Here is a 288,358-nt window from a genome sequence, read left to right as displayed (position 1 = left end):
ATTGAGTTCCTACTGTGTGGCAGGTAGTATTCTAGGAACTTGGTATATATCAGTAAATAATTTTAAAAAAAGAAAAAAATACCCTGGCCCTTGTGAAACTTAAATATAATTATGAGAGATGGACAAGAGACAAAATAAATAAATACTGTATATGGTATGTTATAAAGTTAAAGGTTATATAAAAAAAACAATGAACAGAGAATAACCAGGTGCATTGCAATGGCTACTTTTGTAAGTAAAAAAGACTTGATAAAACTACACTTAATTAAAAAAAAACTTAGGTCAATTTGTACTTCCTATAATTATATGCTTGTCTTTTGAGTGAGAAAATCTTAGTTCTGAAATTCATACATATAAAGGAAGAAATAATTTTCTGAACTAGCAGGTATACCATAGGAAACATTTCATTTTTGTTGTTTATAATTTATACTTGTGGAGCACCTGGGTGGCTTAGCCGGTTAAGCATCTGACTTAGGCTCATATCATGATCTCATGGCTCGTGAGTTTGAGCCAGATGTTGGGCTCTGTGCTGACAGCTCAGAGACTGGAGCCTGTTTCAGATTCTGTGTCCCTCTCGCACTCTGTTCCTCTCCACTCATGCTGTGTCTCTCTCTCTCTTTCTCTTTCTCTCTCAAGAATAAAGAAACATTATAATTTATACTTGCATAATTCTGACAGTACTTTCAATTACATATAATGTCATAACACATCTAGAATACCATGTTTGGAGCCTAGAAAATGAGATAATTAAGTGAACAATGCACTAGACACTTGGGAATGAGCTGGTGAAGTAAATTTAAAAAATTAATTTATCTTTGAACACCATGGAATATAATGAAAAAGAGGGAAACATGTAGAATTATATAGTTCTCATACAATTGTAAAAAAGTAATAGCAATGCTTAGATATAATGTCTTGATCACTTACTATGAGAGAAAAAGAGATATTTGTATGTGTATCTTATAAATGTGATCAACTTAATGAATGATCTTAATTTAAGCATATATCAAGCATAATGTAAACTTACCACAATAAGGGACATAAAAGAAAATCCCAAGCTAACATCATAAATAATGGGGGGAAACTGAAAACTTTCCTGTAAGGCCAGGGGCAAAACAGGATGCCCACACTGTTTACTTCTTTTCAACCTAGGAAGCTCTAGCCAGAGTAATTAGACAAGAAACAAGAAATAAAAGCCATCAAAATTGGAAATAAAGAAATAAAATGATCTTTGTTTATAGATGACATGATTATATACGAAGAAAACTTTAGAGACTCAACAAAAAAAATGTTAGTACTAGGAAATTCAGCAAAGTTGTAAGATGCAAAGTCAACATACAAAAATCAGTCATGTATGTATACACAAACAAATAACTTTCTGGAGAGTTAATTAAGAAAACAAACATTCACAATAACAGCAAAAAGAATTACTTAGGAATAAACCAAAAGAGATGCAAGATTTCTTTTTTAATTTTTTAACGTTTATTTATTATTGAGAAACAGAGACAGAGCGTGAGCAGGGGAGGGGCAGAGACAGAGGGAGACACAGAATCTGAAGCAGGTGTCGGGATCTGAGCTGTCAACACAGACGCGGGGCTTGAACTCACAAACCACAAGATCATGACCTGAGCCAAAGCTGGGAGTTTAACCAAGTGAGCCACCCAGGTGCCCCAAGATGCAAGATTTCTATAATGAAAATCAGAAAACTTTGATAAAAGAAATTAAAGAAAACACGAATAAGTGGAAAGACATCCCATGTCCTTAGATTGGAAGACTTATTATTGTTAAAAAGTCCATACTACCCAATTTGATTTACAGGTTCAATGCAATTTTTATCAAAATCACAATGACTTTTTTTTTTACCAAAATAGAATAAAAATCTTAAAATTTAAATGAAACCAAAAAAGAACCCTAAGGATCAAATATGTATTTAGCAAGAAGAATAAAGCTGGAAACATTATAGTTCCTGATTTCAAACTATATTACAAAGTCATAGTAATCAAGAGTATTTTACTAGCATAAAGACAGACATACAGACCAATTGAACAGAATAGAGAGCCCAGAAATAAATTCACACATCTATGGTCAACTGATATTTGACAAGAGTACCAAGAACACAACATAAGAAAAGGACAGTATTTTCAATAAATGGTTTTACACTTCAAATATATACAATTTTAGTGGTCAATTATACTTCAATAAAGTCTGGACAAAGTATCATGGAAACAAAGATGAAGTAGTAATTGTTTTTACCTAAATGGAGGGGGAAACTTTTACAGGAGAAGCTATATAAGAAGTAAGCAAAACAGAGAAAGGGAAAAGAAGTGAGTTTCTGTTAGATAGAAGAGCATAGGCAAAAATAAGAAAGCATTAACAATGAAGCATATGAAAAGATGTCAAGAAATGTAGTATGGAAGAAGGGCATGATAAATTGGGAAAATTATGAAAAACAAAACTGAACAGAAAATTTGAGATGCCAAAAATAAGTGAGAGACTCATTAGTCTAACATAACATCATGTTACATGAGAAAGAAAGAGACAGAGAGACAGAGAGAGAGAGACAGACCCAGGGGATGAGTAGACTTGCAAATGGAATATAAAATGTATGTGGTAGAAAATTAATGGTGCATTGCAAAAGTGAATATACTCAACAATTCCTCTGGTGACAAATGTTTTTGGTTAAATGGGTGATGAGTATCAAAGAGGACACTTGAGATGACCACTGGGTATTGTATGTAATTCTACATCTGAAACTAAGATGACACTCTATGTTAACTAACTGGAATTTAAATGAAAACTTGAAAAAGGAAAAAAAAGCTGAATAGATGTGTAGTAGAATGGCAGAATAGATATTATTGCATTCATCTGGGTCTCAACAGTTGAGAGCACTGTGCTAAGCAAAATTACATATACATGCAGACTCTGTGAAGTAGATACATGATATCATTTTCTGTTGTCACAGACTGCAGTTTTAACTTCTGACAGAATATATCAACTATCAGAAATGTAGTTAAGAGACCAGACCCCATAACTGAGAAAGAAATATTAAAGACAGTGACATGTTTATGAGAGGATCTAGGTTTAACCAAAGACGTGTATCCTGTATAATAAAGTTGATCTGTGATGCCTGAAGATAGACAAGATTTGGAGTCAGAAAGTTATTAGTGATATGTGTGTAAGCAATCCATATTATGATCACTGTACTTGGTTTCTGGGCTACATTATTATTAACTCTACATCTCTAAGGATGCCCCTACAAGTTAACACTCAAGTTATTTTGAATCTCTGTGAATGTGTGCTATCTATAGAATTTAATTCAGGCAGGAGTTGAAATTAAAAAAAAAAACATAATCATTCCTGTTATTGAATAATTCTTGATTCTCTTAAGTCTTTAGTCCCTTGATATTCTTAAAATTACAGCATGTTTAGGTTTTGAACAGAAAATAATGTTATTTTGTAAACATGACTTGAAAGAGCACAATTATACTTATATAGAGAGTGATTTCTATTGTGGTTTAGGCAGGGATAGTGTTATTTATTTTGTGTGTGCCTGTGTTTGTGTGTGCTGTAGTGTGTATGCTATATGTAGAATAGTTTTCAACATTTCTATGTGATATTTAGAATATCCTCTATTAAGAAAAAACCCTCAATATTATTACTACTATTCTGGTGTATACACAGTTACAACTAATTTCATTTATTTATTCATTTGTTCATTTATTCAATAAACATGCATTGAATACCTACTCTCTAATAGGTCCTGTTGTTGAGTATATAGTTCTTGCTCCCAAGATGTTTAAAATTTCAATAATAAATTAATAATAAAAATTAATTATAAATTAACAATTGGGGCATCTGGGTGGCTCTGCAGGTTAAGCATCTGACTCGCTTTTGGCTCAGGTCATGATTTCACAGTTTGTAGGTTCGAGACTCTCATAGGGCTCTAAGCTGACAGTGTGGAACCTGCTTGGGATTATCTGTCTCCCTCTCTCTGCCCCTCTCATGCACTCTCTTTCACTCCTCTCTCTCAAAAATAAACATTTTAAAAATAATAATAAATTAATAGTTAATAAATTAATTACATGAAATTAATATAAAGCAAACTAATACATAAGAAAAATATGATAATAGATATAGAAGTACAAAAATTCTATATGGGATATAATATGTGATATTATAAATATAATAAAAAGGAAATATTAATAATAAAAACATAAAATTGGAGAAAAAGGCACTATTCAGTATAAAAAATGTCTTAAAGCATGAGTAAGACTTCTATGGAAAGTGAAGCAGCTGTGAAAAATTAAGTTAAAAATGTTTCTAGCAGGAAGACTGATCAGCAACAATGGAAGCCTGGAATGAGAAAGCACGAAACACCTTCCTATCTTAGTGAATGGCACTATAATTGTTCATTAAAAAAAAAAAAAAAAAAAAAAAAAAGGAGTCTTCCTAGAGTCCTACCTCTCCTTTACTCATCACATTTAACTCTATTTGAAATACAGCTTAGGTCAATTTCTAATTCAAATACATACTTCTCTCTGATTCTACTTTCATCACCTTAATTCAGGGCATCTCCCTTACATAACTTTACTAAGCTAACAGGTCTTTCTGCCTCAAGTTATGACTTTCTCCAATCCATCCTCTACACTCATATTTCTATAACTCAAATCTTATCACATCACTTTTCTTAAATACTTTTAATATCACATTTCCCTGTCACTAAAGTATAAACTCTTGAATATGACATAACTGATCTTGAGTGATTCTTCTCTTGTCACTTCCCTCCTGCAACTGCTTCAAATTACCCAAAATTCCCTGAAATGGTATGCCATTTTGTGACTTCTACTCTTGCATTCTCTTCCCTCTGAGATATCATTAATGCATATATTTCAGTAATTTAAATTCTCAGACCATGTATCATATGTCCTAGGAAGCATCCCATTATCTGCACTATTTTTAATCTAAGTTTGATAAACTTTCTCTTTGGTTCTGTGTCTATCAACTTTAGAGCATTCTTTATTAAAAATGGTCTATTTATTTATGTCTATGCCTCCCTCAGTAGACTTCAAACCCCTTAAAGACAGGAATAACTTCATTAATGTTTGTATTCTTTATATGTAACAAGAGTTACAGTGCCTGGAACATCAAAGGGATGCAGTAAATACGTGTTGAATGAATTACTGAGTAAATATAAAAATTATGCAGACTAATAAACATGCAGTAGCATACAGCACACCAAGCATACCTAGAATATTTGACACTTGGAGAGAATAATTTTTTGAAAACAACAGTCTTGTACATGACATATTTATTTTCTTATTCATATGGATTATAGAAGTATATACCCAAAAGAAATGGGGAGAGTCAAAATATAATTATGTTGATATAAAAAAGATAAAATATTAAATAATAAAACAAAATTATTTAGAAAATATTGAGCAAAAAAATATAATCATTTTTATATCTATTTCAACTTGGTCCTTTAGTTACAGTCTGATATAATAGTTTTTTCAAATAATAATCTGGTAAGTACATTAATGAAGTAAAATAAAAAGGAAACATCTGAAAACAGCATAGTTTAGGAAACTTCTAAATTTAACTTTTGTTGTGACACCTTATTTTCTTAATTTTCTCATAACTCATAACATAATTTTTAAGGAATGAAAACAAAAATTAATGAGCACATGTTGGGATGAGCACTGGGTATTGTATATAAGCAATGAATCATGGGAATCTACTCCTGAAGCCAAGAGCACACAGTATACACTGTAGGTTAGCTAACTTGACAAAATTATATTAAAAAAACAAAAATAAACCTTTGAAAGTAAATATGACTTCTTGCCCAATTATGATAATATAGACTTTTTCTCCCTGTTTCTATAAAGTACAATTACAAACCTTGGAAATAATGTAAGATACAACAAAAGGAAAACTGAAAGGAGAGAGAAAGACAAATTGGTTTTGAATAGACTGTTTTTCCAGACTGGAAGAACAAGTTACAAAACTTCTTATACATTCCACCCAACAGAAAAATTGATTCAGACTTACCATTTCTCAGTCTGTCATTTAGCAACAGAAAACAGGCAAGGTAGGTTAATTCCTCTCGTGAAAAGTCTTTTTTTTTTTCAATATATGAAATTTATTGTCAAATTGGTTTCCATACAACACACAGTGCTCATCCCAAAAGGTGCCCTCCTCAATACCCATCACCCACCCTCCCCTCCCTCCTACCACCCATCGAACCACAGTCTGTTCTCACATTTTAAGAGTCTCTTATGTTTGGCTCTTTCCCACTCTAACCTCTTTTTTTTTTCCTTCCCCTCCCCCATGGGTTTCTGTTAAGTTTCTCAGGATCCACATAAGAGTGAAAACATATGGTATCTGTCTTTCTCTGTATGGCTTATTTCACTTAGCATCACACTCTCCAGTTCCATCCACGTTACTACAAAGGGCCATATTTCATTCTTTCTCATTCCCCTGTACTACTCCATTGTGTATATAAACCACAATTTCTTTACCCATTCATCAGTTGATGGACATTTAGGCTCTTTCCATAATTTGGCTATTGTTGAGAGTGCTGCTATAAACATTGGGGTACAAGTGCCCCTATGCATCAGTACTCCTGTATCCCTTGGATAAATTCCTAGCAGTGCTATTGCTGGGTCATAGGGTAGGTCTATTTTTAATTTTCTGAGGAACCTCCACACTGTTTTCCAGAGTGGCTGCACCAATTTGCATTCCCACCAACAGTGCAAGAGGGTTCCCGTTTCTCCACATCCTCTCCAGCATCTATAGTCGCCTGATTTGTTCATTTTGGCCACTCTGACTGGCGTGAGGTGATATCTGAGTGTGGTTTTGATTTGTATTTCCCTGATGAGGAGCGACGTTGAGCATCTTTTCATGTGCCTGTTGGCCATCCGGATGTCTTCTTTAGAGAAGTGTCTATTCATGTTTTCTGCCCATTTCTTCCCTGGGTTATTTGTGTTTCGGGTGTGGAGTTTGGTGAGCTCTTTATAGATTTGGGATACTAGCCCTTTGTCCGATGTGTCATTTGCAAATATCTTTTCCCATTCCGTTGGTTGCCTTTTAGTTTTGTTGGTTGTTTCCTTTGCTGTGCAGAAGCTTTTTATCTTCATAAGGTCCCAGCAATTGATTTTTGGTTTTAATTCCCTTGCCTTTGGGGATGTGTCGAGTAAGAGATTGCTACGGCTGCGGTCAGAGAGGTCTTTTCCTGCTTTCTCCTCTAGAGTTTTGATGGTTTTCTGTCTCACATTCAGGTCCTTTATCCATTTTGAGTTTATTTTTGTGAATGGTGTGAGAAAGTGGTCCAGTTTTAACCTTCTGCATGTTGCTGTCCAGTACTCCCAGCACCATTTGTTAAAGAGACTGTCTTTTTTCCATTGGATATTCTTTCCTGCTTTGTCAAAGATTAGTTGGCCATACGTTTGTGGGTCTAGTTCTGGGGTTTCATTTCTATTCCATTGGTCTATGTGTCTGTTTTTGTGCCAATACCATGCTGTCTTGATGATTACAGCTTTGTAGTAGAGGCTAAAGTCTGGGATTGGGATGCCTCCTGCTTTGGTCTTCTCCAAAATTACCTCGGCTATTCGGGGCCTTTTGTGGTTCCGTATGAATATTAGGATTGCTTGTTCTAGTTTTGAGAAGAATGCTGGTGCAATTTTGATTGGGATTGCATTGAATGTGTAGATAGCTTTGGGTAGTATTGACATTTTGACAATATTTATTCTTCCAATCCATGAGCACGGAATGTTTTTCCATTTCTTTATATCTTCTTCAATTACCTTCATAAGCTTTCTATAGTTTTCCGCATACAGATCTTTTATATCTTTGGTTAGATTTATTCCTAGGTATTTTATGCTTCTTGGTGTAATTGTGAATGGGATTAGTTTCTTTATTTGTCTTTCTGTTGCTTCATTGCTAGTGTATAAGAATGCAACTGACTTCTGTACATTGATTTTGTATCCTGCGACTTTGCTGAATGCATGTATCAGTACTAGCAGACTTTTGGTGGAGTCTATTGGATTTTCCATGTATAGCAAGCATCATGTCATCTGCAAAAAGTGAAAGCTTGACTTCATCTTTCCAATTTTGATGCCTTTGATTTCCTTTTGTTGTCTGATTGCTGATGCTAGAACTTCCAACACTATGTTATCCAACAGCAGTGAGAGTGGGCATCCCTGTTGTGTTCCTGATCTCATGGAAAAAGCTCTCAGTTTTTCCCCATTGAGGATGATATTAGCTGTGGGCTTTTCATAAATGGCTTTTATGATGTTTAAGCATGTTCCTTCTATCCCGACTTTCTCAAGGGTTCTTATTAAGAAAGGGTGCTGAATTTTGTCAAAGGCCTTTTCTGCATCGATTGACAGGATCATATGGTTCTTCTCTTTTCTTTTATTACTGTGATGTATCAGGTTGATTGATTTGCGAATGTTGAACCAGCTCTGCATCCCAGGAATGAATCCCACTTGATCATGGTGAATAAATCTTTTTATATGCTGTTGAATTCGATTTGCTAGTATCTTATTGAGAATTTTTGCATCCGTATTCATCAGGGATATTGGCCTGTAGTTCTCTTTTTTACTGGGTCTCTGCCTGGTTTAGGAATCAAAGTAACACTGGCTTCATAGAATGAGTCTGGAAGTTTTCCTTCCCTTTCTATTTCTCGGAATAGCTTGAGAAGGATAGGTATTATTTCTGCTTTAAACGTCTGGTAGAACTCCCCTGGGAAGCCATCTGGTCCTGGACTCTTATGTGTTGGGAGATTTTTGATAACCGATTCAATTTCTTCGCTGGTTATGGGTCTGTTCAAGCTATCTATTTCCTCCTGATTGAGTTTTGGAAGAGTGTGGGTGTTTAGGAATTTGTCCATTTCTTCCAGGTTGTCCAATTTGTTGGCATATAATTTTTCATAGTATTCCCTGATAATTGCTTGTGTCTCTGAGGGATTGGTTGTAATAATTCCATTTTCATTCATGATTTTATCTATTTGGTTCATCTCCCTTTTCTTTTTGAGAAGCATGGCTAGAGGTTTATCAATTTTTTTTATTTTTTCAAAAAACTAACTCTTGGTTTCGTTGATCTGCTCTACAGTTTTTTAGATTCTATATTGTTTCTTTCTACTCTGATCTTTCTTATTTCTCTTCTTCTGCTGGGTTTAGGCTGCCTTTGCTGTTCTGCTTCTATTTCCTTTAGGTGTGCTGTTAGATTTTGTATTTGGGATTTTTCTTGTTTCTTGAGATAGGCCTGAATTGCGATGTATTTTCCTCTCAGGACTGCCTTCGCTGCATCCCAAAGCGTTTGGATTGTTGTATTTCCATTTTCGTTTGGTTCCATATATTTTTTTATTTCTTCTCTAATTGCCTGGTTGACCCACTCATTCTTTAGTAGGGTGTTCTTTAACCTCCATGCTTTTGGAGGTTTTCCAGACTTTTTCCTGTGGTTGATTTTAAGCTTCATAGCATTGTGGTCTGAAAGTATGCATGGTATGATTTCAATTCTTGTATACTTATGAAGGGCTGTTTTGTGACCCAGTATGTGATCTACCTTGGAGAATGTTCCATGTGCACTCGAGAAGAAAGTATATTCTGTTGCTTTGGGATGCAGAGTTCTAAAAAAATCTGTCAAGTCCATCTGATCCAATGTATCATTCAGGGCCCTTGTTTCTTTATTGACCGTGTGTCTAGATGATCTATCCATTTCTGTAAGTGGAGTGTTAAAGTCCCCTGCAATTACCACATTCTTATCAAAAAGGTTGCTTATGTGTGTGAGTAATTCTTTTATATATTTGGGGGCTCCCGTATTCGGCGCATAGACATTTATAACTGTTAGCTCTTCCTGATGGATAGACCCTGTAATTATTATATAATGCCCTTCTTCATCTCTTGTTACAGCCTTTAATTTAAAGTCTAGTTTGTCTGATATAAGTATGGCTACTCTAGCTTTCTTTTGACTTCCAGAGGCATGATAAATAGTTCTCCATCCCCTCACTCTCAATCTAAAGTTGTCCTCAGGTCTAAAATGAGTCTCTTGTAGACAGCAAATAGATGGGTCTTTTTTTTTGATCCATTCTGATACCCTATGTCTTTTGGTTGGTGCATTTAGTCCATTTACATTCAGTGTTATTATAGAAAGATACGGGTTTAGAGAAACATTGTGATGTCTGTATGGTTTATGCTTGTAGAGATGTCTCTGGTACTTTGTCTCACAGGATTCCCCTTAGGATCTCTTGTAGGGCTGGTTTAGTGGTGACGAATTTCTTCAGTTTTTGTTTGTTTGGGAAGACCTTTATCTCTCCTTCTATTCTAAATGACAGACTTGCTGGATAAAGGATTCTCGGCTGCTTATTTTTTTCTTTTCATCACATTGAAGATCTCGTGCCAATCCTTTCTGGCCTGCCAAGTTTCAAAAGAGAGATCAGTCACGAGTCTTATAGGTCTCCCTTTATATGTTAGGGCACGTTTATCCCTTGCTGCTTTCAGAATTTTCTCTTTATCCTTGTATTTTGCCAGTTTCACTATGATATGTCGTGCAGAAGATCGATTCAAGTTACATCTGAAGGGAGTTCTCTGTGCCTCTTAGATTTCGATGCCTTTTTCCTTCCCCAGTTCAGGGAAGTTCTCAGCTAGTATTTCTTCAAGTACACCTTCAGCACCTTTCCCTCTCTCTTCCTCCTCTGGGATACCAATTATGCGTATATTATTTCTTTTTAGTGTGTCACTTAGTTCTCTAATTTTCCCCTCATACTCCTGGATTTTTTTATATCTCTTTTTCTCAGCTTCCTCTTTTTCCATAATTTGATCTTCTAGTTTACCTATTCTCTCCTCTGCCTCTTCAATCCGAGCCGTGGTCATTTCCGTTTTATTTTGCATCTTGTTTAAAGTGTTTTTCAGCTCCTCATGACTGTTCCTTAGTCCTTTGATCTCTGTAGCAAGAGATTCTCTGCTGTCCTCTATACTGTTTTCAATCCCAGCGATTAATTTTATGACTATTAATCTAAATTCACTTTCTGTTATATTATTTAAATCCTTTTTGATCAGTTCACTAGCTGTTGTTATTTCCTGGAGATTTTTTGAGGGGAATTCTTCCGTTTGGTCATTTTGGACATTCCCTGGAGTGGTGCGGACCTGAAGGGCACTTCCCCTGTGCTATGGTGTATAACTGGAATTGGTGGGCGGGTCCGCAGTCAGACCTGATGTCTGCCCCCAGCCCACTGCTGGGGCCACAGTCAGACTGGTGTGTGCCTTCTCTTCCTCTCTCCTAGGGACAGGATTCACTCTGGGGTGGCATGGCCTGTCTGGGCTACTTGCACACTGCCAGGGTGTGGTGCTGGGATCTGGCATATTAGCTGGGGTCGGTTCGCAAATTGCACGGGGGCAGGAGAGGCAGGCTTAGCTCGCTTCTCCTTAGGTGATCCACTTCAGGAGGGGCCCTGTGGCAGTGGGAGGGAGTCAGTCCTGCTGCTGGAGGGGTGGCTCCGCAGAAGCACAGTGTTGGGTTTTGCGCGGAGAGAGCAAGTTCCCTGGCAGGAACTGGTTCCCTTTGGGATTTTGGCTGGGGGATGGGCGAGGGCAATGGCGCTGGTGAGCACCTTTGTTCCCCAACAAACTGAGCTCTGTCATCCCGGGGCTCAGCAACTCTCCCTTCCGTTGTGCTCCAGCCTTCCCGCTTTCCAAGCAGAGCTGTTAACTTATGACCTCCCAGATGCTAAGTCCTGCTTGCTGTCAGAACACACTCTGTCCAGCCCCTCCGCTTTTGCCAGCCAGATTCGGGGGCTCTGCTTGGCCGGCGGGCTGCCCCTCCACCCAGGCTCCCTCCCACCAGTCTGTGGAGCACGCATCGCCTTGCCACCCTTCCTACCCTCTTCTGTGGACCTCTCCTCTGCGCTTGGCTCCAGAGACTCCATTCTGCTAATTCTCTGGCGGTTTTCTGGGTTATTTAGGCAGGTGTAGGTGGAATCTAAGTGATCAGAAGGACACGCGATGAGCCCAGCATCCTCCTATGCCGCCATCTTCAGACATAAAATCGAAAAGTTTGCTAACAACACAAGTGAGTGCAGAAGCAAGAACAAGAAAGATGGATTGGTGACCTTCTAACAATAAAAGAACATGGGGTGGGGAGCTGTTTTCCTTTCCTGCTGAATCTAAGGCTATCCCTTATTATCCCCACCACAACTGAGAGACATCAGAAAGCACAGGGTGAGAAGGAACAGCAAGAGGATCCCACAACAAGCATCCTGGTCCAGCAAAGTCACTTTGTTTCTCCAGGTAAACAGAGTCCAATGGGCACTCTAGCAACAGGACATAAAAAGCAGATCAAAAAACACCTCAACAGCTCTGAAATTAAATTGCCATTGGAATCACACCCCATAAAAGAAAGCTAGATTTTTCACAGAAAAAGAAAAAAAAAACATGGTGGTTTTGAGAAAGAAAATATCTGGAGATGTTGCCATTCTGATTTCAGAATATATTACAAAGCTTTAGTAATTCAAAACAGTATGGGTTTGACATAGATACATAAACCAATGAAGCAGAATAAAGATTCCAGAAATAAACCTTTGCATATGTGGTCAAGTACTATTTGACAAGGGAGCCAAGAACACCCAATGGAAAAAGGATAGTCTCTTCAATAAATGGTGCTGGGAAAAATTAATATTCACATGAGAAAATAATAAAATTAGACTCTAATATTATACCACTTATAAAAGTCAACTCCAACTGGATTAAGAACTTGAACGTAAAATTGAAACCACCTGGGTGCTTCAGTTAAGTTTCTTGACTCGGTTTCAGCTCAGGTCATGATCTCATAGTTTTGTGGGTTCAAGTCCTGAGTTGGGCTCTGTGCTGAGGGTGTGGAGCCTGCTCAGGATTCTCTCTCTCTGTCTCTCTCTGTCTGCCCCTCCCCTGCTCATGCTGTCTCTGTCTTTCTCAAAATAAATAAATAAACTTTTAAAAAATTTTAAAAAGATTGAAACCATAAAATTTCTGGGAGAAAAAATAAGGGAAAAAGCACCTTTACATAGGTTTTGATAATGATTTCCCAAAGCACAAGCAACAAATACACAAATCAACAAGTAGAACTACATTACACTAAAATAATCAACAAAATGAAAAGACAACTAACAAAATTTTAGAAAATATGTGTAAACCATATATCTGATGGGTTAATATTCAAAATATATCTGGAACTCAAACAATAAAAAAAATAATTGATTTAAACATAGGCAGAAGAGGGTGCCTGGGTAGCTCAGTTGGTCAACTGTCCAACTCTTGATTTTGGCTCAGGTCATGATCTCAAGTTCATGAGTTGGAGCCACGTGTTGGGCTCTGCACTGTCAGAAGGGAGCCTGCTTGGGATTCTCTCTACCCTCTCTCTCTGCCCTTCACCCCGCTCCTGCTAGCACTCTTTCTCTCAAAATAAAGAAGTAAAAGCTAAAAAAATAGACAGTGGACTTGAATAGACATTTCTCTAAAGAAGATATACAAATGGACAATAATTATATAAAAAGGTACTCAAAATCATTAATCATCAGGGAAATGCAAATCAAAACCACAATGAAATATCACCTCAGACCTATTAGGCTGGCTATTATCAAAAAGACAAAAGATAACAAATTCTGGTAAGGATATATAGAAAAGGGAACCCTGGTGCACTGCTGTTGAAAGTGTAAATTGGTGTAGCCATTATAGAAAACAATATGAAATTTCTCAAAAAATTAAAAATAGAACTAGCATATTATTCAGCAATCCCATTTCTGTGTATATATCCAAAGGAAATGAAATCACTATCTTAAGGAGACATCTGCACTCCAATGTTCATTTCATCATTGTTCATTATAGCCAAGGTATGTAAACAATTAACAATTTGTCTATTAGATGCCATATAGAGAATAAATCTTGATCTACTATGCTTGTCAATTAAAAAAGAATATCAGTGAACCTAGCTCATAAGAGTATTTACAAAATATACAATTTTTCCCCTGCTGCCAAACATTATCATACTCCAAAATCTGAAATCTGAAATTTGTTTCAGTTTGTGTTTTGCTTTCAGTTTATTTTTACTGTTTTTCTTTTTATTGTTTGTCTTTAGTGTTCTTTGTTGTTGTTTTTGTTTCCTTGTATGATAGAATTCTAAGATAACCCCTATGACTTTTATCCCTATTGTTAATACTTTGATTCTGTTATGCTACCTGACAAAAGGGACTTTGCATATGTAATTAAGGTTATTAACCAGTTGATATCAGGAAAATTATCCAGGTTAGCCTAAGCTATCACATGAGCCTTTAAAATAGAAAGTTTTATCTGGATAGTAGCAGAGTAAGATTTCAGACAGAATGAAAGTGTGAGAGGATTTGACATTAAGGAGGTCCTCCATTGTTGAGAGGGAAGGGGTCATAGGAAAAGGACCTGACAATGGTCTCTATGAGATGAGAACAGTCCCTGGTTTCCAGCAAGAAAATGGGTACTTCAATCCTATAACTCCAAGGGCTTGAATTCTGTCAAAAATCTGAATGAGCTTGGAATCAAGTTCTTCCACAGGGCCTCCAGGTAAGAGCCTATCCAGCTAACAACTTGATATCAGCTTTATAGACTCTAAGTAGAGAATCCAGATGAGCCTATCTGAACTTCTGACCCATAGAGTTATAAGCAAATCAATGACTATTATTTTAAGTTACAAACTTTATGGTAATTTCTTATACAGCAATAGAAAATAAATATACTCCAGAGTCCTATTTTTTTTCAGTATATGAAGTTTATTGTCAAATTGGTTTCCATACAACACCCAGTGCTCATCCCAAAAGGTGCCCTCCTCAATACCCATCACCCACTCTCCCCTCCCTCCCACCCCCCATCAACCCTCAGTTTGTTCTCAGTTTTTAAGAGTCTCCAGAGTCCTATTGAGATTCACACAAGGCTTCACAATTTATTGTAATTAAGATTCTATTTAGTCTTAGACAAAAAAAGGGGTAGAAACACTAGATTTATAGATTATGTGTTTGAGAAAATGGAATTCTATTTCTGAAACTCCCCATGGGATCTCTACTCCAGTCTTGGAAACACTGTTTGCTTTGCTTATATCCCCATTGTACTCATGTGTATAAAAAAATATCAAAGATAATTTATTGATTTGTGGGTGAAAAAAGTCAGTAGGCAGTTAACCAACTATTTAGTGAATCTAGAATCTAAATACTGTATCCACTGAGTTTAGCCTATCTTTGAAAACATCTGCTGTCAGATGTTTCCATGTCAGGATGTTGAACTGCCCATAAGATATTAAAATTCACATCTACAACACCAGAGTAAAATTTTGGCTATATTGGTGGTGGTGGCATTTTAAGAAGATGAAAAACATCCTTTAGTATAAAAATAAGAAATATCTCCTTTTCCTCTAAGAAGATAGAAAGTACCAAAACTAAGAAAACTACTATTAAATAATTGTCTTTTGAATTTTCATAGATATTCCTCATAATTACTGCTACCTTTATAACAGATGGCACTATGTATACCAATAATATCTATTGAGAAATTTTTCAAAAAAGCGATACCTGCCCTCTGAAGGCAAAACAACCAAAAACCCAAATGGCTGGTTATTACCACTGTCTGCTTTTCCTGATTTCTTTTTGTCCTGTTTAATTTATGAATGGCCAAGGTTTTAAAATAATAAAAATACAAAGGGACATAGTCAATATAAACACATGGCAGATGAAAGGAAAAGTGTATAAAAAATATCTATCATAACAAAGGAAGCCTCTTTTCTACACTTATATAAAAGGTTTTTGAAGACATAGAGACAAGAAAGAGAGCCAGAGATGACTATTATAAATTAATGCAGAATTTGGAAAAGAAAAGATAAGACATGGTGTATTAGTATTCTGGAGGTGCCATAACAAAATACCATAGACTGAGTATCTTAGAAGAAATTTATTTTCCTGCAACTCTGGAGGCTAGCAGTCACAGATCAAAGTCTGGCAGTTTGGTTTCAGGTGAAGACTGTGGGTTGCAAATAGCTGCTGCCTCATTGCATCTTCACATAAAATTTTGTGTGGATGCACAAAGATAATGAGATCTCTACTGTCTCTTTCTCGTATTATAAGGTCACTAATCCTATAGGCTCTGTCCTCATTCTTATTTCATTTAACCTTAATTACATCCTTAAAGGCCCTATCTCCAAATACAATCACATTGGAGATTAAGTCTTCAACATATGAACCTGGAGGGAAACACAATCCAGTCCATAATATACCACCGTCTAGTCTCCCAAAAGTCTTGTTTTTCTTGCATGCAAAATACATTCATTCCATACCAACAGCACAAAAAGTTTTAACTCATTTCAGCAGCAACTTCAAAGTCTAAAGTTCAAAGTTTCATATAAATATCATCTAAATAAAATATAACAATTTTCCCTGAGGCAAAATTGTTCCCCAGCTGTGAACCTGTGAAACCAGATAAGTTATAGGCTTCCAAAACACAGTGGTGGGACAGGCATAGGATAGACAATTTCATTCCAAAAGGGAAAAATTGGAAGGAAGAAAGGGGTGACAGTTTTCAAGGAAGTCCCAAACATCGCAAGGCAAATTCCATTAAATTCCAAATCCCAAGTATAATTCTGTGAAGCAATGCTCTTTCCTCCAGGTCCACTATGTCAGCAACATCACCTTCATGGCTCTAGATGGCAGCCCTGTCCTTGTAGCTGCATGTGGCAGCAGCCAGGCATGCTGAGATGGAGGCAGTGGCTCCACCCTTTTAAACCAAGAAAGAAGCCCTAATTACTTAAATCACAGGATCATTCTCTTATCTTAAAGAATAGCATTCCTTTGTAGAATAGCTTTATTGTCTCATCCTGTAGAATCCCCAAAATCCAGGGGAGCCTGGGTGGATCAGTCAGTTAAGTATCTGCCTTCTGTTCAGGTCACGATCTCATGGTGTATGGGTTCAAGCCCCATGTCGGGCTCTGTGCTGACAGCTCAGAGCCTGGAGCCTGCTTTAGATTCTGTGCCACCCTCTCTCTCTCTGCTTTTCCCCATCTTGTGCTCTTTCTCAAAAATAAATAAATAAACATAAAAAGAATCCCATAAATCCAGAAGTCTCCTGTCTTTCATCCTATATCTGTTCCCTTTGTTAAAACCAGCCAGGTCTCTTCTGGTATAATCCCATCTTTACTCCTGGTTTTGGCTAAAATGTCTGATTAGATCCACAGTTCACATTCATACTCATCTCCTTTTCAAATGATTGTTCAGCCACATCCTTAACATTATATATTCAGAACATACTCTCTCTCATTTTTTTGCAATGTGGATAAACTGAGAATTTTCTAAATCTTCAATTTCTGATTCCTCTTTGCTTAAAGACTCCTTCGATTTATCTCTCTTCTCACATTTTTTACTGTAAAAAGGAGAGGCAAGGCTGCATCTTCAACATTTTGCTTAGAAGTCTAAGTTACATATCCAATTTCATTGTTCCCAAATTCTACCTTCCACAAAACACTATAATACAATTCAACTAAACTTTTTGTCACTTTATAACAAGAATCATATTTCCCTATTTTTAATAATATGTTTCTTGTTTACATCTGAGTCTCACTTGAATTACATTTAACATCTATAGTTCTATCAATGGATCTTTCAAGGAAATGTAGGCTTTTTCTAGACTGTATCCTCAAACTCTTCAAGTATTTACCAGTATCTAATTCCAAAGTCACTTTCACTTTCTTAGGTATTTGTTAAGGCAGCATCTCACTTCACAGTATCAAAATCTGTATTAGTCTGCTCACACTACTATAACCAAATGCCAGACTGTGTGGTTTAAACAACAGAAATTTATTTTCTCACAGTTCTAGAGGCTGAAAGTCCCATATCAAGATCCAACAGATTTCTTTTTCCCGTGAGTGATCTCTTCATGAGTTTTAGATGGCCACCTTCTTGCTGTGTGCTCACATGAATTTTTCTCTGCACAAGAGGTGAGAGACAGATGTATCTCTGGTGGCTTCTTTTGTAAGTACTTCAATCTTGTTGGATTAGAGTCCCACCCTTATGGCTTAATTTAACCTTAATTATCTTCCTAAAGAACCTATCTCCAAATACAATCATATATAGGTTAGAGCTTCAACATATGAATTTTTGAGGGAATACAATTTAGTTTATAACATATAAAAATCCCAAATACTGAAGAAGAAACTTGAATAACATTATTCCAAACAGTATCCCTAAATTTTCTGTCTTCCAAGATCACATAATAAAGCAATATAGTATAAACTTATCATTTGAAAAAAAATAACTAGATGAGGAACTCCTTTCATAATTTATACATATATAAAATCACTAAAATGTACACATTAAATGTCTTATAATTTTATATGTCAATTATACCCAAAAAAACTAGAATTAAAAAATATAATGATATAAAAATAAGTTTGTTAGGAGGTAAACCTATAGAATAAAATCTTAAATCAGTAGGAAGCAAACTTATAGAATAAAATCTTAAATTAGTAACAGCAGAGAAAGATTATAATGTTAGACTGATATAATTTTCCATCCATCTTTAAAATTAGGACTATATACTAATTTAAAGAAATATACTTAACATATATTTCAGTCACTTTTTATGTAAAAAAGAAGGACTTATTTACACCAATGGAAATGATATGGGTTAACACAAAGAATAGAGGTAGAAAAATAGAAGGCCTTTTAAGGAAATAATGAGACACTTGGCCGGGGCCCAAAGTAGTCTTGATTAATTCCACACGAAAAGTATAAATACTCTTTACACCATATGTGGCTTAAATGTCCATTCGTACTCTAAATCTACATGAAGGGCTTAATGTAAGAGCTGCTTAATTTTTTCCTTATATGTGTCTCCCAGTAATCTGCTTTCCTTAAATCTAGATGTCTGATATACTCCCAGGAAAAATAACTAAGTACTTTTCCACATGACAGGTCTTCATATTTTAATATTGTCATCATGCCATATAATCCCCAAGGTTATCTTTCCCTAATAGCTCACCTGATAATTGTACATCTCAGATCCACACCCTTTTGTTTTGTCAAGGAAGGAGTTCTTGTCAGCCTCTCCTCTTGTACAAAGACATATGACATTATTCTTCCTTTTAAACAATATAACTTTATTTTTGTTCAATCACTTTTTGTTCACTAAGGTCCAGCTAAACTATCTCTTAAGAGTTGATAGTAGAAGGAGGAGCCAAGATGGTGGAATAGCATGGAAGCTTTTTTTTGTGTCTCATGTCCATGAATACAGCCAGACCAACACTCAACCACCCTGCACACCTAGAAAACTGATCTGAGGATTAACAAAATAATCTGCACAACCTGAACCATAGAATTCAGCAGATATGCAGCATGGAGAGGTGAACTGGGGGGGAGAGAAGCTGCAGAGGGCAAGGAAACATTTTCTGTGCAGAGAGAGGACAGCGATGGGGGAGGGAGGTGGAGAATACGGGAAAAGCATCGCCCCCCAAAAAAACAGCTAGAGAGAAAGTGGAAGAGTGGAAACAGTCACAAGGACTGAACTAAAAAGGGAGAAAGGAGAAAGGAGAGGGTTTAAATTCCATAAGACTCTATAAACAGGGGGAATGCAGAGTCTGAAACTCCACAGCTCAGTATGTGGCAGTGCTCTGGTGATAAGGGCAAATCCCCAGGAGCAGAGTGAAGTCCAGCAGTCTTTGGACCACACGGGAGAGGTGGTTCCCTTGCTAGTAAGGCACCTGGTAAAGGCTGTGTGACACCCCCAAAGGCAAAGGCTCCAGTGGACCCAGGAGAACAACCACATTCACTGGTGCTGGAACAAGGTTGCTGGGGGTGAAGCCTGGTGCCAGATGTATGTTGTGATTTGCCATAATCCCTGAAACACTGCTGCTACACGATTGCATGACCTTTTACTGGGGCAGAATGGCAACCAGCTGCAGTCTCTGGGCGTCAGCAGCAGCATGGTCCTGTGAACATTCCTGGGTGCAGCTGACACCTGACCATAGCTTGGTGAAAACCTCCCACAGAGGGGCAGAAGAAGTCAAAGCTGCTGACCATCAGAAATAAGGGGTTGGGAAAAACAGCTGCATCTGACATAAAACTCAGGAGGGAGGTTCTGCCTGAGTCTTGGTCACAAACAGTGTAAAGGGGGGAGTAGACGGAAGATAACAACAAAGAATCGGTGCGGGATTGTTGACAAGGAAGAACAGAGTTCAGATACTAGACACTGGGTAGCTGGGTGACCCCATTTTCACTGCTCCCAAGCAAGGTCACATACACCTACAAGTGCTACAACAATCCACCCAGTAAGCTAAGCAGCACCATAGAGTGGAGAATGGGGCTGTTACACTAAGCCACACCCAACTGGGCCAACCTCCCTCTTCAGGGAACACAAGTCTCTTTTCTGTTTAGTTTAGGGATGGTTGCACTTCATAGTTTGATTTCTAGCGGAAAATGAAGTAATTTCAGTTGTATTTCAGTGTGTTCACCAGTCAACATATTCAATTTACTTTATTTTTTCTCTTTTTTCTTTTTCTCTTTTCCGTTTCTTTTTTTTTCTTGAATATAGAAAGAGATCAAATTTATTTTTATTTTCGATTTGTATTAAAATATTTTTCTTTAACTTTTTTCTACTATATTTCTTACTTTTGTCTAATTTTTTTTCAAATTCTATTTTACTTCTATCATTTCATTTTATTCTACTTCAGTGTATTCATTTTTTTCAAATTTTCAAACAATTTCCTTTTGTGCTTTTTTGATCTCTTTTTTTCTCTAATCTATCCCCTTTCAACACCCAGACCAAAACACACATAAGATCTAGCATCATTTAGTCGATTTGTGTGTGTGTGTGTGTTTGTTCTTAATTTTTAAATTTTAATATTTTTAATTTAATTTTTTACCTAATTTATTCCTTTTATCCCTTCAAAATGATGAAATGAAGGAATTCTCCCCAAAGAAAGAGCAGGAAGAAATGACAGCCAGGGACTTAAACCAACACAGATACAAGCAAGATGTCCGAACCAGAATTTAGCATCACGATAATAAGAATACTAGCTGGAGTCAAAAATAGACTAGAATCACTTTCTGCAGAGATAAAAGAAGTAAAAACTAGTCAGGATGAAATAAAAATTGCTATAACTGAGCTGTAATCTCTAATGGATGCTACAGGGACAAGGATGGATGATGCAGACAGAGAATCAGCGATAGAGGGCAAACTTATGGAGACTAATGAAGCACAAAAAAAGAGAGAGAGTAAGGCAAATGAGCACGATTTAAGAATTAGAGAAATCAGTGACTTCTTAAAAAAACTAAAATCAAAATAATAGAGGTCCCAGAAGAGGAAGAGAGAGAAATAGGGGTAAAAGGGTTATGGGAGCAAATCATAGCACTAAATTTTCCTAACCTCGGGAAGGACACAGACATCAAAATCCAGGAAGCACAGAGGACCCCCATGAGATTCAACATCAACCAACCTTCTGGGGTGCCTGGGTGGCTCAGTCAGTTAACGGTCTGACTTCAGCTCAGGTCATGATCTTGCGGTCTGTGAGCTCAAGCCCCACGTCAGGCTCTGTGCTGACAGCTCAGAGCTTGGAGCCTGCTTCGGATTCTGTGTCTCCCTCTCTGACCCTCCCCCATTCATGCTCTGTCTCTCTCTGTCTCAAAAATAAATAAACGTTAAAAAAATTAAAAAAAACCAACCATCAACAAGGCATATCATAGTCAAATACACAAAACACTCAGGCAAGGAGAGAATCATGAAAGCATCATGGAAAAAAAAAGTCCTTAAACTACAGGGGAAAACAGATCAGGTTTTCAACAGACCTATCCACAGAAACTGGGCAGGCCAGAAAAGAGTGGCAGGATATATTGAATTGTGCTGAATCAGAAAAATATGCAGCCAAGAATTCTTTATCCAGCAAGGCTGTCATTCAAAATAGGAGAGATAAAAAGTTTCCCAGACAAACAAAAATTACAGGAGGTTGTGACCACTAAACCAGTCCTGCAAGAAATTTTAAGGGGGACTATCTTAGGGGGGAAAAGATGAAAAAACAAAACAAAACAAATAAAGACCAAAAGCAACAAAGACTAGAAAACACAAGAGAACACCACCAGAAACTCCAACTCTACAAGCAACATAATGGCAATAAATGTATATCCTTCAGTACTCACTCTAAATGTCAATGGACCCAATGCTCCCATCAAAAGACATAGGGTAACAAAATGGATAAGAAAACAAGATCCAAGGGGCGCCTGGGTGGCTCGGTCGGTTAAGCGTCCGACTTCGGCTCAGGTCATGATCTTGCGGTCCGTGAGGGCTGTGAGTTCGAGCCCCGCGTCGGGTTCTGTGCTGACAGCTCAGAGCCTGGAGCCTGTTTCAGATTCTGTGTCTCCCTCTCTCTGACCCTCCCCCGTTCATGCTCTGTCTCTCTCTGTCTCAAAAATAAATAAACGTTAAAAAAATTAAAAAAAAAAGAAAAAAGAAAACAAGATCCATCTATATGCTCTTTACAACAGACCCACTTTAGACTTAAAGACACCTTCAGATTGAAAGTAAGGGGATAAGGAACCATCAATCGTGCTCATGGTCAACAAAAGAAAGCTGGAGTAGCCATATTTATATCAGACAATCTAGACTTTAAAATATAGACTGTATCAAGAGACAAAGAAGGGCATTATATCATAATTAAGAGGTCTATCCATCAAGAAGTCCTAACAATTGTAAACATTTATGCACCAAATGGGAAAGAACCCAAATATATAAATCAATTAATCACAAACATAAAGAAACTCATTGATAATGATACCATAATAGTAGGGGAAATCAACACCCCAGTTACAGGAATGGACAGATCATCTAATCAATAAATCAACAAGGAAACAATGCCTTTCAATGACACACTGTACCAGATGGACTAAACAGATATATTTAGAACATTTCATCCTAAAGCAGCAGAATATACATTCTTCTCCAGTGCACATGGAACGTTCTCCAGAATAGACCATATACTGGGACACAAATCAGCCCTTAGTAAGTACAAAAAGATCGAGATCATACTGTGCATATTTTCAGTCCACAACGCTGTGAAACTAAAAATCAACCACAAGAAAAAATTTGCAAAGGTAACAAATACTTGGAGACTGAAGAACATCCGACTAAATAATGAATGGGCTAACCAAGCAGTTAAAGAGGAAATTAAAAAGTTCTTGGAAGCCAATTAAAATAATAACACCACCACCCAAAACCTCTGGGATGCAGCAAAGGTGGTCACGAGAGGAAAGAATACAGCAATCCAGACCATCATAAAGAAGGAAGAAAGATCTCAGATATACAACCTAACCTTACACCTTAAGGAGCTGGAAAAAGAACATCAAATAAAATCCCAAACCTGCAGAAGACAGAAAATAATGATTAGAGCAGAAATTAATGCTATCGAACAGATAGCAGGAGAACAGATCAATGAAACCAAAAGTTGGTTCTTTGAAAGAATTAACAAAACTGATAAGCCACTAGCCGGTTTGATCAAAAAGAAAAAGGAAAGGACACAAATAATTAAAATCAGAGTGAAATAGGAGAGATCACAATCAACACAACAGAAATAAAGACAATAATATGAGAATACTATGAGCAATTATATGGCAATGAAATGGGCAATCTGGAAGAAATGGACAAATTCCTAGAAACATATACACTACCAAAACTGAAACACAAAGAAATAGAAAATTTGAAACACCCACAACCAGTAAGGATATCTAATTAGTAATCAAAAATCTGCCAAAAAACAAGAGTCAAGGGCCAGATGGCTTTCAGGGGAATTCTAACAAGCATTTAAGGAATAGTTAACACCTATTCTCTTGAAACTGTTCCAAAAATTAGAAATGGAAGGAACACTTCCAAACTCTTTCTATGAAACCAGCATTACCTTGATTCCAAAACCAGACAGAGACCCCACTAAAAAGGAGAATTATAGACCAATTTCCTGAATGAACATGGATGCAACAATCCTCATCAAGATATTAGCCAACCGGATCCAACAATACATTAAAAAAAAATGTTCACCACGACCTAGTGGGATTTATACCTGGGATGCAGGACCAGTTCAATATCCACAAAACAATTAATGCGATTCATCACATCAATAAAAGAAAGGACAAGAACCATATGATCCTCTCAATAGATGCAGAGAAAGCATTTGACAAAATATTGCATCCTTTCTTGAGAAAAACCCTCAAGAAAGTAAGGATAGAATGATCATACCTCGAGATCATAAAAGTCATATACGAAATACCCAATGCTAATATCATCCTCAATGGGGAAAAAGTCAGGAACAAGATAGGGATGTCCACTCTCACCATGTCATTCAACATAATATTGGAAACTTTAACCTCAGCAATCAGGCAACACTAAGAAATAAAAGGCATCCAAATCGGCCAGGAGGAGGTCAAACGTTCACTCTTCTCAGATGACATGATACTCTATATGGAAAACCCAAAAGATTCCACTAAAAACTGCTAGAATTGAATCATGAATTCAGCAAAGTTGCAGAATATAAAATCAACGCAAAGAAATTGGTTCATTCCCATACACTGAAAATGAAGCAACAGAAAGAGATATCAGGGAACTGATCCCATTTACAGTTGCACCATACCCATAAGAGGTGAAAATGCTATACATTGAAAACTATAGAAAGCTTAGGAAAGTAATTGAAGAAGACAGAAAAAAATGGAAAAAGATTCCATGCTCCTTGATAGGAAGAACAAATATTGTTAAAATGTTGATACTACCCAAAGCAACCTACATATTCAATACAATCCCTATCAAAGTAACACCAGCATTCTTCACAGAGGTAGAAAAAATAATCCTAAAATTTGTAGGGAACCAGAAAAGACCCCGAAGAGCCAAAGTGATCTTGAAAAAGAAAACCCAAGCAGGAGGCATCACAATCCCAGACTTCAGGCTGTAATACAAAGCTGTAATCATTAAGACAGTATGGTACTGGCACAAGAACAGACACTCAGATCAATGGAACAGAAGAGAGACCCCAGAAATAGACCCACAAACGTATGGCCAACTAATCTTTGGCAAAGCAGAAAAGAATATCCCATGGAATAAAGGCAGTCTCTTCAGCAGGTGGTGCTGGGAAAACTGGACAGCGACATGCAGAGGAATGAACCTGGACCACTTTCTTACACCATACACAAAAATAAACTCAAAATGGATGAAAGACCTAAATGTAAGACAGGAAGCCATAAAAATCCTTGAGGAGAAAGCAGGCAAAAACCTCTTTTATCTTGGCCACAGCAACTTCTTACTGAACACGTCTCTGGAGGCAAGGGAACCAAAAGCAAAAATGAACTACTGGGACCTCATCAAAATAAAAAGCTTCTGCACGGCGAAGTAAACAATCAGCAAAACTAAAGGGCAACTGACAGAATGGGTGAAGATATTTGCAAACGACATATCAGATGAAGGGTTATTATCCAAAATCTATAAACAACTTATCAAACTCAACACCCAAAAAACAATCCAGTGAAGAAATGGGCAAAAAGACATGAATAGACACTTCTCCAAGGAAGACATCCAGATTGCCAACAAACACATGAAGAAATGCTCAACATCATTCATCATCAGGGAAATACAAACCAAAACCACAATGAGATAGCACCTTACACCCGTCAGAATGGCTAACATTAAAACTCAGGCAACAACAGATGTTGGCGAGGATGTGAAGAAAGAGGATCTCTTTTGTATTGCTGGTGGGAATGCAAGTTGGTGCTGCCACTCTGGAAAGCAGTATGGAGGTTCCTCAAAAAATTAAAAATAGAACTACCCTATGAGCCAGCATTGCAATACTAAGTATTTATTCAAGTGATACAGGTATGCTGTTTCAAAGGGCCACATGCACCCCAATGTTCATAGCAGCACTATCAACAATAGCCAATGCATAGAAAGAGCCCAAATGTCCATCGATGGATGAATGGATAAAGAAAATGTTGTGTGTGTGTGTGTGTGTGTGTGTGTGTGTATGTGTGTAATGGAATATTACTCAGCAATCAAAAAGAATGAAGTCTTGCCATTTGCAACTACGTGGATGCAACTAGAGGGTATTATGCTAAGCGACATTTGTCAGTCAGAGAAAGACAAATATATGACTTCAGTCATATGAGTACTTTAGGACACAGAACAGATGAACATAAGGGAAGGGAAGCAAAAATAACATAAAAAAAGGGAGGGGGACAAAACAGAAGAGACTCTTAAATATGGAGAACAAACAGAGGATTACTGCAGGGGTTTTGGGAGGGTGGATGCGCTAAATGGGCAAGGGGCATTAAGGAATCTACTCCTGAAATCATTGTTGCACTATATGCTAACTAATTTGGATGTAAATTAAAAAAAATAAAAGTAATTAAAAAACATTACAGATAGAAAGCACAAAAAATAAATAGAAATATAACAAAAAAAGCGCGTTGGTAGTAGAGGATATTTGCTGGATGTAATTTAATGTGGAAAATTTTTATAAGATGAAAAGAATATTAATGGTTAGGGGCACCTGGGTGGCTCAGTCGGTTAAGCGTCCGACTTCGGCTCAGGTCACGATCTCGCGGTCCGTGAGTTCGAGCCCCGCGTCGGGCTCTCTGCTGACAGCTCAGAGCCTGGAGCCTGTTTCAGATTCTGTGTCTCCCTCTCTCTGACCCTCCCCTGTTCATGCTCTGTCTCTCTCTGTCTCAAAAATAAATAAATGTTAAAAAAATTAAAAAAAAAGAATATTAATGGTTAGAGAAGAGTATAAACCCAGTTTCTTTTTGCAAAGGGCAATCAACCAAGAAGACTTCTAGAGTTTGGGCTGTAAACTTCCTTAGATGGTGGAATGAGGATGACAGTGATAATATGATCGATTTCCCAGTTGGCATTTCAAATTTATGGTGTACAACAAGGGCATTTACAAATTTTTAGGAACATCAGGTAATTATGAATATTTATATTAATAACATTTTACTCACAAATATAACCTGGAAAGGTTAAGCATCTTTTCTTCTTTGACAATAACTTTTTATGCAATTCAATATGTCAAAAAAACTTAATTATTTTTAACATCTCTTTGCTTAAACATTGAAAGAAAATCCTCTGAGATTTTGAAGTCATTTTGAGATCAAGAGTTCAGCTGAAGTTTGATTTGGGGGAGGCAAATATCAAGAGTTGTCAAAAATCTGAAAAGTTTTGAAATTTACCTAATTAGGATCATGAGTTACTATGGAAGAATACTTACCTACCAAGTTTACAAAAGTCACAAAATATTTCAAAAGTTAATATATGAAGTAATATGACTGAGAGAAACAACTAGCTTTTTTTTTAATGAGAAGACTCAGTTAAATAATCTTGACATTAAATGTCTTAAATAATCAAGGGTAAGATAAAGTCAAGATAAAGCAGAATAGATTATTTTGATAAGACACAGAATCTTTGTTTCCTAGACAGATTACTCAAATGGTGAAGAAAATCCTTTTACAAACTGTTATTAAGATAAACCAATAATCCAAGAAAACTTTACTGATTTTAACAGAAAGAAAACCAAACTCTTATTTCCTGTTAGTATGCTGTTGGTATTAAACTCATTTAATCATGGGCGCCTGGGTGGATCAGTTGGTCGTCCGACCAACTTTGGCTCAGGTCGTGATCTCACAGTTTGTGAGTTTGAGCCCCATGTCAGGCTCTGTGCTGACAGCTGGAGGCTGGCTCCTGCTTCAGATGCTGTGTCTCCCTCTCTCTCTGCTCCTCCCCTGCTCACAAGCTGTCTCTCTCTCAAAAACAAATAAAGGTTAAAAAAAGTTAAACTCATTTAATCAAACAAACATGCCCTTATTGTTTCTAGTACTTATTTAAATATAATTTTTAACCATTAGTAACTTGCATTTTACAGAGAAAACTATGAAGTGGATAATTATTAGCTGTTTGTCATGTATCAGCATTTTGTAGTAGTCTATGTTTATAAAAGTTTATGAATATATCCTCTCACAATTTTTATAGATATATATGTGCTTCCTTACAGTATGATTTCTCAATATGGCAAATTGAACATGTTTATTAACAGACTCAAATATATTAAGCTTCTGTACCATATAAAAATAAGAAGCCAAAAGTATATAAACTTAAATGTATTCTTAGCAATAAATATTTTTACTTTATATTTTACTTTATTTTACTTTACTTTTTACTTTAATATCTATTTTACTTTAATATCTATCACTTAATTTAACTTAGCACAAATTTAAATTTCTATGTTACCAAAAATATTTTGGAACCTATTTTTAAGCAGATATATTATAAAACATAATTATTGTTGAAATAAAATTTTATCTAAATAATGACCCAATTAGATTGAAATCATTTTTATTTTTATAAACACCTATAAAATATAATAACTTATTTGGCTAGTAAGCCCAATTAGAATATAATGTGTATTCTTAACTTAATCCTAATAACTCAGAACACATAGCTGTTTTTATTAAACCAACAATATTAAACTAGTTTTATTTGCCATAGATTTACCCAATTTATGAGAACATATATTTAGTTTTTATAATAGCAGTTGTTTTCTTCCATATTGAAAGTATTGGTACAGGTTTGTTTTTTTTTTTATTATTGGGAGTTTCCAGAATATTTACTTTATATAAGTGATTATCTCTAAGCCAATTAAGATAGTTTGGTACCAGATTTTATAAATTAATTTCTAATGCTATCTGGAGAAAAGAAAATATCACACATACACAATACACATGTATACATATACATAAGGATAGATGCAAACATTTTAGGTATGAGCCAGGCATAAATACAGTAATATAAAACTCACTGTTTTATATTTTAAAAGTTGATTCTCACTTTTCCCCACTTTTTATTTTTATCTCGGTTGTGTTTCTAACAGATGAGACAAGTTGAAGTTACCTGCTCAGTAAGAGAATTAAAACTTCCCACCAGTATCTGTGGAAGAAAGTTTTAAGGTTTTCCTTTGCCATGATATGCAATTTTATGGAGGTTGTGTATAAAATTTTAGATGAAGGACTTAGGAGACACCAATCAGTTGTCTGGGTGTCTTCAAAGTCCATCTGAGTGAACAAAATATCCAGTTTGCTTCCAATATTCTTGCTTTATTTTTCAGCCTCACGTGGTTGCTTTTGTAGCTACTGAATACCAAAATATTGAGATGAAGGCAGAGAATTGGCTGGCTGAAGTGTGAAGGGAAAGGTCTGGAAGGGAGGGACAGAAAGATAGAAAAGGTATGGGTATTGAAGTGGGACAGATCAAGTAGTTTAAAAGGGCCAAAAGGAAGATTGTAGGTCATAAAACATGGAAAGGAGTGAAGTTGATGAGCAATATGTCTTAGATGAGCCAGTTTTAGATTTCAAGCTTCCCAAGGAGACCACTAAATTTCCAAATTATCAATTAAAATATTTCTACAAATGAAATCTCTGTAAAAAAAATAATCCTAATGAGGGTTATCTAAATACAGATACCAATAGTAGTAGTAGCAAAGTTCAACCAAATGAGAATTCAATGAGAAGTTCCCATGTTCTAACCAATGGTCCCTTTCCAAAAACAGAAACCTGAGACTCTAAACCAGACTCAAGAGTATATAGTCTGAATCCTAAGAATCAAAATATTTTCTTACAATATTTCAACAGATTATCATTCAGAACACTGGATCAGGATTTGGATCACCAATGGTTCTTCAATCAATTATTCAGAAGTAAAGATAATTGCTTTAAAGTTATTCATGTAGGGTTCTGGGTGAGAGATACAGGAGTCCAATGATAAATTTTATCTATCTGAGTCACAGCAGCAGAGCTATCAAAGAAAAATTGTATCATTTAGAGTTAAACAGGCAAGAAATCTTTATTCAAGACTATTGGAAGAGGGAAAAGAGATTGAACTTAATTCTGAATAAACAGGGAAGCTGGGTGTTTTTAGTCAATAGGCAGAATGAGGAAGTTAGTGGATGGAAAATTACTAAGAGAAACTTGGTTACGTATCAAGGGTTGAAAGTTTCTTACTAAATTGGGTTGGCAGAATTCTTGCTGAATTGGCCATAGCAAGCCAAGGAATTTGGCCAAGGATGAGACCTAGTTGAGAAAGAGATCAGAAGACTGCTTAAAGCTTGATCAAAGAGAGAATCCTTGTCAAAAGCCAGTATTGAAGTACAACCTGACTCAGAAGTCAAAACTCTTAGTCATCTCAACATTTGTGTCTCCGTTGTCTTTTCCTATTTGAATTCTTCCTCTGCATGCTGGCTAATTTTGTACTACATCTTAGAGATTTTGAATAGTATGTCCCTGTGGAGCTTGTTTTAAACCTGTTGGAGAATGTTGAGATTTTTATTTTTTTATTAGGCAGCATCCTCATTAGTTTCAGAAGAAAATTTCCAATCTGCCTTCTATTTCTTTTTTTAATTCTAACATCAGTTTTGGACTTGAACTGTAATTTACACCATTTACTCCCCTGGTTAGGCCTTCAGACTGACACTGAATTGTACCACTGGCTTTTCTGCTTCTCCAGTTTGCAGATGGCAGACCATAAGATTTCTCAACCTCCATAATCATGTGAATGAATTCTTATAATGAATCCATATCATACAGTATGTGTGGATATATATATATATATATGTGTGTGTGTGTGTGTGTATATATATTACATATGAAATATATATTATGTATGGAGATATACAATAGTATATATTATTTTCTCATTATATAATATCCATATATTACATGAATTCATTATAGGAATATATATTGATTTTTTTCCTCTGCTGAACCCTGACTAATACAACAGATCCTATATAAAGGCAGATAGCTAAACTCTATAAATAAAAGTGATAATGAAATATGTGGTTGTGAGGTAAACTAAAGCTTTTAAGAGCAGGCATATCATCCCAAATTGTACTTGCAGAAATGCCTTGTGTGAGAGATTTGAAGGAGATCAATGAAAAACAGCTTTTGAGTGATGAGAAAGATAGCTCAAAATATAAGATCATGGGAATAGCTATAGATATTGGAATTCAGAAAGTGCAGAGAGGTAGAAGATGTGAGTGAAAGAAAATAAGTCCCTTGGATTTCTAAGTACTGTAGCAATAAGCACTTGACTTCCCGTAAGATGTGGCCAAGCCCTGTAGCCATTAGTTCATTTACTTTATCTTCTCTCAGATGTGGTTTCAAATTCTTTCAACAACTTACATTTATTTGCTGCATCTTTTAGCTTAGTGTCTTGGACACAGTAGGTGGAGATTGTGCATTATTTCAATACCTTATAGAATCTAGCTAAGGGATCAGCATTAAAATGCCTATAGTACCAAGTAGAAAATTAAAGGTTACTCAATAAACCGTATAAAGTACCACAGGGATTAAAAAAAGAGAGAAATATTTTATCTTGTTCAGAAGCACAGGAAAGGCTTCACAAAATTATTTGCATTTAATAGTGGTTTGAAATAAGGTTGCATAAATTTTGATTATTGTAAATTAGAGAACAGTAAGTTTCTGATAAAGAAAAAACAGAAAGGAATGCACAGTGACAGGAAGGTGAGAAGTAAAGTGGCAAATGTTCACAAAACGCAATAATTTGACCTAGTGGAAATATAAGTTATGTTTAATGTCTATCCTCAGAGGCCAAAGAGTGAAAATTGGAGAAAAAGCTGGCAAAGGGGAAGACAATGGGAATTAGTTTCATCTATCCTGAAATAAAGAAAAAGGCATGCCACACTGGAAAGCATTCAGATTCATTAAGTTTTAAAACACTGCATAGACCAAACAAAACACAGCTGGATTTAACCAATATTTTAATATTGGAACAAATGAGAACTGAACATATGGTTTGGTTGGAGAGGTAATTTTTTCGTCCATATTGACTGAAGATCAGGTAAAAAAAGGGTCAGTGGGAGTTATTGAGCAAGAAAATAATCAGCACTCCTTCAGGAAAGTGTATAGAACAAAATGGAATGGGCAGAGATTGACTTATTAGGAAGCTAGAAGTCTAATAGGTGGACCAGGTAAAACATAGTGAAGACCTGAACTAGAGTAGGTGGTGGCAGCGAGATTTGAAGAAAGATATGGATGTGAGAGGCATTGTAAAGCTAATATCCTTAACCTATAGACATCCAAATGTCTATCATTTGTGGAATTGTTTAAATACTCAAAGATATATCCATAAGCAAAATGTAATGCAGTATTAAAACATAATATTCTTCTTTTTGTGCATTGATATGCAAAGACCTCCACAACATATGGCTGAGGAAAATTTCAGGCTAATAAAAGCATTGATAGTGTATTCTGATTGATATATAATATTGTTGATATGAGTCTGAATTTTACCTATGTGCAGACACACAGGTACAATAATTATTGATAGATTCCTGAAAGGATGTCAAACAAAATTGCCCTTCCCTTTTAATTACTTATATTTTTTATACAGTAGTATATATTATTTTTGCAATCAGAAAACACCAAGTCATTTTCATTTTTGGAGAAAGAATACCTGTAATTTTACAGTGTGAAAAGTGCTATGCTGAATGTAAGCAATAAGGTATTGGTGGGTGGAGTTGAAATAAGTCAGAATTGAAACTTTCACTTGAGCTGACCCCAGAAGAATGAATTAAGAGACCATAAAGCAGACAGTTTGAGGAAAGTGCTCCAGATAGAAAGCTTTGAAAAACAAAACTAAAGAGAACTTAGCATTCTCTGAGAACTTGAAATAACTAAAAATGTCTTCAAATTTGAATAGGGGGTGAAGGGGAAGTTGAGAATAATAAAGGTTACCATTTATTAGGATGGTTACTATGTGCTAAAAACTCTAAGTACTGAGCTCTAGTACTTAAAAATGCCTTCCTATAATGCATATATATTTCAAGGTACTTATGTAAGGCTATTCACTTTACACAGTCTTTAGAGAATTATTCAGTTCAATCATTTAAAAACTGCACTAACTCCCTTACAAAATCTCAGATAGAATATGTTTTATAAAATATTGATTTGTACTGGAGAAATATAGTATAAATCAAGATCCATTTGTGATGGAATTAAATTTCAAGAGACTCTGAAGGACATTTTAAATATTTTTATGTTAGGAAAACAAATCTCATTTTCATTTTCCAGAAATGTCATTTTCTCCACATTAAGAAACATGTCTAGTAGCATTGAGCATAAAAAAAAAAAAGTTAAATCATCAGGATGCTATCAAACTTGCCATTATGACTGAAATGGTGAAAACTGCTAAATCTAGTGTTAAGCATATCAAGGAATGCTAACTTCAAGTATATTTTTATACCACATGACAAAATCCAGAAACTAATTAACTTGCGATTCCACAACTTAGCTAGAGAGAGAAGGGAAAAGAATAAGGAGAAAGGGAGTGTCACAGCAGTTGGCAAGTTTGCAACCATTCAGTAAAGAAAACATACAGTACCAGTGATACAACACCAGTAGTTATGCTGATTTTTGTATTTAGGAACATGCAAAAGATGCATTGGTATCAACTTACTAAATCATAATCAAACTTTTCTTATATGTAGTTTTATATGATTAATAAAATGAACTCCTTTGTTTATGTATCTACACATATTTTATATACCTCTTGACAGTAATGCCATGGCTTTTGTTGTTACTATCTAAAACATATATGCATAGAGTTTTTACTTGCACATATATATTAATATTGCATTTATATCCTGTAGGTAATTTACAATTAATAGTTACTTATTTATCTGGAATGCTTGTTAGAAAGGGGTAGAAATGGGCACGTAGGTTTAAAAAAATAAAAGCTCTTTTACTTCTCACTCCCTCCCATGATGAGTGCTGAATTCAACAGTCTTAATCCAAGTTAGAAGCAAACTTCCTTAGAAATGTAACCTTATACACATGAAATTGCCCATCTCAACATCTTTATAGACTTTAAAACCAGAAAGAATATACATCCTATAACACTTCAACTTTTACATTGTCATTATTATAACTTCAAAGTTTTAAGCTACACTGTAATTCTCCTGCTCTTATCACAGTTTAATTTAGATAACTATATTTCATATCTTTCTTCTGCTATTCTGTAAGTTTCATGAGGGCAAGAACCTTGTCTATTTTTGCCTAATACACAGCATATACTTGGTAAATGAATGAATTAATGTATTGTTATCATTATCTGCTTATAATTTCCTATTATGTATCAACCATTGTACTAAACATTGCTAGGCTAAAGCTTAGGAAATATCCATTTAGGATGACTTATATACATGACAAAATGGAGTGAAATACGAGAAGTTTCTGAATCACCAAGAATGAACCATTTTTTAAACTACATTTCCTGATCTCGTATATGTGACAATAAAGATCCTTTCAGATGTTTTAAGAGTTGTCTGAAAATTATCAAAATTTACTCTACAAAGAAAAATAATTAGAAAAGAGTTTGTGCAGTTCTGTGTTTTAAGTGAATACATTTTCCCTACCTCTCTAAAGGTTTTATGCATACTTTCAGTGACTCATGGAACAGATATAATCTTGACAGTAAGCTGTAAAATATGCTGTACTTTTTGGAAGAAGTGTCATGAAATCAAGCACATAGGGTCATAGGGTGTCACAACTCCAACAGTTGTGGAATTTCATAACTGAGCATGTGTCATAATCATATCCCAACAAATGTTTGAAGATTAAACAGTCCAGAAAATGTGATTATGTCAATAAAACTGAATAACTTGTTTTACTAACTTTATTTCTTAAAATTATTTTTTATTTGTGCTCTCCAGTAAAAACTATCATGGTAGACTTTACGTTTTCACTTTACCTATAGAAGCAGGCACAGGGGAATTAATTTTATTCTAAGTGATCATTTCCCAAGACCATGGAGTATTAGCAAAAAATAACAAACTATTTTTTGAAAATATTTGGATTGTTTTCTCAGTAAACCCCCTCCCCCCCCTTTTTTTTTTATCAGATGATAGCTCTTAGGAGATTGTGATTCTGATTCTACAAATGGCTACTTAATGAAAGGTTGACAAAATCAGCAAGTAACAAAATGTCTTAACTTCCACAAGATCTTGAATGAACTGAATGAGTACAATGAATAAATAAGGAGTTATCTGATGTTGACTTAACAGAATTATCTTGTCACAATCTTTATATTTTCAAACTTATTTGGAAACAATGCTGATGAGTAAAACTTGCTTAAGTACTTTCAAAAACAAAGAAATAAAGTTGCTACTTCATATGAATGAATGCTACACTGTCTTATTTAAAGCAGCATACAATTTTTCACCAGCTCACATTTCACCTGCAGGTGCTCATTATACAGCAAAACTATCAGATGGAATTTTGCAAGGGTTTACAAAGAAGCTTTTGGTGAAGAACAAGGACATACAAAGATTTATAGAGATAATGGCAGAAGAAAGAGTGGAAAGCTGATAAAACTTACAATTTGGACATTGACAAATGGAAATAACTATGAAACATCTGTCCTTTGCATTCTATTGTGTTTACTGGATACAGCTATAATTATGGGGGAAAAAATTGGATGAGAAGGTCAAGCAACTCAAAGACCAGGGTCAAACATGTGAATACTGAAGTCATCCAAGGTAATGTTCAAGCTTCTAAGATTTAGAGATTTACTAAAGTCTTCAATAAATAATAGTGTGGTGCATGCCTGGGATAATGATTGGGTGGTATATACCACTTCAAGACTGATAGAGGATCTGAGTAAAATGTTTAACACATTTGAAGAATTTTGAATTTTATAATGAAGCATGCTTTCTTAGACATCTTGCTACATACAGTTTGAGTATAATTTTTATTTTGGTACCTCTCTCTTACAGTAATTTTCAGCTATGAGGATATTTGTGTATCACTTCAATCATTATGTTCCTTTTGTAAAGAAATATCTAAAGTTAGAGCATAGAGAATCCATTTTAAATGGAAGATGGTAAGAGCTCAACTTAATTTTAAAAAAATGCTATTTATTTTTTTTTGTACATCAGCTTCCTTGCCAATCTCAAATTGGTTATTACTAAAGACATTAAGGGGTCTTGGAAGAAAAAGACACAGCAGTGTGAGAAGTAGGAAAAGACAAAGAAAGTGACAGTGATTCTTAAAAACCATAGGGTGCTTTGATAGAACAAATTCAATGTAAGAAACAAAATGTTAACACCTCCCCCATTATTTTTAATAAGTCCGTTGATAAATAACTGAAACCTTCTATATGTCAGTCTATGGCAAAAAAAATCTAAAATGGATTATCTTATTTTGCAACAAAAAACAGTCTTGCTTTAGTCAAAAGGAAACTATGAAAAAAAACTGTCCTCTGACAGTAGTCCCCTTTAAAGAGCAAAAATTAAAGTGACACAGAGAGACTGTGTGTGTGTGTGTGTGTGTGTGTACGCGCGCGCGCGTGTATGCATGTGCTCATGCCCACACATGCATAGACTCTGGGGAGAATGACTTGAAAGACAGGAAGAGAGATGATTACAAAAAGTAAAATGTTTGATTACAACAGAAAAAATTAAAAGGAAAAAACCACAATGTTCAAGACTTAATGGTAAAAATTTTAGAATATTACATGTCCTAGAAAGAGACTAAAAATATGTTTAAAAAAAAAAAAAAGAAAAGGGAGAGACTGGAACATACTAAAATGACCCAAGGATTTCATTTAAAATGTAGATCTCTAGTTTTTTGAGAGTTTATATGCTCTCTCTCCCCAAAATGCCATAGTTTGAAAGGAAACATACAGATATGGATTTCCATGTCATTGATGAGGACAAGTCTTTGTTAGCATCTTTATTTTATATGTTTATTTCAGACAAGTTTTCATTCTCAATCCATAAGTAAATCCCATGTTTCACATCTGGGAAAGGATGATTTGGAAATGCCTGTAATAATGGCATAGGTAATAATGCCTGGAAACAAGGGTACAGAAGTAAGTTCACTAGATGTGGAACACCCAGTTAAATTTAATCTCAGATAAACAATAACTGCTATTGCATACAACATACTATACTAAAATATTATTCACTGTTTATCTGAATTTCAATTAACTGGGCATCTTGTATTTTTATTTGTTAGGTCTAGCAATCCTAGCTACAGGATAAGGTAAATGAGGAAATTGAATTGATTAGAAATATGAGAGGGTAGTGATGATTTGCTGCATGGAATGACCCCAACTGAAGAGAAGTGGCATGTGCTAACTAATTTTTATCCATATTAAAATGAGTCACAGTGGACAGAGGCTCATATTTAATAGTATAATTTTATATTTATTCATGCAATTACATGATACATTTACTCTGGCAATGATACAGTTCATACAATCATATGCTTCATTAATCATACAGTATTCATGATCTTAATGGCTATTTTTTATAAAAAAATTAATTCTATAATAAAGTTTAATTTTGAGAGCCAAGAAATTATTACAGGTCAAATAGAAGTTGGAAGTCTCTAATTACATCATGGAATTTGGGTGTTATTACAGAAATATTTTTTTAATCAGCATCTGTTCTCTTTGCTAAATTTGATGCTATTGGTTGTCTCTAGTACATCACTGAAATACCTTGCAACTACAGTCAAGCTTACTCTCTTCCTAAGCTGCTTTATTTAGGTAGTGCATTCCTAACATTGTTAAACATGTAACTTATCAAAAAGTGTTAGTTTACCTTTCTTTCAGTCTTCACATTTACTAATTTAACATTCATTTAAATTTAAAAACTTTTTTAAAATATTTATTTATTTTTGAGAGAGACAGAGTGTGAGCAGAGGAGGAGACAGAATAAGTTCCTCCTTGCTGTGTTGTCCAAGTAGAGATCAATAATTACTTTGCAGGTAAAATAGACTAAATGCTGAAATCAAAAGACATAGGGGTTCAGAGTGGATAACAAACAAGACCCATCTGGATTCTTCCTATAAGAAACTCATTTCAGAACTAAAGACACCTACAGACTGAAAGTATAGGGATGGAGAAACACTTATCATACAAATGGATGTCAAAAGAAAGCTACATTAGCAAATATTTGTGTCAGAAAAAATAGACTTTAGAACAACGTCTATAAAAAATTCTAGAAACATATAACTTATCAAAACTGAAGAGGAAAAAAGAAAATTTGAACAGACCAATTACCCACAAGGATTTTGACTCTCATTGATAATAATACAAAAATAGTAGGTGACTTGAACATCCCACTTACAACAATGGACAGATCATCTAAGCAGAAAACCAACAAGGGAACAATGGCTTTGAATGACACACTGGAATAGATGGACTTAATAGATACATTTAGAGCTTTTCACCCCAAAGCAGAATACACATTCTTCTTGAGTGCACATGGAGCAGTCTCCATAATAGATCACATACTGGTTCACAAATCAGGCCTCAACCAGTACAAAAAGATTGAGATATACCATGCATATTTTATGAGCACAATGTTATGAAACTTGAAGTCAACCAGAAGAAAAAATTTGGAAAGACTGCAAATATATGGAGGCTAAAGTACATTTTACTAAATAATAAATGTGTTAACCAAGAAATTAAAGAGGAAGTTAAAAAAAACACGTAAGCCAATGATGATGAAAGTGTTACAGTCCAAACAAAACCTTTGGGATACAGCAAAGGTTGTAATAAGAGGGAAGTATATAGCAACACAAGTCCTCGTCAAAAAGAAAAAAAAGTCTCAAATACAAAAACTAAACTTACACATAAAGGAGCTGGAAAAGAACAGCAAATAAAGCTCAAAACCAGCAGAAGAAGGGAAATAATAAAGATTAGAGCAAAAATAAATGATGCAAAAATTAAAAAAAAAAACTATAGAACAGATTAATGAAACTAAGAGCTGGTTCATTGAAGTAATTAAGAAAAATTATAAACCCCTAGCCAAACATATCAAAGAGAAAAGAGAAAGGGGATAAATAAATAAAATCACAAATGAAAGAGGAGAGATCACAACCAACACCACAAATATACAAACAAATATAAGTGAATATCATGAGCATTTATATACCAACAAATGGGGCAATCTGGAAGAAATGAATAAATTCCTAGAAACATCTGAACCACCACAAATGAAATAGGAAGAAAGTGAAAATTTGAACAGACCCATAACCACAAAGAAATGGAATTATTAATAAAAAATCTTCCAACAAACTAGAGTCCAGTGCCATATGGCTTTCCAGGGGAATGCTACCAAACATGTAAAGAAGAATTAATACCTTTTCTGCTGAAACTGATCTAAAAAAATAGACATAGAAGGGAAACTTCCAAACTCATTTTTTAGGTCCAGCATTACCTTGATTCCAAAACCAAAGAAAGACCCCACTAAAAAAGAGAATTGCAGGCCAATATCCCATAATGAACATTGATGGAATAATTCTTAACAAGATACTAGCAAATCGAATGCAACCGTACATTAAAAGAGTGGTACAACACCATAGAGTGAGATTATTCCTAGGCTGAAGGGGGAGTTCAATATGTTGAAATCAATCAGTTTGATTAATTAATTAAAGAAAGGATAAGAACCATATGATTCTCTCAGTAAATGCAGAAAAACCATTTTACAAAGTACAGCATTGTTTCTTCATAAAAATCCTCAAGATAGTAAGGATAGAAGGAACAAGCTTCAACATAATGAAGCCCATATATGAAAGACCCACAGTTAATATCATCCTAAATGGGGAAAAACTTTTGTTTTTTCCCATAAGTTTTTTTTTCCCCATAAGATCATATATTTTTAATATAAGGTCATGAACACTACATGGATATCCACTCTCATCACTATCAACATTGTCCTGGAAGTCCTAGACTTATCACTGAGATAACAAAAAGAAATAAAAGGTACCCAAATCCACAAGAAATAAGTCAAACTTTCACTCTTTGTAGAAGACATAACACTGATGTGGAAAATCTGAAAGACTTTTTAAAAATTTGCTAGAAGTGATACACAAAATCATTTAAGTCAAACAATATAAAATCAATGTACAGAAATTTCTTGCATTCCTATACTCCAATAATGAAGCAGGAGAAAGAGAAATTAAGTCATTGATCTCATTTACAATCACATCTAGGAATAAACCTAAAGAAAGAGGTAAAATATCAGTACTCTGAAAATTATTGAATAATTACTAAAGAATTTGGAGCATCCAAGTAATGAAAAAAACATTACATGCTCATGGATTGGAAGAACAAATATTGTTAAAAAGTCTATACTACCCATAGTAACAAACACATTTACTGTAGTCCCTATCAAAATACCACCAACATTTTTCACAGTGCTAGAACAAACAATCCTAAAATTTGAATAGAACCAGAAAAGAACCCAAATAGCCAAAACAATCTTTTATTTTTATTTTATTTAAATCCAAACTAGTTCACATATAGTGTAATAATGATTTCAAGAGTAGAATTTAATGATTCATCACTTACATATAACACCCAGGGCTCATCCCAACAAGTGTCCTCCTTTAATGCCCATCATCCCTTTAGTCCATCCCCCTACCCAACTCCCCTCCAGAAAACCTCAGTTTGTTCTCTGTAATTTAAGATTCTGATGGTTTGCCTCCTTCTCTGTTTTTATCTTATTTTTCTTTTCCTTCTCCTATGTTCATCTGTGTTTTTTTTTAAATTTCACATATGAGTGAAATCATAATATTTATCTTTCTTTGACATATTTCACTTAGCACAATACACTCTAGTTCCATCTATGTTGGTGCAAATGACAAAACTTCATTCTTTTTTATGGCAGGTTAATATTCCATTGTGTATATACCACATCTTCTTTATCAATTTGTCAGTTGATGGACATTTGTGTTCTTTCTGTAATTTGGCTATTATTGATAGTGCTGCTATAAACATTGTGGTGCGTGTGCCTCTTCAAATCAGCATTTTTGTATCCTTTGGATAAATACCTATTAGTGAAATCACTGGGCTGTAGAGTATCTCAGTTTTTTTATTTTTTAAGGAACCTCCATACTGTTTTCCAGAGTAGCTGCAACAGTATGCATTCCCACCAGCTGTTCAAAAGTGTTCCCTTTTCTCCTGATCCTAGCCAACATCTATTGTTTCCTGAGTTGTTAATTTTAGCCATTCTGACAGGTGTGAGGTGGAATCTCATTGTGGTTTTGATTTATATTTTCTTGATGATGATAAATGTTGAGCACTTTTTCATGTGTCTATTAGCCATCTGGATGTCTTCTTTGGAAAAGTGTCTGTTCATGTCATTCTTCCATTTCTTCACTGGATTATTTGTTTTTTTGTGCATTGAGTTTGGTAAGTTCTGTATAGATTTTGGATGGTAGTCCTTTATCTAATATGTAATTTGCAAATATCTTCTCCCATTTCATTAGTTGCCTTTTAGTTTTGTTGATTGTTTCCTTTGCTGTGCAGAAGCTTTTTATCTTGATGAGGTCCCAATAGTTCATGTTTGCATTCATTTCCTTTGCCTCAGGAGAGATGTCTCCTAGGGAGTTGTTGTGGCCTAGGTCAAATAGGTTGTTGCCTCTTTTCTCCTCTAGTATTTTGATGGTTTCCTGTATTACATTTAGGTCTTTGATCCATTTTGAGTTTATTTTTGTGTATGGTGTAAGAAAGTGGTCCAGGTTGATTCTTCTGCATGGCACTGTCCAGTTTTCCCAGCACCATTTGCTGAACAGACTGTTTTTTTTACATTGGCTATTCTTCACTGCTTTGTATGAGGTTAGTTGGCCACATATTTGTGTGTCTATTTCTGGGTTGTCTATTTGGTTCCATTGATTTATGTGTCTGTTCTTGTGTCAGAACCATACTATTTTGATGATTACAGCTTTGTAATACAGCTTGAAGTCCAGAATAGTAATACCTCCAGCTTCGGTTTCCTTTTTAAGCATTACTTTGCCTATTCAGGGTCTTTTGTGGTTCCATACAAATATTAGGATTGTTTGTTCTTGCTCTGTGGAGAATGCTGGTGTTATTATAATTGGGTTTGTATTGAATACATAGAATGCTTTGGATAGTGTCAACATTTTAACAATGTTCTTCCAATCAATGAACATGTAATGTTTTTCCATTTTTTTTGTGTCTTCTTCAATTTCTTTCATTAGTTTTCTATAGTTTTCAGCATACAGATCTTTTACCTTTTTGGTTAGGTTTATTCCTAGGTGTTTTACGGGTTTTGGTGTAATTATTAATGGGATCAATTCCTTGATTTCTCTTTCTGCTGTTTCATTATTCTTGTATTGAAATGCAACCAACTTCTGTACATTAATTTAATATCCTGGGACTTTGCTTAATTCATGCATAAGTTCTAACTAGCACTTTTTGGTGGAGTATTTCGAGTTTTCCACATATAGTGTTATGGCATAAGCGAGGAGTGAAAGTTTGACTTCCTCCTTGCCTGTTCAGATGCCTTTTATTTCCCATTGTTGTCTGATTGCTGAGGCTAGGACTTAAAACACTATGTTGAACAACAGTGGTGCGAGTGTACATCCCTGTTGTTTCAAAGCAATCTTGAAAAAGAAAAGAAAAGCAGGAAGCTTCACATCTCTGGTCTTACAAAGCTGCAATCATCAAGACAGTATGGTAGTGGCACAAAAACAGACACATAGATCATTGGAACAGAATAGAAAACCCAGAAATAGCTGAACAACTATATGGAAAACAAATCTTTGACAAAGCAGGAAAGAATATGCAATGGAAAAAAAAAAGATTTTCTTACCAACAAAGAGTGCACAGAAACTGGACAACATCATGCAGAATGAAAGTGTATCACTTTCTTACACCATACATAATGCAAATTCAAAATGACTGAAAGACCTAAATGTGAGACAGGACACCCTAGAGGATAAGACAGACAGCAACCTTTTTAACCTCTGCCATTGCAAAGTCTTACTAGACACATTGCTAGAGGCAAGGAAAACAAAAGTAAAAATAAACTGTTGGCACTTCATCAAAATAAAAACTTCTTCATAGTGAGGAAAACAAACAAAACTAAAAGGCAACCTATGGAATGTGAAAAGATATTTGCAATTGATATATTGGATAAAGAGCTAGTATCCAAAATATATAAATAACTTATCAATCTCAACACCTAAAAACAAATATTCCAGTTAAGAAATGAGCAGAAGACCTTGACGGACTTTTCTCCAGGAAAAACATACAAATATTTAACATGCATTGTAAAATTCTCAGAGTCATATCAAAACCAAAATCAAAAATGATACCTGTCAGAATGGCTAAAATTTACAACTTAGGAAACAACAGGTGTTGGCAAGGATAACAGGAAAGGAGAACCCTTTTGCACTGTTGGTGGGAATTTAAACTGTTGCAGCCACTCTGGAAGACTGTGTGAAAGTTCCTCAGAAAGTTAAATATAGAACTACCCTATGACCCACAATGTTTACTACTAAAGGATACCAAAGGATACAAAAATACTGCTTCAAAGAGCACATGAAACCAAATGTTTATAGAGCACTATCAACAATAGCCACATTATGGAAAGAGCCTGAATGTCCATTGACTGATGAATGGAAAAGATGTAGTGTATATATATACAACTGAACACTAATAGGTGATGAAAAAGAATGAAATATTTCCATTTGCAAGGACATGGATGGAGCTAGTCTGTATTATGCTAAGTGAAATAAATCAGTCAAAGAAAGACAAATACCATATGATTTCATTCATATGTAGAATTTTAAAAAATGAACATAGGGGGAAAAGAAGGTAAAGTAAAATAAGATAAAAACAAGAGGGAAGCAAACCATAAGGGACTCTTAACAATAGAGAACAAACTGAAGGTTGCTGGAGGGGAGGTGGGTGGAGGATGGGCTAAATGGATGATGAGAATTAAGGAGGGTACTTGATTTGATGAGCATTGTGTGTTATATGTAAGTGATGAATCTCTAAATTCTACTCATGAAACCATTAGTACACCATAGGTTAAATAACTTTATTTAAATCAAATCTTGAGAGAAAATAGAAAAAAGAAGAAAAACTTCTGACTTCATTTTATGAGGCCAGTATCACCATGATACCAAAACAAATAAAACTCCACAAAAAATAACAACAGGCCAACACCTCTGATGAGCATAAATGCAAACATCTTCAACAAAATACTAGGAAACTGAATCCAATATATTAGAAAATAACTCATCAGGATCAAGTGGGATGTATTCATGTAATGAAAGGGTTTGTCAATATTTACAAATCAATCAATGTGATACATCCTATCAATAAGAGAAAGGACACAACCCATATGATTATTTCAATAAATGCTGAAAAAACATTTCACAAAGTATAACATTTGTTCTTGATAAAATCCCTTAACAGATTAAGTTTGGAGGAAACATATCTCAACATACTAAAGGACATATATGAAAATCACACAGTGAACATCATAATGGAGAAAACCTGAGAGCTTTCCCCCTAAAAATAGTAACAAGACAAGGATGTCCACCTTCACCACTTGTATACTGGTAGTCCTAGCCATAGCAATTAGGCAACAAAAAGACATAAAAGACAACCAAATCAGTAAGAAGGAACTAAAACTTTTACTATATGCAGATGACAGGATGCTCTATATCAAAAACCCAAAAGATTCACCAAAAAAATGTTAGAAGTTATAAATGAATTCAGAAAAGTTACAGGATACAAAATCATTGTAAAGAAATTTATTTTATTTCTATACAATAATGAAGCAGCAGAAAGAGAAATTAAGAAAATAATTCCATTTATAATTGTACAAAAAAATAATAAAATATCTAGGAATAAATTTATCCAAGGAAGTGAACAACCTGTACTCTGAAATCTATAAAACATTTATGAAATTTAAGACAACACAAAGAAATGGAAAGACATTCCATGCTCATGGATTAGAAGAACAAATATTGTTAAAATGTCTACACTACCAAGAGAAATATACAGATTTTATAAAATTTGCATCAAAATACCAAGAGAATTTTTCATAGAACTAGAATAAACAATCCCAAAATTTGTATGGAGCAAAAAATACCCCAAATAACCAAAATAGCTGTAAAAAAGGAAAACAAAACTGGAGGCACCACAATTCCAGACTTCAAGTTGTATTACAAAGCTGTAGTAATCAAAACAGGGTATTATTGGCACAAAATAGACATATAGATAAGGGAACAGAATAGAAAACCCATAATTTAACCCACAATTATATGGTCAATTAAACTTCAGCTATCCAATAGGAAAAAGAAAATCTTTTCAAGAAATGGTATTGGTAAAACTGGTCAACTACATGCAAAAGAATAAACCTGGACTATCTTACACCATATACAACAATAAACTCAAAATGGATGAAAGACCTAAATGTAAGACTTGAAACCATAAAAATCCTAGACAAGAGCTAAGACAGTAATGTCCCTGATATTGGCCACAGCAACATGTTTCCAGATATGTCTCCTGAGCCAAGGGAAATAAAATTTTAAAAAATCAACTATTGGGACTACAGCAAAATAAAAAAGGATCCACACAATGAAGAAACTGATTGATAACTGTGAAAGGCAACCTACTAAATGTGAAGATATATTTGCAAATGACATATCTGATAAAAGGTTAGTATCTATAATATATTTTAAAAATTATAAAATTCAACCACCCCAAAAATTCCAATTAAAAAATGGGCAGAATTGGACAACCTGGAAGAAATGGACAAATTCCTAAACACCCACACTCTTCCAAAACTCAATCAGGAGGAAATAGAAAGCTTGAACAGACCCATAGCCAGCGAAGAAATTGAATCGGTTATCAAAAATCTCCCAACAAATAAGAGTCCAGGACCAGATGGCTTCCCAGGGGAGTTCTACCAGACGTTAAAAGCAGAGATAATACCTATCCTTCTCAAGCTATTCCAAGAAATAGAAAGGGAAGGAACACTTCCAGACTCATTCTATGAAGCCAGTATTACTTTGATTCCTAAACCAGACAGAGACCCAGTAAAAAAAGAGAAATACAGGCCAATATCCCTGATGAATATGGATGCAAAAATTCTCAATAAGATACTAGCAAATCGAATTCAACAGCATATAAAAAGAATTCTTCACCATGATCAAGTGGGATTCATTCCTGGGATGCAGGGCTGGTTCAACATTCGCAAATCGATCAACGTGATACATCACATTAACAACAAAAAAGAGAAGAACCATATGATCCTGTCAACCGATGCAGAAAAGGCCTTTGACAAAATCCAGCACCCTTTCTTAATAAAAACCCTTGAGAAAGTCGGGATAGAAGGAACATACTTAAAGATCATAAAAGCCATTTATGAAAAGCCCACAGCTAACATCATCCTCAACGGGGAAAAACTGAGAGCTTTTTCCCTGAGATCAGTAACACGACAGGGATGCCCTCTCTCACCGCTGTTGTTTAATATAGTGCTGGAAGTTCTAGCATCAGCAATCAGACAACAAAAGGAAATCAAAGGCATCAAAATTGGCAAAGATGAAGTCAAGCTTTCGCTTTTTGCAGATGACATGATATTATCCATGGAAAATCCGATAGACTCCACCAAAAGTCTGCTAGAACTGATACATGAATTCAGCAAAGTTGCAGGATACAAAATCAATGTACAGAAATCAGTGGCATTCTTATACACTAACAGTGAAGCAAGAGAAAGACAAATAAAGAAACTGACCCCATTCACAATTGCACCAAGAAGCATAAAATACCTAGGAATAAATCTAACCAAAGATGTACAAGATCTGTATGCTGAAAATTATAGAAAGCTTATGCAGGTAATTGAAGAAGATATAAAGAAATGGAAAGACATTCCCTGCTCATGGATTGGAAGAATAAATATTGTCAAAATGTCAATACTACCCAAAGCTATCTACACATTCAATGCAATCCCAATCAAAATTGCACCATCATTCTTCTCGAAACTAGAACAAGCAATCCTAAAATTCATATGGAACCACAAAAGGCCCCGAATAGCCAAAGTAATTTTGAAGAAGAAGACCAAAGCAGGAGGCATCACAATCCCAGACTTTAGCCTCTACTACAAAGCTGTCATCATCAAGAGAGCATGGTATTGGCATAAAAACAGACACATAGACCAATGGAATAGAATAGAAACCCCAGAACTAGACCCACAAATGTATGGCCAACTCATCTTTGACAAAGCAGGAAAGAACATCCAATGGAAAAAAAACAGTCTCTTTAACAAATGGTGCTGGGAGAACTGGACAGCAACATGCAGAAGGTTGAAACTAGACCACTTTCTGGGGCGCCTGGGTGGCGCAGTCGGTTAAGCGTCCGACTTCAGCCAGGTCACGATCTCGCGGTCCGTGAGTTCGAGCCCCGTGTCAGGCTCTGGGCTGATGGCTCGGAGCCTGGAGCCTGTTTCCGATTCTGTGTCTCCCTCTCTCTCTGCCCCTCCCCCGTTCATGCTCTGTCTCTCTCTGTCCCAAAAATAAAAATAAAAAACGTTGAAAAAAAAATTTTAAAAAGAAACTAGACCACTTTCTCACACCATTCACAAAAATAAACTCAAAATGGATAAAGGACCTGAATGTGAGACAGGAAACCATCCAAACCTTAGAGGAGAAAGCAGGAAAAGATCTCTCTGACCTCAGCCGTAGCAATCTCTTACTCGGCACATCCCCAAAGGCAAGGGAATTAAAAGCAAAAGTGAATTACTGGGACCTTATGAAGATAAAAAGCTTCTGCACAGCAAAGGAAACAACCAACAAAACTAAAAGGCAACCAACAGAATGGGAAAAGATATTTGCAAATGACACATCGGACAAAGGGCTAGTATCCAAAATCTATAAAGAGCTCATCAAACTCCACACCCGAAAAACAAATAACCCAGTGAAGAAATGGGCAGAAAACATGAATAGACACTTCTCTAAAGAAGACATCCGGATGGCCAACAGGCACTTGAAAAGATGCTCAACGTCGCTCCTCATCAGGGAAATACAAATCAAAACCACACTCAGATACCACCTCACGGCAGTCAGAGTGGCCAAAATGAAGAAATCAGGAGACTATAGATGCTGGAGAGGATGTGGAGAAACAGGAACCCTCTTGCACTGTTGGTGGGAATGCAAATTGGTGCAGCCGCTCTGGAAAGCAGTGTGGAGGTTCCTCAGAAAATTAAAAATAGACCTACCCAGCAATAGCACTGCTAGGAATTTATCCAAGGGATACAGGAGTACTGATGCATAGGGGCACTTGTACCCCAATGTTTATAGCAGCACTCTCAACAATAGCCAAATTATGGAAAGAGCCTAAATGTCCATCAATTGATGAATGGATAAAGAAATTGTGGTTTATATACACAATGGAATACTACGTGGCAATGAGAAAAAATGAAATATGGCCTTTTGTAGCAACGTGGATGGAACTGGAGAGTTTGATGCTAAGTGAAATAAGCCATACAGAGAAAGACAGATACCATATGGTTTCACTCTTATGTGGATCCTGAGAAACTTAACAGGAAACCATGGGGGAGGGGAAGAAAAAAAAAAAAAGAGGTTAGAGTGGGAGAGAGCCAAAGCATAAGAGACTGTTAAAAACTGAGAACAAACTGAGGGTTGATGGGGGGTGGGAGGGAGGGCAGGGTGGGTGATGGGTATTGAGGAGGGCACCTTTTGGGATGAACACTGGGTGTTGTATGGAAACCAATTTGACAGTAAATTTCATATATTAAAAAATAAAATTAAAAAAAAATGGGCAGAACACATAAACAGACATTTTTCCAAAGAAGACATCCAGATGGTGAACAGAGCCATGAAAAGATGATCAACATTACTCATAATCAGGGAAATGCAAATCAAAACTGTATTGAGACATCACCTCACACCTGTCAGAATGGCTCAAGCCAAAAACACAAGAAATAACAGGTGTTGGGAAGGATGTGAAGATAAAGGAACCCTTGTGTACTGTTGGTTGTCATGCAAACTGGTGCAGCCACTGTGGACAAGAGTATGGAGGTTTCTCAAAAAGTTAAAAACAAAATTACCCTCTGATTCAGTAATCACACTACTGGATATTTACCCAAAATATACAAAAACACTAATTTAAAGGGATACATGTCCCCTGTGTTTAAAGAAGCATTTTTTACAATAATAAAATTACAGAAGCAACTCAAGTGTACTTTGGTAGATGAATAGACAAAGAAGAGGTGGTATATATAGTGGAATATTATGTAGGCATAAAAAAGAATGAGATCTTGATACTTGTAATGACATGAATAGAGCTAGAGCGTGTAATGCTAAGAGAAATAAGTTAGAGAAAGACAAATCCCAAATGACATATAAACAGCCAACTAATATTTGACATAGAGCCAAGAACACTCATTGGAAGAGAGACAATAAATGGTGCTGTGAAAATTGGATATGGGCATGGAAAATAATGAAACTAGACCTTTATTTCAAATATTAACTTGAAATGGATAAAAGGTTTATGTGAAAGACCTGAAGCCATAAAAATCCCCAATAAAACAGGACAAAGCTCTTTGAGATAGGTCTTGGCCTTGATTTTTCAGATATGACACCTAACACACAAGCCACAAAATAAAAAATGAACAGTTGGTGTAAATCAAGCTAAAAAGCTTCTTCACAATAGAAATGTTCATCAACATGAAAAGGCAGTCAATAAAATAAGATAGTATTTGCAAACCAGACATTGGATGAAGTGTTATTATCCAAAGTATGGAAGAAACTCACAGAACTCAAAAGCAAAAAAAAAAAAAAAAAAAAAAAAAAAAAAATCCAGTTTAAAAAATGAGCAAAGGATCTGAATACACATTTTTTCCACACAAGATATAGGAAAAAGAGATGAAAGCAAACCATAAGAGATTGTTAACTATAGAGGAAACACTGAGGGATGCTGTATTAAGTAGGGCACTTGTGATGAACACTGGGTGTTATATATAAGTGATGAATCACTAAATTCTACTCCTGAAAATAATATTAAACATATGTTAAGCAACTAAAATTTAAGTAAAAACTTGAAATGTAAAACAAAACAAAAAACAAGAAGATATAGAAATGGCCAATACGTACATGAAAAGATGCTCAATATCACCAACATCAGGTTAATGCAAGTCAAAACCAAAATGAAATAGCACCTCAGTAGGTGGCTCTTAGGATGGCTATTATCTAAAAGATAAGCAAAAAATATTGAAACAGGTGTGGAGAAAAGGAAAGCCTTGCACATTGTTGGTGGGAATATAAACTGGTACAGACACTATAAAAAACAATATTGAGGTTCCTCAAAAAAGTAAAAATAGAACTACAATATTATCTAGCAATTTCACTTCTGGGTATATATCTGAAAGAAATCAAATCACTGTATTAAAAAGAAACCTCAACCCTCATGTTCTTTGCAGCATTATTTACAATAGCCAAGACATAAATACAACCTACGTGTCCACTAATGGATGAATAGATTAAAAAATGTGGTGTGTATATAGAAACACACACATAGTAGAATACTTTTCAGCCATAAAACAGAAGGAAATCCTGTCATTTGTGACAGAATAGATGGACCTTGAGGACATTATGCTATGTGAAATAAGTCAGACAGTGAAAGACACATACTGTACAATCTCATTAATATGTACAAGCTAAAAACAAAGAAACTCATAAAAACAGAGATCAGATTGTAGCTGATGGCAATGGGGGAGAAGTGCTGGGAATGGACAGCAAACGCTGCACTGAGGGATGAAAGATTACTCCACACTTTGCTAAGAAAGAGAGGAAAAGGCATGGGGGTCAACGTTTGCAGAGGAAGATCCAGCTCGCCTCACTCTTACTCTCATCTATTCCAGTGTCAGGCCAATCACAAATCTCAATTGGCTTGTGTTCAGAGGAGGTATAACATTTAAGGCATGCAAAAACAAAGGGTGCATGACTTAAAGGTGAACACTCATGAGACTGCTCAAATCAGAGATATACAGCAAGCATCTAGGTGCTCTATTGTTTTGCTAAACTTTGTATACAATATATAGATAACTGAGTTCCCCCAAGGACTGCCAAAATACCCCGGAGAGTCTCTGAGGAGCATTCTTCCATCAGGGAGGTTAGGCAGGCTTCCTGCATCCCAAGAGACCCAACGGCCCTCCCAAGCTTAACTGTAACCTACCAGAAAGTTCCATTTTACATTTTACCTAGCCAAGCCTTGTGTATAATCTTGTCATCCTCACTAATAACCCCAACAGAGAGGGTGTTGGGAAAATGGTTGACCGTGATAAAAAGGTACAAACTTCTAGCTATAAAATAAATAATTTCTGGTGCTGTAATGTACAGCATGATTACTATAGTTAATAATACTGTATTGTATATTTGCAAGTTGCCAAGAGAGTAGATTTTAAAGTTTTAATCACAAGAAAAAAATTGTAATTATGTGACATCATGGCTGTTTAAAGCTTATTGTGACAATCATGTTTAAATATATATGCATATATCAAGTCTTTATGTAGTGCACCTTAAATACATACAATTGGCATGTCAATTATATCTTAATAGAACTGAAAAATTATCTATCTGTATCTCTGTGTCTCTTTCTTTCTGTATGTTTGTATGTATGTGTTTTAAACATTTATGTTTAATGGGATAGGTAAACGGATTCAGTTTCTGGTTGAAAAAGTTTATGGAAATTAACTAAAATCTGACAATCGTCCTTGTAATTCATTTGAAAATCCAAATAAAAACCAAACACTGTGGTGTTACTAGAAAAATAAAATCAATAAAACCAATCGAAACAATGTATTTAGTGTTCATTGTTGACAGAAAACACTATTCTAAATGCACCCTTTTGCCTATGTATTTATGATCAAATCAGACTTTCTCCCCTCCAAAAAAAATCTGCAGTAGTGTAAGTCACAATAGTCTGTTTCAGCTCAATTTTGCATACCATTATATTGAACCCCTCAGATTTTTAGTAATTACAAATCAGAGTAAGAAATGATGTGCTATTTGCATTCCTTCCACTATTATAGGGGTGGTGATCTTAAATGACCCTTAATCGTTAGGAAATTTGAACCTCTCTGATTATTTGCCTATTTCCTGTCAGAATCCTCAAAATTCCTGATAATAAAAAGTAAAATGAAAACATAGAGATGTATTGATTACAGACAGAGTATTTGAGTATGTTGCACTGAGAATCTGGCCTATGTTTTAACTCCAGCTCTGTTGTGTCCTGTGATCTTATTTGTTTATTTATGTATTTATTTATTTTTAGTTTTTTTAATGTTTATTTTATTTGAGAGAGAGAGAGAGACAGAGCACGAGCAGGGGACGGGCAGAGACAGAGGGAGACAGAATCCAAGACAGGCTTCAGGCTCCCAGCTGTCAGCACAGAGCCTGATGCGGGGCTCGAACTCACAAACTGTGAGATCATGACCTGAGCTGAAGTTGGTCGCTTAACTGACTGAGCCACCCAGGCACCCCTTTATTTAAATTTAAGTTAGTTAACATACAGTGTGGTCTTGGTTTCAGGAGGAGAAACCAGTGATTCATCTCTTATATATGACTGTGATATTAAATGAGTCTTTCTTTTAGCCTCCATTTCCTCATGGAGCATTTGGAATTAAATCTAATATTTTTTTCAGTTAAAATTCTAAGAGTGCTACCAACTTAACATTATGGCAGTGAAAAAAAATGATGGATAATTTGAGTTATCCCTCAACAGTATATGTTCCCTAAAGACTAGGGTTTGTTTATCCTATCAGCTGTTGTACCCCTGATGCCTGGAACACTCCCTGAAATGGAATAACTCTTCACAGTTTGTTGGATGAGTTAATGGTTTTCTTGGTAATGGTTTTCAAACTATTAAAACATAGACCATGTTTCCAAATGAAATCCTACATTGAATTGCAAAATATAAATGCAATATAATCTAATCACCTTAGTTAAATCTCAGAGCCATACCCATTATATTTTTCCCTCAATTCCCAACAGCATCTTTGAGAGAGCCTGGGGCTTAACTGAACACTGTTTTGGAAAATGACAGTCTAGAATATGAGTAACTTTTAAATACGTCTTGAGTTCTGACCATGAGATAGGGTCTAGGAAAGCAACTGTGGAACTAATCCAGTTTTAGGAACCAGGAAAATCTTACCTATGGAAATGACACTTAGCCCAAGTCTTAAATGATGAATACAGTTAATTAAACCAAGAAGGAAGGGTGTAGTTCAAATGTAAAACAGTGTTCTAGCAGAGGGAACTGCATACTAAACTGTTATTTGTTGTTTCTGATGACCTACACTCACAGATGTTTGTTGTTTGATTTTAGCTTACAGCCAAAAACCAGCAGTAAAATGACACAACTGGTTGTGACTTTTGGTTTGAACCACTGAAAGCCACAATGTTGTTTAAGAGGGATTACAAATTTCAGTTTATAAAATAAATTCATTTAATTTTTCCAGATTAAGAATTAGTTCATTATTTACAGTACAGGGTTATATCATGTTGCAAAAGTCTTCTCTAATCTATACTTGATTTCACAGCAGAATTGACAGAAATTTAATGCCTATTTCATGGGGATCTTCATTTAGTATGACATAAAATTGATGATGTGTATTTCTGAAATAGTTCTGGATTTTTAAAATAGATTTGGGCTTTTTATTGTAGATTTAAATTTTTTGGATCATTTCATATATGTATGTTTATAAAATGTCTAACATTACCTATTTATATACTATTCAGTGTGTTAAGTGCTCTCTAGGATTATGCTGATTATTTCCCATAATTTTATAATGTAAGAGGTAACATCATATATATTTCACAGATGACAAAACTGAGGTTTAGAAAAACTAATTAATTTGCTAAATTTCACACATCTGGTAACAATTAGAACCAACATTTAAACCTAGTACATATAAGTTAGGTCAAAACTATATTGTGTATTTCACACACATTTTACATATATATGTATATATTGCACACAAATATGTATATGTACAAGCATAATAATAGACACATGCTCTTATTAAACTGGCAAATTTAAAACAACTTGTATAATTGATATTCAAGCTAAATAATTTTATTCATTAATTTGTGAAACATTTTATAAAGACTACATAGATTTAATAACTGATAGATATAAGAGAGTAACTATGGAACTAATGCCAATAAATGATTTAGGTTTTCTTTTTTTTTTCAACTTGTTTTAAGAGTTCTGTCAATTAAATTTAATTTAAATCAAAACAATTTTAAATTGGAATTCAGTAATGATATTTATTTGAATGTGTGCTTCATTTGAAGGTTAAATAAAAACTGGCATATAATCAAAGAGCATACCATATCTCAAATCAGAAGTTGAGAAAGCCTACTTGAGAGTTGGTTTGGAACATTAATTATTAATGGGAAATTGGTACCAGAAAATTAATCTAAAGGTCAGTTATATCTGAAAGTCAAATACAAAAATAAAACAAATTTAAATCCATTTTTCTCACATAAATTATAAATGGTATGATTTATCCAGTACTTTTTGAACCAATATTTCTTGAATTTCATGGATAATTATTTTTAAATTAAAAAAATATTTTATTTATTTTTGATAGAGACAGAACAAAAGTGGGGTAGGGGCAGAGAGAGAAGGTGACACAGAATCTGAAGGAGACTCCAGTCTCCGAGCTGTTAGCTCAGAGCCCGACGTGGGGCTCAAACTCACAAACTGAGATATCATGACCTGAGCCAAAGTCGGACGCTTAACTGACTGAACCACCCAGGCATCCCGGATAATGATTTTTTTAACCAGTCTTTCTTTACAAAGGTCTTCCTCAATATATCAATATGGGTTTACTCTTTCACTTTCATTAAGATAGCTCTTCTTAACATTGTGTTGGTGATTATTAGTACTATGATAAAAGTATTAATGAGTGTCCTCAATTAACATTTTCATTTTGTCATTTATACTTTTAAAATTTAATTTTTAAGCTTAGTTTGGGTTGTTGTAACAACTGGTACATCTTCACAGATAGAAAGTGCTAAGTTAGCACTAGATAAATACAAACAAATGTAATTTCCTTCATTTTTTGAAAGAATATATTTTATGAACATGGGTCTGAAGCAGAGGAGGAAGAACTAAAAAGCTACAGAATTGACAAGCTACAGAAACTCTTTTTAAGGATTTTCTTACTTTCCTATTATCCTCTGATTCCGCCTGTATTTGTACCACAAAAATAAGCAATGACAACAAATTCCTCTCACATACCAAATACTGGTATATGCCCATAGATACTCTTAAACCGAATTTCTTGTATTAGAAATCCAGCAGTCTCAGAAGGTTAAACAGATGTGAAGAGAGTGTTTTTACCCCTCTGTACTTAAAATGCACTTTTAATTGTAATCCTTTTTCCATCATAAGTTACATGTCTCACTATTCACTTTAACAAAAAATTTGTTCTAGGGTGATGAAGACAGAATTTTTGCACAACTTAACTCCTCTAGGGCATAAAATGAGGTAGGAGCCTTGTTAGTCTAATGTTAGCAGAATTCTGGTGGTGATTGGACTGAACCTTTTTTAACAGAAGTCTGGGTTTAACAGTTCTTACCAACCTAGGTTTTCAGCATTGATCAAATTCACCATGTTTCTCATACTTGTATTTTCTTCTGACTTTCCTGATTCTTCTAATTATACATTTTTTTCCAACAAAATATACTGATTTTTTTTTAAATTTTTTTCTTTATTATTACTCAATATCCAAACACTGTTAGGACCTGCTTCTTTTAACTTTGTGATGCTTTTTGTTTGTTTGTTTGTTTGTTTGTTTGTTTATTTCTGTAATCTAGTTTTCATATGCACAGCTGCCATTCTATATTCAATGTAAAATTCTTTTCATGTAAACCATCATTATAAAGCCCAGTATGTAGTCCTCTTGTTTCCAAGCACTTAAGTCTCCAAACTACCTTATACTGATGAGTTAAACTTTCATCAAAGATAGCTGAGACAACAGCATTCTCCTGCTCCTTAATCTTTTGTATTCTCTTTGAGTAATAAATTCTCTCCCTCTCTTCTGAACTGAAATGTTTAACCTTTTATACCACATACAGTGCTACATTGTTGTGTTTTCTGTATGTACATGCTTAATCTTCCTGCTGCAGTGGTTGGAATATTAAATACTGTAGGAATTCATTAAATATTATTGAATAGATGAATCTATTCATAAATGTACAGTCATCATTATATAGAAGTGTGCTTGTTATTTTTATTTACATAATCTTTCTTGTGAACGCACATTACAAAATGAGAAATCTCGATGGTCTGGTAAGTATGATTCAAAATTAAGACCTACATGTAAGAAAAGCAGATAATTTCTTATGTAAAGATTTATTAGGATCCCTGGAAAAGGACTTTCTCCAATCTTCACTTCACCTCCTCAGAAAACAAAACAAAACAAAAACCAGAAAACAGATAAAGAAAAAAAACCACAAAAACTCACATTATTGAGGATTTAGGGAAGATGGCAGCGTAGGAGGACGCTGGGCTCACCGCGCGTCCTGCTGATCACTTAGATTCCACCTACACCTGCCTAAATAACCCAGAAAACCGCCAGAAGATTAGCAGAAGGGAGTCTCCGGAGCCAAGCACAGACGACAGGCCCACGGAAGAGGGTAGGAATGGCGGAAAGGAGCCGGGGCGGAGGGGTGGCCCACCGGCCAAGCAGAGCCCCCAAGTCTGGCTGGCAAAAGCTGAGGAGCCAGACGGAGTGTATTCCAACAGCAAGCAGGAATTGACATCTGGAAGGTTATAAGCCACCAGCTCTGCTCGGAGAACAGGAGGACTGGAGGACAACGGGAGGAAGTTTGTTGAGCCCCGGACAACAGAGCTCAGCTTGGCAGGGAAAAAAGGCACTCGGCCACGCCATCTCCCTCGCCAATCCCCCAGCCATATTCCCAAAAGGAACCAGTTCCTGCTAGGGAACTTGCTGGCAGTGGGCAAACACCCAAAGCTGTGCTTCTCCGGATCCATCCCTCCGGCGGGTCTGACTCCCTCCCTGGGCCACAGGACCCCTCCCGAAGCAGATCTCCAAAGGAAAATCGAGCTGAGCCTGCCCCTCCCGCCCCTGTGCACCTGGCCGATCCACCCCAGCTAATACACCAGATCCCCAGCACCACAAGCCTGGCAGTGTGCAAGTAGCCCAGACAGGCCACACCACCCCAAGTGAATCCCGCCCCTAGGAGAGGGGAAGAGAAGGCACACACCAGTCTGACTGTGGCCCCAGCAGTGGGCTGGGGGCAGACATCAGGTCTGACTGTGGCCCCACCCACAAATGCAAGTTATTCAAGACAGCACAGGGGAAGTGCCCTCAGCCCCGCACCACTCCAGGGACTATCCAAAATGACAAAATGGAAGAATTCCCCTCAGAAAAGCATCCAGGAAATAACAACAGCTAACGAACTGATCAAAAATGATTTAAACAATATAACAGAAACTGAATTTAGAATAACAGTCATAAAATTAATCACTGGGCTTGAAAACAGTACCAAGGACAGCAGAAAATCTCTTGTTACAGAGATCAAGGGACTAAGGAACAGACAGGAGGAGCTAAAAATCCTATCAATGAGCTGCAAAATAAAATGGAGACAACTATGGTTCGGATTAAAGAGGCAGAGGAGAGAATAGGTGAACTAGAAGATAAAATTATGGAAAAAGAAGAAGCTAAGAAAAAGATATAAAAAAATCCAGGAGTATGAGGGGAAAATTAGAGAACTAAGTGATGCACTAAAGAGAAATAATCTACGCATAATTGTTATTCCAGAGGAGGAAGAGAGAGGGAAAGGTGCTGAAGGTGTACTTGAAGGAATAATAGCTGAGAACTTCCCAGATCTGGGGAAGGAAAAAGGCATTGAAATCCAAGAGGCACAGAGAACTCCCTTCAGACATAACTTGAATCGATCTTCTGCATGACATATCATAGTGAAACTGGCAAAATACAAGGATAAAGAGAAAATTCTGAAAGCGGCTAGAGATAAACGTGCTCCAACATATAAAGGGAGACCTATAAGACTCGTGACCGATCTCTCTACTGAAACTTGGCAGGCCAGAAAGGAATGGCAGGAGATCTTCAATGTGATGAACAGGAAAAATATGCACCCAAGAATCCTTTAGCCAGCAAGTCTGTCATTTAGAATAGAAGGAGAGATAAAGGTCTTCCCAAACAAACAAAAACTGAAGGAATTCGTCACCACTAAACCAGCCCTACAAGAGATCCTAAGGGGAATCCTGTGAGACAAAGTACCAGAGACATCACTACAAGCATGAAACCTACGGACATCACAATGACTCTAAACCCGTATCTTTCTATAATAACACTGAATGTAAATGGACTAAATGCACCAACCAAAAGACATAGGGTATCAGAATGGATCAAAAACAAGACCCATCTATTTGCTGTCTACAAGAGACTAATTTTAAACCTGAGGGCAACTTCAGATTGAGAGTGAGGGGATGGAGAACTATTTATCATGCCACTGGAAGCCAAAAGAAAGCTGGAGTAGCCATACTTATATCAGACAAACTAGACTTTAAATTAAAGGCTGTAACAAGAGATGAAGAAGGGCATTATATAATAATCACAGGGTCTATCCATCAGGAAGAGCTAAAAATTATAAATGTCTATGCACAGAATACGGGAGCACCCAAATATAAAAAACAACTTCTCACAAACATAAGCAACCTTATTGATAAGAATGTGGTAATTACAGGGAACTTTAACACTCCACTTACAGAAATGAATAGATCATCTAGACACACAGTCAATAAAGAAACAAGGGCCCTGAATGATACATTGGATCAGATGGACTTGACAGATATATTTAGAACTCTGCATCCCAAAGCAACATTATACTTTCCTCTCGAGTGCACTTGGAACATTCTCCAAGATAGATCACATACTGGGTCACAAAACAGCCCTTCATAAGTATACAAGAATTGAAATCATACCATGCATACTTTCAGACCACAATGCGATGAAGCTTGAAATCAACCACAGGAAAAACTCTGGAAAACCTCCAAAAGCATGGAGTTAAAGAACACCCTACTAAAAAATGAGTGGGTCAACCAGGCAATTAGAGAAGAAATTAAAAAATACATGGAAACAAACGAAAATGGAAATACAACAATCCAAACGCTTTGGGATGCAGCGAAGGCAGTCCTGAGAGGAAAATACATTGCAATCCAGGCCTATCTCAAGAAACAAGAAAAATCCCAAATACAAAATCTAACAGCACACCTAAAGGAAATAGAAGCAGAACAGCAAAGGCAGCCTAAATCCAGCAGAAGAAGAGAAATTATAAAGATCAGAGCAGAAATACACAATATAGAATCTAAAAAAAAAAAACTGTAGAGCAGATCAACAAAACCAAAAGTTGGTTTTTTGAAAAAATAAACAAAATTGACAAACCTCTAGCCAGGCTTCTCAAAAAGAAAAGGGAGATGACCCAAATAGATAAAATCATGAATGAAAATGGAATTATTACAACCAATCCCTCAGAGATACAAGCAATTATCAGGGAATACTATGAAAAATTATATGCCAACAAACTGGAAAACCTGGAAGCAATGGACAAATTCCTAAACACCCACACGCTTCCAAAACTCAATCCGGAGGAAATAGAAAGCTTGAACAGACCCATAACCAGCGAAGAAATTGAATCAATTATCAAAAATCTCCCAACAAATAAGACTCCAGGACCAGATGGCTTCCCAGGGGAGTTTGACCAGACGTTTAAAGCAGAGATAATACCTATCCTTCTCAAGCTATTCCAAGAAATAGAAAGGGAAGGAACACTTCCAGACTCATTCTATGAAGCCAGCATTACTTAGATTCCTAAAGCAGACAGAGACCCAGCAAAAAAAGAGGACTACAGGCCAATATCCCTGATGAATATGGATGCAAAAATTCTCAAGATACTAGCAAATCGAATTCAACAGCATATAAAAAGATTTATTCACCATGATCAAGTGGGATTCATTCCTGGGATGCAGGGCTGGTTCAGCGTTCGCAAATCAATCAATGTGATACATCACATTAGTAAAAGAAAAGACAAGAAACATATGATCCTGTCAATTGATGCAGAAAAGGCCTTTGACAAAATTCAGCAACGTTTCTTAATAAAAACCCTTGAGAAAGTCGGGATAGAAGGAACATACTTAAAGATCATAAAAGCCATTTATGAAAAGCCCACAGCTAACATCATCCTCAATAGGGAAAAACTGAGAGCTTTTTCCCTGAGATCAGGAACACGACAGGGATGCCCACTCTCACCGCTGTTGTTTAACATAGTGTTGGAAGTTCTAGCGTCAGCAATCAGACAACAAAAGGAAATCAAAGGCATCAAAATTGGCAAAGATGAAGTCAAGCTTTCACTTTCTGCAGTGAGTTTTTGCAGTCATCTTTTTGCAGATGACATGATATTATACATGGAAAACCCGATAGACTCCACCAGAAGTCTGCTAGAACTGATATATGAATTTAGGAAAGTTGCAGATACAAAATCAATGTACAGAAATCAGTTGCATTCTTATACACTAACAATGAAGCAAGAGAAAGACAAATAAAGAAACTGATCCCATTCACAACTGCACCAAGAAGCATAAAATATCTAGGAATAAATCTAACCAAAGATGTAAAAGATCTGTATGCTGAAAACTATAGAAAGCTTATGAAGGAAATTGAAGAAGATATAAAGAAATGGAAAAACTTTCTGCGCTCATGGATTGGAAGAATAAATATTGTCAAAATGTCAATACTACCCAAAGCTATCTACACATTCAATGCAATCCCAATCAAATTTGCACCAGCATTCTTCTCAAAACTAGAACAAGCAATCCTAAAATTCATATGGAACCACAAAAGGCCCCGAATAGCCAAAGTAATTTTGAAGAAGAAGACCAAAGCAGGACCATCACAATCGCAGACTTTAGCCTCTACTACAAAGCTGTAATCATCAAGACAGCATGGTATTGGCACAAAAACAGGCACATAGACCAATGGAATAGAATAGAAACCCCAGAATTAGACCCACAAATGTATGGCCAACTAATCTTTGACAAAGCAGGAAAGAACATCCAATGGAAAAAAACAGTCTCTTTAACAAATGGTGCTGGGAGAACTGGACAGCAACGTGCAGAAGATTGAAACTAGACCACTTTCGTACACCATTCACAAAAATGAACTCAAAATGGATAAAGGACCTGAATGTGAGACAGGAAACCATCAAAACCTTAGAGGAGAAAGCAGGAAAAGACCTCTCTGACCTCAGCCATAGCAATGTCTTACTCGGCACATCCCCAAAGGCAAGGGAATTAAAAGTAAAAATGAACTATTGGGACCTTATGAAGATAAAAAGCTTCTGCACAGCAAAGGAAACAACCAACAAAACTAAAAGGCAACCAACGGAATGGGAAAAGATATTTGCAAATGACATATCGGACAAAGGGCTAGTATCCAAAATCTATAAAGAGCTCACCAAACTCCACACCCGAAAAACAAATAACCCAGTGAAGAAATGGGCAGAAAACATGAATAGACACTTCTCTAAAGAAGACATCCAGATGGCCAACAGGGACATGAAAAGATGCTCAATGTCGCTTCTTATCAGGGAAATACAAATCAAAACCACACTCAGATATCACCTCACGCCAGTCAGAGTGGCTAAAATGAACAAATCAGGAGACTAGAGATGCTGGAGAGGATGTGGAGAAACGGGAACCCTCTTGGACTGTTGGTGGGAGTGCAAATTGGTGCAGCCACTCTGGAAAACAGTGTGGAGGTTCCTCAAAATTTAAAAATAAGACCTACCCTATGACCCAGCAATAGCACTACTAGGAATTTACCCAAGGGATACAGGAGTACTGATGCATAGGGGCACTTGTACCCCAATGTTCATAGCAGCACTCTCAACAATAGCCAAATTATGGAAAGAGCCTAAATGTCCATCAACTGATGCATGGATAAAGAAATTGTGGTTTATATACACAATGGAGTACTACTTGGCAATGATAAAGAATGAAATATGGCCCTTTGTAGCAACATGGATGGAACTGGAGAGTGTGATGCTAAATGAAATGAGCCATACAGAGAAAGACAGAAACTGTATGTTTTCACTCTTAGGTGGATCTTGAGAAACTTAACCGAAATCCACGGGGAGGAGAAGGAAAAAAAAAAAGGAAGTTAGAGTGGGAGAGAGCCAAAGTATAAGAGACTCTTAAAAACTGAGAACAAAATGAGAGTTGAAGGGGGGGTAGGAGGGAGGGGAGGGTGGGTGATGGGTATTGAGGAAGGCACCTTTTGGGATGAGCAGTGGGTGTTGTATGGAAACCAATTTGACAATAAACTTCATAAAAAAATAAATAAAAGAAAAAAAAATAAAAGCAACATGAGAAAAAAGTGTTTTTAATAAATAAATAAAAGCAACAACAAAAAAAGAATACTTAACAAAATATAGCATCTACCCTTGATAAAAATCCTCAAGAAATTAAGGATAAAAGGAATATACCTCAACATCATAAAAGCCTTATATCAAAGTCCCACAGCCAATATCATCTCCAATGTGGAGAAACTGAGAGCTTTATCCCTAAGCTCAGGAGCATATTATGGATGTCCTGTCTCCCCACTGTTGTTCAAGATAGTACTGGAAGCCCTAGTCTCAGGAGTCAGACAACAAAAGAAATAAAAGTCATCCATATTGACAAAGAAAGAGTCAAATTTTCACTCTTTCCAGATGATATGATATTCTGCATGGAAAACCCAAAAGACCCCACCAAAAAACTGCTAGTACTGATATGTGAATTTAGTAAAGTTGCAGAATATAAAATCAATGTACATAAACCACTTGTATTCTGTACACCAATAATGAAACAGGAGAAAGAGACATCAAGGAATGAATCCCATTTACAATTGCACCAAAAACGATAAAATACCTAGGAATAACCCTAACCAATGACTTAAAATATCTGTCACTGAAAAGTATAGAAAAGTTATAAGAAATTGATAAAGACACAAAGAAATGGAAAATCTTTCCATGCTCATGGATTAGAAGAACAAATATTGTTAAAATGTCAATACTATCCAAAGCAATCTACACATTCAAAGAAATCCTTATCAAAATAACACCAGCATTATCCACAGAGCTCTTTCAAACAATCTTAAAATTTGTGTGGAACAAAAAATGACCCTGAAAACAAACAAATGTTCAAAAAGAAAACCGAAGCTGGAGGCATCCTTATTCCAGACTTCAAGTTGTATTACAAAGCTGTAATCATCAAAATAGTATGGTACTGGAGAAAAATAGACACATAGATCAATGGAACAAAATAGACAACCCAGAAATGGACCCACAAACATATGACCAACTAATCTTCAACAAAGGTGAAAAGAGTATCCAATGGAAAAAAGAAAGTTTCTTCAACAGATGCTCCTGAAAACACTGGACAGCAACATGCAGAAAAATGAATGCGGACCAGTTTCTTACACCACACACAAAAAGAAATTCAAAATGTATGAAAGACCTAAATTTGAGACAGAAAAACCATCAATATCCTAGGGGAGAATATAGGCAACAACCTCTTTGTCTTCAGCCACAGCAATTTGTTACTAGACATGTCTCAGGAGGCAAGGGAAACAAAAGTAAAAATGAACTATTGGTACCTATCAAGACAAAAAGCTTCTCCACAGCAAAGGAAACAATCAACAAAACTAAAATCCAACTTACAGAATGAGAGAAGATATTTGTAAATGACATATAAGATAAAGGGTTAGTATCCAAAATATATAAAGAAGTTACCAAGCTCAATACCAAAAAAAAAAAAAAAAATCCAGTGAGAATATGCTCAACATCACTCATTACCAGGGAAATACAAACCCAAAACCACAATGAGATTCCACCACACACCTGTCAGAATGGCTAAAATTGACAACTCAGGAAACAATAGATGTTGGCGAGGATGTTGTGAAAAGTTGTGAATAGTTTTGCACTGTTTTTGGGATTGCAAACTGTTGCAGCCACATTGGAAAGCAGTATGGAGGTTCCTTAAAATAACTAAAAATAGAACTGCCCTATGACTTTGCAATTGCACTACTAGATATTTATCCAAAGGATACAAAAGTGCTGATTCAAAGAGGCACATGCACCCTAACGCTTATATCAACACTATCAACAATAGCCAAATTATGGAAAGAGCCCAAATTTACATCAACTGATAATTGGATAAAGAAGATGTGGAGAATATATATATATATATATATATATATATATATAGAGAGAGAGAGAGAGAGAGAGAGAATATATATATATATATATATGGAGAATATATATATATATATATATATATATATAAAGAATATGTGGAGAATATATATATATATATATATATATACACACACACATACACTGTGGAATACTCCTCGGTCATGAAAAAGAATGAAATCTTTCCATTTGCAACAATGTAGATGGAACTACAGTTTATTGTGCTGAGATAAATCATTCAGAGAAAGACAAATATCACATGATTTCACTCATATGTAGAATTTAAGAAACAACAGATGAACATTGGAGAATGGAAGAAAAAATAAGAAAACAGTGAGTGAGGCAAACCATCAGAGACTCTTAAATACAGAGAACAGAGGATTACTGGAGGGTTGAGGGGTGGGCTGAATGGGTGATGGGAATTAAGGAGGGAACTTGTTTGGATGAATACTGGGTCTTATATGTAAGTGGTGAAACCCTGGTTCTACTCCTGAAACCAATACTACACTGTGTGCTCACTAACTTGAATTTAAATAAATAAATTAAAAAAGGAAAAAAAATGATAACAAAGTATTTAGAATATTACATCAACTTAGTTGATAAAGCATTGCAGATTTTGAGAGGATTGACTCCAATTTTGAAAGAAGTTCAATGAGTAAAATGCTACCAAACAGCTTCACATGCTACAGAGAAATTGTTCATAAAGGGAATAAATGTGGCAAACTTCATTTCTGTCTTAATTTAAGAAATTGCCACAGCCATTTCCGTAGGAAGGGGAAGGGAAGGAAAAATAAGATAACAATAGATCTGGAGGCAAACCATAAGAGACTCTTAAATACAGAGGACAATCTATGGCTTGCTGGAGGGAGGGTAGCTGGGGGGATGGGCTAAATGGGTGCTGGGTACTAAGGATGGAACCTGCTGTATTAAACACTGGGTGTTATATTTAAGTGATGAATCACCAAATTCTATTCCTGAAACCATTATTACACTATATGTTAACTAACTTGGATTTAAATAAAATTTTTAAAAAATGGGCATGAAGGCACAAACAGACATTTCTCCACAAAAGACATACAGATGGCCAAAAGAAACATGAGAAGATGCTCAACATCACTCATCACCAGGAAAATGCAAATCAAAACTACAATGAGATATCACCTCAAGCCTGTCAAAATTACTAAAATCAAAAACATAAGAAACAGCAAGTGTTGGAAAGAACATGGAGAAAATAGGAACTTTCATGCACTGGTGTTAGGAATGCAAACTGGTGCAGTGACTGTAGAAAACAGTATGGTGGTTCATCAAAAAATTAAAAATATAACTAACATAAGATCCAGTAATTCTACTACTGGGTATTTACTGAAAGAATACGAAAATATTAATTCCAAGGGATATATGCATCCCAATGTTTATTGCAGCAATATTTGTAATAGCCAAATTATGGAAGCAGATATATATGTGTATGGAATATGCACTATTATTCAGCCATATAAAAGAATGAAATCTTGCTATTTACAATGACATACATGGATTCAGAGAGTATAATGTTAAACAAAATAAAACAGTCTGACGAAAACAAATACCATGTGATTTCACTCATATGTGGAATATAAGAAAAAAAAACAAAGAAGGTGGGGGGAAGACAAACCAAAAATAGACCCTTAGAGAAGAAACAGAATGTTACCAGAGGGGATATGGGTTGGGGGAATGTGTGAAATAAGTGAAGGGGATTAAGAGCACACTTAGCTTGATGAACACTGAGTAATGTATAGAATTGTTGAGTAAATATATTATACACCTGAAACTATTATAATATTGCATTTTATGTATACTGGACTTAAAATTAAAAACTTAATTTTAAAAAAAGTAAAGAAAATGTATTGAATAATATTGCATTAATGTTGTATGGTAACAAATGATGACTACACTTAATGGTGGTGAGCACTGCTGAGTAATGTATAGAATTGTCAAGTTAATATGTTGCACACCTGAAACTAATATAACATTGTATGTTAATTATACTTTAATAAAGAAATACTATCAAATTGCATTTACCCACACAGAGGCACCTGTGTGTCACAGTCGGTTAAGCTTCTGACTTCAGCTCAAACCATGATCTCAGTTTGTCAGTTTGAGCGCCATGTTGGGCTCTGTGCCTGGATTCTGCTTTGGATTCTCTGTCTCCCTCTCTGTCTACCCCTCCCCTGCTTGCAATCTGTCTCTCTCTCTCAAAAGTAATAAATATTACAAAAAAAGGGAAAAAAAAGATGTTGCTTGAATTTACCCACAAATAGAAATAATTACACATGATGCCAAGTGGGATTTGTCATAGCAATGCAAAGTTGGTTCAACATATAAATATAAATCAATATAATGCACAATATTAATGACAGAAGAACAATAACCACATGAAAATTTCAATTGATTCAGAAAAAGTATTTGACAATGTGCAACACTTTAATTAAAAAAAAAATTCCACAAATTAGGAATAGAATGGTACTTTCTCAACCTGAAAGTGGACATCTTAAAAAAATCCACAGCTAACATCTCACTTGATGATGATAAACTGAATCCTTCCAGCAATCAAGAACAAAATAAAGATGTTCACTCTTGGTACATCTATTCAATTGTGTTGAACATTCTAGCCAGGACAATAATGGAAGGAAAAAAATAAAAAGCATCCAGTTTGGAAAAGAAGAAATAAAAGTATCTTTATTGACAGATGACATACTGCACATAGAAAATTATGAGAAATCCATAAAAATGCATTAGAAATAATAAGTGAGTTCATGAAGGATACAAGATATGCAATGAATATATACAATTTTATTTCTATATATTAGTGATGCCAACCATGAATATGAAATGCAGAAAGCAATTTTATTCACAACCACTGAAAAAATAAAATACTTGGGAATAAATTTAACCAAATAAATGAAAGAGCTGTACAGGTGGCTCAGTTGGTTAAGGGTCCAAACTTGGCTCAGGTCATGATCTTGTGGTTTGTGAATTTGAGCTCTGCATCAAGTTCTGTGCTGACAGCTCAGAAACTGGAGCCTGCTTCAGATTCTGTGCCTCCCTCTATTTGCCTCTCCTCTGCTTGCACTCTGTCTCTCTCCCTTCCAAAAATAAGTAAACATTTTAAAAAGAGCTAAATAAATAGAAATGCACTCTACGATCATAGATAGATTGAAAGACTTACTATTGTTAGATGACAATACTCCCAAATCGATCAATTGATTCAAAACAACCCCTTTCAAAATCCCATTTTGCTTTTATTTTTTGGCAGAAATTAACAAGCTTATTCTAAAATTCATATGGAAATGCAAAAAATTCATAATAGCCCAAACAGTCTTGAAAAGAAATTACTTGGGGACTCATACTTCTTGATTTCAAATTTTACTACAAAGCTACAGTAATCAAGGCAGTGTGGTACTGACAAAAAATAGACATATAGATCAATGGAAGAGAACCAAGCATCCAGATATCAACACTTTCATTGATGGTCAATTGATTTTTATTTGCAGTGTTCAGACAATTTAATGGAAAATAAACAGTTTTTTCAACAAATGGCACTGGGGCAACTGTATATCCACATGCAAAATAATGAGGTTATATTCCTACCTGACACCATATATAAATATTAACTCAAAATGGATTGGAGACCTAAATGTAAGGACTAAATCTGTAAAACTCAGAAGAAAACACAGTACATTTCATGAGTTAGACAATAATTTCTTAGTTATGCCACCAAAATGATAAGCAACAAAAGAACAGATAAATTGGTCTTCTTCAGAATTAAAAATGTTTGTGCTCCAAATGACACTATGAAGAAAGTGAAATGAAAACCCATGGAATGGAAGTAAATCTTTGCAAAACATGCATCTGATAAGGAACTTGGGTCTAGCATATATGAAAAAAAAATACTTAGAATTCAATAAATTATATCTCAATTAAAAATGTCTGAGTAGGAATTTCTCTGAAGGAAATACACAGAAATCCACTAAACACATAACAATGCTGAACACCATTAGTCATTAAGGAAATGCAAATCAAAGCCACAATGAAATACAATGTCACATCTATAGAATGGTAAAAATAAGACAGAAAATAATAAGCATTATTGGGACGTGAAAATTTTGGAATCCCATAACTCTTCAGTGGTGTGAGTATAAAATAGTAAAACTACCTTGAAAAACAATTTTTTAATTCCTCAGAATGTTATGCATAGAATTATTTTATGACCCAGCAATTCTACTCCCAGTTTATACGAAAGATAATTGAAATCTTATGTTCACATAAAAGTATATGTATGAATGTTCATAACAGCTTATTCATAATAGCAAAACATTAGAAACAATCCAAATGTATGTTAACTGATGAATGAATAAACAGAATGTAGTACATCTATACAATGCAATATTGACAATAAAAATGAATGAACTACTTATGTATACTTCAACATGTATGAACATTGAAAATATTATGCTACATGAAGATGCTAGATGCTATATGAAGATGGTATTCACAAAAGGACCCGTATTGTATGATTACATTTACATTAAATGGCCAGAATAGAGAGATCCACAGATATATAAAGTGGATTAGTGGTTGCCAAAGGCTGTGATGAGTGAAAGAATGGGAAATGACTACTAATGAGCAAGAAGTTTCTTTTTCAGATGATGAAAACTTTTTGAAAATAGATAATGGTGATGTTTATACAAATTTGAGGATATACTAAAACACACTGAATTGTAAAGATTATATTCTATGGTATGTGAATCAAAGCAAAATTATAGTCACGTGAAAGAACATAAGTAAGAGACAGAGAGACAGAAAAGTTCATGAAACACTTTTGCAGGTGTTTTGTTATAAAGGGGATCAGCGAGCGGCACCTGGGTGGCTCACTCAGTTGAGTGGGTACTCTCTCTCTCTCTTTCTCTCTCGAAATAAATAAACTTTTTAAAAAATATAAAGAGGATCAGTGAAATGGGCTTTTGTTGGATGGAGGTGTCTGATCAATAGAGTGTTTTTCTTTTAAGTTTAGACAATTTTAGCATGTTTGTTACTGAGGAGAATCATATAGTACAGTGGAACAATTGCTTGATGCAGAAAATTAGAATAGTTTTAAACTGATCATCAGTGTTTGTGTGATTGTATATCTGTCATTGCACTCAGATCTGGAAATGCTAAATATGGATTATTATCAATATTTTTATTTAACTTATATTTTTATTTAACACCTAATATGAGAAATCATACCAGTCTGCACTTAGTGCTACCTGTGCTTTTAGTTTACTACATGTAAACATGTTTTCTACCCATTAGATTAGCACCAACTATGTGACAGACCAAAATTTCCTCATAATGCATGTCTTATGCATTTAGCTATTGTGCCAACATTCTGTGATTCTGAGATTTTTGGAATGGAAGACTTACATATTGGATTATTTGACATTAGCTCTGACTAGGTCATGCTGATTTCCACCCTCCTAATTTTTAAGAGTCAAAAGGAAATCCTAAGTTCGTCCTGAAGTAGGTCATTAAAAGTAAAACCAGGCTTTATTCATTGAAATTTAGAGTTCCTTAACAAAATGGATTATAGATGACTTGAAGATTTTTACTGAGTTGCACTACACCACACTGTGGACAAATTTCTACTGATTCCTCAGGTACAAAACAGAATAATTATCCTCCTAGGAAACTGTGGATGTGATGATGTTGAGGCATAATTTCCTACTTCCACTAGCTCTTACATTCAGAAGAGGAATACATGGGATCAGGAAAAAGAGCCTGAGTTGTTCCCACAGCATAGTGTTCCCAGAGAGCAAATTGCATCTCAGGCAGACACATTATTTCTGCAATCTGGATATTCCACGTTTCAGGACAGACTGGAAATCAGATCCCTACTGATTCTCTCCAGGAAAAAGTGGAAGAAAATTGCAACAGGCAATAGCATTTAAGAGGAAGTAGATAGCCACCTGATCTATCAGATTCCTGCATCTCAGTGAACACTGACTTCTGTATTTGGCTGTAAAATGCACCCAAATCCCTTTCTTTACTCCTTTCCACTATACTACATCCACATATTTACCCCAACCTCCACTGAAAAATTAGACAATTTCTACTGCAAAAAGTAACATTTGCATTTAACATTGTTTTTAATTTGTGAAGCTTTACATTAATGTAGAAATTTCTTTTAAACTAAGTATAGTAAATAATGATAATATTGTATTCACTAGAGCAAATTTTAAAAAGAAGAAATATTCTTATTAATTGGAAATTATAAAAAATTTTAAAAATGCATCTAATTGTCAAGGTTTTGAAAATAGCCTTAGAAGCCACCTTAGAAAGCATCCATAAATTATTTACTTTAAAAAAAAGCTGCAAAAAGCATCTGTCTTTTCTTTTTTTTTTTTTATTTTTTTTTATTTTTTTTTATTAATTTTTTTTTTAATGTTTTTTATTTATTTTTGGGACAGACAGAGACAGAGCATGAACGGGGGAGGGGCAGAGAGAGAGGGAGACACAGAATCGGAAACAGGCTCCAGGCTCTGAGCCATCAGCCCAGAGCCTGACGCGGGGCTCGAACTCACGGACCGCGAGATCGTGACCTGGCTGAAGTCGGACGCTTAACCGACTGCGCCACCCAGGCGCCCCGCATCTGTCTTTTCAAACAAAGTACTTATAGCAGCCTTCATGTATCACAACACTTCTAAATATGTTAAAGATGTTTAAGTCTCAAAAGATAGCTGCTTGAATTTATTATTTGTAAGGTTTGGGCTAACTGAATGAATTATATAAAGATCATTAAGCAAATTAATTTACGGGGGGCAAAAAGCATGGTTCCCTATACTGAAGCAACACCTTAAACAATGAAACTGGATCAGAGACTCAAGAAAATCTCCAAATATACATAGCACCACAAGCTATTTCTTTATTTGCATCTGAGTCTCAGACGATTATTACCTTTGGCCAAATATTAATGAAAAATTTTCATCTAAGTATTTAAAAAAATGTTAATTATTAATAGTTGTGTTTTCTTATGCTAAGAATATTGTGTTAGGAGATACCAATTAAAAGGAAAAAATGAAAAGTAACCAAATAAAAGGAAAAAAATGAAAAGACAATTGAGGAACCATAAACCATGTTAGTTCCACAATTTGAAAATAATAGTTAATAGTATTTTAAAATTAAATATGCATTATTTTTTTTGCAAATAAGCTACCTGTTGTGAAAAGTCTTACTTTTTACATAGGTCATGTCTATATTTCATAGAAAATACTTTCTTGTTTGTTTTAGAACATGAGTAAGATGAGTTGGCATTTTAAAAACAAACCAGGAAGAATATGAAATTGTACATGTATGAAAGAATTTATAAATATATTAAATCCTTTTTTATGTTTTATTTATTTAGGAGCTTCATATACCTTCTATAAAAATTAAAGGAATTATCCTTCACATTTTCTAAAGAAAGATAGAAATCAGCTTTAAAGTCTTATTCTAGGTGACTGGACTTAGGGAAGATGGCAGCGTAGGAGGACGCTGGGCTCACCTCGTCATGCTGATCACTTAGACTCCATCTAAATCTGCCTAAATAACCCAGAAAACTGTCAGAAGACTAGCAGAACTGACTCTCCGGAGCCAAGTGTAGACAAGAGGCCCACAGATGAGGGTAGGAAGGGCAGAGAGGTGGTGCACACTACATGGACTGGTGGGAGGGAGCCGGGGTGGTGGAGGGGCAACCCTTCTGGCAAGGCAGAATCCACAAGTCTGGCTTGCAAAAGCAGAGGGGCCAGACTGCATGAGTTCTGACAGCCAGCAGGAGTTAACATCTGGAATGTTATAAGTCAATATCTCTGCTTGGAGAGAGCAAGGGTGAGAGGACACCGGGAGGGAGAGGTGTTTAGCCCTGGAAGACAGAGCTTAGCTCCACCTGGAACAAAGGCACTGGCCAATGCCATCTCCCTCTCCCACCCCCCAGCCTAAATCCCAAAGGGAACCAGTTCCTGTCATGGAAATTGCACCCTGCAAACACCCAACACTGTGCTTCCGTGGGCCCATCCCTCTAACAGGTCTGCCTCCCTCCCAGTGCTGCAGGGTCCCTCCCCCAGGGTACCACCTACTGCAAAGCTAGCTAAGCCTGCCCCTCCCACCCCTGTGCACCTTGCTGATCCACCCCAGCTGATACACCAGATCCCATCAAAACAGCACCACAAGCCCAGCAGTGTGCAAGTAGCCCAGACAGGGGCCACACCACTCCACAGTGAGTCCTGCCCCTGGGATAGGTGAAGATAAGGTACACACCAGTCTGACTGTGGCCCCAGTGGTGGGCTGGGACAGACATCAGGTGTGACTGCGGCCCCGCCCACCAATGCAAGTTACTCCAGACAGCACAGGGGAAGTTCTCTGCAGTTCCACGCCACCCCAGGGACCACTCAAAATGATGAAATAGAAGAACTCTCCTCAAAAGAAACTCCAGGAAGTAGTGACAGCTAACAAATTGATCAAAAATGATTTAAGCAATATAATTGAACAAGAATTTATATAGAGGACAGCAGAGAATCTATTGGTAAAGAGATCAAGGGACTAAGAAAGGGACTAAAAAATGCTATAAATGAAGTGAAAAATAAAATGGAGGCGACCACAGCTCAGATTGAAGAGGCAGAGGAGAGAATAGGTGAATTAGAAGATAATATTATGGAAAAAGAGGAAGCTGAGAAAAAAGGAGATAAAAAAATCCAGGAGAATGAGGGGAGAATTAGAGACTAAGTGATGCAATCAAACGGAACAATATCCGTATAATAGGAATTCCAAAACAGGAAGAGAGAGAGAAAGGGGTTGAAGGTATATTTGAACAAAACATAGCTGAGAATTTCCCAGATGTGGGGAAGGAAAAAGGCATTGCAATCCAACAGGCACGGAGAGCTACCTTCAGACTTAAACTGAATCTATCTTCAGCATGACATATCATAATGAAACCGGAAAAATACAAGGAAAAAGAGAAATTCTGAAAGCAGCTAGGGATAAACACGCTCTAACATATAAAGGGAGACTGATAAGACTAGGGACGGATCTATCTACTGAAACTTGGCAGACCAGAAAGGAATGGCAGGAAATCTTCAATGTGATGAACAGAAAAAAAATATGCAGCCAAGAATCCTTTATCCAGCAAGTCTGTCATTCAGAATAGGAGAGATAAAGGTCTTCCCAAACAAACAGAAACTGAAGGAATTCAACACCACTAAACCAGCCCTAAAAGAAATCCTAAGGGGGATTTGTGAGTGAAATGTTGCAAGGACCACAAAGTACCAGAGACATCACTACAAGCATGAAACCAACAGACATCACAATGACTCTAAACCCATATCTTTCTATAATAACACTGAATGTAAATGGACTAAATGCTCCAACCAAAAGACATAGGGTATCAGAATGGATTAAAAATCAAGACCCATCTATTTGCTATCTACAAGAGACTCATTTTAGACCTGAGAACACCTTCAGATTGAAAGTGAGAGGATGGAGAACTATCTACCATGCTAGTGGAAGTCAAAAGAAAGCTGGAGTAGCCATACTTATATCAGACAAATTAGACTTTAAATTAAAGTCTGTAACAAGAGATGAAGAAGGGCATTATAAAATAATTACAGGGTCTATCCATCAGGAAAAGCTAACAATTATAAATGTCTATGTGCCGAATACGGGAGCCCCCAATATATAAAACAACTAATCACAATCATAAGCAACCTTATCAATAAGAATGTGGTAATTGCAGGGGATTTTAAAACTCCATTTACAACAATGGATAGATCATCTAGACACATGGTCAATAAAGAAACAAGGGCCCTGAATGATACATTGGATCAGATGGACTTGACAGGTATATTTAGAACTCTGCATCCCAATGCAACAGAATATACTTTCTTCTCGAATGCACATGGAACATTCTCCAAGATAGATCACATACTGGGTCACAAAACAGTCCTTCATAAGTATACAAGAATTGAGATCATATCATGCACACTTTCAGACCACAACGCTATGAAACTTGAAATCAACCACAGGAAAAAGTCTGCAAAACCTTCAAAAGCATGGAGGTTAACAAACACCCTACTAAAGGATGAATGGGTCAACCAGGCAATTAGAGAAGAAATTTAAAAATATATGGAAACAAACGAAAATGAATACAACAATCCAAACACTTTGGGATGCAGCGAAGGCAGTCCTGTGAGGAAAATACATTGCAATCTAGGCCTATCTCAAGAAATAAGAAAATTCCCAAATACAAAATCTAACAGCACACCTAAAGGAACTAGGAGCAGAACAGCTAAGACACCCCCAACACAGCAGAAAAAGAGAAATAATAAAGATCAGAGCAGAAATAAACAATATAGAATCTAAAAAAAACTGTAGAGCAGATCAATGAAACCAAGAGTTGTTTTTTTGAAAAAATAAACAAAATTGAAAAATCTCTAGCCAGGCTTCTCAAAAAAAAAAAAAAAGGGGGGGAGATGACCAAATAGATAAAATCATGAATGAAAATGGAATTATTACAGCCAACCCCTCAGAAATACAAGCAATTATCAGGGAATAATATGAAAGATTATATGCAAACAAACTGGACAACCTGGAAGAAATGGATAAATTCCTAAGCACCGACACACTTCCAAAACTCAAACAGGAAGAAATAGGAAACTTGAACAGACCCATAACCAGCAAAGAAATTGAATCGGTTATCAAAAATCTCCCAACAAATAAGAGTCCAGGACCAGAAGGCTTCCCTGGGGAATTCTACTACACATTTAAAGCAGAGATAATACCTATCCTTCTCAAGCTGTTCCAAAAAATAGAAAGGGAAGGAAAACTGCCAGACTCATTCCATGAAGCAAGCATTATTTTGATGCCTAAACCAGACAGAGACCCAGCAAAAAAAGAGAACTATAGGCCAATTTCCCTGATGAATATGGATGCAAAAATTCTTAACAAGATACTAGCAAACTGAATTCAACAGCATATAAAAAAATTTATTCACCATGATCAAGTGGGATTCATTTCCGTGCTGCAGGGCTGGTTCAACATTCACAAATCAATCAATATGTTACATCACATTAACAAAAGAAAAGAGAAGAACCATATGATCTTGTCAATTGATGCAGAAAAAGCATTTGACAAAATTCAGTATCCTTTCTTAATAAAAACCGTCGAGAAAGTCGGGATAGAAGGAACATACTTAAACATCATAAAAGCCATTTATGAAAAGCCCACAGCTAATATCATCCTTAATGGGGAAAAACTGAGAGCTTTCTCCCTGAGATCAGGAACATGACAGGGATGTCCACTCTCACTGCTGTGGTTTAACATAGTGCTGGAAGTTCTAACATCAGCAATCAGACCACAAAAGGAAATCAAAGGCATCAAAATAGGCAATGATGAGGTCTAGCTTTCACTTTTTGCAGATGACATCATACTATACATGGAAAACCCAATAGACTCCACCAAAAGTCTTCTAGCACTGATACCTGAATTCAGCAAAGTTGCAGATACAAAATCAATGTACAGAAATCAGTTGCATTCTTGTACACTATTAATGAAGCAACAGAAAGGCAAAAAAAGAAACTGATCCCATTCACAACTGCACCAAGAAGCATCAAATACCTAGGAATAAACCTAACCAAAGATGTAAAAGATCTGTATGCTGAAAACTATAGAAAGCTTATGAAGGAAATTGAAGAAGATACAAATAAATAGAAAAACATTCCGTGTTCATTGATTGGAAGAATAAATATTGTTAAAATGTCAATACTACCCAAAGCTATCTATACATTCAATGCAATCCCAATCAAACTTGCACCAGCATTCTTCTCAAAGCTAGAACAAGCAATCCTAAAATATGTATGGATCCACAAAAGACCCTGAATAGCCAAAGTAATTTTGAAGAAGAACAAAGCGGGAGGCATCACAATCCCAGATTTTAGCCTCTACTACAAAGCTGTAATCATCAAGACAGCATGGTATTGGCACAGACACATAGACCAATGGAATAGAATAGAAACCCCAGAATTAGAGCCACAAAAATATGGCTAACTAATCTTTGACAAAGCAGGAAAGAATATCCAATGGAAAGAAAAGACATTCTCTTTAACAATTGGTGCTGGGAGAGCTGGATAGCAACATGCAGAAGAATGAAACTAGACCACTTTCTTACACCATTCACAAAAATAAACTCAAAATGGATAAAGGACCAGAATGTGAGACAGGAAACGATCAAAACCCTAAAGGAGAAAGCAGGAAAAAAAAACCTCTCTGACCTCAGCTGCAGCAATTTCTTACTTGACGCATCCCCAAAGGCAAGGGAATTAAAAGCAAAAATGAACTATTGGGACTTCATGAAGATAAAAAGCTTCTGCACTGCAAAGGAGACAATCAACGAAAATAAAAGGCAACCAACAGAATGGGAAAAGATATTTGCAAATGACATATCGGACAAAAGGCTAGTATCCAAAATCTATAAAGAACTCACCAAACTCCACACCTGAAAAACAAATAATCCAGTGAAGAAATGGGCAGAAAACATGAAGAGACACATTCTTTAAAGAAGACATCCAGATGGCCAACAGGCACATGAAAAGATGCTCAACATCACTCCTCATCAGGGAAATACAAATCAAAACCACACTCAGATACCACCTCACACCAGTCAGAGTGGCTAAAATGAACACATCAGGAGGCTATTGATGCTGGAGAGGATGTGGAGAAACGGGAACCCTCTTACACTGTTGGTGGGAATGCAAACTGGTGTGCCACTCTGGAAAACAGTGTGGAGCGCCCTCAAAAAATTAAAAATAGACCTACCCTATGACCCAGAAATAGCACTGCTAGGAATTTACCCAAGGGATACAGGAGTACTGATGCATAGGGGCACTTGTACCCCAATGTTTATAGCAGCACTCTCAACAATAGCCAAATTGTGAAAAGAGCCTAAATGTCCATCAACTGATGAATGGATAAAGAAATTGTGGTTTATACACACAATGGAATACTACTTGGCAATGAGAAAGAATGAAATATGGCCTTTTGTAGCAACCTGGATGGAACTGGAGAGTGTTATGCTAAGTGAAATAAGTCATACAGAGAAAGGCAGATACCATAAGTTTTCACTCTTATGTGGATCCTGAGAAACTTAACAGAAGAACATGGGGGAGGGGAAGGAAAAAAAAAACGGTTAGAGAGTGAGGGGGCCAAAACATAAGAGACTCTTAAAAACTGAGAACAAACTGAGGGTTGATGGAGGGTGGGAGGGAGGGGAGGGTGGGTGATGCCTTCAAGGAGGGCATCTGTTGGGCTGATCACTGGGTTTTGTATGGAAACCAATTTGACAATAAATTTGATATTAAAAAAAACTCCATCTACTTATTTCCCCACAAAACAACACAGTTGGTTCTTTTTATACTATGGATAGTTTTAAGATGTATTAGAAGAAAATCTTTAGTAATGCTTTAAGATGTATCACAAGAAAATCTTTAGTAATGTGAAAGAACTAACTACAAATAATTTAAATAATACATTTGACTAGATTCACAATTATCCCTATAATAACTTTCTCACTCATTCCAAAACATTTTCTTATGTGAAAGAGAAGATGGAGGTAGACCTTCTACTCTAGAAATTGAACATATCTCTGGATATACCCATCGGAATTTTTCATCTGAATGTCATCCATCAGATATGCTGCCAAAGAAAAAAGGTTCAGAAATAGAGTTGTACAAGATAAAAATACCAATGTGTCAATATGCCTTTCATATTTTTCCACAACTTGACCTATTTTAGCATATATATTCATTATGTGAAACCTCTCTTTCAGCTCAACAGGGCAATTTATTTTCCCAGAAATATGAAATATACATTTCTGCCCTTACTCCACTTATAGAAAACAGTTTCTTTTTTTAAACCTCAGTTATTTATTGGGGCGCCTGGGTGGCTCAGACAGTTAAGCATCTGACTTCAGCTCAGGTCATGATCTCACGATTCATGGGTTTGAGCCCCTCCGGGTCTGTGCTGACAGCTCAGAGCCTGGAGCCTGCTTCAGATTCTGTGTCTCCCTTTCTCTCTGCTCTTCCCCTACTCATGCTCTCTCTCTCTCTCTGTCTCTCTCTGAAAAATAAAATAAAAACATAAAAAAAATTACACAACTATTTATTTAGAAAGAGAAAGAGAGCATGTGAGAGGGTTAGAGAGACAGGGAAGGAGAGAGAACTCCAAGCAGGCTCCGCACTCTCAGTGTGGAGCCTGACATGAGGCTCAAACTCAGGAACTGTGAGATCATAACCTTAGATGAAATCAAGGGTTATTTCATCAATGGGCTTAACTGACTGAGCCACTCAGGCTTCCCTAGAAAAGTGTTTCTTATTAAAAATGCGAACTCTTATTATTTGGTAATGTTGCCTAAAGCATTTTTAGGAAATAGGATAACAAGAAAGGATTGCCATTTAGACATAACCAAATCCTTGTCTATGCTATTTCACCATTCTGAAATATCACTTCTCTTCTCTGCCAAAAAAGTAATGATATTTAGATCTTATATTTTTCAAGTTCTGATTATATACAAATATCTGCTTTTAAAAAATATATTCATTTATTATACTAGGAATACATTTGTCTTAGTCTAAGCAATGTTTGTCTGTAAATGCTACTTCTACATTAGTAGCTTTGTGGTCTTTACTCTTAATATGTAAAGCCCTTTCCTTTCCTTTTCCCTTTGCTAAAAGCAGAAACCTTTCCTCCTTCCTTCCTTCCTTCCTTCCTTCCTTCCTTCCTTCCTTCCTTCCTTCCTTCCTTTTTTTCTTTTCTTTTTTTCTTTTCTTTCTTTCTTTCTTCTTTCTTTCTTTCTTTCTTTCTTTCTTTCTTTCTTTCTTTCTCCCTCTTTCAGGGGAAAGACAAATTTTAACCAGGTACACCCAAGTGATCATAAGTTCCAAATTACTGTATTTTGCCAATTTATTATGCATAATTTAGCCTTCCACAAATGAATGCAAGAATAAAGTCAGTATATAAAGTCAATAAAGTCTTTAATGTTCCATTTTGTATTAAATATATTCTCTCTGAAATGTGGTCTCAAGATAGAAAAGTTAAGTGCCAGGGCACCTGGGTCATTCTGTCAGTTCGATGTCTGACTTCGGCTCATGTCATGGTCTCGCAGTTCATGGTTTTGAGCCCTGTGTCTGGCTCTGTGCTCACAGCTGTGAGCCTGGAACCTGCTTCAGATTCTGTGTCTCCCTCTCTTTCTGTCCCTCCCCCACTCAGGTTCTGTCTCTCAAAAATAAATAAACATTAAAGAAATTAAAAAGAGAAAAGTTTAGCGCTAATTTCCTAAAAAAAAATACTAAATGTACTTTCATATGTGACTACTTTGATAAGAGGATTTTTTTATTTTATTATTTTTTATTTTTTTTTTCAAAGAGAGAGGGGGTGCAGAGGTAGAGAGAGTCTTAAACAGGCTCTATGCTCATCATGGAACCCAATGTGTGGCTTGATCCCACAACCCTGGGATCACGACCTGAGCCAAAATCAAGAGTAGGACGCTCAACTGACTGAGTCACCCAGGAGCCCCTGACAAGAGTGTTTTTAATGTAAACAATTGATCATTGTTATTAATAGCTATCCAAATGTTTCTTAAATGCCACATATGAGTGAATTCATATGGTCTTTGTATATCTCTGATTTATTTCACTTAATATTATACTCTCTAGCCCCATCCATGTTGTTGCAAATGGCAAGATTTCATTATTCTTTATGGCATGATAATATTCCATTGATCTATCATCTATCTATCATATCATATCTATCTATCTATCTATCTATCCTACCACTTCTTTATCCTTTCATCAGTTGATGGATACTTGGGCTGCTTCCATAGTTTATCTATTGTAAATAATGCTGCATTTACTATAGGGGTTCATATATCCCTTTGAATTAGTGTATTGTATTTTGGGGGAAAATATCCAGTAGTGCGTCCCCTGGATCATAGAGTAGTTCTATTTTTAATCTTTTGAGGAACCCCTCATATTGTTTTCCATAGTGACAGCACCAATTTACATTCCAATAGTGCAATGTATTCTCCACATACTCACCAACACCTGTTGTTTGTTGTGTTTTTGATTTTAGCCATCTGACAGGTGTGAAGTGATATCTCATTGCAGTTTTGATTTGCATTCCCTGATAATGAGTGACGTTGAGCATCTTTTCATATGTCTGTTGGCCATCTGGATGTCTTAGAGAAGTGTTCATTTATTCCACCCATGTTTAATTGGATTATTGGTTTGTGGGGTGCTGATTTGTATAAGTTCTTTATATATTTTGGATACTAACCCTTTACTGGATATGTCATTTGCAATATCTTTTTGTATTTAGTATGTTGCCTTTTAGTTTTGTTGATTGTTTCCTCCACTATGCAGAATCTGTTTATGTTGATGTAATCTCAATAGTTTACTTTTGCTTTTATTTCCTTTGCCTCTATAGACATATCTAGAAAAATAATGCTGTAGCCAATGTCAGAGATTACTGCCTGTGTTCTCTTCAGGGATTGTTATGGTTCAGGTCTCACATTTAGGTCTTTCATCCATTTTGAGTTTATTTTTATGTATGGTGAAAGAAATGGTCTAGTTTCTTTTTCTTTTCTTTTTATTTATTTATTTTTGCATGTGGCTGTTCAGTTTTCTCAATGCCACTTGTTAAACAGACTATTTTTTCCCATTGTATATTTCATTTCTCCTTTGTCAAAGATTAATTGACCATATAATTGTGGGTTTATTTCTGGATTTTCTGTTCTTTCCACTGATCTATGTGTCTAATTTTATGCCATACGATACTGATTTATTTATTACCATTTTAAAATATAACTTGAAATACAAAATCATGATGCCTCCAGTTTATATATATATATATATATATATATATATATATATATATATGTATATATATATATATATATATATATAATTTATAGAACCCCCTATGTATTATTTATGATTTTTACAACATAATTCACTTAATATAAGTAGAAGCTGACTGATAAAGATGGTAATCACTTTTTAGTATTTCTGTTTATTTGTGAAAATATGCAAAAGAGAACATTAAGTTTAAATCTTTCAAGGAAGTGTCATTTTTTTGTGGACCATGATTTTGTTTTCATATCAAAGCCAAGGGGAGAAAAGATGAAGATATTTTATCATCATTAAAATGTCTCAAACACTAAAATTGACATCAGAAGATTTAGTGAATGTAAACATTCCAATTAACTAGTTTGTTGAGTCAATTAATACTTTTCTTACTTGTTGATATCCCAAGCTTCTAAATTTGGGACATATAATTATATAATGTGGTAAAAAATATTCAACTTTAAGCACTCTGGGCTATTCCCACAGACTTCAAAACATATTCAAGACATCAGATTTCCAGAGCAATTATGACTTATTAAACCCCATCAGGGCAGAAGCCATTTTTTGTTGTTAAACATTTTATCTTCAATATTTAGCATAACACTATTGTTCAATGATCAGCATACTGAACACATACAATAAAAACAAATATCTATTTTATTATTGAATACACAGATTGGTACAAATTACTGTACTACTAGATTTTTAAAAATTATCAATAATAATGATTCTGAGAGAACCTAGACTCTGTTGCAGATGAATACTCTTTCAGGGACATTTATTTTCTGGATGCCTCATTTTAAGACCAGAAAGATATTGCAATCTTGATCTAGATTTAGACATATTTAAAAATATGCATGTTGAATCACAGTGGTCTCAAAATCTTTTAATCAAAATAAATGCCATGATAATAAGTATTGTAAAATACACACAAATGCACACACACAGAGAAACTATTTTAGAGAAAAATTAGTTATAGTTGGGTGAGCAAAGCATGCATTTGTTCACTGAAGAGCCTATCATTTTGTAGTTTTCTATTATAATGTTTTGGACTGTGGAAGTAAACCATTCAGTAATAAATGAACAAATGTACAATTGATAATGTTCATTAACTTCTCTACATATGCAGTGAAATCATGGCTTTTTAGCTTTAGGTAAGAGATAATTTTTGATTACTAAACCTTTCTTAAACACTTTTCAAGTATCCTACACTATCTTTATGTTTTTTTTGTTTGGCCAAGACCAATGATACCTAGATTCAGGAAGAATCTGATGAACCATTATAAGAACATAATAATATGTTAGAAAAATTATGAGTTAATTTTAACTATTTTTTAATGTTTATTTATTTTTGAAGGAGAGAGAGAGAGAGAGAGAGAGACAGAGCTTGAGGTGGGGAGGGGCAGAGAGAGAGGGAGACACAGAATCCAAAGTGGGCTTCAGGCTCTGAGCTGTCAGCACAGAGCTCGATGCAGGGCTTGAACCCATAAGCTGGGAGATCATGACCTGAACCAAAGTTGGATGCTTAACCAACTGAGCCAACCAGACACCCCTACTTTTAATTATTTTAAATATTTTTCTGATAAACAGTATTGATTAGAAAGTTGTCTGGTTTTATTGTTTTCTTTTTAGCATTTTAATTTGTGTAATAAAAGCTTTAAAAAACAGTTTCCCTTGTTTAAAAATATAACTAACTAGTAATGTTTTCTGTGAGGCTTGGGAAGATGGCAGAGTAGAAAAACTAAGGTCATCCAATGTCTACAGCCAGATATCACTCACATCCGAGTAAATAAACCAGAGATTGATCTGAAGATTCGCAGAACAAACTCCACAACTAAATGTAGAGAAGAAATTACATCCTAGATATTAGAAAAGGCAAAAACAGTGGTCAGGAACTGCATGCAGGATGGAAGGAGGTATGAGTGTGGACAGGGAAAGCATTAGGGAGCCTGCACAGAGAAAACAAACCCCTATAAAGTCTGGCTTTGAAAACCAGAGGGACTGAATTATTTGAGTTTGTATAACCAGTGGGACTTGGAACCTGGAACTATAAAAGTCAGCTGACTCAGCACTGAGCCTGGGTTGACAGCTCGGTTTCTGCTCTTAAAGAGACAATAGCCTGCATAAAGGAAATGAAGTGACAGTTTGCACAAGAGAGGGAGGTCTTATACTTATTTTAGAGAATGTTGTGGGACTTCTCCAGGAACAGAGAAACTGGAAGTTGCCATTTTCCTCCCCTGAAATCCAGCATAAACACCAAGGCACCTGTGGGAGATAGCATTGCACAGATACTTGCTACCTAACCTGCTAGCAGTCCATCCTGCCCATGAGTTCTCCTGAGGACTCACACACTCCAAGCCTGCTGATCTTGGCCTTGGGTTCAGCACAAATTTTACTAATGCTGTGCGTATATTTCCCAGCTTCCACATGCACAGACACTGTGAGCCGCATCCAGTCCCCCATACCCCCAGATGCCAAGTACCCCTGGCTGCTTCTGTGCTTCAGAGGATTTAGCTTAAACTAGCAAATCAGTAAAAATTTTGCTAACACCTGTGGCCCACCCTTAACTCCTTCTCTAGTTACACCTTCTCAGAGCCAGCCTGCCTGGGTTTCACTAACATCACAGAAAATAAGCACAGTCAACAACTCGAAGAGTCAGTGCAGACATCTGGACTGAAAGAGAAAGCAACTCAGACACAACATCAGGATGCAAGCACCACACATAAGAGACTCCCCTGAAGTTCCAGGTTCTGGTGAACAGGGGATAATTGTACTTCAGGGCACTACAGGAATTCTTTTTTTTTATTTTTTTATTTTTTTTCAATGTTGATTTATTTTTGAGAGACAGAGACAGAGCATGAGTAGGGAGGGGCAGAGAGAGAGGGAGACACAGAATCTGAAGCAGGCTCCAGGCTTTGAGCTGTTGGCACAGAACCCGACGCGGGGCTTAAATCCACAAACCGTGAGATCATGACCTAAGCCGAAGTCAGACGTTTAACCAACTGAGCCACCCAGGAGCCCCAGGAATTCTTCATAAAGTCACTACTTTCAAGAGCAGAAAATGTAGCAAACTTTCCTAGCACAAACAGGCACAGACAGGCAGACAAATAAGGTGACATAGGGCCCAGTTTGTTGGCAGATTTTCATAGTATTCTCATAATTGTATTTCTGTGGTATTGGTTGTGATCTCTCCTCTTTCATTCGTGATTTTATTTATTTGAGTCCTTTCTCTTTTCTTTTTGAGAAGTCTGGTGAGGGCGTTATCACTTTTGTTAATTCTTTCAAAAAGCCAGCTCTTAGGTTCATTGATCTGTTCTACTGGTTTTTTGTTGTTGTTGTAGTTTATCATTTATTTCTGCTTTAATCTCTATTATTTCCCTTCTGCTGGCTTTAGACTTTATTTGTTGTTCCTTTTCTAGCTTCAATAGGTGTAAGGTTAGGTTGAGTATTTGGGACCTTTCTTCCTTCTTGAGATAGGCTTGAATTGCGAGATACTATCCTCTTAGGATCACCTTTTCTGAATGTTTTTGTTTTCATTTGCTTCCATGTATTTTTTTTTAATTTCTTCTGTAATTTCCTGGTTTACACATTCATTCTTTAGTAGGATGTTCTTTAACCTCCCTGTATTTGAGGGTTTTCCAAATTTTTCTTGTGGTGGACTTCAAGTTTCATAGCATTGTGATCTGAAAATATGCATGCTATGATCTTGATCTTTTTGTACTTGTTGAGGGGTTATTTGTGACCCAGTATGTGATCTATTCTGAAGAATGTTCCATATCTCACAAAAAATGTGTATTTGGCTACTTTAGGATGAAATGTTCTGATTATAACTGTTAAGTCCATGCTATCCAGGGTGTCATTCAAAGCCATTGTTTCTTTGTTGATTTTTGCTTTTGATTTTTGTTTGATTTTTTCATCCATAAGTGAAGTGCTAAAATGAACCACTGTTACTGTATTATCACCATAGAGGTTTCTTATGTTTGTTATTAATTAATTTATATATTTGGGTGCCACTATGTTTGGGGTATAAATATTTACAACTAGATCTTCTTGATGGATAGGCCCCTTAATTATGACATAATGTCCTTCTTCTCTTGTTACAATCTTTGTTTAAAATCTAGTGTGTCTGGGGGAGGAGCCAAGATGGCAGAACAGCATGGAAGCTTTTTGTGTGTCTCGCATCCATGAAATGCAGCAAGACCAACACTAAACCATCCTACACACCTAGAAAACTGGAGGATTAACACAACAATCTGCACAATGTAAACCACAGAATTCAGCAGGTACATGGTGCAGAGAGCTGAACTTGGGGAGCAAGAAGCCATGAAACGTAAGGAACCCCTTTTGCGGGTGGAGAGAGGAGGGAGACGGGAGGGGGGGAGAATACGGGAAAAGTACCCCTCCCTAAAAGCAGCTGGAGAGAAAGTGGAAAATTGGAAGCAGCCACAGGGACTAAACTAAAAAGGCAGAAAGGAGAAAGGAGAGATTTAAATTCCATTAAGGCTGTAAACAAGGGGAGCACAAAGGCTGCAACTCCCCAGCTTGATACCTGGTGATCCTCTGGTGGAAGGGCAAATCCCCAGGAACAGAGTGAGGTCTGGGAGGTTCTCGTGCCACACTGGGAAAAGTGGCCCCAGTGCTGGAAGGATATTTTGTAGAGACTATTGAAGCCACCTGGTCCCAGCAGACCCCACAAGGTGGCCACATTCGCTCGTGCTGGGGCAAGGTCCTTAAGGGTGAAGCTTGGTGCCAGAATGTGTTGTGATTTTCCATAATCCCTGAAAAGCTGCTGCTACACTATCTCATGAACTTTTTCTGGGGCAGGTGGCACCTGGCTGCAGTCTCGGAGCACCAGCAGCAGCAGGGTCTAGCAAGCATTCCTGGGTGAAACCGACATTCGGCCATTGCTCATTTGGCCATTGCTCAGTGAGACCCTCCCACAGAGGGGCGGAATGGGTCAAAACCACAGTCCTTCAGAAGTAAGGGGCCAGGGAAAACAGCTGCATCTGAGACAAAACTTGGGAGAGAGGTACTGCCTGGGGCTTGGTCATGGAGAGTGAAAAAGCGGGGAGTGGAAGAGAGCTGAAGACAATAGACCAGTGGGTGATTGCTGATCGGGGAGAACAGACTGGGTAGCTGGGTGACACCATTTTCACCGCTCCTGAACACGCACATAGCAACTTAGGAGCACCACAACAATCCACCCCATTAGGCTAGCAGCGCCATCTAGTGGACAGTGGAGCTGTTACACTGAGCCCTGCCCAACTGGGCCAAGTACCCTCTTCAAGAACACAAGCCTCACTGCCGGCTTCATTTATGAACTATAAAGACATACATAGACTGACCTCTAGGGGAAAACGAAGCAATTTCAGTCCTACTTCAATATTTTAGCAGGTTCATCTATTCAAATTTTTTTTTCATTTTTTGTCTTTTTTTCCTTTTTTTCCTTTACAATTCTTTTCTTTTTCTTGAATACAAAAAATTCATTTTTATTTTCAATTTTTATGAAAAATATCTGTCATTAATTTTAATTACTATATTTTTTATCTTTGTGTAATTTTTTTCAAATCCTACTTTACTTTCATCATTTTATTTTAATTTACTTCAGTGTACTCACCTTTTCAAATTTTCAAACAATTTCCTTTTTTTTCGTTCTTTTTCTTTTTTCCTCTTATTCATTTTTTTATTTTTCTTGAATGCAGAAAGAGAAAAACTTCATTTTTACTTTCAATCTTTTAAAAATATTTTATTTAATTTCTATTACTATATTTTTTGCTTTTGTGTAATTTTTTTCAAATTCTATCTTACTCCTATCATTTTATTTTATTCTACTACAGTGTATTCACTTTTTCAAATTTTCAAAATATTTCTTCTTTCTTATTTTCTTTTTTTACTTTGTTTATCTTTTTTCTCTTTTTAGTTTCTTTTCTTTTTTCTTAAATACAGAAAATGAAAAAAAATTCATATTTATTTTTAATTTTTATAAAAAATATTTTCTTTATTGTTTTTCTACTATATTCTTTACTTTTGTGGATATATTTTCAAATTTTATTTTACCCCATCATCTAATTTGTCTGCTTCACTGTATTCATTTTTTCAAATTCTCAAATGATCTTCTTTTTTCTCTTCCCCCCCTTTTTTTTCTTTAATCTGTCAAACTACTTTCAACACCCACCCAAACACACCTAGGATCTAGCATCATCTATTCGATGTGTGTGTGTGTGTATGTGTGTTTTTAATTCTTAATTTTAATATTTTTTAATTTTAATTTTTTTAATTTTAATTTTTCTACCTCATTAATTCCTCTTCCCCCTTCAAAATGACAGAATAAAGGAATTCACCCCAAAAGAAAGAGCATGAAGAAACGACAGCCAGGGATTTAACTAACACCAATACAAGCAAGATGTCTGAACCAGAATTTAAGCATGAAAATAAGAATACTAGCTGGAGTTAAAAATAGATTAGAATCCCTTTCTGTAGAAATAAAAGAAGTATAAAATAGCCAGAATGAAATTAAAAATCCTGTAACTGAGCTGCAATCATGGATGGATGCAGCGGCGGCAAGGATGGATGAGGCAGAACAGAGAATCAGGGATATAGAGAACAAACTTGAAGAGAATAATGAAGCAGATAAAAAGAGGGAGCTGAAGGTAAAAGAGCACGATTTAAAAATTAGAGAAATCAGTGACTCATTAAAAAGGAACAACACCAGAATCATAGGGGTCCTAAAGGAGGAAGAGAGAGAAAGAGGGGTAGAAGTGTTATGTGAGAAAATCATAGTGGAAAACTTTCTTAACCTGGGGAAAGACACAGATATCAAAATCCAGGAAGCACAGAGAACCCCCATGAGATTCAACAAAAACAGACCACCAACAAGGCATATCATAGTCAAATTCACAAAATACTCAGGCAAGGAGAGAACCATGAAAGAAGCAAGGGAATAAAAGTCCCTAACCTACAAGGGAAGACAGATCAGGTTTGCAGCAGACCTATCCAGAGGAACATGGCAGGCCAGAAAGGTGTGGCAGGATATATTCCATGTGCCAAAATATGCAGCCAAGAATTCTTTATCCAGCAAGGCTGTCATTCAAAATAGAAGGAGAGATAAAAAGTTTCCCAGACAAACAAAAATTAAAGGAGTTTGTGACCACTAAAATGAGCCCTGCAAGAAATTTTAAGGGGGACTTTCTGAGGGGAGAAAGATGAAATATATATATACCATAGACAACAAAAGATTAGAAAGTACCAGAGAACACCACCAGAAACTCCAACTCTACAAGCATCATAATGGCAAAAAATTCATATCTTTCAGTACTCACTCTAAATGTCAATGGACTCAATGCTCCAATCAAAAGACACAGGGTAGGGGCGCCTGGGTGGCTCAGGTGGTTGGGCGTCCGACTTCGGCTCAGGTCATGATCTCACGGTCTGTGGGTTCGAGCCCTGCGTCAGGCTCTGTGCTGACAGCTCAGAGCCTGGAGCCTGTTTCCGATTCTGTGTCTCCTTCTTTCTCCGACCCTCCCCTGTTCATGCTCTCTCTCTGTCTCAAAAATAAATAAATGTTAAAAAAAATAAAAACAAAACAAAACAAAACAAAAACAAAAGACATAGGGTAACAGAATGGATAAGAAAACAAGATCCATCTATATGCTGTTTACAAGATACCCACCTTAGACCTAAAGACACCTTCAGATTGAAAATAAGGGGATGGGGAACCAACTATCATGCTAATGGTCAACAAAAGAAAGCCAGAGTAGCCACACTTATATCAGACAATCTAGACTTTAAAATAAAGACTGTATCAAGAGATGAAGAAGGGTGTTATATCATAATCAAGGGGTCTATCCACCAAGAACCTAACAATTGTAAACATTTATGTGCCAAATGTGAGAGCACCCAAATATATAAATCAATTACTCACAAACATAAAGAAACTCATCCATATTGATACCATAATAGTAAGAGACTTCAACACCCCTCACAGCAATGGACAGGTCATCTAATCAAAAAATCAGCAAGGAAACAATAGCTTTTAATGACACACTGGACCAGATGGACTTAACAGATATATTCAGAACATTTCTTCCTAAAGCAACAGAATATACATTCTTCTCCAGGGCACATGGAACGTTCTCCAGAATAGACCATATACTGGGACACAAATCAGCCCTAAGTAAGTACAAAAAGATCAAGATCATACCATGCATATTTTCAGATGACAATGCTATGAAAGTCGAAATCAACCACAAGAAACAATTTGGAAAGGTAACAAATACTTGGAGACTGAACAAAATCCTACTCAAGAATGAATGAGCTAACAAAGCAGTTAAAGAAGAAATTAAAAATTATATGGAGTCAAGGAAAATGATAACACCACAACCCAAAACCTCTGGGATGCAGCCCAAGTAGTCATAAGAGGAAAGTATATAGCAATCCAGGCCTTCCTAAAGAAGGAAGAAAGATCTCAGATACACAACCTAACCTTATGCCTTAAGGAGCTGGAAAAAGAACAGCAAATAAAACCCCAAACCAGCAGAAGACAGGAAATAATAAAGATTAGAGCAGAAATCAATGCCATCGAAACCAAAAAAACAGTAGAACAGATCAATGAAACCAGAAGCTGGGTCTTTGAAAGAACTTACAAAATTGATAAACCACTAGACAGTTTGATCCATAAGAAAAAAGAAAGGACCCAGGGGCGCCTGGGTGGCGCAGTCGGTTAAGCGTCCGACTTCAGCCAGGTCACGATCTCGCGGTCCGTGAGTTCGAGCCCCGCGTCAGGCTCTGGGCTGACGGCTCGGAGCCTGGAGCCTGTTTCCGATTCTGTGTCTCCCTCTCTCTCTGCCCCTCCCCCGTTCATGCTCTGTCTCTCTCTGTCCCAAAATAAATAAAAAATGTTGAAAAAAAAAAAAAAAGAAAAAAGAAAGGACCCAAATAAATAAAATCAAGAATGAAAGAGGGGAGATCACAAACAAGACAACAGAAAAAAAAACAATAATAAGAGATTATAAGCAATTTTATGCCAATAAAATGGGTAATCTGGAAGAAATGGACAGATTCCTAGAAACATATACACTACCCAAACTGAAACAGGAAGAAATAGAAAATCTGAACAGACCCATAACCAGTAAGGAAATTGAATTAGTAATAAAAAAAATCTGCCAAAAAAACAAGAGTCCAGGGCCAGATGGCTTTCCAGGGGAATTCTACCAAACATTTAAGGAAGAGTTAACACCTATTCTCTTGAAACTGTTCCACAAAAATAGAAATGGAAGGAACACTTCCAAACTCTTTCTATGAAGCCAGCATTACCTTGATTCCAAAACCAGACAGAGACCCCACTACATAGGAGAACTATAGACCAATTTTCCTGATGAACATGGATGCAAAAATCCTCAACAAGATATTAGCCAACCGGCTCCAACCATACATTAAAAAAAAAATATTCACCACAACCAAGCGGGATTTATACTTGGATGCATTGTTGGTGGGAATGCAAGCTTGTGCAGCCACTCTGGACAATAGTATGGAGGTTCCTCAAAAAACTAAAAATAGAACTAACTACCTATGACCCAGCAATTGCACTACTAGGTATTTATCCATAGGATACAGGTATGCTGTTTCAAAGGGACACATGCACCCCCATGTTTATAGCAGCACTATCAACAATAGCCAAAGTATGGAAAAAGCCCAAATGTCCATCGATGGATGAATGGATCAAGAAGATGTAGTATATATATACAACGGAGTATTACTCAGCAATCAAAAAGAATGAAATTTTGCCATTTGCAACTACGTGGATGGAACTGGAGGGTATTATGCTAAGTGAAATTAGTCAGTCAGAGAAAGACAAAAATCATATGACTTCACTCATATGAGGACTTTAAAAGACAAAACAGATGAACATAAGGGAAGGGAAACAAAAATAATATATAAACAGGGAGGGGGATAAAACAGAAGAGACTCACAAATATGGAGAACAAACTGAGGGTTGCTGGAGGGGTTGTGGGAGGGGGGATGGACTAAATGGGTAAGAGGCATTAAGGAATCTACTCACAAAATCATTATTTCACTATATGCTAACTAATTTGGATGTAAATTTTAAAAAATAAAAATAAATTTTAAAAATATATTAAGATTAAAAAAAAGTCTAGTTCGTCTGATATGAGTATGGCTACTCCAGCTCTTTTGATGTCCATTATCAAGAAAGATGTTTGAAACATGTCCCAATGAAAGAACAGGAAAAACAAAATCACAGTAAGATATCTAAGTAAAACAAAAATAATTATAATATGCCTGATAGAGAATTTAAAGTAATGATCATAAAAGTACTAAGTAGACTACAGAGAAAAGTGGAGGACATCACTGAGATCCTGGACAAAGAGATAAAAATGAGTGTATCAAAGATTAAGAACTCAATAAATGAAATGAAAAATACAATAGATGGAATAAATAGGAGGTTACAGGAAACAGAGGAATGTATCAATGGCCTGGAAGACAGAGTAATAGAAAGCAATCAAGCTGAACCGGTTAGAGACAAATACTGAATAATAAGAATATATTTAGAAAACTCGGTGACTTCATAAGTGGTAATAACATTTTTATTATAGGGATACCAGAAGGATAAGAGGGAGAAAGGGGGGCATAAAATGTATTTGAAGAAATATTAGCTGAAAACTTCCTGAATCTAGGGAGGGAAACAAAGATCAAGATTCAGGAGACACAGAGGTCGCCCACAATTCAACCCAAGGAGGTCCATACCAAGAAATATATTTATTAAAATGATAAAAAATAGTGATAAAGAAATAATTACAAAGGTTACAAGAGGAAAGAATATAGTTGCCTACAAAGGAAACCACACAAGGCTATAAGCTGATTTGTCAACAGACACTTTACAGGTCAGATGTACAGGATGATGTATTTTAAGTGCTGAAAGAGAAAAATCTGTGTCTAAGAGTACTCTACCCAAAAAAACATCATTCAGAATAGAAGGAGAGATAAATAGTTTCTCAGAGAAACAAAAGAATTTATGACCAAAAAACCAACCCTACAAGAAACATTAATGGGGACTGTGTGTGAAAAGCAAAAACTAAAAGTAAGGTTAAGTAAACAGAAGCACAGGGGCACCTGGGTGGCTCAGTGGGTTGAGCATCCGACATCAGCTCAGGTCATGATCTCACAGTTCGTGGGTTTGAGCCCCGCATCAGTTTCTGTGCTGACCGCTTGCTCAGAGCCTGGAGCCTGCTTCAGATTCTGTGTCTCCTTCTCTCTCTGCCCCTCCCCCACGCACGCTTTGTCTCAATGTTTCTCAAAAATAAATAAATGTAAAAAAAATATTAAAAAAAGAAAATAGAAGCACAAAAGCCAAAAAATTAGGTATATCTGTAAAAATCAGTCAAAAGAAGCATTAAAAAAGGATGTAAATTATAATATCAAATATGTGAAACATAAGAGAGAAATAAAAAATGAGTTCAAATGTAACAACCATCAGCTTAATATAGACTGCTATATGCAGAAGATGTTATATACACGCATAATGGTAACCACAAATAAAAAAAATAGAGTAATAGATATGTAAAATAAAGAGTAAGGAATCCAAGGATATCACTAAACAAAACCAGCAAACCATGAAGTTACAGAAAAAAGAGATTCAGAGAAAAACTACAAAGACAACCACAAAACAAGTGACAAAATAGCAATACCTATTATCTATATCTATCAATAATTACTTTTAATGTACAAGGCATAATGCTCTAATCAAAACACATAGGGTGACAGAGTGGACGAAAAAACAAGAACCATCTATATGTTGCCTATAAGAGACTCATTTCATACCGAAAGATACCTGCAGATTGAAAGTGAGGTGATGAAGAATCATTTATCATGCAAATGGATATCAAAAGAAAGACAGAATAGCAATACTTACATCAGTCAAAATAGACTTTAAAACAAACTCTAAAAAGAGACAAAATACACTATATGACAGTAAAAGGAACAATCCAACAAGAAGATACAACAATTACATATGTATATGCACCCAAAATAGAAGCACCCAAATACATAAAACAGTCAATAACAGACATAAAGAAACAAATAAATAGTAATACAATAATAGTAGGGAACTTGAACACTCCACTTAAATCAAAGGACAGATTATCCAAACAGAAAATCAACAAGGAAACAGTGGTTTGAATGACACTGTGGACCACATGAATTTAACAGATATATTCAGAAAATTCAATTGTAAAACCAAAGAATACACATTCTTTTGAAATGCACAAGGAACACTCTCAAGAATAGATCACATATTATGCTACAAAACAAGCCTCAAAATTTCAAAAATATCAAAGTTATATGATGCATGTCTTCTGACCACAATGCTATGGAAATTAGAAATCAACCAAAAAGAAAAACCTGGAAAGACCACAAATACATAGAGGTTAAATAACATGCTACTAAACAATAAATGGGAGAAACAATAACTCAAAGAAGAAAATACAATGTACATGGAAAAAAAACAAAAATGAAAACACAATGGTCCAAAACCTTTGAGATACAGCAAAACCTGTTCTAAGAGGCAAGTTTATAACAATGCAGGCTTACTTCAGGAAGCAAGAAAAATCTCAAATAAACCACCTCACCATACACCTACAGGTGCTATAAAAATAACAACAAGCAAAGCACAAAACCATCAGAAGGAAGGAAATAATAAGGATTAGAGCAGATATATGTGATATTGAAACAAAAAATCAATAGAACAGATCAATAAAACCAGGAGCTGCTTCTTTGAATAGATCAATGAAATTGATAAACCTCCAGCCATATTCGTCTAAAAAGAGAAAAAAAGACTCAATGAATAAAATCACAAAGGAAAGAGGAGAAATAACAACCAATACTGCAGAAATGAAAACAATTATAAGAAAACATTATGAAAAACTATATACCAACAAATTGGACAAACTAAAAGATACGGATAAGTTCCTAGGGACATATGATTTACCAAAACTGAATCAGAAAGAAATAGAAAGCTTGAACAGACCTATTACCAGCAAGGAGATTTAATCAGTAATCAGAAACTCAACAAACAAAAGTTCAGGACCAGATGCCTTTACAGGTAAATTTTACCAAACAGTTGCAAAAGAGTTAATGCCTATCTTCTCAAACTATGCCAAACAATAGAAGAAGAAGGAAAACATCCAAATTCATTCTATGAGGCCAGTATCACCCTGATACTGAAACCAGATAAAGACACCATACAAAAATAAAAAATAGAGCCACAGTACTAATATCTCTAATGAACAAGATACAAAAATCCACAATGAAATGCTAGCAAACCAAATCCAACAACACATAAGAAAAATCATTCACCACAATCAAATGGGATTTATTTATGGAATTCAAGGGTGATTCAATATTTATGAATCAATCAACATAATACATCTCATCAGTAAGAGAAAGGATAAAAAAGACATGACCATTTCAATAGATGCAGAAAAAAGCACTTGACAAAGTACAACATCCATTTATGATAAAAGCCTTCAACAGATTAAGTTTCAAGGGAATATACCTCAACATAATAAAGGCCATATATGAAAAACCCTCAGTGAATATCACACCTAATGGGGAAAAACTGAGAGCTTTTCCCCTAAGTCCAGGAACAAGACAAGTATGTCCACTCTCACCATTTTTATTCAAAATAGTAGTGGAATTCCTAGCCACAGAAATTGGACAACAAAAAGAAATAAATGTCATCCAAATTGGTAAGGGAGAAATACAACTTCCTCTATTTGCAGATGACCTGATACTATAACTAGAGAACTCTACGACTCCACCAAAAAACTGCTATAGCTTGGAATTTGGGGAATGTAACTAAATTATTCTAGGCCTCATTTTCTCATCTGAACTATGTGAATGGCAAAATACTTCTGTGATGATTAAACATGATAATGAAATTATATACTTAAATGAGAGTGCTTGACTCAAAATATGTTCTAAATTATTATAATATTATTATATGTTACCTAAGACATACTTTTATTTATGGAGACATCTGTTCCATATTTGCCAATTCTAGTTCATAAATTAAAACCATAATTTATGGCGGCCATAAAATAGATAGTAAATTCCTCAAGCATTTTGATTTGGAACAAACCTCCAGTTATAAAATAAATGTCACAGGGGTAAAAAGTACAGCATAGGGAATATAGTTGATAGTATCATAATAACTCTGTATGGTGACAGGGTAACTACACTTACTGTGGTGAGCATTTCACAATGTATATAATTGTGAAATCACTATGTTGTATACCTGAAGCTGATAAAATATTATATGTTAATTATTACATTTAATTAAAATTTTAAGAAAATAAAAAGATAATTAAAATGAAGTGAAAACGAATCAAGGGGAAAGTGAGACCCTGTTATTTCCTCAAGGCTGTAAACAAACATATTTTTTAATAATGTTACTTTAGTATTATCCACCATGGAAAATAGTGTGTATTATCCACCTCCCCTTTGTTTATAAGACAATGTTTAAGAAAGGATAAGTAACTTGTTTAAGGTCACACAAGTAGTAAACTATGGAATACAGTCTGGATATCATGTTCTTAGCCATTATCATTAGGTATTCTACTAACTCAGTCTTGTAGATAAATTACAAATTTCATTATCAGATAACTCTTTGATATCTAACAAATTAGTGGAGGTAGTTTAACTTTTCCTGATTTACTAAATATCCAGATTTCAAGCTAAATGAATTTACTATATTATGCCACTAGCCTAAATGGAAGTGGGAGATTTCAGCCTGCTTTTGAAAATGTAAAAATAAGCATCATTGTTTCCAAATTGAAAATATTTCAAACATTCATTCAATAAAGGTTTATTGATCTTAGCATTGTTCTAGTTGATGATGACAATATCCTTATGGAAAGAGATTTTTTTTTTAAATAATCAGTAAGCTAAAAATCTCTGTAAATCACTTAGTTGTTTCTTGCAGAGTCAAAAGCAAATGAGATTGTAGGCATTTTTAGGGTGTAAACCAGGACTGAATTATCTCTGTATCCTCCAAAAGAGCCAGCTCAGTCACTAACAGCTCTGTAAATATATAATTTAATTGAAAGGCAGTTAAGGAAGAAGTTTGACTTCCAGTGTATTTTTTGTTTATATTTCTTTGATTTGCCTAGACAATTAAAAAGGCTGTCCTTTTTCTCTAAAAGCAGCAATTATTATTTTTTCAATGATAAGTGGTAACAAATTATATCTGACATTTCTTGTCAGTGACCATTTCACTTAATTGGAAAAAAAATGTACCAAAAAATAGGGTTATATAAGAATATCCAATTCTTCTGAGGTTTAACCCTTAAGTTTTCAATTCAGTACACTATATTCCTAAGAATAATATTCTTTTTTTCACGAATGTTCATTTGCGTACATTTTCTTGGTTAATCTGGTTACTTTGCTCACTTCTAAATAGCTAATTAATGTCTGTAAGCTATTGACAGAAAATGCAAGTGTTCTGAATGGTTGCAAGAATTAAATTATAAAAAGGGTTAGAAATTTTTGTTACAGAACCAGGCTGCTATGCTGGTGGAAAAACCAAGCGGCACTCGGAGATCTTGGTGGATCAGAGATTTATTTAACACCAGCAGGCTCAGAGGAGACTGTTTCTCCAAAGATCTGAGCTCAGAATGCAAGTGAGGAGGGTAATTTATAGTCATCAGCTTCCATATCTGTGGGGGGTTTCGCATGCAACAAACGAAGAAGAATACGGAGGGGTCTCTAAGCTAGAGACCAGAGTTTTAGCCCCATCGGCCATCTTTGGCATACTTTATTCACTTCTCCAACACTTTCAGTATGGCAGTTAAAAAAAGATATACTATTAAGTCTTTTAGGTAAAATGATATTGGACTGAGAAACTGAATAAAATAATTATTTTTGCTCTTGGGTTATCACTGCAATTTTTTTTACAATGGATGCTAATTTGATATTCAGCCAATATAAATGTTTAACAGTAGCAAGCAATTAATGAAAACTAAATGGATAACAAAGAAATACATCAATCCATAGGTTTCCATCATATTCATAACATTTTAGAGTTTAAAAAGCAACATCTACTCCAAACTGCATTTATATTCAAAGTGACAAATGTTCAGCAATTAAGAGATTTACTCAAAGTAATATGTAGTTGTTCAGTCAGGGCTTTTGAGTCACAGTCCAGGATTTTTCCATCACTCTTTACTGAGTGTTTTCTTTGCCTTTAGCTACTCATAAAATGTCAAAACCACCATCTCTTTCAAAAAGTGTTTGTGATTAAACTGGTGTGCTAGGGTGAGAAACAGTTTCTCACACAGGAGTTTATCCCTGATTGTCAGTTTTCCATGGGAGTCCAAAGTAGAGTTGAGTGAAGAAAGGAAGCAGAAAGGATAAGAGATAGAAGGAAGTAGAACCAGAAATATTGTTAGAGAGAAAGAACTACTTGAAAAATATGGTAACTGGTTCAAATGGATTGGTGAAGCAAGATAAAGCAGAATAGTTCAGGCTAACATAAAATGGATTCAGGATTTTTTATTAGAACATACACGGATTGAGAAAGACAAAGTATATCCATTTCTAATTAAACAAGTCAGATGTATCCCAACTTATATTTTTATCACAGTCTGCTATTATGTATTTCCCAGAATACTGCGACGCCATGAAAAGACTCCTGCAAGCAATTCAGAGTTTGAAAACTCACCTCTAATAAAAAAAAAAATCATATGAACGGGCTTTCAGAGAGGGGGGTGTTTTTTCTGTGTGCTTATTATATTTCCTTTTTATGTTTGGTTTAAATTAATCAGATTCATTGGACTAATTATTTAAAAGGCTCCATTCAGTGTTTCCCAATGTTTTCCAATGAATTGTTTCCCATAATTCACAGACCAAATACACATTATACGTCTCTAATTTTCATTTCAGGTATCAGCAGGACCAAAAGAACACAAATAAAGGATCCCTGATATAAAATGTACTGTGAAATACTGCTCCAAATTGTTCCCCAAACCTCAAAGAGACAAATGGATAGGTTTTAAGGTATAGACACATTTACAAACCAGAAATTATTAAAGAAATCCATCAAATAATTGAAATTTTAAACTTATTCATTTTTAAAATTAAACACCTAGACAAGAAGGTGTAGCTTAATAATATCTTAAGAAAGCACTATTCTTTCTGGAATATTAAATCCTACTTTGTATCACACAAATGTAGAATAATGTTTACCTTACTTGGCTTCACTGAGGAAAGTGAATAACTAAATTCCAAGAAAATGAAATTGCAATTAAAAAATAATTTTTGATGGAAAACTTTCTAATATTTATTCTACTCCCTGGTGGTCCAAGAACACTGAACATACTATAACCATTTCTTAATAACTGAAATAAACATTAAGAGTACACTTTATTGTGATGTGCAAGAGTAAAGTTCATGACTGTCTCTTACTTATTCTATTCCCTGTGTTTAAGTCATGTTTTAAGCTGCTATTTCTCCTGGTGCCATTCTAAGTGCCTTTAACACTTTTTCTTCCCTTGGTTTATTACTTTTAATCCATTCTGAGGCAGAAAAACAGGTAACCAATTGGTATATTAAACCAAAGTCTGTAAGAAAAACTCATAGTTCAAGACTAAGATTTATATGTCTGCTATTTTAGGAATTCAAAACTTTACCCCTATTTCTTAGAATGTGTCTATGCTCTTGAAGGTTGAGGTTTTAATTTGCTGTGAACATTTATATGATGTATTCTAATAAATATGTATATTAGACAATTTTACTTAAATCAAAGCAAGTCTGGCACTTAGATATGTGTTCATTTTAGATTTATATTGTAAAAGCCAATAGTTAAACTTTAAGAAAAAAAAAAGAAGTATAATGGTAATTTGTTCCCATCAGAAGATAAAATTATCCTTCAAGGTTGGGTGGCTATAATTGGCCATCATATAACTCTCTTGACAAATAGTGCCTTCAGGTAGTGTGGCTACAATAATTGTTCAATTACATACTTTTGGCTTTCAAATGACCAAAGCCATTATTATGCATCACATTAATAGATATACAGGCATATTTTAAGCACATGGATAAAATGTTTTTCTTTGGAGGATGAGTTTAGCTTTGAAATTAAGCTGTATTGTAATTACCTGTAATTTTTAGTAATCGTAATTTAATTCCTTCTAATCTAATAATGATAATTACTCTCTAATCAAATAATTTTTACCAATTGCAATCTCTGTCATCCAATTGAATTTCAAGAAGACAAATCCTTGTTGAATTTAATAAAAGTGGTAAAAGAGTATTTATTTTTGTTAAAATAAAGAGTGTTTATTTCAACAATACATCTAGAATGTGTTGACTGCATGAGGGATACTCTGAGTACAGAAGAACTCAAACTACTTGAAGTATTGGTGTTCTTATAAACTCATTTAATTGACCAAATATGTTTTCATTGTAAAATTATATTCAAGTCTATAAATATATCTTTAACAAAAAAATGTTAACTTTTTTAACTTTTGTTATTGTCATCCTTTATATTTGGAAAATGGAAGGAAATCTATTTCTTATTTGTCATACTATCACTGGAAATATTAAGCTGGTTTACACTACTTTTTTTTTTCCTTTGCAGAGGAATTCTTTCAAACATGACATTGTATTTCCACAGGAATTATGCCCATTATTCTTGAAGGACTTAATCTTATGTAGCCCATCAGAAGGGTGAAATACCAGGAGACATTTTGAATTAAATGAGAGGTGATTTGCCATAGTTGTCATTGCAACCCTGGATTCTATGCCATATTTACTTGTATACATGTGACATTTGGAATTCAGGGTTTGTTGTTTATGCAAATAAGGAAATATCCAATTTAAAAAAACTCACAATGTATTACAAAATTGTAAGATAGAATCACAAGCAAGGTAAAAAAAAAATTGGAACTGAGGGCAGGAAACTAAACACAGATACAATCAGTGACTTCTCGATAAGGGAAAGGCTTTACATCTGAGCTTTCAAGCCACTAAGGACAAGTTTATTCTTTTTTAAAAACAAAGTGAAATGTGAATGTTATCTGGAAAATCCTAATACTTCATTTGACTCCTAGATTCTAAAAGTATTTCAGTTGGAATGTCCATAAAAATGAGGAAAAGATCTATTGTCAACTTTTATTTAACTATTTGAACAAATACCTTCAAATTTTCTCCTTAACAATGGATTTCATCAGATTTGAGTCATTTGCATGTCAAGTGTCTCAATTTATTGACCAACTGTAATGTATTAATGCATTATATATCAAATACACACAAAGAACTTTTCTATCACTATCACATTTGAGATACATAATCATTCTTAGTCACTGGGATTTAAGACAATGAAATTCAACTGGGTTTATAAAACTAGTTTGGTTCAAGACAGTGAAATTCCACTGGGTTTACAAAACTAATTTGGTTCATTAGCAACCTTTTTCTGAAATTTAGGTAACAACCTTTCAATTTTATTTATTTATTTATTTATTTATTCATTCATTCATTCATTCATTTATTTATTTAAAATCGAACACATTTATGACTTCTTTGGAAAGTGTTGAGATGAGTGAATTATAAGATGGAATAAGGCACTTTCCATTCTTAGAAAGAGAGTTCCTCATATGTCTTATTGATTTAAATTTAAATGGAAATTTGCTTTTATTAAAATATATATAATTCCTCTCTTACACTGGTTGTTTGATGAACATTTCAATTAAATACATTTCAAATTAAATATAAATTAATAGAAATTTAATTCAATTATATTATTTGAAATATAATTAAATGAAAATATGTATTTTTCAAATATATATATATTTTTAGAGAGTACAAACAATATATATGCACATTTTAGTCTAAACTGTGTTCCCTCAAAATTTCCTCTAACCCCCAGTACCCAGGAATGTTACTGCATTTGGAGATGGAGCCCTTAAAGATGTAGTTAATGTTAAATGAAGTCATATGGGTAGGCCTTAATCCAATATGACTGGTATCCTGATAAGAAGATAAAATTTGGACACGTTAAGAGACACCAAAGATGCACAAACATAGAAGGAAGGGTATGTAAAGATGCAGGGAGAAGGTGGGCATCTGCAACCCAAAGAGAGAAGCCTTAGCTCCAGAACTGTGAGAAAATATTTCTGTCATTTAAGCCAATCAATCTGTGTTATTTCATTATGACACTTGTAACCTTGAATATATATATTCATCCTACCATTGGACACTGTTCTGCATCTTTTTGCTAAGTGATAATATAATATTGAAAATTATTTATTTATTTTTATTTGAGTATAGTTGACACACAATGTTGCATTGGTTTCAGGTATACAATATAGTTATTTGACAAGTCTGTATATGACCACAAGTATAGCTACCATTTGTTACCATACAATATAATTACAATACCATTTACTATAGTCCCTATGTTGTACCTTTCATCTCAGTGACCTATTCATCCTATAACTGGAAGCCTGTGTCTCCCACTCCCCTTAACTCATTTTGCCCACTCCCCAGCCCCCTTTCTTCTGACAACCACCAGTTTATTCTCTGTGTTTATAGATCTGGTTCCTTTTTATTTGTTTTTTAGATTCCAGATGTAAGTGAAATCACATGGTATTTGTCCATCTCATTCTGACTTATTTCACCTAGCATAATACCCCCTAGATCCATCCATGTTGTCACAAATGGGGTGATCTCTTTGTCTTGGAGCTAAGTAACATTCCATTTGTGTGTGTGTGTGTGTGTGTGTGCATGTTTGTGTTTGTGTGCATATATATCACATCTTCTTTATCCATTCTTTCTCATATATATCATATCTTCTTTATCCATTCTTTCACCAATGGGCACTCAGGTTACTTCTATAGCTTGGCTATTATAAATCATGCTACAATTAACATAGGGTGCATATATCTTTTCAAATTAGTGTTTTCATTGTCTTTGGGTAAATAGTAGTGGAATTATTGGATTATATGGTATTTCTACTTTTAAATTATTGAGGAAGCTCCATACTGTTATCCACAGTGGCTATACCAATTTACATGCTCAACAGTGCATGAAAGTTCCTTTTTCTCTACAACCTTTATAACACTTGCTATTTCTTGTCTTTTTTTATTTTAGGCATTTTGACAGGCATAGGTGATATCTCATTGTGGTTTTGATTTTAATTTTCCTAATAATTTGTGACATTGAGCATCTTTTCATGTGCTTGTTGGCCATCTGTATGTCTTCCTTGGAAAAAATATCTATTCATTTTCCAAAAATAAAAAAGGTTATAACTCCAACGTATCACTGACGACAGTTTGCACTGACATAGCTCTTCAGAAAGGAATGAATAATCCACTAACTTAAAAATATACAAAGATAATTATATATTATTTCAAATCCTAGGTATATGCCCAAGGAAAACTAGTCCATGTTCACAAGCAGACATTCATACCCTGTTTGCCACAGCAAAACCTATGAAAATCAGTCAAAACATGCATCAGTAGAGGTACATATAAAAATATTATGGTATATAAACACAATCGAATATTAACTATATATGTTTAAATTACAGAAATAAGTCCGTATATCAAAATTAATATATGTGAAGAACACATTAAAGTGAAAGAGCAAATTGTACAATGATACAAGCAATATAGATGCCATTATTACATATTTAAAACATATAAATACCAAAAACAAATAGTATATATGTTTTACTTATATACGTATATATGTTATAGAATATGAAACGTATTATAATTATAAAAGCATTCACAATAGTGATATGCTTTGGTGAGGTTGGAAGGACAATTGGATTTAAACAGTGATCTCCATGTTAAATACACATGTGGTATGAATTTAAAAATGAAAAAAGCTTTGGGGCGCCTGGGTGGCTCAGTCGGTTGAGCGTCCGGCTTGGGCTCAGGTCATGATCTCACCGTCCCTGAGTGTGTCAGGCTCTATGCTGACAGCTCAGAACCTGGAGTCTGTTTTGGATTCTGTGTCTCCCTCTCTCTCTGCTCCTCCCCAGCTTGCACTCTGTCTCTCCCTCTCTCAAAAATAAATAATAAACATTAAAAAAATTTAATGAAAAAAGTTTTCATTAATATAAAATAATTTTGTTAATTGTAAAAAGTAATATCATGGGTATTTGTTCAATTTTTAACATATTTCCCAAAATTTTTAGTGAATATAAATAAACAACAGAAAAAAGAATCCTAAAAGAATAATTACATTATATTTAGAGGCACTGAAAATTGCGACAGTGACTAAAAACTAATATCTAACTGGAGAAACTTCCTGTAAGTCTTGAATTTTCAGTTTGTGTGACCCTCTGTTCTAGGCATTGTTATGCTATTTAAAACCAATGGACACCAATTAAAATAGCATGAATAAAAAATGGTAAATGTTAAGTGTGGCATTACTTAAGATTGAATATCCATTATTCAGGTCATTTTCTGAAAATACTTTTTTTGTATGTTTCTGTCATTTCTTTACAATAAGGAGGAGTTTTTTTGTTTTGTGTTGTTTTGTTTTTTCACTTATTTCTATTCTGGTCTGATTGCTGAATGTAAAGAGAAGCTTGCTGAAATGTATATAGACAGGTAGGAACTGTTGAGCAGAAGGATAAGACTTACTGGGAATTTAACAGCTAGTTTCTACTAGGTAAGCACATGATCTTCTAAATTTCTTATGGATGAAAGTAATGTGTATAATACACTAAACCTTTCCTGAAGTTTAAAATTAGAGTTGATCTTGCTTAAAATGCAAGATTTGCAATCTACCTTAAAGTAAGGTGGTATTGTAGTAATTTAGCAACCTTTACAAAATCAATAGTCATTTTTAGCCTATCCAGCTCTCCCAATTTTTGCATTTTTGACATTTTTACAGAATTATCTTCTAGCATCTCTGTAGTAATTCGCATTGATTGCAATGTACTTGATCAGAGACAAAGCAATAAACTGCAGGCCCCGATGCTGCTAAAGTCAGCAAATAAGCCAGTTATGGTTTCATTTTCTGTTTTTGCTTTTTGAGACCTTTTTTTAAGTTTTGTGTTAGGGAATTTTTGTGCTCTTGAACTCAGAAACTATCTTCACACCAGGCTTGGCTAAACCATCTAAGCTAACTTCATTATCCCAAATGTTAAAAATTGCATTTCAATAATGGCTTTCATTAAAGTACCTCCAGGCACTTAACACACATCAATTAAGGTACAGCACGCCCCTGTGAAGCAGGTCAGGATTATTATATCCTCTGAGACTCAGTGAGGTTACTGACTGAAGGTCATGGAGAAAATTAACAACCAAGTAAGTAGTAGAAGACCACAGTTTGAACTAAATTCTTGTTTTCTTTCTTAATATTATATTTGGTTTCCTGAATGTTCTCTGCATCCCATTGCCTTTAATTATAAAGAAATAGAAAACAATAATTCAAACACTATGAACTTAAAATATATAACTATAGGTAGCTTAACCAATTCAGATCTACACAAAATTGATCAATTTATGTCATAATATCTAAACATTTTTAGGGTTTTGTGCTTCCTGTTCCTGACAAACAGTTATTCCAAGCCACTTGGATTTTAAATATTAATGATATTTCTTCTTATGTATAATTTTCTCATAAATTCCCTGAGTAAGATTATAGTTATCTATGGTTAAATTACTCATTTTACTTCCTGTAGAAGCTAAGTCAGTGCTCATAATTACACATAATGAATAACTCATCACTGTCATACTCTGGCAGGACCTAAATTAAATAATTAATAAAGAAATAATTGCTTCTTGATGGAATATTTGGTAGTACCTATTTGGAAAAAATATTTCCATTTGACAGGCATTTGATTATGGAGCACTAAAGCAGAGTTCCAAGTAATTCAGCTGGAAAAGGTTTGGTAAAGAGAAACTAAAATGATGGAAAGATTGGCAACACACTCATACATATTCAGGTAACAATATTAGGACTTGTGTGTCTAGAAAGATAAACGTTATGAAAGATATAAAATTTTACAAAACCAAAAATTGTGTGGAAAAAGGTGTTCAGGGCTTTGAAATAGGACCATACCATTCCTTGAAATTTCAAAGAAGAATCTTAGAACGATAGCATTTATCTATTGAAATAGCAAGCAATAATCATGTGATGAATGTGTTAATCTCCCCAAAATGTCAATAGTGCAAAGCTTAAAAGATTCAAAATTATGTTAGATACATTCGATCACGATAGCTTAATACATTTTTAAAGTTTATTTATTTATTTTTGAGAGAGAGAGAGAGAGAGAGAGAGAGAATGAGCAGAGCAGAGACAGAGAGAGCGAGAAAGGGAGAATCTCAAGCAGGCCTCATGCTGTCAGCACAGAGCCTCATGTGAGGCTCAAACTCAGGAACCATGAGATTATGACCTGAGCCAAAACCAAGAGTCAGAGGTTTGACTGAGCCACCCAAGCACCTCTCCATCACAGTAGTTTAAATTTATACATAATTCACTGGATTACAGAGGTTTTAGGAAAACAACCATGTTGTAAAATTTATTGTTTATTTAAAAAAAATATGCTCTCTGGGTTATTTATGGAGCTTATATCCTGAACACTAGATATTGAATCACAGTTCCATATATACGAGATGACTGTCCATATGGACCATTTAACTAATTTGAATAAATCACTTGGTCACTGACTATGTTGAAGCAAAGATGCACCATTTGCCCTGAAAGCTGATGGTCTGTTTTATCACCCAAGCTCTCAACTTCTTGTTTTTATTAATTTTTTAATGTTTTTATTTATTTTTGGGAGAGAGAGAGAGAGGCAGAGCATGAGTAGGGGAGGGGCAGAGAGAGAGGGAGACACAGAATCCAAAGCAAGCTCCAGGCTCTGAGCTGTCAGCACACAGCCTGATGCAGGGCTCAAATTTATGAACCATGACATCATGATCTGTGCCTAAATTGGACGCTTAACTGAGCCACCCAGGTGCCCTGCAAGCTCTCAACCTCTATATCAAATTTTTGTTATAGGGCAGAATGATCTTTGTGTTTAGTGGTTAAATATCAGAACTATGCCTATGGGTAAACAGACTTCTAAATCTTTGTATATTTAGTTTAAATCACCTCTTAATTCAATTACAATATTATGCATTATTTATCTTCCTCTTTTTGGGTTTTTCTTTTTTTTTTTAATTTTTTTTAACGTTTATTTATTTTTCAGACAGAGAGAGACAGAGCATGAACGGGGGAGGGTGAAAAAGAGGGAGACACAGAATCTGAAACAGGCTCCAGGCTCTGAGCTGTCAGCACACAGCCCGACGCGGGGCTCGAACTCACAGACTGCGAGATCATGACGTGAGCCGAAGTCGGCCACTCAACCGACTGAGCCACCCAGGCGCCCCATTGGGTTTTTCTTATACTATAGATAATTTTCATTTTCTCCTTTTCATTGGTCCCCCAAAAATCAGTGAAAAAAGATATAATCACCTGTTTGGATAAAAACTTAAATGGGTAGAAAACCATAATGCAGAATATGATACTTACATATGACACATAGATAACAACATTCATGATGAAGTGATTTGGTTTCTAAAGGCTCATTTCACCCAGGACAGTTTCCTTAGTACTTAGTCATCTTAGGAGAACCTGGGCAAGGAGAACCTGACAGGCACTGGACTCTATGCTTCTCTCCTAATCTGTACCAAACATCTTGAAAATTACCCATTCATTACTTTTCAACTACAGACAAGGTTGGTAATGGGTGAGTAAAAATACCCACTAAATTTATATCATTTTGAATTTCATATGACAAGCTCTGGCTCACATTTGTGGGTCAGAAAATATGAAAAAAAACATGGTATAACTCTAAAACTAAATTAGTTTTTAAATGTTTATATTTGAGAGAGAGAGAGAGAGAGAGAGACAGGGCACAAGCAAGGTAGGAGCAGAGAGAGAGGGAGACACAGAATGTGAAGCAGGCTCCAGGTTCTGAGCTGTTGTGACAGAGCCCAACGTGGGTCTCGAACTTGTGAATTGTGAGATTATGACCTGAGCCAAAGTCTGATGCTTAATAGTCTGAGCCACCCAGGCACCCCACTCAAAAAATAATTCTAAAATAAAAATCAACATTTGGAGCTTTATTTAAAACAGAACTAACTAAAAAAAGTCAGTCATATTGTAACATTTTTTAAAAGTTTTAGTCTATGGTATAGGCTACATATAAATGAAGGAAAACTACTAACCATTCCAGAAGGTGAGAGAGTACTCAATAGTAAACTATATAGCAACAACAGTTTTCCAATTTTTATTGCATGTCAGTTATGAACAAACTAGTGTGAGCTGAATAAAGAATGTTTCCCAACAGGTGAAAACTATTAATTTCAAATAGTTAATTTTGAACTCTATTTCTGTATGTGTGTTGAGGTAGTTATTTTATGAAGGCCAAAGAATGCAAAGTAAAATATCAAGAATGGCTGCATATTAATGTACAGGAATGTCAATTAGGTTCCCTTATTCTTTGATAAAACTTAACAAAACCATGCATTCTATTCTGGCCAGCACATGAAGATAAAATGAGGTAAGGGGAAGGCCATTGAAATCATAGAATGGAAAAATTAAGTCAGATTTGCCTCTCTCACTCCATTTGAGCATCATGTAGGTAGAAAAGTGGTACAGTAGTATAGTGGTATAGAAGTGGTAAAATAAATTTAAAAAAAAAGAAATTCATTTCATTGACTGGAATTGTTGAGAGAATATCAACCAAAACTGCAATTTGCATTTTATTGCAGATAACCACAATAAATATTTTTAAATAAATAAAAGCATAACATATAATGAGACAGAGATGTGAAATACCTCCTTGAGTTCCTGGGTAAAGTTACAGTAAATGAAGCAGTGATTCTCCAAAGCAGCAGGACTCTTGTTCTGTTATCTCTTGTAGGAGATTCTGCTGAGATTTCTACCAGTTATCCTTTTGGAAGGACATATTAAACGTGATTGAATTATTTTATTTTACACCATACATACACACTTTACAGAAGTCAGTGGCCAGAACAGTGTAATGCTTAAAATTAATGTACTGAAATGCAAAGAACATTTGTAATTGTGTACAGTTTTCTTGGTATAGAAATTAGATTTTGGATGAAACTCCATGGGACAGAGCAAAAAATAGCTCTTATTTCTATGCTGTCTACAGGTAATTCTAATGATAGCATATGGCTAAAGCTTGACACACTGACAGAGAGGAAATTTGTCTGGAAAGTGTCTCCTATTGGAAAAGAGAAAAAAAAAATCCAGTTCTCAAAATCGCCATACAGAGATGGCAAAGTCATGGTCCTTGCTTCCAAAGGATTTATACTTGAAATAAGGTAGAGATATAGACATATAAATAGCTACTCTGAATATAAAGAAATATTACTAAGCTCAAAATAAAATATGTAAAGTACTATACAAATAAAGAGAAAGAAGTCATGAATTTTGATGACCATCAATAATGGTTTCATTGAAGAGACGGTACTGAAGTAATTTTTGAGGTGGGTACTAAAGATATGGATTTAAAAGTAATAAGCACATAAGAAGATGAAGTCAAGGGTGTGAAGAATAAAATAAAGCATAGAAAGAGAAAGAAAAAATTTAAAACATTAGAGAATATCTACAATTAAAATGTGAATAAAAACAGAGGAACTAGAAAAAAGGAAAAAGAAGATGATATCAAATAGAATGGGAACTAGGAGAGAAATATATTTCATAAAAGAAGGTGTAGGGAGAAGAGAATATTAAGAAAAAGGTGCGGTAATGAAATTCTGCTGAGAGATAATCAAAATATAGTAAACAAAGTTGGCTGATAAATGTGGTAATTAGCTCGTTATTATATTCCATGAAGTTAATAAGGTAGTGTTTAGTAAAGAGGTTTATAAATAAAAAAATATTCACCATTTTTCTTGTGAGTGCAAGGAGACACAGAAAGATAGCTTGAGAGGGATGTTGTCCCAAATAAGTTTCATAATCACTTATTCTCAGTGGAGATATTTAAAAATTATTGGGCTAAATAGAATAGCTTGGTAAAGCCTAGAGGCAATGAAAGACAATGAGATACAGAAACAAACACATATATACATGTTCAGAGATTTGTGATGAGGTATGAAGGGATATAGATAAATAGAAAACATTCCATCTGAATTAGAATGGATGAAAGATTGAAACAATATATGGAGACATTGTGAAGAAGAAAGCTGAAAGAGCTCACACTGGGCAGTTTTCTTTTTCTTAGTTAAGGGGGAAAGGAGGAGATCAAATTTTGTTGGAGTTTAAAAAGAATGAGAAAAATTCAAAATATTGACAGGGAGGGTTGAGATAATTAGATAAAATAACTGAATGGCATTGTCAGGACTTGGCTGGGGAAATTCGATGTGGATTTGTTCTCTAAAACTTGTCTGACTTCTAAGCATCTCTCCTGTTCATGCACCTGGGATCAGGAGTAGAGCACATGGACATCTCATTTGATCAAGGTTAGAAAACCAGCCAATGAAGTGTGTTAAAAGCAGCAAGGATTTCAAATATTAAGAAAATAAGGAAAGGGGGGGGGGGCCTGGGTGGCTCAGTCGGTTAAGCATCTGACTTCAGCTCAGGTCATGATCTCAGGGCTCATGAGTTCGAGCCCCACATCAGACTCTGTGCTGACAACCCAGAGCCTGGAGTCTGCTTCAGATTCTGTGTCTCCCTCTCTCTCTGCCCTTTCCTGGCTTGCATTCTGTCTCTCTCTCTCTAAAAAAAAAAAAAAAAAAAAAAAAAATTAAAACAAAAGTTAAAAAAAAACAGAAACACAATTTGGAAGAGGGACATGAGGTGGGTGATGCCAATTGACAGGATGAAAAGCTGAAGATGTAGTTGGACTACAGTGTGAGTTTCAAAGGAGGTATGGTAGCTGAAGGCAAGTAGCTGAGATGAGTGAGAAGGTAGAACTGCTCTTTTAGCTCTGAGATGAAGAGACTGAGCATTTCTTTTCCAAAAATAATATCTAATGAATTTATGAAGATATTTTCCTATACTACTGTTACTAGATTTATTAGTTTTTCATACTGTCATCTACAATTCACTTGAATTTTATGTGAAGTGTGTGTGTGTGTGTGTGTGCGCGCGTGTGTGTGTGTACATGGTGTGAGTTAGGGGTCGAGTTCCATTTTCCTCCATATTAATATCCAATTGAATCAACCCCATTTATCAAAAGATATTTTTTGCTACTTATATTCCATGAGAGCATTGAAATTAAATAAAACTCCACGTATATGTGGGTTTGCTTCTGGACTCACAGTTCTGTTAAATTGTTATATTTGTCTGTCCTTCAATCAATAATACCATACTGTTTCTCGATAGTTATATATTTGCTAAAAATTTATTTTACCAGGGATGTATTTGACATTTAGTAAATTGTGTCTTCTTTCATTGTTTTTTTTTTCTTCAATAGTGTCTCGTGCAATTTTCATCCTTAACATAAGCATATGAATTTTAAAAGAAGTATGTCAGTTTTCACAAAAGACATAATGGAACTTTGTATAATTGTAATGAGTGAATAGATACATTAAGGGAGTATATCTTTAAAAATTGAGACTTTACACCAGTGAACATGCTATATGCTCTATTTATTTAGACCTACATAAGTTTTTCTCACTAATGCTTCATAGTTTTCTGTGTTGAGCTTTTACATATCTAACATTAACTTTATTCCTGAGTATTTTTTACATTTCCATATTATTGTAAGATGTTATTTACATATACTGAAGAAATGCATATTTTAAGTGGCTTATTTTAAAACTTTATGTTTTAATTTTTTGTAGTTTCTATGTACATATAAAACATTTTTATATATTGTTCTCATATTCTGCTACCATGGTATATTCATTGATTAATTTTAATAATACATTCAAAGTATATTGTCTGTGGATAATGAAAGTTTTATTTCCTTCATTATAATCCTTATATATTTTATTCATTTTTCTTGATTTTGGCACTGGCTATGAACCCCACTACAAAATTATGTAGAATGTATAAATGGTGCCAGACAACTTTGTTTCAATTATTACCTTACAGAGAAAAATTTGCAACATTTCCAATTAAGTATTATGTTTGTTGTAAATTTCTGTTCACAGTTTTTTCAAGTTTTTGTTTAAATTCCAATTAGTTAACATACAGTGTAATATTAGTTTCAGGTGTATAATACAGTGATTCAACAATTCCATATATCACCTGGCACAAATAAGTTAAAGGAAATATTAAAGATTAGAGCAGAGATCATTTGGCATGAATTTATATATAAAGAGCTTTGATAATGACAAAAGCTAGTCCTATAAAAAGACCAGAGAAAAACAAGCTTCTAAATAAGGGCTTCTCACCTGAAGTAATATTGATATAGATAGATAGATAGATAGATGATATAGATGCAGATATTTAGAAATATATTTATTTATTTTAATCGTTTCTCTTTTATTAATTTATTTTCTGCAGATTTATAGAGGTAAAACTGACAAATAGAAGTTGTATTATATTTAAGTTGCACAATGTGAAGTTTTTTTAAATTGTACAACATGATCATTTAATATTCATATTATCATTCCCACCAATTGGATAGTTTAATATACATTATCCACCCATCCTTCAATGGACACTTACATTGTTTCCAATATTGGCTATTGTAAATAATGACTCAATAAACATGGGCAAGCAGATATCCCTTCAAGTTATTTTCCTTTGGATATATACCCAGAAGTAGGATTGCTGGATCATAGGGTAGTTCATTTTTTATTTTTATGAAAAGCCTCCATATTGTTTTCCATAGTGACTGTACTAGTTCACATTCCCACCAACAGTATACACGTTTTCCCTCTTCTCCACACACACAAGAACACTTACTATCTCTTACCTTTTAGATAATAGCCAGCCTAACAACTGTGAGGTGATATCTCATTGTGGTTATGATTTATATTTCCCTTGTAATTAGTGAAGTTGAGCACCTTTTTATATACCTGTGGGCCATTGTATATCTTCTTTGGAAAAATGTTTATTCAGGTCTTTTGCCCATTTTTAAATGAGATTTATTTTTGTTTTGTTTTGTTTTTATTTATTTCTGCTGTAGAGTTGTAGGAGTTCCTTATATTAACCCTTTATTAAAATATGTCATTTGCAAATATTTTATCTCATTCTATGGATTGCTATTTCTTTTTATTGGAATTCTCTTTTGCTGTATAGAAGTATTTTAATCTGATGTAGTCCCACTCATTTAATTTTGCTTTTATTGCTTCTGCTTTGGTGTCATATCCAAGAAATTGGTGCCAAGATTGTCAAAGAACCTTTTTTCCATGTTTTCTTCTAGGAGTTTAAGGTATTATGTTTAAGCCTTTTTAAAAAATGTTTTATTATTATTTATTTTTGAGGGAAAGATAGAGTGTGAGTGGGGGAGGGGCAGAGAGAGAGGAAGACACAGAATCTGAAGCAGGCTCCAGGCTCTGAGCTGTCAGCACAGAGCCCAGTGTGGGGCTTGAACTCACAAACCACAAGATTGTGACCTGAGCTGAAGTCAGATTCTCAACCAACTGAGCCACCAAACATCCCTATGTTTAAGATTTTAAACTATTTTGAGTTAATTTATTTGTATCATGTAAAAAAAATAGTTTAATTTTATTTGCTTGCATATGGCTATACAGTTTTTCCCCCAACACAATTTATTGAATTTATTGAAGAGTATCATTTTCCAATTGTGTATTTTTGATACCCTTGCCAAAGATTGATTGACCTTTTATGTGTGGATTTTTTTCTGGGATTTAGATTCTGTTCCACTGGTCTATGTGTCTGTTTTTATGCCACTACCACACTGTTTTGATTGCTAAGGCCTTGTAAAATATTGAAATCAGATTTGTTCTTCTTTTTCAAGATGGCTTTGTTTTTTGTTTTTTTGTTTTTTTTGGACTTCTGTGGTTCTGTATGAATTTTAGTATTGTTTTTTCTGTGTTTGTAAAAAAATGTGACATTAGAATTTTGATAGGGATTGCATTGAATGTGTATTCTGCTTTGGGTAACATGGACAGTTTAATAATATCAATTTGTCCAATCCATGAACACAGGGTATCTTTCCATTTATTTGTATCTATTTCAATTTCTTTCATCATTGTCTTATAATTTTTAGAGTATAATTCCTCACCTCCTTGAATAAGTTTATTCCTAAGTATTTCATTTTTTGATGATAGTATAAATGTAGTTGTTTTCTTAATTTCTTTTCCAGATAGGTCATTGCTGGGGAATAGAAATGCAACTAAAATTTGTGTAGTGATTTTGCATCCTTTGACTTTATTGAATCATTTATTAGTTATACCAGTTTTTTGGTAAAGTCTTAAAGGTTTTCTGTATAAAACATTATGTGCTCTGAAAAACAGAGATACTTTAACTTTTTCCTTTCTGATTTGGATGACCTTTAGTTCTTTGTCTTGACTAGTTGCCCCTGGCTAGGACTCCCAGTATTGTATATAATAGAAATGTTGACAGTAGACTCCCATTCCTTATTCCTGATTTCAGAAGTAAAGCTTTCAGCCTTACAGCATTGAGTATAATTTTACCTATTGGCTTGTTATATATACACTTTATTATGCTGAGTTACATTTCTTCTATTCCTAGTTTGCTGAATGCTTTTTTTTAATCATAAAAGAATGTTGAATTCCATCAATATTTTTTCTGCATCTATTGAGATGGTCAAAAGGTTTCTGCTCTTCTTTCTGTTAACGTGGTGTATCACATTAATTGATTTGCATATGTTAGAACACCTTTGCTTCCCAGTGATGAATCCCACTTGATATTGGTGTATGATCCTTTTACTATGCTGTTGAATTAAGTTTGCTAGTATTGTAATGGGAATTTTTGCATTTGTGTTCAGCAAGGATATTGGCCTGTAATTTTCTTTTTGTGTAATGTCCTTATCTTTGGTATGGAGTAATGCTGGTCTCATAACATATGTTTAGAAGTGTTCCTTCTTTAATTTTCTGAAAGAGTTTGGAAAGGAATTTACCAAGTGCATCATCTGTTCTTGGACTTACCTTTGTTGCAAAGTTTTTGATTAGTACTTCAATCTCCTAACTCATTATTGATGTGTTCCTATTTTATATTTCTTCATGATTCAGTATTTGTGGGTTATATGTTTTTGGCAATGAATCCATTTCTTCTAGGCTATCAAATTTGTGGATGTATAGTTGTTGTACACAGTTTCTTGTGATCCATTGTATTTCTGTGATATCAGTGGTAATGTCTCCTCTTTATTTATAATTACATTTATTTGAAACCTCTTTTTTTCATTGTTGGCTTAAAGGTTTGTTTTATTTAAAAAAATTATTTCTCTTTTCTATTGTCTTTCTAACACCTATTTCATTTATTTCTGCACTAACCTTTATTATTTCCTTTCTCCTGTAAGTTTGAGTTTAGTTTGTCCTTTTCCAGGTCCTTGAGGTAAAATATTAGGTTATTTATTTGAGATCTTTCTTTCTTTTTTTAAATATAAGCATGTATCATTATAAAGTTCCTTCTCAGAGATGTTTTTAACACGTTGATTATATGCCTTGGGGGTAATTAGTTTTTTTTAATTTTTAATGTTTATTTGTTTTTGAGAGAGAGAGAGAGAGAGAGAGAGAGAGAGAGCATGAGCGGGGAAGGGGCAGAAAGGGAGACACAGAACTAGAGCAGGCTTCAGGCTTTGCATTGTCATCACAGAGGCCAACGCGGAGCTCAAACTCAGGAACTGCGAGATTATGACCTGAGCCAAAGTCGGACGCTTAACAGACTCAGCCACCCAGGCACCCCATGTCTTGAGGGTAATTATTTTTGAAATGACCTTGCTTGGGAGCCTTTGAGCTTCATATTTCTGGATATCTGTATCCCTCCCATGTTTGGGAAGTTTTCAGCCATTATTTTTCTGTCATCTGTGTGTCCCTTTCTCTCTCTCTTCTCCTTCTATGACTCACATAATGCATATATTCATTTCTTAATAGTAATCCATTGGTCCCATGATCTCATTTGCTTTTCTTTCTTTTGTTTCTTTAAGTGGTTACTTTCAAATAACTGATTTTTGAGTTTGTTGGTTGTCCTGCATATTTGAATTTGCTTTTTCAGCTTTCTATTGAAATTTTAAGTTCTGTCATATTCTTCAGTCTCAGGAGTTCTGTTTTTTTCATGGTTTCTATTTCTTCATTAAAGTAATTCTGTTCATGCATTGTTTTCCTAATTTTGTTTAGTTGCCTATCTGTGTTCTGCATCTCACTGAGTTTCTTTAATATGATTATTTTGAATTATTTTTACCTATTTGTAGATCTATCCCTTTGGAGTCAGGTACTGGAGATTTATTAGTTTCCTTTGGTGATGTCATGTTTACCTGATTCATGAGCCATTGTAGCTTTGCATTGTTGTCTGTGCATTTGAGGGAACAAATACCTTTTCTAGTCTTTACAGACTGTTTTCAGAAAGTAAAGGCTTTCTCTTTCCAAGTCCACAAGCTGATGGTTTTATCCCCAGGATCACAGTCACATGAGGTTGGAGCCATGTCATGTGGCTGCTACCGGGTCCACAGTGAGATCTGTAGTTGGTGGGCTTGTTACTAGGAGCTTGGGTATACATTGATTCTGTCTGGTACCTGGGTAGATAAGATTGCCTTAAGACTTTGGTCAGGTAGGCAAGCACTGGGATAAAAGTAAATATCAGGGTTTACAGATATTAGGCCTGTTACCAGGTGTGAAGATCAATATGGTTCACACTGGGTCCCTTGGAGGGCTTCTGACAGGTCACTCACTGAGTTCTTGGTCAAGCAAGATTGACCTAGCACTACAGCTGTGAGGAGCTGAAACCAAGGCACAAGTCTGCTTCAAAGTCCTAAGCCAGGACAAATGTCTGCAACCCTGCACTCCAGGGACTTGGATAGTAATGACTTCTCTTAGATTTCTGGGTAGTCAGGACTGCTGCCAGAACTCAGCTGAGAGAAGCTGGAACTGAGTCACAGGGCTACTTGAAGATTTGTGGGCAGACTGAGGTGTATAGTTCTGCTCCAGGAGTATGAGTACATATGTCTCCCACCTGGTCTTGGGGTGGGCAGAACTAGTGACAAATTGGGATTGTAGCTGGGTCATAGTCTGCTTCAGAGTCTATAGCCAGGACTGAAGTCAGCAGGTCTTTTACCCAGGGCACTGGTGGGCATGACTCCTGTCAATTCCCTTGGTTGATGGTGCTAGTGACAGGCCAAGGCCAAACAGGGATGTAGAGTCCATAGTGGGCTGAGGTTGTTTACAGGTCTGTAGCCAGGACCACAGTGGCCAATTGTGCCAACTACATATGGACCCAGCTTCTTGAACCAGGCTCCTGTGGTCTTGGTCTCCACTGGCATTTCATAATCTCCTACATGGATCATAGAACCTCCACGAAAGGTGCTTTTATTCATGGATGGTCTAATCACAAGTTCTGTTCCCCAATCCATTCTGGCAGATAAGGTCTATTAGCTAAGCATAAGAGGATGAGGGGGCACCTCATCCTCTTGATATTATAAAGCCTGGCTCACACAGCTCCTGGTTTTCCATTCATTGTTTCTGAGCACAGGCCCCATGTGGTGCTGCATAGTATACAGTGTTTTCTTCCCCTGGGCTATGAGTGCTATCAATCTCATTTGTTGATCCATCATGCTATGTGCTCATCCCTTCTTATAACGCGAAGGTGGGAATTTCTCCCTCTTTAACGGTGATTTAAATGGGAAGAGGAAGGGTTATCCAGTGTATTTTAGGATTTTTATCCCTAGTGTTTAATCCTTACATGCCAGTAGCACTCTTCCAGTCATGATAATCAAATGTCCACAGACATTGCCAAATGTTTCTATAATAAAATACAAAAGCCCAAAGCATAAAATAGGAAAATAATGAAAAATTATGAATATCAGATTTTTCAGATTTTTTTAGTTCTAAAGTTTAAAAAAAAGAAAAAAAGGTAGGCAAAAACTGAGAAAATAATTACAAAGGACTTGAATCCAGAACATACATATATTATCTTATTATATATAATTTATGTATACATACACACATGTATAATTAGTTATAGATTATGTATATGTTTACTATATAAATTATTAAATAAAATCGCATGCTCTTATATGTATATGTAATCTCTAATAATTAAGTAATAATAAAATAAGGAAAACATTTAAAAGATACTTTTTAAAAAGATCATATGTTGGCTGTTTAGAAACACCTGAAAAGATGTTCAAAATTATGAATCACAAATGACATGCAAATTAAACCAGAATGAGATACCACCACAAAGGAAAAAATTAAAATGACCAACTGTACAAAATGTTGACAAGGATGTGGAGCAACTAGCACTTTCATACACTGCTGGTAAAAATGTTGAATTTTAAAGTCATATTGGAAAATGACTTGGTACTAAAATGTTTAATGCAAACATTTAAATGTATAGCACAGTCCACTTCTGTTCTACTTGTAAGTGTTTACCCTCAGAAACAAAAATACAACCATATTCAGACTTGTATGCAAATGTTACCAGTAACATTTCTTATAATAATCAAAATCTGAATACAACTCAAACGTCCATCAACATCTTAGTAGATGAATACATTTTGGTTTCTGCAAACAATAGAATACTATTCAGCAACAAAAAGGAATGAAATATTGATATACACCATAACATGAATCAAAAACTTATTATGCTGAGACAATAAGATACCAGAACAAAAAGCTCACATACTGGATTTCAGGGAAGATGGTGGAGTGTGAGGAGCCTAACTGAACTCATCCTATCCCACATTTACAACTAGGTATCATCCATACCTAAGTCAATAAACCAGAGAGCAGTCTGAAGACTGGCAGAACAAAGTCCACAAATAAATATAGAAAAGAAGCTGCATCTGAAAACTTAGGAAGGTCAGAAAGGCAGAAGGAGGCTGCCCATAGGAGGGAAGGAGCTGTGCACTTGGAGAAGGCAAAGAAACAGACTGTCACACCAGGGAATTCACATGGGAAAGACTAATGCCCATAACATTTTGCCTTGAAAACCAAAAGGGCTGAATTTCATGAGTTTGTAATATCAGTGGGACTTGGAGCTTTAAAAACCAGCTGACTCAGCACTGGGTGAGCCTGGAAGGCAAGTTGGGTCACCACCTTTAAAAAGCAGCCTGCACAGAAAAGCAACATAAAAATTGCAGTTTACACAATGCTGGGGGCAAACAAGAGACAGATATGTTCATAATGATTTTGGAGAACATTGGCGGGGAGCTTGTCTGAAAATAGAATACCCCTCCACCCCCTCATAAACACAGGGCCACCTGTGGAAGGGATGATTTTAGAGACACATGCAGCCTTGGCCCAAAGCTAAGGGCAAATTTTGTTAAAGCTGGGAGCATGTCCCACCCAGCCACCAAATTAACAACTGCCACCACACACCCTACCCAACTACAATAGTCAGCTGTGTACCTTCAGTTACCAAAGTGTGCTGCACCAGTCACTAAGTGCATAGCTGCTGCCATGTGCACAACCTAGCTGCCATGATGTCCAAAAACCCAGCCACCATCATGTGTCAGGCCCAGCTGTCAGGTGTGGCTGCTGCAATGTGCTCCACCCAGGTCCTAAACTAGCCCAGCCACAGGCTCCAAGCCACCTGCACACACTGGGCCCAGCCCCACCCAGCCATCATCCAACACTACACCCAGCCTCATGCCACTGGCTGCCCTTGCACCCAAGCCCCTCCTACCACAGAACTTCAGGCATTCCAGCATATGACTGCTGGCCCAATGCAAATTTTGCTAAGACCACTGCTCTGCTCACAAGGTCCCTGGTGGGCCACCTCCACCTGCCTAAAGCTGGCCTGCCTTTATCCCTCTAATACAAAAAGAGCAAGCACAGCCCACAATGGACAGAGAGTCAGAGCAGACAACTGCACTGAAAGGAAAAGTGACTCAGACACAAAAGCAGTGCACAAGCAACTCTCCTGAAGTACCAGGATCTGGTGAACAGGGGACACTGCACTGCAGGGCACTCTAGGACCTCCTCTTCATAAAGTCACTACTTTCAAGAGAAAAAACACATAGGTGACTTTCTTATCACATAGGAATCGACACAGAGAGGCAGAAAAAAGGAGAAAGAGCAATTTATCCCAAGTGAAAGAACAAGACAAGGCCATGGCCAGAGATGTAAGTAATATGATATAAGTAACATGCTTGATAGAGGGTTTAAAGCAATGATCAAAAGGATATTCACTGGACTTGAGAAGAGAGTGGAAAACATTAGTGAGACCCAGAGCACAGAGAGAAATAATAATCTAGAAGACATAAAGGGCTCAGTAAATGAAACGATAAACCTACTTGAATGTATAAGCAGGATGGAAAAAGCAGAGGGACAAATTAGTGACCTAGAAGACAGTGTAATGGAAAATAATCAAGCTAAACAAAAGAAAGAAGAAAAAAAATTACATGAAATGAGAATAGACTTAGAGAACTTGGTGACTCCAACAAACGTAATAGCATTTGTATTATAGCAGCCCCAGAAGAAGAGAGAGAAGGGGAAAAAAACTATGTTTGAATAAATAAGAGCTGAAAACATCCCTAATATGGGGAAGGAAACAGATGTCCAGAGCCAGGAAGCACAGAGAACTACTATCAAAATCAACAAAAGCAAGCCAACACCAAGACATATTGTGATTCAATGTGCAAAATACAGTGATAAAGAAAAAAAAAACTTCAAGGCAGCAAAAAAAAAAAAAATGCCAGGAACATACAAGGGAAAATACATAAGGCTAATAGGAGATTTTTCCACAGCAACTTGGTAAGCCAAGAGAGTGGCATGATATATTCAAAGTGCTAAATGGCAAAAATCTGCAACCAAGAACACATTATCTAGCAAGACTATCATCCAGACGAGAAGGAGAGATAAACAGTTCCCAAGACAAACAAACACTAAAGGAGTTCATGAGCACTAAACCACACCTGCAAGAAATATTAAAAGGGATTCTGATTGGAAAGCAGATACCAAAAGTGACAATATAAAGTTGGAACCACAAAAGCAATAAAAATGAAAATGTCTGCATAAAAATCAGTCAAGGTCCTCACAAAATAAAAGGATATAAAATATAAGAACATACATCTGAAACATAGGGAGGAGAGGAGAAAAGAATTGGTTCAAACTTAAATCACAATCAACTTCATATAGACTGTTATATGCAGAAGAGGTTATATACAAACCTAATGGTAACCATATATCAAAAGCCAGTAATAAGCATGCAAAGAGAAAGAAATCCTAATATATCACTAAAGAAAATTAGCAAACCATCAAAGAGGGAAAGACAAGACAGAATTAGAGAAAATCTTTGGAAAGAATCCCAAAACAAGTAATAAAATGGCAATAAATATGGCTGCAAGTGTGGCTTAATATTTGCAAATCAATCAATGTGATACATCACATCAATAATACATTTCAATAGATGAACAAAAAGCATTTGACAAAGTACAACATCCATTCATGGTGAAAACCTTCAAAAAAAGTAGGTTTAGAGGGAACATACCTCAACATAATAAAGGTCACATATGAAAAACCATACCTAACATCATCCTTAATAGGGGAAAACTGAGAGCTTTCGCCTTAAGGTCAGGAACAAGACAAGGATGTCCACTTTCACTCTTTCTATTCGACATAGTAGTGGAATTCCTAGCCATAGCAATCAGACAACAAAAAGAAATAAAAAGCATCCAAATCAGCAAAGAAAAATTACAACCTTTGCTATTTACAGATGACATGATACTATAAATAGAAAACCCAGAAGACTACACCAAAAACTGCTAAAACTGATAAAGGAATTCAGTAAATTGCAGGATGCAAAATCAATGTGCAGAAATCAATGTAAATTATTTCTATGCAGCAATAATGAAGCTGCAGAAAGACAAATTAAGGAAGCAATTCAATTAATAATTGCACCAAAAAAACCCAATAAGATACCTAAGAATAAACTTTAGCCAAAGAGGTAAATTATTTGTACTCTGAAAACTATGAAACAGTACTGAAAGAAATTGAAGATGACACAAAGAAATGGAAAGATATTCAATGCTCAAGGTTTGGAAGAACAATTATTGTTCAAATGTCTATACTGCCCAAAGAAATCTACACATTTAATGTGTTCCCTATCAAAATACCAACAGCATTTTTCACAGAACTAAAAAAAAATTCTAAGGTTTGTATGGAACAAAAGACCCTGAATAGACAAAGCAATCTTGAAAAGGAAAAGCAATGCTGCAGGCATCACAATTCAGACTTTAGGTTATATTACAAAGCTGTGGTAATCAGAATAGTATGGCACTCACACAAAAATAGACACCTAGATAATAAACTAAACTACTAGATAATAAAATAAACTACTGGGACTACATCAAAATAAAAAGCTTCTGCACAGGAAAGGAATGAAACTAAATCAATAAATCAATAAAACTAAAAGGCAGCTTACTGAATGGGAGAAGATATTTTCAATTGACATACTTGATAAATGGTTAGTATCCAAAATATATAAAGAACTAATACAATTCAACATCCAAAAAACAAATAATGCAATTAAAACGGGGCAGAAGACATGAGCAGGCATTTCTCCAAAAAAGACATATGGATAGCACACATACACATGAAAAGATGCTTATCATCACTTATCATCAAGAAAGACAAATCAAAACTACAATGAGATATCACCTCACACCTGTCAGAATGGTTAAAATCAACAGCAGAAGAAGCAACATGTGTTGGCAAGGATGTGAAGAAAAAGGAAACCTATTGCACTGTTTGTTGGTGGGAATGCAAACTGGTGCAGCCACTGTGGAAGAGAGTTTGGAGCATCCTCAGAAAGTTAAAAATAGAACTACGCTACTATCCAGCAATTCCACTACTGAGTATTTCCCAAAGAATACAAAAATACTAATTCAAATGCATACATGCACCTCTATGTATGTAGCAACATTATCAACAATAGCCAAATTATGGAAGCAGCCCAAGTGTCCATTGTGGATGACATTCACAGTGGAATATTATTCAACCACAAAAATAAACAAAAACTTGCCATTTGCAATGACATGAATGGAGCTAAAGAGAATAATGCTGAGCAAAATAAGTCAGTCAGAGATAGACAAATACCAGGGTGCCTGGGTGGCTCAGTGAGCTGAATGTCTGACTCTTGATTTTGGCTCAGGTCATGATCTCATGGTTCGTGGGATCAAACCCCACATTGGGCTCTGTGCTGATGGTGTGAGCCTGCTTGGGATTCTCTCTCTCCCTCTCTCTCTCTCTCTCTCTGCCCTTACCCTTCCTCTTTCTCTCTCTCTCAAAATAAATAAATAAAATTTCAAAAAGAAAAAAGAGAGAAATACCATATGATTTAACTATATGTAGAATTGAAGAAACAAAGCAAAGGTACAAAGGGAAAGAGAGAGAAAGAGAAACCAAGAAAAAGACTCTTAACTATAGAGAACAAACTGGTGGTTACCAGTGGGGAGAAGGTGGGTGGCTGGGTTAAATATGTGATGGGGATTAAGGAAAGCATTTGTTGTGATAAGCATAGGGTGATGTATGGAATTTTTGAATGATTATATTGTAAACATGAAATTAATATAACAGTGTATGTTAACTGGAATTAAAATAAAAAATGTTTAAAGCTAATAGAAAGAGACAAAGTAGGTATTTAGAAAAGGTGGTCCAAAAATTTTAGTTACCTCTTATTAAGCTATAAAATATTCAAGTATATTTCTAAAACTTTAATATAATCAAAATTGTAAAATATAGCTCACTTACTGTATCATTTTATTTACATAGACTTCTTAAATGCAAATTAATGTACAATGACAGAAAGCAGGTCAGTGTTTGCCCAGAGACAGGAGTAAAGTTAGATAGGAATCACAAAGAGGCACAAGGAGATGTTTGGGGTGATCAGAATGTTTGTTATATTCATTTGGGTGATGGATCCACAGGTGTATACATTTCACATAATTTGTCAAATTGTTCATTTAAATATGTGCAGTCTACTGTACTTCAATTACCCTTAAGGTTGAAAATAAATGATCCTGTGAAAAATCACATTAGTGTCCTTTTATTTCTAGTTAGTGGTAATATAAAATACATATATATCCATTCTGACTAATGTAACAAATGTAACAATTGGAAGCTATATCTTTGTATATCTGAGAGTCCTTTTTAAGGTAATGACATCATAGGCTGTCAGCAATAAAATTTAGGGATTTGAAAAGTTTGTTTTTCATATTGATTAGGAACATTTTGCAATGGACTGTAGAAGAGGTAGTGAGGGACTTGGACACTATATACTTAGATTCTCTGTTATAGAGAAATATATGCTCACATCATTCTTGTTATGATAAAGCTGGAAATAGACATCAAAATAATTGTGTCATAGATATTAAACCATGACTTTTTACAATTTTATGGTTACTTATGATAATATTCTTTCAAAAAAATGTATCTATATTATTGCATCAGCTTCACTCAAAAAAACACACTACAACTAGTCAAATGATATAGAATATGATAAAGATAACCTATATTTATACATGACCATTTTTCAAGTTTCCTCACAGCACTGAGATTGAAAAGACTGAAGCAAGACAAAGGTTGCTTGTACCTCACAAATTCAGGTTATTTCACTCCCAAAAGGTGTTGTGTTTTCAGTTGTGAATCCTATTGCTAGGTTTATTAGAACATACTATAAAATATACTTCAAAATAACATGGGAATGAATGTAAGGATATAGGTGAATAGGTGAAATAGAATTGGTGATTAGTGTTTTTTTCCAGATGATGAATATGGGGGCTTTCTTCATGTCATTATACTTTTGGATATATTTGCAATTTTCATAATACAGACAAAACAGAAAAATAAAAATGTTCTAAGGTAAATATATAGATAGATATAGATACATGTAGATAAATATAGATAGATAGATAGATAGATGATTGTATTATAGCTATTGACTCCCTTGTTTAAATGCAGTAAAACTGTGAGTAAACCGCAACTTAGACACTCATAACATCTTAAGCCTGGATGACAGGTTATAAACAGTGGCATAAAAAGGAAATAAATACCTTAATTGCTATTCATTCACTCATTCATTCATCCATTTATTCAAACCTATGTTTTAGCACTGGGGAAGTACCCAGAAATAGAAGAAACAGAAGTCCTTGTTTAAAGTATCTAACATTTGGGCCGCCTGCGTGTCTTGGTTAAGCCTCCAACTCTTTTTTTTTTTTTTTTTTTTTATAAAGGAAACATAGGGGGAAGCCTTATTACATTGGATTTGACAATGATTTCTTCAATATGATATCAGAAACACAAGCAAAAAATAACAGCAAAAATAGATAAATGAGACCACATAAAACATAAAAACTTCTCTGCAGCAAAGGAAACAACAGAGTAAAAAAGGCCTCCAACTCTTGATTTCAGCTCAGGTCATGATCTCATGGTTTGTGAGTTTGAGTCCCATGTTGGGCTCTGTGCTGACATTGTGGAACCTCCTTGAAATTCTCTCTCTTCCTCTCTCTCTGCCCCTCCTCTCAAAATAAATAAGTAAATTTAAAAAATAAAGTATCTAACACCTACTGGAAGTCACAAGTGAAAAAAAAAAAGATAATAATCACCGTGTCAGAGTTCATCCATGAAGAAAAATAAAGCTGGTTTAAACATAGAGAATTATAGGGGCCTAAGGGTTTGGGGGAAATGGGATCAGGTGCCGTTGTAGATAAGATAAGGTAAGAGAAGTCTTCTCTCAGATGAGGGAAGGACATTAACATGACACATTCTATTGAAAGTTGTTTGATAAAAGCTAGCAAGGGTCAGTTTAATATACAATTCTGTTTCTTTTCCTTCAGACTGCAATTCAAGTAGAAATGCAAGAAAAAAGCCATATGCAAAATAAAGAGTAAACATAAGAAAACAAAAATTACAAAATTGAAACATCTGAAAGCATGTGCTGTAATTGAAATTGAACTACTTCATTGAACTACTTCATATGTTGCAAAAGGGATTCTAAGATTTTGTTTGCCTACTAACTTATCCCACTGGGCTTCCTTCTGCAGTGACACCCAATCCAAACACAGCAAGATGCACACATAGGCTACAATATTCTCTTGTCTTTGGGTTGAAAATAGAAAGAGAAACAGTTTTATATGTCTAGATTGTACAGATTACTACAAAGTTTGTCTACTGATAGCCTTCTCATGAAGAGCTAAAAAAAATCCTGCACTTTCTGGCAATGGGAAGCAGTGAAAATGTGAATAATGTATTGAGAGTAAGCATTTTTTAAATATTGAAGATTTTTTTTTTTAATTTGGGTTCAATATGCTTAGGGAAAGTATTATTTGTCTTGTAGAATCAGTTAGAAAAATCAATATTTGCATGTATACCTCAAGTAATATTTTATTTTCAAATTTTATTTTAATTATGGTGTAGTTTACAGTGTTATATTACTTTCAGGTGTACAATATAGTGATTCAATAATTCCATATATTATAAGTATATATCTTCCTCATGAAGATAAGTGTACTCCTAATCCCATTTTTTATTTCACCCATTCCCCCACCTCTTTGTAGTGTAAAATGCCTGAAGACAAAGAAAAAAGATACTGAATATTTATGCTGATTTTCTCTGTAATGAATGGTATAGAATAAATTAATAAAATCACTATCTAGAGTAAAAGGAGAGAGAATCTAGACGAAACAAGTATAGAATCATTCTATACAGCTGATAACTCCTGCACTGCTGATAACCTCTTGATTCTTTAATCTGGAAAGAAATTCATATTCTAAGAGGTTAGTCACTACATCCTTACTACGGAAACAATGCTGTTCCTTGGGTGGTTTTCCAATTTTACCATGTGGATAATTCCAACACTGTTCGTTTTTTTTTTTAATGTTTTTTTTTTATTATTTATTTTCGAGACAGAGAGAGACAGAGCATGAGTGGAGAAGGGGAGAGAGAGAGGGAGACACAGAATCCGAAGCAGGCTCCAGGCCCCAGCTGTCGGCACAGAGCCTGACACGGGGCTCGAACTCATGGACCGTGAAATCATGACTTGAGCTGAAGTCAGACGCTTAACCGACTGAGCCACCCAGGAGTCCCCCAACACTCTTCATAATTAAGGAGCTATGCATATAACTTCACAATTTTTATATAAATGGTCTGCTACAGCTGGCTCACACTGGTTAAAGAAAGTTGACTCTATATATTTCAGAAAGCTGGCTCACTAGCATACCTTTGTTATATAGCAAGTGAAGTGGTGTACTGATAAATGTTTAACAACTGCCTCTCTTGGGGATAAGTTTTTATTTATACTATTTGCCATTTTCTATGGTGTATGTACTCCCACCAGGTCAATTTCAAGCTACCAGAGTAACATTATGGAAAGTGGTGTGGGAACAGAAGCACACAGTCTGCACTTGTAAGGCAGAATGGATTGGCTCCAGCACACCACTAAAATGTACTCATTACAGACTTTTCTGACACTGTAGTCAATTTTAGTGCTACCTGATGTAAACAATAGGTGAGAGAAATCTATCATTCCCAAATGTAGCAAGGTAGAGAAAAGAAAAGACATCTGCTTTGATCAGTTTACTTTATCTTGAATCCCTTATATTGGTTAATGTTGCGACCGGCACAACAAACACCAAGATCAGGGTCTTGAGGGTAGGGGAATGTAAGAAAAAAAAGAGAGAAGAGAAGCCAGTTTGGGAACAGGAGGGTCCCCTGGGCTGATGGCCCAAGTGACGGCTTTATTGTTGCTGTACACAATCTTTTATATCAAGACTCTTATGGATCAGGTCATTCCAAGAATAAACAGGTTTCACATGATCGCTGCCAGCCAAAACATTTAGTTCTGTGTACCTTGTGAACTTTCTAAACGGGTCACAACAAGACCTTGTTGATAAATTGCTAGCAAAACACAGTTCCCATTTTTGTTTCTCTTTGACCCAGGGTAGAAAAAGGGGGGGGGGGTAACATTACTGCCAACACCCACAGACCACAGGCTTCAGGAATTAGCTTTCTTAGCCTTGACAAGGCTTTCGTATGCCTTTGCAAGTGGGGGAATGGGAGGGGGAACCACCAGGTTGGCTGAGTCAACAGGGAGCCTTTGCTCGACCCGGTCTCAGTCTGGCACCGGGGTCCGGCCTTCCACAGTTAAGAATGTTGTCCTATGTATAATAAAATACCTACTTTGTCTTTAATGTAAGTGTTTAGATTGTCATTTTAGTATGTCAGGTTTGCTTTAATCCTTCTAGGATTTGGGATTATGAATATTATTGAGAAAATGTAGAAAATGTAATTTAAGCAAGAGTACTTACACTAGAATGGTAACAATAGAAAACTTGTTGCAATAGATTTAAATATATAAAAGCAAAAAAAAAGCTTGTTTTAGATAAGTGGTTCTTAAAGTGTGGAAACCATACCAAAAGTAGGAAATTGGAAAAATGCAAATATTTAAGTTTTACCATAGACCTGTGGAATAGTAAACTCTGAGGTTAAAGTCCAGTGATCTGGCTTTTAACAGGCTATCTAGGTGGTTATGATGAATGCTTAAGTTTGAGAATCACTGTTTTAAATGGAAAGAAGATTGAGTAGACAGTAAGTATAAGAGATCACATGGTCATGGATAGTTCATTCCCCTTGTATTGTTTAAAAATGAAAAGAGGGAAAAGTCAACATGATGGAGAAGTAGGGGGACCTGAAGTTCCTTGTCCCATAAACGCAACAGTACTGAGGCGAGAAGTCTTGGAATTCCAGGAATATGGGCTACAGAGTAACAGAAACATCTCCAGCAGTCCACAGGCACATGATGGGCCATAGGTACATGACTACGAACTAGAAGAGATAAAACAGGTGGTATAGGAACAGAGGAGAGGGATCCCCTTCTGCGGAAAGACTAAAGGAGAAGAAAGGAAAGGAAAGGAAAGGAAGCTTGTGGAAGTATAGGATTGTATTTGGACAAGAGAAAAAAAAAAACAGTGGCCGGGGAATGGGAAAAATGGAAAAAGAACAAATTTATAGCTGAGGGATTTCTCTGCCCTGTTTGCATGTCTGGAGTGGAAGGGAGCCAGCCCCAGGTTCAGTAGCTAGCTCCCAGGCATAGTTGGAGAGAGCAATCCTCTCCATTGAGTGCTGTGGGAAGAAGGATAATAGCCATTCCAAGTTCAAAAGACCTAGCAGAACCCCTGCCAGGCAAAAGCCCTATGTAGGCTGGCTGGTGGGGTGACAGTACCCTGGAACTGAGTGGCATGGAACAGGATCCTTTAAGACATTGGGGTTTGAGAACCAGCTGACTGCCAGGGAGGCACAGCAGAGAGTGGAATGGGGCATAGTAGCCTACTCGACACTGTGAGAAGCCAGAGGCACTTAGTCACCAGGCTGGGTCAAGTGGCACTTCCCTGGAACCAGGGCACATGGAGCTGGATCCTTTAAGATATTAGGGTTTGAATCCCACTCAAGCACCTGGAAAACATGGGAGACTATGGAGCAGAACCAGCCTGCTAACTCCCTCATGGCACTGTGAGGATGGCCTGAACAGAGTGGTTTGGGACACATGGTCTGTGGAGGAGATACTGGGGTGTCGCCATTTTTTCTCCCAATCACCAACAAGGTGGAGTTTCAGGGAAGGGACAATGGCCCACAGTGGAGACAGACCAGCCTACACCAAACCACGCTCCTTTGTGGCTGGTAACTGCATATCTAACAGAGTAAGATTGACACTGATGGAACCAGACAATCCCTTCTCCAGACCAGCACAGCCACCATTCCCAAGGCACCTTCAGATATAAGTCCAGTGGTTTTGTATTCTCTGATTTGATACTTGGTCAATTCTTATTTTGTGTATATATATGCATATGTTTTTTTTCTTCCTTTTCTTCCTTATTTTATTTTTGTATCTAGTCTGGTTATTCTGGTTGTTGGTTTAAGCAGACATTTTTAATTATTCTTTTTATACCTCTTCTGTATCTCCTTCTTTATATTTCTCTCTTTTTCTGGACTAAGCCATATAATTTCTCTGATTCTCTACCTGGTCGATTTTTTTATTTTCCTTTTTCCTGCCCCTGTCTTTTCTCTCTTTGTATGGGATAATACCTCTTCCACCACCTGCTCCCTTTTTAATTTTTTTCCCAGGGATACTTCAATGAGCAAATCAAAGCACACATGGTGGAAAGTCCAAACCACCACTACAAGTAGGGAGATAAAGCAACTAGCATCTCAACAACAGAGAGCATGAAATACACTCCAAAACCACCTCCTAAAGGGTCAGGCCCTGGACAGCATATAACCCCTTTTTAATGTAGTAGTGCTCACAGATGTAGGACTCAACAAGCTATTAAATCACTTAAGGAACAGAAAACTAGCCAATATGGCAAAATGGAAGAATTCTCCTCAAAAGAAATTCCAGACACAAACAACAGCTAGAGAATTGCTCAAAACAGAAATAAATAATATAATTGAGCAATAATTTAGAATAAGAGTCATAAAATAAATAGCAGGGCTTGAAAAAAAGCATAGAAGACAGCAGAGAATCTATTGTTGCAGAGATGAAGGATCTAAGAAATTGTTATGATGAATTAAGAAATTTGCAAAGGAGGTGCTAAATAAACTAGCTGCATTGACAGCAAGGATGGAAGAGGCAGAGGGGAGATTAAGTGAAATAGAAGACAAAATTATGGAAAATGACAAAGCCGAGAAAAAGAGCTAAGAACATACTACATGTACCACAAGGGGAAAATTAGAGAACAAAGTGATTCAATGAAACATAATAATATCCATATCATAGGGCTTCCAGAAGAAGAAGGGACAGAGAAAGAGGCAGAAGGTTTACTTGAACAAATTATAGCTGAGAACTTCCCTAATCTAGGGAAGGAAATGGACATCCAAATCCAGGACACACAGAGAACTCCCTTCAAATTTAACAAGAATAGATATTCTTCATGGCATATCATACTGAAACTGGAAAAATGCAAAGATAAAGGGAGAATTCTGAAAGCAGCTAGGGACAAACAGGACTTCACCTATATGGATAGACACATAAGGGTAGTAGCAGACCTGTTCACTGAAACTTTGCAGGCCAGAAGAGTGTGGCAGGAAATATTCAGTGTGCTGGGTAGGAAAACTATGCAGCCAGGAATCCTTTACCCAGCAAATCTGTCATTCAGAATAGAAGGAGAGACAAAGGCTTTCCCAGACAAACAAAAACTGAAGGAGTCCATGACCACTAAAGCAGTCCTGCAAGAGATCTTAAGGGAGACTCTGTAAATGGAATGCTACAAAGACTACAAAGAAACAAAGACATCACCACAAGCATGGAACTTACAGATAACATAATGACACTAAATCCCTATCTTTCAATAATAACACTGAATGTAGATGGACTAAGTGCTCCAATCAAAAGACACAGGGAATCAGAATGGGGGAAAAAAAAAAACAAGATCCATCTGTATTCTGTCTACAAGAGACTCATTTTAGACCTGAGGACACCTGCCGATTGAATGTGACGGGATGGAGAACCATCTGTCATGCTACTGGAAGTCAAAAGAAATCTGGAGTAGCCATACTTATATCAGACAAACTAGATTGTAAACTAAAGCCTGTAACAAGAGATGAAGGAGGGCATTATATCAAAATTACATGGTCTATCCATCAAGAAGAGCTAACAATTATAAATGTTTATTATAAGTGTTTATGTTCACATGTTGGAACACCCAAATTCATAAGTCAATTAATCATAAACATAAGCAATCTTATTGCTAAGAATACTATAATTGCAGGGACTTTAATACTCCAATTACAACAATGGACAAATCATCTAGGCAAAAAATCAATAAAGAAACAATGGCCTTGAAGGATGCACTGGACGAGACAGACTTGACAGATATATTCAGAAGTTTTTGTACAAAAGCAACAGAATACACATTCTCTTCAAGTGCATATGGAATATTCTCCAAGATAGATAGTATAATGCATCACAAAACAGCCCTAAATATATATAAAAGAATTGAGGTCATACCATGCATATTTTCTGATCACAATGCTATGAAACTTGAAATCAAGCACAGGAAAAAATTTGGAAAGTTCCAAATACATCGAGATTAAAGAATATCTTACTAAAGAATGAATGGGTCAACCAAGCAATTAAAGAAGAAATTTAAAAATATATAGAAACAAATGAAAGTGTAAACACAACAGTCCAAGCCATTTGGGATACAACAAAGGTAGTTCTAAGAGGAAAATACACTGCAACCCAGGCCTCTCTCAAGAAACAAGAGGGGGCACCTGGGTGGCTCAGTCGGTTGAGCGTCCGACTTCAGCTCGGGTCACGATCTCGCGGTTCGTGAGTTTGGGCCCTGCATCGGGCTCTGTGCTGACAGCTCAGGGCCTGGAGCCTGCTTCCAATTCTGTGTCTCCCTCTCTCTCTGCCCCTCCACCACACGTACTCTGTCTCTGCCTCTCATAAATAAAGAAAACTAATAAAAAAAAGAAAAGAAACAAGAAACACCACAAATACAACATCTAACAGCACACCTAAAGGAACTAGAAGCAGAACAGCAAAGAAACCCCAAAGCAAGCAGAAGAAGAGAAATAATAAAGATTAGTGCAGAAATAAACAATATAGAATAAAAAAAAAACAGTAGAACAGATCAATGAATCTAAGAGCTGTTTTTTTGAAAAAATAAACAAAATTGATAAACCTGTAGCCAGACTTCTGAAAAAGAAAATAGAAAGGACCCAAATAGATAAAATCATAAATGAAAGAGGAGAGATCACAACAAACACCACAGAAATACAAACAATTATCAGAGACTACTATGAGAAATTATATGCCAGCAAACTGGACAACCTGGAGGAAATTAACAAATTCCTAGAAACCCACACACTACCAACATTCAAATGGGAAGAAATAAAAAATTTGAACATACCCATAAGCAGCGAAGAAATTGAATCAGTTATCAAAAATGTCCCAACAAATAAGGCTCCTGGGCCAGATGGCTTCCCAAGGGAATTCTACTGGACATTTAAAGAAGAGTTAATACCTATCCTTCTCAAGCTGTTCCAACAAATAGAAATGGAAAGAAAGTTTCCAGACTGATTCTATGAAGACAACGTTACTGTAATTCCCAAATCAGACAGAGACCCCACAACAAAAGCAAATTGCAGACGAATATCCCTGATGAACATGGATGCAAAAATTCTGAGCAAGATACTAGCAAATCGAATTCAATAGTATATCTAAAGAATTATTCACCATGATCAAGTGGGATTTATTCCTGGGCTGTAGGGCTGGTTAAATATTCACAAATCAATCAATGTGATACATCACATTAACAGAAAAAAAGATAAGAACCATATGATCTTGTCAATAGATGCAGAAAAAGCATTTAACAAAATGCAGCATCCTTTCTTAATAAAAACCCTCAAGAAAGTCATGATAGAAGGAACATAATTTAATATCATAAAAGCCCACAACTGTCATTCTCAATGGGGAAAAACTGAGGGCTTTCCCCTTGAGATCAGGGACACGACAGGATGTCCACTCTCACCACTGTTGTTTAACAGTGTTGGAAGCCCTAGCCCCAGAAATCAGACAACAAAATGAAAAAAAGGCATCCAAATTGGCAAAGAAGTCAAACTCACTTTTTGCAGATGACATGATACTCTACATGGAAATCCATAGACTCCACCCAAAAGCTGCTAGAACTGCTACATGAATTCAATCAAGTCACGGGATACAAAATCAATGTACAGAAATCAGTTGCATTTCTATACACCCATAATAAATGAACCAGAAAGAGAAGTCAAGAAACTGATACCATTTACAATTGCACCAAGAACCATAAAATACCTAGGAATAAACCTAATCAAAGATGTAAAAGATCTGTATGCTGAAAACTATAGAAAACTTATGAAGAAAATTGAAGAAGACACAAAGAAATGGAAAAGCATTCTATACTCATGGATTGGAAAAACAAATATTGTCAAAATGTCAATATTACCAAAAACAATACACACGTTCAATGAAATCCAAATCAGAATTGCACTGGCATTCTTCTCAAAACTAGAACAAACAATCCTAAAATTTGTATGGAACCACCAAAGACCTCAAGTACCAACGTTATGTTGAAAAAGAAAACCAAAGCAAAAGGCATCACAATCCCAGACTTTAGCCTCTACTACAAAACTGTTCTTGTACTGGCACAAGAACAGACACATAGACCAATGAAATAGAACAGAGAACCTGGAATTGGACCCATAAATGTATGGCCAACTAATCTTTGACAAAGCAGAAAAGAGTATCCAATGGATAAAGACAGTCTCTTTAGCAAATGGTGCTGGGAGAACTGGAAAGCAACATGCAGAAGAATGAAAGTGGACCATTTTATTACACCATACACAAAATAATCTCAAAATGGATGAAAGACCTAAATGGATGTGAGACAGGAAACCAACAAAACCCCAGAGGAGAAAAAGAGGCAACAATCCCTTTGACCTCAATTGAAGCAATTTCTTGCTCCACATGTCTCTGAAGGCAAGAGAAATAAAAGCAAAAATGTACTATTGGGACCTCATGCAGATAAAAAGCTTCTGCACTGAAAAGGAAACAGTCAACAAAACTAAAAGGCAACCGACAGAATGGGAGAAGATATTTGCAAATGACATATCGGTTAAAGGACTAGTATCCAAAATTTATAAAGAACTTCCCAAAGACAATACCTGAAAAACAAATAATTCAGTGAAGAAATGGGAAAAAGACATCAATAGGTACTTTTCCAAAGACAACATCCAGATGGCCAATAGAGATATGAAAAGATGCTCAACATCACTCATCATCAGGAAAATACAAACCAAAACCACATTGAGATTCTACCTCCACCAGTCATAGTGGCTAAAATGAACAACTGAGGAAACAACAGATGTTGGCAAGAATGTGGAGAAATGGGAACCCTCTTGCACTGTTGGTGGGAATGCAAACTGGTATAGCCTTTATAGAAAACAGTGCAGAGGTTCCTCAAAAATTAAAAATAACACTACCCTACCACCCAGCAGTAGTGCTGCTAGGAATTTATCCAAAGGATACAGGAGTGCGGCTTCATAAGGGCACATATACCACAATGTTTATAGCAACACTTTCAACAATAGCCAGATTATGGAAAGAGCCCAAATGTCCATAAACTGATGAATGGATAAAGAAGATGCATTTTATATATACAATGAAATACTACTTGGCAATGAGAAAGAATGAAATTCTGCCATTTGCAACAATGTGGATGGAACTGGAAGGTATTGTGGTAAGTGAAATGTCAGTCAGAGAAAGACAAATATCATATGTCTTCACTCATGTGTAGAACTTGAGAAACTCAATAGAAGACCATGGGGGAAGGGAAGGGGAAAAATAGTTTCAAACAGAGGGGTGGCCAAGCATAAGAGTCTCTCAAATACAGACAACAAATTGAGATTTGATGCCCACACAAAAGGGGAGTGGGTGATGGGCATTGAGGAGGGCACTTGTCGGGATTAGCATTGAGTGTTGTATGTAAGCGATGAATCATAGGAATCTACCCTCCCCACAGCACATTCATACACTGTATGTTAGCTAACTTGACAATAATATATATATATATATATATATATATATATATATATATATACACACACACACACACACATATATATATAAATATAAAAACATATATATATATAATTTAAAAATTAAAAAATGAATTATTTTTATGATTATAAAAAAGGAGGCAGTGAGAAAGAGGGACCATGAATTGACAGGACAATATATTAGAACAGACTAAATTGATTGGATCAAGCAGTGAAATGTGCCTTGAAATGTATGAGTGCCTCTTTTTTTAAATCTAAAGGAAGGAGGGTATGAGGAAAAGAGAAAATATGCATTTCTGATTTATTTGTAAGATGGTGAGGGAAAAAAATATATAGTTTGTCTCTGGTTCTGTGAAGAAGAGCGAGTTTATCCCATGAGAGTGAGAAAAGAGGGGATTTGTAAAAAGGAAGTTTGAAATTGGTCCTTTGCTATTTGGAAGGTATTTGAGTAGGGACATATAATAAAATTTTAACAAGAAGTCTTAAGTGCTCAAATGGTTTTCCTTTTTTCTCACAGATACATTTTACAGCAGAAAACCTGGATAAAGTGTTGAGCCACATTTGTAACTCAGATGTAAAAGAAGAATAAGTGGGTAGTAAGAAAAGTTGCACTTAATTATAAAGAGATAAATATTTTTGGAAATGATGTAATGTCAACTAGAAAATGAATGAGTAATGAAAAAAAGTACACTATTTGCATTCAAACCCACAATGACTTTAGAAAAGGAAAAAATATTAGAAATGTCAGAGACAATCATGGATCAATGAGCTGAATGTAATATACTTGTGAATATTTTTTAAAAATTCTTGCAAATATGTCTGTATATTACAAAAAAGGAATAAAAATAATCATTAAATCTTTCAGTACTAACAAGAATAAGTGAAGAATATTACACCAGCTCAAAATTAAATGTGTATATTTACTTGATCACTTTAGTCTCTGTTCACCAATATTCCACTGATATTAAGACTGCTAGTCTGTGGGATAGCAATTAAGTGGTAAAGTGGTGTTACCATGAGGTAAAAATATAGTCAATGATCGTAAGTTTTGGAAGACAAGAGGGCCTCTGAAGGGTTCCATTGTTAAAAGTAATCTTCCTCCCCACTTTGCATGTGGCTAAAATTTATGTTCATTTTTATTTCAATAATTTAAAATATTATTGTTATAAGGCCTAAATATGAATAATTGAGAATTCTGAAAAAAGCTTTTGAATGTATTTACTAATTAACTAATTAACAGTCATTAACTACACCAGTACATATTACTTTATCAAAAATCTTCAGACTGGGGTACAAATAACCAGTTTTGAGAGGGATAAAAGTGAGAAAAGCTCAGAATACAGATCATGCAGCAGTATAACTGGATGAAAAATCACTGTGGGATTTATTTTACTTATCTGTCAATTACTAGCTATGATCTTTTTGATATTCTTCAATTTCATCGTCTGTAAATGGGGATGATAGTACTTAATGGAATTATATATTAGGAATTGCATGAGAAAATGCATTAAAGTACTTGTCACAATACCTGGCAAATGGTTGACATTCAATAAATATAAACAGTTATCATCCTCATCATTGTCATCATCACCATCATCATCATTGGTTGTGGTGAAGAAACAGAACCCCAGGATTTAGTAAAGCCATACTTAATAGATTACAAAGAATTGATGGTATACTTACTGAAGAGAAACACCATATTGATGTTTCTAGGACAACTCTATCCATACAGTAGAAAGATAACCCACAGAATGGGAGAAATTTTTGGCAATACATAAATAATTTTTACAATTCAACAACAAAAAAACATACTTTAAAAAATGATCAAATAACCCAAAGATATTACTCCAAAAAATATACAAATGACCAATAAGCACATTTGTTTGACACCAATAATAATGAAGGGAATACAAACCAAAATCACAATGAAATATCATTTCATACCCCCTAGGACATAGGATGGCTAGAATTTTTTAAAAAGTCAATAATTTAACTATATATATTATATCTATATCTGTATCTATATCTATGTCTATATCTATCTATATCTATATATCTATATATTACACTCTAAATATCTATATATCATCACAATCAAGTGAGATTTGTATATCAGATATGCAAGGCTGGATCAATATTCAAAAGTTAATTCATGTAACTTATATCAATAAGGTAAAAAGAAAAATCACCTGATTATATCAATAGATGCAGAAGAAGCATTTGTCAAAATCCAATACCCATTCTTAACAAAACTTGTCCATAAACCAGGAATAGAGGGGAACTTCCTTAACTTGATAAGGGATATCTACAAAATACCTACAGCTAACATTATACTTAATGGTGGGAAACTCACAGCTTTCCCACTAAGTTCAAGTAAAAGGCAAGGATTTCCCCCCTGACCACTTCTTTTCAACATTGGATTAGGAGTCCTAGATAATGTAATAAGACAGGAAAAGGAAGTAAAATTTATACAGAATGGGAAGGAAGGAATAAAGCTATTTGTTCACAGGTAATGTGTCTGTCAATGTAGAAAATCTGAAAGAAGCAATCCTCAAAAGCATTTTGGGACTAATAAGAAATTATAGCAAAATTTCATGGTACAAGATTAATATACAAAGGTCAATCATTTTTTCTTTGGATGAGCAATAAACAAGAGAACATTGAAATTAAAAAAAAAATTACATTAGCACCCCTAAAGATGAAACACTTAGGTATAAGTCTAATGAGATGTGTACAAGTTCTTGATGAAGGAAAATACAAAAGTCTGGTGAAATAAAGAATAAAATACATGGAGAGATATTCCATGTTCATTGATGGGAAGAAACAATATTGTCAAGATATTAGTTTCTCCCAACTTGACCCAGCGATTCAATACAATGACAATCATAATCCCATCAAGCTATGTTGTGGTTATCTATGAACTGATTCTAACGTTTATAGAGAGAGGCAAAAGACCCAGAATGATGAACACAATATTGAAGGAGAAAAGCAAAGTTGGAGGGCTGACATTACCTATCTTCAAAATGTATTACAAAGCTACAGTAATCAAACAGTGTGGCATTGGTGAAAGAATAGACAAATGAATGGAACAGAATAGAGATCCCACAGATAGATCCACATACATAAAATCAAATATTCTTTCACCAAAAAAAGCAATATAATGGAACAAAAAAAGCCTTTTCAACAAATTGTACTAAAACAATGAGACATCTACATGTAAGAAAAAAAAAAAAAGACCTTGACATAGACTTTACAACCTTCACAAAAGTTAACTCAAAATGGATTATAGGTCTAAATGTAAACTGAAAAAATATAAAAATCCCAGAAGATAACATGGGAGAATACATCAATGACCCTGGTATGGTGATGGTTTTTTAGATACAATACCAAAGGCACAATCCATAAAAGAAATAATTAATGAATTGAAGATAATCAAAATTAAAACATATGCTCTGCAGAAGACAATTTCAAGAGATTCAGAAAACAAACCAAAGACCAGGAGAAGATATTTGAAAAAGACACATGTGATATAGAACTGTTATACAAAATATGCAAAAAACTCTTAAAACTCAACAATAGGGGCGCCTGGGTGGCTCAGTCGGTTAAGTGGCCGACTTCAGCTCAGGTCATGATCTCGCGGTCCGTGAGTTCAAGCCCTGCGTCGGGCTCTGTGCTGACAGCTCAGAGCCTGGAGCCTGTTTCAGATTCTGTGTCTCCCTCTCTCTCTGACCTTCCCCCGTTCATGCTCTGTCTCTCTCTGTCTCAAAAATAAATAAACGTTAAAAAAAATTAAAAAAAACCTCAACAATAAAAAACATGACATATTTTATAACTGCAAATTTGTATCTTTGAACTCCCTTCATCTATTTCACCCATTTGTTCACAGACCCCACCTCTAGCAAGCACTAGTTTGCACTCTGTATTTTAAAATCTGGTTTTTTTTCTTTTGTTGTTTCTTTGTTTTGTTTAGGTTTCACATATAAATGAAATCATATGATATTTATCTTTCTCTGCCTCACATTTCACTTAGCATAATACTCTCTAGGTGCATTCATGCTGTCATGAATGGCAAGATTTCATTCTTTTTTACAGCTGAGTAATATTTCATTGTATATTTATACTACATCCTCTTTATCCATTCATCTACTAATGGGCACCTAGGTTGCTTCCATAGCTTGGCTATTATAAATAATGCTACAATAAACATAAGGGTGCATATATCTTTTCAAATTAGTGTTTTGTTTTCTTTGGTGAAATATCCAGCAGTGGAATTACTGAATCATATGGTATTAAAAACTGGGCCAAAACACCAGACACATCAAAAAAGATATACAAATATGAAAAGATGTTCCACTGATGTTATAAGTGAAATGTAAATTACAACAATTAGATATCACTCCATTCTTATTATAATGGCCGAATCTAAAGCACCAAAACCAGAAAATGCTGGAGAAGATGTGGAGCAACAACAGATCTCATTAATTTCTGGTGGGCATACAAAATGCTACAACCACTTTGGAACATAGTTTGAGTGTCTGAACATACTGAACATACTCATGCCATAGGCTCTAGCAACCACACTCTTGTATCTACCAAGAATATTTGAAAATGTATGTCCACACAAAAACCTGCCCATGAATATTTATGGTAATTTTATTCATAATTGCCAAAATGTGGAAGCAACCAAGATGTCCCTTAGTAAGTATTATGGATAAATAAACTAGTGCACCTAAGGAGGGAGCCATGATGGCAGAAGAGCATGGAAGTTCTTTGTGTGTCTCCCATCCATGAAATACAGCCAGACCAAAACTAAACCATCCTGCACACCTAGAAAACTTATCTGAAGATTAACACAACAATATGTACAATCTGAAACACAGAATTCAGCAGGTATGCAGAGCAGAGAGGTGAACTTGGGGAAAGAGAAGCCACAGAGGGCAGGGGGGTGCTTTTGCTTGTAAAGAGAGGATGGAGATAGTGGGGAGAATACAGGAAAACCACCTCTCCCCAAAAGCAGCTGGAGAGAAAGTGGAAAATTGGAAACAGCCACAGGGACTGAACTAAAAAGGGAGAAAAGAGAAAGGAGAAAGGAGAGGGTTTAAATTCCATTAAGACCATAAATAGGGGGAGCACAGAATCTGCAGCTCTGCAGCTCAATACTTAGAAGTGCTCTGGTGGAAAGGGCAAATCCCCAGGAGGAGAGTTGGGTCTGGGAGGTGCTCAAGCTACAAGGGGAGAAGCAGTTCCACTGCTGGAAAGACATTTGGTAGAAGCTGTCAGGCAACCTGGGCCCAACAGACCCCAGAGAACTGCCACATTCGCCGGTGTTGGAACAAGGTCTTTAAGGGTGAAGCCAAGTGCCAGATGTGTGTTTTTATTTTCCATAATCCATGAAACTCTGCTGCTACACTATCTCCTGAACTTTTTCTGGGGCGGGCTGGCACCTGGCCACAACCTCTGGGCTTCAGCAGCAGCACGGTCCCACGAATGTTCCTGGGTGCAGCTGGCATTTGGCCACGGCTCAAGGAGACCCTCCGCAGAGGGGAAGAATGGGTCAAAGCCACAGTCCCTCAGAACTAAGGGGCTAGAGAAAACAGCCTCATCAGAGACAAAACTTGGGAGAGACGAACTACCTGGGGCTTGGTCTCGGACAGTGTAAATGAGGGGAGTGGAGGAAAACTGAAGACAAAGGACAGGTGAGCGATTGCTGATGGGGAGAACAGAGTTCTGATATTAGAAACTGAGTAACTGGTTGAAACTATTTTCACCACTCCCACGCATGCGCATATGCACCTACAAGTGCCACAACAACTCACCCCAGTAGGCTAGCAGCGCCATCTAATGAAGAATGGAGCCATTACACTAAGCCCCGCCCAACTGGACCTACCTCTCTCTTCAAGAACACAAGTCTCACTGCTTTCTAAGTTTATGGACTATAAAGGGCTCCATAGTCTGACTTCTAGGGGAAAACGAAGGAATTTCAGTCTTATTTCAGTCTGTTAGCAGGTCCATCTATTCAATTTTCTTCTTTTCTTTTTTCTTTTCTCTCTTTTCCATTTCTTTACTTTTTCTTGAATACAGAAAGAGAAAAAAAAGTTTTAATTTTCAACTTTTATTAAAAATATTTTTCTTTAATTTTTTACTATATTTTTTACTTTGTGTAATTTTTTTCAAATTATATTTTACTTACATCATTTAATTTTAGTCTACTTCAGTGTATTCATTTTTTGAAATTTTCAAATGATTTCCTTTTTTTTTTTTTTTACTTCTTTCCCTTTTTTTCAGTAATCTATCAAGCCACTTTCAACACACAGACAAAAACACACCTAGGATCTAGCATCATTTTTTCAATTTGTGTGTGTGTGTGTGTGTTTAATTTTTTCAATTTTAATATATTTTAATTTAATTTTTTAAATTTTATTAGTTTCTACCTCATTAATTCCTTGTCTCCCTTCAAAATACAAAGTATAAGAATTTCCCCCAAAAGAAAGAGCATGAAGAAACAACAGCCAGGGACTTAACCAACACAAATACAAGCAACATATCTGAACCAGAATTTAGAACTACAATAATAAAAATACTAGCTGGAGTCAAAAATAGGTTAGAATCCCTTTCTCCAGAGATAAAAGAAGTAAAAACTAGTCAGAATGAAATTAAAAATGCTATAACTGAGCTGCAATCACAGATGGATGCAGTGGCAGCAAGGATGCATGAGGCAGAAGAGAGAATCAGGGATATAGAGAACAAAGTTATGGAGAATAACAAAGCAGAAAAAAAGAGGGAGATGAAGGCAAAAGAGCACGATTTAAGAATTAGAAAAATCAGTGACTCATTAAAAAGGAACAACATCAGAATCATAGGGGTCCCAGAAGAGGAAGAGAGAGAATTAGAGGTATAAGGGTTATGTGAGCAGATCATAGCAGAAAACTATCTCAACCTGGGGAAAGACACAGACGTCAAAATCCAGGAAGCACAGAGGACACCCCATTAGATTCAACAAAAACCGGCCATCAACAAAGCAAATCATTCACAAAGTCTAATTCACAAAATACTCAGGCAAGGAGAGAATCATGAAAGCAGCAAGGGAAAAAAAAGTCCCTAACCTACAAGGGAAGACAGATCAAGTTTGCAGCAGACCTATCCACAGAAACATGGCAGGCCAGAAAGGAGTGGCAGGATATATTCAGTGTGCTGAATCGGAAAAATATGCAGCCAAGAATTCTTTATCCACCAAGGCTGTCATTCAAAATAGAGTTAGAAATAAAAAGTTTCCCAGACAAACAAAATTTAAAGGAGTTTGTGACCACTAAACCAGCCCTGCAAAAAATTTTAAGGGGGACTCTCTGAGGGGAGAAAAGATGAAAATATAAACAAACAAACAAACAAACAAATAAAGACCAAAACCAACAAAGAGTAGAAAGAACCAGAGACCACCACCAGAAACTGCAACTCTACAAGCAACATAATGGCAATAAATTCATATCTTTCAGTACTCACTCTAAACATCAATGGACTCAATGCTCCAATGAAAAGACAAAGGGTAACAGACTGGATAAGAAAAAAAAGATGCATCTATATGCTGTTTACAAGAGACCACTTTTGACCTAAAGACACCTTCAGATTGAAAATAAGGGGATGGAGAACCAACTGTCATGCTAGTGATCAACAAAAAAACTGGAGTAGCCATACTTATATCAGACAATCTAAACTTTAAAATAAAGACTGTATCAAGAGATGCAGAAAGGTATTATATCATAATTAAGGGGTCTATCCACCAAGAAGACCTAACAATTGTAAACATTTATGCAGTAAATGTGAGGGCACCCAAATATATGAATCAATCACAAACATAAAGAAACTCATTGATAGTAATACCATAATTGTAGGGGACATCAACACCCCACTCACAGCAATGGACACATCATCTAATCAAAAAATCAACAAGTAAACAATGGATTTGAAGGACACACTGGACCAGATGGACTTAACAGATATATTCAGAACATTTCATCCTAAAGCAGAAGAATATACATTCTTTTCCAGGGCACATGGAACATTCTCAAGAATAGACTATATACTTGGACACAAATCAGCCCTAAGTAATTACAAAAATATCGAGATCATACCATGCATATTTTCATAACACAATGCTATGAAACTCGAAATCAACCACAAGAAAAAATTGGGAAAGGTAACAAATACTTGGAGACTGAAGAACATCCTACTAAATAATGAATGGGCCAACCAAGAAGTCAAAGAGGAAATTAAAAAAGTATATGGAATCCAATGAAAATGATAACAACACAACCCAAAACCTCTGGGATGCAGCAAAGGCAGTCATAAGAGGAAAGTATATAGCAATCCAGGCCATCCTAAAGAAGGAAGAAAGATCTCAGATGCACAACCTACTTATGCCTTAAAGAGTTGGAAAAAGAATATCAAATAATACCCAAAAACCAAAAGAAGACAGGAAATAATAAAGATTAGAGTAGAAATTAATGCTATAGAAACCAAACTAAACTAAACCAAACCAAAACAAAACAGTAGAACAGATTAAGGAAACCAGAAGTTGGTTCTTTGAAATAATAAACAAAATTTATAAGCCACTAGCCATTTTGATTAACAAGAAAAAGGAAAGGACCCAAATAATTAAAATCAAGAATGAAAGAGGAAAGATCACAACCAACACAGCAGAAATAAAAACAATAAGAGAATATTATGAGCAATTATATGCCAATAAAATGGGCAATCTGGAAGAAATGGACAAATTCCTAGAAACATATACACTACCCAAACTGAAACAGGAAGAAATAGAAAATTTGAACTGACCCATAACCAGTAAGGAAATCGAATTAGTAATCAAAAGCCTCCTCAAAAACAGGAGTCCAGGGCCAAATAGCTTTCTGGGGAATTCTAACAAACATTTAAGGAAGAGTTAACACCTATTCTCTTGAAGGTGTTCCAAAAAATAGAAATGGAAGGAAAACTTCCAAACTCTTCCTATGAAGCCAGCATTACCTTGATTCCAAAACCAGACAGAGACCACACTAAAGAGGAGAAGTATAGACCAATTTCCTTGATGAACATGGATACAAATATCCTCAACAAGATATTAGCCAACTGGATCCAACAATACATTGAAAAAATTATTCACCATGACCAAGTGGGATTTATACCTGGGAGGCAGGGCTGGTTCAATATCCACAAAACAATTAACGTGATTCATCACATCAACAAAAGAAAGGACAACAACCATATGATCCTCTCAATAGATGCAGAGAAAGCATTTGACAAAATACAGCATCCTTTCTTGATAAAAACCCTAAAGAAAGTAGGGACAGAAAGAGCATACCTCGAGATCATAAAAGCCATATATGAACAACCCAACGCTAATATCATCATCAATGTGGAAAAACTGAGAGCTTTCCCCATAAGGTCAGGAACAAGACAGGGATGTCCACTCTCACCACTGTTATTCAACATGATATTGGAAGTGTTAGCCTCTGCAGACAACACAAAGAAATAAAAGGCATCCAAATCGGCCAGGAGGAGGTCAAACTTTCACTCTTCACAGATGACATGATACTCTATATGTAAAACCCTAAAGATTCCACCAAAAAAAAAAAAAAACTGCTAGAACTGATTAATGAATTCAGCAAAGTTGCAGGATATAATATCAAAGCACAGAAATTGGTTGTATTCCTATACACCAGCAATGAAGCTACGGAAAGAGAATTCAAGGCATCGATCCCATTTACAAAAACCAAAACCATAATATAAAAACCATAAAATAGCTAGGAATAAATCTTACCAAAAAGGTGAAAAATCTATACACTGAAAACTATAGAAAGCTTATGAAATAATTTGAATAAAACACAAAAAAATGGAAAAAGATTTCATGATCCTGGATAGGAACAATAAATATTGTGAAAATGTCAATACTACCCAAAGCAATCTACATATCCAATGTAATTCCTATCAAAATAACACCAGCATTCTTCACAGAGCTAGAACAAATAATCCTAAAATTTGTATTTTACCAGAAAAGCCCACGAGTAGCCAAAGCAATCTTGAAAAAGAAAACCAAAGCAGGAGGCATCACAATCCCAAACTTCAAGCTATACTACAAAGCTGTAATCATCAAGACAGTATGGTACTGGCACAAAAACAGATACTCAGATCAATGGAATAGATTAGAGAACCCAGAAATGGAGCCACAAATGTATGGCCAACTAATATTTGACAAAGCAGGAAAGAATATTCAATGGAATAAAGACAGTCTTCAGCAAGTGGTGCTTGGAAAACTGGACAGTGACATGCAGAAGAACAAACCTGGATAACCTTCTTATACCACACATAAAAATAAACTCATAATGGATGAAAGACCTAAATTTATGACAGCAAGCCATCAAAATCCTCCAGGAGAAAGCAGGCAAAAACCTCTTTGAGCTTGGCCATAGCAACTTCTTATTCAACAAGTCTCTGGAGGCAAGGGAAACAAAAGCAAAAACGAACTACTGGGACCTCATCAAAATAAAAAAGCTTCTGCACAGCGAAGGAAACAATCACAAAAACTAAAAGGCAACTGACAAATGGGAAAAGATATTTGCAAAAGACATATCAGATAAAGGGTTAGTATCCAAAATCTATAAAGAACTTATCAAAATCAACACCCCAAAAAACAAATAATCCAGTGAAGAAATGGGCAAAAGACATGAATAGACACTTATCCAAAGAAGACATCCAGATGGCCAACCAACACATGAAAAACTGCTCCACATCACCCATCATCAGGGAAATAAAAATCAAAACCACAATGAGATATCACCTTACACCTGTCAGAATGCCTAACATTAACAACTCAGGCAACAACAGATGTTGGCGAGGATGCAGAGAAAGAGGATCTCTTTTTTATTGTTGGTGGGATTGCAAGCTTGTGCAGCCACTCTGGAAAACAGTATGGAGGTGCCTCAAAAAACTAAAAATAGTACTACCCTATGACCCAGCAATTGTACTAGTAGGCATTTATCCACGGGATACAGGTGTGCTGTTTTGAAGGGACACATGCACCCCAATGTTTATAGCAGCATTATCAACAATAGCCAAAGTATGGAAAGAGCCCAAATGTCCATTGATGGATGAATGGATAAAGAAGATGTGGTATATATAGACAATGGAGTATTACTCGGCAATCAAAAAGAATGAAATCTTGCCATTTACAACTATGTGGATGGAACTAGAGGGTATTATGCTAAATGAAATTAGTCAGAGAAAGCAAATATCATATGACTTAACTCATATGAGGACTTTAATACACAAAACAGATTAACATAAGGAAAGGGATAAAATAATATAAAAACAGGGAGGGGGACAAAACATAAGAGACTCGTGGAGAACAAACAGGGTTACTGAAGGGGTTCTGGGAGGGCGGATGGGCTAAATGGGTAAGGGACATTAAGAAGTCTACTCCTGAAATCATAATTGCATTATATGCTAACTAATTTGAATGTAAATTTAAATACATGCATACATACATACATACATAAAATTAGTGCATCCAGAAAATGGAATATTGTTCAGTGCTAAAACAAATGAGCCATTATTCCATGAAAAGGAATTGAGGAATGTTAAATGCACATTAATACATTTTAAAAAGCCAATATGAGAATTTACATACTGTAAGATTCCAACTATATGTCAGTTTGAGAAAGGCAACCTATGTAGACAGTAAAAGGTACAGTGGTTGCTGGGGGAGGAAGGTGAAAGAAAGATGAATAAGGAAAGCACAGAGCATTCTTAAAGCAGGGAAATATTCTGTATTGTAATAATTGGATTATGCCATTACACATTTGTCCAAAATCATAGAATGTACCACTGAAAGAGTGAACTATAAGAAAAACTATGGACTTTGGGTGATTATGATGTGTCAATGTAGGTTAATCTGTTTAACAAATGTACCACTCTGGAGGGGTATGTTGATAATGGGGGAAGTTATCTGTGGAGGAAGCAATATATGGGAAATCTCTGTACTTTCCCCACAATTTTGTTGTGAACATAAAAATGCTCTAAAAATAGTCTTGATCAAAAAAAAGTGATAGCATCAAGTGCTGACTAGGATGTTAAAAAACCCCTGCAATCTTCATACAATGCTCATTGAAATGTAAAATGTTGTAGTTTGAAAAGCAGTCTGACAGTCTTTTAAACAATTATACATAGAGTTAGCATATTACTTAAAATTCCCTTCCTAGGTATAAACCTAGGGGAAATCAAAATGTATGTCCACACAGAAATTTGTATGTGAATGTTTATAGTAGCATTATTCATAATAAACAAAAGGTGGAAACAACCCAAATGTCTATATCAGTTGGATGGTATATCCATAATATGGAATATTATTCAATCCTAAGAAGGAATGAAGTGTTGTTAGATTGTATAACATGTATAAACCTTGAAAACCATACCAAGTCTAAGAAGCCAGTCACAAAACAACACATATTATATGATTCCCTTTGTATAACAATTTAAAACAGGGTAATCTATACAGAGAATAGAAATGGTTGCTTAAGGGTGGTTAGAGGAATAAAAGGATATGGAGGTAATAGCTAAAGACTTTGGGTTTTCTTTTTGAGCTGATAAAACTGCTCTAAAATGGCTATGATTGAGCATATCTGTGAATATACTAAAAATCATTGACTTGTACACTAAAGAGATGAATTTTATGATATGTGAATTATATCTCAATAAAAGAAGTCAATACATGAAATGGAGAGAAATATCTGCCCATGGAAGCCTATTAAATGTATTGAAAATTATTATTATTGTTATTATTGCTATTATCCTTCAACATGAGACCTAAATCACCCCAATAATGGGGTTTAATTTTGCCTAAATTAAAATAAATTTTTGCATACCTATGCTTAAAGAAAATAAAGCTAAATTCTTCTGAAAAAAGAGAATGGCTTATGTATCCTCCATTCATACTTCATCTTTCAATTAACATTCTACACTAAAGGTAGTGACTTTCTACATATTAAAAACAATGTTACCCATAAATTTATTCTACATAAAACAGTGAGAAATTATTTTACATTTATCAGAAATGAGTGATACAAAGTGATTCTTATAGTCTCCAAATCAAGGAAAGAGTCTAGAACCATTCCTTACTGGAGCATTTCATAAATGGGATTTGGAAGGGTGCTGTCTCTGCAGCACCACATTCTGTAGGGTTGAATTAGTCATAAACTTTATGTCCACAACTTTACTATGTACAATCTTACTTAATCTTACTTAGAAACATTAAATGAGGTTAAAAAAAAATCAGAAATAATAGAGGTTAAATATACACCTCCTCTTTCCCAATGGAATAACTACTGGAAACAGAAAACAAAAGCAGATTTATAGATGTGAACTACAGGGCAATTTACACATATGCAAAAAAAAAATCTTTAGCCTTGGTTTCTGAGCAAGAAATCCATTTATTCAAGAAACAGTAATGGAAATATATACTAGTCCAGACACTGGCTATGCTTTAGTCACCTTAGCTCTGATAAATAGTGGAAAGAGAGTTATTTAAAAGAAGAAGCTTGTTTAGTAGTTAACATGAATTAGGAATTATCTTTAAAATAGCTGTGATACAAATTGATACATTATGCAGTATTCTATGGCCATTTTAAATCAGTTTTTATAAGTGTAAGTGTATGTTGAGATTAAATGTTTTAATGCCATAAATTAATTCCAAAATTCCATAAAATTATTTATGTTCCCACTGCATGAGTGCAAACTTTAAGCAGTTGTTAAATACATTCAATATCTTTTGAAAGTCTATAACATCCACTAAAGATTACGCCTTATACAATAGGCAAATGCTTTATTGTCTTGTAAGCAAGCAGTATCCAAGCAAAACACCTTAATTTCTTGGGTAGTTAAGGAGATCCATAAGCACATATAAATAAGGTTGAAAATTATTCTTGTTTGAGGTCTGGTATTGTAAGGGGTACTGTCAGAGGCCTGTATCTATTTGATCTTACAGCCCAAGTTCAAGTGCCCAACACCCTTTTATTAAATCTGTCTTTTTAATTAAAATTCAAATTTCTTTAAGAAAAAAAAATCAGATCATCCCACTTTGGATGAGGTGGATGTCTCTGGTACAACCACCATGGCCAAAGCACAGAGAACATGACATTGCAAGCCTACCTTTCATGGTCTGTTATCACATCAAAAAATCTAAGAATAAAGTTGTATGCAGAAAGAAAATAATGGACATCTTCAAAATAACTATAATGCCAGAATATGAAAATTATCAGCAGCTACACAGCTGCATCCTCCTTTTGTTCTCCAATCCAAATTATAATATTCTTTCATTGGCAATATCTTACTTTTATTCAAGGGGCAATTATGAAACAAATACCTACCAAAAAATAAACACATATGTACTTGTCTGTATGTAAATGTATACATATAAATTTTCTGTTGTATTTTATTTATTAGAAACTATGAGAAAAACCTGACAAAAATTGAACCTGGTTTTTGAATCATAGTATAAATTTAGACTTCTTTATTTGAAAAACATCCCTTGAAAGTGTGCATCTGGCTCAACTTCATATTTCTGATATCTGATTATTAGCATCCTCTTAAAGAATTTGTAACTTTACTTAGACATATTGCTTTTCTGTCTTGCATTTGTCTATGTGTCTAAATTTTCTATAGATGTACTGTTAGCAAGTTTACAAGGTGGGTATGGAATAACATGGATCTGAAATATATATTGTTTTAACACTATGGAAGACATGTTTTTTGAAATCCAAAATAATAATTTTTTCAGAGTATCCTAGCTTAGCAATGAACACTGAACATTCCATACGTTGCAGACTGTGTTGAATGTGCCAGCAACCTGTTCTTGTCTCTTGGGCAGTGGAGAGGTGTGGAGTGAACCTACCACCAAGTGAAGTACTTTATGCTCATTCTCATCCCTCATGCTATTTCTGATTACTAATGTTAATTTCTTTGTGTGTAATTTCCACCTTGTTTCTTATTTAAGACTCACCACAAATTAAATTTCTTCATGAATCCTATTCACAAACTCTTGCTCACAAGTATCTTCTCCTTTTTACTTTTTTAGTATCACTAATTATCTGTATTCCCACCCCCTTTTTAATACTAGGTCATATAGTATGCTTTGTTTCATTACATAAGGCTGTCTTTTTCTTTAAACTTTTAAGTTTTACTAAGGCTAGAATCTCTCTCTCTAAATCTCTCTCTCCTCTATCTCTCATTCCTTTCTCCCTTTTAATTTTCTGCCTTAGGAAGCTAATGACAAAAAATATTTTCTGTGAATGCACTACATGCCATAAAGGTGCTAAATAATTTATTATTTTTAATTTATTTATTTTGAGAGAGAGAGAGTATGTGTGTGTAAGCTGGGAGGGGCAGAGAGAGAAAGGGGGAGAGAGAGAGTCCCAAACAGGCTCTGCTGGATCCAATGAAGCATGAAGTCATGACCTGAGATGAAACCAAGTGTCAGACACATAACCGACTGAGCCACCCAAGACCTCCAATGTGATAAGTAATTTATATGATTTGTCATAGAATATATGTTGAATAGTCATGAAATTAAATTGAATTTAGTTGAAAATGATGTACCAAGTGTTTCCTTAAAACAGATGGCATGTTCTACCAACCATATTTTATGGACTAACTTGTATACACTCAAAATCCTAAGTTGAATCCCTAATCTTAAATTTGACTGTATTTGGAAATAGAATATTTAATGAGGTAATTAAGGTTAAATGAGGTCAAAGAGTGGGGCACTCATTCAGTAGGACCAGTGTCCTTTATAAGAAGGAAGAGAGACACAAAAGGGGTGCCTGGGTGGCTCAGTTGGTTAAGCATACAACTTACGTTCAGGTCACGATCTTGTAGTTAGTGAGTTCAAGCCCCAAGCTGGGCTCTGTGCTGACAGCTCAGAGCCTTAAGCCTGCTTCAGATTCTGTGTCTCCCTCTCTCTCTGCCCCTCCCCTTCTCCCACTCTGTCTCTTTCTCTCTCGAGAATAAATAAACATTAAAAAAAGAGAGAAAGACACCACGAGTGCATGCATACATAGAAAAAGCCATGTGGATGACACAGAGAGAAGATGGGCAACTGCAAGTCAAGGAGAGAGGCCTTTGGAGAAACCAAACCTTCTGACATCTTGATCTGAGACTTCCAGGCTCCAGAACTATAAGAAACATATATTTTTCTTGTTTAATCCTTCCAGTCTGGGTTATTTTCTTAGGTAGCCGTAGGTTACTAATGCACAATGCTAAAGATAAATAATTACACAAAACAGCAAACTATTCATAGTATTTTTAAATAGTTAATTTTTTACTCTTGGGAACTGTTCCAGTTTTATTTCATTAAAATCATTCTTAATGTTATTTCAAGAGCACATTTGGAGTACCCACCTATCTCTGAAACATAGCTTATCATTGTGTAGGAAAAAAGGTAAAATATCTGTTGATTTCAGTAGAAAAGAAATGAGCATAAAAGCTGAAAGTATGAATTTTCCATATGCATTTATATTCAAGCCCAGGCACACAAATAGTTTTTTGATAGATTTTTATATTCAGTCCAAAATATATGTTGAATATCATTAGGGCTGTGACAACAGCAGCATTATGAGCCATTTCTGCACTGCCAGAGAGAATCTGCCTGTTCCCTCTGTTGAATAATAAGCTTTTTGACTGGACTGTCCACCTCAGGGCTTCCTTGTCACATTGTTGAATATTTTTGTCAAATCTCTGCATTATTTAAAGAATCCCTGTCCATATTAAAAGGGGAAAAATCCTGAAAACAAAAAGATAAAATAGATGACTCTTCTAAAAGTCTGGGCATTTGAGCTCTAAAAATAACTTATGTGTATGTTATATACATGAATACATGTTCACATAGCATATACATCACATAATTAGATTAATAACACAGGACCACATAAATTCCACCTAGACTGACTACTTTGATAAAATTGATCAAACAAACTGAAATTCCGCCAAATAATGATACAGGCAGGGAAACAAAGAAACAGAGACAAGAGAGACAGAGAGATATTTTAATTTCATTCATTACTAAATTCAGTTAAAAAGTGTGAACCAATGGTATGTGTAGCCATGCCTTCTATAAGGTAGCTTGGAGGGCTATTGTTTTTGTCCTTTAGTATGGATATAAGAAATATCTAGTTGTCATTCACCCCTCCACCATGGCAGCATAACCTTGCCACTTTTCTGCTGAGTTTCTAAGTTATAGAAGTTGTTGGTGACAGTCACACCTCCTCTGTGAGGTGCTGCATTTGAAGATTGCATTGTCCTTCAACATGACTAAAAATATTGGACAGTGATTGAATGTCGTCTAGTGCTTATTAATATGCATATTGTCATTTGTCATCTCAGTCACCACTGGCACTTTGTCATTTATGTTACTGTAAGCATTATATCGACTGAGTTGCTAGATTTCAGACCTTCCTTTGCTTGCAAACTCATCAAAAATACAGGTTACCCTCTTCAAGAAGCCATGGTAAAAAAAAAAAAGGTAGGTTTAAGATCATTTGAATCCTTTCATCCTTTAAGACAGTACAGAAGACAACTACCGAAATAATAAGAGAAAAAATGGATGACATAAATTGAAATTTTAATTGATTGTATCTAAGTGTATTGATTACCACATGAAAAGGTTGAATTTCCTTTCTTAAAAGTAACTAAATAAAATCTTTTAAAATAAGATAGTACTTCGAAGAGAGCTCTCATATCTTTTGTCTTATTTTATGACCATAATATCTCTTTTAATAATGATAGGTAAGTAATACCATCTCTTCGTAGGTGGGGAAACTGAAGATCAAATATTTTTTAATGATTTACCTGAGGATGCAGTTTTAAATGTGAGGACTGACAATAGATCCCAGATCCTCATATCTTCCATGTGATGTTTCTCATCAGTGTGTTTTTCTATTTCAACTAAGTTCTACTTCAAAGACTTATTTCAAAGCATTCTTTGAGATTCTTAACATTTGAGATTATAAATAGGCCTTTTATGTCACCTGCTCAATATGCCATACCCTTCTTTTCTCCCTACAAGAACACTGATTTTTTTGTTGTTATCCACTTGCAAGCATAAAATCATGTGTTTCAAGGAAAGCTGCCTGATTTTTATCTACAGATGGTGGATAAAATTTGGATCAATTCACTCATGGTAATTGCATCTTTCTTGCCGGTGATTAGATTAAGAATATCCATGTGACCAATGATCTATGGATGAAGTCCTCTGAGCGGTTTTGGGGAGCATTTTCCTCGCTCCTTAGAAAAGAACACATGCAAACACTTCATGTGGATGTTTGGAACACATTTTCATGTGGATATTTTCATATCATGACTAATACTGAGAACTTCAATAGATACTTTACTATGCAACTGGGAATGAAAACAACATCTGAAGGAGCTCAAACTCAAAAATAACAGAGAAGTAAGAGTATAACTCTCACATAAAACTCTTGTAGTCTTTATACTTTTAAATATATGACAACACATTTCATAATTAAATCCAGTTTGTGTAAAGGGTTTCCATTATTTTCATTCAAAACATACTGACACATAAAAACTCTACCCAAGGATACTTTGCTAAATAATGACATAAGTAATTATTGAGTGTTGCATGCATTATTTTGAAACATCACTAAATAATTGCAGTAGGAATCATATAATGTACGTAGAAAGATCATCAGAGAAAAGGATATAATCTAATATTTGCAAAAGTATGCTCCATTGAACATGTTTTACATGGGAGTTAGGGATAGACAAAAGGGGGAGGAGGTTTCCATATCAGACACAATTTAGAAACAGAAGTGGGTTAAAATGTCTTAACCTGTTTCTTTACTGAGTATATATACAACCATGCTATAGTACATCATGAATATCAAATATAAGTTTTAGTTTGGAGCATTTTTTTTGAACTTATATATCCACAGGATAGTGCACGTGTGTGTATAATGTTGTGGGATGTTGTTCTCAGAAACATATTTTAGGAGAAAATGAAAAATGAAAATTCAGAAAGGGTACAAGACTTTTCAACATTTTGAGACCACTTAGTAGCATAATTGAAATTAGCAAACTGGCTTGCTGATTTTCTCATTAATACTATTTCAGTCACATCATTTGGCCTATTCTTTAAGCAACCAAATAAAATGTGGTTCCTACTCAAATACAGATTTAATTATATGTATTTGATGATAGTGATGGAATTTTAGAGAATATTCTTACATAGAAAGCAAATATTTTAAAAAGAGGGGCAGAGGAAGACACTGAAAAAGATATATATTTGGAGTCATACATGCCTGGATAACTATACTTATATCAGATGAAATATTTTACAGTCACAAGAGACAAAGAAAAACATTGTGTAGTAATCAATTAATAAATCAATTTAAAACAACAATATAATAAATTTAAATAAATATGACCCCAACAGCAGAGAACTTAAATATATGAAGAAAATATTAGGAGAATTGAAGAGAGAAATAAATAGCAATATAATGATAGTAGATTATTTTAGTACTCCATTTTCAACAATGAATAGATTATCCAGACAGAAAAACAGTAAGGTAACAGTGGACTTGAACAACATTATAGGCCAAAAGGATCTAACAAACATTTATGGAATACTCTACCCAAGAGAAAGAGAATATACATTCTTTCAAGGGTATATGAAACATTCTCCAAAATATGTTACATTTTTTGCCACAAAACAAGAAGACTTAAATAATATCAAGTACCTTTTCTGACCATATTGATATAAAACTAGAAATTAATACCAAAAAGAAACATAAACCATTCAAGAATATATGGAAATTAAACAATGTACATCTGAAAATTCAATGGATCATAGGGTAAATTAAAAAGAAATCATAAGATACCTGGAGACAAATGAAAATGAAAACAAAACATCAAAAATTATGGAATGCAGCAAAAACAGTATTAAGAGTGAAGTTTATAAAAGTGAATTACTTACAATAAAAAAGAAGAATCACAAATAACCTAATTTCACAACTCAAGGAACTAGAAGAAGAAGAAAAATAACTCCAATTTTATCAAAAAGGAAGAATTAACAAAAAAATAATGAAGATAGAAAATAAAATAGAAATGAAATTATAATAGAAAAAATCAAATTAAAAGTTGGTTTCTTTAAAAAAGATCAACAAAATTAACAAGTATCTAGTAGACACTAAGAAAAAAAGAGAGGGCTCAAAATTAGAGGTCAAAAAGGACACATTATAAATGGTGTCAGAGAAATAGAGATCATATAAATTCACTTTGAACAATTATATGCCAAAATAATTGAATAATCTAAAGAAACGAGAAATTCAAGGAGGAGCCAAGATGGCAGAACAGCATGGAAGTTTTTCGTGTGTCTTGTGTCCATGATACAGCCAAACCAACACTAAACCACACTGAAAACCTAGAAAACTGATTGGAGGATTAACACAACAATCTGCACAAACTGAACCACAGAATTCAGCAGGTATGTGGCACGGAGAGGTGAACTTGGGGAGCGAGAAGCCGCAGGAAGGGAGGTGCTTTTGCAGGCAGAGAGAAAATACGGAAACGGGGGGGGGTGGGGTGAAAGGGAGAATACGGGAAAAGCATCCCTCCCCAAAAGCAGCTGGAGAGAAAGTGGAAAATTGGAAACAGCTGCAAAGACTAAACTAAAAAGGGAGAAAGGAGAAAGGAGAAAGGAGAGGGTTAAAATTCCATTAAGACTGTAAACAAGGGGAGCACAAAGGCTGCAACTCCGCAGCTCCATACCTGGCAGTGCTCTGGTGGGAAGGGCTAATACTCAGGAACAGAATGGGGTCTGGGAGGTTCTCAGGCCACACGGGGAAAAGGGGTTCCACTGCTGGAAGGACATTTGGTAGAGACTGTTGAAGCCACCTGGTCCCAGCAGACCTCAGAAAATGGCTACATTCGCTGGTGCTGGAACAAGGTCATTAAGGGTGAAGCCTGGGCCAGATGTGTGTTGTGATTTTCCATAATCCCTGAAACACTGCTGCTACACTATCTCGTGAACTTTTTCTGGGGTGGGCTGGCACCTGGCCGCAGTCTTGGGGCACCAGCAGCAGCAGGGTCCAGCAAGAGTTCCTGGGTGCAGCCGATATTCAGACATTGCTCATTCAGCCATTGCTCAGTGACAACCTCCCGCAGAGGGGCGGAATGACCAAAGCCGCAGGCCCTCAGAAGTAAGGGGCTGGGGAAAACAGCCTCATCTGAGACAAAACTCAGGAAAGAGGTACTGCCTGGGGCCTGGTCACGGAGAGTGAAAAAGTGAGGATTGGACAAAAGCTGAAGACAAAGGACAGGTGTGCAATTGCTGATTGGGGAGAACAGAGTTCCAATACTAGAGACTGGTTAGCTGGGTGATGCCATTTTCACTGATGCTGTGTATGCACATACGCATCTATGAACTCTACCTACACTCTACCTACTCTACCTACACTCCACCCCAGTAGGCTAGCAGCGCTGTCTAGTGGAGAATGGAGCCATTACACTGAGCCCCGCCCAACTGGGTCAAACTCACTCCTCAAGAACACAAGTCTCACCACCTACTTATTTTATGGACCATAAAGCACTTCAGAGTCTAACTTCTACAGGAAAAGAAAATAATTTCAGTCCGACTTCAATCTTTTCCCAGGTCCATCTATTCAATTTTCTTTCTTTTTTCTTTTTCACTTCTTTTCTTTTTCTTGAATACAGAAAGAGAAAAAATTCATTTTTATTTTCAATTTTTATTAAAAATATTTTTCTTTAATTTGTACCACTATATTTCTTAATTGTGTGTAATTTTTTTTCAAATTCTATTTTACTTCCATTGTTTTATTTTAGACTACTACAGTGTATTCACTTTTTCAAATTTTCAAACGATTTCCTTTTTTTCCTCTTTTTTCTCTTTTTTGTTTCTTTCCATTTTCTTGAGTACAGAAAGAGAAAAAATCATTTTCATTTTTAATTTTTATTAAAACTATTTTGTTTAACTTTTTCTAAAATATTCTTTATTTTTGTGTAAAATATTTTCAAATTCCATCTTACTCCAATCATCACATTTTAGTCTACTACAGTGTATTCATTTTTTGAAATTCTCAAATGATTACCTTCCCACCCTTCCTTTTCTCTAATCTGTCAAACCACTTTCAACACCCACACCAAAACTCACCTAGGATCTAGCATCATGTTTTCGATTTTTGTGTGTGTGTGTTTTTAATTTTTTAATTTTATTATTTTTTTAATTTTAATATAATTTTTAATTGTAATATTTCTACATTATTAATCCCTTTTCTCCCTTAAAAATGACAAAACATAAGAATTAACCCCAAAAGAAAGAGCACGAAGAAACGACAGCTGGGGCTTAAGGAACACAGAAACAAGCAACATGTCTGAACCAGAAATTAGAAGCATGATAATAAGAATATTAGCTGGAGTCAAAAATAGTTTAGAACCCCTTTTTGCAAAGATAAAAAAAAGTAAAAACTAGTCAGAATGAAACTATGTTATAACTCAGCTGCAATCACAGATGGATGCTGTGGTGGCAAGGATGGATGAGGCAGACAGAATCAGCACTACAGAGGACAAAGTTATGGAGAACAACGAAGCAGAAAAAAAAAGAGGGCGATAAAGGTAAAAGAGCATGATTTAAGAATTAGAGAAATCAGTGACTCATTAAAAAGGAACAACATCAGAATCATAGGGGTCCCAGAAGAGGAAGAGAGGGAAATAGGGGTAGAAGGGTTATGTGAGCAGATCATAGCAGAAAACTATCCTAACCTGGGGAAGACACAGACATCAAAATCCAGGAAGTACAGAGGACTCCCATTAGATTCAACAAAAACTTACCATCAACAAGGCATATCATAGTCAAATTCACAAAATACTCAGGCAAGGAGAGAATCATGAAAGCAGCAAGGGAAAAAAGTCCCTAACCTACAAGGGAAGACAGATAAGGTTTGCAGCAGACCTATCCACAGAAACATGGCAGGCCAGAAAGGAGTGGCAGGATATATTCAATGTGCTGAATTGGAAGAAATATGCAGCCAAGAATTCTTTATCCAGCAAGGCTATCATTCAAAATAGAGGGATAGATAAAAAGCTTCCCAGACAAACAAAATTTAAAGGAGTTTGTGACCACTAAACCAGCCCTGCGAGAAATTTTAAGGGGGAATCTCTGAGGGGAGAGAAGATAAAAAATATATATCAAAATTAACAAAGATTAGAAAGGACCAGAAAACACCACCAGAAACTCCACCTCTACAAACAGAATAATAGCAAAAAATTCATATCTTTCAATACTCACTCTAAATATCAATGGACCCAATGCTCCAATCAAAAGAGATAGGGTAGCAGAATGGATAAGAAAACAAGATCCATCTATATGCTGTTTACAAGAGACCACTTTTGACCTAAAGACATCTTCAGATTGAAAATAAAGGGATGGAGAACCAACTATCATGCTAATGGTCAACAAAAGAAAGCCAGAGTAACCATACTTATATCAGACAATCTAGACTTTAAAATAAAGACTGTATCAAGAGATGCAGAAGGGCATTATAACATAATCAAGGGGTGTATCCACCAAGAAGACCTAACAATTGTAAACATTTATGCGCCAATTTGAGAGCACCCAAATATATTAATTAATTAATCACAAACATAAAGAAACTCATCGATAATCATACCATAATAGTAGGAGACTTCAACACCCCACTCACAGCAATGGACAGATCATTTAATCAAAAAAATCAACAAGTAAACAATGGATTTGAAGGACACACTTGACCAGTAGGACTTAACAGATATATTCAGAACATTTCATCCTAAAGCAGAGGAATATACATTCTTATCCAGGGCACATGGAATGTTCTCCAGAATAGACCATATATTGGGACACAAATCAGCCCTAAGTAAGTAAAAAAAAATTTGAGATCATACCGTGCATATTTTCAGTCCACAATGCTATGAAACTCAAAATCAACCACAAGAAAAAAATTGCAAATGTAACAAAGACTTGGAGACTTAAGAACATCCTACTAGAGAATGAATGGGGCAGCCAAGAAGTTAAAGAGTAAATTAAAAAGTATATGGAAGTCAATGAAAATGATAACATCACAATCCAAAACCTCTGGGACACAACAAAGACGATCATAAGAGGAAAGTATATAGCAATCCAGGCCTTCCTAAAGAAGGAAGAAAGATCTCAGATACACATCTTAACCTTATGCTATAAGGAGCTAGAAAAAGAACAGCAAATAAAACCCAAAACCAGAAGAAGATAGGAAATAATAAAGATTAGAGCAGAAATTAATGCTATCGAAACCAAAACAAACAAACAAACAAAAATAAAATCCAGTAAAACAGATCAATGAAACCAGAAGCTGGTTCTTTGAAAGGATTAACAAAATTGATAAACCACTAGCCAATTTAATCAAAAAGAAAAAGGAAAGGACCCAAGTAAATAAAATCAAGAATGAAAGAGGAGTGATCACAACCAACACAACAGAAATAAAAACAATAATAAGAGCATATTATGAGCAATTATATGCCAATAAAATGGGCAATCCGGAAGAAATGGACAAATCCTAGAAACATATACACTACCAAAACTAAAACAGGAAGAAATAGAAAATTTGACCTGACCCATAACCAGTAGGGAAATCGAATTAGTAATCAACAATCTGCCAAAAAACAAGAGTCCAGGGCCAGATGGCTTTCCAGGAGAATTCTAACAAACATTTAAGGAAGAATTAACACCTATTCTCTTGAAGGTGTTCCAAAAAATAGAAACAGAAGAACTTCCAAACTCTTTCTATGAAGCCAGCATTACCTTGATTCCAAAACCAGACAGAGACCCTACTACAAAGGAGAACTACAGACCAATTTCCCTGATGAACATGGATGCAAAAATCCGCAAGAAGATATTAGCCAACCGGATCCAACAATAGATTAAAAAAAATTGTTCATCACGACCAAGTGGGGTTTATACCTGGGATGCAGGGCTGGTTTAATATCGGCAAAACAATTAATGTGATTAATCACATCAATAAAAGAAAGGATGAGAACCATATGATCCTCTCAATAGATGCAGAGAAAGCATTTGACAAAATACAGCATCCTTTCTTGAGGAAAACCCTCAAGAAAGTAGGGATAGAAAGAGCATACATCGAGATCATAAAAGCCATATATGAACAACCCAACACTGATATCATCCTCAATGGGGAAACACTGAGCGCTTTCTTCCTAAGGTCAGGAACAAGACAGCGATGTCCACTCTCACCACTGTTATTCTACATAATATTGGAAGTGTTAGCCACTGCAATCAGACAACACAAAGAAATAAAAGGCATCCAAATTGGCCAGGAGGTGGTAAAACTTTCACTCTTCATAGTTGACATGATACTCTGTATGGAAAACCATAAAGATTCCACCAGGAAACTGCTAGAACTGATTCATGAATTCAGCAATGTTGCAGGATATAAAATCAATGCACAGAAATCAGTTGCATACCCATACACGAACAATGAAGTAACAGAAAGAGAAATCAAGGAATTGATCCCATTTACAGTTGCACAAAAAAACATAAAATACCTAGGAATAAATCTAACCAAATAGGTGAAAAATCTATACTCTGAAAACTATAGAAAGCTTATGAAACAAATTGAGGAAGACAAAAAAAATGGAAAAAGATTTCATGCCCCAGGATAGGAAGAACAAATATTGTTAAAATGTCAATACTACCCAAAGCAATCTACATATTGAATGCAATCCCTATCAAAGTAACACCAGAATTCCTCACAGAGCTAGAACAAATAATCCTAAAATTTGTATTTTACCAGAAAAGACCCCGAGTAGCCAAAGCAATCTTGAAAAAGAAAACCAAATCAGGAAGCATCAGAATCCCAGACTTCAAGCTATACTACAAAGCTGTAGTCATCAAGACAGTATGGTACTGGCACAAGAACAGATACTCAGATCAATGGAATAGATTAGAGAACCCAGAAATGGAGCCACAAACGTATGGCCAACTAATGTTTGACAAAGCAGGAAAGAATATTCAATGGAATAAAGACAGTCTCTTCAGCAAGTAGTGCTGGGAAAACTGGACAGCAACATGCAGAAAAATGAACCTAGACCACTGTCTTACACCATACACAAAAATAAACTCAAAATAGATGAAAGACCTAAATGTAAGACAGCAATCCATCAAAGTCCGTGAGGAGAAAGCAGGCAAAAACCTCTTTGATCTTACCCGCAGCAACTTCTTACTCACTATGTCTCCAGAGGCAAGGGACAGAAAAGCAAAAATGAACTACTGGGACCTCATCACAATAAAAAGCTTCTGCACAGCGAAGGAAACAGAGAAACTAAAGTCAACCAACAGAATGGGAGAAGATATTTGCAAATGACATATCAGATAAAGGGTTACTATACAAAATCTATAAAGAACTTATCAAACTCCACACCTGAAAACCAAATAATCCAGTGAAGAAATGGGCGAAAGACATGAATAGACAATTATCCAAAGAAGACAACCAGATGTCCAGTTGACACAAGAAAAAATGCTCTACATCACTCATCATCAGGGAAATACAAATCAAAACCACAATGAGATATCACCTTACACCTGTCAGAATGCCTAACATTAGCAACTCAGGCAACAACACATGTTGGTGAGGATGCAGAGAAAGAGGCTCTCATTTGCATTTTTGGTGGGATTGCAAGCTGGTGCAGCCACTCTGGACAACAGTATGGAAGTTCCTCAAAAAAGTAAAAATAGAACTACCCTACAACCCAGCAACTGCACTACTAGGCATTTATCCAAGTGATACAGGTGAGCTGTTTCGAAGGGACATATGCAACCCCATGTTTATAGCAGCACTATGAACAATAGCCAACGTGTGGAAAGAGCCAAAATGTACATCGATAGATGAAAGGGTAAAGATGATGTGATGTGTATGTATATATATATATATATATATATATATATATATATATATATACATATACACACACACAATGGAGTATTACTCGGCAATCGAAAAGAATGAAATCTTGGTATTTGCAACTACATGGATGGAACTGGAGGGTATTATTCTAAGTGAAATTAGTCAGAGAAAGACAAAAATTATATTAATTCACTCATATGAGGACTTTAAGAGACAAAACAGATGAACATAAGGGAAAGGAAACAAAAATAATATAACAACAGGGAGGGGGACAATACATAAGAGACTCATAAATATGGAGAACAAACTGAGGGTTGCTGGAGGTGTTGTGGGAGGGTGGATGGGCTAAATGGGTAAGGGGTATTAAGTTATCTACTCCTGAAATCAGTGTTGCACTATATGCTAACTAATTTGAATGTAAATTTAAAAATTTTTTAAATAAAATTAAAAAATAAGAAAGGATAAATTCCCTGAAACATACAATATACCAAGATGGAATCATGAGGAAATAGAAATTATGAACAGAACATGAGTAAGGAAATTGAATCAGTAATTTAAAACCCCCAGCAAAGAAAACCCAGATTCAGATTGCTGCACTGGTAAATTCTAGCAAACATTTAAAGATTTTTTCTCTCCTTGTATTTAGCTTTTGGCATTTAATTATAATGTATTTTGGTGTGGTATCTTTGGGTTCATCTAATTTGGAACTGAGTTTCTTGGTTCTGATGTCTGTTTCCTTTCCCAATTTAAAGGGGTTGTCTGCCATTATTTCTTCAAATAAGATTTCTGTTCCTTTCTCTCTCCTCCTTTTGGAATCCCTATAAATATGTTATAGACTGATGTTGTCCCATAAATCCCTTAAACTATCTTCAATTTTTTTTCATTTTCTTTTCTTTTTCCTCCTCTGATTGGGTAGCTTCCACTGCCTTCTCTTTAAGTTGACTCATTCATTCTGCTGCTTTGTCTAATCTGCTGTTGAACACCTCTAGTGTATTTTTCAGCTCAATTATTGTATTCTTCAGTTCTAGGATTTCTGTTTGGTACTGCCTTGTATTTTCAATCTCTTTGTTAAAATATCATTCTGTTCATCCAGTCTTCTCTCCAGTCTTGTAGGCATTTTTACTAATATTACTTTGAACTCTTGATTAGATAAGTTATTTATCTCCATTTCATTAAGGTTTTTATTTCTGAGATTTTTTTCTTAACATACAGTGTTATATTGGTCTCAGGTGTGCAATATAGTGATTCAACAATTCCATATATCACCCATTGTTTATCACGAGAATTGCACTCCTTAATCACCACACCTATTTCATCCATCCCCTCACCTCTTTCCCTCTGGTAACCATCAGTTGTCTATAATTAAGAATCTGTTTCTTGACTTTTCTCTCTTTGTCTACTTTATTTATTTTTGCTCATTTTTTTTCTTTCTTAAATTCCACAATGAGTGAAATAATGTTATTTGCATTTCTTTGACTGACTAGTGGTATTTTGAAAAAGATTGCATTAAATGGGTAGTGTGCTCTGAGTAGTATAACATTTTAACAATATTTGTTCTTCCAATCCACAAGCATGAAAGGTCTTTCCATTTGTTTTGTGTGTTGTCTTCGATTTCTTTCATCAGTGTTTTACAGTTTTCAGAGTACAGGTTACTCATGTCTTTGGTTAAGTTTATTCCTAGGTATCTTATTGACTTTTGGTACAATTGCAAACGGTATTGACTCTTTAATTTCTCTTTCTGCTACTTCATTATTGGTGTATAAAAATGCAACACATTTCTGTACATTGATTTTATATCCTGCAACTATAACGAATTCATATATCAGTTCCAACAGTTTCTTGATGGAGTTTTATGGTTTTCTATATACAATATCATGCCATCTGCAAATAGTAAAAGTTTTACTTCTTCTTTACCAATTTGGATATCTTTTATTTCTCTTTGGAAATCTTTTATTTATCTTTTATTTCAATTTTTTGCCTAATTTCTGTGTGTAGAACTTCCACTACTTTGTTGAATAGAAGTGGTGAGAGTGGACATTCTTGTCTTAGTAGTGACCTTAGGGGGAAAGCTTTCAGTTTTTCCCCATTGAGGATGATGTCAACTGTGGGTTTCTCATATATGGTCTTTATATGTTCAGGTATGTTCCCTCTAAACCTACTTTGATGAGGGTATCTATAATGAAAGAATGTTACACTTTGTCAAATTCTTTTCCTGCATTTGTTGGAATGATCAGATGGTTCTTATCCTTTCTATTATTGATGTGATGTATCACATTGATTGATTTGCAAATATTAAACCACACTTGCAACCCAAGCATAAATTCTGCTTCATCATTGTGAATGATTTTTTTTATGTATTGTTGGATTTGTTTTGCTAGTATTGTATTGAGGATATCTGCTTCTGTGTACATCAGGGATATTGGCCTGTAGTTCTAGAGTGTCTGTATCTGGTTTTGGTATGATAATGCTGGCCTCACAGAATGAATTTTGAAGTTTTCCTTCCACTTCTATTTTTTTTTAAATAGTTTACGTATCAACTCTTCTTCAAATGTTTGGTAGAATTTACCTGTGAAGTTACCTGGTCTTAGCCTTTTGTTTGTTTCAAGTGGTTTGGTTACTGATTCAATTTCTTTGCTCATTATCAGTCTATTGAAATTTTCTTTTTATCCTTTTTCAGGTTTGGTAGTTTATATGTTTCTGGGAATTTATCCATTTATTCTATGTTGTACAATTTGTTGGCAGATAGTTTTCATAATACTCTATTATGATTGTATTTCTGTGGTGTTGATTGTTATTTGTCTTTTCTCATTTGTAAATTTATCTATTTGAGTCCTTGCTCTTTTTTTTCATAATAAGTCTGGTTAGAGGTTTATCAATTTTATTGAATTTTTCAAAGACCCAGTTCCTGGTTTCATTGATCTTTTCTGTTATTTGTTTTGTTTTCTTTTTTAGTTTCTACATCATTTAATTCTACCCTATTCTTTATTATTTCCTTTTCCTGTTGGTTTAAAGTTTTACTTGTTCTTCTTTTTCTAGCTCCTTTAAGTGTAAGGTTAGGTTCTTTATTTGAGATCTTTTCTGAGATTTTTCTTGCTTTTTGATGTAAACCTGTATTGTTATATACTTCCTTCTTAAAACCACTTTTGCTGCAGCCCAAAGGATTTGGACCACTGTGCTTTCATTTTTGTTTGTTTCCATGTACTTTTTCATTTCTTCTTTGATGTCTTCATGGATGGATTCATTGTTTAGTAGCATGTTATTTAACCTCTATGTATTTGTGATCTTTCCAGATTTTTTCTTGTGGTTCTAGTTTCTTCACTTCTAGATTCATAGCATTCTGGTAAGAAAACGAGCATAGACTTAACTATAGAGAACAAACTGATGGTTACCATAAGGAAAGTGGATGAAGTGGATGGGTAAGATAGGTGATGGGGATTAAGGAGTATACTTGCTCTAATGAATATTGGGTGTTGTATCAAAGTGTTGAATCACTATATTGTACACCTGATACTAATATTACACTGAATGTTAACTACCTGGACTTTAAATGAAAAAAAAAATAAGAAAAGGTACATAGTATGACTTAGATCTTGAATTTGTTGAGGCTGGCTTTGTGGTCTACTATGTGATCTATTCGGGAGAATGTTCCATGTACATTTGAAAAGAGTGTGTATTTTGCTGTTTTATGATGGAATGTTCTTAATATGTTTGTTAAATCCATCTGTTCCAGTGTGTCCATCAATGCCATTGTTTCTGTGTTGATTTTCCGTGTGGATGATTTGTCAAATGATGTAAGTGAGATGTTAAAGTGTCTTACTATTATTACATTTTTATCAATTAGTTCCTTTATGTTTGTTATTAACACTTTTATGTGTTTGGGTGCTCTTCTGTTGGGTGTATAAATATTTATAATTGTTACAGTTCTTGATAGAATGTCACCTTTATTATTACATAGTGTTCTTCGTCTCTTGTTACAGTGTTTGTTTTAAAGTCTACTTACTCCAGGGGCGCCTGGGTGGCGCAGTCCGTTGAACGTCCGACTTCAGCCAGGTCACGATCTCGCGGTCCGTGAGTTCGAGCCCCGCGTCAGGCTCTGGACTGATGGCTCGGAGCCTGGAGCCTGTTTCCGATTCTGTGTCTCCCTCTCTCTCTGCCCCTCCCCTGTTCATGCTCTGTCTCTCTCTGTCCCAAAAATAAATAAAAAACGTTGAAAAAAAATAAAAAAAATAAAGTCTACTTACTCTGATGTAAGTATTGTTACTCTGGATTTCTTTTGAAATCCATTTGCATGATATGTGTTTTTCCATCCCCTCATTTTAAGTCTAAAATGAAGCTTCCACAGGCAGCATATAGATGGATCTTGTTTTTATCTATTGTGTCACCCTATATCTTTTGATTGGAGTGCTTAGTCCATTTACATTCAACATAATTTTTGAGATCATATATATATATATATGTAATTTTTGAGATTATATAGATACATATGTGTACACACACACACACATATATATATATATATATATATATATATATATATATATAATTTGTTTTGTGGTTGTTTTTGAAGATTTTCTCTGATCCCTTCTTATCTTTTTTTCATGGTTTGCTGATTTTTTTAGTGATTTCTTTCTCTTTATACTTTGAATATTTATTAGTGGTTTTTGATATATGGTTACCATTAGGTTTATATATAACCTTTTCTGCATATAGTAGTATGTATTAAATTGAGGCTTGTTTAAGTTTGAGCCCATTCTTTACTCCTGTCCTCCATAAATTTTAGGTATATGTTGTCATATTTTACATCCTTTTATTTTGTGAGATCCTTGACTGATATTTTTACATAAATATTCATTTTTACTCCTTTTGTGTTTCTTACCTTTATACTGTCATTTTGGTCTCTCCTTTCCATTAGAGTCTCCTTTAATATTTCTGTCAGGACTGGCCTGGTGGTCAGAAACTCCTTTAGTTTGTGTTTGTTTGGGAAACGATCTCTCCTTCTATTTTTAATGATAGCTTTGATGGATAGAGCATATTCTTGGCTCAGGTATTTCTCATTCAGGACTTTAAATATATCATGCCATTCCCTTCTGGCTTCTAAAACTCTGCTGAAAAATCCCCTGCTAGCCTTATGGGTTTTCCCTTGTAAATTACCGTCTTCTTTTGTCTTGTTACTTTCAATTTTTTTCTTTATAACTGTATTTTCACATTCAATTACAATATGTTGTGGTGTGGATCTGCTTTTGTTGATTTTAATGGGGGTTCTCTATGCCTCCTAGATCTGTATATCTGTTTCCTCCTTAGATTAGGGGAGTTTTCAGACATTATTTCTTCAAATAAATATTCTGATTTCTTTTTCTCCTTTTTCTTCTGTCAATCCTGTGATATGAATGTTATTACATTTGATGGTGTCACTCAGTTTCCTAGATCTGTTCTTATTTTATGTAATTATTTTTACTCTGTCTTGTTCAGCTTTTCCATTACCGTGTCTTCTAGGTCAGTAATTCGTTCCTCTGCTTCCTCCGGCCTGCTGTTCATTCTATCAACCATATTTGTCATTTAGTTTATTGAGCCCTCTATTTCTGCCATATTATTTCTTATAATTTAGGATGATTTGATAGTTATCTAGCTGTGTTCATGACAGGTGGAAAGCCTAGGGTCCTCCTACTCCACTGCCATCTTCCAAACTTTTGCTGAGATATATATCTTGTTCTTTCATTTAGAACATATTCCTCTTTTTCTTCATTTTGCTTCCTTTTCTGTGTTGGTTTCTATACTGTTGATGAAGAAACCACCTCTCTCAGTCTCGAAGAACTAGTTTTGTATAAGAGATGAACTTTGTTCAGCCCTCCCTCTGCTCTTGGTTATCACTCATACTTCTGTGATTGTCTAAGCAGCCTATTATATTTTTTGTAGCTCCCAGTAGATGAGGATGTGCCACAACCTTTCAGTATACCAAGGAAGGGGGTTTCAGCACCTAAATCCAGGCTTACTAGAAGCTAGGCCCTTAGGCAACACCTTTTACATATATGCAAATATAACATTCCTGAGGAGCTTCAAGCATAAGCCCCACTGGTGACCAGAGCCAGGCAATATGGAGGTATTCCCTGCATGTCAATCACAAAATCTGGGGTTACATATGAATGTATACTCTCTTTTATGGGAGATACTGGTGATCTGAAGCAAGGCAGATGAAGAACACCATGATGAAAGAGCACCAGGCACAATCTACATTCCTTGAGAGCAGCTCCACAGGCCACTAAGTTTGTGTGGAATCTAAAGCCTTCCTCTTGGCCAAATTCTCCAGAACAAGCAAAGTGGCCTCCTTTACAGAAAGACCGAGAAAACAGGGAAATGTGCTTCGGTTTGTTTGTTTGTGTGTCCTGGGAGTGGTAGCCTACCACAGGCTTTCCCTGTGATTATCATAACCCTGTAAGACCCAGGAATGCACGCCCTTCTAGCCACCAAAGTCAAGTAATCAAGGTGTGTCCACTATAAAAACTGGGCACCAGACATATCAAGCTCCCCTCCAGGAGGCAGTAGTTCTCTGGAGCATGGCAGAAGGTGACCACAGAATGCCCACTCCTCAATGTCTCTTGAAAGGATTACAGTCATCTCCTGGAAGTGTGTTTAATTAGAAACCTGCCCCTCAGACCAATCATAATAATAAGCTAATAGACCTTCTCCACAGAAAGAGAAATGTCCTGGGTCTGTTGCTTCTTGCTGTGCTCTGGGGGTGGTAACTATTTAAGAACTCTTTCCCTGTTACTTACAGTCTTATGAGGCCCACAAGCATAAGCCCCACTGGCCACTAGGCAATGCAATTTAGAGGTGTTCTCTGGTGGCAGTCAGAAAAATCAGGGCACTAGACATGGGTATGAGCTCTTTTCTTGGTGACACTGGTTATTACAGAGCCCTGAAACCAGAAATGCAAACTCCCCTGGAGTCCATAGCCTGGTGATCAAAGAGCATTCCTTGTCTGGCAGCCACAAAGATCAGGTCACTAGATGAATATAAAGGTTCCCTTCTGGGAGATACTGGTACTCTAAGGCAAGGAGAGTACAAAGATGGCACTTACTAGTCTTTGTCCCTAGAACATATTCTGGCAGGCTCCTAAATGTATATATTAAATTAAATGCTTGCTCCCCAGGCCAGTTTTAATATAAGCAAGTGACTCTTACACCTTAAGTCTGGGCATGATTAGCTGTCTCTGAGCTGGGTCCTGGGGTCGGCGAGTCTGAGCATGACAGCCTTTTAAGAAGCACTTCTCAAATTGCTACCATTTTGTAAACCTCAGGATATGAGCCCTGTTAGTTTTTAAAAGTTTTTAATGTTTTGGGACTTGTCTCCCAAGTGCATGTCTTAAAAGATGGGGAACCTAATGTCAGGTTTGAACTCTTACTCCTCAGGAAGAAGCTGTGGGCTTTGAGTTCCCTCCTAGCTGTGGGTGGTCACACCAAGGTTGAAGCTTAAGGTAAAATTGTAGGTCAAATTGTGACTTTCTCTTCATTTTCCCAATGTGTAGTCATCATTTAGATAGCCTTTAGGTTTTTATAGAGAAAATTATTCCATATGGAGCTGTAGACTCAGTGTGACCATTGGAAGAGGTGAGTTTAGAATCTTCCTATGTCACTATTCTTAACCAGAACCCTGAGCTATATCCAGACATAGTATATACATAGATGTGTGTGTATATATATATATTTGCATATATATGTATATTATGTGTATATATGTATATTAAATATATATACATATATATTTAATGTCAATAAATCCCCTCATAAGTTTTTAGAGCTAATAAATAAGTTCATCAAACTTTCAGAATACACAATCAATAAATAAAAATAAACTATATTTCTAACACCTGAAATGAATGATCTCAAAATAAAATTTAAAAAAACATTTTATTTACAATAGTTTTAGAGGAAAAAAGTATGTAGTAAACTTAACAAATGTTCAAAGCCCATATGCTGAAAGCCATAAAACCATGAAAGGAATCAAAGGAAATCTAAGTGAATGGAAAGATATCCCATGTTCACAAATCAGTAGGTTTCATATTGTTAACATGCCAATACTCCCAAATTTACCTATGGACTCAACATAATCCAAATAAAAATCCTGGTTGGACTTTTTGCCGAAATTGACAAATTGGTCCATTAATTCGTATGGAAATTCAAAAGGCCAAAATAGAAAAAAATGATGAAAAAGAAGAACAACATTGAAAGAGTCACATTTCCCAATTTCAAAACTTAACTACAAAACAAAACAGTGTAATTCTAAGATTCTTTCATAGAATATGGATAGATATATAGATACCTGGAATGGAATTGAGAGTCCAGAATTAAATCCATGTATCTATGGTAATTATTTTAGTTTTTTTGTTTGAAATAATGTTACTGACATATGATTGACATGTAAGAAATCATACATATTTGATGTATACTACTTGATGAGTTTGGGTATTCATCAAATTTCCATCACCATGGTCATAGATATATCTATGTCTCCTAAAGTTTCATCCTATTACTGTTAGTATTATTATTACTATTGTTGTTATCTATATATGAGTGTGTGGTAAGTAAACATAAGATCTACCCTATGCAACTTTTAAGTGCATGGTACAATATTGTTAGCTCTAACCACTATGCTGTATAGTAGATCACAAGAACCTATTTATCCTGCATAACTGAATATGGTCTATTCATTTTAAAGAACGATGTCAAGATAATTTGGGAAAAATTATAACATTTTGTGCAATTTGTAACATACGGTGATGGGACAACTATATATTTATCTGCAAAAGAATACAGATGAAAGGCTATTTCATACCATATACAATAATTAATTCACAATTAATCAATGTCCTAAATGTAAGAGCTAAAAATATAAATTCTTGGAGGAAACGTGACAATTTGCATGACCTTGGTTTGGGCAATGAATCTTTAAATATGACACCGGAAGCACTAGTAACAAAGTAAAAAAAGTAAATTGGACTTATCAAAATCAAAACATTCTTTGCTTCAGAGGGCATCATCAAGAATATGAACTGAGCACATTTCCACAAAATGAACAAAAATTTTGCAAATCACATATGTAATAATGGACTTATATTCACATTATATAAAAGATATTCAGAAGATTATATTAATAGGCAAATAACCCAACTACAAAATGACCAAAGGGGCAATGCCAATGGCTAATAAGTGTAAAAAAATGCTCAATGTCATTATTCAGTAGGTAAGTGCTAATAAAAAACACATACTACTTCATACATACTAGGATGGCTATGTTGAAAAAGACAAGTGTTAGGGAGGAATGGAACCTTCATACAATGCTAATGGAAATGTAAAGTATTCTAAGCACTTTGCAAAACAGTCTGGTTGGGTAGTTCCTGGAAATGTCATACACTTAATATATGATTCAGCGGTTCCACTCCCAGCGACATACACGCCTAAGAGAAATAAAAACATATGCAAAACATGCAAAACAACCTAAATGTCCATTGACTGATAATGGGTAATACAATGTAGTCTTTCCATAGAATATTACTCAATAATAAAAATAAATGAAGTACAGATATATGCTACAACATGGATAAACCTTGAAAACATAATGCTAAGTGAAACAAGCCAGTCACAAAATATCACATAGTATATAATACCATTTTTATCAGATGTCAAGTATATGTAAATCTATAGAAACATACAATAAATAGGTGGTTTCCTAGGGGTTGGGAGAATTAGAGACAAATAATAGTGATTGGTAATCAGTGGGTGGTTCCTCTTAGCAGTTGTGAAAATGTTCTAACTTGGTAATGGTCATGATAGCTCAACTCTATGAATATACTACATGATCCTATAGAATGTCAGTGTTTATGCATCAAGTAGCATATAGATGTACTACAATGATTTTTTACACAAAAATACTATTAGGAAAAAAATATATACACACAAAATGGTTAGTCTGAAAAATAAATGTGTAAATACATACAATGTAATACTTGTAACAAAAGTGTCATAAAGGTAAACCTTAAAGTAAAATTATCTTTAAAGGGGACCAATTGATATAACTCAATCTGGGGGAGCATACTGTATGTGTATCCAGTGAATAAAATCAATTTTTCCAGTGAGGGTTTAAAATTAAGCAAAACTTTAAGGACATTAAAATATGATTTTTTAAGACTCAGATAAATAAGTAATGTCTTTAATGAATCTTAGGAGTCTGTAACTTTGAGACCTTCAGTCACTTGTGAAACTATTTTGAGTTTTTGATAAGAAAAAGAACAAATAACATTTCTTGTTACATTACAACTCTAGCCATATCCTTACACTTACTCTCTGAATCAACTTCTGTACCTAGGTTTCCCAGTAATCAGTTATCTGGCTGTAATATATTTATAAAATACACAATTTTTTATTTATTTATATTTGGTATATATTTTTGGTAATTGATAAATTCATAGTATGTTATCCATTCAGAATACCTATGTGTACATTATAATTATTAGTAAAAGTTTAAGTGAAGTTAAACATTGTAGAGTATTTTAAGTTGAATGATCAGATGAACACAAAGCTTATTTTCATGAATATAGGTTAAATTATTTAATGGAAGTAGCATTTAGATAACTAGCATAACAAAATAACTTTTTAATGTCTTTGACTATTTTTCAAAGAGTAAACTGCCCCCATGCTCCCCACTATTTAATATGTTCAAATTCCATTTTAATTATTTAGCATTTTCACTCTCATAATAATCTGCTTAGATTTTACATTTTGTCTACAGACAATATTCTGGGAAATAACTCTAAAAGTACGTTTGAGTGTTCAAGAACTACATTGGTTGCTTTAAAGATTTACTTGAAAAATTGCTACAGGGACGCATGGGTGGCTGTCAGTTAGGCATCAGCTCAGGTCGTGATCTAAGGGTGGTGAGTTTGGGCCCGTTATCAGGCTTGGTGCAGATGGCGCAGGCCTGCTTAGGATTCTGTCTCTCCTTTCTGCCTCCTCCCCGCTTGTGCATGTGTGCGCTCTCTCTCTCTCTCTCTCTCTCTCTCAAAAATAAATAAATAAATAAACCTCTTCTTTTTTTTTTTTAAAGAAAAATACCACCTGTTTGAAGTCATTCATCCAGAACCATGTATTTGCAGTTTTATAAGTGTCAGGAACTATACTTGTCAGAGATCCTCATTCATGAGAAAAAGATAGTTTACAGGTATTCTCTCCCTTTAAAAAAATAATGCATAATCAAAATCAACTAGATATTTTAGATGATTTGCATTTCATAGTAGTATACCTAAATCTGTGATACCCCAGACCCATATTAAGGAGTCCTGGTTTAAAGTCTTTAGAACATAACTTTCCATAATTAAAATCCAAGGAATTGATTTATTGCTAGATCACCTTAATTTTATTGCTCTAGTTCTCTAGCTTGTTACATTGTTTACCAAATAATGCAATAAAGCAGTGAGCTTCATTACTGTGTCCTATAGATAATAGGATAAAATGTGAAATAAAGCAATAAGAATGATCAATGGAAAAATAATTTAATTGTGAATGCCAGTGTACTTTAACTCTTTAGGCAATGCACCTTTGAAAAGCAAGCAGCTTTGCATATATATATATATAGAGAGAGAGAGAGAGAGAGAGGGAGAGATTGAATGCACTTGGAGGATAAGTTTTGTACTAAATGTTGAGGCATATTCTTTGGGTGAAAAATATATATTCAATTTGTTGAAGCCTTCTCTCTCTCTCTTCTGTCTCCCTTTCTCTCCTCTCTCAATGTGATTTAAAAACAGTGGCCTGAAATGGGTTAGATTTCTTTGGAGAATCCAGGATTGAATAGTCTAGTCATAGCTATTTGACTTTGGCTACTGAATAGGAAAAGAGGGTGTATTTCCATTTCATTCATGAACTTCTTCCTCCACATATCATATTTCCCTACAACAGGGACTGGTGTTTATATACTGAATCTACAAGCTGAGATCATTTTACCAATTGATCTTTTGACCAATTGAAGAATTAAAACTCTTCATCAAAGGAACTATATTTTCAAATGAAGAGTATACATATTTAAGAGTACCTATATCCAAAAACGTTTACGAAACGTATTAGATACTACTTCCATTTGCTGCTGGAAAATCCTGAAAACTTTTTGTCTACAAACATACTTCTGGTTATCAGATTAAAATGGGATAGAAAAGAGAAATGACTTCTTCAGGTTAATATCTAGTTTTATTTGGAGCTAAACACACATTTCTTGATATCCAAGAACTTTAATGTTGAGTGCCTTTCCTTTAAACTGTACTGTTAGTTTTTCCAATTGCTAATTCATGCTCTTTAATGCCTCAACATACCCATTTTTAAAATTGCATTTGGAATCAGAGAGCAACCTCCTATTTTATGCTAAATTAATTTGGGAATCTACATGAAACATTAATTTTAACATATGTATAATTTCTCAACATGTCCAGCATCAGTTTGCTCAACAATAGTTGTTGAACACATTTACATGCAAAACTTTGCACCAGTTCTGCAGATAGGATGTAAAAAATATAAATGATAAGATCAGTGACCTCATGGAACTTACCATCCAAAAAGATAGCACACATGCAAATGCTCAGATATATTATAGCATTTAAAGGAAAGCCATAAACAAGTGCAAACTATCAATAAGAATGACCAAATTTTATATAGCTATCTCACTCAGTTAATAATTTTTGCAAATGCTTATTTATTTTTGAGAGAGAGAGAGAGAGAGTACAAGCAGGGGAGGAGCAGAGAGAGAGGAAGACAGAGGATGTGACGTGGGCTCTCCACTGACAGCAGAGAGCCTGATGAGGGGTTCGAACTCACGAACCATGAAACCACGACCTGAGCCATGCAGGGGCCCCATCATTCAGTAAATATTTTAAGTTTCTACTATGTTTTAGAAACTGTTAGGACGTGGAAATACAAGAGTAAGCAAGTTGAATATTGCACTTATATCTAAGGAGTTTACAATCCAGAAAACAACAAACAAAAAATAATCTTCACAGTGTGATAAGAAATAATTCACAATATTCTGTGACAGCACTAACGCAGGTAGCCAACACTTTAAGAGAAATCAGAGAAGGTTTTCCCCCAGAAAATATAGTCCCCATATAAGCTCTGCCACAAGTAGTTTTTATTCTTTCAGTCAATAGTTAGGGGAATAAAAAGTACATACAAAGCCCTGAAGGCAAGAGAGGAAAAGATAGAAATATGACTGCAGTATAAAGTAGGTAGAAGGAATCTGGAGATGACTTTAGATAGAAAGGAAGTAAAGTGAAGTGCTTAAGTTCTTAAATATTGACAGATTTGCATTTGAAACCTGAATCCAAAACACATCGAATGTGTATTACCAAGCAACTTAGTTTTTTTCTAAGCCATGATTGTTTTTATCTGAAAAAAAATGAACACAATTTTGCCTATCAAATGGCTTTTGCGTGAGAATTAAATAATATATCAGACTCAAAAGGGAGGCATCTAGTAAGCAGTCAATAAAATACAGCTATTATAGTTCTTATTGAGGGTTTTTCCTCTTAATCACTGGGACTGTGCCTTGCCACATTCCAAAAGAAATCAAGAAAATGTTTTTTGAAGCTCTTTGTACTTCCAAGATTGTTTATTGTCACTGCTGATAATTGTAAATAATATCATAATTCAAGCACACCTTTTAGTCATATTTGTCTAATGGAGATACATTTCCTCCTTGAAGAGAGTTGATAGTGCACATGCTGCATGTTTCCATGAACTACCGTTTTTTTTCTCTTCCTTTAATTTTGATTCTAGTATAGTTGACATATACTGTTATATTAGTTTCAAGTGTACCATATAGTGATTCAACAATTCTATACATTACTCAGTTCTCATCATAATAAGTGTACTCTTAATCTCCTTCACTTATTAAGTCCCCCACTACCTCCCCTCTGGTAACTATCAGTTTTCTATAGTTAAGAGTAAAAAAAAAAAAGAGTTTGTTTCTTGGTTTGTGTCTGTTTTTCCTTTGTTCATTTGTTTTGTTTCTTGAATTCCACAGATGAGTGAAATCATATGGTATTTGTCTTTGACCGACTTATTTCACTCAGCATTATACTCTCTAGATCCATCCAAGTTGTAGCACATCGCAAGATTTCATTCCTTTTTTAAATATTTACTTATTTATTTTGGAGACAGAGAGAGGGAGAGAACAGGGAAGAGGCAGAGAGAGAATCCCATGCAAGCTCTGTGCCATCAGAACAGAGCCCGATGTGGGGCTTGAACCCACAAACTGTGAGATCATGACTGAGCCAAAACCAAGAGTCAGACACTTAACAGACTGAGCCACCCAGGTGCCCAGGATTTCATTCTTTTTAATGGCTTAGTAATATTCCATTGTGTGTGTTTGTGTGTGTGTGTGTCTGTGTGTGTGTTTGCGTGTGTGTGTATGCAACACCTCTTCTTTACCCATTCATCAGTCAGTTGACACTTGGGCAGCTTCCATACTTTGGCTATGGTAAATAATGCTGCAATAAACATAGAGGTGCATATATCCTTTTGAATTAGTGTTTGCATAAACTTAAGGTAAATACCCAGTAGTGCAATTACTGGATCATAGGATAGTTCTATTTTTAATTCTTTGAGAAACCTCCATACTGTTTTCCACAATGGATGCACTTATTTGCATTCCCACCAAGAGTGCATGAGGGTTTCTTTTTCTCCACATTTTTGCCAACACTTGTTTCTTGTGTTTTTGATTTTAGTCAATCTGACAGGTGCAAGGTGATACCTCATGGTGGTTTTGATTTGCACTCCTCTAATGATGAGTGATGTTGAATATCTTTTTATGTGTCAATTAGCCATCTGTATGTCTTCTTTGCAGGAATGTCTGTTCATGTCTTCTGCCCAAAACCATTGTTTTGTTTTTTTGGTGTTGAGCTTTATAAGTTCTTTATATATTTTGAATGCTAACCCTTTATGGGATATGTCATTTGCAAATGTCTTCTTCCTTTCAGTAGATTGTCTTTTAGTTTTCTTGATATTTTTCCTTACTGTGCAGGAGCTTTTTTCTTAATTTTATTTTTTTAAGTTTACTTATTTTTGATAGAGAGAGAGAGAGAGAGAGAGAGAGAATGAGTGGGGGAGGGGGAGAGAGAGAGGAAGACACAGAATTCAAAGCAGGCTCCAGTCTCCAAGCTGTCAGCACAGAGCCCGACATGGGACTCAAACCCACAAACCATGAGATCATGACCTGAGCTGAAGTCAGATGCTTAACCCACTGAGCCATCCATGTGCTCCCAGAAGTTTTTTTTTTTTTTGATGTAGTCTCAATACTTTATTTTTGTTTTTATTTCCTTTGCCTCAAGAGACATATCTAGAAAATAATTGCTATGGCCAATGTCAGAGAAATTACTGCCTGTGTTGTCTTCTAGGATTTTTATCGTTTCAGGTCTGATATTTAGTCTCTTAATCCATTTTGAGTTTTTTTTGTACAGTGTAAGAAAGTGGTCCAGTTTCATTCTTTTGCATGTAGCTGTCCAGTTTTCCCAGCAGCATTTGTTGAAGAGAATTTTTCTCATTGTATATTGTTTCCTCCTTTGCCAAAGATTAGTTGACTATATAATAATGGGTTTATTTCTGGCTCTCTATTCTGTTCCATTGATTTTTGTGTTAACTTTTGTGCCAGACCATACTGTTTTGATTATTTGTTTGATAGAGCTTTGTGGTATAACTTGAAATCTGGGATTGTGATACTTCCAGTTTTATTCTTCTTTTTCAAGATTGCATTGGCTTTTCAGGGTCTTTTGTAGTCCTATACAAATTTTAGAATTATTTGTTCTAGCATAAATTATCAGTTTTCTAAAAACTTTCTATAACATTTTAAAATAATTTTGATGCATATTGGTAAAAAATAAATATTTCCTAGGTAAAAGTTTTCCTGATGACACTATTTGAAAAAGGAAATAATTTACCATTTTAAAATATTCCAAGACCTCTAAAACACTTCAAATCATCAGGAATTGTAAATCAAAATGACAGTGAGATATCACCTCACACCTGTCAGAATGACTAAATTCAAAAACACAAGAAACAACAAGTATGTAAATAATGTGAAGAAAAAGGAACCCTTGTGTACTGTTGGGATTGCAAACTAGTGCAGCCACTGTGGAAAACAGTATGGAGGTTCCTAAAATAATTAAAAGTAGAATTACCTTATGATCTAATAATTCCACTACTGGGTATTTACCTAAAGAAAACAACATCTCTAATTTGAAAATATACATGCACCCCTATGTTTATTACAGCATTATTTAAAATAGCCAAGTTGGAAGCAGCCATGTGTCCATTCATACATGTCCATTCACCCATTAAAAATGAAATATTGCCATTTGCAACAATATGGATGGATCTAGAGGTTATAATGCAAGTGAAATCAAAGACAAATACCATATGATTTCACTCATATGTGAAATTTAAGAAACAAAACAAATGAAAAAAACAAAGAAAAAAGGGACAACTAAGAGACTCTTAACTATAGAGCACAAACTGGTTGTTGCCAGAGGGGAGAAGTATGGAGGGATCAGTGAAGGGGATTAAGGAGGAATGCACTTATCATGGTGAGCACTGTGTAATGTATATAACTAATGAATCATTATATTGTACACATGAAAGTAACACTGTGTGCTAATTATACTTGAATAAAAAATTCCATTATACAATTAAAGATAGTATTCCAGTAAGGAAAAAAAAATATTCCAAAGAATTACTAGTTCCCTGAAAATTCTACTATCAGTAAGTTCTTCATCCTTCTTGTCTATATTAATATCATGAATAAAGATTCTACCAGTGGGACTTTGCTCAGTGATGTTTGTAGTCAGTATTAAGTCTGAGACTATCAGCAAGCTAAACAAATTTAATTAATTATTAACTAATTATTTGTTGTATTTCTGAAAGACATTAAGCACATATCCAGTGAAGAAACAAAAGGAACATTGGGGCTTCTTCTTTGATCAGCTTAAGCATCTATCTCTGAACCATTTGTCTCAAACCAAAGCACAAAGCAACTTGTGAGAATCCTTCATAGTTTCGTCCATAATATTAGAAGGGAAGCAGTGAGCATCACTCAGATAAAGAAACAAGAATGCTAAAGACAATGACAGAAAAAGATTGCACAATTCTATAAGAGTAAATCTCACCATCCCTGGTGACAGTTTTAAGAGAGGATTACTACTGGCTAGTGCTTATGTTTCTTTCCATCTAGAAAAGAAATGCGAACTTCTAGAAAAATGCCAAAGGTATTGATGATCTCACAAACCAGGAGGGAAACTACTATCCTGAGGGATAACATCCTTTTCTTGGTACAACTGTCAAAGGAAAATAAGAATGTCTTCAAATGGTTAAGTTACAGATAATATGCATAGTGGATAAAAAATAGGTTTTGGAATTAGTCTTGTGTTTAATCTCAGATTCCCAGTTTACTAGCTTGCTTTCTTCAGCTATAAAATATGAATAATAAAGGCATTTGGCTCTTATGATAATTGGGTACACTAAAGGAGATAATCAAAGGGGGGCACTTATCAGAGTGTATGGTACACAATAAATACTTAAAAAGTGTTATTTTTATTACTTTAAATAATAACGACTTTAAACAAATAGCAAGACAGACTAATACTGCTATCTGGGTCAGCTCATAGTTGCTCAGTAAATCTGGACCTGAGGCAGAATCAGTTTATGGGCCAACAAGTCAGTGTGGCAACTCTAGTTTATGGTGAAAACATAATCTACACCAATCAAGATTCATCAGTGTCAATACCCTAGGGGTGGATCATAGTCTCTGCCAAATCTGGAGTCTCAGCTAGTCTGCTTTTGTTCTTACCATGTGTGTACTGGGTAAGATCTCAGTGCAGCACAGGGATATGGGGTATTTATAAGTTGACAAAGTTTAGAATCCTGATGCTCCAGAGCACTTAATCACACTTAAGAAAATTAGCTAATAGTGAGGCATAGGCCTACTCTGTCCCAAATTTTTGTCAACCATCTGGATGAAAAGCTAAATGGCAGCCTGGTGCAAAGGGGAAAAAAAAAAAAGAGAGAGAGAGGCAAACCAAGAAGAGACCCTTAACTATAGAGAACAAATTGATAGTTAACAGAGGGGATGTAAGTGAGGAAATGGGTTTAATAGGTGATGGGGATTAAGGAGTGCACTTGTGATGAGTACCGAGTGTTATATGGAAATATTGAATCATCATATTGTACACCTGAAATTAATATTACACTATGTCAACTTACTGGAATTTACATAAAAACTTAAAAAAAATAAAGAAATAAAGAAATAAATGACAGCCTAGTCAAATCACCAAATTACACAAAACAATATAGCACATTTATTAAGGGAATGGGTTTGGAGTTACCTAGGTGTGGATTTAGTTCTGTTTAATCCCCCAAACCATCCCTACTACTTTAGAGTTGTGACTCTGTCCATTATTAGCTGTGTGACTACAGGCAGGACACTTAACCTGACTTGGAAAATGGAAGTGGTCCTAGAATCCACTGAATAGTTTTTTTGGGAATATGACATGAGACTCCGGGTGAAATCTTTTCTTCTTGTGCCTCACACATGTTAAGGACACAATAAAAGTGATTCTTATTGTGCATGTACACACACGTGGAACCATGCATGAATATAGCTTCATGGTTAGCATAGAAAAATATAAATAAATCAAGTTGTTCATAGCCCTCCCCATTTGTTTCTTGTGGAGAGGGAAGCAGGAAATATAATTAAGAAAGGGGAAAAGACAGAAATAAAGGGACATAAGATTCAAAGTGCTGGGAAGAAAGGGTGGTTAGATCTCAGTAGTAGAGAGTAATAGAGAGAGACTATGAAACTAATAAAATAACTCAGCTGTTATATCCTGTTCTATTTGGAAAGCTATCTCCTTTGTGCCTAATTTACCTGCTCCCTACTCATCTCAAGCTCTGGTAAACTCATAGACACCAGCTAGCAGATAATCCAGGCTGACCTCCAAAAGTCATGGATTAATAAAGCTATGTGGGAAAAATGAAATATAACAAACTCTAAATAGGATGCTTTTAAGCACTAGCTGTTGAAATGTCTTAATGTTCATGTCATTGTCTCCTGCTAAGACTTATGTTGAACTCTGAATAGTGGAAATTTAGAAACCCTAAATATATTTATTGATAATAATGAAAAAAATATTCAATTGATTAACTTTATAAAACAAGGAATACCAAGAAATGATTATTATTTTCTATTTCTATTCAGCATTTCAGATTCTTACATCTCTGCATAACCACATGTTAATATAGGCAAGACCACCCAATCCAAAATATGTCAACAATTAACACTGCATTCAGTTTTCAGCAAAACACAAATTTAACATTTGCACCACTGACTAAATCAATTTCATTTACACAACTAGGCATATTTATCAAGTGATTCAATCATCCACACTATATTGTAATTTCTTTTTTATTGGTCCACAAGAGAATCCTTCTAAGAGGTAGGAAAAAGCATTTATGTCAAAGTTGGGAAAGGGAAAAAAATAAGAACATAAGTCAATGTTTCTAAGGGATTTACAAATAATTAGTTTCACATTTAAATTTATCTAATGTTAAAGTCAAGTTTATTAAATGTTTCCAAATCAAGTTATATTTGCATTGAGCACATAATTGCCATGTGTTTAATGGTGTCTAGTCTTCTAAAAGTTATCCATCTTGTTGAAGAGAAAATATAGATAGGAACAGACACTTGATCAGGTATGAGAATGTTTAGCATAGCCTCTAAGTGTTATATAGGAAACCAAACATGGGAGGGCAATTTTGAACTGTAAGAAGTTTTAACGAAGAAGAAATTAAATGAATTGGGTTATGGAAAAGGGGGTAGGCTCTGGATTTAAAAAGGTGAAACTGTCATTTCATGCGATTAGGACAGCATGTACAAAGGCACAAATGAAAAACATTCTAGTACTTTGAAAACTTTAAGTTTCATATTATGTTTAAAGGTAAAGCTAGATAGATAAGGTGATACTGCCTATAAATGCAATCATTTATTTATTCATTCAAAATTCCCTCATTCAATACTGAAGATTCCTACCATAACCATCTTGAATTATAGAGTTTATGGAAACCTGGTTCTCATATTGCCACTGAAACCAATATCTCAGAGACTATTTATGACTTAATTATAAATAATTGTAATTTTTTTTGGTTTTTATTTGAAATATCTCTAGCTTTTGGCAATGTTGCTTTCACCATTATTTTTGTAATTCTCTTCTCCTTTGGCTCTTGTCATAAGGAAATCCATGTTTTCCACCTACTGTTGGGAGTCTTTCAATTATTTAGGTATCAACCTTCTCTTATTTCACTATACACATTCTACTGGTCATCTTATCTACTCCCACTACACTGTATGCCACTTAAAGGCAGGGACAATATCAGTGTTCTTCACTTCTATGTCCCCAGGATCATTGACAAACATGGAGCTAAGGACTCAATTGAATATATATTGAATATATTAAGAAAAAGAAAAGCTTCAAGTAACCTCTATACTGGTTATTTCCAAATATGCAATTCCAATATCATCTTCTTTACTAAACTCAAGGCCCATAGCTTAAATTGTCTAATATAATTCATTCAACAAATATTGTGTGTTTATAGTAATAAAGCAGGTTTCTAGGCTATGGTGATACAATGGTGAATAAAGAGAAAAATGTTCTCACCTTATGGAATTTATATATTAGGTATATTAAACTAATTTAGAGTCCCATCTGTAAAATGGTGGTAATAATATTGTCTGATTCATTTGATGTTTTAAAGTTTAAATTAGATAATAAAAGCAATGCAATTAGACATAATAAGGAGACAATGATTATTGTCAATTACTGGCAATTATTATTTAATTTTTTTAATTGGAAAATTGGTACAAGAATAAGTTGAAATAACTGTTATTTACTCCATGCTCTGTATCACATTCATTTATGCGCCAAGTACCGTCTTGTGTCCTTTGGCATTTAAAGACAGCCAAGATTTCATCCTTATTCTGAAGAAAATTGGATTCCAGTAAAAGGCAGAGACAAACTATAGATGCAGATTTTATTTAAATTTTAGTGTAGCAGTATATATCTTCCTTGATTTACATTGGAGTTGCATTACGATAAGCCCATGCTAAGTTGAAAATTTCATAAGTCAAATGCATTGACTACACCTAACCTGCCTAGCACCATAACTTAGCCTAGCCTCCTTTAAAAGTTCTCAGAACACTTACATTAGCCTATAGTTTGGAAAAATCATCTAATGCAAAGCCTATTTTATAAGAAAGTGTTCAATAGCTCATGTAATTTACTGAATACTGTAGTGAAAGTAAAAAAACAGAATGGTTGCATGGGTATGGAACAGTTTTAAGTATATGGGTTGCTTACCTTCATGATCTTATTATGGCTTACTGGCAGTTGCAGCTTGCTATCTACCCAGCATCACAAGAAAGTAGTATACAATGTATTGCTACCCCAGAAAAATATTAAAATTCAAAATTGGAAGTACTATTTCTACTGAATGTGTATTGCTTTCACACCATCATAAAGTCACAAAATTGTAAATTGAATCATTTAAATCAGGGACCGTCTGTATATAGAAATATTTCTTCAATCAGCCATTTGATATTGATTGAGCATCTCACTATGCCAGGCATTGTTCTTAGTACACAAGATGCAGAAGTAGACAAAAATAGATCAACATTATGTTATAATTTAATACCTACTAAAGTATGTTAATAATGAAGAAAAATGAATCTAAGTAAGAATTTAAATCATCTTTCTCTAATTTGTTCTTGAATACAAACCAGTCTTGATCTGCATACTCCACACAACCTTTTCTGTTTCCATTTTACTTTTTAGGACTTGTTATATTTTTGGGGGTTGCTGTTCCAAGAGCATATATCTTTCCCAATGAGCCTCCAAAGTTTTCTGGGGATTAAAGTTTACCAAATGGATGGATGGATGGATGGACAGATTGATTAGATAGATAAATGGATAGAAAGATAGATAGATAATGATGATAGATAGATGATAGATAGATAGATAGATAGATATGATATGATATGATATGATATGATAGAATTCAGGCAATAATCACTATTACAAAGGAATGGCTGTCCAATTATCTGATTGATACGTACCATGGATATCTGGATATCCTACACCTGGGTACAGGTGGCATTTGTAGAAAATTAAAACAAAATGAGTTTCTTGACTTTTTTAAATTATGTCATATTTCATAGATAAGCCACCAAGTATTTCCATAACCTTTGTCATTAACATTACAAGTACTGGAAGTTCCAATTAGGCGACAGGCTGTTAACCATTTTTCGCTATGCCTTTCAATCTTTCATGTCTTCTTGAATACTTCAGTGGAAATTTGAAATTGATTTTCTCTTTGATAAGAATCTCTTTCTGTTCTCATACCATAGTCTTCCCTATTGTTCTAATGTACCTGCTTGCACAAATGGAAGAAATGCACATTTCACTTAGCTAAGTTACAGTGTGATGTCCTTTCTTTTAGTAATCCTTTAAAAATTCTACGTGCAAAGGGCAAAGTGAGTAAAGTTGATGTATATATATTAACTATAAGATACTTCATTTCCATTCTACCTGTTTTAGGTTATTTCACTTTTTCACTTTTGTGGGAACTAAATTTCAACAAAAGAAAATGAAAGTAAATAATGTTTCTCAATTGGATGTAGAAAGGCTTTTAAAGAAAGAAATCATCTTGAAATGAAGAGAGAAGGCAAAAGCAATGATGTTTTTATTAGGAATGACACTTGCTTACTTACAACTACCTCTGCTAATGTCTACTCTGATGCATAATAGAAGCAAACTGCCTAGAATTTTTCAAATATATTGCAAGAGATAAGCACAAAGGCTCATCAAATAAGTATGCATCACCTAAGCTTTGCATGAAAATGTCTTTTATATTTAATAAAAAATAAATATAATTCTGAAGTATAATGAGCAACATGGAGTTATTGGGTATGATTATTTATATATTCTTTCTTCTATGTAAATGTGTAGTTTTGTTTCAAATATAAAAATTGAGATTTTAAAAATTGCACCAGAAGTAGATTAATGTAACAGTCATTCATAGAGATCTTATTAAGTATAATTTTCCTATAATATCTGCAACATGAGAGCAAGAATTTATCTTTTTGCCTGCTGCTATATTCCTAGAGTTTAAAAGAATGCTTGACAAATGGTAGGCATCCAGTAAATATTTGCAAAGTGAATGAAACATGGAAGATAGGAAAGGAGGGAGGGAAGGAGACCTGATGTACTGTGGAGTTAGTATAATTTTCAACCCATATCTTATATATGCAAAGTATTCCTCTCTAGTTCTTTGTCAGATCAATAGTGGGCAAGGCTCTATGTTTTCTGGTCAATTGTAACACTTTAAATATCCACAATAAGAGGGCAATCAAGGTTCAGAAATTCTTTTAATGACTTATCATAGATCTAAATAACTTGAATTTACTTCGACTATTTTTCAAGACAGGTTTATATGATATTTGGTAAAACAATTTCCCTTTTTAGGTATGATAAGTTTCGATAAACATCTAACTACTGTAATACTGATATGAAACATTTTTATCATCCTAAAAAAATTCCCATTTGCAGTAAATCCTCATTTGTCACCTCCACTCTTGACAATAACTGACTGTTTATGTATGGCCCCTATAGTTTCACCTTTTCCCAAATGTCATATAAATAGAATCATGTAGTATGGAATTTTTGAGTTGACCTCTTTCATTTACCATAATGCATTTGAGATTCACTCATATTGTAGTTCATCCCTTTCAATTTCTGAGTAGTATCCCATTGTATGAATATACCACAATACGTTATTCTTTACCAATTGATGTACTTTGTGGTTGTTTCCAGTTTTTGACTTAATGAATAAAGCTGTTAGAAACATTTTCACACAACTGTATAGACATATGTTTTTATTTAACTTAATACTAGTTAGGGGTAGAATTGTTGGGTCATATGCTTTATGTAACTTTTACATTATGAAAGACTGCCAAAAAGTTTCTAAAGTAGTTGTACACTTTTGCATTCCTTTCACTGATATATGAGAATTCCAGTTTTTCTGCACCTTCATCAACACTTTACAATGTTAGGAGTTTTTATCTTTAATCATTCCAGTTGGTATGTAGTGATATCTTATTGGGATTTTAATTTGCATTTCCCCACTGACAAATCACATTGATCATTTTTATATGTGCTTATTTGACATCTGCATATTTTCTTTGATAAATTGTTCAAATCTCATTCATGATTTGTTGTGCTGTTTGATTCTTTGTTATTGACTATGAGAATTATTTTCATATAATGGATACAAGACTTGCCTCACATATGTGTGTTGCAAATAATTTTTCCAGCCTGTGAATTCTCTTGTCATTTCCTAAAAAGTCTTTCAAAGAGCAGAAACTTTTAATATTGATGATATCCAATTTATCATTTATATTCTATTATGATTCATGACCTCTGTGTCATATCAAAGAAATCTCTAACTCCAGTTCACAGAGATTTTTTTGTATGCTTTCTTCTGTAGTCATTTGTCAGGTTATTAGCAAATAAGACCTCCAAATTTTTGTCTGCTTGCAATACTATTACTATCAATAGGCCTATTAAGCATTCAGAATTTTTAATAAATCATCATGGATCAGAAGTTTTGGAATTTACTTGGATTCTTTTTTTATTCTTTTTATATTTTCACCCTATGTGAAATATATATTAAATATGCATTAAATATATTTTATATTTAATAAATCATATTAAAACTATATTTAATATTATTTATATAAAATTTAAGTAGCATTAATAGACATGAGGTTCATGAGAAGAGGGACAATCATTTTGTTTTACTGTACTCTACAAGATTCAGACCAAATTTGAGACAATTTTCAGTTAAGATAAGCTAGATTACTCTGAGGCCACAAACAATTTTTCATGGTTTCTTTGGCACTGATTCTCATTAAAATTGAATAGGCTTATTATATATTTGTTTCTAGTCAGGTACATGTGCTGATGGCTACACCCATTGGTATTTTCTAGATAGTCTCTTTACATTTGTTATATTACTTCACTTTCTTGTTCCCATGCATTTGTCCACATAATTGCAGAGATTTTGTGCCAGTCAGGTTGTGGTGGAAGAGCCAAATATTTAATTCCTTTTCCCTGAGTCATTGTGTGAATTGGAGGAATTCACTGGATACCAGCTTAATCAGTTGAAAGGTTTTAACACTGGGAATTACAGCTAGAATTTCAATTTGATTCTACCCACAAAAATGATTTAAATGGGTCTTTGTAATTTAAAGCATTTATCAATTTTAGTGTTTGCACAGAAATAAGAGAAGATGCAGTGAAAAGGGTAAAAAAAAATTGTTTCACATTATCCCATCACTCCTCCACCAAGCTTTGGTAGCCCAGCATGGACAGAAACACTCTCCTTTTGGAATAAATAAAGGGAAGTGAGTATTTGACTTTACTGAAAACCCTAGGACCCGGTCTGAACAAGCACCAGGCCACGCCCCTACAGACCCAGACTCCTGGACTTTTCCAGCACTAGGACAACTCCCACAGCCCCAAGCTCCTGGCACACCTGACTGCCAGGCCAATTCTTATGGCCTCACCAATTCCTATGGCCTCAGGCTCTTAGCCCACCCTATCACTGGGCGAGGCCCCATAGCCCCAGACTCTAGGAGGACTCCTGCAGACCCAAGCTCCAAGCCCACCCTAATGCCAGGTTGGACATGATGTGCTTTTCAGGTAGTCACAAGTAGCCATTTACTTATAGTGCGCCACTGAACAACATGGCTCTCTATCTTTCAAGCTTCCACTCTTTCTTATATAGCCTGCCACTTAATCTCTAAGTCACTGCCACATATTTTAGTTTTGTGTGAGTGTGTATGTGTGAAAGCAGCACCACACTTCTGTAACAATTTCTTCATCAATCAAGATATACTAGGTTATGTTGTAGTAACTAATAACAATATAATTTAAATGAATTAAAATATATTTTTATCTCTTGCCCATGTTATATGTGCACAGTGGGTTGTGTGGGCTCTCTAATCTTGTCCTTACTCTGGGATCCAGACTGATGGAGCAACCAGTCTAGAATAAATCTGGTCATTATGGAAAAGGGTAAAGAGAGATCATGTTGCATTGTATGCTGGCTTTGAATTTTTTGCTTTAAAGTGACACACACTATTAACATTGGCAATTCATTGGTCAAAGTAAGTGACATGGACAAACCACAAGGGAGTAAGAAAATAAAATACTACCACATGCCCCAAGGAGAATGATAATATTCACTGATCAGCACTAATTACTATCCAGTTATCATCTCCACTTCTTGTTATAAGATTTTAAAAGAAAAAAAAATAAGCTTTTAATGGGGACATGGAGAAACGTGAATGTGACCTGACAGTAATGAGATGGGACACCTGGGTGGCTCAGTCTGTTAGACATCCAACTTCGGTTCAGGTCATGATCTCATGGTTCATGGGTTCGAGTCCTGCATTGGGCTCTCTGTTGACAGCTCAGAGCCTGGATCCTGCTTCAGATTCTGTGTCTCCCTCTCCCTCCCCTGTTCATGCTCTGTCCCTCAAAAATAAATATATTTAAAAAATTTAAATATAGTAATGAAAATTAACATAATTTGTATGAAGAACAGAAGTAATGTTTTACCAAAAAAGAAAGGGCATGATTGCAATATCCAAACATATGAAGCATTATGTTCAATAAAATAGACTGGTAAGTAGGGGCGCCTGGGTGGCTCAGTGGGTTGAATGTCTGACTTCAGCTCAGGTCATGATCTCAAGGCTTGTGGGTTTGAGCCCCGCATTGGGTTCAGTGCTGACCGCTCAGAGCCTGCAGCCTGTTTCAGATTCTATGTCTCCCTCTCTCTCTTCCCCTCCCTCACTCGCACTCTCTCTCTTTCTCAAAAATAAACATTAAAAAAAATTTTAAAATAGGTAAGCCAATAAATAGGTGTGGATCTGTGACAATCAAAAAACACATGCCACATCTGAAGATATTATATTTTTAAACAATCTGGCACCAAACAAAATAACAAAATGGATTTTTTTTTTCAGACCAAATTGATACCACTGGCTGCCAATTTGGAACTCTTGTAAATTTTCTGAGAAATCATTTCCACTTTTGGTTATTTTGATCCCCCTTCTCTGGATCTTCTGCACTACCAGTTGTTAATTTTTTATTTTGCTTTGTTTTATTTTGTCATTTTTTTTTTTTTTGAGAGAGGGAGAGCTAGTGAGCGAGCATGAGAGGGAGAAGAGCGGAGGCATAAAGAGAGAACATTCTGAGCAGGCTCTGTACTGAGCATGGGACTTGATCCCACAACCCTGGGATCATGACCTGAGCCAAAATCAAGAGTCAGATGCTCAACTGACTGAGGCACCCAGGCGCCATATATTTTGTCATTCGTTTTTAAAATGGTTACACATGGGGCGCCTGGGTGGCTCAGTCGGTTAAGCGTCCGACTTCAGCTCAGGTCTGCGAGTTCGAGCCCTGCGTTGGGCTCTGGGCTGATGGCTCAGAGCCTGGAGCTTGCTTCCGATTCTGTGTCTCCCTCTCTCTCTGACCCTCCCCCGTTCATGCTCTGTCTCTCTCTGTCTCAAAAATAAATAAACATTAAAAAAATTTTTTTTAATTTAAAAAAAAATTAAAAAAAATAAAATGGTTACACATTCAGTCATTTTGACTAATTTTAAACCATACTAGTCTTATGCATTGAGCATAAGTAACTCCTAAAATAATTATCAAAATGGAAAAAATCACATCCTTAAGATAAATGTAAAGGAAGACAACAATGGCAAAAAATATTATTTATATAGTAGCTGAATTTTTTGAAAAATATTATTTCCAGGAACTGTGGGCTAAATATTTTATTTCCACTTTCCAATGAAATCATAGAATAGTTAGTAATTTATAAAAGATGGTAACAGAAGTTAGTCAATCTATATGCTAAAAGAAAAGTAGCAAAGGATTACCTGTCAAATCAGGAAACAAACACTGACCTACAGTGTGGAAGGGGACACAATCAAATTGGAAAACCCTTTCAAAGCAGGTATTTATTTTCTAATTATGAAAATATGGTAAAATATGGTAAAAATTAGGTCAAAGGCAAAAGTTACAGGAGTAAAAGTAATCTGATACCAGTTGGCTAATGACCACGTAGGGAAAACCTGTTATCCAGAAATGAAACAAATAAATATTTATAAAGGCATGCGACTGCCACTTGTTTTTATGCAAAAAAATTTAAGCAAGACATACTTTATAAAATAAGTCATGTTGGGCTGTCCTTAGGCTTAAAACTTCATGTTTCATATCCTTTGTTCAAAAAAATAGGGAATGACAAAGGAGGTTAAAATAGCAAGGAATGGTTCATGAATCATTTCACTTTCTTAAACTTTATTACAGTTTGAAATTTTTGTAATGTTAACAGCAAAAGACAATTATATATCATTTTTGAAGTGTAATTGAAATATAAATTTCTAAATCACATTACAGGAAAAAAATTGACAATTTTTTAAAGATTGAAGAAAAAGATGAAAGCGTAAGATAAAGCTGATGATTTTGATAGTTATAAGGTAAAGAGCTCTAACAATTCAGTCCAAATGAAATTAATTCTTTTGTCCTTCACATATATGGTTTTCTTAGAGAGGGTATAGCTCAGTGGTAGAGGATTTGACTGCACATATATGGCTTTCTTAAGCATTTCTTAGTCTTCCATGAGTTTAAAATTGAAAACCCTCTTTTGTTATGTTTGTCAGTCAGACTACTTACACTGAGAAATGAAGATTATTTAGAGCCATTTTGAGAATGTAAGAAGGGAAGAAAATAATGAATGAGATTTCCACTGTCATCTAACAAATCCAAAAGGCCACAGTCTATAGAAAATAAGAAGCCATTTGTCACAATGAGACATTTATACTCTTTATGAAGAAATATCTCTTACTATTTAGTGCTTGGAATGCATGTTCAGGGTGTATGAAAGATTGTTTCGTCTACTGGATGGAGAAAACATCCTGTTGCATCTCCTGATTTTGAATCCAAATCAGTATTTCCTGTATAATGAGAAAATATTGATATTGAAAGAAAAGTTTAATACCTGTCTTAGAGAACACCTGTCTCAAAAGAATATTTACAATGTATTGTTATGCATTGGGGAAATAATAATCTATTATGTATTTAAAGGTGTATAACAAAGCAGAGTCATATTCATGTAAAAAAAAAAAGACGCAAGTTAAATTGAACTCCGATACAGCAAATTTACAAAATATTAAGATGTATTTTATAAAACAGATTCTGGAAAATTTTATACAGGTACGTTTTGCTACAAATGTAGGCAATTCTAGTAAATAAATCCAGGAAAATATTCGTAGCTGAGTTGCCATGATATCTTCGGTAAGTCATAAAATTCTTTTCGTATCAATTTTTTCAGTTGTGTTATGGAGATAAATATAGCTACCATATATAATATATATTTTGAAATACTATTTTGAGGGTTATATGAATAATATAATTTGTAAACAGGAAAATAGCTTTTAAATGATCTAGTTCACCACCATCTAGCAGTATGTTAAAACTGTATCCGGTTGCCTGGGTGGCTCAGTTGGTTAAGCGTCCAACTTCGGCTCAGTTCATGATCTCAGGGCTCATGAGTTGGAGCCCAGCATTGGGCTCTGTGCTGACAGCTCAGAGACTAGAGCCTGTTTGGGATACTGTGTCTCCCTCTCTCTCTGCCCCTCCTCCACTCACGCTCTGTGTCTCCCACTCTCAAAAATAAAGATTTAAATTTTTTTAAAAAACTATATCAAATTTTAAGTGATTTACCTAAGGAATCCAGGTGTTCTTTTTTCTATTGATATTTCTCCTGTTGTCTATTGATAAGACACATTGACTCATGTGGAAATATACTCCAAAGGAAAAATAAGGAAGGATACAAATTTAGATGTATATGAGTTAAAATAGTAATAATGGCAACAATGATAACACTGATACTTAAGACATATTTGTCCAAAGAGTTTTAGAGTTCTTTTGGTGGAAAGAAGGACAAAGTCCTAAGAATATAAAAACACTTTTTATTCCAGGTCAGTCAGCTTGAATGGGGGACAATAGTTAGTGCTTTAAAAAGAGGATGTAAAACTGTGCCCATAAGTATCCCATGGCAACATTTTATGCTTCCAAATTTTGAACAATGTGTAAAATATACCTTTTCTCTTACTAAATAAGCATGATTTTATAGAACATATTGTCAAACTAAATAATGATTATACATTTCTTAAAATACCAAGATACTTTGTCTTATATGAATACAAGAAGGAGAAGTCAGGGCATTAAACAGCTTTAAACAAATATTGGCAACGTACCTAAGACTCACAAAAGGAATAGTAAAATTATTGGAGCTGCTCTGACAAACCTCATGAGACATCATATTGTAATAGTCTTGATATTATCATAATTATAGATTGTTAAAAATTGTTTTGAGTATTTTTAATCCCTTCATAAATGCTACCAATTTTTTCCCAATATTACCCTTTAAAGAGAAAAATTAAGTTGGCAATCACTGGCTTATAATACCTCTTTTTGGAAATATATTCTACTACTCAATTTGCATACAAACCAGAATTATTTTTTGTTGGCATTTTATACTCTTGATTGATGGATCAGCTAGCCAGTTGTGCTCTTTTATGAGTAACGTGCATGACTGGTTCATTGAGAAGAGTATATTAGGTGGTGAGACATCTGAGATTACCTTCTGTCTTCCTTTTGCTCATTGTACTTTATTGACCAATCTATGCAAGAAAATGGACAAGTCAATAAAATGTCACCATAACATTAAAGTTTATTCTCCATCTTTGCAATATTTTTGGCTCAAGATGCAATGAGGTGTTGTTTGAGGTCTTGTGTGAATATTCTTCTGATTCAGAAGAAATTATTCATCTTTTCTTTGTGTGATGGGAGACACAAAAGTATTAAAAAGACTGAAAGACCCTATCAGGGAAATAGCAAAATCACAAAGCACTGCTTTGTTGCATAAAAATAAGCTTTTATCACCTTCAGTCGGAAAATGTGGATTAGAACAAAATATCTTATGGCTCAAAGAATGCTAATAAAACTAAACTAGAGAAATAATAGTGATGAAACTTATGACTCATATAAACATCAAAAATTAAAGCTATTATTTTTGTCACTTGCTTTTTTGAATTAGCCTCATAATTTTCATTTTAGTGTATTCCAAGTTTCTTTCATGTTAGTTATTGTGAATAAAATTATTAACTTAAATTGTTGATATTAGAGCTGGAAGTTAGGATTGGTTGCTAAAAGATGAATAACATTTACAATTTATAAAAGAGGAAGAATTACTGCAAGTCGAGAAAATGAGTAAAAATAGGGTTTGTTAAATAAAATATATATTGGACAGAGTAGCTAGACCAGTGTTCTAAAGTAAATTTAACTAAAATTGTTTCTTAAAGACCTGTAGAAAAATGTCCATATATTGAGCAAATTGCAATTTACTCAAAATTGCAAATGTGCCTTATTTACCATTTTTTAAATAACTAGAATGGATAAGGTAGAATATTTTAAATAATAACTAAATTTTAGATCACTTTAACAGTATGTTACACTTATGATAAATTAGTTTGGAAATTCTCAAGGGAAATTCATTCTATGTGCATACAGATGTTACATCAAATCAATGACAGAATGCATGCTTCTTCATTATAATGATTCCACACTTGACTACACTTGACCCAATGCTGGACCTAGAACACTATTTTGACTAATTTAAAAGAAATCACATCCAAATTCATTTATAGGGTTCAAAAATCTTCTGTAGTCCAATCTACTCTGTGTCAAAATCAGTCTATAGGCTACTGTCATGAGAAGAAGAGTTAACAACAAAGTTAACTCATATGTTTGGCCTCATCCAGCCAAAATCTGATACCCAATTTACCTTTACTGTAAGGCTACCTGGTTAGTGTGAGGAAGTGTCTCCAGTTTTTTCCTTAGAAATCTACTGGTTATCATCCAGGTAAAAAGTTTGAATTGTTCCAGCACACTAGTATGTACATAGTATGCAGCATATTTCCTCAATATATGGGACAAAGGAAGAGCTCATCTCCAGGAAAAAGAAAGTCCTAATGGCATTTTTCTGTGTTACTTGGATTACCATACAGCTGAATTGACCTAACCCAAATAAATCTATATTTGTCTTTAGTCCATTGCATGTAGCCTATAAAATATTCCTGAATATAGTAACTCAAGGAAAGAACCCATGCTTTGGAACTTAGTGAAAATATGTTTGAAATAAAATAAAATGACATTTTTATAATAATTAGCTTTCTGTATTACTTACATATCCAAAAATTGTACCCCCATAGGTCATAATTTGAACATTTGACCTTCCACTTATAACATTTATGGTATCTAAAATATCCATCTTCTTCTACAAGAACAGAAAAAAAACTTAAATAAGTATGTAATATTTTAATATAGCAAGCTCTGCATTATGCTGGTTTCTGTATAGACTTTGAAGTTATTTTCTAGAGACTAATGCATATTCAAAGTAAGAGACCAGAGAATGGTATCACTCAAAATAGTTTTTCTAACCATATCTATTTAAAATTTCCTAGGCTTTTAAGGAATCATGTTCACTTGCATCAGTCAGTATATTATGCTATTGTGTCCTAACCTAAAATAAATGCATGCAGTATGATTGAGGATTACACAGCAGAAGAGAGTACCCTGGAAACCTGAAAGCAGTGCCAACAAGAAATAGAGAGGCAGTCAAATTCTAGCCCATTGGGGAAAGTGCGTATCTAATTAGGCCTAACAAAAGTTTACTTTCTTCATATAATGGGGAAGAGTAAATATGTAATACAAAAAGAAAAGGCCAAGAGTCAGAATTGTTTAGTGTAGATATGACTATCAAGTTACTGAACATTTACTAATCTCCTACTGTGTGTCATTTATCATGGTCTTTATTCCTTTAACTTGAACTAGACTCTACTTGTTTGTACCAAAATTTATTTATTTTTTAATAAAATAATCAGAATAAACAAACAGAATAAGACTATTGTGGGTTTAAGGAAACACAAAACTTAAAAAGACAAGACCCCTATAGGCACCAAAAACTATAAACAATAACATAGCTTCAGAATATATTATTTTCATTGATTTTTCATATCAGATTTGCATAGACAGCTTTGATGAATATATTCATCTATATACTTTCAATGACAAGATAATGAGTTATATACATGAAATTAATTTGTCATTGCTAGTTGAGGTAACAAAACAGGATGCCATGCAAGATCATTGTTTGCATATATCTCAAATCACCTACTCACTTTTATCTAATAAGCAATACCTTATGATGTGGATTCTTATGACCATTAATATATTTCAGTTAATTTTAATCTTCCAAATGTCTTTATATTGCATAATAGAGGTCATATCTTTCAATGGATTATATAGATCAACCTTTTTGCATGGCCAAATGACATGAAGAATTTGAAACTAAATTGTAAGTGTAGTGATAATTCATATTTTTTGTACATCATCATCCCTAATTGGACATTTAAGACACATAATTATTAACAAAGTCAAAGACAACAAATACAGCATTTTAGAATTTACAAAATGCACTTTAAAATAATATTTTTTTATCTCCAACTTCACACCATTAATTCATAACTGCTGTAAGTTTTTGTTTTATTTCCTAGTGAAAAATAGATTGGAGATAGTAGGCCTGTCAGAATGAGTTTCCTAGACCAAAGTTTTGCAAACTGCAAGTGGAAATACATACATTTGTGAGTCTTGCAGCAAATTAAATGGGCTGCAATTAAAACTTTAAAAAATGGAATAAAAAATGTCAGCAAGCATTACAGATAGTAAAAGATAGTTTCATAAAATATTTTTTAGTGTGTGTATGTGTGTTTAAAGTGTCTTTATGTAAAATATATTTCTTAGTATAGGACGAAATAAAAACAAGTTTGAAAGCCACTGGCCTATGCTACGTAAAGCAAGTTCCATTATCCATATACCCATGGCTAGGGAAATGTGACCTCAGCATGAGGCGGAAGATAGTTTTTATGAAGATCTTTCAGGTTTACTCTTGACCATTTGGGAACAGTGACAGAACCATAAGAGTGAACCTGAAGTGGATGTGTCCCAGGAGTATCAAGTTATCTCCAAATAGTCAACAGATAAATGTCACACTTTGCATGCTCTTTCAGAGCTGCCTTCACTCACTGAAACCATTCATGTCTGTGGGGACTGTTGGATGGCAGTGGCAACAACTCTGCTATTTACAACAAAAGTGTATTTTGGATCCCTTGATATTAAGAAGATGCCCTGAGTCACCTTAACATATATCACTACTAGTTTAAAACAAAGAAAAAAGCTATATATTGTCTAAAAAGCTGGCATATTTGGGATTGCACTGCTTCTTGTGGATTGAATCAATGATCAGAACTGTTAATATCAGAAAATGTGAGGGAGTTCCGGAAGATGGCGGCGTAGGAGGACGCTGGGCTCACCGCGCGTCCTGCTGATCACTTAGATTCCACCTATACCTGCCTAAATAACCCAGAAAACCGCCAGAGGATTAGCAGAACGGAGTCTCCGGAGCCAAGCGCAGACGAGAGGCCCACGGAAGAGGGTAGGAAGGGCGGCGAGGCGGTGCGCGCTCCACGGACTGGCGGGAGGGAGCCGGGGCGGAGGGGCGGCTCGCCGGCCAAGCAGAGCCCCCGAGTCGGGCTGGCAAAAGCGGAGGGGCCGGACGGACTGTGTTCCAACAGCAAGCTCGACTTAGCGTCTGGGAGGTCATAAGTTAACAGCTCTGCTCAGAAAGCGGGAAGGCTGGAGGACAAAGGGAGGGAGAGCTGCTGAGCCCCCGGACGGCAGAGCTCAGCTTGGCGGGGAACAAAGGCGCTCGCCAGCACCATCTCCCCCGCCCATCCCCCAGCCAAAATCCCAAAGGGAACCAGTTCCTGCCAGGGAACTTGCTCGCTCCGCGCAAACACCCAACTCTGTGCTTCTGCGGAGCCAAACCTCCGGCAGTGGATCTGACTCCCTCCCGCTGCCACAGGGCCCCTCCTGAAGTGGATCACCTAAGGAGAAGCGAGCTAAGGCTGCCCCTCCCGTCCCCGTGCACCTTGCCTACCCACCCCAGCTAATACGCCAGATCCCCAGCACCACAAGCCTGGCAGTATGCAAGTAGACCAGACGGGCCACACCACCCCACAGTGAATCCCGCCCCTAGGAGAGGGGAAGAGAAGGCACACACCAGTCTGACTGTGGCCCCAGCGGTGGGCTGGGGGCAGACATCAGGTCGGACTGCGGCCCTGCCCACCAACTCCAGTTATACACCACAGCACGGGGGAAGTGCCCTGCAGGTCCTCACCGCTCCAGGGACTATCCAAAATGACCAAACGGAAGAATTCCCCTCAGAAGAATCTCCAGGAAATAACAACAGCTAATGAACTGATCAAAAAGGATTTAAATAATATAACAGAAAGTGAATTTAGAATAATAGTCATAAAATTAATCGCTGGGCTTGAAAACAGTATACAGGACAGCAGAGAATCTCTTGCTACAGAGATCAAGGGACTAAGGCACAGTCACGAGGAGCTGAAAAACGCTTTAAACGAAATGCAAAACAAAATGGAAACCACGACGGCTCGGATTGAAGAGGCAGAGGAGAGAATAGGTGAACTAGAAGATAAAGTTATGGAGAAAGAGGAAGCTGAAAGAAAGAGAGATAAAAAAATCCAGGAGTATGAGGGGAAAATTAGAGAACTAAGTGATACACTAAAAAGAAATAATATACGCATAATTGGTATCCCAGAGGAGGAAGAGAGAGGGAAAGGTGCTGAAGGGGTACTTGAAGAAATTATAGCTGAGAACTTCCCTGAACTGGGGAAGGAAAAAGGCATTGAAATCCAAGAGGCACAGAGAACTCCCTTCAGACGTAACTTGAATCGATCTTCTGCACGACATATCATAGTGAAACTGGCAAAATACAAGGATAAAGAGAAAATTCTGAAAGCAGCAAGGGATAAACGTGCCCTCACATATAAAGGGAGACCTATAAGACTCGTGACTGATCTCTCCTTTGAAACTTGGCAGGCCAGAAAGGCTTGGCACGATATCTTCAGTGTGCTAAACAGAAAAAATATGCAGCCGAGAATCCTTTATCCAGCAAGTCTGTCATTTAGAATAGAAGGAGAGATAAAGGTCTTCCCAAACAAACAAAAACTGAAGGAATTTGTCACCACGAAACCAGCCCTACAAGAGATCCTAAGGGGGATCCTGTGAGACAAAGTACCAGAGACATCACTACAAGCATAAAACATACAGACATCACAATGACTCTAAACCCGTATCTTTCTATAATAACACTGAATGTAAATGGATTAAATGCACCAACCAAAAGACATAGGGTATCAGAATGGATAAAAAAACAAGACCCATCTATTTGCTGTCTACAAGAGACTCATTTGAGATCTGAGGACACCTTTAGATTGAGAGTGAGGGGATGGAGAACTATTTATCATGCTACTGGAAGCCAAAAGAAAGCTGGAGTAGCCATACTTATATCAGACAAACTAGACTTTAAATTAAAGGCTGTAACAAGAGATGAAGAAGGGCATTATATAATAATTACAGGGTCTATCCATCAGGAAGAGCTAACAATTATAAATGTCTATGCGCCAAATACCGGAGCCCCCAGATATATAAAACAGTTACTCATAAACATAAGCAACCTTATTGATAAGAATGTGGTCATTGCAGGGGACTTTAACACCCCACTTACAGAAATGGATAGATCATCTAGACACACAGTCAATAAAGAAACAAGGGCCCTGAATGATACATTGGATCAGATGGACTTGACAGATATATTTAGAACTCTGCATCCCAAAGCAACAGAATATACTTTCTTCTCGAGTGCACATGGAACATTCTCCAAGATAGATCATATACTGGGTCACAAAACAGCCCTTCATAAGTTTACAAGAATTGAAATTATACCATGCATACTTTCAGACCACAATGCTATGAAGCTTGAAATCAACCACAGGAAAAAGTCTGGAAAACCTCCAAAAGCATGGAGGTTAAAGAACACCCTACTAACGAATGAGTGGGTCAACCAGGCAATTAGAGAAGAAATTAAAAAATATATGGAAACAAACGAAAATGAAAATACAACAATCCAAACGCTTTGGGATGCAGCGAAGGCAGTCCTGAGAGGAAAATACATTGCAATCCAGGCCTATCTCAAGAAACAAGAAAACTCCCAAATACAAAATCTAACAGCACACCTAAAGGAAATAGAAGCAGAACAGCAAAGGCAGCCTAAACCCAGCAGAAGAAGAGAAATCATAAAGATCAGAGCAGAAATAAATAATATAGAATCTAAAAAAACTGTAGAGCAGATCAACGAAACCAACAGTTGGTTTTTTGAAAAAATAAACAAAATTGACAAACCTCTAGCCAGGCTTCTCAAAAAGAAAAGGGAGATGACCCAAATAGATAAAATCATGAATGAAAATGGAAATATTACAACCAATCCCTCAGAGATACAAACAATTATCAGGGAATACTATGAAAAATTATATGCCAACAAATTGGACAACCTTGAAGAAATGGACAAATTCCTAAACACCCACACTCTTCCAAAACTCAATCAGGAGGAAATAGAAAGCTTGAACAGACCCATAACCAGCGAAGAAATTGAATCGGTTATCAAAAATCTCCCAACAAATAAGAGTCCAGGACCAGATGGCTTCCCAGGGGAGTTCTACCAGACATTTAAAGCAGAGATAATACCTATCCTTCTCAAGCTATTCCAAGAAATAGAAAGGGAAGGAAAACTTCCAGACTCATTCTATGAAGCCAGTATTACTTTGATTCCTAAACCAGACAGAGACCCAGTAAAAAAAGAGAACTACAGGCCAATATCCCTGATGAATATGGATGCAAAAATTCTCAATAAGATACTAGCAAATCGAATTCAACAGCATATAAAAAGGATTATTCACCATGATCAAGTGGGATTCATTCCTGGGATGCAGGGCTGGTTCAACATTCGCAAATCGATCAACGTGATACATCACATTAACAAAAAAAAAGAGAAGAACCATATGATCCTGTCAATCGATGCAGAAAAGGCCTTTGACAAAATCCAGCACCCTTTCTTAATAAAAACCCTTGAGAAAGTCGGGATAGAAGGAACATACTTAAAGATCATAAAAGCCATTTATGAAAAGCCCACAGCTAACATCATCCTCAATGGGGAAAAACTGAGAGCTTTTTCCCTGAGATCAGGAACACGACAGGGATGCCCACTCTCACCGCTGTTGTTTAATATAGTGCTGGAAGTTCTAGCATCAGCAATCAGACAACAAAAGGAAATCAAAGGCATCCAAATTGGCAAAGATGAAGTCAAGCTTTCGCTTTTTGCAGATGACATGATATTATACATGGAAAATCCGATAGACTCCACCAAAAGTCTGCTAGAACTGATACATGAATTCAGCAAAGTTGCAGGATACAAAATCAATGTACAGAAATCAGTTGCATTCTTATACACTAACAATGAAGCCACAGAAAGACAAATAAAGAAACTAATCCCATTCACAATTGCACCAAGAAGCATAAAATACCTAGGAATAAATCTAACCAAAGATGTAAAAGATCTGTATGCTGAAAACTATAGAAAGCTTATGCAGGTAATTGAAGAAGATATAAAGAAATGGAAAGACATTCCCTGCTCATGGATTGGAAGAATAAATATTGTCAAAATGTCAATACTACCCAAAGCTATCTACACATTCAATGCAATCCCAATCAAAATTGCACCAGCATTCTTCTTGAAACTAGAACAAGCCATCCTAAAATTCATATGGAACCACAAAAGGCCCCGAATAGCCAAAGTAATTTTGAAGAAGAAGACCAAAGCAGGAGGCATCACAATCCCAGACTTTAGCCTCTACTACAAAGCTGTAATCATCAAGACAGCATGGTATTGGCATAAAAACAGACACATAGACCAATGGAATCAAATAGAAACCCCAGAACTAGACCCACAAACGTATGGCCAACTCATTTTTGACAAAGCAGGAAAGAACATCCAATGGAAAAAAGACAGTCTCTTTAACAAATGGTGCTGGGAGAACTGGACAGCAACATGCAGAAGGTTGAAACTAGACCACTTTCTCACACCATTCACAAAAATAAACTCAAAATGGATAAAGGACCTGAATGTGAGACAGGAAACCATCAAAACCTTAGAGGAGAAAGCAGGAAAAGACCTCTCTGACCTCAGCCGTAGCAATCTCTTACTCGGCACATCCCCAAAGGCAAGGGAATTAAAAGCAAAAGTGAATTACTGGGACCTTATGAAGATAAAAAGCTTCTGCACAGCAAAGGAAACAACCAACAAAACTAAAAGGCAACCAACGGAATGGGAAAAGATATTTGCAAATGACACATCGGACAAAGGGCTAGTATCTAAAATCTATAAAGAGCTCATCAAACTCCACACCCGAAAAACAAATAACCCAGTGAAGAAATGGGCAGAAAACATGAATAGACACTTCTCTAAAGAAGACATCCGGATGGCCAACAGGCACATGAAAAGATGTTCAACGTCGCTCCTCATCAGGGAAATACAAATCAAAACCACACTCAGATACCACCTCACGCCAGTCAGAGTGGCCAAAATGAAGAAATCAGGAGACTATAGATGCTGGAGAGGATGTGGAGAAATGGGAACCCTCTTGCACTGTTGGTGGGAATGCAAATTGGTGCAGCCGCTCTGGAAAGCAGTGTGGAGGTTCCTCAGAAAATTAAAAATAGACCTACCCTATGACCCAGCAATAGCACTGCTAGGAATTTATCCAAGGGATACAGGAGTACTGATGCATAGGAGCACTTGTACCCCAATGTTTATAGCAGCACTCTCAACAATAGCCAAATTATGGAAAGAGCCTAAATGTCCATCAACTGATGAATGGATAAAGAAATTGTGGTTTATATACACAATGGAATATTACGTGGCAATGAGAAAAAATGAAATATGGCCTTTTGTAGCAACGTGGATGGAACTGGAGAGTGTGATGCTAAGTGAAATAAGCCACACAGAGAAAGACAGATACCATATGGTTTCACTCTTATGTGGATCCTGAGAAACGTAACAGAAACCCATGGGGGAGGGGAAGGGAAAAAAAAAAAAAGAGGTTAGAGTGGGAGAGAGCCAAAGCATAAGAGACTGTTAAAAACTGAGAACAAACTGAGGGTTGATGGGGGGTGGGAGGGAGGGCAGGGTGGGTGATGGGTATTGAGGAGGGCACCTTTTGGGATGAGCACTGGGTGTTGTATGGAAACCAATTTGACAGTAAATTTCATATATTAAAAAAAATAAATAAAAAAAAAAAGACAAAACAAAAAAAAAAATAAAAAAAATAAAAAAAAAAAAAAAAAATAAAATAAAAAAAAAAAAAAAAAAAAAAAAAAAAAAAGAAAATGTGTCCATCATTTCTCATGTGTGCATCTCATGACCTTATTTTTTTATTTTGTTTATTTTATTTTGTTTACTTATAAATCAAAATAAATTCTGTTACCCATTTTAACTGAAATGACAAATCCATCACTAATAATTGGTAAGCCATTTTATTTTTATTGAGTAACTACAGCTATTTTGTATGTCTCATAGAACAAAAAGTTCACATAGATTTTAATGTAATAATTTGAATGAAATCAATGATGACTTCTTAGGCTAGAAGAAGTACGTTAAGACAGTACTATGTGTTACTTGGGAGAGACTAAAATAATCTAAATTTTACAAATTAATTAGATAAGCTGATTTTACTTTAAGCATAATTATTTTCTAGTTGTGTCTTGCTGTCATTAAAATTTGACATTTTCTTTTTCCTTTACTTGGAAATATGACCATTTTTAGTTTCTATGGACAACAAATCTGTGCTTGCTCCAAATAGATTTATTGGTATCTAAACCATGTGTGAATTAACTGACTGCCTTTTTACAGCTTATTTTTTTCAATTTGTGGTTTGATTCCTACTGAAGATTCATTTCATATCACATGATTGATTATTCTCCACTTGTTCTATGTGTGTTTAATAACTCCATTTTTCTTTCTTCTCATATAACTCTCTCAGAACCTGACCAGAAACTCTGAACCAATTCTTAGCCTACAGATATTTTTGTTGCTTCTAATAGTCTGTTTCCAATTCACACATACTCAGTCATAGGTTATATGGAAGATTATCAATTTCTTTCCTTATAGGAAAGATGACAGGAAAAGACCATTAACCAAACATTATGATGATTTGTTCGCCTGCTTTAGCTAGATTTAGAGAGATAATGTTTTGTGATGAAACTACTTATCAGAAGATCTGGCTTGAGTCCTCATGTGTGCTTTTGAGAAAGTACCCTAGACACATTCTGTGTTGCATACTTATCCTCTCCTATCCTTCAGAGTTACTGTAAAGCCAAAATGAAATAAAATAGGTGAAGATACTGAATTGACTGTAATTCTATAAAGGTCACTGGTTATCATTGCCATATTGTTTGTATGTTAATCTGTATGCATTTATTAATATATTCACCTTTTCCAGTTTCTTCACTACTATTTTCTCCTCCTCTAGAGCAATGAAGGTGACAAGGTGATCCTAAGATACCACTAATTTATTACTATCAATGAAGGATTTAACCGTGGTATATTCTCTTTTAAGTAGCTTTGTTATTGTTTGTGATACTGGCTGCTGGAAGATTAAACCAGAAATAGGTTAGGAATTTTTTAAAAAATGAGTCTGAATATGTCCACATGTATTTCACATTATTGATTACCAAGTTGATAATACTTAGGTAGGAGGTCCTCAAATGCACTAAATTTTAGGAATGCATGCTGTTCCTTTTGATTGGAACTTTATTTTGAGAGAGGCAGAGATTGTGAGTAAGGGAAGGGCAGAGAGAGAGGGAGAGAGAGCGAATGCCAAGCTGACTCTGCACCATCAGCATAGAGCCCCACATGGGGCTCGAACTCACCAACCAGGAGATCACGACCTGAGCTGAAACTGAGAGTTGGACTCTTAATCCACTGAGCCACCCAGGCACTCCTCCACATGAAACTTTTAATGAAAACTTAAGTCTGTATCAGGGGCATCTTTAATGTATTTGCATAGTATCCTTTTAAACCAAGATATCTAAAACTTAGAAAATGCTAGATAGTTGTGGGATGACTAAACTGCAAGCAAGGAATAATTTAATGGATGCCCAGAAGTGTTTAGAGGTATGAACCTTTCTTGTAATTTTCTTGTTACCCTGAGTCAAGAAATCTCAAGGCTTATCAAAGGGAACAATATCGCATAGTCAGTATGATACTATAAATTGTGAAGCACTGTTAAATGATGCATGGATAATGTTATGCAACACGTGCAATTTTGCCAAATAAGAAGAACATTGTTGGCAAGCAAATCTTCCCAAACTAACTAACATATAACATTAAAAGGAAAACAAACAAAATAAGAGTGGATCCATACGTCCTGTATGTGGAAGATGAAAATATCAGACATATTTCATCCTTTAAGTATTTATAAATCAAATTTGTAGACCTAAAAGAGGCAAAACCATACTAGTTTGGATAAAATTCAGAGGGAAAGGAAAGTATTCATTAGTTAGGGAAGTATAACAAAAAAAAAATGGTTTAACAATTACCCAGTCATATAAATGCAGATAGTCTATACCAAGTATTTCCACTATTTTCTAGGAAATATGAAATTTTCATTTCAGTTGCCAAAATAAACAAAATAAAGCAAAAACTCATTTTATACTCTCCTGTGCCTATTCAGTGACCTTATTTGAATCTTGGCAAAAAAGAGAGGAGCGACAAAGAACTAAAAACAAGAATGCTATTTTTAACGGTATTTATAAGATGTAGTCAACTGAATAAAAATACAAATCCAGATGTTGGTTTAGTTGTATAAGCATGGTCTGTTCTCAGGTAATATGTTACGCATTTTAGAATGTCTTCCCAAATTAAAAAAAAAACACGAGTAAATACAAGTCATTTGCCATAGAATGATAAAATTGTAAGAACGAAGAGAGATCTATATAGTCCAAATCCCTCACTGTATGTATGAGAAAAATAAATCCCAGGGAGGCAAAGTGACTTGTCCAATATTTTGCAACTAGTTTATTAGCAGAGCCAGGTTTAGAATCCAGGTTTCTTGTTTGCTAATCCAGGCTTTGTTCCCCTCCATATCATGACACCATCTCTCTACTAGTATTACCAATATCTACTGGAAATATTACATTGACTTAGACACTGTGATAAGAATTTTCCTGGCTTCTTGCCCTATTCCTCAAAGTTAGGACAATGTAAATGATTTCCAGGCTCACCCATGAATTAGATTCCACTGACAAATATAGTTCATTTGTGCATAGTATAACAAGTATAGATAATTTAATGCACAGCTCGGTGACCAGTCAGACTTGCCACCCAACCATATAACTTAGTTCAATTATTGACCCTTTTCCCTGTTACTTTTAACCAACACTCTGCCTTCTAGGAATTTGATCATTTTTTTTTCCATGCCTGAGTCACTAACTTGGAGTCTAAACTAGGGTATGCTTTACCCTACTCTATCATCTACTTCAGTACCCAGGCTCAATCTCAACTAATCCAAGACCTTTTTGAGTTCTACCCCTAGACAGCCTAGACTCATGCTTATTTATTATCTTTAGATAATGTTCTTATATCAGCTATTACCCATATCTCTCTGAAGTCTACCAGTAGTCCTCCTTGATGGCAACTGTCCATTATCTTAGGATTCCTTGCATTATCTGCTGCTAGATCTGCATTGATCTGTCATATAAATTCCAGTTAATCTGTCTGAACTTTAGTTCTCAGGAAGCTCCAACCACTCACCATCCACAAGCTCTATATTTAAAAGAAAATTTCCTTGCACATATTTAGTTCTTTCTGTGGGGTTATGAGAAATAGTAAACTGGAAGAGGAATGCTGTTATTTGGATCAGATACACTTGATATTAAAATTGGACATATTTCTAATAGATTATAAGAAAGAACATGCTTTATTCATATCTCTTTTCCAAATACCCAATGTTATATTCACAATAGAGATAGTCATGAAAATTAATCAATAAATTAAAGCCAGTGTTAGTGCTTTAGTGGGCCTAACAAAAGCACCCCATTCTTCCTTTGCACTTGGAATCAGTTGAGAGATACATTCAGGAGTGTGAAAAATCAAAATCACAATGTCAGTAACTTTTGCCAATTAAATTGGAGGATATGAATTACAGTTATAACTACTTGCTAGCATTCCCCCAAATCGCTTAGACTAGTCCACCCAGTCACAAATATCTCTGAATAACTTACATCCATCCACTTCTGAAAGCCATTCTCTCTAGGTTTATCATATGACCTAGAGAGAAGAATAGAACACTCCTTTTCTGAAGCAGACAAAATCAGAGAAAAGATAGAAGAGCTGAGTAAACCAGACAAAAGATAGAAGAGCTGAGTAAAATACCCAATCTTCATATTAAAGGAATGGGTAATTAGTGTCACCTGATAAAAGATATAGCCATTGTTATTAAAGGTAATGTTTGTTGACGCAAGTAAAACACTTTCGTTAAAAGGAGTTCAGGCACAATAGCCCCATAAGAAACAATTTAATATATGGACTGTGGAGGCAGGCTGACCTAAGTTCTTATCCTGATTCTACCACTTACCAGAGTTCTTACTCTCTCTAAGTTTTTATTTCTACATCTGCGAAATAAGGAAATATGTGCCTATTTTATCTAGTGGTTGTGTAAATAAAATTAACTTTTGATTGTTATATATAAAGTACCCACATGAGAAAATGGATTATTACTTGTACAAAAAGCACACATGGGGAACTCCATGGCAGAAGAAATCTCCAAGAAAGAAAGCATGATCATATTTTCTAAATAACTGTCAATATATTTAGATAACTGAGCCACACCTTATTTGTGTTAGGGCAAAAACATATTTTTGAGTGCAATAATTATGCCAACTTCAGGTGTCATTATTACACTTCCGTTTTTATAAACTTTGCTTCCTATCTCTCCAAAAGTCATTAATCAAGCCATTGATTGATGTTTGAAATAGTGCAGGTGCTGCTCTTACATATTCATTATTAATCAAATTATTTATTCAACCAAGTAGGTTCTTTACACACAACACAAATCTCCAGCATCTCCTCATGTTATCCAGAATCTGAAATTTATCGTAGTAGTATTCGAAAACATTTTATTGGGTTATATGAAATGTTAAGTTCTCCAAATTAAGATTCTAAATAGCTTAGCTTCACCACTGTTACTTCTTAAAGAACACTGGCTATGCTGCCTTATTTTTTATGTAATCTTCAACATTTTTAAATAAAATTTTGTTCAGTTTTTAAAAATTAGATATATGCAGATTCATATTTTGAATCATTATTTTGAATTCATTCAGATTTTGAAAATCATTCTCTTGGAGAGCTACAGGGACAAAATCTTCCAGATCATCTAGTTTAATGGCCTCTAGTTCTCCAAACTAGAAAACTGGAGGTTTTGAGAGAAGTAATTTGCAAATTCCTAAAAATAGCCACTGATTAGCTTACATAGTGCTTAAAATATATCATCTGCCTCTCCTTTGTATTAATCAGCACCTATTGAAACCAATTTGATTTTGAGCCCACTATTAAATGTCATGTGGAAATGAAAATAAAATAACAAATACACCCTTTATGCTTAGGAATTATGCTCTGGTAAATCTAAATTGTGTGTATGGGAGAGCAGAGAAATGCACTGTAGAACTTTTTAAGTGAGTTAAATCTCCTATTATAATTTATTATTATTTTCTTTGGCTTCACTTTTATCCATGGAAATTATAGTCTCAAAAATTACCAGTGACCTGCTTCCTAACCACCCAGAACATTATTATTATTAATTATTATTATTATTATTAAATGTTTAAACTAAAATTTATAGAGTGTAAGATAATAAATACCCACATATCCAATACACAAAATTAAAAATGTCAACCTTATTGGGTCATATTAAATAACTTAAAGGGGCGCCTGGGTGGCGCAGTCAGTTAAGCGTCCGACTTCAGCCAGGTCACGATCTCGCGGTCCGTGAGTTCGAGCCCCGCGTCAGGCTCTGGGCTGATGGCTCGGAGCCTGGAGCCTGTTTCCGGTTCTGTGTCTCCCTCTCTCTCTGCCCCTCCCCCGTTCATGCTATGTCTCTCTCTGTCCCAAAAATAAATAAAAAACGTTGAAAAAAAATTTAAAAAAAAAAATAAATAACTTAATACATATAAAGTGCTAAGAACAGTGCCTGAGTAATACTAAATACTGAAAAAATGTTAATATGATAATATCATCTTTATTTGGTTATTTTCTTTTGATGTTTTTGAGAAGAAATAAATCAGAAAAAAGGAACTCTCTTGCACTGCTGGTGGGAATGCAAACAAGTGCACCCTTTGTGGAAAACAGTATGGAGGTTCCTCAAAAAATTAAAAATAGAATTACCCTGTGATCCAGTAATTGCACTACTGGGTATTTACTCCCCAAAACCAAAAAATACCACATAGGAAAGTCATGGAAAAATCACAGGCATTAGTAGACCATAAAATTCAAAAGGATATATGCACCCCTATGTTTATTGCATTATTTATAATAGCCAAACTATGGAAACAGCTCAAGGTCCATCAATAGATGAATAGATATTATATTTTATATTTATATTTTATTCAGCCATAAAAAAATAATGAAATCTTGACATTTGCAGCAACATGGATGGATCTAGAAAGTATAATGCTAAGCAAAATAAGTCAGTCAGAGAAAGACAAATAGCATATGATATCACTCATATGTGGAATTTAAGAAACACAACAAATGAATTAAGAAAAAAAAAGAGAGAGAGAGATAGAGGGAAACCAAGAAAGAGACTCTTAAGTATAGAGAAAAAACTGATAGCCACCAGAAGGGAGGTGGATGGAAGATGAGTGAAATAGAGTGTAGGGATTAAAGAGTACATAAGTCATGATATAAAAAAATAATAATAGGGGCGCCTGGGTGGCTCAGTCGGTTAAGCATCTGACTTCGGCTCAGGTCATGATCTCATGGTTCATGAGTTCGAGCCCCGCGTCGGGCTCTGTGCTGACAGCTCAGAGCCTGGAGCCTGCTTCGGATTCTGTGTCTCCCTCTCTCTCTGCCCCTTCCCCAGTCATGCTCTGTCTGTCTCTCTCTCAAAAATAAATAAACATTAAAAAAGTTACTGTTACAGTTGATGTTCCCACTGTAAGCATCCTTAATCCATGTTTTTATAAATTTCCAAATGTGTGTTTGCATTTCCATGAATAATATAAAATACTTTGAAGTTTTAAACTTACACAAGTGGCACTGCAATATAATTTTGTATTTGAAAAAATTATCATCACGGTTTTGCTAGCTACACAGGTTAAGATGGATAGAGATAGAGACAGTTGTCTCTATGAACTCTACAGTTTTTCAGCCTATGCATTAGTTTGTTATTGGTTAATACTATTAGTATTATTATGGTATATCTTCATATTTTGACAGTATATCTTCATAATTATGCACACCTGGATTGTATTTATACAGTCTTTTAATACATGATTTAATAGCTTTATTAGTTGTGATTACTACAAAATTGGACTACATATACTAAATCCTTACCTGCCATCTATGGAATTGATAGAATTTCTATCATATATTTTATATATTTCCCCTTCCTCTAGTTATTGGAATTTATTTTTTATATTTATTTTAGTGGTTATGTTTACATTTTTATATGTGTACTTAACCTAAATTTGTTATTAATTATTATTATTATTATTTTTATTTTTATTATTATTTTAAATTTAAATTTAAATTTAAATTTTAGTTTGCATACAGCGCAATACTGGTTTCAGCAGTAAAATTCACTGATTCATCACTTACATACAACACCCGGTGCTCATCACAGCAAGTGCCCATTTTAATACCCATCACCAATCTAGCCCACCTTGCACCCTCTTCCCTCCATCAACACTCAGTTTGTTCTCTGTCCTTAAGAATTCTTGTGGTTTGGGGCGCCTGGGTGGCTCGGTCGGTTAAGCGGCCGACTTCGGCTCAGGTCATGATCTCACGGTCCGTGAGTTCGAGCCCCGCGTCGGGCTCTGTGCTGACAGCACAGAGCCTGGAGCCTGTTTCAGATTCTGTGTCTCCCTCTCTCTGACCCTCCCCCGTTCATGCTCTGTCTCTGTCTCAAAAATAAATAAACGTTAAAAAAAAAAAAAATTAAAAAAAAAAAAAAAAAAAAAGAATCTCTTGTGGTTTGTTTCCCTCTCTTCTCTTTTTCCTGCCCCTGCTTCCCATGTACTCATCTGGTTTGTTTCTTAAATTCCACATATGAGTGAAATCATTTGGTATTTGTCTTTCTCCAATTGACTGATTCCACGTAGTATAATACATGTATATATACATGAGTACATTATATATAAATACATATACATATATATATGTATATATACACACAGACATGAGTACATTATATATAATAGGGTATTATATATAATGAATATATTATATAATATATACATTATAATATATAATTATATACACAATATATACATTATTATATATAATGGAATATATATGATGGAATATTACTCAGCCATCAAAAAGAATGAAATCTTGCCATTTTCAATGACATAGATGGAGCTAGAATTCATTATTCTAAAATAATTATAATTAATCTGTTTCTATATCCTCTTTCCCACAAAGATCTTAGCATCTTTCACTCTTAGAATCTTAGAATACTTTCACTCAAGTATTTACCATTTCTATGCTATTGCTATCTAGCTGTGCCCATTGTTTTTAAATTCTCCAGTAAACATTATTATGATTGATTGATTATTACTTTTAATTTAAGGTTACCCACTACTTATTCAAATTTGCCAACACTCTTTACCAATTTATTTCTTTACCGTTGCTCCTGCGTCTCAAACCTTCATTTCTTTCATACTACTGTATACTCTGTAATAGTAAGCTCTGAAATCTTGTAGGTCTGAAAATTCCTTTATTTATGTCTTATTCTTGAATGGCACTTTAAAGGAGTTTATAATTTTAAGTCCAGAGTTATGTTCTGTCAGAACTTTGAAGATGCTATTTCATTTACTTCTGACATTTATTGTTGCTAATGAGAAATCTTATGTAAGTCTGATTGTAATTCCATTGTAGATAACTAATCTTTTCTTTCTGGTAGGAATTAAGATTTCTCTTTGTCTTTGATATTTCTTTTTCTTTCTTTTCTTTTTTTTTCTTTTTTTTTTTTTTTTTACTACTTGATGATTCTAAATGTTGGCTTGTTATTTTTCATTTTGTTCTGTACCTAGTATACTCCTTAGGACCAAGTAGTTTTCTCTTTCCTCAATTCTGGAAAATCCTGAGCCAATTATTTTTGGAAAGTTTTCTCTTTCTCAACTTTTTAATTCTCTCCTTCTGGAACTCTGACTAGATATTACTTGATTGGGTCTTCTATATTATCCTCCACATTGCTTGGATTTCTCTCTCATATCTTCTATTTCTTTAACACTCTATGCTGCAATTCAGCCAAGTTCCTCAGATCTATATTCCATTTCACTAAGTCCTTTTAAATTTACTTTTTTTATTTCCCTCAAGTTCTTTATTCAAATGCCTATATTTTTATTTCAAAAATTTCTATTTTATAGTCATTTTTGCAATGGCAGCCTGAGCTTGCCTTTATAGTGCCTAGTCTTTCCTTTAACTCTTGATTATCTTAAAAAGACTTACTTTAGGGTGCCTGGGTGACTCAGTTCAATAAGCTTCCAACTCTTGATTTGGGCTCAGATCATGATCTCATAACCATGAGTTCAAACCCTAGTCAGTCTCTATGCTGGGCACAGAGCCCGCTTAAGATTGTCTCTCTCACTCTTCCTCTGTCCCTCCCCTGCTCACTCTCTCTCACGCTTTCTCTCACTCTCAAAAATAAATTATCTATTTCACAGTGTGTTACTTCTTATATTTATTTGCTTATCATGGTGTTTTGCTTCCATTTGTGGTATCCAATTTAACTGTAATCTCATCTTCACAGTAAATTGTTCCTTATGGGATTTTTCTATGCCGTGGATTGTACAGACTCTAAGCACTTTCATAATACTTATGTTGAGCATCTATGGGTTTCAATGTTTGTAAGGCTACTTTTGTGATAACTTACTGGTTTGAAATTTTCATTATCCTTGTACAGTATCAGTTGTGCATTTTTTTCTGCATCTGGCACTGGATTGGAGTCCTGATTCCTTTCAGATGACATTTTTTGGTAACATTTTCAAGATGGTCAACTTTCCAAGTCTCTAGGCCAATGGCTAGAGATATTTTAATGCCTGTTTTACAGAAATGTGATTCGTAGCTTTATGCAGAGAGATTAGTCCCAGTTCTCAGGTATTCAGAGATCCAAAACCTAGCCTCTTATTTATGTAAGTATTGAAAGAGCAAAGAGCAATGTCTATATAATCTTCCTAGATTTCTTATCCAGTTAGCCATTTGATTTTCACATTCATGGTCCATATAACTCTGATTATATAATTTCCAAGCATTTAACTCCAATCTAAGCTTTAGTCTTACATTTATAACTAGTTACTGTTTTCACACTGATGTCCACCATCACCTCAAATTCTAAATTTCTAAAATGAAATTATCATATGACAAAAAACTGGTTTAACCTCTGAATTTCTTACAGTTGATCCTTTACTTAAGGCATACTTGAAAAAAGCATACCAAGCCAAATATATCATAAGTCAAAAATAGAATTTTGTACTATATAAGGGCTTCTGTTCTTAAAGATAATAAATTTAAATCCTAAAGTACAATTCTTATGTAGATACACATTTAATTATATACTTTGCCATATATTTTTAAGCAAAGTTTTCCTTTCACAATTTGTAGATACACATTTAATTATATACTTTGCCATATATTTTTAAGCAAAGTTTTCCTTTCACAATTTAATACAAGTTTAAATCTAGCAAGTCTAGACAGATTCCATTCCATTTGGTTTTTATCTTCATCTTGTTTGAATTAATGTATGAGAACTGTGTTTCACTTACAAGTATCAGAACTTTCTTCTTTTTTCAGCTTCTCTTTCATTTGTCATAAAATGAAATTAAAATGTACCTAAATATTCAACACATGTACCAACAGGTTCCCCTCTATAGACATAGATGTAGATCCCACTGAAACTAAATTACTGGCTGGCAAGTAGTACCAGTATGCAATACTTCATAATTATTATTTTTCAACTATTAAACAAAAGTCAGAATTAGGCAAAAAAAAGACATTTTAGGGTGCTACTGTAAAGTGTATGAAAATTAGGACTACATAAAAATTAACCATAACAAAGCCAACAATATTTCTTATTTGGTACTTCTCTTTGTTATTACTCAACTATAAAGTGATCCTTTCCTTTTCTCTTTCTCCATGACTCTTCCTATGAAATCAGCCAAAAGATCCTACAGATTTTTCACTGAATGTGTTTTCTGACTCTTCATGTTATACTATCCTCACTGTCACTATTCTAGCCCAGGATCTTGTGACTTCCCTGTAAGCTTATAACTCATTTCAAAGATGTCAAACTTAATCGTACATGGCTCAGAACATGCCTCTCATTTTTTTTACATCTGTGATTTTTATCATTCTGTTATCCCCAAAGAAAAAAAAATCCTCCCTCATTATTTCAACCATTCTCCCTATGATGCTTGTCAGAATTTTATGCTCCTTTGAAACCTGACTTCAAATTCTACCTATTCTAGGAGATTTATCATTACGATGTTAACATGAAACAATCTCTTAAATATTATCCTATTTGTTTGACGCACATGACTATATTGCCTTGCATAGCGATGGGTATATGATAAAAAGCCAAAAAGTCCATGACAAATTTTATGGACCACTAGAATTCTGTCAACAGATACTTGGAAGTTGACCTATTCCACAGACATATTCAAATTAATTTAAATGTCTACTTATTATTTAAATGTCTACTTATTATTCATGAGTAGATTTTAGTTTGCAATAATTCTTAGTGTAACAACTTTGATCTTTAACAGGGGTCTCGAGAGATATTTCATGGCCTGTTATTTTTTCTCAAGCATACTGTTATTCTTTTGAATTTTTTTATTATACTCCCTGATATATCTCAACACTAGGCCTTTATGCATGCCATCTTTTCTGCTTACAATCCTTCCCTTCACAGACCTTAACACTGACTTGTGTGATTCTTAGTCATCCTTCATACTTCAGTTTAAATTCCCTTCCTCAGAGAAGTGTTCCTGGAGTCTCAGATTAGCTTTATTCCCACTGTTGTACACTTTAATAGTAAGCTGCACTTTTACTCTACAGTGTAATTTATAATCTGAGTTTATAGACCAGTGGTAATTAATATGAATAATATCTGATAAAGAGTTTCAGTCTTTATTTCCCCCAAAATTTTAGGGGAGGAGATGAATCTGTATATTCTGCCCAAAACAACTCTAATTAAACTCTGCTATCCTCTCACAACCTCTAGTACCTATAAATCCCTAGAATCTTATTGGTTTCTAAACCAATAGAATTTACTTTATAATCATGCAATTCTATTTAAGCATCTTGGTGCCTTGACTTCTTTTCCCCATAATGTGAGCAGTTCTGCACAATTATCATGCTGCCAACATACAATTTACTGGAGTGGCATATAATCCCTTGTGAGTATGGAGAAGTGTGTTTCTTAATCCATTCTTATTGCTTTTCTTTTGATACATTTGATTTTTTTTTTTTTACATTTTTCTGGAGAAGGAACATTTATGAGCACTCATTTCATAATACTTATTTCATTAAATATTTTTAAATTTTTAAAAATTAATACTTTTATTCCCAAATAGAGGGTCAGCTCCAAAAGCATAAAGAATATTGTCTACTTTTGTCATGATTATATCTCCAGTTCCTAGCACTATACTTTTTTATACCCGGATTCTGCTAAATAAATATTTGTTGAATAAGTAAATGATAAACAAAAATCAATGTAATCACCAGAATTCATTAGCAATCCTAACAGCTAAAGTATTAAGTGGAATTTTATAAAGTGGGGTGTGGACGTTTAGAAAGGGATGAAGAGGAAAAATAATTGTGAAAATAGATGAATAAAGGATCAGGAAAATAAATCATAGTATATAAGCTTTTGTTTCTGTAGTGAAGACCTTGTAGTTTCCTTCATTCCTTGACATTTGTTACCTAAATCAAGATGTAATACTCTGTACACATAAAAACAACCAGGGTGCCTGGGTGGCTCAATCAGTTAAGTGTCAGACTCTTGATTTTGGCTCAGGTCATGATCTCACAGTTTGCAGGATCAAGCCCTGCATTGGGCTCTGTGTTGACAAGTGCAGAGCCCACTTGGGATTCTCCCTCCCTCTATCTCTCTCTTCCACTTCCTCACTCATGCTCTCTCTCCTTCTCAAAATAAAGAAACAAACATTAAAAAAAACCAAACTTTGAAGTATATATATTACAATACTTGCAATCTTTAGCAGAAGGTTCTTGAGATGCAACGTGCATCATGTTTCAATTAGTGTAGCTCCTAACTCATGATCTTATGTTCAGTGAAACAGAATATTCATTAGAAGTGTAAAAAGCATTCCTTGGTTTTTTTTGGTTAAACATAACTTTCACCCTCTCTTACTTGTTACTTCCCAGAATAAGATGGATTCAATACAGACTTATTCATTTGTAGTAACTAAACTATTAATTAAAAATCTCAAATATTATAATAATAATAAGTCTTCAAAGATCCTTCAAAAGTAATTATAGTGTTTACTTATGGGTGATGGTGCACGAAATGGGGAACAAGGATGGAATGAAGGTTTTCTCTTTGTACTTTTTTACATTTTTCATTGTTGGAACCTGTAAATGTACTTACTATTAACATAGCATTTTAAGTAAATAAAACAAGTGTTGTAAAAATATCTCAAAATATTTAACATTACCAAAATAATTCAGCTTTGTTTTCTTATATAATTTATTCAATAATTTTACTTATTTGTTCAGAATCTTGTTTTTCATTTTTTCATTCTTAGAACTTATGTTTTATGTTTGTTTTAAAAAGGTGGGATTTAATTTTTCCCCTGTCTTGGTGCACTGAATTACTCTTATAGTTATCTTGAGTACATTTTTTAACCATAAAGTAATTGATGTGAATTTAAGTGTAAAGTAATTAACATTGGATTACAATAATTAAAATATAGGTGTCTGATGTTCTATGAGCTGTCATGCTTTCTTTTTTTTTCAATATATGAAATTTATTGTCAAATTGGTTTCCATACAACACCCAGTGCTCATCCCAAAAAGTGCCCTCTTCAATAACCATCACCCATCCACCCCTCCCTCCCACCCCCCATCAACCCTCAGTTTGTTCTCAGTTTTTAACAGTCTCTTATGCTTTGGCTCTCTCCCACTCTAACCTCTTTTTTTTTTCCTTCCCCTTCCCCATGGGATTCTGTCAAGTTTCTCATGATCCACATAAGAGTGAAACCATATGGTATCTGTCTTTCTCTGTATGGCTTATTTCACTGAGCATCACACTCTCCAGTTCCATCCACGTTGCTACAAAGGGTCATATTTTGTTCTTTCTCATTGCCCTGTAGTACTCCATTGTGTATATAAACCACAATTTCTTTATCCATTCATCAGTTGATGGACATTTAGGCTCTTTCCATAATTTGGCTATTGTTGAGAGTGCTGCTATGAACACTGGGGTACAAGAGCCCCTATGCATCAGTACTCCTGTATCCCTTGGGTAAATTCCTAGCAGTGCTATTGCTGGGTCATAGGGTAGGTCTATTTTTAATTTTCTGAGGAACCTCCACACTGTTTTCCAGAGTGGCTGCACCAATTTGCATTCCCAAAAACAGTGCAAGAGGGTTCCCGTTTCTCCACATCCTCGCCAGCATCTATAGTCTCCTGATTTGTTCATTTTGGCCACTCTGACTGGCGTGAGATGATATCTGAGTGTGGTTTTCATTTGTATTTCCCTGAAAAGGAGCAACGTTGAGCATCTTTTCATGTGCCTGTTGGCCATCCGGATGTCTTCTTTAGAGAAGTGTCTATTCATGTTTTCTGCCCATTTCTTCACTGGGTTATTTGTTTTTCGGGTGTGGAGTTTGGTGAGCTCTTTAGAGATTTTGGATACTAGCCCTTTGTCTGATATGTCATTTGCAAATATCTTTTCCCATTCCGTTGATTGCCTTTTAGTTTTGTTGGTTGTTTCCTTTGCTGTGCAGAAGGTTTTTATCTTCATAAGGTCCCAGTAATTCATTTTTGCTTTTAATTCCCTTGCCTTTGGGGATTTATCAAGTAAGAAATTCCTACGGCTGAGGACAGAGAGGTCTTTTCCTGCTTTCTTCTCTAAGGTTTTGATGGTTTCCTGTCTCACATTCAGGTCCTTTATCCATTTTGAGTTTATTTTTGTGAATGGTGTGAGAAAGTGGTCTAGTTTCAACCTTCTGCATGTTGCTGTCCAGTTCTCCCAGCACCATTTGTTAAAGAGACTGTCTTTTTTCCATTGGATGTTCTTTCCTGCTTTGTCAAAGATGAGTTGGCCATACTTTTGTGGGTCTAGTTCTGGGGTTTCTATTCTATTCCATTGGTCTATGTGTCTGTTTTTGTGCCAATACCATGCTGTCTTGATGATGACAGCTTTGTAGTAGAGGCTAAAGTCTGGGATTGTGATGCCTCCTGCTTTGGTCTTCTTCTTCAAAATTACTTTGGCTATTTGGGGCCTTTTGTGGTTCCATATGAATTTTAGGATTGCTTGTTCTAGTTTTGAGAAGAATGCTGGTGCAATTTTGATTGGGATTGCATTGAAAGTGTAGATAGCTTTGGGTAGTATTGACATTTTGACAATATTTATTCTTCCAATCCTTGAGCACGGAATGTTTTTCCATTTCTTTATATCTTCTTCAATTACCTTCATAAGCTTTCTATAGTTTTCAGCATACAGATCTTTTATATCTTTGGTTAGATTTCTTCCTAGGTATTTTATGCTTCTTGGTGCAATTGTGAATGGGATCAGTTTCTTTATTTGTCTTTCTCTTGCTTCATTGTTAGTGAATAAGAATGCAACTGACTTCTGTACATTAATTTTGTATCCTGCGACTTTGCTGAATTCATGCATCAGTTCTAGCAGACTTTTGGTGGAGTCTATCGGATTTTCCATGTATAGTATCATGTCATCTGCAAAAAGTGAAAGCTTGACTTCATCTTTGCCAATTGTGATGACTTCGATTTCCTTTTGTTGTCTGATTGCTGATGCTAGAACTTCCAACACTAGTTAAACAACAGCTGTAAGAGTGGGCATCCCTGTTGTGCTCCTGATGTCAGGGAAAAAGCTCTCAGTTTTTCCCCATTGAGGATGATGTTAGCTGTGGGCTTTTCATAAATGGCTTTTATGATCTTTAAGTATGTTCCTTCTATCCCGACTTTCTCAAGGGTTTTTATTAAGAAAGGGTGCTGGATTTTGTCAAAGGCCTTTTCTGCATCGATTGACAGGATCATATGGTTCTTCTCTTTTCTTTTATTAATGTGATGTATCACGTTGATCGATTTGCAAATGTCGAACCAGCCCTGCATCCCAGGAATGAATCCCACTTGATCATGGTGAAGAATTCTTTTTATATGCTGTTGAATTCGATTTGCTAGTATCTTATTGAGAATTTTTGCATCCATATTCATCAGGGATATTGGCCTGTAGTTCTCTTTTTTTACTGGGTCTCTGTCTGGTTTAGGAATCAAAGTAATACTGGCTTCATAGAATGAGTCTGGAAGTTTTCCTTCCCTTTCTATTTCTCGGAATAGCTTGAGAAGGATAGGTATTATCTCTGCTTTAAACGTCTGGTAGAACTCCCCTGGGAAGCCATCTGGTCCTGGACTCTTATTTGTTGGGAGATTTTTGATAACCGATTCAATTTCTTCGCTGGTTATGGGTCTGTTCAAGCTTTCTATTTCCTCCTGATTGAGTTTTGGAAGTGTGCGGGTGTTTAGGAAATTGTCCATTTCTTCCAGGTTGTCCAGTTTGTTGGCATATAATTTTTCATAGTATTCCCTGATAATTGTTTGTATCTCTGAGGGATTGGTTGTAATAATTCCATTTCATTCATGATTTTATCTATTTGGGTCATCTCCCTTTTCTTTTTGAGAAGCCTGGCTAGAGGTTTGTCAATTTTGTTTATTTTTTCAAAAAACCAACTCTTGGTTTCGTTGATCTGCTCTACACTTTTTGTAGATTCTATATTGTTTATTTTTGCTCTGATCTTTCTTATTTCTCTTCTTCTGCTGGGTTTAGGCTGCCTTTGCTGTTCTGCTTCTATTTCCTTTAGGTGTGCTGTTAGATTTTCTATTTGGGATTTTTCTTGTTTCTTGAGATAGGCCTGGATTGCAATGTATTTTCCTCTCAGGACTGCCTTCGCTGCGTCCCAAAGCATTTGGATTGTTGTATTTTCATTTTCGTTTGTTTCCATGTATTTTTTTATTTCTTCTCTAATTGCCTGGTTGACCCACTCATTCGTTAGTAGGGTGTTCTTTAACCTCCATGCTTTTGGAGGTTTTCCAGATTTTTCCTGTGGTTGATTTCAAGCTTCATAGCATTGTGGTCTGAAAGTATGCATGGTATGATTTCAATTCTTGTCTGCTTATGAAGGGCTGTTTTGTGACCCAGTATATGATCTATCTTGGAGAATGTTCCATGTGCACTTGAGAAGAAAGTATATTCTGTTGCTTTGGGATGCAGAGTTCTAAATATATCTGTCAAGTCCATCTGATCCAATGTATCATTCAAGGCCCTTGTTTCTTTATTAACCTTGTGTCTAGATGATCTATCCATTTCTGTAAGTGGAGTGTTAAAGTCCCCTGCAATTACCACATTCTTATCAATAAGGTTGCTTATGTTTATGAGTAATTGTTTTATATATTTGGGGGCTCCCGTGTTCGGCGCATAGACATTTATAATTGTTAGCTCTTCCTGATGGATAGATCCTGTAATTATTATATAATGCCCTTCTTCATCTCTTGTTACAGCCTTTAATTTAAAGTCTAGTCTGTCTGATATAAATATGGCTACCCCAACTTTCTTTTGGCTTCCCGTAGCATGATAGTTCTCCATCTCCTCACTCTCAATCTAAAGGTGTTCTCAGGTCTAAAATGAGTCTCTTGTAGACAGCAAATAGATGGGTTTTGTTTTTTTATCTATTCTGATACCCTATGTCTTTTGGTTGGCACATTTAGTCCATTTACATTCGGTGTTATTATAGAAAGATACGGGTTTAGAGTCATTGTGATGTCTGTGTTTTATGCTTGTAATGATGTCTCTGGTACTTTGTCTTACAGGATTCCCCTTAGGATCTCTTATAGGGCTGGTTTAATGGTGACGAATTCCTTCAGTTTTTATTTGTTTGGGAAGACCTTTATCTCTCCTTCTATTCTAAATGACAGACTTGCTGGATAAAGGATTCTCGGCTGCATATTTTTCTGTTCATCACATTGAAGATCTCCTGCCATGCCTGTCTGGCCTGCCAAGTTTCAGAAGAGAGATCAGTCACGAGTCTTATAGGTCTCCCTTTATTAGTTAGGGCACGTTTATCCCTTGCTGCTTTCAGAATTTTCTCTTTATCCTTGTATTTTGCCAGTTTCACTATGATATGTCGTGCAGAAGATCGATTCAAGTTACGTCTGAAGGGAGTTCTCTGTGCCTCTTGGATTTCAGTGCCTTTTTCCTTCCCCAGTTCAGGGAAGTTCTCAGCTATTATTTCTTCAAGTACCCCTTCAGCACCTTTCTCTCTCATCCTCCTCTGGGATACCAATTATGCATATATTTTTTCTTTTTAATGTATCACTTAGTTCTCTAATTTTCCCCTCATACTCCTGGATTTTTTATCTCTCTTTCTCTCAGCTTCCTCTTTTTCCATAATTTTATCTTCTAGTTCACCTATTCTCTCCTCTGCCTCTTCAATCCGATCCGTGGTCGTTTCCATTTTATTTTGCATCTCGTTTAAAGTGTTTTTCAGCTCGTTGTGACTGTTCCTTAGTCCCTTGATCTCTGTAGCAAGAGATTCTCTGCTGTCCTCTATACTGTTTTCAAGCCCAGGGATTAATTTTATGACTACTATTCTAAATTCACTTTCTGTTATATTATTTAAATCCTTTTTGATCAGTTCATTAGCTGTTGTGATTTCCTGGAGATTCTTCTGAGGGGAATTCTTCCGTTTGGTCATTTTGGATAGTCCTTGGAGTGGTGCAGACCTGCAGGGCACTTCCCCTGTGCTGTGGTGTATAACTGGAGTTGGTGGGCGGGGCCGCAGTCCGACCTGATGTCTGCCCCCAGCCCACCACTTGGGCCACAGTCAGACTGGTGTGTGCCTTCTCTTCCCCTCTCCTAGGGGCGGGATTCACTGTTGGATGGCGTGGCCCATCTGGGCTACTTGCACACTGCCAGGCTTCTGGTGCTGGGGATCTGGAGTATTAGCTGGGGTGGTTAGGTAAGGTGCACGGGAGCAGGAAGGGCAAGCTTAGCTTGCTTCTCCTTCATGATCCACTTCAGGAGGAGCCCTGTGGCAGCGGGAGGGAGTCAGACCTGCTGCCGGAGGGATGGCTCCACAGAAGCACAGCATTTGAGGTTTGCGCGGAGCAAGCAAGTTCCCTGGCAGGAACTGGTTCCCTTTGGGATTTTGGCTGGGAGATGGGCGAGGGAGATGGCCCTAGAGAGCGCTTTTGTTCCCCGCCAAGCTGAGCTCTGTCGCCCCAGGGCTCAACAACTCTTCCTCCTGTTGTCCTCCAGCCTTCCGGCTTTTCAAGCAGAGCTGTTAACTTATGACTTCCCAGATTCTAAGTCCCGCTTGCTGTGGGAACACACTCCATCTGGCCCCTCCACTTTTGCCAGTCAGACTTGGGGGCTCTGCTTGGCCAGCAGGCTGCCCCTCTGCCCCGGCTCCCTCCCGCCAGTCTGTGGAGCGTGCACAGGCTTGCAGGCCTTCCTACCCTCTTCCGTGGGCCTCTCGTCTGCACTTGGCTCCGGAGACTCCGTTCTGCTAATCCTCTGGAGGTTTTCTGGGTTCTTTAGGCAGGTGTAGGTGGAATCTAAGTGATCAGCAGGATGCATGGTGAGCCCAGCGTCCTCCTATGCTGCCATCTTCCCTAATCATCTGAGCTGTCATGCTTTCAAAAAGAGTTTTATCCTTATGCATTGCTTTATAACAGCACTGAATTAGAGCAAAAGAAGGTTTGTGTTCATTGTTTTAGACTCTTTGCTAACTGGATCTTTCAAACTCTTTTTCCTTTGGTCAATGCAGTTAGTTTAAACGTAAATCTATCTATCTATCTATCATCTTTTTATCTTTATACATATATAAAATATATATCCATATTTATGTAATAATAATATATATAAAGACATAGTTAATGGTTTTACAAACATTTATGATTTATGTAGAATTCTGAATGCATATTTCTTTGAAATCCATAGAGGTTTTTGAGTGTTGGTTGTTAGGTTTAAATTTTTAAAATCTTGTCACTTACTTTCAGTGTATTCTTGAGACAGAAGTCCTTTCATTGATTGCTTGTTTCTAATTTTCCTTGTTGATAGCCCCCATCAGACAGACAGGCTCTGAGCTAATTAGTACAGCTTTCTTCTTGATTGCTCATTTCCTTAAACTCTGAGGAAAGAAACTTATGAACAATTTGTGAAATTCAACTATATACAGGATAATAATATAATAATAGTAAACATGCTATAGAGATTTGAATAGATTTGAGACATAATACACCAATATACATCCATAACTGGTAAAGAGACAATCACCATAAAGGTAGTTGGGATAACACTCATGATGCCAAGCCACTGAATGGAGTTACCAAAGTCTTTTCCATCCAAATAATTCAGAAAATTATGGTACTTCATAGGCCACTTAGCCAAAGCTTATTTTAACTGGCCCTGTGTTATATTCTGGTTCTCTCATTAACAATTAAATGGTTTAGGCCTAGGAACTTTCTTATCTGTACCTTTGGGATAATAATAATAAGCTCTTTGGGGTTTTTAAAAATATTATATGATACAAAAGGCAATTTAAGAGTATCATATGAAATTATGAAGTTAATGCATACAAATTGCTTGGCATACCAACTTGAATACACAGTAAATGTTTAAAAAATATGAGCCATTATTGTTGTCCTGTTGCTTCGGGTGGTGTGTGGTTATTGTTATTTTTATTGTCCTATTTAGTGAAAATTCCAATATGAGAAGTGTAGGGCATTTATGGCATAGGTACATTGACTATATTTCCTCATTCATGGCTTATTTTGTCTGTACTTATGAAGAAAACTAAAAATACTAGAAAGGCTCCGACAAATAAGCTCATTAGGTGTAGAATACAGTGCCAATCCATTTTATATCTTCCTTCAGGCTCAAAATCAGTTAGGATTCAGTGTTCCTACAGATTGTTCATAGACTTGCAATTTACTTTGAACTTGAAAAATAACCAATGCCATGGTTAAGATTTTAAAGTCATGGATTCATGCTTTGATGTATTTTCCATGATTTGCCATTTGACATGAAGAGACAGTGCAATGACTGTTTGGATCCTAACTTATTCTTACACCTGATTAACCAGCTTTGAGTTCAGATGGTACTGTTGAGAAGGTCTTGGAAAGCTTTATCTGCTTAAGAATATTTGTATTTCTCTACGTAATACTGTATTTCAATTACCTGAGAAATATTTCCATGATCAGAATTCCACCAAAACAATTTTTACTCACTACAGACCCAGGGTAGCATGCATATTATATCTTCTTTTTACTACAAAAGTTAAATTTTGAGTTTGTCTTTAAAATATATTTTAGGCACTTTCCGTAATTTGGCTATTGTTGAAAGCGCCACTATAAACATTGGGGCAAGAATACTACTTGGCAATGAGAAAGAATGAAATCCTGCCATTTGCAGCAACATAGATGGAACTGGAGGGTATTATGCTAAGTGAAATAAGTCAGTCAGAGAAAGACAGATATATGTTTTCACTCATATGTAGAACTTTAGAAACTTAACAGAAGATCATAGGGGGAAGGGAAGGGGAAAAATAGTTACAAACAAAGAGGGAGGCAAACCATAAGAGACTATTAAATACAGAGAACAAACTGAAGGTTGATGAGGGGGAGGCAAAAATGGGTGATGGCCATTGAGAAAGGCACTTGTTGGGCAGAGCACTGGGTGTTGTATGTAAGCGATGAATCATGGGAATCTACCCCCAAAACCAAGCGCACACTGTACACACTGTATGTTAGCCAATTTGACAATATATTTAAAAAAAAATCTCGGCAAAATAAATAAATAAAATAATAAAATATATTTGAATTAAGACCTCCAGAAAGGAATTATATTTATGATTTGAAGCAATAGTTCTTTTATTCCCCCTTATCAAAGAGCTTTTCAATGCACTTTTATTTATACAATATTATCAATGCAAAACTTCTTTCTTTAAGGAAGTTTTTATTCCCTTCAAGACACCTATCTCATTATATGTTCAATCTCATATGCTATATGGAATAACAATACTAATAATATACAATGAGAGCAAATGTTAAAATCTTCTAAAATTAGGTACTCAAGGTATTTTATCCGAGACCTGCACATAGCTCTAGATTTGCCCTTCAGGTCCAAAGCAATGGGGCCCTGTTTTGGATGAAGTAGTTATCAAAAAGTCCCTAAATAACCGTTTATTATTATGTCTGAAGAAGCATTTTCTTAAAATGAGATAGCTATATGAAGCTACATAGTAAGGTGAAAATCCCCCATAAATTCCATAACATTAGTACAGACAGAAATTACAATACTTCCTTCAGTTACCATCAGGAGGCAATCAGACAACATAAATTAATCTTCCTGACAATCCTATTGTGGGAAGAGAAAGTTTTCATTTGAAGTACTTGCTGACAAGGGTGCAACTTTATTAATAAAAAACATGCCATTTAGCCTTAGGCCATACATTTTGGCAGCTGAACAAAATGCAAAAGAGTTTACAACTGCCTTTCACTATTATATTGAGGTAGTCTTCAAACACATCTCGAGCTTCTAGTATGTGCACAGAATGCTGTGCTAGATAGTATATGTGAGGGCTGCCAAAGAAAACAAACGCATGATCCTTGCAGTCAAGTTGAAGAAAAAAGATGCAGTTCCAAAAAAAAAAAATGAATAAAATTAACTAGCAGTATGCCAAGTACAAAACAAATAGAAACCAAATACAAACTGTCTTTGTATAGGAACATGTGTGTTGACTGTGTAGTAATCAGGTTAGACATTTGTATGATTGCTCAGAAAACTCCATGATGGATCAGAAAAGAAGGTAGATAAGTCATCTTGGCATCAATTCATACCACTTGTGTTCTGCACCTTCTTTTATCTTAGTCATCCTTTTTTAAAGCCCAAAGCCAGGTTTACCTCTCTGCTAGTGCATATATTTCACCCAATTTCTCTCTAAAAGGGGGACAATGACCATATCTATTAATTTTGCTTGGTTTTCATATTCACTCTTTTCTTCCTAAGGCTTTCTGACCTAATTGGATTTAAAACTATGAGAAAGTGTTTTCCAAGCCTGGCTTTCCAGGGTGAAAGTCACATATTGCTTTAATTCAAGAACTGTTGAGAAATAACCAGGATCTCATTTTTCTGTACTATATAAAACAAGGCTTTCTTGAGACAAAGGCATTTTGTTTTATTTTTTTCTTCATTTACTTTTGCAATATTATAATGGCAGAAAAATATTTTGTTATATAGGAAGTAGGAATCTTTCACAAAGGAACTAGCCAGTGCCACTTCCCTCCTCTGCCCCCCTCCCCAGAATAAGCACAGGGCTTCCTGTGGGAAGTAGCTCAGCACAGACACTAGTTACTTAACTTGCTTACATGAAGCAATGCCTCCCACATCCCAGTGGATACGTTCCTCTCAGTCATGCTTGTGTCAGTCACAACACAGTGGGCCCCATCAACCAGAAGAGAGGCCCAAAACCCTGCTCACACTGTGTCTCTTGCTGCAGTATTGTAAAGCCTTAGTTGGAGGAGAAGTGGCAAAATGTCTCATTTCACAAATTGAAGAGACTACACCTAGTTAAAATGCATCAAACTGAGGCAAGGGACCAAAAACTGCCCACAACAAGCAAAGACAGCCTCTGTAGATGGCTTACCTGAAGATAAAGTGGCCATGACAAAATAACAGAGCACATGCAACACATATTAGAGACGCTCCCAGAAGTGCCAGGCCCTGGGAAACAGGGGATACCACACAGCAGGGCACATCAGGACTTCTTTAAAGGCCATAAACTCAAGAACAGTATATATAGTTGCCTTTTCTAACACACAGAAACAGGTACAGAGACTGAGACAAAATGAGAAGACAGATAAATTTATCCCAAATCAAAGAACAAGACAAGGGCATGGCCAGAGCTCTAGGCAAAACAGAAATAAGTAATGTGCCTGATAGAGAATTTAAAGTAATGATCATAAAGATACCCACTGAACCTGAGAAAAGAGTGGAAAATAAGAGACCCTTAACACAAAGGTAAGTAATAACATAGCAGAAATAAAGGGCTAATAAACAAAAATGAAAAACATGCCTGATGGAATTAACAGGCTGGAGAAAGCAGAGGAATGAGTTAATGACCTTGAAGAAACAGTAATGGAAAGTAATAAAGCTCAACAAAAGAGAGGAAAAATAATGCAAGATGAGAATAGACTTAGGAAAATCAGTGACTGCATCAAACCTGATAAATTTTATATAGTAGAAGTCCCAGATGAAGAAGAGAGAAAAAAGAGGGCGGAAAATTTATTTGGAGAAGTAATAACTTAAAATTCCCCTAGTCTGGAGAAGGAAACAAATATCCAAATCCAGGAGACACAGAGAACTCCCACCAAAATCAACAAAAGCAGATCCACACCACAACACATTGTAATTAAATTAGAAAAATATAGTGATAAAGAAAAAAAATTAAAGTAGCAAAACAGAAGAAGATGGTAGCATTCAAGGGAAAACTCATAAAGCTATTCCAAGCCAGAAAAGAGTGGCATGATATATTCAAAGTGCTGAATGGGAAAAAATTGCAGCCAAGAATACTCTATCGAGCAGGGCTATCATTCAGAATAGAAGAAGAGATAAAAAGTTTACCAGGCCAAAAACAAAACAAAACAAAACAAAACAAAAACAAACAAACAAACAAAAACTAAAAGAGTTTCTGGCCACGAAAGCAGCCCTGCCAAAAATATTAAAGGGAACACTTTGAATGTAAAAGAGAAACCAAAAGTGAAAACATAAAGATAGGAGACACAAAAGCATTTTTATTTCTGTAAAAGTTCAGTCAAGTAACTCACAAAATAAAAGGATGCAGGGGCGCCTGGGTGGTGCAGTCGGTTAAGCGTCCGACTTCAGCCAGGTCACGATCTCGCGTTCCATGAGTTCGAGCCCCGCGTCAGGCTCTGGGCTGATGGCTCAGAGCCTGGAGCCTGTTTCTGATTCTGTGTCTCCCTCTCTCTCTGCCCCTCCCCCGTTCATGCTCTGTCTCTCTCTGTCCCAAAAATAAATAAAAAACGTTGAAAAAAAAATTTTTTTTTAAAAAAAAGGATGCAAAATATAGCAACATATGCCTAAAATGTGGTGAGGAGAAGAGTAAAGAACAGGTTCAAACTTAAACGACCACCAAATTACTATAGATTGCTATATATGCAGAAGAGGTTATATACAAACTAATGGATAACCATAAACAGAAGAAAAAAACACCAATAAGTATGTAACATTAAAGAGAAAAAATCCAAATATATCACTAAAGAAAAGCAGCCTACCATGAAAGAGTGAAAGAAAAGAAGAAATCAGAAAAAATCTTCAGAAACGACCACAAAAGAAACAATGAAATGACAATAAATACATATCAATCAATAATTACTTTGAATTTACATGGACTAAACACTCCAATCAAAAGACATAAGGTGACAGAATGGATAAAAATATCTATATGTGGCATACAAGAGACTCATTTTATATCTAAAGATACCTGCAGACTGAAAGTGAGGAAATGGAGAAACATGTATTATGCAAACGGATGTCAAAAAAATGCTGGAGTAGCAACACTTGTATTATACAAAATAGACTTTAAAACAAAGACTATGAGTAGCCAAGATGGCAGAACAGCATGGAAGTTTTTTGTGTGTCTCGTGTCCATGAAATACAGCCATACCAACACTAAACCATCCTAAACACCTAGAAAACTGTTTGGAGGATTAACACAACAATCTGCACAACCTAAACCACAGAATTCATCAGGTATGGGGCACAGAGAGGGGAATTTGGGGAGCAAGAAGCTCCTGAGGGTAGGGAAATGCTTTTGTGGGAGGAGAAAGGACGGAGCCTGGGGAGGTGGGGAGAATACGGGAAAAGCACCCCTCCCCAAAAGCAGCTGGAGAGAAAAAGGAAAATTAGAAATACCTCAGGGACTAAACTAAAAAGGGAGAAAGGTGAGAGTTTAAATTCCATTAAGACTGTAAACAAGGGGAGCACAAAGGCTGCAACTCCACACCTCGATACCTGGCGGTGCTCTGGTAGGAAGGGTGAATCCCCAGGAAATGAATCAGTTCCAGGAGGTTCTAGAACCACACGGGGAAAAGTGGTTCCACTGTTGGAAGGACATTTGGTAGAGACTGTTGAAGCCCCCTGGTCCCAGCAGACCCCAGAAAACAGCCACATTTTGCTGGTGCTGGAATAAGGTTAAGGGTGAAGCTTGGTACCAGATGTGTGTTGTGATTTTCCATAATCCCTGAAATACTGCTGCTACACTGTCTCGTGAGCTTTTCCTGGGGTGGGCTGGCACCTGGCTGCAGTCTCGGGGCACCAGCAGCAGCAGGGTCCAGCAAGAGTTCCTGGGTGCAGCCAGCGTTCATCCATTACTCATTTGGCCATTGCTTGGTGAGACCCTCCTGCAGAGGGGCAGAACAGGTCAAAGCCACAGTCCTTCAGAAGTAAGGGGCTGGGGAAAACAGCCCCATCTGAGACAAAACTTGGGAGAGAGGTACTGCCTGGGGCCTGGTCACGGAGAGTGAAAAAGCACGGAGTGGACAAAAGCTTAAGACAGAGGACAGGTGCACTATTGCTGATCCTGGAGAAAAGACCGGGTTACTGGGTGGCGCCATTTTCACCGCTCCCGCACATGCACATAAGCACCTATGAGCTCCACAACAATCCATCCCAGTAGGCTAGCATCACCATCTAGTGGAGAATGGAGCCGTTACACTGAGCCCTGCCCAACTGGGCCAACTGCTCTCGAGAACACAAGTCTTACTGCCGGCTTAGTTTATGGATTCTAAAGCTCTACATAGACTGACTTCTAAGGGAAAACAAATTAATGTCAGTCCTACTTCAATCTGTTAGCAGGCCCATCTATTCAATTTGCTTCATTCCTTTCTTTCTTTCTTTCCTTTTTTCTTTTTCTCTTTTACACTTCTTTTTCTTTAATACAGAAAGAGAAAAAATTCATTTTTATTTTCAATTTTTATTACATATATTTTTCTTTAATATTTATTACTATATTTTTTTACTTTTTTGTAAATTGCTTCAAATTCTATCGTACTTGCATCATTTTATTTTAGTCTACTTCAGTGTATTCACCATTTTAAATTTTCAATTTCCTTTTTATTTTTTTCTTTCTGTTTCTTTTTTCTCTTTTTTGTTTCTTTTCTTTTTCTTGAATTAAAAAAAGAAAAACTTCGTTTTTACTTTCAATTTTTATTACAAATATTTTTATTTAATTTTTTGCTATATTTTTTGTTCTTTTGTAAATTTTTTCAAATTCTATTTTACTTCCATCATTTTATTTTAGTCTACTACAGTGTATCCACTTTTTCAAATTTGCAAACGGTTTTCTTCTTTCTTTTTATTCTTTTTTATCTTTTCCATTTCTTTTCTTTTTCCTTGAATACAGAACAATAAAAATTCATACTTATTTTTAATTTTTATTAAAAACATTTCTCTTTATTTTTTTCTATTATATTCTTTAACTTTGTGTATATTTTTTTCAAATTCTATGTTACCCCCATCATCTCATTTTAGTCTACTTCAGTGTATTTATTTTTTCAAATTCTCAAATGATTTCCTCTTTTATTCTCTCCCCTAATTTTTTTCCTCTAATCTATCAAACCACTTTCAACACCCAGACCAGAACACACCTAGGAACTAGCATCATCTATTCAATTTGTGTTATGTGTGTTTACTTTTTTAATTTTAATATTTTTAAAATTTATTTTTTTAATTTTAGTTTTTCTATCTCATTAATTCCTTTCTCCCTTCAAATGACAAAATGAAGGAATTCACCCCAAAAGAAAGAGCACAAAGAAACAACAGCCATGGAGTTAACCAACACAGATACAAGCAAGATGTCTGAACCAGAATTTAGAATGACGATATAAGAATACTAGATGAAGTAAAAAATAGGTTAGAATCCCTTTATGCAGAGATAAAAGAAGTACGAAATAGCCAGAATGAAATTAAAAATCCTATAACTGAGCTGCAATCATGGATGGATGCAGCGGCAGCAAGGATGGATGAGGCAGAAAAGAGAATTAGCGATATAGAGAACAAACTTATAGAGAATAATGAAGAAGAAAAAAAGAGGGAGAGTAGGCAAAAGAGCATGATTTAAAAACTAGAGAAATCATGGGGCGCCTGGGTGGCGCAGTCGGTTAAGCGTCCGACTTCAGCCAGGTCACGATCTCGCGGTCCGTGAGTTCGAGCCCCGCGTCAGGCTCTGGGCTGATGGCTCGGAGCCTGGAGCCTGTTTCCGATTCTGTGTCTCCCTCTCTCTCTGCCCCTCCCCCGTTCATGCTCTGTCTCTCTCTGTCCCAAAAATAAAATAAAAAACGTTGAAAAAAAAAAAAAAAAAAAACTAGAGAAATCAGTGACTCATTAAAAAGGAACAACATCAGAATCATAGGGGTCCCAGAAGAGGAAGAGAGAGAAATAGGGGTAGAAGGGTTATGTGAGCAGATCATAGTGGAAAACTTACCTAACCTGGGGAAAGATACAGACATCAAAATCCAGGAAGCACAGAGGACCCCCATTAGATTCAACAAAAACCGACGATCAACAAGGCATATCATAGTGAAATTCACAAAATACTCAGACAAGGAGAGAATCATGAAAGCAGCAAGGCAAAAAAGTCCCTAACCTACAAGGGAAGACAAATCAGGTTTGCAGGAGACCTATCCATAGAAACTTGGCACACCAGAAAGGAGTGACAGGATATATTCAATGTGCTGAATTGGAAAAATATGCAGCCAAGAATTCTTTATCCAGCAAGGCTGCCATTCAAGATAGAAGGAGAGATAAAAAGTTACACACACGAAAATTACAGGAGTTTGTGACCACTAAACTAATCCTACAAGAAATTTTAAGGGGGCCTCTCTAAGGGAAGAAAAGATGGAAAAATATATACATATATATAAATACCAAAAGCAACAAAGATTAGAAAAGACCAGAGAAAATCACCAGAAACTCCAACTCTACAAGTAACATAATGGCAATAAATTCATATCTTTGAGTACTCACTCTAAATATCAATGGACTCAATGCTCCAATCAAAAGAAATAGGGTAACAGAAAGGATAAGAAAACAAGATCCATCTATATGCTGATTACAAGAGACCTCTTTAGACCTAAGGACACCTTCAGATTGAAAATAAGGGAATGGAGAACCATCTATCATGTTGATGGTCAACAAAAGAAAGCCAGAGTACCATACTTATATCAGACAATCTAGACTTTAAAAAAAAAAAACTGTATCAAGAGATGCAGAAGGGCATTATATCATAATCAAGGGGTCTATCCACCAAGAAGACCTAACAATTGTAAACATTTATGCACCAATTTGAGAACACCCAAATATATAAGTCAATCACAAACATAAAGAAACTAATCGATGGTAATACCATAATAGTAGGAGACTTAACACCCCACTCACAGCAATGGACAGATCATCTAATCAAAAAATCAACAAGGAAACAATGCCTTTGAATGACACACTGGACCAGATGGACTTAACAGATACATTCAGAACATTTCATCCTAAAGCAGCAGAATATACATTCTTATCCAGTGCACAGGGAATGTTCTCCAGAATAGAACATATACTGGGACACAAATCAGCCCTTAGTAAGTACAAAAAGATCAATATCATACTGTGTATATTTTCAGACAACAATGCTACGAAACTCGAAATCAACCACAAGAAAAAATTTGGAAAGGTAACAAATACTTGGAGACTGAAGAACACCCTACTTAAGAATGAATAGGCTACCAAGAAGTTAAAGAAGAAATTAAAAAGTATATGAAAGTCAATGAAAATGATGACACCACAACCCAAAACCTCTGGGACACAGCAAAGGCGGTCATAAGAGGAAAGTATATAGCAATTGAGGCCTTCCTAAAGGAGGAAGAAAGATCTCAGATACACAACCTAACCTAATGCTTCAAGGAGATGCAAAAAGAACAGCAAATAAAACCCCAAACCAGAAGAAGACAGGAAATAATAAAGATTAGAGCAGAAATCAATGCTATCGAAACCAAGAAAACAGTAGAACAGATCAATGAAACCAGAAGCTGGTTCTTTGAAATAATTTACAAAATTGATAAACCACTAGACAGTTTGATCAAGAAGAAAAAGGAAAGGACCCAAACAAATAAAATCCAGAATGAAAGAGGAGAGATCACAACCAACACGACAGAAATAAAAACAATAATAAGAGAATATTATGAGCAATTATATGCCAATAAAATGGGCGATCTGGAAGAAATGAACAAATTCCTAGAAACATACACTACCAAAACTGAAACAGGAAGAAATAGAAAATTTGACCAGACCCATAACCACTAAGGAAATTGAATTAGTAATCAACAATCTGCCAAGAAACAAGAGTCCAGGGCCAGATGGCTCTCCAGAGGAATTCTACCAAACATTTAAGGAAGAGTTAACACCTATTCTTTTGAAACTGTTCCAAAAAATAGAAATGGAAGGAGAACTTTCAAAGTCATTCTATGAAGCCAGCATTACCTTGATTCCAAAACCAGACAGAGACTACACTAAAAAGGAGAACTATAGACCAATTTCCCTGATGAACGTGGATGCAAAAATCCACAAGAAGATATTAGCCAACCGGCTCCAACAATACATTAAAAAAGTTATTCACCACAACCAAGTGGGATTTATACCTTGAATGCAGGACTGGTTCAATATCCGCAAAACAATTAACGTGATTCATAACATCAATAAAAGAAAGGACAAGAACCATATGATCCTCTCAATAGATGCAGAGAAAGCATTTGACAAAATACAGCATCCTTTCTTGAGAAAAACCCACAAGAAAGTGGGAATAGAAGGAGCATACCTCGAGATTATAAAAGCCATATATGAATGACCCAACACTAATATCATCCTCAATGGGGAAAAACTGAAAACTTTCCCTGTAAGGTCAGGAACAAGACAGGGATGTCCACTCTCGTGACTGTTATTCAACATAATATTGGAAGTCTTAGCCTCTGCAATCAGACAACACAAAGAAATAAAAAACATCCAAATCAGTCAGGAGGAGGTCAAACTTTCACTCTTCACAGACGACATGATACTCTCTATGGAAAATCCAAAAAATTCCATCAAAAACTACTAGAATTGATTCATGAATTCAGCAAAGTTGCAGGATATAAAATCAATGCACAGAAATCAGTTCATTCCTATACACTAACAATGAAGTGACAGAAAGAGAAATCAAGGAATCGATCCCATTTACAGTTGCACAAAAATCCATAAAATACATAGGAATAAATCTAACCAAAGAGGTGAAAAATCTATACACTGAAAACTATATAAAGCTTATGAAATAATTTGAAGAAGACAAAAAAAAAATGAAAAAAGATTCCATGCTCCTGGATCGGAAGAACAAATATTGTTACAATGTCAATACTATCCAAAGCAATCTACACACTCTATGCAGTCCCTATCAAAGTAACACCAGCATTCTTCACAGAGCTAGAACAAATAATCCTAAAATTTGTATGGAACCAGAAAAGACCCCGAATAGCAAAGCCATCTTGTAAAAGAAAATCAAAGCAGGAGGCATCACAATCCCCTACTTCAAGCTATAGTACAAAGCTGTAATCATCAAGACAGTACGGTACTGGCACAAGAACAGACACTCAGTTCACAATGTAACAGAATAGAGAACTAAGAAATGGAGCCACACACATATGTCCAACTAATCTTTGACAAAGCAGGAAAGAATATCCAATGGAATAGACAGTCCCTTCAGCAAGTGGTGCTGGGAAAACTGAACAGTGACATGCATAAAAATGGACCTGGGCCACTTTCTTACACCACACACAAAAATAAACTCAAAATGGATGAAAGACCTCAATGTGAGACCAGAAGCCATCAAAATCCTTGAAGAGAAAGCAGGCAAAAACCTTTCTGAGCTTGGCTGCAGCAACTTCTTACTCAACACGTCTCCAGACGCAAGGGAAACAAAAGCAAAAATGAACTACTGGGACCTCATCAAAATAGAAAGCTTCTGCACAGTGAAGGAAACAATCAGCGAAACCAAAAGGCAACTGACAGAGTGGGAGAAGATATTTGCAAATGACATATCAGATAAAGGGTTAGTATCCAAAATCTATAAGGAACTTATCAAACTCAACACCCAAGAAACAAATAATCCAGTGAAGAAATGGGCAAAAGACATGAATAGACACTTCTCCAAAGAAGACATCCAGATGGCCCACCGACACATGAAGAAATGGTCAACATCACACATCATCAGGGAAATACAAATCAAAACCACAATGAGATATCACTTGACACCTGTCAGAATGGCTAACATTAACAACTCAGGCAACATGCTGCTTCACTACTGGTGTTTAGAAATGCAACATATTTCTTTATGTTGATTTTATATCCTATGACTTTCCTTAATTCATGTATTCTAGCAATTTTTGGTGTCGTCCTTTGGGTTTTCTACATAGAGTATCATGTCATCTGAAATTTGTCTTTGTTCTTGCCAATTTGTATGCCATTTATTACTTTTTGTTGTATGATTGCTGAGGCTAGGACTTCCAGGACTATGTTAAATAGTAATGGTGAGAATGAGCTTCCTTGTCTTGTTCCTGACCATAGGGGAAAAGGCTTCCAGGTTTTCCCCAATGAGGATTATAATGGCAGTTGGTCTTTTGCATATGGTCTTTATGATGTTGAGGTACGTTCCCTCTATACTTTGTTGAGGGCTTTTATCAATAATGGATGCTGTATTTTGTCAAATGATTTTTCTGATCTATTGACAGGATCATATGGTTCTTATGTTTTCTTTTATTAATGTGGTACATCATGTTAATTGATTTGTGAATATTGAATCAGCCTTGTAGCATAAGAATAAATCTCACTTGATCATGGAGAATAATTCTTTTAATGTACTGTTGAATTCCATTTGCTATTATTTTAATGATAATTTTTGCATCCATATTCATCAGGACGTTGGCCTATAATTTTCCTTTTTAGTGGGGTCTTTGTCTGGTTTTGGAATCAAAGTAATGCTGGATTCATAGAATAAGCTTGGAAGTTTTCCTTCCATTTATTTTTTTGGGGACAGTTAGAGATGAATAGCTATTAACTCTTCTTTAAATGTCTGGTAGAATTCCCATGGGAAGCCATCTGACCCAGGACTCTTGTTAGTTGGGAGATTGTAGGTTACTGATACCATTTCTTTGCTCGTTATGAGTCTGTTCAAATTTTCTATCATACTGTTTTAGCTTTGGTATTTTGTGAGTTTCTAGGATATTTTCCATTTCTTCCAAATTGTCCAGTTTGTTAGCATATAATTTTCACAGTATTCTCTTACAATGATATTTCTGTGGTGTTGGTTGTGATCTCTCCGCTTTCCTTTATGATTTTATGTATTTGGGTCCTTTCTTTTTTTTCTTTTTAATAAGTCTTGCTAGGGTTTTATCAATTATGTTAATACTTTCAAAGAACCAGCTCTTAAATTCGTTGATTTTGTTGCTGTTTGCTTCTAAATCGTTTATTTCTGCTCTAATATATATTATGTATCTTCTTCTGCTGGCTTTGGGCTTTATTTTCTGCTTTTATAGCTATTTTATGTGTAAAGTTAGGCTTGTTTTAGGGACCTTTCTTGCTTCTTGAGATAGGCCTGAATTGCAATATACTTTCCTTTTAGGACTGCCTGAGCTGCACCCCAAAGGGTTTAGACTGTCCTGTTTTCATTTTTATTTACATCCATGTATTTTTAAAATTTATTTAATTTCCTGGTTAACCCATTCATTATTTAGTAGTATGTTCTTTAACCTCCATGTATTTGAGGGCTTTCCAATTTATTTTTCTAGGGGTTGACTTCAAGTTTCATAACATTGTGATTTGAAAATATGCATGTTATAATCTCGATCTTTTTGTACTTGTTGAGGGGTGATTTGTGACCCAGTATGTGATCTATTCTGGAGAATGCTTCACGTGCACTCTAAAGAAATGTGTATTCTGTTGTTTTAGGATGAAATGTTCTGAATATATCTGTTAAGTCCATCTTGTCCTGTGTGTCATTTGAAGCCATTGTTTCCTTGTTGATTTTCTGCTTAGATGATGTGCCCATTGGTGTAAGTGGGGTATTAACGTCCCTTACTATTATGTTATTATTATCAATGATTTTCTTTATGTTTTTAATGAATTTATTTGTATATTTGGGTGTGTCAAGTTGGGGCATAAATATTAACAATTGTTAGAACTTCTTGATGAATAGACCCCTTAATTATGGTATAATGCCTTTTTTCATCTCTTTTTATACTCTTTGTTTTAAAATCTAGTTTGTCTGAAATAAGTATGGCTACTTTGGCTTTCTTTTGATCGCCATTAGCCTGATAGATGGTTCTCTATCCTCTCATTTTCAATCTTCAGGTGTCTTTAGATCTAAAGTGAATCTCTTGTAGGGAACATATAGATGAATATTGATTTCTTTTATCTATTCTGATACCCTATGTCTTTTTATTGGAACATTTACATTCAGAATAATTATTGAAATATATAAATTTAGTACCATTGTGTTACCTGTAGAGTTGGTGTTTCTGGTGATGTTCTGTGGTCCTTTTCAGTCTTTGATGCTTTGGTGTTTTTTTTTTTTTTTTTCCTCCTCTTAAAGTGTCCCCCTTATAATTTCTTGCAGGGCTGGCTTAGTGGTAATAAACTCCTTTAGTTTTAGTTTGTCTGGGAAACTTTTTTTCTCCCCTTCTATTCTGAATGACAACCTGGATGGATAAAGGATTCTTGGCTGCATATTTTTCCTATTCAGAACACTGAATATTTCCTGCCACTCCCTTCTGGCCTGTCATGTTTCAGGGTCTGCTGCTAACTTATGTTTCTACCTCTGTAGTTTAACATTCTTTTGTCCATAGATGCTATCAGAATTCTCTCTTTATCTTTGCATTTTGCAAGTTCTTTATATTTTGCAAGTTTCACTCTGATATGTTATGGTGTTGATGCCCTTTTGTTGATTTTGAGAAGAGTTCTCTTTGTCTGTTGGACTTGAATACCTGCTCCCTTCTTCAGCTCAGGAAAGTTCTCAGCTATAATTTGTTAAAATAAACCTTCTGCTGGGATTCCACGATATGGATATTGTTTTGTTTTATGGAATTATTAAGCTCCCTATATCTTCCTTAGTGATCTAATAGTTTTCTTTCCCTCTTCTTTTTGGCTTCATTATTTGCCATAATTTTATCTTCTACATCACCTATTCTCTGCTCTGCTTCTTTACTCCTCATTGTGAGTATATCCAGTTGGTTTTGTATCTCAGTTATAGCATTTTGTATCTTAGCCTGACTAATTTTTAGGTCTTTTATCTCTGCTACAAGAGTTTCTCTGGTGTCTTCTCTGCTTTTGTCAAGCTCAGCTAGTAGTCTTATGACTGCTGCTCTAAATTCTCATTCAAATATGTTGCTTATATCTGTTTTGAGCAAGTCTCTGACTGTAATTTCTTCTTGATCTCCATTCCTCCATCTTGTCATTTTATCTCAGTTTTTGCCTTTTGAGTGTTTTGAAAGCTTGTTATGATTCCCACACCTGAGAGTAATGTTTTATTTAAAAAAAGGGTCATACACTGTCTGAGGCCTGGCACTTCAAGAAGTGTTTCTGGTGTATATGTGTGCACCCTGCTGTTGCATTTTGGCTGCTCTTTCCCACTGTTCAGTCATCTGTAGAGCTCCTCCTTGCTTGCAGTGGGAAGTGTTTGAACTCTTAACTCAGTGTGCTTTGATTTGTTTGTTAAAAAAGCCTGGGGGCACCTGGGTGGCTCAGTCGGTTAAGCGTCCGACTTCGGCTCAGGTCATGATCTCACAGTCCGTGGGTTCGAGCCCTGCGTCGGGCTCTGTGCTGACAGCTCAGAGCCTGGAGCCTGTTTCAGATTCTGTGTCTCCCTCTCTCTGTGACACTCCCCCGTTCATGCTCTGTCTCTCTCTGTCTCAAAAATAAATAAACGTTAAAAAAAATTAAAAAAAAAATTAAAAATAGAAAAGCCTGTTACACTGTCTTCCTCCAACTGTGGATCCTTCTGCCAGTCTGCAGATCGATTTCCTGGGTGTTCCAAGTGATATGACTTCAATACAGCCGTGTTTGAGGGATAAATAAAGCCCAGGATCCCCCTACTTCTCTGCCATCTTAATTACTCCTCCTGTTTCTAATTATCACATATGTTGCATAAGTAAATGTCTGTTGATTATGCAAATGGGTACTAGTTTTACTGGTAAACAATATATTTTAAGTACAACAAGTTATGGGCTCAATTTTTGGAATTGGTTGTTATTTCTCTAATATTCAAGATATTTGGTTAACTGAGAATAAAACACTAACTTGTAATACTAAGTAAAGTAACCAGTAGTGTTTGCAAATCTCTATCAGTATTTCCTTGAATATATGTCTCAGATTGTCACATAAAGATGCTTTTCCTTATAACATTCACCAACTCTTTTATTTTTATATTGTTTTATTTTAATTCCAATTATGATAGAAATTACACATTATATATAGAAATTGTGGGTATTTTTCTCCCAAATCACATTTCTATTTATCAAATATTTTCATTGCTGTTAGAGGAGCATTCTTTCAGACCATCTGAAATCTTCAAATTAGATATCTTCAGCTATATGTTTAATAGTGCTATAAAAATATAAGGAATACAAGGGAATATTCTTCCATAGGTACAAAAATATTTATTTAAGAAAATAAAATTGAAATTGGCTGTGTACTAGAGATTGTAGAATAGAAAATTTGAAAGATTTTAAGTTGTTTAATTATTCCTATAATGTTAATTGATTGGGACATGAATCATAAACTGGGATTCAGTGAGATAGGTTTATCTCAATAAATATGTTAAAACACTCTGAACAGCCCTGATCATGGCAATAAAAGCCAACTCCTTGCAAGTTTGGTTTATCTAATTCTTAAACTAGCAGTAAATATAGTAATATATTAATAACTTTCTTTTACCAGTGAGTGGTGTTTGTTTTATATCCACAACTCTGTAACATGTATCTACTATCTCCAGGTTGGCCAAAGGAATCTATCTTCTTACAACTACTTAAAAAGTGTATTTATAAACCCTATTTACTTAGGTTTCTTATCATCTCATCTTTACAATAATCTTTTCTACACTGTTTATGTGTAAATTCTGGTCAAGGAAAATAACCAATCCTATAAAAGTCAATCACATATCAGCAGTCTTGTTCTTCCATACAAGCACATAATATTGTTGAGTAAATACTTCTTAGACTGTGAACTTAAAATTTACATGAAAATATTGAGATATATAGAGAAAAATAGTTAATACATTAATAATTACTAACATTTTTCACATTTTTCAAAGTTCATTACAATAGTGACCAAAATGTGCAAGATTTACATTACTTCTCATTTATAACATTACATAAATATTCTAATTCTGGGTTTCTCAAAAATTTTTCTTTGACAAGAATCACCTAAGGAGCCTGTTTTAAATGCAGTTTCTTGCATCCAAAGTCAAATATCATGAGGTTGAGACATGGAAACTTATATTTATAACAAGTTATCCACAATTGATTCTAATGCTCTTTATCTGTGGTCCACACATTCACTACATTTTGAAATCAGCAAGCTATTTTGATCATTATCATTGTCCTCAGTATATGGAAATTTCAAGAAATTTAAATAAATGTGTCATAGCAAATGGTGATAAGAGTTTAAAGAGATATGGTTAAAATGTTCTGCCTCACTTTATAATCAGAAATAGCTCATTTTCCTAACAGAATATAAATGAATGCACATATACTTTCTAAGTTAACTAAGGTACTGGGGAAACAGTCCCAGAAGTAGTCACTGAGGGATATTTTACTCTGTTTGTTAAAATATGGTATCCATGAGTATATTATAATATAATTTCGTGCTCCAGACAAGTATTTAGTAATGAATAAAAAATAAAGTACCTAAGTATCAGATATCACAATGGGTAATTAGAGGACAGTAATGGGAAGGTTGGGGCAAATGATGCTTCAAAATCCTGGTAAGTAGGCAGTAGCCATCAGTTAGGTATATCTTTTTGCAAAAGGATCTCAGACTTACAAAATGACTAGGAGATTCTTGTGAGGAACATGATGATAGAATAAGACACTGGTTCATATATTCTCATGAAGACAACTAGATAACTATAAAATCATCCTAAATACCCCAGAAATTGACCTGAAGACCAACAGAACAAACTTCACAACTAAACAGAGAGAAAAGGCTACATCCAGAGGGCATGAAGTGTGAAGATGCGGTTTAAGGGAGAAAAAAGATATGGTAATTGGGAGGGGGGAGATGAGGTCACAGAGAGGGGTGAGAGAGACAGGAGCACACAAGAGAATGCACAAGGAGAATGTTGTCCCAAAGCCATAAGCTTGGAAAATGAGAGCCGCTGAATTTTGTGAGTTCCTGAAAACTGGGGCTTAAAGTCTGGAGTTTTAAAGGTCACTGGCTTGGTGGATATAGAGCCCAGAGGGCCCTGCACTGTTCGTGGAGAGAAGGCAGGCAAAAAGTCCCATGGCAGACAGCATGGAAACAGAGATCTGAAAAGTAACTGGGGCACCTAGCAGGGAGATTATTCACTCTTCTCCAAGCACATCCTTGAGAGACAGCATTCAAGAAGACAAGACAACCCTGGGCGCCTGGGTGGCGCAGTCGGTTAAGCGTCCGACTTCAGCCAGGTCACGATTTCGCGGTCCGTGAGTTCGAGCCCCGCGTCAGGCTCTGAGCCAATGGCTCGGAGCCTGGAGCCTGTTTCCGATTCTGTGTCTCCCTCTCTCTCTGCCCCTCCCCCGTTCATGCTCTGTCTCTGTCTGTCCCAAAAATAAATAAAAAACGTTGAAAAACAAAAAAAAAAGAAGACAAGACAACCCTGACACCAAAACCAGATAAAGTCTTCTCTAAAAAAGAGAACTACAGGTAAATTTCCCTGAAGAACATGTATGCAAAACTTCTCAATAAAATACTAACAACGGAATTCAACAATATATTTAAAAAATAATTCATCATAATCAATCAATAGGGCTTTATTACTGGGATGCAAGGTGGTTTAATATTTGCAAATCAACCAACATGATACACCACATTAATAAAAGAAAGGATAAGAACCAAATGATCCTTTCAGTAGATGAAGAAAAATCATTTGGCAAAGTACAGTATTTGTTCATGATAAAAACCCTCAACAAAGTATGTTTTGAAGGAACATACCTCAACAAAATAAAGGCCGTATGTAAAAAGCCACATCTAATATTATCTTCAATGGGGAAAACTGAGAGCTTTTCTTCTGTGATCAGAAACAATACAGGGATGTCCACTCTCACGATTATTATTTAGCATAGTACTGGGATTCTTAGCCACAGCAATCAGACAACAAAAAAAGAAATAAAAGGCTGCCAAATCATCAAGGGAGAAGAAAAACACTATTTGCAGATGACAGGATACTCTATATAGAAAATCCAAAAAGACTCCCCTAAAAATCTGCTGGAACTGATACATGAATTCAATAAGGTCGCAAGAGAGAAAATCAACATACATAAATTTGCATTCTGTATGCCAATAATGAAGCAACAGATAGAGAAATCAACAAGTCAATCTTATTTACAATTACACCAAAAACAACAAGATTACCTATGAATAAACATAACCAAAGAGGTGAAAATCCTGTACTCTGGAAACTATAAAACACTGATGAATAAAACTGTGGATGACACCAAGAAATGGAAAAACATTCCATGCTTATGGATTGGAACAAATATTGTTAATATGTCTATACTACTTAAAGCAATCTATACATTGAAAGCAATCTCTGTCAAAATACCACCAGCGTTTTTTATAGATCTCGAAAAAAGAATTCTAAAATTTGTATGGAGCCAGAAAAGATCCTGAATAGACAAAAGCAATCTTCAAAGGAAAAGCAAAACTGGAGGAATCACAATTCCAGACTTCAAGTTATATTCTAAAGCTGTAGTGATAAAAAATATTTTGGTACTTGCCCAAAAATAGATACATAGATTAATGGAGCAGAATAGAAAACCCAGAAATGAGCCCACATCTATATGTTCTATGAATCTTCAAAAAGCAAGAAAGAATATGCGGTGAAACAAGACAGTCTCTTCAACAAATGGTATTGGAAAAACTGGACAGCAACATGCAAAATAATGAAACTGGACCATGTTCTTACATAAACACAAAAATAAGTTCAAAATGGATTAGAGACCTAAATGTGAGAGAAGAAACCATCAAAATCCTAGAGCAGAACACAGCCAGTAGCATCTTTGACATTGGCCATAGCAAATTCTTCTTAGATATGTCTCCTGAGGCAAGGGAAACAAAAGCAAAAATATACTAATTGGGATTTCATTTAAAAAAAACACAAAAAAAAAACCAAACCAAACCAAAACAAACAAACAAACAAATATACACCTTCTGCGCAGCAAAGGAAATAAAATTAAGGGTAACCTAATGAATGTGAGAAGATAGTTGCAAATGACATACCCAATGAAGAGTTAGCATCCATAATATATAAAGAACATATAAAATCAACACCAAAGAAATGAATAATCCAGTTAAAAAATGAGCAGAAAACATGAATAGACATTTTTCCAAAGAAGACATCCATATGTCCAACAGACATATGAAATGACCTCAATACCACTCATAATCAGGAAAATACAAATCAAAACTACAAAGAAATCACCTTGAAGAATAAACATTGTCAAAATGTCAATACTACCCAAAGCTATCTACACATTCAATGCAATCCCAATCAAAATTGCACCAGCATTCTTCTCGAAACTAGAACAAGCAATCCTAAAATACATATGGAACCACAAAAGGCCCCGAATAGCCAAAGTAATTTTGAAGAAGAAGACCAAAGCAGGAGGCATCACAATCCCAGACTTTAGCTTCTACTACAAAGCTGTCATCATCAAGACAGCATGGTATTGGCATAAAAACAGACACATAGACCAATGGAATAGAATAGAAACCCCAGAACTAGACCCACAAACGTATGGCCAACTCATCTTTGACAAAGCAGGAAAGAACATCCAATGGAAAAAAGACAGTCTCTTTAACAAATGGTGCTGGGAGAACTGGACAGCAACATGCAGAAGGTTGAAACTAGACCACTTTCTCACACCATTCACAAAAATAAACTCAAAATGGATAAAGGACCTGAACGTGAGACAGGAAACCATCAAAACCCTAGAGGAGAAAGCGGGAAAAGACTTCTCTGACCTCAGCCATAGCAATTTCTTACTTGACACATCCCCAAAGGCAAGGGAATTGAAAGCAAAAATGAACTACTGGGGCTTTATGAAGGGAAAAAACTTCTGCACAGCAAAGGAAACAACCAACAAAACTAAAAGGCAACCCACAGAATGGGAAAAGATATTTGCAAATGACATATCGGACAAAGGGCTAGTATCCAAAATCTATAAAGAGCTCACCAAACTCCACACCCGAAAAACAAATAACCCAGTGAAGAAATGGGCAGAAAACATGAATAGACACTTCTCTAAAGAAGACATCCGGATGGCCAACAGGCACATGAAAAGATGCTCAACGTCGCTCCTCATCAGGGAAATACAAATGAAAACCACACTCAGATATCACCTCACGCCAGTCAGAGTGGCCAAAATGAACAAATCAGGAGACTATAGATGCTGGCGAGGATGTGGAGAAACGGGAACCCTCTTGCATTGTTGGTGGGAATGCAAATTGGTGCAGCCACTCTGGAAAACAGTGTGGAGTTTCCTCAAAAAATTAAAAATAGATCTACCCTATGACCCAGCAATAGCACTGCTAGGAATTTACCCAAGGGATACAGGAGTACTGATGCATAGGGGCACTTGTACCCCAATGTTCAGAGCAGCACTCTCAACAATAGCCAAATTATGGAAAGAGCCTAAATGTCCATCAACTGATGAATGGATAAAGAAATTGTGGTTTATATACACAATGGAGTACTACAGGGCAATGAGAAAGAACGAAATATGGCCCTTTGTAGCAATGTGGATGGAACTGGAGAGTGTGATGTTAAGTGAAATAAGCCATACAGAGAAAGACAGATACCATATGTTTTCACTCTTATGTGGATACTGAGAAACTTAACAGAAACCCATGGAGAAGGAGAAGGAAAAAAAAAAAGAGGTTACAGTGGGAGAGAGCCAAAGCATAAGAGACTCTTAAAAACTGAGAACAAACTGAGGTTCGATGCGAGGGTGGGAGGGAGGGGAGGGTGGGTGATGGGTATTGAGGAGGGCACCTTTTGGGATGAACACTGCGTGTTGTATGGAAACCAATTTGACAATAAATTTCATATATTGAAAAATAAAATAAAATAAAATAAAATAAAATAAAATAAAATAAAATCTGGTGTAGGCTAAAACAAATATTGAAAATAGAGGCTGAGAAAAAAACCATATGCACATTGAAGAAATTCAATAAATGCACATTTATATTTGAAAAAAGATGAAAGAACACTGCTAATAGAAAAAAAGAGTAGTCATCACATTTTATTAATTATAATATTAAAATCACTTTTAATATGTACATTTTGATAAAATTTGATGTATATACGGCTATGAAACCATCACCACCAATTAACCAAGATAAATACAAGGAATATTGGGAAGGATATTGAGCAACTGGTACTCTTATCCACTGCACTGAGGATTTCAAGATGGCATAATCACTTTGAAAAAGAATTTGGTTATTCTTACCATATTAAACATACCACATGACCCAGCCATTTCACTCCTAAGTATTTCCCCAAGATAAATTAAAGCATATGTTCATTAAACAAACAACACCCCCCCACACACACACACAAAGAAATCACCTTGTACCTGTCAGGGTCACCAAAATTAGCGACACAAGAAACAGGTGTTGACAAGGATGTGTAGAAAAAAGAACCATCTTGCGCTGTTGGTAGGAAGGCAAACTGGTGCAGCCACTCTGGAAAACAGTGTGGAGGTTCTTCAAAAAGATAAAAATAAAACTCCTCTATAATTCAGCAATCACACTACTGCGTATTTACCCAAAGAATACAAAAACACCAATTCAAAGGGATACATGAACCCCGATGTTTATAGTAGCATTATTTACAATAGCCAAATTATGGAAGCAGCCCAAATGTCCATCAATTAATGAATGCATAAAGAAGATGTGGTATATATATTCAATGGAGTATTATTCAGCCACAGAAAATGAAATCTTGCCATTTGTAATGACATGATTGGAGCTAGAAAGTATAATGTTAAGTGAAATAAGGCAGTCAGAGAAAGACAAATGACATATTCTTTCACTCATATGTGGAATTTAAGAAACAAGAGAAAGAAGAAAAAGGAAAAAATTAAGAGAGAGAGAAAGAGAGAGACAGACAGACAGAAAGAAAGAAACCAAGAAACAGACTCTTACTATAGATAAGAAACTGATGGTTACCAGAGGGAGGTGAGTGGGGGGGGGGAATGGGGGAAATAGATGATGAGGATCAAGGAGGGTACTTGCAATGAGCAATGAGTGTTGCATATTGTACACCTGAGATTAATATTACATTGTATGCTAACTAATAAATTTAAATGAAAATATACAAAAATTAAAAATAAAAATAAAAATCCAACTATATATCATCATTTTCATTATAAAAACCTGCAATAAATTTGATGACCCATTCTAAGCATATTCAAATTTTCTGTAGCATCCATCTCACCACTTTGTGCATCATTTTTTCCCTTTTCGTAAATATCTACTGATTTTCACTACTGTTTCTCTTGCCTGGTCTGTGTAGGTCCAGCATTCATCCTATGACTTTCTCATTGTTCTAAAAATCAGTGATAAAAGTAGCATTTGTCTATCTAGTAGGCCAGAAAAGTGTATTTTTAAAGTGCGCATTCTAGAACATGAACTATTTATATTACTTTGTGAGAGTAGTCCAGAACAAATCCAGACCCTGTCTGGTCTTTTCCCTTCCTTTCATTTACCTTTCATTCTACTCAATTTGTCTTCTTCATGACATTTTTGGCCACTTCACTTTGATTCTTCATTTTCAATTTTTGTTTTTGCTTTCTTCTTCCATATTTGCACATGTCATCTTACTCTGTTACATATTTTTTTTCTATTTTAGGTGTGTTTTCCTTTTTTGGCAATGCATAATTAGAATGTGCATTAGTTTTCTATTGCTGCATATCAAATTATTATAAACTTAGTGGGTTAAAAACAGTACAAATTCATTATCTTACAGTTTCCATGAGTAGGAGCCTAGGTTCTGAATAGCTGTGTTTTCTGCTCATGTCCTCACCATACTGAAATCAAAGTGTTGGGTAGAGATGAGGTCTCCTCTGAGGCTCAGGTTCCTTTTCCAAGTTCATGTGGTCGTTGACACATTTAATTTCCTTCAAGGTCTAGAACTCAAATTGGCTTCATTTTCAAAGCCAACAAGACCAGACTTTTTGATACTTTATCTTCTTTTAAATCTTTCTCTGAAACATCAGGGCCTCCCAGGATTAGCTTCCTTTTCTTTATCTCAAAATCAACTGATTAGTATCCAAATTGAGGGAGTAATATTCAATCATATTCAAAGGTTCTAGCTACACTTAATGGAAGGTAATTACAGTAAAAACTTGGTTTGTGAGCATAATTGGTTCTGAAAACATGCTTGTAATCCAAAGTGCTTGTATATCAAAGCAATTTTCAAGAACCATTGGTTCAGTTGTCATAATGTGATATTCAGCGTCATGTACTACTCATATTGCAAGATATCACTCATTAATCAAGTTAAAATTTATTAGAAATGTTTGCTCATCTTGCGGAACACTCACCGAACGAGACTCACAAACCAAGGTTTACTGTATATGGATCATACACAACAGGGGGCTAGGCAAATTCTGCCTAGCACAGACTGTTTCAGGTATTACTTTCCCAGTTGACATGGAGCTCATATGCTTCTCCTACTTGATTCTTAGGAGAACACTCAGGTCATATTTCTAGAAGGATGCATGAACTGGGAAACCTAGGCCCCCACTAAGAATCCAAAAATGTAACCACACCTAAGGGAACAGAGTTTCTCTTATCTGATCTGAGGGGTTTCCATTCTAGCTTTCAGATAACCCCCTCCCAATACTTATCTCATCCAGTGACAGGGACATGTAATTTGTACTTGAAAATAATGGAGGAAACATTACATTTTCAATGCTGGACCTTGACAGGACTTTTTAATCTGCTTTTATCAATTTCTCCTAGATCCAAGATTTTACATAGAATAATTTACCATCACAATTTTTAACATAGAATTGATAGGTTGCCTAATTTTTAATCTTTTGAGAAGAAGCCTCTATCATACATTATTCCATTCTATTCATCCATTTTTACATTTGTCAATGGCCTGAGGGTATTTAAAGGACCTATGATTTGTTTTCTGTGAATTTTGGTTTATCTTTGTAATCATATCATGTCTTAAATAAATGAGTTTTAATTGCTTTAATCACATAAATTAAGTATCCAAGTTGGTAATAAGTTTTGCTTCATAAAAAATCTTATTTTGTAAAATATTAATCTAAAGGTATGAAAAATATTTGTAACCACAGAACATTGAAGCACATAAATTGATCGGATTAATTCTATTTTAAATTAAATATGCACTCAATATTTCTTTGCCCTAGAGAAATTTTATAAGTTTATTTTACTTTTGGCCAGATATCATTGATTGCTTTATACAGAAAGGCCTTTTATGAAAACTAATGTTCCAACAAAGAAGAAAAATACAATATAGTAATAGTATCTCTATTTTAAGATTTTTTCCACTTTAATTTACTAATGGTATTCTTAAACATTCTCTATTGTCCTATGTCATACATCAGTTTTTTTATTATTATTTATGATTTAAAACTCAATTTTTTTCCTAAAGCAGTGAAAGCTAAGCTTTTAAAAATAATAAAGCAATTTAATTTGAAAGCAAGTAGGAAAATTTATTGTCATTGGCAACACTGTTTCTTTATCAGAACATTCACTACAATATGGGTTTATTTTTGAATTTTCCTACATAAATTCTCCTTGGTTCTAGGAAAGTTAATAATAATCATTACTATTTACAGAGCACATACATAGTACAAGATCCTTTACATATATTATTTCTAAGTCTTACAACACTTCTGTAAATGTGGTATTAACATTCCAGCTTTAAAAATAAGGAAGTCAGGACACAAATTAATTTGCCAAAGGTCATGTACTAGAAATACTAAAGCCAGGATTCAAATCCAGGACTTCAATTCTAAGTTCAACTTCACGTCCTCAGTACATTTTGTTAGCTATCCTTATTCCTCTAATTAGCCTTCTGCTTGTAACTACCATTCCTCTACTATTGCTAAAGGATAATGCCTATTCTTTCACTTTTCTTGAATATAATAAGCAGGGAAAAGTTGAGAGCACTGAGTTATATTACTTATTTGTTCAGAGGACAGGATGCCACCAGAATGTTATCATTGCCTTTAGCCGACCCAATTTTTCATCATTTTTCAGTTCCTATTATCAATTTTGCAGCTTGAAAATAAAATAGTCTTTCATTTAGGTTTCATGTTACAGTGTCAAATGCCATTTTCCCTCATCATCTCAGATTGATACTAAATGTTTATGGAGTAGAAATCCCCTAAACAGAGGAACTATTGACTGAAAAGATTTTTTGTTTTTAGCTACAGTTTCTCTTTGGTACTATTTCACTTTTATTTTGCAACTATACTTCATCACAAAGCACATAGAAAAAGTTGGGCTAGTAGAGAAGCATTTTTTGTCATCCAGCATAGCCATAGAGGAAAGTATTCTGTTAAATAAGATACTCTTCTATCACTTTAAAAGATACTGTGTAAGAAATACTATTAGTCATGAAGTTGGAATTTAAAAATGTAACAATACCTCACTAACAATTCCTCAAATAAACTTCACACAAAATCTCCTGGGTTTAAATAAATCTGTGTAAGTCCTGTGAAGTATAGTTGCTTATATTTGTGGAAGTCAAGCTAACAACTGTTACCTGCATACATATTTGTCTTTGCCCAAGAGAAACTTAGAAGTATCCACTCTGGATATACTCGAAGTCAGCAATCAATATTTACTCTTTCTTCTCTCTTTCTCTCTTACCATCTACTTTCCACTCTAATTTCCTTTGTGCTTTTTCTTCATTCACTTCTCTCTTTCATAACCAGTATGTTAAGCTTTTGAGTCATTGGTTTATTATACTTCAACTCTTAATTTTTAAGGCGATATTTTCATTCATGGATGAGGAATGTTAAACATTACCAATAAAACAGAGATTATCTATGGATTGATCAAATTCACTTGAGAGGTGGGGGTGGCAAAATGCTCAAATCACACCAGCCAACAAGCAAGTCCTGAACATCAACCTGATATACTTCTTTTGGGGTTATTTGGGAGATGGAGTGGGGACTATTGTTCATCACAGACTTGTAGAGGATCTCTCATTTTCTATGCTCCCTAAGCCAACAATTAGTGAGTTCTAGCACCCAGATGCTGTATTCTTACACTGACTTTTGGGATCTAGAGTTTCTGATAATTCTCTGAACGCAAAATTCTTGATTCTGGTGGAAGAAGTAAAACTCCTGTGAACTTTCCACATCTCCAAGGTAAATATACCCAGTGGATTATAAAGATTTTTTTTGTAAGAAAGAAAGAAGAGAGAGAGAGAGAGAGAGAGAGAGAGAGAGGAAGGAAGGAAGGAAGGAAGGAAGGAAGGAAGGAAGGAAGGAAGAAAGAAAGAAAGAAAGAAAGAAAGAAAGAAAGAAAGAAAGAAAGAAATCCTGGCAGAAAACCAACTTCATGTGAGGTAGGCTTCAATATGTTTGGGATAAACTCTTTCAAAACATCCATAAATGCTTACTCTGTTCCAAAAAGCATTATATTAGCGTTTATGGGAGGAATGTCCTGGATTCTCTGACTCTAGTAAAAGGAAAAATCTGCATATTGAAGGAAAAGTACAGAATGAGTGCTTTGCCTGAACTCCTGTGTTCTTTGTCCTTTTTTCTACCTCAACCTCCCCACTTAGTCCATGATGAACCACCAAAGTCTTTTAACGAAACTGAAAGAAGATGCACTTAGATATATGCTAATTCCACAACATCTCTAGTTCTTAACTAAGGGTAACATGTCGGAATTACATGTTTAGATTTTTCAAAATATCCATGTCTGGGTCTCAAGCCAAACTTACTGAATCATAATGCCCAGAGTTTTGTTCTTAATATGTGTTTATAACAAGGAACTATATGAAATACCAGCAGTAGATTTCTACTTAACAAATAAACAGCTACCATGTTAGGTAACTTAATAAAAGAGATGCCTCACTGGTTTTCTTTTGAACCTATGTGACAGTTTTTCTGAGATACAAAAACAGGAATAAGATTATACATCTTAAGATATATACATTCTCAAATTCAGCTAAGTACTATAAGTATTTTTTTCCATAATGGACATTATTTTGCATTCTCACTAGCCATACGTGGTGTTTCCCTGTAACCTAAATCATTTCCAACACTTAATAATATGCAAAATATATCTCAGTAAAATTGTTAAAGTATTTTGCACATTTTTATCATTTTAATTTATTTTTCTATTTTCTGGAACTACTTGTACATTTAGGAATTGATATTATGTGTTTATTGACTGTTTGGTAGACTGCAACTATAAAATTGTCCTATTCTGGAGCCATTGGTAATGATATGTAAAGTGGCAGGAGATTTTTGTTATCATTTCAATACATGTAATGATTATTTGTATGTTTCTTTTTTGCTGTTTCATTGAATGCTTATTTTGACAATTTATATTTTTCCAGAAATATATATTTTTCAAACATTTGCATAATATTGGTCTTAATACTATTTTGCATTGCTATCACTATTTTATGTTTAGTTATTACCCACTTTCAGACTGTATGTGGTATGTCAGCTTTTAGTGTTCTTGATTAATTTTGCTAATCTTGCTCTTTTTTACCATTCTTTAAAAAAATAGCTTGTCATTTGTAAATCATTTTGAATTCCTCTTCTATACATTATTCCTAATTTATTTGGGTTTACTCTCTTACTTTCTCCCTATCTTCCTGGATTGAATGCATATCTCATTATTTTTATTCTTTCTAATTTTCTGATATGTTATATTCAAAGCTATAAATGTCCCATAAAAGTACTGTTTTAGGCTAACATCACAGTTTTGAGTATTTAATACTCTCAATATCAGTTAGCTCTTTATATTTTACATTATAATTTCCTCTTTAACTCGAGTTACTTAATAGTACAATTTTATTTATTTATTTATTTATTTATTTATTTATACCAACACATGTGCTTTGCGTGTGTGTGTGTGGGGGGTAATTTTCTATTATTGCCTTTACTTACTTCATTGTGCTCATATCACATAGTCTATATTCCCTAGGAAATGTGTCACACAAAATACCTAAGTTTCAGGGTTAGGAAAAATATGTAATCAACCTGTAGTACACAGTGTTATTATCTTCCTTTCCAACTAAGTTTGAACACTACTCTCATATTATTACCTTTATACTGCCTGTAGTATTTCCTCCCAGACACATGATTGAAGTTGATCTGATACTCTTGCTCTCTTTCTCCATGGTAGTAATTATACACCCAGAGCAGTATGAAGGAAAGGGGAATTATCTTCACTTGATATCTCATAGGAATCTCAAAATTAACATGGATGAAACACAAACCTTGTTAACCTCCAAAACCTGTTCTTTATAACCTCTTCCATTTCAGATGACCTCTATTCCTCCAGTTATGGAGGTCAAAATTCTTAGACATTTGGATTTACCTTTTTCTTCTCTTACTCCACATAAACTCCATCAGCAAATCATGTTGCTTCTACCTTAAGAGTATATCCAAATATAACATCTTACCACCTATCCTGAAATTGTTGTGGATCAGTGGTTCGCGCAAATGAGGGTGATTTTGCATCTCAGGATATTTGGCAATGTCTAAGGACATTTTTTTGTTATCATAACTTGGGTAGTGCATTGTTGCTGGAATCCAGTAGTAGAGGCCATGGATGCTGCTAAACATTCTACAATGTACAGGCAGTCTGCCTCCTCAAGACACAATAAAAATTATCTGTCCAGAGGTGCCTGGGTGGCTCAGTCGGTTGAGCGTCTGACTTCGGCTCAGGTCATGATCTCACCACCCGTGAGTTCCAGCCCCGCATTGGGCTCTGTGCTGACAGCTCGGAGCCTGCTTCAGATTCTGTGTGTGTGTCTCTCTCTCTCTGCCCCTAACCCACTCGAATTCTGTCTCTGTCTCTCTCAAAAATAAATAAACATTAAAAAAAATTATCTGTCCAAATGTCAATAATGCTAAGGTTGAGGAAACCTGTCCTCAGAAAAAAAACTAATATTGTTCACCAGAATTATTCCAGTAGCTTTCTTACTGCAACCCCATACCCAGTTTCCTACCTTATTTCTCTTCAGTCCGTATTTTAAATACAAACTAGAGTAATATAGTAGAAAATTAATTCATATAATCTTGTAAAAAATTAAGTCATATTGTATTACTCCCTTCACATCCCTCCAATGGCTTTCCATATCATTTAGAGTAAAGACCAAAGTCCTCACATTAACCTATAGGGCTATTCATGATCTGCCCCCACTCACCACTCTCTCTGGCATTATGACCTTTTATTCATGTCCTCAAGAATTCTTTAACACTCACACTGGCCACCTTGCTATTCCTTGAACACATACCAGATAAGTTACCACTTTAATATATTTTTTTATCCTGGAATTCCCTGCTTTCAGAAAAATCTATGGTTGGGGGGACAGAATTAAGATGGTGGAGGAGTATGCTTGTCTCATCTCTCCCACACAGCTAGTTATCAGATCATTCTGAACACCTGAGAAATCAATTAGAGTTCTGAGAAAACAGAAACTACAAGTCTACAAGTAAAAAAGTGACCACCTTCTGGAGGGTAGAGAGTGCTGACAGTTGATTTGAAGAGACAAAGCTGAAGGTATGGCAGTGGTCAGGGAACCTGCTTACAGAGGATACCACAAAGTATTATAAGCAGAAGAGCGCAAAATCTGAACTTTTAGAGTGGGGGATGTGCCTGACTTAAAGGGACTCAGGTTGTGAAGTGGCAAGGAATTCCAGGAGTGACAGCGTGGTCTGAGGATCCCCTGAGTTGCAAGAGGGACAGGTGGCACCAAAGTGCCCTGCTATTTTCAGACATAACAGCAGGTTACTTGGTCTGAGGGCAACAAGGATGGATTCTGGTTTTCTGCTCTGTTTTGATAAACTCTTAACTGCTGTTCTGATGGAAACTGGGGACACAAGGGAGGTGATTATTTGCTTTTCTGTGAGGGTTTCATGAAGGATAGTGGCCCAGATATTTCAGAACAGGGTTAGAGAACAAGGCACCTCCATATTCAACCTGCCTTTCATCACTGAAAGACTTCAGGGAGCACCTAATGGAGGCCAGAGTCTCTTATACCAAGCCCCACCCCCTTGCACCCTGGAAGCACGTTTAAATTATTATAATGTTTATACATTTTTGAGAGACAGAGTGCAAGTGAGGGAGGAACAGAGAGAGAAGGAGACACAGAATCTGAAGCAGGCTCCAGGCTCTGAGCTGTCAGCACAGAGCCCAACGCAGGGCTCAAAAACATAGACTGGGAGATCTTGACCTGAGCTGAAGTTGGATGCTTAACCAACTGAGCCACCCAGGTGCCCCACCCTGGAGGTACATTTAGATTGAAGCAAGTCAGCCTGAGAATCAGTGCTGCATACTCTTACCCCAAAAGATCAGCACAAACCCCTTGCTTACACCAAGTCTACTGACTGAAGAGTGCTACAAAGTTTCAGCTGTACAGGAAAAAAGAGTTAGCTTCCTGTTTACTTTTATTCTTTATTTTTTTATTATTTTCATTTATTTTCTGTTTTTTAATTCCATTTTAAATTTATTATAATAATTATTTTTATTTCTTTCTTTCTTTATTTATTTAATTTAAATTCAAGTTAACATACAGTGTAGTCTGGGCTTCAAGAGTAGAACCCAGTAATTCATCTCTTACATATGACATCTAGTGCTCATCCCAAAAGTGCCCTCCTTAATTCCCAACACCCATTTAACCCATCCGCACACCCACCTCCCCTCCAGCAGTCCTGTTTGTTCTCTGTATTTAAGAGTCCATTATGGTTTTACCTCCCTCTCCATTTTTATCTTATCTTTCCTTCTATTCCTTAGTGCTTATTTTATTTTATCTTATTTTATTATTTTATTGTATTTTATTGTATTTTATTTTTAAATTAGATTCTTTTAACAAACAGACCAAAACATACCTAGGATCTAGTTTTTGTTTTTGTTCTTGTTTTTTATTTTTGTCGTGTGTGTGTGTGTGTGTGTGTATGTTTTGTTTGTTTGTTTGTTTTTGCTTTTTCTTTCTTCTTTTCTAGAAAAAATGATAAGATGAATAAATTCACCCCAAACAAAAGCACAAGAAATAGAACTCATGGCCAAGGATTGAATCAATACAAATATAATAAGTAACATGACTGTACTAGAATTTAAAACAATTATAAGGATATTATCTGGGTCTGAAAAAAGCATAGAGGATACCAAAGAATCCCTTTCTATAGAGATAAAAGAACTAAAATCTATACAGGCCAAAATTAAAAATTTTGTAACCAAGATGAAACCTGAATGGTTTCCATGACAACAAAGATGGGCAAGGCAGAGGAGCAAATTAGTAATATAGAAGATAAAATTATGATAAATAATGAAGCTGAAAAGAAGAGGGGAAAAAGACATGGATAATAAAGACATGCATAGGGAACTCAGCAACTTACTAAAATTTAATAACACATTCATATCTTAGGTGTCTCAGAAGACAAAGAGAGGGAAAAAGCAGCAGAAAGTTTATTCAAACAAATTATAAATTTTTTAATGTTTATTCATTTTTTGAGAGAAATGGAGAGAGAGAGAATAGGGGAAAAGGTAGAGAGAGAGGAAGATACAGACTCTGAAGCAGGCTTCAGGCTCTGAGCTGTCAGAACAGAGCCCGATGCAGGGCTTGAACTCACGAACTGCGAGATCATGGCCTTAGCTGAAGTCAGATGCTTAACTGACCAAGCCACCCTGGCACCCTTATTCAAACAAATTATAGCTGAAAACTTCCCTAATCTTAGAAAGGAGACAGAGATCAAAATCCCAGAAGCACAAAGAACTCGCATTAAATTCAACAAAAGCTAGTCATCGTGAAAGTATGTCATAGTAAAATTCACAAAACACACAGACAATGAAAGAATCCTCAAAGAAGAAAAGGGAAAAATGTCCTTAATCTACAAGCAAAAACGGATTAGGTTCATAGAAGATCTGTCCACAGAAACTTGGCAGGCCAAAGAAGAATGTCAACATGCTGAATGGGAAAAATATGCAGCCAATAATACTTTATCCAGCAAAGCTCTCATTCAGAATAGAAAGAGACATAAAGAGTTTCCCAGACAAACAAAACCAAAGAAGCTTTCTGACCACTAAACCAGCCCTACAAGAAATTTTAAGGAGGACTCTTAAAGTGGAGGGGGAAAAAGGACCAGCAAAAAGATAAGAAAGGACCAGAGAATATCACCAGAAACACCAACTCTATAGGTAACACAATGGGACTAATCTCATATCTTTCAATAACCACTCTGAATGTGAATGGACTAAATGCTTCAGTCAACAGACATAAGGTATCAGAATGGATAAAAACAAAACAAACAAAAAGCACCAAGATCTATATTCTGCCTAGAAAAGACTCATTTCAGACCAAAACACACCTGAAGATTGAAAATGAGGGAAAGTAGAATTATCTATCATGCTAATAGACATTAAAAAATGTGATAGTAGCCATACATATATCAGACAAATTATTTTTTAAGACAAAGACTGTAACAAGAGATGAAGAAGGTGACTATATCATAATTAAGGGGTCTATCCATCAAGATCTAAAAATTATAAATATTTATACCCATAACATGAAACACACAAAGATATATATCAATTAATAACAAACACAAACTCATTCATAAAAAATTTAATAATAGCAAGAGATTTTAATGCCCCACTTATACTAATTAACAGAACATATAAGCAGAAAATCAAGAAGAAAACAATGGTTTTGAATGACACACTGGACCAGAAGGGCGTAACAGATAGTTTTAGAACATTTCATCCTAAAGCAGCAGAATACACATTCCTTTAGAGTGCACATGGAACATTATCCAGAATAGACCACATACTGTGTCAAAAATCACCCCTTAACAAGTACAAAAAGATTGAGACAGTACCATGCATATTTTCAAGGCACAATGCTATGAAACTTGAAGTCTATCACAATAAAAAATTTGGAAAGCCCTCAAATACATAAATATTAAAGAATATCCTACTAAAGAATGAATGGGTTAACCAGAAAATTAAAGATGAAATGAAAAAAATAATCCTCAGGGACAGTATATTGAAATTGTGCCTACCTCAAGAAGCAAGAAAGGTCCCCAAAATATAACCTAACTACAGCTAAAGGAGCTAGAAAAGGAATAGCAAATAAAGCCTAAACAGCAAAAGAAAAATAATAAAGATTAGAACAGAAATAAATGATTTGGAAACAATAAAAACAAACAAAAAAGTAGAAGATACCAATTAAACTAAGAGCTGGCTCTTTGAAAGAATTAACAAAATTGATAACCCCCTTGCCAGACTTATCAAAAACAAAACAGAAAGGACACAAATAGATAAAATCATAAATGAAAGAGGAGAGACCACAAATATAACAGAAATACAAACAATTACAAGAGAATAGTATGAAAAATTATATGCCAACAAACTGGGAAATCTTAAAGAAATGGAAAAATTCCTAGAACCTCACACACTACCAAAACTCAAACAGTAAGAGATAGAAAATTGATACAAACTGATAACCAGAAAAGAAATGGAATCAGTAATCTAAAATCTTCCAACAGACAAGAGGCCTTGGCCAAATGGCTTGCCAGGGGCATTCTACCAGACTTTTAAAGAAGAGATTAAAAAGTATTCTTCTCAAAATGTTCCAAAAAATAGAAATTGAAGGAAAACTTCCAAACACATTCCACCAAGCCAGCATTACCTTGATTCTAAAACCAAAGACCTCACTAAAAAGGAAAATTATGGGCCAATATCCCTGATGAACATGGATGCAAAAATTCTCTGTAAAATAGAAGCAAATTGAAATAACAGTATATTAAAAGAATTATTCTCCATGATCAAGTGGGATTTATTACTGGGCTGCATGTCTGCTTCAATACTCATATATCAATGAATGTGATACACCACATTAATAAAAGAAAGGATAATAACCATATGATCCTGTCAATAAATAAAGAAAAATCATTTGACAAAATACAGCATCCATCCTTGATAAAAATACTCAACAAAGTAGGGATAAATAGAACATAATATTATAAAAGCCATATATGAAAGTCCCACAGCAAAGACTATCCTTAATGAGGAAAACTGAGAACCATTCCCCTACATTCAGGAACAAGACAAGGATGCCCACTTTCACCATTACTATTTAACATAGTACTGGAAGTCTTAGCCTCAGCAATCAGACAACAAAAGAAATAAAAGTCATTCAAATCAGGAAGGATGAATTCAAACTTTCACTATTTCAGACGATATGATATTCTCTATAGAAAATCCAAAGACTCCACCAAAAATTGCCATAACTAATACATGAATTCAGCAAGGTCACAGGATACAAAATTAACTTGCAGAAATATGCTGCATTTCTATACACCAATAACAAAGCAGTAGAAAAAGAAATTAAGGTATCTGTCCCATTTGCAATTGCACCAAAGACAATAAGATATCTGGGAATAAATCTAACTAAAGAGGTAAAAGATCTATACTATAAAATTATAGAATACTTATGAAAGACAATGAAGTGGACACAAAAGTAATAGAAAAGTGTTCCATGCTCATGGATTGGAAGAACAAACATTGTTAAAATGTCAATACTTCTCAAAGAAACCTATGCATTTAATGTAATCCTTATCAAAATACCACCAGCATTCTTCACAGAGCTAGACCAAACAATCCCAAAATCTGTATGGAACCTCAAAAGACCCCAAATAGTCAAAGCCATCCTGAAAAAGTTAAACAAAACATGAAACATCATGATTCCAGATTTCAAGCTATATTTTAAAGCTGTAGTCATCAAGACAGCATCGTACTGGCAAAACAAAACAAAACAAAACAAAAAAAACAACAAAAAAACAAAACAAAACAAAAACAGACACATAGATCATTGTAACAGAACAGAAAGCATATAAATTGACCCACAATTATGTGGTCAACTAATCTTTCCATTTTTTCAATGGAAAAATATCCAATGGAATAAATACAGTATCTTCAACAAATGGTGTTTGGAAACCTGGAAGGCAACATGCAAAAAAGAAGCAAACTGGACCACTTTCTTACACCATGCACAAAAATAAATTCCAAAAGGATGAAAGTCCTAAACGTGAGACAGGAAACCATCAATATCTTAGAGGAGAACACAGGTAGCAACCTCTTTGACCTTGGCCACAGCAACTTCTTAGTAGACACATCTTCAGAAGCAAGGGAAACAAAAGCTAATATGAACTACTGGGAATTCTTCAAGATAAAAAGCCCTGCACAGTGAAGGAAATGATCAACAAAACTAAAAGGCAGCCTAGGGAATGGGAGAATAAATTTCAAACAACATATCTGATGAAGGGTGAGTATCCAAAATCTATAAAGAACTTATGAATCTTCGAGCACCTAGGTGGCTTTGCTGGTTAAGTATCTGATCTTGGTTTCAGCTCAGGTCATGATCTCTTAAGGTTTATGGGATCTAGTCCTGCACTGGGCTCCATATTGACAGCACAAAGCCTGCTTGGGATTCTCTCTCCTCTCTCTCTCTGGCCCTCCCCCTGTTCATGCTCTCTCTCCCTCTCTCTCTATTTCAAAAATAATAATAAAAATAAACATGAAAAACAGATTTTAAAAAATAAATTATCAAACTCAACAATCCCAAACCAAATAATCCAGTTAAGAAATGTGAAGAAGACCTAAATAGACACTTTTCCAAAGACATCCAGATGGCTAACAGACACATGAAAAAATGCTCAACTTCTAAATGTAAGTTGCCAGGTCATAAAACTTCTAGAGATAACATATGAGAAAATTTATATAATAATGGGTTTGGCAATAAGTGTTTATAAACGCAATATTCAAATCATGATCCATGTAAAATAAAGTCAATAATACGGACTTCATTTAAAAAATGTCTACTGTTTTGAAATCACCGTAAAGAAAATGGAAATACAAGTCACATACTGGCAGAAAATATTTGCAAATATTTGCTGAAAGGACTTATATCTTAAGTATGCTTTTAAAAATTATGTTTTGTTTTCTTTATATATTTTAGATACTAGACTTGTTAACAAATATTTACAAATATTTTCTGCCAAACCATAAGAACCTTAGAAGAGAACACAGGCAGGAACCTCTTCGACACTGGCTGTAGCAACTTTTTTCTAGGTATGTCCCCTGAAGCAAAGAAAACAAAAGTAAAAATAAACTATTGAGACTTCATCAAAATGAAAAGCTTATGCTCAGCAAAGGAACAATAAACAAAACTAAAAGGTAACCAACAGAATGGTAAGAGATATTTGCAAATTACATATCTGATAAAGGATTAGTATCCAAAATATATAAAGAATATAAAACTCAACTCCCAAAAAATGAATAATCCAATGAAAAAATGGGCAGAAGACATGAATAGACATTTTTCCAAAGAAGACATACAGTTGGCAAACAGACACATGAAAAGATACTCAATATCACTCATCATGATGGAAATGCAAATCAAAACTACAATGAGATACCACCTTGCACTTGCCAGAATGGCTAAAATCAACAACACAAGAAACAACACGTTTTGGTGAGGATGTGGAGAAAGGGGAAACCTCTTGCAATGTTGGTGGAATGCAAACTGGTGCAACCACTCTGGGCAACAGTATGGAGGTTTCTCAAACAACAACAACAACAACAACAACAACAACAACAACAAAAACGAACTACCCTACAACCCAGGAATTGCACTATTAGGTATTTACCCAAAGGACACAAAAATACAGACCTGAAGGAGTACATGCAACCCAATGTTTATAGCAGCATTATGAAAAATAGCTAAACTATGGAGATAGTCCAAATGTCCATTAGCTGATGAATGGGTACAGAAGATGGGGTTTATATATACAATAGAATATTGCTCAGCTATCAAAAAGAATGAATTCTTGTCATTTGCAAATATCTGGATGGAGCTAGAATGTATTATGTTAAAGGAAATTAATTGGTGTAGAAAGACAAATACCATGTGATTTCACTCGTATGTAGAATTTAGGAAACAAAACAGATGAACATATATGGGAAGAGTAGTGGAATAGGAGAGAGGGAAACACATCTCAAGAGACACTTAACAGCAGAGAACAAACTGAAAGTTGATAGAGGGAAGTGGGTGGGAGATGGGCTAGATGGGTGATGAGTATTAAGGAGGGCACTTGTGATGAGCCCTGGGTATTGTATGTAAATAATGAATCACTCAATTCTACTCCAAAACCCAAGATTGCACTGTAGGTTAACTAACTAATTTTTAAATTAAAAGAAAAAATATGTATAAATGTATACAGAGAGAGATAAAAAACATGATGATGATGATGATGATGATAGGTAATAGACACGTTATAGATATATATACAGATATAGATATAGATGATATAGATGATATAGATATAGATATAGATATAGATATAGATATAGATATAGATATAGATAGATATAGAAAAATATATGCTTCTCCCCTTCACCTGTATGTGTTTATTGAAATACTGCTTCCACACTGAGATCTTCCTTGATGATTTTATTTAATTTTTCGTGTGTTCCCTACAACTCCATCTCTTTTCCTGTTTCATTTTTCTCTATATCACTTAATCACCAAGTGACATGTTTATATTTTACTTATTTAGTATATTGCTTGACTCCTTCTACTAAAATGTAAGTACTATGAAGCAGGGATACTCGTTTTGTTCACTGGTATATCCTCAATAATTAAATACCACTCAACACATAGTAGTTGTTTAAAACATACTTTTGAATAAATTAATGAATTAGAAAGTTTCTCTTGGCCTATCCTCATCTATGGCCCTCTCTCTTTCCAGCTCCAGCTCTCAATCCACTATGAAGAGGGATTTCCACCTTTCCACCTTGGTCTTTCTCGGGATTTTTCAATATTTTTCTGTTTGTTGCTGACTGTAGTACTGATAATTATTAATGCCCATCTCCTTTAAGTTTTGGGATTGTGAAAAAAAAAGAGTGAAAACTCCAACTCGTTGTTTCTCTTATTCAAAATTAGAATTTCTCACATATTTTGTATCCCTGAAGTACCTATTATGTATAGATCCAAGAGAAATACAATTTTAAATATATTAATTAATTAATTAATTAATTCTATCTGGATATAGAAAATATATGGAGTTTCATGGAGCAACCATTTTTTTCATGGAATCATAAAATAAATTCATTTCCCTGCAAGAGAAAATTATGCAATCTCTGGGTATATATCAAGTAATTTCTTGCACATTGGGACAATGTTCAGAAAGGATCCAGACTATTCCCTATGTTGCCACGTTCTGACACTCTGTAAACTCACAGAAACATTGTTTTACAGGGTACACGAAATTTGAATTTTAACCTCTTACCAAATGTATGGTGTGAAAATATTTTCTCTCATTCTATAGATTCTCTCATTTTCAATTGTTTCTTTTGCTGTATAGAAGCTTTTTAGTTTGATACAACACCATTGTCTGTTTTTGCTTTTGTTGTCTGTGCTTTGGGATCATGTAAAAAAAATTCATTTCCCAGGACTATGTCATGAAACATTTTTCCTATCTTTTCTTCTATAAAATTATAGTTTGGGGATTTATGTTTAAGTCTTTAATTCATATTGAGATGAATTTTGTAAATGGCATGAGATAAAGGTTCAATTTCATTCTTCTGCCATGTGAATATCCAGTCTTCTCAATACTATTTGCTGAAGAGAAATCAATTAACAACCTTATGGGGATTACCTTGCACATAATGGGTCACTTTTCTCTTCTGGCCTCCAAAATCTTTGTCTTTGATTTTTGATAATTTAATTATAATTTTCTTGGTGTAATCTTTTTGAATTGAACTTATTTTAAAGTCCTTTGAACTTCATGAATCTGGATGCTCATATTCTTGCCAATATTTGGGAAGATTTTGACTAGATAATTTAATATGATCTTTCAGTTTGTACATTATTTCTTATGTTTGATTAAGTTGGCTGTTTAAACTCTCTACTGCATTTTTCATTTCATTCATTGTATTCTTCCCCTCCAGAATTTCTTGTGTGTGTGTGTGTGTGTGTGTTTTAATAATTTCTTTGTTGAAATTCTTTGTTCATACATTGTTTTTTCTGATTTAATTGAGTTGCTTGGCTGTCTTGTTGCTTGCTGAGCTTTGTTAAAATGTTTTTTTTTAATTGTTAGGCAGTTCATTAGCTTTTATTTCTTTATGGTTGGTTATTGGAATATTATACTGTTCCATTAGTGATGTTATGTTTCTTTGATTTTTCTTGTTTCTTCAAGTCTTTTATTATTGTCTTTACATTTGATGAAGCAGTGACTTCCTATAGTCTTACTGACAGCCTTTTGGAGAGAAAGACTTTCATTAAAGAGCATGGATAAGGACTCTGGGCTTCTCCCAGTACTTCTTTATGTATGCACCCAGTCCACTTTTCTTTTCCCCTTTTGGGATGAAGCCTTAGGATTTTATGCCTTCTTCTGATCTTGTAAAGTTTGACTACACATTGAGACTTTCTTATTTATTTTCATTAAACTATAGCCTTGAAGTTTCCAAGGTTAAATGCTACTATCAGCCAAGCACAGTGAGCTAGCCATCTACATGTGCTCATTAATGATCTTCAGAGGCTCATATATGCCACTTTAAGGGTGCACAGAGAGCCCTGGCTATGTGAGAGAGAGAGGGGGGCTTGTCTAGCACTTTAATTTCATGTGGTCAAGATTCAGTAATCCACAGGTGATGCATCCTACAATATTCAAGAAAAGACCTTTTGGTGGTGTTGTGACACAGTTAGTAGAAACTGGATGTTTGTTGAGTTCTGCACCCTGGTTACTATGAGACTTTGCCCCTTTCCCCTGATTCTAGCTGTTTCCAGACTATTCAACCTAGCCAGTCCCTTCAATGTCCTGGGTTGAGTGAGAAAGAATTGGTTCTCTTGAACAACATCCAACATGCCTGGGGAATCCAGGCATTAACTGCACTATTATTTTCCTTTGTGAAAAGTTTCAAGCTGAGGGAATATCTCTTGGCACTAATCCATGCTGCTTTGGGAGAGAAATATAGTGAGTAAAGTAAAACTATTATTGTAACTCTTTTCAATGCATCTATTCCTAAATTTTGGTTGTAAAAATGGTATTTCTGTAAAGGGATAAGGTGTAAAAACTCCTATGCTACCATCTTGCTGAGATTACTCCTTAAACAGAATTTATAAACTGAACTAGAAAGTGGAATCTTACACCATCTAAATGGAGTCAACATTTTAGACTCCAATAATGAACGAACAGAAATAGAAGAGAGGAAAGGAGAGTTGCACAATATCAATTTCTGTCACTAAGAAGAAAGAAATGGGTTTGAAGAAGATGCTCTGATGTGGAAAATGTTTTTAAATACTGCGCAATATTAATTCACATTTTCATGCAGACCAAGAACATATTGTTTAGTGCCTGACACTACAGATTTTGAAATAGCATACAAAAGATAAAAAGCAAGAGAAGTAAAGGATCAATGAACTCTTTCTATACTTGTTTTCTAAGTGATTCTTTTGTTAATAGAGAGGATGAGAGAGTTGGGTGGGGAGAATATTTTCCTTCTGTTATTTCCCATTATACTGTCTTCTTGTATTTAAGAAAGTATGAAGTGACTTTTCTACTTCACTACACAAAGCCAAGTTTTTAAATACAGTACCAAGTCATTAAATGCCAACTTTGGATAAAAGTATTTCTTTATGTCTTCCTTTTAAGCCTTTGAAAAGGAGCTTTAAATTGTTAGCAGATTCAAAACTGCACCACTTCAAATTAAAGTAGAGCCAATTAAGCTAGAATACAAAGTTAATCCAAAAATACAATTAGCACTGCATTCAAGAAGAGGTTACACTATAAGTAAGAAATGCTAACAAATGACACACTAAAATTTTATAAGGATAACAGAGGTAGATTGGCCATGAGGTAAGCATAATAGCATTGTAAAGGTGCAGTATAAATGCAGAGCACTGTGGTCCATGTTTTATAACAAATTTTAATGTTAAAATGTTATATTAGAATTACTATGTTGTAGACAAGTTATGCATCCATTTAGATATGGAGCTGTGGAAATGTAAAAATATGTATGCAGCAATTTATAGACTTCGAGGGCAATCAGTTAGAAATCAAATTACTGCAAGTAGTAGTATAGCAATTGAGAGAAGAAGAAGAAGAAGAAGAAGAAGAAGAAGAAGAAGAAGAAGGAAGAAGAAGAAGAAGAAGAAGAAGAAGAAGAAGAAGAAGAAGAAAGGAGGAGGAGGAAAAGGGGGAGGAGGGGGAGGAGAAGGAAAAGGAGAAGAAACAACTATATTGTGCCTCAGATTATTTGAAAATCATTTGTTAAACCTTTTAAAATAAAAATCCCAGGGGCACTTGGGTGGCTCAGTTGGTTAAGTGTCTGACTCTTGATTTCAGTACAGGTCATGATCTCATGGTTCATGAGTTTGAGCCCAGCTTTGGGCTCTGTGCTGACAGTGCACAGCCTGCTTGGGATTCTCTCTCTCCCTCTCTCTCTCTGCCATTGCCTTGCTCACTCTCTCTCTCTCAAAATAAATAAGTAAACTTAAAAAAAAATTAAGTCCTATTACAATCTTGGTATTTTGTAATCCAATTGACATGATGAGCTTGTGTGATTAAAAAAAAATCACTGCCTAGAAAATCAGTGTCGTAGTTCCACATCTGTTAGTAAATAGGTATGCAGACTTAAATTATTTTGCCTCCTTGGCTGCTTTCTTCAACTGTAAAATGAAAGGAGTAAATTTAATAAACTTTCAGGGTCCTTTAAACTATTAAGTTCTAAGTGCCTAAAAGTACTTTAAAAATTTATTTTATGGGCTTTATTTAGATCTAGAATCAAAAATTTCCCAACCATTTTGACTAAAGATTTATCAATATGTATGTGGAATTTAACATATATGCAGTCTATATCTAATTCTCTTGATGCAGACCGTTAAGCATCCAACTTTGGCTCAAGTCACGATCTCATGGTTTGTAAGTTCGAGCCCTGCATTGGGCTCTGTGCTGACAACTCGGAGCCGGGAGCCTGCTTCAGATTCTGTGTCTCCCTCTCCCTCTGCCCCTCCCCTGTTCACGCTCTGACTCTCTCTGTCTGTCAATAATAAATAAACGTTAAAAAAATTTTAAAAAGACAACTACATGGCCTAAAACAACGAAAAAATATTCAATTTCATAGCCATCATATAAATAAATTTTAAACAATAATCAAACTTTATAAATCATCCACAAGACTGAAAAAGATTATAGAGACAGACAATATTAAATGTTTGCAAGAATGCAAAGCAATGGGAAATATTGTATAGCTCTGGGGAGAGTACTATTTGATACCATCACTTTAGAAAACTGATATTATTTACTATGTTTGATCTAGCAAGTCAATTCCTAATTATATTATATTCCAGAGAAAGTCATGCTCATTTGTACCTGGATACATGTACAAGAATGTTAATAGTAACCTTATTTGTAATAATCCAAAAATGGGAACAATCTTATGTCCATCAACAAAAAGTGAACAAATTAATTAAGCTATACTCATTTAGTGGAATACTATACAGCAATGAGAATCAACAAACTACAATGTTGTCATGGATGAATCTCACAAAGACAAAAACATACAGTGAATTTCCATTCATACATATTGTAGAAACAGGCAAAGGCAAACCATGTTATTTAGGGAGGTATACATATGTGGCGAGACTATAATGTAGAGCAGAGAAGTGATTCTCATAAAATTCAAGATACTTATGTACCTTTGGGAGGAATGATGTTTTGATAAGGAAGAACCAGATATTGAGAGAATCTGGAGTACTGATAAAGTTCTATTTGTTTTCACCTGGGTGTGGCTACATTACTTCTTTTTTTTGTAAATATTAGCTAAATTGTGTCTTTATGTTTCATTCACTTAGAGAGAGAGAGAGAGAGAGAGAGAGAGAATAGAAGGATGAAAGGTAAGAGTACATATCTGGATGATTTATTCAAAGATAATTTCTCTGGGGGCGCCTGGGTGGCGCAGTCGGTTAAGCGTCCGACTTCAGCCAGGTCACGATCTCACGGTCCGTGAGTTCGAGCCCCGCGTCAGGCTCTGGGCTGATGGCTCAGAGCCTGGAGCCTGTTTCCGATTCTGTGTCTCCCTCTCTCTCTGCCCCTCCCCCGTTCATGCTCTGTCTCTCTCTCTGTGTCCCAAAAATAAATTAAAAAAAAAAAAAAAAAAGATAATTTCTCTGAAGAGCAGAGAGAAGTGATGATAGCTAGAGTAGTGGACAAAATCAAGGACAAAATTATTAAGACACGAAGGTTTTATGACATGTTCATAGTCATCTGTCAATGAAGGAGACAGGGAGTAATTTATTACATAGTAAGAAAAGACAATGATAGAAAAAATTCTTAGATAAGAGGCCAAAATCTAGTTCATAATGAAATGATTGCCTTTATCAAGATGCAAAGTTAGTTCATCCACAATAAAAGGTAAAATTGTAATAGCAGCATAGAAGAAAGTAGTTTGATAGATATAAAGGTGGGATTTATTGGATGGTTTTCTTCTCATAGCCTCAATTTTTCTATAAAATCAGAATTAATTTCATCATCTGAGATTGAGGAGAGTTGCAGAAAATAATAGACATTTGAGGCAAGCTAAGTCATCCAGGAAAGTGAAAAAATGACTAAAAAATACAGTAGGATTATCAGGCTTATTTGAAATTAGTGATTTTGATTTTTTTAATATGTTTATTTTTGAGAAAGAGCAAATGGGGGAAGGACAGAGAGACAGGGAGACTGAGAATCCCAAAGGGGCTCCACACTGTTAGATCATGACCTGAGCCAAAATCAAGACTCAGACACTTAACTGACTGAGCCACCCAGGCACCCCAGTTCTTTTGATTTTTAAGTTAGAGCAATTACATTGTGGGATTTCTTTCCTAATCATGACATTGTCCTTCCATGGTCTGCAGCTTAATAGGCAAGAAAGACACTAAGCTAACACTTATGTAAATAATCTAATCAAAAAACTCATCTGTTGAAGAATATATATGTCTATTGTGTCACAAGAATACCCACTGGTGAAAATTTATAGCAGTGTTTTTTCTTAAGTGTTATTAAGAGTTATAATGTTATAGAAAATAGTAATCTTACTTCTCATACTTTTATTTTTCTTCCACTTCTTTTATTGTAGTCTGCAGGTGATCTCATCCAACCTTATGTATGCAACCACAACCTATAAGCAGATTACTTCTGAAGTCTCAAAACTCATCCTCTTTATGTGTTCTCTATATCACTTACTAGAAACATCACCTATCCAGTCATTCAAATAAAAATATTGGCTGTTGTCCAGGATTTCCCTTTCCTTCTTCATTTCTGCCTCCAATCACTACATTATACTAGTTTTAACTCTATAACATTTCCCGGGACAAAGTGTAATCCAGGAAGTCGATTAAGAAACCATATAAAGTAGGAAATGGAGAACAGTAGCTTGAACTAAGAAGATAACAGATTAAAGAAGCATAGAAGAGGCAAAATCTCCAAGTTTTAGTAAGCAGAAGTATAGAGGTATAGAAAAAAAATCCCCAACACTTGATAATTAATGAAATATTGAGGCTAAAGGAGAGGAGAGTGTCAAAAAAAGACTGGAAGTTTTCTTGCTTGACATTACTGAAAGGTTGGCCATGCCATTCACCAAATAAGGTGCTAGGAAAGGCATTGGAGACCTTCAGATGGTGGGCATCATAAATTTGGCTTTGAATTATATTGAGTTTGAGATGGCAAGAGGGGGTACTAAGTAAGCAGCTGGATATGCTCTCTAGCACTCAAAGAAGGCTGATATTGAGATACTTGTTGCAATAATTGAAGTCTTAGGGCATATATAAAATTATTTTAAAAGAGATTAAAACATGAGACAACAAGAAGGCAAAAAAAATCAAGGCTTGAGAAACACCACCTATTAAGGTTGGAGAACCAGGATAAGTTTGGAAAGAAAATAGAGATGGAACAGCCAAATACATAAGGGGAAAACCAAGAGAGTATTGCATCTTGGAAGCCACAAAGAGAATTTTTCAAGAAGTAATGAATGTGTAAGTGGTGCCTGGGTGACTCATTCAGTTAAGCATCCAGACTGTTCATGTGTTTCAGCTTCATGTCAGGCTCTCTGTGCTGAAAACATGGATCCTCCTTGGGATTCGCTGTCTTCCTCTCTCTCTTCCCTTCCCTTGCTTTCTCTCTTTCAAAAATAAGTAAATAAACATTAAAAAAAGAAATAATGAATGTGAAACAGTATCAAATGTTGCTAAAAGCTCAAGTAAATTGAGGACTGAAAAATATCTGCTTATTTAGTTATATTAAGCAAGAGATGGTTGGTAGAATGCAGACTGGACAAATCAAAGAATGGGTGGGAAAGGAGGAAATGGAGGCACCTTCATCTTTTGGGAAGTTTGACTGTGAAGGGAAGATAAGTAATTATAAATTTAAAGATATCAATGTTCCCTTTAGTAACTTTCTCCAGCTGTGCTACAGAGATGCAGGTATGTAAAATGTAAATAAACAAGGCTCATCCACTTTAGTACTTTGTCATATGGTGTGAAAGACATAAGGCAAATGAATTTGGAGTTTTGGTAAGAGTGTTATTAAAATTATGAATCATGGAATCAAAGCTGGATATGGAGGTGAGTAAACAAAAAATAGATCTGGTGGAATGGGAAGGATTAATGTATTGTGAGCCATGAAGGTGAAATTTTGGTCAGAAAGCAGAATAATTTATTCAGGGGCGTTAGTTGTAGGGACTGATAAGGCACAAGGTGTGACTGTGAGAATAAGTTGCTGAAAGAAAATGAGAATTTAATGGAGGTGAGGAGATCAACAAACTTAGAGGCTTGGAGGTCATCAGGAATGATGTCTGAAGTATATATGGAGGAAAGACTGTGAACCACTTACTAAAGTCATTATTAAATGGTGAAAGAGTGAGTAGGTGGAGAACTGGATAGCATCTGTCTCAAAGCAGCAGAATTTTTGTTGTTGTTGTTGTTCTATTTTTCTTTTTTTCAAGACGTTGGAGCCTTTAGGTCTTAAAATATCAACAAGATCAAGGGAAAAACCCAGCCTCCAGAGACATATGAGGTGTGGAAGAGAAATATAAAATCACTCTTCAAGAGGGTTGCAGGGTCAGGAGGCTGAGTTGTTAGGGGAAATTCTGGTTCCAGTTCATGGAGGAAACCCTTAGAGAAGTGACAAAACATGAGGTAAATGCTGATAGTATGCAACAGAAGTTCTGGAAGGCACATTGGAATGGTTTGGAAAGTGAAGGAAAGATTTGGAGTTGGGTTATGATAGCACCAGAGAGGTTCAATTGACCAGAAAGTTTTATGCTTTAGATTTTGAGTTATAAAGACAGGACTAGAAGAAGGTGCATTGAGTCTCTGGGCTTTTGGGGCACATGATCTGTGGGCCTAGTGGTCAGAGGGCTTGTCTCACTTGTCCACGGTGATGGCACCCCCAGAAGATGTCGTTTCCAAGACTGCAAGTTCTGACTTCCAGCAAATCTTGGACCCTTGGATTTACTTTCTGTTCCAGACTAATTTTTTTTTTTCAATTGCTCAAATAAAGCATACTGTCTTGCCTCTAGGCCTTTGCACATGCTGTTCCCTCTGCCTGGGATGCTCTGTAATCCTCTGTCTGTGCCTCTAGGGCACCTTTTACTGTCCCTCACTAAAGCACTTACCAACAATAACCTGTTTGTCTCCTCCACAAGACAGTGAAAGCTGCAAGAGAAGACTCCTTTTCTACTGTTATAGCACCAGAACCTAGCAGAAGTCCTGGCAAAAAGTAGTTGCTCAAAAATTTGTTGAATACATGCATGAATAATTGAGTATGGTAAGACAAGGGGAAGACATATTGAGAGGCAGAGAATGGTTTATTCATTCATCCACAAACACATTCAGCACTTATCAGGTAACTGCTAATGGTATAGTATCTCACTGAATTAGATGGGGAAGACAGACTCACACCTGAAGAGGGACACTTATTCCAACCAGGGGTGGGAAAGAGTTTATGAAAATATCCCTCTCAAATTGGAGAGAAGCCAAGAAAAGGTGACTCTTTTCGAAAAGGGTGGGCCTTAGGTCTACTGATCAAAATACTTTTCTTTTTTTGGTGGACTCAGAAACTGCGTTTTTGTACCTTGAACAAATGTATGATGCTGGATCCATAATTAGAAGTAATCTAACTTCATCCTAAGCATGAGTTTCTCTGTGAATTCCCCTACACATATTCCCCTTATGTCCAAAACAAGTGGTAGAAAACTTTCTCCTTTGTTCTTCCCCAGCGCCTCATAAAACCTTTTATTATAGCACTTATCATGTTACTGTAATTATCTGTTTTCCCCACCAGAATTTGAGTATCTCTAGGGCAGTCAGGATTGAGGTCCTACTTTGTTTTATTTTTCAGTTCATTTATTCATTTTGAGAGAAACAGAGACAGTGTGAGCAGAGGAGAGAAAGAGACAGAGGGAGAGAGAGAATCCGAGCAGGTTCCACACTGCCAGCACAGAGCCCCATACGGGGCTCGAACTCACAAAACTGTGAGATCATGACCAGAGCCAAAACCAAGAGTCAGATGCTTAACCAACTGAGCCACCCAGGCACCCTGAGGCCCTATTTTAATTTGTGTCTCTGGGGCTTAAAAACTAACACTTTAAATTGATGAATGAATAAGAAATCTTTTAGTAGGAATTATTTATGTAATTAATCTATCACTATTCATTCCCACTGAGATTAAAAAGTGACTAAAGGATGAAAGCACACCACTAACAAACTTGTGATGAGTGGAAGGGTGGACATGAAAGGGTAATGAAAAGGCCTTTGAACTGGATGTTGAGAGACCTGGTTTCCTACCTCTTTTCTTCCACTTACCAGCTGTGTGATTTTGAATGACTTAGGTCACCTATGATGATTCTAATTTCTTCACCTGTAAAATGTGGAGGAATACACTAAATGATTTCTGGAGTCTAGCCTTCATCTAACATGCTGGAATTATTATTATTTTTTTTTGGCTAAAACTGGCTTACTCTGGAATGTTAGAAGGAGTTAACTAAATGTTTGAAGACAAGGTTATTTTTATTAAAATTAAATTAAAATAAATATGATTAACTTGAGGTTTAGAAAACTCACTTTGGTGTAATTAAAGTATCTTATCTAAATGTGTTTAATGATGGCCAGTTTTGCTATGAACAAACTGATTTTGTTATAAATCAGAAAATTATTTTTTAACCCAGTTTGAAATTGATCATTAAATTTATTTGTCTTAATTTATGAGAGCATGTGACAGAGACTCAATGCCTAGATTATTCGAATAATTGGATTATTTGATAGCTTCTCTGCTTTACCATAGCTTCAGTTTCTGTCATAGAAACTATGAGAAGTGAAGCAATATGTGAAGTCAGGCATAACTCACAGTACAGCCATCACTGAAAGTCTAGTGACATTTAGGTTACACATTTGCAGATATTCTAGCTGGTTCTGAAGGTGGCAAGCAGCTATTATTGAAATAAGTCCACCTATTTCCTCTTTTATTTGTATTTAATGTAACAAACACCTCAAAGCCACACATGTTTGTTTATTGTTTAGCAATTACAGACTCAATTCCAGTGAGTACCATTTTCAGCTATAAGGTCAGTAGACTTAAAATGTAAAATATATTTGTTTTGCATTTATGTAATATGTTCCTATATCATACTAGCAGAAAATTTATCTCACACAAAGAAAGAGGAAATAAAGGGAGTGAAAAAACACTACCAGCAAAATTGCTCACATCCTAATATTTAAGAGCTAGGGAGTGAGTTTATGGAGGGAGATAAAGGGTCAGAATAGTTTATTGAGTTTCATAATGCAGGCACAAAATTGTGTGTAACAAATAGTGACCACTGGAATTTACAGGCTTAGTATTCCTGAAATATCCAGTCTCCTTTTCCACTCACTGGAATGTTTGGGAAATCAACTTACCTGTACATTAATATTGGCAAGGAATTCTGGTTTGGAACGTTTGGAAATCAAAGTTTTAGTATTTATCAAGAGCCAAGTGCATCCATCCAGAAATTCTAACTGTGCAAACCTAATCAAAGGTGATAGTACTATGTATTGAAAAATAATTTGTAGAAAAATAGTGCTTGAAATTATGTAAGTGAAAAAAAAAGAGAGCTAATTCTTTCAATAACTGACACATGATTAAATTAACATTACATTTGTGATAGAATATTTTACGTCGCTTAAAATTATTTATTTCTTGTATATATATTCATTTATACTCAAGATTTTTCAAATATGAACTTGAGTGTGTTTACATGAATATAGGTAATAGTACAAAAGTGTTATCTTCATTAAAATTAACTATGAAGACAATGTTATAACAATACAATTTTATAGGGAAATGATATAAAGTTACATATGCAACTAGAGTACATGTCTAACTACAAACATAATGAGAAGAAAATATTAATAGTGATTTTGTTATAATGGCAATATTATTAATAAATTTCTTCCTTATTTTTCCACAACTATTTTTAATGTTTTACATTATTTACACACACACACACACACACACACACACACACATACACACACACACACACATAAACGAAGTTGTTATCAACTGGCAACAGTTGATAAATTGAGGCTATCAAAAGAAAAGAGATTGAAATGTCTTGCTTCTTATGCTTGTGTCAGATCAAAGGTCAGTTCTTATTATATGGAACTTCCAAAAATTATATAGTGTCTAGTTAGTTGTAATATATTTGCATTAAAAGTAGTTACTGATAGGGAAGAACTTAGTATTGTCATTCTGTTCATCGTTTTTTTTATGTCTTGTAGCAACATTTTTTTTTCCTTTTGCCCCTCTCTTGCTCTCATCCTTTCTATTTTGTTGAATTTTTCTGTAGTAACATGCTTTGATTCCTTTCTATTGATACATTATTTTTATTATTTTCTATTATGTATTTCCTATTGATACCTTATTTGTGGTTACAATGGAGCTTACATAAAATATAGCAATCCATTTGAAGTTGACAGCAACTTCAATTCAATCATGTAAAGAATTCTGCTTTTATTTCTTCCCTCTCTACACAGTTTATGTTATTGATACCACAAGTTACATCATTTGTATTACATATATGTAGTGTATCTATTAACATGTTTTATACTGTGTTTACATTAACACAGTTTTAGGTTTATTTATTTATTTTGAGAGAAAGAGAGTGAGCAAGGGAGGGGCAGAGAGAGAGGGAAAGAGAGGATCTCAAGCAGGCTCCATGCTGCTAGCACAGAGCCTGATGTGGGGCTGGAACTCATGAAGCGAGCTGAACCAAGAATCAAATGCTTAACCAACTGAGCCACCCAGGCACCCCAAACATATTTTTTTTGCCATAGTTATTTTTGTGCTTTTGTCTTTTAACTTCTTTATCAGAATTAAAAGTGATTTACACACCATTGTTAGATTATAGTATTACGAGTATATATATTCAATTTTACAAGTAATATTTATGTATGGGTAGTTTCTAGTTTTTATTCAAATTCCACCTAGTTAACATACAGTGTAATATTAGTTTCAGGATTGGCATTTAGTGATTCATTACATACAACACCCAGTGTTCATCACAAGTGGCTTCCTTAATATCAATCACCCATTTAACTCATCCCTACACCCATCTTCCCTCCAACAACACTCAGTTTGTTCTCTATAGTTAAGAGTCTTTTTAATGGTTTTCTTCTCTTTTTCCCCTATTTTCATGTGTTATGTTTCTTAAATTCTAATATGATTGAAATCGATGTTGTCTTTCTCTGACTTATTTTGCTTAGTATAATAACACTCTAGCTCCATCTACGTCATTGCAAGTAGCAAGATTTCATTCTTTGATTGTTGAGTAATATTCCATTTGTGTGTGTGTATATATGTACAGTCATATATATATATATATATGTATATGTATATATATGTATATATATACATCTCACCTCTCTTTTATCCATTCATCAGTCGATAGACATTTGGCCTGTTTCTATAATGGCTATAGCTGATAATGCTGCTATAAACATCATGTATCCCTTTAAATCAGTATTTTCATATCTTTTCAGTAAGTACCTAGTAGTAAAATTCTCAGTCATGTGGTAGTTATATATGTAATCTTTTCAGGAACTTCCATACTGTTTTCCAGAGTGGCTGCACCAATTTGCATTCCTACCAACAGTGGAAGAGCGTTCCTCTTTTTCTGCATCCTCACCAACATCTGTTGTTTATTATGTTAATTTTAGCCATTCTGACAGGTGTAAGGTTATTAGTTTTGATTCATATTTCCCTGATGATGAGTGATGTTGAGCATCTTTTCATGTGTCTGTTAGCCATCTGGATTTCTTCTTTGGAAAAACATCTATTCATGTCTTCTGCCCATTTCTTAACTGGATTATTTGTTTTTTGGATATTGAGTTGATAATTTCTTTATAGATTTTGGATACTCTTCATCAAATATGACATTTGAAAATATCTCCATCCATTCTTAAGATTGCCTTTTATTTTTGTTGATTGGTTCCTTCACAGTGCAGAAGTTTTTATCTTGATGAAGTCATAATAGTTTATTTTTGCTTTTATTTCCCTTTCCTCCAGAGAGGTAACTAGTAGAAAGTTGCTGCGGCCAATGTCAAAAACGTTGTTGCTTTTGTTCTTGAAGGCTTCCCATCTCACGTTTAGATCTTTCATCCATTTTGAATTCATTCTTGTTGTGGTGTAAGAAAGGGGTCTGGTTTCATTCTTTTGGATGTTGCTGTCCAATTTGTTAAAGAGACTGTCTTTTTCCACTGGATACTTTTTCTTGCTTTGCCAAAGGTAAGTTGACCATATAGTTGTGGATTTATTTCCCGGTTTTCTATTCCGTTCCATTGAGCCATGTGTCTGTTTTTGTGCCAATAACATGCTGTCTTGATCACTACAGCTTTGTAATGAAACTTGAAGTCGAGAATTGTGATGCTTCCAGCTTTGCTTTCTTTTTCCAAAGTTCTTTTGTCTATTCAGGGTATTTTGTGGTTTCATAGTAATTTAAGAATTGTTTGTTCTAGGTCTGTGAAAAATGCTTGTGGTGTTTTGACAGGGATTGCATTAAACGTATAGATTGCTTAGGGTGGTATAGACATTTTTAAAGTTTATTTATCTATTTTATGAGAGAGAGAGAGAGAGAGAGAGAGAGAGAGAGAGAGTGAGCGCATGTGCAAGCGGGGAAGGAGCTGAGAGAAAGGGAGAGAGAAATCTCAAGGAGGACCCACGCTGACAGTGTAGAGATGGATGTGGCGCTTGAACACATGAATCCTGAGATTATGACCTGAGCTGAAATCAAGAGTTGTTTGCTTAACCAACTGAACCACTCCAACGCCCTAGGTAGTATAGAAGTTTTAACAATATTTATTCTTCCAATCCATGAGCGTGGAATGTTTTTCCATTTCTTGGTGACATCTTAATTTGTTTTACCAGTGTTTTATAGTTTTCAGAGTACAGATCTTTAACCTCTTTGGTTGGTTTTATTCCTAGATATCTCATGGGTTTTGATACAGTTGTAAATGGAATTGATTCCTTCATTTCTCTTTCCACTGCTTCATTCATGCAACTTATTTCTGTATGTTGAGTTTCTCTCCTGCAAATTTACTGAGTTGATGTATCAGTTTTAGCAATATTTTAGTGGAGTCTTTCAGGTTTTCTACATGGAGTATCGTGTCATCTGCAAATAGTGAAAGTTTGACTTCTTCGTTACTGATTTGGATACCTTTATGCACCTTTTTGTCATCTGTTTTCTGAGACTAGGACTTATAGTACTGTATTAAATAACAGTGGTGACAGTGGACATCCCTGTCTTGTTCCTAATCATACAGGAAAAGCTCTGTTATTCCTCATTGAGGATATTAGCTGTTGGTTTTCATATATGGCCTTTATTATATTGATGTATGGTCCCTATATTCCTACTTTGTTGAGATTTTTTATCAAGAAAGGATGCTGAATTTTGTCAAATGTTTTTTCTGCATCAATTGACAAGATCATATGGTTCTCATCCTTTCTTTTACTAATATGGTGTATCATGTTGATGGATTTGCACATATTGAACACGTTTGCATCCATAAATAAATCCCACTTGATTGTGGTGAATGAGTCTTTTAATGTATTGTTGAATTCGATTTGCTAATATTTTGTTGAGAATTGTGCATACATTTTTTTCAGGGATATTTGCCTGTTCTCTTTTTCAGTGGAGTCTTTGGTTTTGAAATCAGGGTAATGCTGGCCTCATAGAATGAGTTTGAAAGTTTTCCTTACATTTCTATTTTTTTGGAAGAGTTTGTAAAGAATAGGTATTAACTATTCTTTAAATGTTTTGTAGAACTTCCCTGGGAAGCCATCTGATCCTTGACTTTGATTTTGGGAATATTTTATTTTTGAAAGAGAGAGAGAGAGAGTGAGCAGGGAAGATGCAGAGAGAGAGAGAGAGATAGAATCCCAAGCAGGTTCTGTGCTGGCACAGAACTTACAGCCCAATGCAGGGCTCAAATGCATTAACTGTGAGAACATGACCTGATCTGAAACCAAGAGTCAGACACTTAAGGTGCCCAGGCACCACTTGGGGGGATTTTTGATTACTGATTCAATTTCCTTGCTGGTTATCAGTCTGTTCACATTTTCTATTTCTTCCTCTTTCAAGTTTACTAGTGTGTAGGTTTCTAGGAATTTATCAATTTCTTCCAAATAGTCCAAATTGTTGGCATACAATTTATTATAACATTTTCTTTTAATTGCATTTCTGTGGTGTTGATGTTATTTCTTCTCTCTCATTTGTGATTTTATTTTTTGGGGTCTCTTTTCTTTTTGATAAGTGTAGCTGGGGTTTTATTGATTTCATTAATTTTTTCAAAGAATTACCTCCATTATTGTTCCTTTCATTGTTGTTCTTTTTCTAGCTTTTTAGGTGAAAGGTTAGATAGCATATTTGAGATTTTTCTTGCTTCTTGATGTAGGCCTGTATTGCTATATACTTCCTTCTATGGACCACTTTTGCTGCATCCCAAATGTTTTAGAACATCTTAATTTTATTTTGTTTCCTTGTATTTTTTTAATCTCTTCTTTGATTTCTTGGTTAAGCCACTCATTCTTTTGTAGCATGTTGCTTAACCAGGATGTTTTGTGGTCTTTCCAATTTTTTTTTTCTTGTGGTTGATTTCGTTTCATAACATTGTGGTCTGAAAATATGCATGGTATAAACTCAATCTTTTTGTACTTGTTGAAGTCTGATTTTTTACTCAATATGTGATCTACTCTGGAAAATGTTTCATGCACACTTGAAAAGAATGTGTATTTTGATGCTTTAGGATGAAATGTTCTGAATATATCTGTTAATTCCATCTGGTCCATTGTGTCACTCAAAGGCATTGTGTCCTCTTTGATTTACTGCTTAGATGATCTCTATCTACTTTGCTATAAGTGGGGTGTTAAAGTACGCTACTATTATTGTATTATTATCAATGAGTTCCTTTATGTTTGCTATATTCTATATTTGGGTTCTTCCAGGCATAAATGTTTACAATCAATAGATCTTCTAGTTGGATAGGCCACTGTATTATGATATAGTGTCCTTTTCCCTTGTTACAGTCTTTGGTTTAAAATCTAGTTGTTTGATATAAGCATTTCTACTCTAGCTGTTTTGTGTGTGTGTGTCCATTTGCATGGTAAATATGTCTCCATTCCCTCACTTTCAATATGCAAGTGTCTTTAATTCTAATATAAGTCTCTTGTAGGTGGCATACAGATAGGTCTTGTTTTTTTTATCCATTCTGACATCCTATATCCTTTTATTGGAGCATTTAGTACATTGACATTGAGAGTAATTCTTGATAGATTACTCTATCAATGTATTACGTGTTTTGTCATTCATTCTGGAGATTTTCTCTGTTCCTTTCTAGTTTTTGCCGCCTTTGGTATTTCTTTCACACTCAAAGAGTCCCCTTTAATATTTCTTGCATGGCTGGTTTACAGGTCATGAACACCATTAGTTTTTGTTTGTCTGGGAAACTACCTCTTCTTTATTTATTATTTATTTATTTATTTATTTATTTATTTATTTATTTTTTAATATGAAATTTATTGTCAAATTGGTTTCCATACAACACCCAGTGCTCATCCCAACAGGTGCCCTCCTCAATGCCTATCCCCCACTTTCCCCTCCCTCCCACCCCCCATTAACCCTCAGTTTATTCTCACTCTTTGAGAGTCTCTTATGGTTTGCTTCCCTCCCTCTCTTTTTTTTTTTTGCTTCCCCTCCCCTATTGTCTTCTGTTAAGCTTCTCAGGATCCATATAAGAGTGAAAACATATGGATTTGTCTTACTCTGTATGACTTATTTCACTTAGCATAACACTCTGCAGTTTCATCCATGTTGCTACAAAAGACCATACTTCATTCTTTCTCATTGCCAAGTAGTATTCCATTGTATATATAAACCACAACTTCTGTATCCATTCATCAGTTGATGGACATTTAGGCTTTTTCCACAATTTGGCTATTGTTGAGAGTGCTGCTATAAACATTGGTGTACAAGTGCCCTTATGCATCAGCATTCCTGTATCCTTTGGGTAAATTCCTAGTAGTGCTATTGCTGGGTCATAGGGTAGGTCTATTTTTAATTTTTTGAGGAACCTCCACACTGTTTTACAGAGCAGCTGCACCAAATTGCATTCCCACCAACAGTGCAAGAGGGTTCCCGTTTGTCCACATCCTCTCCAGCATCTATAGTCTCCTGATATCTTCATTTTAGCCATTCTGACTGGGGTGAAGTGATATCTCAGTGTGGTTTTGATTTGTATTTCTCTGATGAGGAGTGATGTTGAGCATCGTTTCATGTGCCTTTGGCCATCCGGGTGTCTTCTTTAGAGAAGTGTCTATTCATGTTTTCTGCCCATTTCTTCATTGGATTATTTGTTTTTTAAGTGTGGAGTTTGGTGAGCTCTTTATAGATTTTGGATACTAGCCCTTTGTCTGATATGACATTTGCAAATATCTTTTCCCATTCTGTGGGTTGCCTTTTAGTTTTGTTGATTCTTTCCTTTGCTGTGCAGAAGCTTTTTATCTTCATGAGGTCCCAAGAGTTCATTTTTGCTTTTAATTCCCTTGCCTTTGGGGATGTGTCAAGTAAGAAATTGCTGCGGCTGAGGTCAGAGAAATTTTTCTTGCTTTCTCCTCTAGGGTTTTGATGGTTTCCTATCTCACATTCAGGTCCTTTATCCACTTTGAGTTTATTTTTGTGAATAGTGTAAGAAAGCGGTCTAGTTTCATTCTTCTACATGTTGCTATCCAGTTCTCCAAGCACCATTTGTTAAAGAGACTGTCTTTTTTCCATTGGATATTTTTTCCTGCTTTGTCAAAGATTAGTTGGCCATACTTTTGTGGGTCCAATTATAGAATCTCTATTGTATTCCATTGGTCTATGTGTCTGTTTTAGTGCCAATACCATGCTGTCTTGATGATCACAGCTTTGTAGTAGAGGCTGAAGTCTAGGATTGTGATGCCTCCTCCTTTGGTTTTGTTCAATATTACTTTGGCTATTTGGGGTCTTTTCTGGTTCCATACAAATTTTAGGATTGCTTGTTCTAGCTTTGAGGAAAATGCTGGTGCAATCTTGATTGGGACTGCATTAAATTTGTGGATTGTTTTGGATAGTATTGACTTTTTACAATATTTATTCTTCCAATCCATGAACACGGAATGTTTTTCCATTTACTTCTATCTCCTTCAATTTCTTCATTAAGTTTTCTATAGTTTTCAGCATACAGATCTTTTACATCTTTGGTTAGGTTTATTCCTAGGTATTTTATGATTCTTGGTGCAATTGTGAATAGGATCGGTTTCTTTATTTCCCTTTCTGTTGCTTCATTATTAGTGTATAAGAATGCAACTGATTTCTGTACATTAATTTTGTATCCCGCGACTTTGCAGAATTCATGTATCAGTTCTAGTAGACTTTTGGTGGAGTCTATTGAGTTTTCCATGTATAGTATGATGTCATCTGCAAAAAGTGAAATCTTGACTTCATCTTTGCCAAGTTTGATGCCTTTGATTTCCTTCTGTTGTCTGGTTGCTGATGCTAGCACTTCCAACACTATGTTAAACAACAGCGGTGAGAGTGGATATGCCTGTCGTGTTCCTGATCTCAGGGGGAAAGCTATTAGGTTTTCCCCATTGAGCATGATGTTTTCTGTGGGCTTTTTATAAATGGCTTTTATGATGTTTAGGTATGTTCCTTGTATCCCCACTTTCTCGACGGTTTTTTCTTACATTTTATTTATTTATTTATTATTTTTGAGAGAAAGAGAGAGAGAGAGAGAGCACAAGTGGGGGAGAAGCAAAGGGATAGGGAGACATACAATCCAAAGCAGGCTCCAGCCTCTGAGATGTCAGCACAGAGCCAGATGTGTGGCTCGAACTTACAAACCATCAGATCATGATCTGAGCTGAAGTCAGATGCCCAAACAGCTGAGCCACCCAGGTGCCCCTCTCATGGGTTTTCATTAAGCAAAAATGCTGAATTTTGTCAAATGGTTTTTCTGCATCATTGACACGATTACATCATTCTTATCTTTTCTTTTATTAATGTGATGTATCACACTGATTGATTTGTGAATGTTGAACCAACCCTGCATCCCAGGAATGAATCCAACTTGATCATGGTGAATAATTCTTTTTATACGCTGTTGAATTTGATCTGCTAGTATTTTGTTGAGAACTTTTGCATCCATATTCATCAGGGATATTGGCCTGTAGTTCTCTTTTTATGCTGGGTCTCTGTCTGGTTTAGGAATCAAAGGAATACTGGCTTCATAGAATGAGTCTGGAAGTTTTCCTTCCTTTTCTATTTTTTGGAATAGCTTGAGAAGGATAGGTATTATTTCTGCTTTAAATGTCTAGTAGAAATCCCCAGGGAAGCCATCTGGTCCTGGACTCCTATTTGTTGGGAGATTTTTGATAACCAATTCAATTTCTTCACTGGTTGTGGGTCTGTTCAAGTTTTCTATTTCTTCCTGTTTGAATTTTGGGAGTGTGTGGGTGCTTAGGAATTTGTCCATTTCTTCCAGGTTGTCCAGTTTGTTGGCATATAATTTTTCATAGTATTCCCTGATAATTGCTTCTATTTCTGAGGGATTGGTTGTAATAATTCCATTTTCATTCATGATTTTATCTATTTGGATCATCTCCCTTTTCTTTTTGAGGAGCCTGGCTAGATGTTTATCAATTTTATTTATTTTTTCAAAAAACCAACTCTTGGTTTCATTGATCTGCTCTACAGTTTTTTTAGATTCTATATTGTTTATTTCTGCTCTGATCTTTATTATTTCTCTTCTTCTGCTGGGTTTGGGGTGCCTTTGCTGTTCTGCTTCTATTTCCTTTAGGTGTGCTGTTAGATTTTGTATTTGGGATTTTTCTTGTTCCTTGAGATGCGCCTGGATTGCAATGTATTTTCCTCTCAGGACTGCCTTCGCTGCATCCCAAAGCATTTGGATTGTTGTATTTTCATCTTCATTTGCTTCCATATATATTTTTAAATTTCTTCTCTAATTGCCTGGTTGACCATTTATTCTTTAGTGGGGTGTGTGTTAAGCTCCGTACTTTTGGAGGTTTTCCAGACTTTTTCCTTTGGTTGATTTTATGTTTCATAGTATTGTGGTCTGAAAGTGTGCATGGTATGATTTCAATTATTTTATACTTGTGAAGGGCTGTTTTGTTACCCAGTATGAGATCTATCATGGAGAATGTTCCATGTGCACTCGAGAGGAAAGTATATTCTGTTGCTTTGGGATGCAGAGTTCTAAATATATCTGTCAAGTCCATCTGTTCCAATGTATCATTCAGGACCCTTGTTTCTTTATTGATCCTGTGTCTAGATGATCTATCCATTGCTTACGTGGAGTATTAAAGTCCCATGCTATTACCACATTCGTATCAATAAGGCTGCTTATGTTTGTGATTGTTTTATATATTTGGGTGCTGCAGAATTCAGTGCATAGACATTTATGATGGTTAGCTCTCCCTGATGGATAAACCCTGTAATCATTATATAACACCCTTCTTCATCTCTTGTTACAGCCTTTAATTTAAATTCTAGTTTGTCTGATATAAGTATGGCTACTCCAGCTTTCCTTTGACTTCCAGTAGCATGATAGATAGTTCTCCATCCCCTCACTTTCAATCTGAATGTGTCCTCAGGTATACAGTGAATCTCTTTTAGACGTCAAATAGATGGATCTTGCTTTTTATCCATTCTGATACCCTATGTCTTTTGGTTGGATCATTTAGTCCATTTACATTCAGTGTTATTATTGAAATATATAGGTTTAGAATCATTGTGATATCTGTAGGCTTCATGATTGTAGTGACGTCTCTGGTACTTTGTGGTCCTTGCAACGTTTCACTCACAGAATCCCCCTTAGGATTGCTTGTAGGGCTGATTTAGTGATAATGAATTCCTTCAGTTTTTGTTTGTTTGGGAAAACCTTTATCTCCCTTCTATTCTGATAGATAGACTTGCTGGATAAAGGATTCTCGGCTGCATATTTTTTTCTGTTCATCACATTGAAGATTTCCTGCCATTCCTTTCTGGCCTGCCAAGTTTCAGTAGATAGGTCTGCTAGTACCCTTATGTGTCTACCGTTGTAAGTTAGAGCCTGTTTATCCCTAGCTGCTTTCAGAATTGTCTCTTTATCCTTGTATTTTGCCAGTTTTACCATGGTATGCCATGGTGACGATCGATTCAAGTTACACCTAAAGGGAGTTCTCTGTGCCTCTTGGATTTCAATGCCTTTTTCCTTCCCTATATCAGGGAAGTTTTCATGTATGATTTGTTCAAGTACACCTTTAGCCCCTTTCTCTCTCTTTTCTTCTGGAATTCCTATGATATGGATATTGTTCCATTTGATTGCATCACTTAGTTCTCTAATTCTCCCCTCATACTCCTGGATTTTTTTTTATCTCCTTTTTTCTCAACTTCCTCTTTTTCCTTAATTTTAACTTCTAATTCACCTATTCTCTCTTCTGCCTCTTTAATCCATGCTATGGACACCTCCATTTTATTTTGCACCTCATTTATAGCATTTTTTAGTTCCTCGTGACTATTTCTTAATCCCTTGATATCTGTAGCAATAGATTCTCTGCTGTCCTCTATGCTTTTTTCAACCCAGCAACTAATTTTATGACTATTATTCTAAATTCTTGTTCCTTATATTGTTTAAATCTGTTTTTAATCAATTCGTTGGCTCTTGCTGCTTCCTGGAGTTTCTTTTGAGGAGAATTCTTCCATTTCACCATTTTGGGTAGTCCCTGTGGTAGCTCCAAACTGCAGGGCATTTCCCCTGTGCTGTCCAGAGAAACTTGTGTTCGTGGGCGGAGCCACAGTCAGACCAGATGTCTGCCCCCAGTTTACCACTGGGGCCACAGTCAGACTGGTGTGTACCTTATCTTCCCCTCTCCCAAGGGCAGGACTCACTATGGAGTGGTGTGGCCCCTGTCTTGGCTACTTGCACTCTGTCAGGCTTGTGGTGCTGCTTCAATGGGATCTCACCAAGGGCATTTTAAATGGGATGGATCCACAAGGTGCCCAGGGGAGGGAGGGGCAGGAATAGCTAACTTTGTGTTGGTGGTCCCCTGCAGGAGGGGCCCTGCAGCACCGGGAGGGAGGCAGGCCTGTTGGAGGGATGGATCCACAGAAGCACAGCATTGAGTATGCAGTGCAAGCAAGCTCGGTGTTGGGAACTGGTTCCCTTTGGAATTTTGGCTGGGGGATGGGAGAGGAAAATGGTGCTTGCCAGCACCTTTTTCCCCCACTGAGCTGAGCTCTGTCTTCTGGGGCTCAACAACTCTCCCTTCCGGCGTACTCTTGCCCTCCCTGCTCTCCTAGAGAAGAGCTGTTGACTTTTAACATTACAGATGTTAAGTCCTGCTGGCTTTCAGAACTCACAGTCTGGCCCCTCCGCTTTTGCAAGCCAGACTTCGGGGCCTCTACCTTACCAGGCAGACTGCCCCTCCACCACCCCAGCTCCCTCCTGCCAGTCCATGTAGCACACACTGCCTCTCCACCTTTCCTACCCTCTTCCATGGGCCTCTTGTCTAAGTTTGGCTCCAGAGAGTCCATTCTGCTAGGCTTATGGCTGCTTTCTGGGTTATTTAGGGTAATGTGGGTGAAACCTAAGCAATCAGCACAGGACGAGGTTAGCCCAGCATCCTCCTATGCTGCCTTCTTCCATCCAGACAGTGGCATCCTAGATTGAACTTTTTGTGGCAGGAAAAATTCAGTAGGCTATCGACAAGGGAACAAAATGATAAAAATGATGTTTCAGGATAATTAATTTGGGTTTATGTAGATGAATTTAAAGAAAAAAGAACTTTCTGAGAGACATGCAGCCTTATGGTCTTGTGACTTGGTTAACAAAGCATCCTTCTCCTTTTATTTTGAATGATAGCCTTTCTGTATAGAGTGCTTTGGTCTGCATGTTTTCCCCATTCAGCACATTGAACATATCATGCCACTTCCTTCTGGCCCGCCAAATGTTTGTGGATAGGTCTGCTGCTAACCTTAATTGTCTCCCCTTTAAGTTAGGGACTTCTTTTGTCTCACTACTTTAAGTAATTTTTCTCCATCTCTATATTTTGCAGATTTAACTATGATGCATGTTGGTGTTGGTGTGCTTTTATTGATTTTGATGAGAGTTCTTTGTGCCTGCTAGATTTGGATGTCTGTTTCCTACCCTAGATTAGGGAAGTTTTCAGGTATAATTTGCTGAAATAAACCTGTGACCCCTTTTCTCTTCTTCTTCTGGGATACTCCTATGGTATGAATGTAATTATGATTGATGGAGTAAATGAGTTCTCTAAGTCTACTTTCATGATCTAAATTTTTTCCCTCTTTTGTTCAGCTTCATTATTTTCCATAGTTTTATGTCCTACATCACTTACTTGTTACTTTTCTTCTTCCATCCTTGTGGTAATTACATCCAGGTGTGTTTTTTTTTTAATTAATTCTAATTACATACAAATTAGTTAGCATATAGTGCAACAATGATTTCAGGATTATATTCTTTAATGCCCCTTACCCATATGGCCCATCCACCCTCCAACAACCCCTCCAGTAACCCTCTGTTCTCCATATTTAAGAGTCTCTTATGTTTTGTCCCCCTCCTTGTTTTTATATTATTTTTGCTTCCCTTCCCTTATGGTCATCTGTGCTGTATCTTAGGGTCCTCATATGAGTGAAGTCATATGATATTTGTCTTTCCCTGACTGAAAAATTTCGTTTAGCATAATACCTTATAATTCCATCCATGTAGTCGCAAATGGCAAGATTTAATTCTTGTTGATTGCCGAGTAATACCCCATCATATATATATACCATATCTTCTTTATCCATTCATCCATCGATGGACATTTGGGCTCTTTCTATACTTTGGCTATTGTTGATAGTTCTGCTATAAACATTGGGGTGCATGCACCCCTTCAACAAAAACTTACCTATATCCCTTGGATAAATACATAGTAGTGCAATTGCTGGGTCATAGGATAGTTCTATTTTTAATTTTTTGAGGAATCTCCATACTGTTTTCCAGAGTGACTGCACCAGCTTGCAATCCCAACAAAAATGCAAGAGAGATCCTCTTTCTCCGCATCCTTGCCAACATGTGTTATTGCATGAGTTGTTAATGTTAACCATTCTGACGGGTATAAGGTAGTATCTCATTGGAGTTTTGATTTGTATTTCCCTGATGATGAGTGATGTGGAACATTTTTTCATGTGTCAGTTGGCCATCTGGATGTCTTCCTTGGAGAACTGTCTATTCATGTCTTTGCCCGTTTTGTCACTGGATTATTTGTTTCTTGGGTGTTGAGTTTGATAAGTTCTTTATAGATTTATGTGTACTAACCCTTTATCTGATATGTCGTTTGGAAATATCTTGTCCCATTCTGTCGGTAGTCTTTTAGTTTTTTTATGTTATTATTGGCTTTTATTTTTTTAATTTTTTTAATATATGAAATTTATTGTCAAATTGGTTTCCATACAACACCCAGTGATCATCCCAAAAGATGCACTCTTCAATACCCATCACCTACCCTCCCCTACCTCCCACCCACCCAGAAACCCTCAGTTTGTTCTCGGTTTTTAAGAGTCTCTTATGGTTTGGATCCCTCCCTCTCTAACCTCTTTTTTTTCCCTTCCACTCCCCCATGGGTTTCTGTTAAGTTTCTCAGGATCCAAATAAGAGTGAAAACATATGGTATCTGTCTTTCTCTGTATGGCTTATTTCACTTAGTATCACACTATCCAGTTCCATCCACGTTGCTACAAAGGGCCATATTTCATTCTTTCTCATTGCCACGTAGTACTCCATTGTGTATATAAACCACAATTTCTTTATCCATTCATCAGATAAAGGACATTTAGGCTATTTCCACAATTTGGCTATTGTTGACAGTGTTGCTATAAACATTTGGGTACAAGTGCCCCTATGCATCAGTACTCCTGTATCCCTTTGGTAAATTCCTAGCAGTGCTACTGCTGGGTCATAGGGTAGGTCTATTTTTAATTTTTTGAGGAACCTCCACACTGTTTTCCATAGAGGCTACACCAGTTTGCATTCCCACCAACAGTGCAAGAGGGTTCCCGTTTCTCCACATCCTGTCCACCATCTATAGTCTCCTGATTTGTTCATTTTGGCCACTCTGACTGGCGTGAGGTGATATCTGAGTGTGGTTGTGATTTGTATTTCCCTGAGAAGGAACGACGTTGATCATCTTTTCATGTGCCATCTGGGTGTCTTTAGAAAAGTGTCTATTCATGTTTTCTGCCCATTTCTTCACTGGGTTATTTGTTTTTCGGTGTGGAGTGTGGTGAGCTCTTTATACATTTTGGATACTAGTCCTTTGTCTGATATGTCATTTGCAAATATCTTTTCCCATTCTGTTGGTTGCCTTTTAGTTTTGTTGGTTGTTTCCTTTGCTATGCAGAAGCTTTTTATCTTCATAAGGTCCCAGTAGTTCATTTTTGCTTTCAATTCCCTTGCCTTTGGGGATGTGTCAAGTAAGAAATTGCCACGGCTGAGGTCAGAGAGGTCTTTTCCTGCTTTCTCTTCTAGGGTTTTGATGGTTTCCTGTCTCACATTCAGGTCCTTTATCCATTTTGAGTTTATTTTTG

The sequence above is a fragment of the Neofelis nebulosa genome, chromosome X (genome assembly GCF_028018385.1).
Source record: "Neofelis nebulosa isolate mNeoNeb1 chromosome X, mNeoNeb1.pri, whole genome shotgun sequence".
Taxonomy (NCBI): Eukaryota; Metazoa; Chordata; class Mammalia; order Carnivora; family Felidae; genus Neofelis; species Neofelis nebulosa.
Note: the sequence above shows the minus strand (reverse complement) of the source record.